This window comes from Struthio camelus, chromosome 36 (assembly GCF_040807025.1).
Source record: "Struthio camelus isolate bStrCam1 chromosome 36, bStrCam1.hap1, whole genome shotgun sequence".
NCBI lineage: Eukaryota > Metazoa > Chordata > Aves > Struthioniformes > Struthionidae > Struthio > Struthio camelus.
Genome location: NC_090977.1, coordinates 535272 through 784473, shown reverse-complemented (window position 1 = coordinate 784473; position 249202 = coordinate 535272). Strand labels below are relative to the sequence as shown.

The 249202-nt window shown below is 67.4% G+C and overlaps 19 protein-coding genes and 3 non-coding genes across 51 annotated transcripts; 13 read left to right on the top strand and 9 right to left on the bottom strand.

Moving 5' to 3' along the window:
* Positions 1-8758: 8758 nt before the first annotated feature.
* Positions 8759-30831, top strand: ABCF1 (ATP binding cassette subfamily F member 1). The gene is made up of 27 exons (XM_068923864.1): positions 8759-8892; positions 10128-10174; positions 10271-10356; positions 14708-14858; positions 15011-15051; positions 15136-15225; positions 15336-15401; positions 15494-15559; positions 15640-15714; positions 15809-15880; positions 15955-16059; positions 16150-16269; positions 17055-17155; positions 17230-17315; positions 19400-19539; positions 19635-19783; positions 19865-19948; positions 22145-22269; positions 22357-22469; positions 23795-23972; positions 24926-25000; positions 27158-27228; positions 28204-28236; positions 29223-29391; positions 30267-30331; positions 30458-30530; positions 30623-30831. The coding sequence occupies exons 1-27, from the start codon at positions 8867-8869 to the stop codon at positions 30787-30789; spliced, it is 2574 nt and encodes an 857-aa protein (XP_068779965.1). The 5' UTR covers positions 8759-8866; the 3' UTR covers positions 30790-30831.
* An 840-nt stretch (positions 30832-31671) lies between these two features.
* PPP1R10 (protein phosphatase 1 regulatory subunit 10) lies at positions 31672-58141 on the bottom strand. 10 transcript variants are annotated; one of them, XM_068923871.1, is made up of 22 exons: positions 57981-58111; positions 56844-57307; positions 55238-55290; positions 54697-54798; positions 51458-51575; positions 51285-51371; positions 51023-51158; positions 50878-50929; positions 50714-50791; positions 50452-50622; positions 50062-50164; positions 49814-49923; positions 49595-49695; positions 49337-49484; positions 49095-49250; positions 48752-48998; positions 47275-47350; positions 46908-47105; positions 46523-46634; positions 39071-39172; positions 32344-32395; positions 31672-32096 (listed from the first exon to the last, which is right to left on the bottom strand). In XM_068923871.1, exons 5-22 carry the CDS (start codon positions 51562-51564, stop codon positions 32006-32008), a joined length of 2127 nt encoding a protein of 708 aa, XP_068779972.1. In that variant the 5' UTR covers positions 51565-51575; positions 54697-54798; positions 55238-55290; positions 56844-57307; positions 57981-58111; the 3' UTR covers positions 31672-32005. The 10 variants fall into 10 exon arrangements, with proteins under 10 accessions (XP_068779972.1, XP_068779971.1, XP_068779974.1 ...); XM_068923870.1 differs by lacking the exon at positions 57981-58111 and adding an exon at positions 57814-57845 and having other exon boundaries at positions 56708-57307; XM_068923873.1 differs by lacking the exon at positions 57981-58111 and adding an exon at positions 57814-57845.
* LOC138063825 (uncharacterized PE-PGRS family protein PE_PGRS10-like) lies at positions 34382-37979 on the bottom strand. 3 transcript variants are annotated; one of them, XR_011137168.1, is made up of 3 exons: positions 37869-37979; positions 35429-37816; positions 34382-35376 (listed from the first exon to the last, which is right to left on the bottom strand). XR_011137168.1 is itself a non-coding variant. In XM_068923877.1 (3 exons), exons 2-3 carry the CDS (start codon positions 37572-37574, stop codon positions 36284-36286), a joined length of 1239 nt encoding a protein of 412 aa, XP_068779978.1. In that variant the 5' UTR covers positions 37575-37816; positions 37869-37979; the 3' UTR covers positions 34382-36283. The 3 variants fall into 3 exon arrangements, 2 of the variants coding, with proteins under 2 accessions (XP_068779978.1, XP_068779977.1); XM_068923877.1 differs by having other exon boundaries at positions 34382-36698; positions 36751-37816; XM_068923876.1 differs by having other exon boundaries at positions 34382-37816.
* Positions 58142-58565: 424 nt separating the features above from the next.
* On the top strand, positions 58566-60465 carry MRPS18B (mitochondrial ribosomal protein S18B). Of its 3 annotated transcripts, none has more exons than XM_068923902.1 (7): positions 58566-58707; positions 59288-59426; positions 59520-59617; positions 59701-59769; positions 59869-59935; positions 60009-60068; positions 60175-60465. In XM_068923902.1, the coding sequence occupies exons 1-7, from the start codon at positions 58618-58620 to the stop codon at positions 60387-60389; spliced, it is 738 nt and encodes a 245-aa protein (XP_068780003.1). In that variant the 5' UTR covers positions 58566-58617; the 3' UTR covers positions 60390-60465. The 3 variants fall into 3 exon arrangements, with proteins under 3 accessions (XP_068780003.1, XP_068780004.1, XP_068780002.1); XM_068923903.1 differs by having other exon boundaries at positions 58603-58707; positions 59300-59426; XM_068923901.1 differs by lacking the exon at positions 58566-58707 and adding an exon at positions 58781-59185 and having other exon boundaries at positions 59300-59426.
* Positions 60466-63357: 2892 nt separating this feature from the next.
* ATAT1 (alpha tubulin acetyltransferase 1) lies at positions 63358-69802 on the top strand. Of its 9 annotated transcripts, none has more exons than XM_068923907.1 (9): positions 63358-63492; positions 64577-64640; positions 65410-65501; positions 65602-65662; positions 65750-65834; positions 65947-66094; positions 66194-66265; positions 66360-66474; positions 66582-69802. In XM_068923907.1, the coding sequence occupies exons 1-9, from the start codon at positions 63395-63397 to the stop codon at positions 66861-66863; spliced, it is 1017 nt and encodes a 338-aa protein (XP_068780008.1). In that variant the 5' UTR covers positions 63358-63394; the 3' UTR covers positions 66864-69802. The 9 variants fall into 9 exon arrangements, with proteins under 9 accessions (XP_068780008.1, XP_068780015.1, XP_068780013.1 ...); XM_068923914.1 differs by having other exon boundaries at positions 65947-66048; positions 66582-66750; XM_068923912.1 differs by having other exon boundaries at positions 65750-65863; positions 65998-66094; positions 66582-66750.
* Positions 69803-70127: 325 nt separating this feature from the next.
* On the top strand, positions 70128-76076 carry C36H6orf136 (chromosome 36 C6orf136 homolog). Its single transcript, XM_068923844.1, has 6 exons — positions 70128-70604; positions 71782-72027; positions 72536-72624; positions 72994-73194; positions 75749-75818; positions 75916-76076. Exons 1-6 carry the CDS (start codon positions 70128-70130, stop codon positions 76030-76032), a joined length of 1200 nt encoding a protein of 399 aa, XP_068779945.1. The 3' UTR covers positions 76033-76076.
* Positions 76077-76121: 45 nt separating this feature from the next.
* DHX16 (DEAH-box helicase 16) lies at positions 76122-94154 on the bottom strand. Its single transcript, XM_068923863.1, has 20 exons — positions 93914-94154; positions 92592-92857; positions 91828-91981; positions 91033-91089; positions 90674-90928; positions 90366-90596; positions 89221-89412; positions 88207-88317; positions 87391-87506; positions 86691-86901; positions 85878-85976; positions 84910-85062; positions 83942-84082; positions 83481-83643; positions 82544-82662; positions 82365-82432; positions 81063-81225; positions 78935-79096; positions 77780-77953; positions 76122-76963 (listed from the first exon to the last, which is right to left on the bottom strand). Exons 1-20 carry the CDS (start codon positions 94121-94123, stop codon positions 76835-76837), a joined length of 3174 nt encoding a protein of 1057 aa, XP_068779964.1. The 5' UTR covers positions 94124-94154; the 3' UTR covers positions 76122-76834.
* A 481-nt stretch (positions 94155-94635) lies between these two features.
* On the bottom strand, positions 94636-100671 carry PPP1R18 (protein phosphatase 1 regulatory subunit 18). The gene is made up of 3 exons (XM_068923900.1): positions 100379-100671; positions 96563-96764; positions 94636-95696 (listed from the first exon to the last, which is right to left on the bottom strand). The coding sequence occupies exons 1-3, from the start codon at positions 100649-100651 to the stop codon at positions 95677-95679; spliced, it is 495 nt and encodes a 164-aa protein (XP_068780001.1). The 5' UTR covers positions 100652-100671; the 3' UTR covers positions 94636-95676.
* An 18841-nt stretch (positions 100672-119512) lies between these two features.
* Positions 119513-125828, bottom strand: LOC138063814 (collagen alpha-1(I) chain-like). The gene is made up of 4 exons (XM_068923843.1): positions 125043-125828; positions 120924-124048; positions 120730-120830; positions 119513-119689 (listed from the first exon to the last, which is right to left on the bottom strand). The coding sequence occupies exons 2-4, from the start codon at positions 124036-124038 to the stop codon at positions 119615-119617; spliced, it is 3291 nt and encodes a 1096-aa protein (XP_068779944.1). The 5' UTR covers positions 124039-124048; positions 125043-125828; the 3' UTR covers positions 119513-119614.
* Positions 125829-126139: 311 nt separating this feature from the next.
* On the bottom strand, positions 126140-144517 carry VARS2 (valyl-tRNA synthetase 2, mitochondrial). The gene is made up of 28 exons (XM_068923842.1): positions 144308-144517; positions 143844-144072; positions 143093-143193; positions 142340-142452; positions 141416-141482; positions 140790-140887; positions 139239-139320; positions 137458-137577; positions 136312-136423; positions 135497-135585; positions 134992-135082; positions 134777-134904; positions 133343-133446; positions 133177-133258; positions 133018-133094; positions 132750-132931; positions 132003-132073; positions 131784-131909; positions 131174-131278; positions 130874-130942; positions 130720-130798; positions 130473-130600; positions 130237-130389; positions 129134-129343; positions 128933-129044; positions 127599-127786; positions 126584-126718; positions 126140-126273 (listed from the first exon to the last, which is right to left on the bottom strand). Exons 1-28 carry the CDS (start codon positions 144515-144517, stop codon positions 126151-126153), a joined length of 3384 nt encoding a protein of 1127 aa, XP_068779943.1. The 3' UTR covers positions 126140-126150.
* Positions 144518-145619: 1102 nt separating this feature from the next.
* GTF2H4 (general transcription factor IIH subunit 4) lies at positions 145620-160754 on the top strand. The gene is made up of 14 exons (XM_068923906.1): positions 145620-145633; positions 146559-146761; positions 148048-148152; positions 149018-149149; positions 151017-151113; positions 151206-151294; positions 152821-152929; positions 154291-154359; positions 155298-155381; positions 156581-156713; positions 157907-158037; positions 158547-158594; positions 158696-158774; positions 159542-160754. Exons 2-14 carry the CDS (start codon positions 146631-146633, stop codon positions 159712-159714), a joined length of 1380 nt encoding a protein of 459 aa, XP_068780007.1. The 5' UTR covers positions 145620-145633; positions 146559-146630; the 3' UTR covers positions 159715-160754.
* Positions 160755-162678: 1924 nt separating this feature from the next.
* On the bottom strand, positions 162679-165788 carry LOC138063801 (protein S100-A16-like). 2 transcript variants are annotated; one of them, XM_068923822.1, is made up of 3 exons: positions 165656-165788; positions 164600-164766; positions 162679-163871 (listed from the first exon to the last, which is right to left on the bottom strand). In XM_068923822.1, exons 1-3 carry the CDS (start codon positions 165696-165698, stop codon positions 163614-163616), a joined length of 468 nt encoding a protein of 155 aa, XP_068779923.1. In that variant the 5' UTR covers positions 165699-165788; the 3' UTR covers positions 162679-163613. The 2 variants fall into 2 exon arrangements, with proteins under 2 accessions (XP_068779923.1, XP_068779922.1); XM_068923821.1 differs by having other exon boundaries at positions 163752-164766.
* A 7963-nt stretch (positions 165789-173751) lies between these two features.
* Positions 173752-178084, top strand: LOC138063812 (C-type lectin domain family 2 member B-like). The gene is made up of 4 exons (XM_068923841.1): positions 173752-173920; positions 175349-175509; positions 177068-177171; positions 177767-178084. Exons 1-4 carry the CDS (start codon positions 173752-173754, stop codon positions 177873-177875), a joined length of 543 nt encoding a protein of 180 aa, XP_068779942.1. The 3' UTR covers positions 177876-178084.
* Positions 178085-183198: 5114 nt separating this feature from the next.
* LOC138063800 (uncharacterized) lies at positions 183199-194874 on the bottom strand. Of its 2 annotated transcripts, XM_068923820.1 has the most exons (3): positions 194759-194874; positions 186408-186444; positions 183199-185496 (listed from the first exon to the last, which is right to left on the bottom strand). In XM_068923820.1, exon 3 carries the CDS (start codon positions 185100-185102, stop codon positions 183960-183962), a length of 1143 nt encoding a protein of 380 aa, XP_068779921.1. In that variant the 5' UTR covers positions 185103-185496; positions 186408-186444; positions 194759-194874; the 3' UTR covers positions 183199-183959. The 2 variants fall into 2 exon arrangements, with proteins under 2 accessions (XP_068779921.1, XP_068779920.1); XM_068923819.1 differs by lacking the exon at positions 194759-194874 and having other exon boundaries at positions 183199-186039; positions 186408-187116.
* On the top strand, positions 192161-203436 carry DDR1 (discoidin domain receptor tyrosine kinase 1). The gene is made up of 17 exons (XM_068923840.1): positions 192161-192533; positions 193016-193114; positions 193523-193751; positions 194509-194656; positions 194853-194955; positions 196014-196200; positions 196674-197015; positions 197459-197639; positions 197726-197880; positions 198052-198250; positions 198790-198900; positions 199426-199595; positions 200142-200263; positions 200510-200677; positions 201592-201826; positions 203017-203166; positions 203263-203436. The coding sequence occupies exons 1-17, from the start codon at positions 192322-192324 to the stop codon at positions 203398-203400; spliced, it is 2949 nt and encodes a 982-aa protein (XP_068779941.1). The 5' UTR covers positions 192161-192321; the 3' UTR covers positions 203401-203436.
* A 5952-nt stretch (positions 203437-209388) lies between these two features.
* Positions 209389-215732, top strand: RACK1 (receptor for activated C kinase 1). The gene is made up of 8 exons (XM_068923823.1): positions 209389-211809; positions 212798-212969; positions 213098-213245; positions 213680-213775; positions 213855-213965; positions 214671-214811; positions 215065-215175; positions 215604-215732. Exons 1-8 carry the CDS (start codon positions 211701-211703, stop codon positions 215667-215669), a joined length of 954 nt encoding a protein of 317 aa, XP_068779924.1. The 5' UTR covers positions 209389-211700; the 3' UTR covers positions 215670-215732.
* Positions 215733-217584: 1852 nt separating this feature from the next.
* On the bottom strand, positions 217585-240519 carry LOC104139182 (uncharacterized). Its single transcript, XM_068923838.1, has 23 exons — positions 239731-240519; positions 238731-238826; positions 238064-238294; positions 237843-237865; positions 237319-237434; positions 236741-236770; positions 235638-236144; positions 234817-234887; positions 233860-233988; positions 233553-233639; positions 232872-232930; positions 232491-232618; positions 231998-232128; positions 231579-231762; positions 228980-229280; positions 228345-228458; positions 227310-227675; positions 223753-224914; positions 222051-222146; positions 221637-221867; positions 220850-220872; positions 219970-220097; positions 217585-219429 (listed from the first exon to the last, which is right to left on the bottom strand). Exons 1-23 carry the CDS (start codon positions 240397-240399, stop codon positions 218912-218914), a joined length of 5400 nt encoding a protein of 1799 aa, XP_068779939.1. The 5' UTR covers positions 240400-240519; the 3' UTR covers positions 217585-218911.
* On the top strand, positions 226054-226126 carry TRNAK-CUU (transfer RNA lysine (anticodon CUU)). Its single transcript has one exon. It is a non-coding gene; the product is annotated as a tRNA-Lys (tRNA).
* TRNAV-CAC (transfer RNA valine (anticodon CAC)) lies at positions 226283-226355 on the top strand. Its single transcript has one exon. It is a non-coding gene; the product is annotated as a tRNA-Val (tRNA).
* Positions 226741-226813, top strand: TRNAK-CUU (transfer RNA lysine (anticodon CUU)). Its single transcript has one exon. It is a non-coding gene; the product is annotated as a tRNA-Lys (tRNA).
* LOC104139181 (zinc finger protein RFP-like) lies at positions 227054-232441 on the top strand. Of its 2 annotated transcripts, none has more exons than XM_068923810.1 (7): positions 227054-227692; positions 228205-228297; positions 229099-229329; positions 229625-229647; positions 230007-230122; positions 230698-230790; positions 231278-232441. In XM_068923810.1, exons 1-7 carry the CDS (start codon positions 227276-227278, stop codon positions 231871-231873), a joined length of 1569 nt encoding a protein of 522 aa, XP_068779911.1. In that variant the 5' UTR covers positions 227054-227275; the 3' UTR covers positions 231874-232441. The 2 variants fall into 2 exon arrangements, with proteins under 2 accessions (XP_068779911.1, XP_068779912.1); XM_068923811.1 differs by having other exon boundaries at positions 227056-227692; positions 230761-230790.
* Positions 240520-241504: 985 nt separating the features above from the next.
* On the top strand, positions 241505-248764 carry LOC104139183 (E3 ubiquitin-protein ligase TRIM39). 6 transcript variants are annotated; one of them, XM_068923813.1, is made up of 8 exons: positions 241505-241629; positions 241865-242169; positions 242665-243226; positions 243959-244054; positions 244769-244999; positions 245619-245641; positions 246802-246917; positions 247085-248764. In XM_068923813.1, exons 3-8 carry the CDS (start codon positions 242807-242809, stop codon positions 247597-247599), a joined length of 1401 nt encoding a protein of 466 aa, XP_068779914.1. In that variant the 5' UTR covers positions 241505-241629; positions 241865-242169; positions 242665-242806; the 3' UTR covers positions 247600-248764. The 6 variants fall into 6 exon arrangements, with proteins under 6 accessions (XP_068779914.1, XP_068779916.1, XP_068779918.1 ...); XM_068923815.1 differs by having other exon boundaries at positions 241574-241702; positions 241865-242095; XM_068923817.1 differs by having other exon boundaries at positions 241574-241702; positions 241865-242095; positions 242640-243226.
* The last annotated feature ends 438 nt before the right edge of the window (positions 248765-249202 follow it).

Sequence of the window (249202 nt, the reverse complement as noted above, 5' to 3'; positions counted from 1 at the left end):
CAGGCGGCCCGTCACGAAGTGCGTCTGGAAGTAGCGGGTCCGGCCCGGCGCCCCGCGACACGCTCACCGCCCCCCCGGGCCCCCGCCAGCCCGTTCACCACCGACGACTTCCCCGCGTTCGGCAGCCCTGCCCGGCAGCGGGGGGGGGGGGGCGGGGCCGGCATCAGGACACGCCCCCCCGCGGCGCAGGCCACGCCCCCTCGGCGGCAGGCCCCTCCCACCTTGCTTCCCCCACCCCAACCCCATCGACAGCAGCGCTAAGGGTTCCCCTATGCAAGAGCACGTGGGGAACATCGCTAGGCCACGCCCCCTCCGGCGGCAGGCCACGCCCCCTCGGCGGCAGGCCACGCCCCCCCCTGCGGCGGCAGGCCCCTCCCACCTGGTCCCCCCCCCCCCGAACCCATTGACATCAGCACTAAGAGTTCCCCTATACAAGACCACACTGGGGTGGAGCATCACTAGGCCACGCCCCCAGCGGCAGGCCACGCCCCCCAGCGGCAGGCTCCTCCCACCTTGCCCCCCCCAACCCCATCGACATCAGCGCTAAGGGTTCCCCTATACAAGACCACACTGGGGGTGGAGCATCACTAGGCCACGCCCCCCGGCGGCAGGCCACGCCCCCCTGCTGCAGGCCCCTCCCACCTTGCCCCCCCAACCCCATCGACATCAGCGCTAAGGGTTCCCCTATACAAGAGCACGTGGGAACATCGCTAGGCCACGCCCCCTCGGCGGCAGGCCCCTCCCACCTTGCTCCACCCCCCCCCCAACCCCATCGACAGCAGCGCTAAGGGTTCCCTATGCAAGAGCACGTGGGGAACATCGCTAGGCCCACGCCCCCCGGCGGCAGGCCACGCCCCCCTGCGGCGGCAGGCCCCTCCCACCTGGTCCCCCCCCCCCCCCCGAACCCATTGACATCAGCACTAAGGGTTCCCCTATACAAGACCACACTGGGGGTGGAGCATCACTAGGCCACGCCCCCGCAGTGGCAGGCCACGCCCCCCGGCGGCAGGCCACGCCCCCCAGCGGCAGGCCCCTCCCACCTTGCTCCACCCCCCCAACCCCATCGACAGCAGCGCTAAGGGTTCCCCTATGCAAGACCACACTGGGGGTGGAGCATCGCTAGGCCACGCCCCCCGGCGGCAGGCCACGCCCCCTGCGGCGGCAGGCCCCTCCCACCTGGTCCCCCCCCCCCCCCCCGAACCCATTGACATCAGCACTAAGGGTTCCCCTATACAAGACCACACTGGGGGTGGAGCATCACTAGGCCACGCCCCCGCAGTGGCAGGCCACGCCCCCGGCGGCAGGCCACGCCCCCCAGCGCAGGCCCCTCCCACCTTGCTCCACCCCCCCAACCCCATCGACAGCAGCGCTAAGGGTTCCCCTATGCAAGACCACACTGGGGGGTGGAGCATCACTAGGCCACGCCCCCGCAGTGGCAGGCCACGCCCCCCAGCGGCAGGCCCCTCCCACCTTGCTCCACCCCCCCCAACCCCATCAACATCAGCGCTAAGGGTTCCCCTATACAAGACCACACCGGGGGGGGGGGGGGTGGAGCATCAATAGCCAGGCCCACTGCGGCGGCAGGCCACGCCCCCTCGGCGGCAGGCCCCTCCCACCCAGCCCTACTGCCGCCAGCACTAAGGGGTCCCCCACGCAAGCTGGCCCGGGGGGCGGGGCATCAGCAGACCACGCCCCCCTCTGCAGGAGGCACTCCCCCTCAGCCAGCACCGAGTCGATCAGGCCCCGCCCCCTCCTGAGGCCCCGCCCCCCAGCCCAAGCCGGGGAGCCCATCGCTCCCAAGGGCAGGGAGGGGCCCCAGCCTCCCCAGGCCCCGCCACCCCGGGCCAGGCCCCGCCCCCCGGGCCCAGGCCCCGCCCCCTCACCCACGCAGCCCCGGGTGAGGACGCCGCCGCGGTAGCGGGGCCGGGGGCCCCGGGGGGGCAGCAGCTCCTCCTCCTCCTCCTCCTCCTCCTTCCTCCTGCTGCTGCTGCTGCTGCTCTTCGGCCTCGCTGCCGCCCTCCTCTCCTCCTCCTCCTCCTCCTCGTCCTCCCCGTCGGCGTCGGCCACCGCCGCCGGCTCCAGCCGCGCTCGCCAGCTGCTCAGGTCCACTGCCCCCAGCACCCGTGGGTGCTCCCGGACCCCCCGGCACCCACGGGTGCTCCCGGACCCCTCCCCCCACTGCCCCCAGCCCCGGGGTGCTCCCGGCCCCCCCAGCACCCACAGGTGCTCCTCACCCCCCCGGCACCCACAGGTGCTCCCGGAACCCCCACTGCACCCCCAGCACCCACGGGTGCTCCTCACCCCCCGGCACCCACAGGTGCTCCCCGGACCCCCCACTGCACCCCCAGCACCCACGGGTGCTCCTCACCCCCCCCGGCACCCACAGGTGCTCCCGGACCCCCCACTGCACCCCCAGCACCCACGGGTGCTCCTCACCCCCCGGCACCCACAGGTGCTCCCGGACCCCCCACTGCACCCCCAGCACCCACGGGTGCTCCTCACCCCCCCCGGCACCCACAGGTGCTCCCGGACCCCCCACTGCACCCCCAGCACCCACAGGTGCTCCTCACCCCCCAGCACCCACAGGTATTCCCGGACTCTCCCCACTGCCCCCAGCACCTGGGGGTGCTCCCAGCCCCCCACTGCGCCCCCCCCCCCACTCAGAGGTGCTCCAGACCCCCCCCACTACCACCCCACCCATGGGTGCTCCCAGCCCCCCCCCCCACCGTCCCACGGGACCCACGTGGGTGCTCCTCGTCACTGCACCACCCCACTGTCCCCCATCACCCCTGGGTGCTCCTGGCCCCTCCACCACCCCCCAGCACCCAGGGGTGCCCCTGGCCCCACAGCCGCCCCCCACCCCCCCCAGCACCCACGGGTGCCCCCGGCCGGGCTCTCACCTCGGCCGTCCACGATGCTCTCGCAGGCCTCCAGCAGCTGCCAGGGCCCCACGGCCTGGGCCCAGGAGCCCCCCCGGCGCCCCCGGCGCCGCAGCCCTGCGGGGGGGGGGGGGCCGGACGCCTGGGTCCCTCCTGCTCCACCCGCCCGGACGCCTGGGTCCCTCCTGCTCCCCGGACGCCTGGGCCCCTGCCGCTCCCCCCGCCCGGACACCTGGGTCCCTCCTGCTCCCCGGACGCCTGGGTCCCTCCCACCCAGACGCCTGAGCCCCTCCCGCTCCCCCCGCCCGGACGCCTGGGTCCCTCCTGCTGCCCCTGCCCGGACGCCTGGGTCCCTCCAGCTCCCCCCGCCCGGACGCCTGGGTCCCTCCCGCCCGGACGCCTGGGCCCCTCCCGCCCGGACGCCTGGGTCCCTCCTGCGCCCCCCGCCCGGACGCCTGGGCCCCTCCTGCCTCCCCCTGCCCAGACGCCTGGGTCCCTCCTGCTCCCCGGACGCCTGGGCCCCTCTTGCCTCCCCCCACCCGGACACCTGGGCCCCTCCTGCCCGGACACCTGGGTCCCTCCTTACTCCCCCCGCCTGGACACCTGGGTCCCTCCCGCCCGGACGCCTGAGCCCCTCCCGCTCCCCGACACCTGGGTCCCCTCAGCCCCACCCGGACGCCTGGGCCCCTCCCGCTCCCCGACGCCTGGGTCCCCTCAGCCCCACCCGGACGCCTGAGCCCCTCCCGCTCCCCGACGCCTGGGTCCCCTCAGCCCCACCCGGACGCCTGGGCCCCTCCCACTCCCCCCGACGCCTGGGTCCCCTCACCCCGCCCGGACGCCTGGGCCCCTCCCGCTCCCCGACGCCTGGGTCCCCGCAGCCCCGCCCGGACGCCTGGGCCCCTCCCACTCCCCGACGCCTGGGTCCCCGCAGCCCCGCCCGGACGCCTGGGCCCCTCCCGCTCCCCGACGCCTGGGTCCCCGCAGCCCCGCCCGGACGCCTGGGCCCCGGGGGGGGGGGGTGAAGGCCGTACCGCCGGCGGGCTGGGGGGGGCGGCAGGAGAAGGGGACGACGTGGGCGGCGGGCAGGCGGCGCCGCAGCAGCTGGCACCAGGCGGCGACCACGGGGGGGGGCACCAGGTCGGCCTTGGCCAGCACCACCACCAGCCCCTTGCGCAGCTCGGCCGTCACGTGGGTCACCAGCGCCGGCGGCACGCCCAGCGCCTGCGGGGGGGGGGGGGCGTCAGCGGCGCCCGGACGCCTGGGCCCCGTGGCCCGGACGCCTGGGTCCCTGCCCCGGGGGGCTCTGATGGCACCCGGACGCCTGGGCCCCCTGGCCCGGATGCCTGGGTCCCTGCCCCAGGGGGCTCTGATGGCGCCCGGACGCCTGGGCCCCCTGGCCCGGACGCCTGGGTCCCTGCCCCAGGGGGCTCTGATGGCGCCCGGACGCCTGGGCCCCCTGGCCCGGACACCTGGGTCCCTGCCCCGGGGGGCTCTGATGGCGCCCGGACGCCTGGGCCCCCTGGCCCGGACGCCTGGGTCCCTGCCCCGGGGGGCTCTGATGGCGCCCGGACGCCTGGGCCCCCTGCCCCGGATGCCTGGGTCCCTGCCCCGGGGGGCTCTGATGGCACCCGGACGCCTGGGCCCCCTGGCCCGGACGCCTGGGTCCCTGCCCCAGGGGGCTCTGATGGCACCCGGACGCCTGGGCCCCCTGGCCCGGACGCCTGGGTCCCTGCCCCAGGGGGCTCTGATGGCGCCCGGACGCCTGGGTCCCTGCCCCGGGGGGCTCTGATGGTGCCCGGACACCTGGGCCCCCTGGCCCGGACGCCTGGGTCCCTGCCCCAGGGGGCTCTGATGGCACCCAGACGCCTGGGCCCCCTGGCCCGGACGCCTGGGTCCCTGCCCCAGGGGGCTCTGATGGTGCCCGGACACCTGGGCCCCCTGGCCCGGACGCCTGGGTCCCTGCCCAAGGGGGCTCTGATGGCACCCGGACGCCTGGGCCCCCTGGCCCGGACGCCTGGGCCCCTGCCCCAGGGGGCTCTGATGGCGCCCGGACGCCTGGGCCCCCTGGCCCGGACACCTGGGTCCCTGCCCCGGGGGCTCTGATGGCGCCCGGACGCCTGGGCCCCCTGGCCCGGACGCCTGGGTCCCTGCCCCGGGGGGCTCTGATGGCGCCCGGACGCCTGGGCCCCCTGCCCCGGATGCCTGGGTCCCTGCCCCAGGGGGCTCTGATGGCACCCAGACGCCTGGGTCCCTGCCCTGGGGGGCTCTGATGGTGCCCGGACGCCTGGGCCCCCTGCCCCGGACGCCTGGGTCCCTGCCCCGGGGGGCTCTGATGGTGCCCGGACGCCTGGGTCCCTGCCCCATGGGGCTCTGATGGCGCCCGGACGCCTGGGTCCCTGCCCCAGGGGGTTCTGATGGCGCCCGGACGCCTGGGCCCCCTGGCCTGGACGCCTGGGTCCCTGCCCCATGGGGCTCTGATGGCACCCGGACGCCTGGGCCCCTGCCCCGGGGGGCTCTGATGGCGCCCGGACGCCTGGGCCCCCTGGCCCGGACGCCTGGGTCCCTGCCCCGGGGGGCTCTGATGGCGCCCGGACGCCTGGGCCCCCTGGCCCGGACGCCTGGGTCCCTGCCCCATGGGGCTCTGATGGCACCCGGACGCCTGGGCCCCTGCCCCGGGGGGCTCTGATGGCACCTGGACGCCTGGGCCCCCGGGCCCGGATGCCTGGGTCCCTGCCCTGGGGGGCTCTGATGGTGCCCGGACGCCTGGGCCCCCGGGCCCGGACGCCTGGGTCCCTGCCCCAGGGGGCTCTGATGGCGCCCGGACGCCTGGGTCCTCACCCAGTCAGGCCCCAAAAGCACCCGGACGCCTGGGTCCCCCTGCCCCGGACGCCTGGGTCCCTGCCCCGTGGGGTTTTAACAGCGCCAGGACACCCGGACCCCGCCCGCCCCGGACGCCTGGGCCCCGCCGCTCACCGGGTGCCGGGCGTCGGCCACCAGCAGGACGATGTCGGACATCTCCAGCACCCGCCAGAGCTGCCGCCACGTCTGGGGGGGGGGGGGGGACACACAGGGGTCGGAGGGGGGGGCGGGCGCCCCCCCCCGCGGGTGTCCCCAAGCGTCCCCTCCCCCCCCCGCCGGCGTCACCTCCAGGTTGTGCTCGAAGGGGGCGATGGCGCCGCCGTCCTCGTCGCTGTCGCTGTCGCCGGCGGTGTCACCGGCGTCCCCGGGGGGGGCCCGGCCCCGCGGCAGCCCCCGCAGGAAGGCCCGGAAAGCGGCCTCCTCGCGGGCCAGCAGCTCCTCGCGGCTCATGGCGTAAGTCCAGGGCGGGCGCCGGGGGAAATCCAGGCCTGGGGCGCCCGGACGCCTGGGTCCTTCCCGCCCTCGCCCGGACGCCTGGGCCCTTCCCGCCCTCGCCCGGACGCCTGGGTTCTTCTCCTCGCCCGGACGCCTGGGCCCTTCTCCTCGCCCGGACGCCTGGGCCCTTCCCGCCCTCGCCCGGACGCCTGGGTTCTTCTCCTCGCCCGGACGCCTGGGCCCTTCTCCTCGCCCGGACGCCTGGGCCCTTCCTGCCCTCGCCCGGACGCCTGGGCCCTTTTCCTTGCCCGGACGCCTGGGCCCTTCTCCTTGCCCGGACGCCTGGGCCCTTCTCCTCGCCCGAACGCCTGGGCCCTTCTCCTCGCCCGGACGCCTGGGCCCTTCCCGCCCTCGCCCGGACGCCTGCTCTCGCCCGGATGCCTGGGTCCTTCTCACTCTCGCCTGGACGCCTGGGCCCTTCTCCTTGCCCGGACGCCTGGGCCCTTCCCGCTCTCGCCCAGACGCCTGGGTCCTTCCCACTCTCACCCGGACGCCTGGGCCCTTCCCGCCCTCGCCCGGACCCCTGGGTCCTTCTCCTCGCCCGGACGCCTGGGTCCTTCCCGCTCTCGCCCGGACGCCTGGGTCCTTCCTGCCCTCGCCCGGACGCCTGGGCCCTTTCCGCCCTCGCCCGGACGCCTGGGCCCTTCTCCTCGCCTGGACGCCTGGGCCCTTCTCACTCTCGCCCGGACGCCTGGGCCCTTTCCGCCCTCGCCCGGACGCCTGGGTCCTTCTCACTCTCGCCCGGACGCCTAGGCCCTTCTCCTCGCCCGGACGCCTGGGTCCTTCTCACTCTCGCCCGGACCCCTGGGCCCTTCTCCTCGCCCGGACGCCTGGGCCCTTCCCGCCCTCGCCCGGACGCCTGGGCCCTTCTCCTCGCCCGGACGCCTGGGCCCTTCCCGCCCTCGCCCGGACGCCTGGGTCCTTCCCGCTCTCGCCCGGACGCCTGGGCCCTTCTCCTCACCTGGATGCCTGGGCCCTTCTGACTCTCGCCCGGACGCCTGGGCCCTTCCCGCCCTCGCCCGGACGCCTAGGCCCTTCCCGCCCTCGCCCGGACGCCTGGGCCCTTCCCGCCCTCGCCCGGACGCCTGGGCCCTTCCCGCCCTCGCCCGGACGCCTGGGTTCTTCTCCTTGCCCGGATGCCTGGGACCCTCCAGCCTCCCCCCGCCCGGACGCCTGGGCCCCTCCAGCCTCCCGCCCCCCCACCACTCCTTGCCCCTCCCCCCGGGTATTTCCCCGCCCCACGGGGGGGGGGAGGGGTGGCTCACCGGGGCCGTAGAGGGCGTCGGGGTCGAGCTCGAGGGCGGTGGGGGGCAGCGGGCGCAGCGGGCGCTCGCGGGCCCTGCGCAGGCGCCGCTCCAGCGCCGCCGCCCCCCCCGGCGCCCCCAGCTGCAGGCGGAACCTGCCGGCCGCCCGGCGCCCTCAGCGCCGCACGCCGGGGCCCCCGGACGCCTGGGCCCCGCTCCCTGCCCTCCCCCCGGACGCCGGGGCCCCGCTCCCTGCCCTCCCCCCGGACGCCGGGGCCCCGCTCCCTGCCCTCCCCCCGGACGCCGGGGCCCCGCTCCCTGCCCTCCCCCCGGACGCCGGGGCCCCGCTCCCTGCCCTCCCCCCGGACGCCTGGGCCCCGCTCCCTGCCCTCCCCCCGGACGCCTGGGCCCCGCTCCCTGCCCTCCCCCCGGACGCCGGGGCCCCGCTCCCTGCCCTCCCCCCGGACGCCGGGGCCCCGCTCCCTGCCCTCCCCCCGGACGCCTGGGCCCCTCCCCGCCCCCCGGACGCCTGGGCCCCGCTCCCTGCCCTCCCGCTCAGCCCCGGACGCCTGGGCCCTTCCCGCCCTCGCCCGGACGCCAGGGCCCCTCTCTCTCCCCTCTCCCCGGACGCCTGGGCCCCTCCCCGCCCCCCGGACGCCGGGGCCCCTCTCCCGCCCCCCGCGGTACCTGCCGGGGTCGCTGCCCGGGGCGGCGGCGGGGGCGGGGGCGGCGGCGGCCGCGTCCCCTCCGCGCTGGCGGCTGCCGGGGCCGGAGCCCGGGGCCGGGGGGGCATCTGGGGGGGGGTCGGGGTCAGAGGTCAGGGGTCGGGGTCAGAGGTCAGGGGGCGGGGTCAGAGGTCAGGGGTCGGGGTCAGAGGTCAGGGGGCGGGGTCAGCCGGACGCCGGGGCCCCCCCGCCGCGGGGAGGGGGCGGGGCCTCACCGCCGCGCTTCCGGTCGCGCCGCTCGCGCAGCTGCTGCTTCTTGCGCTTGGCGCTGAACGGCCGCTTGCGGGGCATGCCGGGAGGTCACGTGGCGGGGCGGGGCCGGCCGCGGCCAATCAGGAGCGGGAGGGGTGGGAGGGGGGGAGAGAGCGCGCGCGAGAGCATCCCACGTGGGGCGGGGCGGGCCAATGAGGGAGGGGGCGGGACGGCGGGGGCGGTGCTCCAATGGGAGCAGAGCGGGGGGCGGGGCCGAGGGGGCGGGGCGGCCAATGGGGAGGCGGGGGCGGGCTCGACGGGCGGCCGGCGGACCGGAAGTGGCGGAGGGAGGGGGGGAGGAGGAGGAGCGGCGCTCTAGGCCGCGGGTCTCGGTGGCCCGGCGCATGCGCAGTGAGCGGCGCCCGGCCATGCCGAAGGGAGCGCGGCCGGCGGCGGCGGCCCGGCAGGAGGAATGGCGGGGGGAGGGCGAGGGGCAGGGTGAGCCGGACGCCTGGGCCCCTCGGGGGGGGGGGGGAGCCGGACGCCTGGGCCCCTCGTGGTGGGGGGGGGCAGGACGCCTGGGCCCCTCTTGGGGGGGGCGGGACGCCTGGGCCCCTCGTGGTGGGGGGGGAGGCGGACGCCTGGGCCCCTCGTGGGGGGGGGCGGGACGCCTGGGCCCCTCGTGGTGGGGGGGGAGGCGGACGCCTGGGCCCCTCGTGGGGGGAGGCGGACGCCTGGGCCCCTCGTGGGGGGGGGCGGGACGCCTGGGCCCCTCGTGGGATGAACCCGGACGCCTGGGCCCCTCGTGGGGGGGGCAGGACGCTTGGGGCCCTCTTGGGGGGGGTGGGACGCCTGGGCCCCTCTTGGGGGGGGTGGGACGCCTGGGCCCTTCTTGGTGGGGGAGCCCGGACGCCTGGGCCCCTTGTTGGGGGGGGGCAGGATGCCTGGGCCCTTCGTGGGGGAGGGGGGCAGGATGCCTGGGCCCCTCGGGGTGAGGGGAGCCCGGACGCCTGGGCCCGTCATTGGGGGGGGGAGCCCGGACGCCTGGGCCCTTCGTGGGAGAGGGGGCAGGACGCCTGGGCCCCTTGCTTGGGGAGGGAGCCTGGATGCCTGGGCCCCTCGTGGAGGGGGTGAACCCGGACGCCTGGGCCCCTTGTGGGGTGAACCCGGATGCCTGGGCCCCTTGCTGGGGGGGGGGACCCAGACGCCTGGGCCCCTCATGGGGTGGGCAGGGGGGGGCAGCGAGGGCACCTAGGAGAGGGTCAGAGCACGTGGCAGCGGCCCGGACGCCTGGGCCCCTCGGGGCAGCGTGGGGTGGGGCAGGGCGTGCCCGGAAGCCTGGGCCCCTGGAGGAGTCGGGGGGGGGGGTGCTGCCCGGACACCTGGGCCCCTGGAGGGGTTGGTGGGGGGGGGGCTGCCCGGACCCCTGGGCCCCTGGAGGAGTCGTGGGGGGGGTGCTGCCCGGACGCCTGGGCCCCTGGAGGAGTCGGGGGTGGTCCGCCTGGACGCCTGGGCCCCTGGAGGAGTCGGGGGGGGGGGTCCGCCCGGACGCCTGGGCCCCTGGAGGAGTCGGGGGGGGGGGTGCTGCCCGGATGCCTGGGCCCCTGGAGGAGTCGGGGGGGGGTGGTCCAACCGGACGCCTGGGCCCCTGGAGGAGTCGGGGGGGTGGTCCGCCCGGACGCCTGGGCCCCTGCCGGGTGCCCTGACCCCCTTCCCCCCCCCCCCTTTTCCAGACCAGCCGGTGAAGAAGGGCAAGAAGGACCGGCGGGGCAAGAAATCGGTGAGCCGCGACCCCCCCCCCCCCGCCCGACCCCCGCGACCCCCCGCGACCCTTGACCTCTGCCCCCGCGACCCCCTGACCTCTGCCCCCCCCCAGTTCTTCGAGGAGCTGGCGGAGGAGCCGCCCCCCCGCCGCCCCCCGCCGCCCCCCCGACCGCCCCCGACCAGGAGCCGCCGCCGCAGGTACCGGGGGGGAACGGGGGTACCGGCGGGTAACGGGGGGTATTGACGGGTAGCGGGGGTACCAACAGGTAACGGGGGGTATTGGCAGGTAGCGGGGGTACCAACAGGTAACGGGGGGGTATTGACAGGCAATGGGGGTACCAACAGGTAACGGGGGGGTATTGACAGGTAGCGGGGGTATTGACAGATGACAGGTAGTAACAATATGTAATGGGGGTACCAACAGGTAATGGGGGGTATTGACAGGCAATGGGGGTACCAACGGGTAACGGGGGGTATTGACAGGTAGTGGGAGTACCAACAGGTAACAGGCAGTACCAATATGTAATGGGGGTACCAACAGGTAACGGGGGGGTATTGACAGGTAGTGGGGGTACCAACAGGTAACAGGCAGTACCAATATGTAATGGGGGTACCAACAGGTAACTGGGGGTATTGGCAGGTAGCGGCGGTACCAACAGGTAACAGGCAGTACTGATACGTAGTGGGGGTACCAATAGGTGATGGGCAGTACGGATGGGTAACGGGGTGTTACCAACAGGTAACGGGGTACTGACAGGTAACAGGGTGTATGGATGGGTAATGGGGTGTTATCAACAGGTAATGAGGGGGTACCGACAGGTAATGGGGTGTACTGATGGGTTACAGGGGTACCAACAGGTAACGGGCAGTAGTGACAGGTAACACGGTGTTACCAGCAGGTGACAGGAGTGTGCTGGTGGGTAACAGGGTGTTACTGACAGGTAACGGGGGTACTGACGCATAACAGGGGTACCAACAGGTAATGGGCAGTACTGACGAGTTACGGGGTGGTACCAACAGGTAACAGGGGGTACCGACAGGTAATGGGGTGTACTGATGGGTAACGGGAGTACCAACAGGTAATGGGCAGTACCAACGGGTGACAGGGTGTTACCAACAGGTAACGGGGGGTTCTGGCAGGTGGTAATGGGGGTAGCAAGAGGTAACAGGCGGTACTGATGGGTAACGGGGTGTTACTGACAGGTAAGGGGGTACCAATGGTACCAACAGGTAATGGGGGGGGGTACTGATGAGTAATGGGGGTACCGACAGGTAATGGGGAGTACCAACAGGGTAATGAGGGGTACTGACGAGTAATGGGGGTACCAACAGGGTAACGGGTTACCGATGGGTGATGGGGGTACCGACAGGCAACAGGGTGTACCGACGAGTGCTGGGGTGTACTAATGGGTGATGGGGGTACCGACAGGCAACAGGCAGTACCGGTGGGTGACGGGCGGGTGACGGGCGGGTGACGGGGGGGTACCGGCGGGTGACGGGCGGGTGACGGGGGGTGACGGGGGGGGTACCGGCAGGTGACGGGGGGGGTGACGGGGGGGTACCAGCGGGTGACGGGGGGGGTGACGGGGGGTACCGGCGGGTGACGGGGGGGGTGACGGGGAGTACCGGCGGGTGACGGGGGGGTGATGGAGGGGTACCGGCGGGTGACGGGGTACCGGCGGGTGACGTGGGGGTACCGGCGGGTGACGGGGGGGTGACGGGGGGGGTGACGGGGAGTACCGGCGGGTGACGGGGGGGGGTGACGGGGGGGTACCGGCGGTCCCCGGAGGATGCAGGGAGCAGCGAGCCGGCGCTAACGAGCGGTAGAGAGCGGCGAGCGGAGTAACGACGCTGGGGGGGGCGGGGGGGTAACGACAGCGTTAGAAGGGAGGGAGGCGAGCAGGGGTGACGAGAGCGGTACCGGGGGGCAGCGACGGGGGGCGGCCGGGGGCGGGGGGTAACGCGGGGTCATCAAGGGGTGCTGGGTGCTGACGAGGGGCAGTGGGGTTACTGGGAGGGGACGAGAGGCGTCAGGAAGGGGAAAAGGGGTAATAACGGGGTAAGAGCGGGGAGCGAAGGGGTAGCGGGTGCAGTAAGGGGGTGACAGCGCCGCCACGAGAGGGTACCGGGCCCTAACGAAAGGCTAATAGCGCTAATGAAGGGCTATTACGGAGCTAATAAAGGGGTAAAAGCGTAATGAAGGGGTAAGAGAAAGAAATAAGGGGGTATCGAGCAGTAATAAAGGCGTAATAGGGAGTGATAAAGGGGTATCAGGCAGTAATAAGGGGTTAATAGGGCTAATGAAGGGGCGTTAGATAGGTAATAGAGTAGTGGAGGGGTAATACGAGGGTAAGAGAGAAGAGCAGAGGGATGAGACACGGGAATAAGACCCTGATAGCGGCAATAAATACGTAATAAGCAGCTAATAAAGAAGCATTAGGCAGTAATAAACAGATATGAGGCAGTAATGAAATGGGAATTAAAAACAGCAAGGCGGTATTAAGTGGTAATAGGGAGGAAACGGATAGAAAGGGGGCTCAAGCAGGGTTGGAGGGGTATTAGGCGCTAATAAAGCAGCGGGAGGGAGACAGTGGAGGAGCGTGGGGCAGGGCTGAAGAGCTGACGCGGGTTGGTAACGGGGCGACGGCGGTGCTGAGGAAGAGTTGGGCCGAAACGGAGCGGTAACGGGGGCGGCGGAGGAGCAGGAGGCCGCGGTAGGGTCCTGGTGGGGATTAACAAGGGGCCGGCGGGCAGCGCGAAAGCACTGGCAGAGCGGGGGGGAAGCGCGGAGAGGGGGTGCTGGAGCAGCAACAGTGGGCGCTGGAGGGGGAACAGCGGGTACTAGGGGGTAATGGGGGTAGTGAGGGGGTAACAGGCAGCGCTAACGGGGCGGTAGCGGGTATTGAAGGAGTAACAGGGTACTAAAAGGGTAACAAGGAGCACTGAGCGGGTGATGGGGGTACTGAGGCGCTAACAGGAGGTGTTGAAGAGGTAATAGCAGGCACCAAAGGAGTAAGGGGGAGTACCAAGAGGGTAACAAGGAGCACCGGAGCAGTAATGCGAGGTATTGAAGGTGCAATAGCGGGCGCTAAAGGGGTATGAGCAGGTACTGCAAGGGTAATAGGAGGTACTACGGGGGTAACAAGGAGTACTGGAGGGGGATCAGAGGGACTGAAGGGGTAGTAAGGGGTATGAAAGGGTAACGGGGAGCACTAAATGGGTAATAGGAGCTATTGCAGAGGCAAGGGGGTGCTAAAGGGGCGATAGCAGGTATTAAAAGGGTAGTAGCGGGTATTAAAGGGGTAACGGTGGGTAGTAGAGGGGCAGGAGTTGGTACTAAAGGGGTGATAACGTGTACTGAAAGAATAATGGGGAGTATAGAGGGGTAACGGGGGCTATCAGAGGGGCAAAAGGGGGTACTGGAAGGGTAACGGAGGTATTAAAGGGGTAATGGGGGCTATTAAAGGGGTAATAGCAGGTACTACAGGGGTAACGGGGGCTATCAAAGGGGTAAAAGCGGGTACTGGAAGGGTAACGGAGGTACTAAAGGGGCAATAGTGGGTACTAAAGGGGTGATAGCAGGTACTACAGGGGTAACGGGGGCTATCAAAGGGGTAAGAGCAGGTACTGGAAGGGTAACGGAGGTACTAAAGGGGCAATAGTGGGTGCTGAAGGGGTAACGGAGGTATTAAAGGGGTGATAGCAGGTACTAGAGGGGTAGCAGGGAGTACTAAAGGGGTAACAGCAGGCGTTAAAGGGGTAATAGGAATTGAAGGGGTAGTGAGAGCTAAAGGGGTGAACAAAGGTACTGAAGGAGTAACAGCAGGTACTGAAGGGGTAACAGCAGGGACTGAAGGGGCAATGGGGGTACTAAGGGGGTAATAGCGGGTACTGAATGGGGTAACAGGTACTGAATGGGGTAAGGGGGTACTGAAGGGGTAACGAAGGGGTAACGAAGGGGTAACGGTACTAAGGGGGTAAGGGGGGTGCTGAAGGGATAACGGTAATAAGTGGGTAACGGGGGGTACTGAAGGGGTAATAGCAGGTACTGAAGGGGTAACGGGGGTGCTGAAGGGGTAAGGGGGTACTAAAGGAGTAATAGCAGGTATTGAAGGGGTAATGGGGGTACTGAAGGGGTAACAAGCAGTAGTAAAGGGGTAATAGGTACTAAACCAGTAACAGGGGGCACTGAAGCGATAATAGCAGGTACTGAAGGGGTAAGGGGAGTACTAAAGGGGGTAATAGCAGGTACTAAAGAGGCAATGGGGGTACTGAAGGGGTAATAGCAGGTACTGAAGGGGTAACAGTGATAAGGGGGTAACGGGGGGTACTGAAGGGGTAATGGGGGGTACCGAAGGGGTAATAGCAGGTACTGAAGGGGTAACGGGGGGTACTAAAGGGGTAACAGTGATAAGGGGGTAACGGGGGGTACTGAAGGGGTAATGGGGGGTACCGAAGGGGTAATAGCAGGTACTGGAGGGGCGAGGGGGGGCAACGGGAGGCGTAGGCAGGGCCCGGGGGGGGCCCAGGGGGCTCACGCGGCCCCCAGGGCCCCCGGCGGCGGCGGGGGGGGGAGCGGCGGAAGGAGAGGCGGCGCCCGGAGGCGGAGCCTGCGGCCGCGGAGGAGGCGGAGCTTAGCCGGCGGCTGCGGGAGCTGGCGGCGGCCGGGGGCAGCGAGGAGGAGGAGGAGGAGGAGGAAGGTGAGTCCCGGCCGCCCGGGTGCCCGCTGCCTCAGTTTCCCCTCTCGGGAGCAGCGAGGTGAGCGGGCTAGAGCGTCCGCGGGCAGCGGGCCCGGGTCCTCTCTGGGCCTCGGCTGACCTGCGACTCTATGTCCTTCCCCCCCCCCCAACAGCTCCGGCCCCCGGCAAAGGCGGGAGGAGGAGGAGGAGGAAGGTGAGTTGGGGGGGGGGGGCTCCAAAACGGGGGGGAAACGGGTTTTTTGGGGGTTCCCAAAGTTCCAGCTTCGCCCTTGCCCAGGGCGGCAACGTCTTCGCGGCCCTGAGCCGGGAGCAGAGCGAGGAGGAGGAGGAGGAGGACGAAGGCCGCCGGCCCGGCAAGGGCAGCAAGGTGCGTGTGGGGGAGGGAGGGCCCGGACGCCTGGGCCCCGTGGCGGTTTTTGGGTAGGGGGCACCCACCCGGACGCCTGGGTGCCGCCCGCTACACGAGGCTGCGGGCAGGAGGAAGAGGAGGGCGAGAAGAAGAGGAAGAGCCGGAAGAACGAGAGGATCCGGGGGAAGCAGCAGGTGAGGGGGACGGACGGGACGGACGCCCCCAAAATGGAGGACGCCCCCCCCCCCCCCTTCCCCACCACCCCTTCTCTCACCTCTTCCCCCAGGGGAAAACCGCCAGCGAGGACGAGGCCGAAGGCTCCGAGGAAGAGGCGGGAAGCAAGAGCGGGAAGGTGAAGCGAAATCGTCCCCGGCCCGGACGCCTGGGCCCTTCTGCCGTGGCGGCGTCCCCCCAAATTCGGATTTCTTCCAGGGCGGGAACAAAGCGGCCGAGGAAGGTGACGGCGGCGGGAGGAAGGCCAAGGGGAGGAAGAACCCGGTGGCCCAGGTAAGAGCGAGGCAGGACGAGCCGGGGTCCCCGCGGGCCCAGGCGTCCGGGCCCCTCCCTCACCCCCCTCCCCCCCCCCCGCCACCTTTTCTAGAACAAATTCGCCGCTTTGGGCGACGACGACGATGAGGACGAGGCCGAAGGAGGCCGGCCGGGCAGCGAGCCCGTAAGTAGTGGGGGGGGGGGGGGGGCTGCTCCCGGACGCCTGGGCCCCTTGACACCCCCCCCCCCAACCCGCAGCGCTCGGAGGAGGAGGAGGAGGAAGAGGAGGCCGGGAGGAAGGAGGAGGAGGGCGGCGGCGGCGCCCGTTTGAGCAAGAAAGAGAAGAAGAAGATGAAGAAGCAGGTAAGGGAGGGGGCGGGGCTACGGGCTGGGGGCGGGGCTACATGCCGGGGGCGGGGCCAGCGCTGACCCCGCCCCCTTTCTTCCCGGCAGCTGGAGTACGAGCGGCAGGTGGCGGCCATGGCGGCGGCGGCGGCCGAGAGCGACTTCGCCGTGTCGCAGGCGGAGCTGTCGTCGCGCCAGGCCATGCTGGAGAACGCCTCCGACATCAAGGTGCCCCGTCCCCGTCCCCCCGCCGGTGCCACCTCTCGTGTCCCCCTGGTCGCCCCGAGGTGGCATCCGCCGCGTCTTCCATCCCCGCTTGGTGGCACCTCTCGTGTCCCCCTGAGGTGGCACCTCCCATGTTCTCCATCCCCATGTGGTGGTGGCATCTCTCGTGTCCCCCCGAGGTGGCACCTCCCATGTTCTCCATCCCCACGTGGTGGCACCTCTCATGTCCCCCTGAGGTGGCACCTCCCATGTCTTCCATCCCCGCTTGGTGGCACCTCTCGTGTCCCCCATCCCCCTGAGGTGGCACCTCCCATGTTCTCCATGCCCATGTGGTGGTGGCGCCTCTCGTGTCCCCCCGAGGTGGCACCTCCCATGTTCTCCATCCCCACGTGGTGGCACCTCTCGTGTCCCCCCGAGGTGGCACCTCCTATGTTCTCCATCCCCACGTGGTGGCACCTCTCATGTCCCCCTGAGGTGGCACCTCCCATGTCTTCCATCCCCGCTTGGTGGCACCTCTCGTGTCCTCCATCCCTTTGAGGTGGCACCTCCCATGTTCTCCATGCCCACGTGGTGGCACCTCTCGTGTCCTCCATCCCTTTGAGGTGGCACCTCCCATGTTCTCCATCCCCACGCGGTGGCCCCTCCCGCGTTCCCCCGTCACCCTGAGGTGCCACCACCCCTTTCCCCTGAGCCTCGGCGCGGTGGCCCCCCCCCCACGTCGCCCTGTCACCCTGGGGTGGTGGCCCCTCCCACCTGACGTCCCCCCCCCCACCTCGTCCCCGTCCCAGCTGGAGAAGTTCAGCATCTCGGCGCACGGCAAGGAGCTCTTCGTCAACGCCGACCTCTACATCGTGGCCGGCCGCCGCTACGGCCTCGTGGGCCCCAACGGGTAGGTGGCGCCCGTCACCGGGGCGTCGGGGCGGCTCTTGGGGAGCCGGTTTAACCCCCCCCCCCCCCCGGCAGGAAGGGGAAGACGACGCTGCTGAAGCACATCGCCAACCGGGCGCTCAGCATCCCGCCCAACATCGACGTGCTGCTCTGCGAGCAAGGTGCGCCCGGACGCCGGGGCCCTCGCCGCCCGGACGCCGGGGCCCCGCTGGGCTCCGGGACGCCTGCTGGGTCCCTTGGTGGGATGGAGCAAGAGCCCCCCCCCCCCCCCCCCAGTCCCCAACACCCGGACACTTGGGCCCTTCAGAGAGGTAGAACCAGCTCCCTCCCGGACACCTGGGCCCCTTTGGGGTGGAGCGAGGCCGCCCGGACTCCTGGGCCCCTCAGAGAGGTGGAACCAGCCCCCCCCCCCCCGGACTCCTGGGCCCCTCAGAGGTGGAACCCCCCCCCCCCCCAGACTCCTGGGTCCCCTTGGGATGGAGTGAGGCCACCCGGACACCTGGGCCCCTCAGAGAGGTGGAAACCCCCCCCCGCCCGGACTCCTGGGCCCCTCAGAGAGGTGGAACCCGCCCCCCCGGACTCCTGGGCCCCTCAGAGAGGTGGAAACCCCCCCCCCCGGACTCCTGGGCCCTTCAGAGAGGTGGAACACCCCCCCCCCCCGCCCGGACACCTGGGCCCCTCAGAGAGGTGGAACAGCCCCCCCCCGGACTCCTGGGCCCCTCAGAGAGGTGGAAACCCCCCCCCCCGGACTCCTGGGCCCCTCAGAGAGGTGGAACAGCCCCCCCCCGGACTCCTGGGCCCTTCAGAGAGGTGGAACACCCCCCCCCCCGGACACCTGGGCCCCTCAGAGAGGTGGAACCCGCCCCCCCGGACTCCTGGGCCCCTCAGAGAGGTGGAACACCCCCCCCCCCCGCCCGGACACCTGGGCCCCTCAGAGAGGTGGAAACCCCCCCCCCCCGACTCCTGGGCCCCTCAGAGAGGTGGAACCCCCCCCCGCCCGGACTCCTGGGCCCCTCAGAGAGGTGGAACACCCCCCCGCCCGGACTCCTGGGCCCCTCAGAGAGGTGGAACACCCCCCCCGGACTCCTGGGCCCCTCAGAGAGGTGGAACCCCCCCCCCGCCCGGACTCCTGGGCCCCTCAGAGAGGTGGAACACCCCCCCGCCCGGACTCCTGGGCCCCTCAGAGAGGTGGAACACCCCCCCCGGACTCCTGGGCCCCTCAGAGAGGTGGAACCCCCCCCCCGCCCGGACTCCTGGGCCCCTCAGAGAGGTGGAACACCCCCCCCGGACTCCTGGGCTCCTCAGAGAGGTGGAACAGCCCCCCCCCGGACTCCTGGGCCCCTCAGAGAGGTGGAACAGCCCCCCCCCGACTCCTGGGCCCTTCAGAGAGGTGGAACAGCCCCCCCCCCCGGACTCCTGGGCCCCTCAGAGAGGTGGAACACCCCCCCGCCCGGACTCCTGGGCCCCTCAGAGAGGTGGAACCCCCCCCCCCGCCCGGACTCCTGGGCCCCTCAGAGAGGTGGAACACCCCCCCCGGACTCCTGGGCCCCTCAGAGAGGTGGAACCCCCCCCCTGCCCGGACTCCTGGGCCCCTCAGAGAGGTGGAACAGCCCCCCCCCGGACTCCTGGGCCCCTCAGAGAGGTGGAACAGCCCCCCCCCGGACTCCTGGGCCCCTCAGAGAGGTGGAACAGCCCCCCCCCGACTCCTGGGCCCTTCAGAGAGGTGGAACAGCCCCCCCCCCGGACTCCTGGGCCCCTCAGAGAGGTGGTACCCGCCGCCCCAGACACCTGGGCCTGTCAGAGGTTGAACCAGCCCCCCCCCCCCCGGACTCCTGGGTCCCCTTGGGATGGAGCGAGGCCACCCGGACACCTGGGCCCCTCAGAGAGGTGGAACACCCCCCCCGGACTCCTGGGCTCCTCAGAGAGGTGGAACACCCTCCCCCCCCACCCGGACACCTGGGCCCCTCAGAGAGGTGGAACACCCCCCCCCCCGACTCCTGGGCCCCTCAGAGAGGTGGTACCTGCCGTCCCGGACACCTGGGCCCCTCAGAGGTGGAACCAGCCCCCCCCCCCGCGGATTCCTGGGCCCCCTTGGGATGGAGCGAGGCCACCCGGACACCTGGGCCCCTCAGAGAGGTGGTACCCCCCCCCCCGCCCCGGGGACACCTGGGCCGCGTCGGGGCGGGGAGCGAGGCCGGCCCGGACGCCTGGGCCCGCCGCAGCAGCCCCGTGCGGCCCCGCGCAGAGGTGGCGGCGGACGAGACGCCGGCGGTGCAGGCGGTGCTGCGGGCCGACACGAAGCGGCTGCGGCTGCTGCAGGAGGAGAAGCGGCTGCAGGCGGAGCTGGAGCGGGGCGACGACGCGGCGGCCGAGCGCCTCGAGAAGGTACCCGCGGCGGCGGCGGCGGGGGGACGACGGGGCGCCGGCCGGACGCCTGGGCCCCTCCGTTTCCCGACGCCGGCCCTCGCCTCGTCGCCAAGGTGTACGAGGAGCTGCGGGCGATCGGGGCGGCCGCCGCCGAGGCCAAGGCGCGTCGCATCCTGGCCGGCCTCGGCTTCAACCCCGAGATGCAGAACCGGGCCACCAGGAAGTTTTCGGGCGGCTGGAGGATGCGGGTGTCGCTGGCCAGGTGAAAGGGTTTGTGGGGGGGGACGAGGTTGGGTGGGGGACGGAGCTGAGGCCCGGCGCACTCGTGACACCGCCGCCGCAGGGCGCTCTTCATGGAGCCGACGCTGCTGATGCTGGACGAGCCCACGAACCACCTGGACCTCAACGCCGTCATCTGGCTCAACAAGTGGGGCGGCGGTGGCGGTTGTCCCCAAGGCGGGGGGGGGGGTGGCGGTTGTCCCCAAGGGGTGGTGGCGGTTGTCCCCGGGGGTGGTGGCGGTTGTCCCCGGGGTCGGACACCCCTTCTTCCTTCCTTCCTCCCCCAAAACGTTCCCCGCGTCCCCTCTTGGCGTCCCCGCTCCTGCTGCGCCGGCCCCGGATGTCCTCGTCCCCGTGGTGGCCTTGACCCCATCTGACGTCCCCCGAGTCCCCATCTGATGTCCCCGTGTCTCCCTGATGTCCCTGCGTCCCCCCAACATCCATCTGACGTCCCCATCCGGCGTCCCCGTGTCCCCTCTTGGTGTCCCCGCTCCTGCTGCGCCGGCCCCGGATGTCCTCGTCCCCGTGGTGGCCTTGACCCCATCTGACGTCCCCCGAGTCCCCATCTGATGTCCCCGTGTCTCCCTGATGTCCCTGCGTCCCCCCAACATCCATCTGACGTCCCCATCCGGCGTCCCCGTGTCCCCTCTTGGTGTCCCCGCTCCTTCTGCGCCGGCCCCGGATGTCCTCGTCCCCGTGGTGGCCTTGACCCCATCTGATGTCCCCCGAGTCCCCATCTGATGTCCCCGTGTCTCCCTGATGTCCCTGCGTCCCCCCAACATCCATCTGACGTCCCCATCCGGCGTCCCCGTGTCCCCTCTTGGTGTCCCCGCTCCTTCTGCGCCGGCCCCGGATGTCCTCGTCCCCGTGGTGGCCTTGACCCCATCTGACGTCCCCCGAGTCCCCATCTGATGTCCCCGTGTCTCCCTGATGTCCCTGCGTCCCCCCAACATCCATCTGACGTCCCCATCTGACGTCCCCATCCGGCGTCCCCGTGTCCCCTCTTGGTGTCCCCGCTCCTGCTGCTGCCAACCCCAGATGTCCTCGTCCCCGTGGTGGCCTTGACCCCATCTGACGTCCCCCGAGTCCCCATCTGATGTCCCCGTGTCTCCCTGATGTCCCTGCGTCCCCCCAACATCCATCTGACGTCCCCATCTGACGTCCCCATCCGGCGTCCCCGTGTCCCTCTTGGTGTCCCCGCTCCTTCTGGCGGCCCCGGATGTCCTCGTCCCCGTGGTGGCCTTGACCCCATCTGACGTCCCCCGAGTCCCCATCTGATGTCCCCGTGTCTCCCTGATTTCCATGTCCCCGTTTGATGTCCTCGTGTCCCTCCAATGTCCCCACGTCCCCTCTTGGTGTCCCCGCTCCTTCTGCGCCGGCCCCAGATGTCCTCGTCCCTGTGGTGGCCTTGACCCCATCTGATGCCCTGCGTGCCCCCATGTCCCTGCGTCCCCCAACATCCATCTGACCCCATCTGATGTCCCCATCCGGCGTCCCCGTGTCCCCTCTTCGCGTCCCTGTTCCTTCTGTGCCAACCCCAGATGTCCTCGTCCCCATGGTGGCCTTGTCCTCATCTGGCATGCCCATGTCCCCATCTGATGTCCCCATGTGTCCTTGATGTCCATGTCCCCATCTGATGTCCCTGTGTCCTCCCACATCCCCGTGTCCCCTCTTTGCATCCCCACTCCTGCACTGGCCCTGGATGTCCTTGTCCCCATGGTGGCCCTGTCCCCATCTGATGTTCCCGTCCCCATCCGACGTCCCTGCGTCCCCCCAACGTCCCCGTGTCCCCATGACGTCCCTACATCTCCATCCGACGTCCCCCCGCGTCCCGTGATGTCCCTACATCCCCATCTGACGTCCCAATGTCCCGTGTCCCCGTGACGTCCCTGCATCCCCATCTGACGTCCCAATGTCCCCGCGTCCCCATGACGTCCCTACATCTCCATCTGACGTCCCAACGTCCCCATGACGTCCCTACGTGCCCATCCGACGTCCCCGCGTCCCTGTGACGTCCCTATGTGCCCATCCGACGTCCCCGCGTCCCCGTGACGTCCCCGTGTCCCCGTGACGTCTCTGCGTGCCCATCCGACGTCCCCGCGTCCCCCCGACATCCCCGCGTCCCCGTGACGTCCCTACGTGCCCATCCGACGTCCCCGTGTCCCCGTGACGTCCCTGCATCCCCATCTGACGTCCCAATGTCCCCATGACGTCCCTACGTGCCCATCCGACGTCCCCACGCCCTTGATGTCCCCCTGCCCCTTGACGCCCCCCCGCGCGGCCCCGACGTCCCCCCCCCGACGTCCCCGTGTCCCCCCCCGCTCCCCGCCTTGCGTCCCCGCAGCTACCTGCAGACGTGGAAGAAGACGCTGCTGGTGGTGTCGCACGACCAGGGCTTCCTGGACGACGTCTGCACCGACATCGTCCACCTGGACGCCCAGCGCCTCTTCTACTACCGCGGCAACTACAGTGCGCGGCGGGCGGCCGGGGAGGGGGTGGGGGGCCCCCGTCCCCCCCCCAGGACTCCCGCTGACGCCCCCGGCCCCGTCCCCGCAGTGGCCTTCAAGAAGATGTACCAGCAGAAGCAGAAGGAGCTGCTCAAGCAGTTCGAGAAGCAGGAGAAGAAGCTGCGCGACCTCAAGGCCGGCGGCAAGTCCACCAAGCAGGCGGTGAGCGGGGGGTCCCGTGTTCCCCCCCCCCCCACACACACCTGGGATCCCACCAGACCCTCTAGGATCCTCTCAGACCCCCCCAGGATCCCCCCCAGACCCCTCTGACACCCCCCAGGATCCCACCAGACCCTCTAGGATCCTCTCAGACCCCCCCAGGATCCCCCCAGATCCCTCAGACCCCCCCAGGATCCCACCAGACCCTCTAGGATCTTCTCAGACCCCCCCAGGATCCCCCCAGATCCCTCAGACCCCCCCAGGATCCCACCAGACCCTCTAGGATCTTCTCAGACCCCCCCAGGATCCCCCCAGATCCCTCTGACACCCCCCAGGATCCCACCAGACCCTCTAGGATCCTCTCAGACCCCCCCAGGATCCCCCCAGATCCCTCTGACACCCCCCTAGATCCCACCAGACCCTCTAGGATCCTCTCAGACCCCCCCAGGATCCCCCCAGATCCCTCTGACACCCCCCGGGATCCCACCAGACCCTCTAGGATCTTCTCAGACCCCCCCAGGATCCCCCCAGATCCCTCTGACACCCCCCAGGATCCCACCAGACCCTCTAGGATCCTCTCAGACCCCCCAGGACCCCCCCCAGCCCCTCCTGAACCCCCCAGCCCCTCCTGACCCCCCCAGGACCCACCCCAGGCCCCCCAGATCCCCCCCAGGATCCCCCCCAGCCCCTCCTGATCCCCCCATACCCCGCAGGATGCCCCCCAGCCCCTCCTGAGCCCCCCAGACCCCCCCAGGGTCCCCCCCAGGACCCCCCCAGACTTCCCAGGATCCCCCCCCAGCCCCTCCTGACCCCCCAAGATCCCCCCCAGATCCCCCCCAGGACCCCCCCAGCTCCTCCTGAACCCCCCAGGTCCCTCCCCCAGCCCCTCCTGACCCCCCCAGGATCCCCCCAGGACGCCCCAGACCCCCCAAGATCCCCCCCAGGTCCCCCCCCAGACTCCCCAGATCCCCCCCAGGTCCCCCCCCAGACTCCCCAGGATCCCCCCCAGGTCCCCCCCCAAGACTCCCCAGATCCCCCCCAGGTCCCCCCCCAGCCCCTCCTGACCCCCCCCAGCCCCTCCTGAGCCCCCCAGATTCCCCCCAGGGTCCCCCCAGGACCCCCCAGACCCCCCCCAGGCCCCCCAGACCCCGCAGGGTCCCCCCCAGGTCCCCCCCAGCCCCTCCTGAACCCCCCTAGCCCCCCCCCAGACCCCCCAGGACCCCCCCCCCGAGCAGGGCAGGATGGCGGGGCGGGTTGGTGGGTTGGTTGGGGGGGGGGGGAAGCTGCCGGAGCGGCTGCCAGCCCCCCCGTGCCCCCCCCGGCGGCAGGAGAAGCAGGCGAAGGAGGCGCTGACGCGGAAGCAGCAGAAGTGCCGGCGGCGGCCGGCGGCGGCGGCGGCCGAGGAGCCCGGGGGGGCCGAGCTGCTGCAGCGCCCGCGCGAGTACACCGTGCGCTTCACCTTCCCCAGCCCGCCCCCCCTCAGCCCCCCCGTCCTCGGCCTGCACGGTACCCGCCGGGGGGGCTGGGGGGGGGATACGGCCTCCGAGGGGGGTCCTGGGGGGCCCTAGGGGGGAGATACGGCCTCTGGGGGGGGTCCAGGGGGGGAGATACGGTGCCTGGGGGGGTCCTGGGGGGCATCGGGGGGTCCTGGAGGGGAGATACAGCTTCCAGGGGGGGTCCTGGGGGGCCCTAGGGGGGAGATATGGCCTCCGGGGGGTCCAGGGGGGGAGATATGGTGTCTGGGGGGGGTCCTGGGGGGCGTCAGGGGGTCCTGGGGGGGAGATACAGCCTCTGGGGGGGGTCCTGGGGGGGAGATACGGCGTCTGGGGGGGTCCTGGGGGGGAGATACGGCCTCCGGGGGGGTCCTGGGGGGGAGATATGGCCTCCGGGGGGGTCCTGGGGGGGTCCTGGGGGGCGTCGGGGGGTCCTAGGGGGGAGATACAGGCTCCGGGGGGGGTCCTGGGGGGGCCTAGGGGGGAGATACGGCCTCCGGGGGGGTCCTGGGCGGGAGATACGGTGCCTGGGGGGGTCCTGGGGGGCGTCGGGGGGTCCTGGGGGGGAGATACGGCGCCTGGGGGGGTCCTGGGGGGCGTTGGGGGGGGCCTAGGGGGGAGATATGGTGTCTGGGGGGGTCCTGGGGGGGGGCACGGCCTCTGGGGGGGCTCCAGGGGGGTATTCGGGGGGGTCCTGGGGGGCGTCGGGGGGTCCTGGGGGGGAGATACGGCCTCCGGGGGGGTCCAGGGGGGGAGATCCGGCGCCTGGGGGGGTCCTGGGGGGGGGCACGGCCTCCGGGAGGCTCCAGGGGGGTATTCGGGAGGGGGATATGGTGCTCGGGGGGGTCCTGGGGGGCGTCGGGTGGGTCCTGGGGGGGTCGGGGGGTCTCTAGGGCTCCGGGGGGGCACTGGGGGCAGGTGAGGGGTCCGGGGGGGGCGTTAAAGGGCCCCTTCGCCCCCCCCCAGGCGTCGATTTTGGCTACGAGGGGCAGGAGCTGCTGTTCCGCAACCTCGACTTCGGCATCGACATGGAGTCGCGGGGTGAGGGGGGGGGAGACCCTACCAAAACATGGGGGGGGGGGAGACCCTACCAAAACATGGGAGGGGGGGCGGAGACCCTACCACAACATGGGGGGGGGGGAGACCCTACCAAAACATGGGGGGGGGCGGAGACCCTACCAAAACATGGGGGGGGGCAGGAGACCCTACCACAACATGGGGGGGGGGAGACCCTACCAAAACATGGGGGGGGGGGGGCGGAGACCCTACCACAACATGGGGGGGGGAGACCCTACCAAAACATGGGGGGGGGGGGAGACCCTACCAAAACATGGGGGGGGAGACCCTACCAAAACATGAGGGGGGGGGGGCGACCCTACCAAAACACGGGGGGGGAGACCCTACCAAAACATGGGGGGGGGGGGGGACCCTACCAAAACATGGGGGGGGGCGGAGACCCTACCACAACATGGGGGGGGAGACCCTACCAAAACATGGGGGGGGGGAGACCCTACCAAAACACGGGGGGGGGCGGAGACCCTACCACAACACGGGGGGGGGGAGACCCTACCAAAACATGGGGGGGGGGGGAGACCCTACCAAAACACGGGGGGGGGGAGACCCTACCAAAACACGGGGGGGGGGGCGGGAGACCCTACCACAACATGGGGGGAGGGGAGAGGCAGCTGGGCTAACGAGGGGGGGCTGCTAATGAGGGGAGGGGCCATTAATGGGGGGGGTCGCTAATGAGGGGGGTGCTAACAGGTCGCTAACAAGGAAGTCGCTAACGAGGCGGGTCAGTAACGAGGGGGTCGCTAAGGGGGGGTCGCTAGTGAGGTTGCTAACGAGGGGTCGCTAACGAGGTCACTAACGGGGTCGCTAACGAGGTCACTAACGAGGTCACAGGGTTGCCAATGGGGTTGCTAACGAGGCGGGTCACTAACGAGGGGGTCGCTAAGGGGGGGTCTCTAATGAGGGGTCGCTAACGAGGTTGCTAATGAGGTTGCTAACGGGGTCACTAACGGGGTCGCTAATGAGGGTTGCTAACGAGGTCGCTAACGGGGTCGCTAACAAGGGGGGGTCGCTAACGAGGTCGCTAACGGGGCCGCTAACGAGGGGTCGCTAAGGGGGGGGGTCACTAACGAGGGGGTCACTAACAAGGTCACTAATGGGGTTGCTGACGGGGTCGCTAACGAGAGGGTCGCTAACGAGGGGGGTCGCTAACGGGGTCGGTAATGAGGGGGGGTCGCTAACGAGGCCGCTAACGAGGGGGTCGCTAACGAGGGGGGTCGCTAACGGGGTCGGTAATGAGGGGGGGTCGCTAACGAGGCCGCTAACGAGGGGGTCGCTAACGAGGGGTCGCTAACGAGGCTGCTAATGAGGGGTCGCTAACGGGGTCGCTAACGAGGGAACGCTAACAAGGGGGTCGCTAAGAGGGGTCGCTAAGGGGGGGTCGCTAACGAGGGGTCGCTAACAAGGCTGCTAACGAGGGGTCGCTAACGAGGGGGTCGCTAACAAGGTCGCTAATGGGGTCACTAACGGGGGTTGCTAACGAGGGCGTCGCTAACGAGGGGTCGCTAATGAGGCTGCTAACGAGGGGTCACTAACGAGGGGGTCGCTAACAAGGTCGCTAATGGGGTCACTAACGGGGGTCGCTAACGAGGGGGTCGCTAACGAGGTCGCTAACGGGGTCACTAATTAGGGGGGTCGCTAATGAGGTCGCTAACGGGGTCGCTAACGAGGGGGTCGCTAAGGGGGGTCACTAACGAGGGGGGTCGCTAAGGGGGGGTCACTAACGAGGGGGGTCGCTAACGAGGTCGCTAACGAGGGGGTCACTAATGAGGGGGTCACTAACGGGGGTCACTAACAAGGGCGTCGCTAAGGGGGGGTCGCTAACGGGGTCGCTAACGAGGGGTCGCTAACGGGGTCGCTAAGGAGGGGGTCGCTAACGAGGGGTCGCTAATGGGGTCGCTAACGAGGGGTCGCTAACGGGGTCGCTAAGGAGGGGGTCGCTAAGGAGGGGGTCGCTAACGAGGGGTCGCTAATGGGGTCGCTAACGAGGGGGTCGCTAACGAGGGGTCGCTAATGGGGTCGCTAACGAGGGGTCGCTAACGGGGTCGCTAACGAGGGGTCGCTAACGAGGGGTCGCTAACGAGGGGTCGCTAACGAGGGGTCGCTAACGAGGGGTCTCGCCGGCAGTGTGCATCGTGGGCCCCAACGGTGTGGGCAAGAGCACCCTGCTGCTGCTGCTCACCGGGCAGCTCGCCCCGGTCGGTGCCCCCCCGCGTCCCCCCACCCTCGTGTCCCCCCCCGCGTGGGCCCCCCGTGTCCCCCCCCGTGCGTCCCCCCACCCGTGTCCCCCCCCGCGCGTCCCCCCACCCTCGTGTCCCCCCCCACCCGTGTCCCCCCACCCGTGTCCCCCCACCCATGTCCCCCCACCCTCGTGTCCCCCCGTGTCCCCCCGCGCGTCCCCCCACCCGTGTCCCCCCTGTGCATCCCCCGCATGGCCCCCCACCCTCGTGTGTCCCCCCGTGTTGGCCCCCCCGTGCCCCCCCGCACGTCCCCCCCACCCTCATGTCCCCCCCGTGTCCCCCCCCGCGCGTCCCCCCACCCGTGTCCCCCCCGCGCATCCCCCCACCCTCGTGTCCCCCCGCGTGGGCCCCCACCCGTGTCCCCGCCACGGGCCCCCCCGCGCGTCCCCCCCACTCTCGTGTCCCCCCTGTGTATCCCCCCCGTGTATCCCCCCGCGTGGCGCCCCCACGGGTCCCCCCTGCGTGCCCCCCCCCCGCGGGTCCCCGCTGTGTATCCCCCCCCGTGTATCCCCCCCCGTGTATCCCCCCCGTGTCCCCCCCACCTGTGTCCCCCCCCCGCGTGTGTCCCCCCCCCCGCGGTCCCCCCCAACGGGTCCCCCCCACGTGCCCCCCCGTGTCCCCCCCCGCGGCCCCCCCCCTGCGAGTGTCCCCCCCGTGTCCCCCCCGCGTTTCCCCCCCGTGTCCCCCCGTGTCCCCCCCCGTCCCCAGAGCGCCCCCCCCGCGCCCCCCCCCGTCCCCGTGGCCTCCCGGCCCCGTCCCCCCGTGTCCCCTCGGTGCCCCCCCCCACGCTGCCCCCCCCCCCCGTCCCCAAACGTCCCCCCGACGTCCCGGCCCGCTCAGGGCTTTGGGGGTGTCCGGGGCCCCCCGGGCGTTTTGGGGTTATTTCAGGGGGGTTTTGGCCCCCCCCGGCACTGACACCCCCCCCCCCCACAGACGCGGGGTGAGATGCGCAGGAACCACCGGCTGGTGAGTGCAGGGGGGGGGGCGGGGCCTGAGGGGGTGGGGCTACAGCCAGAGCTTGGGGGGCGTGGCTTCATGGGAGGCGGGGCTACCTGGAGGCGGGGCCACTGGGGGCGTGGCCGGCGTGACCCCGCCCCTTCCAGGAAGAGGTTTGTCCTGCTGGAGCCCGAAGCGGAGGGAGGGCGGTGCCTCCCTGGGGGGCGTGGCTTCAGGGGGCGTGGCCTCCACGGGGAGGAGCCAATGGGGTGTGGTCAGCATGACCCCGCCCCCTCAGGGAAGAGGGGGGGGTTGCCTCTGGTGCAGCCCAAAGCGGAGGGAGGGTGGTGCCTCTGTGGGGGCGTGGCTTAATGGGGGCGTGGCTTATTGGGGAGGGGGTCACCTGGGGGCGTGGCTAAAATGACCCTGCCCCTCCCCTCTGGGAAGTGGTTTGTCCCTGCTGGAGGGAGGTTGGTGTCTCTATGGGGGCGTGGCTTGGTGGGGGGCGTGGCTTGGTGGGGGGCGTGGCTTGGTGGGGGCGGGGCCAGCATGGCCCCACCCCCTCGGGGATGAGGTTTGTCCCCGGTGGAGCCCAAAGCAGAGGGAGGGCATTGCCTCCATTGGGGGGGCGGTGCCTCCCGTGGGGGCGTGGCTTAATGGGGGTGTGGCTTGATGTGGGAGTGGCCTCCTGGGGGCGTGGCCAGCATGGCCCCACCCCCTCGGGGATGAGGTTTGTCCCCGGTGGAGCCCAAAGCAGAGGGAGGGCATTGCCTCCATTGGGGGGCGTGGCTTAATGGGGGCGTGGCTTGATGTGGGAGTGGCCTCCTGGGGGGCGTGGCCAGCATGGCCCCACCCCCTCGGGGATGAGGTTTGTCCCCGGTGCAGCCCAATGCAGGGGGCGGGTGGTGCCTCCAATAGGGGGGCGGTGCCTCCCAGGGGGGCGTGCCTCCCACGGGGGCGTGCCCGGCCGCGGGGGCGTGGCCTGTCTGACCCCGCCCCCCCCCCCCCCCCCGCAGAAGGTGGGGTTCTTCAACCAGCAGGCGGCGGAGCAGCTGCGGCTGCAGGAGACGGCGGCCGAGTACCTGCAGCGCAGCTTCAACCTGCCCCACCAGGACGCCCGCAAGTGCCTGGGCCGCTTCGGCCTCGAGGGCCACGCCCACACGCTGCAGATCGCCAAGCTCTCCGGTGGGGGCGGGGCCTGGCCCGGGGGGGCGGGGTCTGACCCCGGGGGGGCGGGGTCTGACCCCGGGGGGGGGGGGGGTGCTGCAGGGGGGAGGAGGTGGGAGCTGCACGGGCTGCAGGGGGCTGAGCTCTCTGGTGGGGGCGGGGCTTGGCCGGGGGAGGGGCGTGGACCAAGGGGGCGGGGCCTGACACTAGGGGGCGGGGCCTGACCCGGGGGGGCGGGGCCTGGGCCGGGAAGGGGCTGCAGGGGAGGAGGTGGAGGCTGCACGGGCTGAGCTCTCCGGTAGGGGCGGGGCCTGGCCGGGGGAGGGGCATGGACCAAGGGGGCGGGGCCTGACACTAGGAGGTGGAGTCTGACCAGGGGGGCGGGGCCTGGGCCAGGGAGGGGCTGCAGGGGAGGAGGTGGAGGCTGCACGGGCTGCAGGTGGCTGAGCTCTCTGGTGGGGGCGGGGCCTGGGCCGAGGGGGCGGGGCCTGACCCGGGGGCGGGGCTTGGGGGAATGGGCGGAGCCACAGCTGCAGGTGGGTGGTTTCTGCAGGTGGGGGGGGGCTCCTGGGAGGGCGGAGCTTCATGGGGGGCGGGGCCTGCCCGGGGGGGTGGGGCTCCACATACTGCAGGTAGCTGAGCTCTCTGGGGGGGGGGCGGAGCCTCTCATCGGAGGTGGGGCTTAGGGAAGGGGCGGAGTCTCTCAGCAGGGGTGGGGCTTAGGGAAGGGGCGGAGCCTCTCCCGCTTGCGGCAGTGGGCTGATGCTCCAGGTAATGGGGGGGGGGTGTTAACGGACGGAGCTGGGAGCCTATGGGGGGCGTGTCCCCTCGCGAGGGGGCGGGGCTCTCTAAGCCACGCCCCTTCCCCCCCCCCCCCCCCCCCGGTGCCGCAGGCGGGCAGAAAGCCCGGGTGGTGTTCGCGGAGCTGGCGTGCCGGGAGCCCGACGTCCTCATCCTGGTGAGTGCTGGGGGGGGGGGGAGAGACGCGGGGACGCCTGGGCCCCCCCCAGCCCGGACGCCTGGGTCCCCCCCCCCCCCAAACCCGGACGCCTGGGCCCCCGCTGAGCCGCTGCTTCGCCGGCAGGACGAACCCACCAACAACCTGGACATCGAGTCCATCGACGCCTTGGCCGACGCCATCAACGAGTACCGGGGAGGTGAGTTTAAAAGGGGGGGCGGAGCTAAAGGGGAGGGCGGGGCTGAAGGGGGGGCGTGTGAGGTGACGGGCGGCTGACGGCCCCGCCCGCAGCGGTGGTGGTGGTGAGCCACGACGCCCGCCTCATCACGGAGACGGCGTGCCAGCTCTGGGTGGTGGAGGAGCAGGGCCTGAGCCAGATCGACGGCGACTTCGACGACTACAAGCGGGAGGTGCTGGAGGCCCTGGGCGAGGTGGTCGTCGGCCGCCCCCGCGACTGAGCCGCCCCCCCGGGGGGGGGAATAAACGACAACGGAGCAGCAGCAGCTGGAACGAGCTCTGATTTGCGTCTGGGGGAGCGGGGGCGGGGTGCTTGGCGTCAGTAGGTTTCAGAGTTAACGTGCTGCTGTTCTGGAGAAGCGCGTTTTTGGGGGGGGCGGGGGGGGTACAGCCACCAGTTCGTGTCCTCGGCTTCTGCTTGACAGCCAGAGGTGGAGTGGGGAGTGAGAACGTGCCATCAGTAGGCTCCAGAGTTAACGGCCAGGGGCTGGGGTGGGGAGGCAACCAGCCTTGCTCCCTCATCCTCATTCTTCAGCCTCATTGGCTGAAGCTGCAGCACCAATTGAGGGTGATGCACGGGGCAGGGTTAAGGTAGGGACATGCTGCCAGCAGTAGGTTCCAGAGTTAACACAGCAGGACCAGTGCTGGGGGCCGTGACAAGGCCGCAGCCTGTGGGGCCCCCCCCCCATTTCTGTTTCGAGGAGCAGTACTCCCTCAAAGGGGTTGGGCCTAGCCGGGGACATGCTGCCATCACTAGGTTTCAGAGTTAACACACCAGGAACAAGGCTGGAGCCACACTGGGGTGGAGGGAATAGTGACAGGTGCCACCAGCTTGTGCCCAAGTTGACGGCCAGAGCTGGCTGCGGGGCTAGAGCCAGGCTGCCCTCGGTAGGTTCCAGAGTGAACGGACTAAGAGGGGAGGCACCGAGGGGAGGCACAACTCACACACACATGCGCTGCCACTACTGCACGAAGCAGCAGCGTGACAAGCAGCAGCGTGACCCCATGGCGACCGCATCCCTCCCCCCCAGCACATGCTGCCACCAGTAGGTTCCAGAGTTAACACGGCCCGAGCCCGGACAGACGGCACCGACACCGAGGGCTTTAAATTAGCTGCTCCGTCTCTTTTCCACCAGTTTATTACTAATGTACAAAATATACAAAAGGGAGGCGGGGGCGCCCGGACGCCCCCCGGCGCGAGCCCGGCCCCCCCGGAAATCCAAGTTTTCACAGAAAACAAGCGGTGCGGCGCAGCCCTTCCCCCCCCCCAACCCCGCGAACGGCGGCGGCGGCGGCGGCGCACGGTAGCGCGCGTGCGTCTGCGACCCGCCCCCTCCCCGCGCCAAACCCCGCCGCGACAACCGCGCTGCCCCCCCCTCCCCCGGGAGGGGGGTAAAGGGAGGAGGAGGAGGGTTGGGGGAGGGCGGGGGGGGGGGGTCACTTATGGGGGCGCCGGTGGCGGTGGGGCCGGCCGCTGCGCTGGGCTCGCCGGGCGAGGGTCTTGCGGGCCGGTCTGCCGCTGGCAAACCTAGAGACAGAACAGAGCCCGGCGGGGAGCGGGGGCGTGAGGGGGGGGCCGGCCCGCCGCCGCCCCCGCCGCCCCTCGCTTGCGGGGTTTGGGGGGGGGGGTCGTCGAGGCCTCACAGAAGCCATAAGTGGCGGCGGCGGAGCGGCAGGAGGAGGAGGAGGAGGAGGAGAGGACGGGGGAGGAAGGGCGCTACGGCAGGGGCGGCCCGTTGACGCCGGGGTGGTAGAAGGCACAGTTGTTCTCGTACCTGCAGCTGCCTTTCAGCATGAAGTGGCGGCACACGGGGCGGCTCGACATGTCTGCGTGAGAGAAAACGGGGGGGCGCGGGGTCAGGCGCCGGCGCCCCGGCCCCACGGCGGCGGCGGCGGCGGCCCCACGGCGGCGGCGGCGGCGGCGGCGGGGGGGCAGGAGGAGGAGGAGGAGGCGGCGGCGGCGGCGGCGGAGGCGGCAGCGGAGGCGGCGGCAGCGGAGGCGGGCGGGGGGGGGGCCGCGAGGAGGCGGCGGTGGTGGCCGGTTTTGGGGGGGGGGGGAGCGCAGGGGACCGGGGGGGGGACGGCGGTGGCCCCGCGTGGCCTTCCCCCCCCCCCCCAAGCTTGGCCCCCCCCCCACCCCCCCGGCTCTGCCCCATGGGGTCCTGAGCCCCATTGGGGGGGGGGGGCTGGACTACAGCTCCCAGCATGCACTGCGCTGCCCCAGGGTGCTGCACTGCTGGGGGGAGGGGCTGGACTACAGCTCCCAGCATGCACTGCGCTGCCCCAGGGTGCTGCACTGTGGGGGGGGGGGGAGGAGCTGGACTACAGCTCCCAGCATGCACTGCGCTGCCCCAGGGTGCTGCACTGCTGGGGGGAGGGGCTGGACTACAGCTCCCAGCATGCACTGCGCTGCCCCAGGGTGCTGCACTGTGGGGGGGGGAGGAGCTGGACTACAGCTCCCAGCATGCACTGCGCTGCCCCAGGGTGCTGCACTGTGCGGGGGGAGGAGCTGGACTACAGCTCCCAGCATGCACTGCGCTGCCCCAGGGTGCTGCACTGTGTGGGGGGGGAGGAGCTGCTCCCAGCATGCACTGCGTTGCCCCAGGGTGCTGCACTGCTGGGGGCAAGGCTGGACTACAGCTCCCAGCATGCACTGCACTGCCCCAGGGTGCTGCACTGTGGGGGGGGGCTGGACTACAGCTCCCAGCATGCACTGCGCTGCCCCAGGGTGCTGCACTGCTGGGGGGGCTGGACTACAGCTCCCAGCATGCACTGCGCTGCCCCAGGGTGCTGCACTGCTGGGGGGGCTGGACTACAGCTCCCAGCATGCACTTAGAGCTCCCCCCCAGCAGTGCCCCACAGCTCCCAGCATGCACCAGGGCATCCCCTACTACGGGGATGGGGCTGGGGGGCTGCACTACAACTCCCAGCATGCACTTGGATACCCCCTACTGGGGGGGGGAGCTGGACTACAGCTCCCAGCATGCACTGGGGTGCCTGCCCCCCCCGAGCCCCTGGGGCAGCTGGACTACAGCTCCCAGCATGCACCTCGATACCCCTACTATGGGGATGGGGGCTGGACTACAGCTCCCAGCATGCACTAGGGTACACCCCCCCCAGCCCAGAGCCCCTGGGGCAGCTGGACTACAGCTCCCAGCATGCACTGGGGTGCCCTGCTACCCCCCCCCCGCACAGCCTGCAACTCCCAGCATGCCTTGCTCTGCCCCCTGTAGCCTAGGGCTGGGGGGGGGGATGGACTACACCTCCCAGGATGCCTTGCACCAAGCCACCATGCTAGAGCCACTGGGAGCACCACAGCTCCCAGCATGCCTCGCTGCCTGCCCTAGAGCCGCCCTGGGTGGGACTACGGCTCCCAGCATGCCTCGCTGTGTGTTCTAGAGCCGCCACGGGTGAGACTACAGCTCCCAGCATGCCTCGCTGTGTGTTCTAGAGCTGCCACGGGTGGGACTACGGCTCCCAGCATGCCTCGCTGTGTGTTCTAGAGCTGCCCTGAGTGGGACTACGGCTCCCAGCATGCCTCGCTGTGTGTTCTAGAGCCGCCACGGGTGGAACTACGGCTCCCAGCATGCCTCGCTGTGTGTTCTAGAGCTGCCACGGGTGGAACTACGGCTCCCAGCATGCCTCGCTGTGTGTTCTAGAGCTGCCACAAGTGGGACTACGGCTCCCAGCATGCCTCGCTGTGTGTTCTAGAGCCGCCACGGGTGGGACTACGGCTCCCAGCATGCCTCGCTGTGTGTTCTAGAGCTGCCACAAGTGGGACTAGGCCTCCCAGCATGCCTCGCTGTGTGTTCTAGAGCTGCCACAAGTGGGACTAGGCCTCCCAGCATGCCTCGCTGTGTGTTCTAGAGCTGCCACGGGTGGAACTACGGCTCCCAGCATGCCTCGCTGTGTGTTCTAGAGCTGCCACAAGTGGGACTACGGCTCCCAGCATGCCTCGCTGTGTGTTCTAGAGCTGCCCTGAGTGGGACTACGGCTCCCAGCATGCCTCGTTGTGTGTTCTAGAGCCGCCACGGGTGGGACTACGGCTCCCAGCATGCCTCATTCCCCTTTCTGGACCTTAGATAGCTGTCATCTCCCCGCAGGCCCTGCAATGTTCTAGAGCTGCTGGAGCAGGACTACGGCTCCCAGCATGCCCTGCTGCATGTTCTAGAGCCAGTGGAGCTGGACGACGGCTCCCAGCATGCCCTGCTGCCTGTCCTAGAGCTGCCAGGAGCTGGACGACACCTCCCAGCATGCCCTGCTGTGCATTCTAGAGCTACCAGAGGTGGACTACATCTCCCAGCATGCCCTGCTGTGTGTTCTCGAGCTGCTGCAGCTAGACTAGGTCTCCCAGCATGCCCTGTTGTGTGTTCTAGAGCCGCTAGAGCTAGGCTGGGGCTCCCAGCATGCCCTGCTGCATGTTCTCGAGCTCCTGGAGCTAGACTACATCTCCCAGCATGCCCTGCTGTGTGTTCTCAAGCTGCCAGGAGCAGGATGACACCTCCCAGCATGCCCTGCTCTTTGTTCTAGAACTGCTAGAGGTGGACTACATCTCCCAGCATGCCCTGCTGTGCCTTCTGGAGCTCCTGGAGCTAGACCAGGTCTCCCAGCATGCCCTGCTGTGTGTACTAGAGCCGCCAGGAGCAGGATGACACCTCCCAGCATGCCCTGCCATGTGTTCTAGACCTCCTAGAGGTGGACTGGCTCTCCCAGCATGCCCGGCTGTGCCTTCTGGAGCTCCTGGAGCTAGGCTGGGGCTCCCAGCTCACCCTGTTCTGCGTTCTAGACCTGCTAGAAGTGGAATACGTCTCCCAGCATGCCCTGCTGCGTGTTCTAGAGCCGCCAGGAGCAGGATGACACCTCCCAGCATGCCCTGCTGTGTGTTCTCAAGCTGCTGGAGCTAGACCAGGTCTCCCAGCATGCCCTGCTCTGCGTTCCAGACCTCCTGGAGGTGGACTACGTCGCACTGCTGCGTGTTCTCGAGCTGCCAGGAGCAGGATGACACCTCCCAGCATGCCCTGCTGCCTGTTCTCGAGCTCCTGGAGCTAGACTAGGTCTCCCAGCATGCCCTGCTCTGCGTTCTAGACCTCCTGGAAATAGACTACGTCTCCCAGCATGCCCTGCTGTGTCTTCTAGAGCCGCCAGGAGCAGGATGACACCTCCCAGCATGCCCTGCTGTGTGTTCTTGAGCTGCTGGAGCCAGACCAGGTCTCCCAGCATGCCCTGCTCTGCGTTCTAGACCTCCTAGAGGTGGACTACGTCTCCCAGCATGCCCTGCTGTGTGTCCTAGAGCCGCCGGAGCTAGGCTGGGGCTCCCAGCATGCCCTGCTGTGTGTCCTAGAGCCGCTGGAGCTAGGCTGGGGCTCCCAGCATGCCCTGCTGTGTGTCCTAGAGCCGCCGGAGCTAGGCTGGGGCTCCCAGCATGCCCTGCTGTGTGTCCTAGAGCCGCCGGAGCTAGGCTGGGGCTCCCAGCATGCCCTGCTGTGTGTCCTAGAGCCGCCGGAGCTAGGCTGGGGCTCCCAGCATGCCCTGCTGTGTGTCCTAGACCTCCTAGAGGTGGACTGGCTCTCCCAGCATGCCCTGCTGCGTGTTCTCGAGGCGCCAGGAGCAGGATGACACCTCCCAGCATGCCCTGCTGCCTGTTCTCGAGCTCCTGGAGCTAGACCAGGTCTCCCAGCATGCCCTGCTCTGCGTTCTAGACCTCCTGGAGGTGAACTACGTCTCCCAGCATGCCCTGCTGTGTGTCCTAGAGCTGCCGGAGCTAGGCTGGGAGCTCCCAGCATGCCCTGCTGTGTGTCCTAGAGCCGCCGGAGCTAGGCTGGGGCTCCCAGCATGCCCTGCTGTGTGTCCTAGAGCCGCCGGAGCTAGGCTGGGGCTCCCAGCATGCCCTGCTGTGTGTCCTAGAGCCGCCGGAGCTAGGCTGGGGCTCCCAGCATGCCCTGCTGTGTGTTCTAGAGCCGCCGGAGCTAGGCTGGGGCTCCCAGCATGCCCTGCTGTGTGTCCTAGAGCCGCCGGAGCTAGGCTGGGGCTCCCAGCATGCCCTGCTGTGTGTCCTAGAGCCGCCGGAGCTAGGCTGGGGCTCCCAGCATGCCCTGCTGTGTGTTCTAGACCTCCTAGAGGTGGACTGGCTCTCCCAGCATGCCCTGCTGCGTGTTCTCGAGGCGCCAGGAGCAGGATGACACCTCCCAGCATGCCCTGCTGCCTGTTCTCGAGCTCCTGGAGCTAGACCAGGTCTCCCAGCATGCCCTACTCCGCGTTCTAGACCTGGAGGTGAACTACGTCTCCCAGCATGCCCTGCTGTGTGTCCTAGAGCCGCCGGAGCTAGGCTGGGGCTCCCAGCATGCCCTGCTGTGTGTCCTAGAGCCGCCGGAGCTAGGCTGGGGCTCCCAGCATGCCCTGCTGTGTGTCCTAGAGCCGTCAAAGCTAGGCTGGGGCTCCCAGCATGCCCTGCTGTGTGTTCTAGAGCCGCCGGAGCTAGGCTGGGGCTCCCAGCATGCCCTGCTGTGCGTCCTAGAGCCGTCAAAGCTAGGCTGGGGCTCCCAGCATGCCCTGCTGTGTGTTCTAGAGCCGTCAAAGCTAGGCTGGGGCTCCCAGCATGCCCTGCTGTGTGTCCTAGAGCCGTCAAAGCTAGGCTGGGGCTCCCAGCATGCCCTGCTGTGTGTTCTAGAGCCGCCGGAGCTAGGCTGGGGCTCCCAGCATGCCCTGCTGTGTGTCCTAGAGCCGTCAAAGCTAGGCTGGGGCTCCCAGCATGCCCTGCTGTGTGTTCTAGAGCCGCCGGAGCTAGGCTGGGGCTCCCAGCATGCCCTGCTGTGTGTCCTAGAGCCGTCAAAGCTAGGCTGGGGCTCCCAGCATGCCCTGCTGTGTGTCCTAGAGCCGCCGGAGCTAGGCTGGGGCTCCCAGCATGCCCTGCTGTGTGTTCTAGACCTCCTAGAGGTGGACTGGCTCTCCCAGCATGCCCTGCTGCGTGTTCTCGAGGCGCCAGGAGCAGGATGACACCTCCCAGCATGCCCTGCTGCCTGTTCTCGAGCTCCTGGAGCTAGACCAGGTCTCCCAGCATGCCCTACTCCGCGTTCTAGACCTGGAGGTGAACTACGTCTCCCAGCATGCCCTGCTGTGTGTCCTAGAGCCGCCGGAGCTAGGCTGGGGCTCCCAGCATGCCCTGCTGTGTGTCCTAGAGCCGCCGGAGCTAGGCTGGGGCTCCCAGCATGCCCTGCTGTGTGTTCTAGACCTCCTAGAGGTGGACTGGCTCTCCCAGCATGCCCTGCTGCGTGTTCTCGAGGCGCCAGGAGCAGGATGACACCTCCCAGCATGCCCTGCTGCCTGTTCTCGAGCTCCTGGAGCTAGACCAGGTCTCCCAGCATGCCCTACTCTGTGTTCTAGACCTCCTGGAGGTGAACTACGTCTCCCAGCAGGCCCTGCTGTGTGTCCTAGAGCTGCCGGAACTAGGCTGGGAGCTCCCAGCATGCCCTGCTGTGTGTCCTAGAGCCGTCAAAGCTAGGCTGGGGCTCCCAGCATGCCCTGCTGTGCGTTCTAGAGCCGCCAGGGGCAGGGCAGCACCCCCCCGCCTGCGCCGCCGGCGCTCCCGGGGCGCCTCGCCGCCTGTCCTAGCGCCGCCGGGAGCAGGACCGCGGCCGCCGCTGCCGCCCGCTCGCTCGCTCGCGCGCCGGGGAGGGGGGGGGGGAATGGGGGCAAGGACGGGGTGGGGGGATCGGGGCGCCCCGGCCCCGCTCTCAGAGCCCCATGGGGGGCCGGCGCCAGTCGGGGCCCCGGGCCCAGGGGCCGGGGGGCTCGAGGGGCTGCAGCGCGTGCTGCGACTCGCCGGCGGGTCCGTGGCCCCGCCAGCGGGGCAGGAACGGGGGAGGCGGGGGCGGGGATGGGGCGCCCACCGGCCCCTCCCAGCCGGGGGCGGGGCCGCCCCACAGCCACGCCCCGCAGCCCCCCCGCGAGGGCGGCGCCGGCGCCCCCCCGCATTTACCTCCTCCGTGGCCTCCGCCGTGGCCCCGGGGGTGCTCGCCGGGGTGCCCTCTGCCGTGCTCGCCGCCGTGGCCGCCGTGCCCGCCGCCGCCGCCGCCGGAAGGGGCTCCGCCCCGGTTGCCGCCGCCGCCGCCGCCAGGGGGGCCCCCGTTGCGCCCCCCGCCGCGGCCCCGGAAAGGGGGTTCGCCGCCGCCGCGGCCCCGGGCGCGATGGAAGGGCGCGCCGGGCCCCCCGCGCATGCCCCCGCCGCCGCCGTGGGGGCTGCCCCGCATGCCGCCGCCGCCGCCGCCGCCCTCGGGCGGCTCCCAGAAGTCCGCGCCGCGCTGGGGCGGGGGCGGCCCCAGCAGTCGGGGGCCGCCCGGCAGGCCCGGCCCGGGGGGAAGGCCCGGCCCCCCGCCGCCGCCGCCGCCGTGGGGTCCTGCGGGAAGCAGAGGAAGAAGAGGGTGAGGAAGAGGCCGGGGGCAGGGAGGGGGGGGGCTGCGCCGCCAGCGCCAGCCGCTTGGACCCCCGCCCGCCCCCGGCGCTTACCCGGCATGGGGCCCGGGCCCCCGGGCGGGAAGTGCTGCATGCCCTTGGGGCCGGGCGGGAAGCCGTTGGCCATGGGGCCGGGGCCCAGCAGTCCGTGGGGCACTGTGGGGGGAGAGAGAAAAGGGGGGGGGGGATGTCAGCGAGGTCCCCAAAGCGCCTGCCGCCAACCTCGGGCGGGGTGGGGGGGGTCCGTGACGCGGCCGAGGGGAGCCGACAGCCCCCCTGGGTCACCCCCAGGAAGCAGACGGGGGACGCGGCCCTGGGTCCTGCTCGAAACGCGTCCCCGAGGCAAGGGGACACCCGTGACACCTCGGGGGGAGGGACAGAAGCACCTGGAACGGGTCCCCGAGTCAAGGGGACACCCGTGACACCTCGGGGGGAAGGACAGAAGCACCTGGAGCGGGTCCCCGAGTCAAGGGGACACCCGTGACACCTCGGGGGGAGGGACAGAAGCACCTGGAACGGGTCCCCGAGTCAAGGGGACACCCGTGACACCTCGGGGGGAAGGACAGAAGCACCTGGAACGGGTCCCCGAGTCAAGGGGACACCCGTGACACCTCGGGGGGAAGGACAGAAGCACCTGGAGCGGGTCCCCGAGTCAAGGGGACACCCGTGACACCTCGGGGGGAAGGACAGGAGCACCTGGAGCGGGTCCCCGAGTCAAGGGGACACCCGTGACACCTCGGGGGGAAGGACAGAAGCACCTGGAGCGGGTCCCCGAGTCAAGGGGACACCCGTGACACCTCGGGGGGAAGGACAGAAGCACCTGGAGCCTGTCCCCGAGTCAAGGGGACACCCGTGACACCTCGGGGGGAAGGACAGAAGCACCTCGAGCGGGTCCCCGAGTCAAGGGGACACCCGTGACACCTCGGGGGGAGGGACAGAAGGACCTGGAGCGGGTCCCCGAGTCAAGGGGACACCCGTGACACCTCGGGGGAGGGACAGAAGCACCTGGAGCGGGTCCCCGAGTCAAGGGGACACCCGTGACACCTCGGGGGGAAGGACAGAAGCACCTGGAGCGGGTCCCCGAGTCAAGGGGACACCCGTGACACCTCGGGGGGAAGGACAGAAGCACCTGGAGCCTGTCCCCGAGTCAAGGGGACACCCGTGACACCTCGGGGGGAGGGACAGAAGCACCTGGAGCGGGTCCCCGAGTCAAGGGGACACCCGTGACACCTCGGGGGGAAGGACAGAAGCACCTGGAGCCTGTCCCCGAGTCAAGGGGACACCCGTGACACCTCGGGGGGAAGGACAGAAGCACCTGGAGCGGGTCCCCGAGTCAAGGGGACACCCGTGACACCTCGGGGGGAAGGACAGAAGCACCTGGAGCCTGTCCCCGAGTCAAGGGGACACCCGTGACACCTCGGGGGGAAGGACAGAAGCACCTAGAGCGGGTCCCCGAGTCAAGGGGACACCCGTGACACCTCGGGGGGAGGGACAGAAGCACCTGGAGCGGGTCCCCGAGGCAAGGGGACACCCGTGACACCTCGGGGGGAGGGACAGAAGCACCTGGAGCGGGTCCCCGAGTCAAGGGGACACCCGCGACACCTCGGGGGGAAGGACAGAAGCACCTGGAGCCTGTCCCCGAGTCAAGGGGACACCCGTGACACCTCGGGGGGAGGGACAGAAGCACCTGGAGCGGGTCCCCGAGTCAAGGGGACACCCGTGACACCTCGGGGGGAAGGACAGAAGCACCTGGAGCGGGTCCCCGAGTCAAGGGGACACCCGTGACACCTCGGGGGGAGGGACAGAAGCACCTGGAGCGGGTCCCCGAGTCAAGGGGACACCCGTGACACCTCGGGGGAGGGACAGAAGCACCTCGAGCGGGTCCCCGAGTCAAGGGGACACCCGTGACACCTCGGGGGGAGGGACAGAAGCACCTGGAGCCTGTCCCCGAGTCAAGGGGACACCCGTGACACCTCGGGGGGAAGGACAGAAGCACCTGGAGCGGGTCCCCGAGTCAAGGGGACACCCGTGACACCTCGGGGGGAAGGACAGAAGCACCTGGAGCGGGTCCCCGAGTCAAGGGGACACCCGTGACACCTCGGGGGGAAGGACAGAAGCACCTCGAGCGGGTCCCCGAGTCAAGGGGACACCCGCGACACCTCGGGGGGAAGGACAGAAGCACCTGGAGCGGGTCCCCGAGTCAAGGGGACACCCGTGACACCTCGGGGGGAGGGACAGAAGCACCTGGAGCGGGTCCCCGAGGCAAGGGGACACCCGTGACACCTCAGGGGGAGGGACAGAAGCACCTGGAGCGGGTCCCCGAGTCAAGGGGACACCCGTGACACCTCGGGGGGAAGGACAGAAGCACCTGGAGCGGGTCCCCGAGTCAAGGGGACACCCGTGACACCTCGGGGGGAGGGACAGAAGCACCTGGAGCGGGTCCCCGAGTCAAGGGGACACCCGTGACACCTCGGGGGGAGGAACAGAAGCACCTGGAGCGGGTCCCCGAGTCAAGGGGACACCCGTGACACCTCGGGGGGAGGGACAGAAGCACCTGGAGCGGGTCCCCGAGTCAAGGGGACACCCGTGACACCTCGGGGGGAGGGACAGAAGCACCTAGAGCCTGTCCCCGAGTCAAGGGGACACCCGTGACACCTCGGGGGGAGGGACAGAAGCACCTGGAGCGGGTCCCCGAGTCAAGGGGACACCCGTGACACCTCGGGGGGAGGGACAGAAGCACCTGGAGCGGGTCCCCGAGTCAAGGGGACACCCGTGACACCTCGGGGGGAAGGACAGAAGCACCTGGAGCCTGTCCCCGAGTCAAGGGGACACCCGTGACACCTCGGGGGGAGGGACAGAAGCACCTGGAGCGGGTCCCCGAGTCAAGGGGACACCCGTGACACCTCGGGGGGAAGGACAGAAGCACCTGGAGCGGGTCCCCGAGTCAAGGGGACACCCGTGACACCTCGGGGGGAAGGACAGAAGCACCTGGAGCCTGTCCCCGAGTCAAGGGGACACCCGTGACACCTCGGGGGGAGGGACAGAAGCACCTGGAGCGGGTCCCCGAGTCAAGGGGACACCCGTGACACCTCGGGGGGAAGGACAGAAGCACCTGGAGCGGGTCCCCGAGTCAAGGGGACACCCGTGACACCTCGGGGGGAAGGACAGAAGCACCTAGAGCGGGTCCCCGAGTCAAGGGGACACCCGTGACACCTCGGGGGGAGGGACAGAAGCACCTGGAGCGGGTCCCCGAGTCAAGGGGACACCCGTGACACCTCGGGGGGAGGGACAGAAGCACCTGGAGCCTGTCCCCGAGTCAAGGGGACACCCGTGACACCTCGGGGGGAGGGACAGAAGCACCTGGAGCGGGTCCCCGAGTCAAGGGGACACCCGTGACACCTCGGGGGGAAGGACAGAAGCACCTGGAGCGGGTCCCCGAGTCAAGGGGACACCCGTGACACCTCGGGGGGAGGGACAGGAGCACCTAGAGCGGGTCCCCGAGTCAAGGGGACACCCGTGACACCTCGGGGGGAGGGACAGAAGCACCTAGAGCAGGTCCCCGAGTCAAGGGGACACCCGTGACACCTCGGGGGGAGGGACAGAAGCACCTGGAGCGGGTCCCCGAGTCAAGGGGACACCCGTGACACCTCGGGGGGAGGGACAGAAGCACCTGGAGCGGGTCCCCGAGTCAAGGGGACACCCGTGACACCTCGGGGGGAGGGACAGAAGCACCTGGAGCGGGTCCCCGAGTCAAGGGGACACCCGTGACACCTCGGGGGGAGGGACAGAAGCACCTAGAGCCTGTCCCCGAGTCAAGGGGACACCCGTGACACCTCGGGGGGAGGGACAGAAGCACCTGGAGCGGGTCCCCGAGTCAAGGGGACACCCGTGACACCTCGGGGGGAGGGACAGAAGCACCTGGAGCGGGTCCCCGAGTCAAGGGGACACCCGTGACACCTCGGGGGGAAGGACAGAAGCACCTGGAGCCTGTCCCCGAGTCAAGGGGACACCCGTGACACCTCGGGGGGAGGGACAGAAGCACCTGGAGCGGGTCCCCGAGTCAAGGGGACACCCGTGACACCTCGGGGGGAAGGACAGAAGCACCTGGAGCGGGTCCCCGAGTCAAGGGGACACCCGTGACACCTCGGGGGGAAGGACAGAAGCACCTAGAGCGGGTCCCCGAGTCAAGGGGACACCCGTGACACCTCGGGGGGAGGGACAGAAGCACCTGGAGCGGGTCCCCGAGTCAAGGGGACACCCGTGACACCTCGGGGGGAAGGACAGAAGCACCTGGAGCGGGTCCCCGAGTCAAGGGGACACCCGCGACACCTCGGGGGGAAGGACAGAAGCACCTGGAGCGGGTCCCCGAGTCAAGGGGACACCCGCGACACCTCGGGGGGAAGGACAGAAGCACCTGGAGCGGGTCCCCGAGTCAAGGGGACACCCGTGACACCTCGGGGGGAGGGACAGAAGCACCTGGAGCGGGTCCCCGAGTCAAGGGGACACCCGCGACACCTCGGGGGGAGGGACAGAAGCACCTGGAGCGGGTCCCCGAGTCAAGGGGACACCCGTGACACCTCGGGGGGAAGGACAGAAGCACCTAGAGCCTGTCCCCGAGTCAAGGGGACACCCGTGACACCTCGGGGGGAGGGACAGAAGCACCTGGAGCGGGTCCCCGAGTCAAGGGGACACCCGTGACACCTCGGGGGGAAGGACAGAAGCACCTAGAGCCTGTCCCCGAGTCAAGGGGACACCCGTGACACCTCGGGGGGAGGGACAGAAGCACCTGGAGCGGGTCCCCGAGTCAAGGGGACACCCGTGACACCTCGGGGGGAGGGACAGAAGCACCTAGAGCGGGTCCCCGAGTCAAGGGGACACCCGTGACACCTCGGGGTGAAGGACAGAAGCACCTAGAGCCTGTCCCCGAGTCAAGGGGACACCCGTGACACCTCGGGGGGAGGGACAGAAGCACCTGGAGCGGGTCCCCGAGTCAAGGGGACACCCGTGACACCTCGGGGGGAGGGACAGAAGCACCTGGAGCGGGTCCCCGAGTCAAGGGGACACCCGTGACACCTCGGGGGGAGGGACAGAAGCACCTGGAGCGGGTCCCCGAGGCAAGGGGACACCCGTGACACCTCGGGGGGAGGGACAGAAGCACCTGGAGCGGGTCCCCGAGTCAAGGGGACACCCGTGACACCTCGGGGGGAGGGACAGAAGCACCTGGAGCGGGTCCCCGAGTCAAGGGGACACCCGTGACACCTCGGGGGGAAGGACAGAAGCACCTAGAGCGGGTCCCAGAGTCAAGGGGACACCCGTGACACCTCGGGGGGAGGGACAGGAGCACCTGGAGCGGGTCCCCGAGTCAAGGGGACACCCGTGACACCTCGGGGGGAGGGACAGAAGCACCTGGAGCGGGTCCCCGAGTCAAGGGGACACCCGTGACACCTCGGGGGGAGGGACAGAAGCACCTGGAGCGGGTCCCCGAGTCAAGGGGACACCCGTGACACCTCGGGGGGAAGGACAGAAGCACCTGGAGCGGGTCCCCGAGTCAAGGGGACACCCGTGACACCTCGGGGGGAGGGACAGAAGCACCTAGAGCGGGTCCCCGAGTCAAGGGGACACCCGTGACACCTCGGGGGGAGGGACAGAAGCACCTGGAGCGGGTCCCCGAGTCAAGGGGACACCCGTGACACCTCGGGGGGAGGGACAGAAGCACCTGGAGCGGGTCCCCGAGTCAAGGGGACACCCGTGACACCTCGGGGGGAGGGACAGAAGCACCTGGAGCGGGTCCCCGAGTCAAGGGGACACCCGTGACACCTCGGGGGAGGGACAGAAGCACCTGGAGCGGGTCCCCGAGTCAAGGGGACACCCGTGACACCTCGGGGGAGGGACAGAAGCACCTGGAGCGGGTCCCCGAGTCAAGGGGACACCCGTGACACCTCGGGGGAAGGACAGAAGCACCTGGAGCCTGTCCCCGAGTCAAGGGGACACCCGTGACACCTCGGGGGAGGGACAGAAGCACCTAGAGCAGGTCCCCGAGTCAAGGGGACACCCGTGACACCTCGGGGGGAGGGACAGAAGCACCTGGAGCGGGTCCCCGAGTCAAGGGGACACCCGTGACACCTCGGGGGGAGGGACAGAAGCACCTAGAGCCTGTCCCCGAGTCAAGGGGACACCCGTGACACCTCGGGGGAGGGACAGAAGCACCTGGAACGGGTCCCCGAGTCAAGGGGACACCCGTGACACCTCGGGGGGAAGGACAGAAGCACCTCGAGCGGGTCCCCGAGTCAAGGGGACACCCGTGACACCTCGGGGGGAGGGACAGAAGCACCTGGAGCGGGTCCCCGAGTCAAGGGGACACCCGTGACACCTCGGGGGGAGGGACAGAAGCACCTGGAGCGGGTCCCCGAGTCAAGGGGACACCCGCGACACCTCGGGGGGAAGGACAGAAGCACCTGGAGCGGGTCCCCGAGGCAAGGGGACACCCGCGACACCTCGGGGGGAGGGACAGAAGCACCTGGAGCGGGTCCCCGAGGCAAGGGGACACCCGCGACACCTCGGGGGGAGGGACAGAAGCACCTGGAGCGGGTCCCCGAGGCAAGGGGACACCCGCGACACCTCGGGGGGAGGGACAGAAGCACCTGGAGCGGGTCCCCGAGGCAAGGGGACACCCGTGACACCTCGGGGGGAGGGACAGAAGCACCTGGAGCGGGTCCCCGAGTCAAGGGGACACCCGTGACACCTCGGGGGGAGGGACAGAAGCACCTGGAGCGGGTCCCCGAGTCAAGGGGACACCCGTGACACCTCGGGGGGAGGGACAGAAGCACCTGGAGCGGGTCCCCGAGTCAAGGGGACACCCGTGACACCTCGGGGGGAGGGACAGAAGCACCTGGAGCGGGTCCCCGAGTCAAGGGGACACCCGTGACACCTCGGGGGGAGGGACAGAAGCACCTGGAGCGGGTCCCCGAGTCAAGGGGACACCCGTGACACCTCGGGGGGAGGGACAGAAGCACCTGGAGCGGGTCCCCGAGTCAAGGGGACACCCGTGACACCTCGGGGGGAGGGACAGAAACGCTTAGAGCGTGTCCCTGAGCCAAGGGGACACCCGTGACACCTCGGGGGGAGGGACAGAAGCACCTGGAGCGGGTCCCCGAGTCAAGGGGACACCCGTGACACCTCGGGGGGAGGGACAGAAACGCTTAGAGCGTGTCCCTGAGCCAAGGGGACGCCTGTGACACCTCCAGGCAACAGGCAGAAGCAGCTAGGACACGTCCCAGAGCCAGGGGGACGCCCACATCACGCCAAGGCCAGCAACGCAGTCCTTGCAAGTGCTTCAATTGTGTCCCCAGGACAGCTACGTCACCTCGGGGCGAGGGATGGAGGCACCCTGAGCGCGTCCGTGAGCCCAGGAGCCCCCGGCGTCACCTCGGGGCGAGGGACGGAGGTACCCGGCGCGCGTGCCCGAGGCGAGGGGACCCCCGGCGCCCCCACCCCGCGCCCGCTCACCTCCGGAGGGCCCCGGCGGCTGGGCCTGCAGGTTGCCCAGCAGGTGCTTGATCTTGTCCGAGTAGTCGGGCTGCTTGAGCAGCTCCTCCGCCTTGTGGTTGTTGGGGCCGCCCTGCGGAGGGGGGGCGAGGAGGCGGGCGTCAAGCGTCGCCCCGCTGCCGTCACCGTTGTCCCCCCCCGCCCCCTTCCCCGCCCCGTCTCCCCAAACCCCCGCGCCGAACCCGGGCTCTACGCTGGGGCCGGGGACACCCCGTGGGCGGGGAGGGGAAACAAATTAAACAAAAATAGAGATATTTAACAAAGAAAAAAAGATAAAGGGGGAGGGGAAAGAGGAAGGGAAGCCTGCGCGGGGGCCCCAGCGCGCCGCCTCCCCCCCCGCCGTTACCATGATGGAGGTGAGGATCTCCTGCACGTTGATGGGGGCGGCGGGCGCGGGGCCCTGGGGGCTCTTGCCCGCCCCCACGCTGCCCATGAGGTTGGCCAGCACCGGGGGCAGCTTGGCGGCGGCGGCGGCGTCCGGTGAGGGCGAGGCGGCGCCGGGTTCGAGTCCCTCGGGGTAGGCGGCCTCGTCGGCGGAGCAGTCCTGAGAGAGGAGACACGGGGGCCGGGGGCGCGGGGGTGAGGGCCGGGGCTTTGGAGGGGGGGGGGGGGCGGCCCTGCTCTGCCCTACCCGGAGTGAGGGGGGAGGCCCTAAAAAGCCGGCGGGATCCGGTGGGATCCGGCGGCGCGGGGAGGAGGTGGAGGGAACTTACCTCGTCCAGCGGGATCAGCTTGGGCGGCAGCGGCTCGTACGACTCCGGGTCGGGCTCGTGGGGGCTGTCCGGGACCCTGCGGCGGCGGCGGGGGGAGAGAGGGGGGTGGTCAGGCAGCGGATTCCCACTGGATCCCTCCTCCCCGGAGCAGGGCGGGGGGGGGCTCCGCCCTGGCTGGATGCCGAGCGGTTCGGCTGCCGGCCCCCAGCGCCGGGAGCCGTAGGGATCCTCGGGGATCCGGGCTGCGGCGGCTTCCCCCCCCCCGGCTCCGGATCCTCGGGGATCCCGCGGGATCCAGGCCCCAGCAGCCTTCCCAGCGGGTTCTCGCACTTCCCAGGGGATCCAGGCTCAAGCAACAGTGCTGAATCCACAGGGATTCAGGGGGATCCAGGCACCCAGTAAACCCCCCCCGCCAGGCTCTACGTCCTCAGGGATCCCGGGGAGATCCGGACCGCAGCCACTTCTCCCTACGGCTCCAGATCCTCAGCGATCCCCAGCGATCCAGCCTCCAACTAATTCCCACAACAGCAGATCGCCCGGGATGGGGCTTCCAGCCACCTCCGAGGGCCACGCGCGGCCTCTGCCCGGCCCCCGAGAGCAGATCCAGGCTCCGTGAGCCTCCCCAGATCCTCGGGGCGCCCTGGGGACCGGGCCTCCAACCCCCCCCCCCCTTGAGCTTGTGCAGCTTCCGCCCGCCCCACGACACAAGGATCCGCGCAGATCCCCAGGGATCCAGCGACCCCCCGAGCGGCAGCTCCCCTGGGCTCCAGCCCCTTCCCACAGGCTGCGCGTGGCCTCTGCGCAGCCTCCAGCAGCGGATCCTGCGGGAACCAGGTTCCGGGTCCACAGGGATCCTGGGGATCCGGGCTCCAGCAACACCCCATCGCCCCTACTAAGCCCTCGGCACAAAGATCCCCAGGGATCCCCCCGTTCCCAGGGGTGAATCCCCAGGGATCCAGGCCCCAGCAGCCTCCAGGACCCTGCCCAGCCCCCACCCAGCCTCTCTTGGGTAGATCCATAGGGATCCTGGGGAATCCAGGCTCCAGCAGCCTCCCACAGCCCCCACCCGGCCTCAGCCAGGTGGATCCGCAGGGATCCCAGGGAATCTGGCCTCCAGCAGCCTCCCCCAGCCCCTGCCAAGAAGATCTATAGGGATCCCAGGAGATCTGGCCTCCAGCAGCCTCCCCCAGCCTCTGTGCCAGGTGGATCCGCGGGGATCCCAGGACATCCGGGCTCCTCCCTGCAGCCACCCCACAGCCCTTGTCCCCAAAAAGATCCCTGGGGGGACAAATCCAGGTCCCGAGCCGCTCTAAAGGGATCCGGAGGGATCCGCGCAGCTCCTGCGGCGGCGGGGGGAACCCCCGGACCGCGGCCAGCTCCAACCGACGGCCCGAGCGGGGGCGTCTCCCCCCCCCCACCCCGAACGAGGGGCGTTAACGAAGGCGCTTCGTTTAGGGCCGCCCCTGCCACCACCAACCTCTCTTTGGAGAAGAAGATCTCCTGCAGGATGCCCTTCTCGCGCTCGGCCTGGGTGAACTTCTCGCGGCTGCCGCTGCCCGGCACCACGAGGGGGCTGGGCAGGTCGAGGAGTTTGGGGTAGACCCAGGGCACCTTCTCCTCCATGGCGTCGTGGCTGAGGCGGCGGGCCGTCTCGAAAGCGTGCCGGTCCAGCAGGATCTCCCGCTTGGCCGCTTCGCCAAAGTCTTTGATCTTGTTCACGTTGACTGCGGGGGCCAGAGCGGCGTTAGCGAGAGGGAGGCGGCGGGGAAAAGACCCCTGACACGGTGCGGGGGGGGGGAAAGCGGCGCGCGGAAGCTCACCTCGCTCCGTCTCGTCCAGCTCGAAGTAGAAGTACTCGCGCAGCTTGGTCTCCTCGGGCCAGCTCACCGTCTTCTTCTTGCGGCCCTTCTTGGTGAGCTGGGCCGCGTCGGCGGGGCTCTCGGCCGCCTTGGCGTCGGCGCCCTGCTCCGCCGAGGCTGCGGGGAGGAGGAGGAGAGCTGAGCGGGGGGGCGCAGCGGCCTCCCCGCACCCGCCCCGGGCGGCAGCGGCAGCACCCGCTTACCCGTCTCCATGGGCTCCAGCACCTCGACGGCCGGCACCGGGGTGCCGGGCCGGTCCGTCTCCATGGGCTCCGAGGCGGCGGCCGGCTCCGGCGAGGAGGGTTTGGCCGCGCTGGCTTCGGGCGCCGGTTTGCCCTCGAAGGGGCTGGGCTGCGGAGGAAGGAAAGCGGCGTTGAAGGGGAGGGGGGCCGGCGTCAACCCCGCGGCCCCCTTCCTCGGCGCCGCGCGAAGGGCCCAGGCGTCCGGCGAGGCTCGCGTACCTTAGCCGCCGTCGGAGACAGCACTTTCTTCTTCTTTTTGATCTTGATGCCGGGGATGGGAGCGGAGTTGAGGGCGTCGAGGAAGCCCAGGCCCTCCATGGCTGCGGGGAAGGGAGGCGAGACGTCACCCAAACCGAACCGGGAGGGGGGGGGGGGAGGCAGGGGGGCTTTCCCGCCCCTCGGGGACCCAGGCGTCCGGCCCTCCCCCGCCCCACTCACGCTGCGGGGGGATGATCTTCACTTTGATCTCCTTGGTGGCGTTGGGAGTGGTGTTGAGGGGTTTGTACTTCTTCTCCGCCGGCAGGCTGTCGCCGGAAAGGGCCGAGGTGCTGCGGGATGGAGGCGGGGGAGGGAGGGGGGTTAGACGCGAGGCGGGAGCGAGGGGCGCCCCCGAAATCAGCCCCTCCTCGCCCAGCGCGGGGAGGGGGAAGCGAGTCGGAGCCCCGTTTCCCGCTCCCGCCACTCACTTCTGCCTCTTTATGGGCATCGGCTTCAGGCTGTATTTGTCGGTCGTCGAAACAGAGTTCACTTTCTTGACGGGAGCCAGGGAGGGCGTCTCCATCTCCAGGCCTGCCCCGAGGCGGGAGAAATCGGGCAGGAAACAGTGAGAAAACGCAGCAGAAAGGGATAAACATCCCCCCCCCCGGGGCCCTCGCCCTCCGGAGCGTCCCGCAACCAAAGCTCTGCGGCAGGGGGGCTCGCGGGAGCCCAAAAAACCACAAGAGCGGCCCGCAAAACCCCTTAAGAACGCCCTAAAACCCGGAGAAAAGCCCCCAATACGCCTTTCGCCCGCTCTTCCCCCCCCCAACCCGGCTGCAGGGCTTCGGAGGCCGAGCGCCGCCGCCGGGGCCGCTCACCGGTGGAGCGGAACTTGGCGTGACTGGGAGCCGTGGTGCGCAGCGATTTGGGCTTCTCCCGCTTCTTCTCCGGCGTCTCGTCGGCTTTAGCTTCCGCTTTCGCCTCCTGGGGTTTCTCTTGGACGGGAGTTTTGCTTTTGCTCTCTTCCTTCCGCTTCTTTTTATCTCGTTCTGCGGAGAAGAAGGGCAAGCGAGGCAGGCCGGTGGGCGGGGGGACGAGGAAAGGGGGCCGGCGGGGGGCAGCGGCCGGAGCAGGCCTCACCTGCGGGCTGGGCGCTGCTCTGCGAGCGGATGACGCCCATCCAGTCGCTGACGAGGATGGAGGCGAGGCGCCGGAGCTCTGCGGGCACGAGAGAGGGGCGGCGGGCTCAGCGGGCCGAAGGGGAAGGGAGGGGAAGGGGGCAAGAAAGCCGGGCGGCCGCTCACCTTCGTCGTCGCTCGACTTGCTGAGCTGCTTCACCAGCTTGGCGGTGTTGTTCTGCAAGAGAGCGGGCCGAGGCCGGGGTGAGGGCCGGCGAGGGGGAGGAGGGCTCGCCGGGGCGGCGAGGAAGGCCGCCGGGGCGGCGCTCACCTGCTTGAGGTGGTCCACGGTGAGGGGCAGGTGCTGCAGGGTGAGCAGGATCTGCTGCAGGAAGGGCACGTTGTTGGAGGCCTTGGAGCTGGTGAGCCACGTGTTCAGCAGCTTGTAGCCCCCCACGCGGATGAACCTGAGCGGGGTGAGAAAAAAATCAAAACGGGCTCAGGCCCCTCACCCCTAACAGGAGGGGCCTCTTGGCTGCTCGGCTAACGAGAGCCTCGTTAGAGGTCCCCGAGCCCCCCCGTCCCTCTCTTACTTGGCCAGGACCTCCTGCGCCCGGGTTTGCAGCAGGATGTTCAGGTAGATGCAGCGACTCACCATCTTCTGCGAATCTTTCATCAAGCTGCAAGACAAAAGAAGGACGGTCGGGGGCGGCGCGAGGCCTCGGGGGCGGCGGGGGGCCGCCCGGGAAAGGGTCCCGCCACTCACTTGAAGATTTTGGTGATGCCTTCGGTGTTCTTGACCTCGCCATCGCGGCCCAGGAAGCAGTCCAACCCCTTGAGGAGCTCCTTGGGGTCGATGGGGCCCGAGCCCATGGCAGGAAGGCCTGCGGGAGAGAAAACAGCGTGAGGAGAGGGGGGAAGGCGCCCGGCCGGGGTCGCGGGCCCGTTTGGCCGCCGCAGTGCCAAGTGGGGGACCCCCGGCGGAAACCCCAAGGGGTTTCGCCGCCCAACCGGCCCGCGAGGGAAAGCGAGGCGGGTGTTAAACCGAGGGGGGGGGGTCCAGAGGGACCCCCGAAACGGAGGCCATGGGGGCGACGGACGGCACCTTCCTAGCCCGAGCCCCTCGGGGGGCGGCCGGAGCGCGGTGCGGCACCGCTAAACCCTCGACCGAGAGCATCGGCGCGCGGCCCGGCGCGTATTTTTAGTTGATGAGTCAGCGGCGCAGGGGAGCCGGGGCCGAGCCCGGGCCCACGAGGACGGCACGAAGCTCCGGCGGCTTTTTGGGACGGCGGGGGGGAGCGGGGCGACGCGGGCGCCCGAGCAAGGCGACGCGCACCGGCGGCTTTTATTGCTTCTGCCGCGGGACGCGCGGGCGGGCGAGCGAACGACTTCGGACAGCGGGTTCAGCTCCACTTTATTGCAAGCGCGCCGCGCCGGCGGAGGGGCACCCGCGCAGCCGGGCCCCAAAGGAGGGAGGTTTCCCCCGCGGGGAGACGCCACGGGCGCTTTTTTTCTCCCCACCCACCCACCCCGTGGCAAGACGCAAAGCTGCCGGCGCGTAAAACCGAGTAATTAACAGTTGGAGCTTAACGACGCCGCGAGGCCGGAGGGGAACCCGGTACGAGGGTTGCGACGGGAGCGGGGGAAGAGGCCGCGGCGGCGTTTGGGAAGGGAAACGGGCGACGCCGAAGCAAAAAGGCGCCGGCGACGTCCCCTCGCGCTCGCTCTCTTCCCCGGCGAGCGGCACGGATCCACGCCGCGGGTCGGGGAGGCCGCGCCGCAGTCTCCAGGGCCGGCGCTGCCACCTGCGGCTGGGCACACGGAGAGATGAACAAGAGTTACGGCGCGGGCAAGGCCGCGGCGGGCACGGGGGAAAAGAAAAAACCCCCCCTCCGGCTGCCCGGAGCCGGGCGAAGGCGCGGGCGTTTCTCCCTCCCCGTTGGACGCGTCTCGAGGCGGCGGGGGGCGAAGGAGAGGCCGCGCGTCGGTCGCCCCGTCCGCCCTCCTCCCGGCGGCTGCGGACGAGCGCGATTAAACCCGGCCGCCGCGGCAGCTAACGAATCGGCCGTCTCTCAACAGGCGCCGGCGGGAAGACCGGCCCGCCTCTGCCCTCGTTTAAACTCTTAATTCGGCTCCTTAATCGCCCGAGCCCAAGCCGCCCGCGGAAGGGATTTCGGCACCGCACCGCCATCAGGCTGCTCGGGGACTGCTGCTCATCAAGAGCTGCTCAAGCTCCTTTCCGCCCTCGTTAGGTGCGAGCCGCGCTAACGAACGCCGAGCCGGGGCCAAGCGCAGCCTGCGAGGCGGCTGCGGCCCGCGACACGTTGGCCGAGGAAAGGCCCAAAACGGGGGCAGCTCCGGGGTGGGACGGGGCGGCCGAGCGAGGGGCCCGAAACGGAGCCGCTTCGGGCTTAAACCGGGGCGAAAACGCAACCGGCTCCGGGGTGCGAGCGGCTGCCGCCGCCACCCCGAGGCGACCCGGGCTGCCCGGCAGAGCTACGCTAACGGGCGAGAAACGCCGCGGAAGCGGGTCGAGCCCTTCGGAGGCCTGTAACGAGCCCGGACGTCGTTAAGCCCCACGGAGCGGGGGGGGACCACGGTTAAAGGATACAGGCGGCGGAGCCCCCTCGCCCCCCGTTCGCGGGGCGGCGGTCGGCCACGAGAAAAACCTGCGTCCGGGCGCGGGGAGAGAGACGCAGGCACGCACAGAGACGGGGGCGGCTCCGCGCCGCAGCCGCGTCCTCCGGGCCCCCGCGCCGGCCGCTTCCTAAGTCCGCCGACAGCGAGGTCGGCCCCTCTGCAAAGACACAAGAGCAAGTTAATCGGCCGCCGGGCGCCCCGCAGCCCCGGCGCTGTCTGTCCCCGGGCGAGGCGGGAGGGGGCCGGGGGGTACTTACAGTTTAGCCCAGAATTGGGGGGATTTGGGGGATTTTTTTTTTTTTTTAGTGTTTAGCCACAGGAGCGTCTCGCAACCTACAATCCTATTAACGCGTTATAAAGGGGTTTAAAAGCGGGCGCGGACACAGCCCGGCCGCCCCCCACCCCCCACCCCAAACTAAGATGGGCCCAGGCGTCCTGGAGGCCGTTTCCCACGCCACGGCCAGGCCACGGCCTTTCCCCGCGCGGAGGCAGCTTTTGGGGGGGTGGGGGGGGTTTGTTCGTCTCCCCCCTCGGCGGGGCAGGGGGAAAGGCGCCGACGCCACCTGAGCCACCCCCGGGGTGGGGAAAAGCCGTTTCGTCACCCTTCGGGCCCAAAAAAGGTCCCGAAAGGGCAGCGAGGTCACCCCGGAGGGGGCACATCCGCCCCTTGCCGGGGCCAGCGCCCCTCGCGGCAGCAGCTTTTCCTCTTCCCTCCCCAAAAACACTCGGTTTGGGGAGGGAAAACGCTTGCCCGGCCCCAATTTTTAGCCCTTTCACCCCGGCGGAGGCCGGGCCGCCCCCGGCGGGCGTCGCAAACCAGGGGGCCCAGGCGGCCCCCGAGCCCGAAGCGACCCCAGCCCGCTCTCGGCAGGACAGACCTCGTCCTACCCCCCCGCCCCCAGGCTAATTTTGGTGTTTTCCCCCCGAAAACACACACGCGTTTTCCCCCTGCTCGCGGCCCCAACTCGGCCTCGACGGGCCCTGGGGGAAACGCTACCACTGGGCGCGGGGGCCTGGCGGACGGCGGGCGGGGGTCGCGCCACGGCGGCGGCCGAAAGAAAAGCTCGCTCGCTCGCCCCGCCGGCTCTCTTCGGCAGGGGAAAACCAACGTTGCTCTACTGGCAACCAGAGCGCTGCGGAAACGCACGTTTTAGCGCCTGAACGGATTCGGCAAGCTCTGAAATCAACTCAGAATACCCTGACAGCCTCCGCATGCATCGGGAGGCGTCACTGCATGGAGGCGACAACGGCCGAGAACAGTTTTCAAAGAAAGAACAACCAAGAGCTATAGATACATAAGCAAAGTGGTCCGGAACAGAAATGACGGCTGTGAAATGCAATTAAGACCAGAAAGGTTTTGCTTACCCGGTGAACCGTGGCTGCTGCCCTCCCTTTGGCGGAGGAATCCCCTTTTTTTTTTTCCTACCGATCGCTTCGCTTCCTAGCCCACCGTACGGGAACTACGCGCTGCGGAAGGCGGCAAATTAATTCGAGGCAACACTCGACCTCTCCCCTGCCCGATAAAGGCCGCGCGCGCGTGGAAGGGGGCGGGGGGCAGCCACGCTCGCCTCGCGCCCCCCCTTCCCCGCCGTTTTGGGGAGGGAATTTGGGGGGGGGGGGGGGGTTTGGCACGGCCAAGTCCAGCGATAGCGTTGCCCCATCTGTCACGACAAATCACAGGTTACGTTAAGCGCTCGCGAGGAAGCCACCGCGCAAAGGGAGAGGAGGGAACGCAGAACGCTTCACCGCGACCACAAAGCCGGAGGGAAACCCGTGGCGAGGACGAAACGCAGCCGACGGGGGGGGGGGGGGAGAGAAGGGGGGGGAAAAAAAGGCTCCGTTGCGGGGGGGGGGGAAGGAAGGAAGTTGGCGCAACCTATAAAGGGAAACACAAAAAAAAAACAACCTGGCAGCCCATAGGATCCTACTTTGCGCTTCTATGTTTGTACCGAGAGGTTCCTGCGGACGAAGAAGGCGGGAGGGGAATTTGGTTAGAGCGGTGAAGGGATTTGGGGGGGGGGGGGGGGAAGGAAGGGAGGGAGGGGGGGGGCCCCTTCGCCCGCCGGGCGGCCCCGACGCCGGCCGCGCGGTGGGAGGGGTTTGCCGGCAGCGGGTTGCATCACTCCCCGGCCGGCGCGGCGCGCGCGGCCAGGCGAGGAGGAGGCCCCCGGCGCCATTTTAAGCAGCAGAAAGGAAAAGGTTTCGGGGTTGGGGGGGGTCGGGAAACACAAATAAAACCGGCTTTAGGAGCTATCAAGAGGACATTGGTACAGCAAGACGGCCCCCGCCACGCTCGTCCGCGCACACGCACGCACGCTCTATGGTACCCGCTAATCTGCGGCCCGCGAAACTAGACCTACTTAAAAAAAAATAGGAAAAGAGTGATTAAATCCGCTGGCGGTAGCCGGAGTCGGGAAGATTCGCGGAGGAATCTTCCCCCCACCACCACCACCACCGTCCCCCCCTCCCTTCCCGAGCCCCTAACGCTGCGGGTCCCCCCCTCCCCTCCCCAGGCGCGCCAAGGGGGTTAGAAAAAGGGAGCAACCTGCAAAAAAGAAAACGGGGTTGGGGTGGGGGGGGGGAGAAAGGGGGTAAAAAAGCAAAACAAAAAAACTCCCCAACACCAAGCCGCCCGCTCGCAGAACAAAGAGCGGACGAGCAGCTTCGCCATGTTGGAGGGAAGGGGGAGAGCCGACCTGCGGCCGCGTCTGAAAGCACATTTCGCTGCCCTTGGAGCCTGAGTTACGCTCTTCAACTGCCTCCTAGGGATTTTTTTTTCCTTTTTTTAAAGCCAACTCTTCAAAATAATTTTTAAAAACGAGATTTTGCTTTAAAGCTATTCCTACGCCTAACAACCTTTATTGCTAGGCTGCCACCCCGGTTAGAGAAAAACAAGCCTCCTTTCCCCCTTCCCCAGCCCCGCTACGGCACATACGCGCGTAAAACATAGACCTAAGTGGCACCCGGGGGACCCAAAACGGGGGGGGGGGGGGGGGGAACAAACAGGTAATCACAAAAATCTTAACATCGAAACTTAAAGAGGAGCTGACAGACTCTTTTTTAAGCCTACTTTTCAAGCCAACCCCGCGCTGCCTGCCGCCGCGAAGCCCCCCTGCCCTCGCTACCTCCAGCCTTACCCCGCAATCTTTATGTACAGATTGCTCGGTTACTTCAAATTTCGTCTCCCACACAAAAAGAGAGGCGATACTTTATGGCTCAGTCACCGCCATCTTTTGCGTGGGAGCTCATTAACCCTTCGCGTGCCCGGAGACGATGGATTTAGCTAAGAGCCCGTCCTGCTCCTTCCAACTACGCGGCTTTTCCCCCCCACCACCACCGCCTTTGCAAAATGCCCCCGGTTTTAAGGGTTAACCACCTGAAACAAAGCCTACTTCCTTCTCAATCACACAGTTTTGGTCTCTTCCTCGCGTTATTTCTCTTTGGCACAAAGGAGGGCTTTTTTTTGTTTTTTTTTGTTTTTTTGGTCAGTTGGTTGAAAATTCAACACTTACTATCCAATTATTTTTCTCGTCGACAGCGCTTCAAGGTTTGGATTTTGGCATAAGTGGTGTATTAAAGAAAAAAAATAATTGATTTGTTTTTGGTCATGGCTTTAAAAAAATACAGCAACTTTTTTCAGGTTTTTTTTTTGGAGGTTTTTTGGTGGTTTGTCGAGATATAGAGAAACGAAAAAAAAGTTGCTCGGTTTTTTTAAAAAAAAAAATCAGGGCAGGTTGATGCTAAGTAGGATTTTTGTTTGGTTGTTTTTTTTGGGGGTATGTTTAAGTGGCAGTTTCCTTCAGGTCACAAAGGAGTTTGAAACGGCTTCCCAAGGACGGTCGAAAATATGGTGGCTGCTTTTTTTTTGTTTGTTTGTTTGTTTTTGGGTCTTCCAAGGCACCGAGGGGGAGGGGGGAATTTGTCCCCTGGCTTTTCTCGTGGCAAATGCGACGCCGTCTCTCAAGACCAACCAAACCTGGATCGGGGAAAGGAAGGGAGGGGGGGGCACAATAAATAAAATAATAAAAAAAAAAGAAAGAAAAGAAGAAAGACACGAAATAATTAGCATTTTTCATCCCCGGATCGGTGTAAAAAAAAAATACACGTATATGCTCAGAGGGGGAAGAGAGGGGAGAAAAAAAGTCGTCCTTTGAGGCGTTGGCAAGGTGCAAAAGGGGTTTTGGGGGCGTCTTAAGGCGTTTTGCTCAGCTCTTAAGGCACATTAAGGCCGTCGGGGCCCCCCCTCCTCCCCCCCCCCCAGCGTGGGTTTAAAATGGGGGGGGGGCGCCATTTTGTCGAGGGAAACGGAGGTGGGGGTGGAAACAGCCGTAAAGGAGGCCCGGGGGCCTCCAGCGACGGTGGGGGGGGCAGGAAGATGGGGGGGGGGACGCAGAGCCCCACCGCCGCTGCCCCACCGGGGCTTTTTCCCCCCCCCACCCCCCCGCCTTTCCCCGCTGCCGTGCCCGGGAGCTCAGTACTCACCTCTAACCAGACCCCAGAATGGCGGCCGGCCGCGCGGGCGGCGCCTTTTATACCCGGCCCCGCCCTTCCCCCCCCCTCACCCTCACGCCGCGCGCGCCGCCGCCCTTCCCCCACCCCCGCTCGCCTCACGCCAACCTCGCCCGGCCCCGACACCTAAAAAACGTTACCGGAGGCCACCGCCGACACCCCCCGGCGACCACCGAAAGCCTCCCGGTGCCCCAAAGCGTTTTTAAAAACGGGGAAGGTTGTGACGCACTTAGCGCCCGCCGCACTGCGCATGCGCCGCGGCGGCCATTTTGTTGTTTCTTTTTTTTGGCCCGCCCACTGCGCCTGCGCGGCCGCCCCTCTCGTCTAACCCCTCCCCTCACCCCGCCCTCCCCGGCTCCGCCCGCCTTCTGCGCAGGCGCGGGCTCGCCGCCGCCGCACTGCGCAGGCGCGGCCGCCGCCCGCTATTGTCCTTCGCCTTGTGGCGCAGTTTTTATTCCCGAGCCGCCGACTGCGCCTGCGCGGCGGAAGGGGGGGAGGGAAACGCCCGCTTGGCGCAGGCGCACTGCGGCACCCCCTCCGCTGCCGCCGCAACGCCCCGGTGGTGGCCGCCGAACGCCTCGAGGCCCTGTGGGGAGCTCCCCGCGGGCGAAACGTTTTGCTTGACCGTTTGTTTTATGAAGAGAGCGCCGTTTAAAAGAGGAAGGGACGCGTGCGGTTTGCCCTTTCCGTACAGCAAGATGGCGGCCCCCAGGCAGGCCACCCCCACCCCGCCCTGCGGCGGAGCGGGGGTCTGCGCCTGCGCGGCCGGGCGGCAAGATGGCGCTGGCCAGGAGCGTGGCGCTGCTGCGGGGGGCGGCGGGCGGCCTGCGCGGCCCGGTGCGGGCCCAGCGGCCGCTGTGGGCCCAGGTGAGGCGGGTGGGCCCGGGGGGGGGCGCGGGAGCCGCGCTGGTGACGTCAGCGCGCTGTCCGCGTGCTGTGGGAGGCGGGGGAGGGGCGCGCTCGGTGACGTCACGGCGCGGCCTCCTGGCCGCCGTGATGCCACTGCGCTGGGGGGCAGGGGTCGTTCGGTGTGACGTCACTGGTCGAGCTCTGCCCCTGGGGGGTGTTTTCTCTCGTGATGTCATCGCTGTGACGTCATCACGGCTGTAACGAGGTCGCTGCCGCTCCTTCCGGCTGCCACAGCGACATCTCCGAGAGCGGTGTTGCTGCAGCCGCCCCCCCCGGGTGACGTCGCTCGCCAGGGTGACGTCAGTCGCCGGGGGCGATGTCACCACCGGCCTCGCTCCCCCAGAGAAGGAGCTCAGCGCCCGCCGGGGGGGGGGGCGGCGGCGGCGGCGACACCTCCGAGGTCGCCGTGGCGTCGCTCCGTCACCCCGCCGCGCCTGTATGTCCGGGCGCGTCTCTGAGTCAGCGGGAAACACCCGGCTCCTCCCGAGCGGCCCACGCCGCTGACTCAGCCCGGCGTCACCCGCTCCCGCGACGGTAGTTCCCTCCCCAGGTCACCGCCGGCGCCTCGGCCCGACCCCGCAGCACCCCCGCGCCGCCTGACGGCCCCCCGGAGCCGCCGGCGTTCGACGCCGCCTCGCGCTACAAGGACAAGCCCTGGGAGTACCTGGAGACGGAAGGTACCGGCGTTGGGGGCAGCTCTTTAAATTGGGTCAACGCCCCGCCTGAGGCCCTGCTGGCCCCCCAACCCCCTCTCTCCCCCCTCCCCGCAGAGTACCACGCGACCTACGGCGACAGACCCGTCTGGTTCGGCTACCGGCGCAACCACAAAGGCGCCATCCCGCCGCAGAGGACGCGCAAGGCCTGCTTGGTGAGCGGGGCCGGCAGCAGGGAGCGGGGGGAACCGGGCGGCGCGGCGGCGCGGGAGCCTCACGCCGTCTCTCTCGCCCCCAGCGCAAGGGCAAGCCGGTGGGAAACCCCTGCCCCATCTGCCGCGACCGCAACCTCTTCTTGGACTTTCGGGTGAGTGCCGAGGAGGAGGGAGAGGGGTCGGGGTTGCGGGGGGCGGGGGGGACGAGCCTTCGTCGCCCGCTCACCCCCTCCTCCTCCTCCTCCCCGCAGAACGTGAAGCTCCTGGACCAGTTCATCTGCCCCCACTCAGGCGTCATCTACCACCCCACGTACACAGGTGAGGGAGGGCGGCACCCGCGGGGCACCCTCGGCGCGGCCGCCGCTCACACCCGTCCGCTTTCTCCTCCCAGGCGTCTGCATGAAGCAGCACAAACTGCTGACGAAAGCCGTCGAGCAGGCGCGGGACCACGGTGAGCCCCGGAGACGGGGTTGGGGCCGGGGGGGGGGGAGCGGCACCCCGTGGGTGCCCCCCCCCGCCGCCGCCACCCCCCCCTCACCCCCTTCCCCTCCCCGCAGGGCTGCTGTGGCTGCAGGTGCCCTACGTGGCGGCGCCGCGGGAGGACTACAGCAACCGGCACGCGGCGGTGAGCAAGACGCCGCCGGCCCCCGAGCTGCTCCGCGGCGCCCCCTGGTACCCCTGGTACGACTGGCGTCAGCCCCCCGCCGCCGACGTCGCCCGCCTCCGCCGCATCTACAAGGGCTACCTCAAGGAGGACGGGCCCCCGGCCTAGCGGGGCGCCTCCCCTCCCTCCCCCCCCAAAAAAAACCCCTTCCCGAGGGCGGGGGAATAAAGTGGGTGCTGGTGGATTCGGTTCTTTCCTTGCCCTGTTCGGGGAGGGGAAACTGAGGCCCCCAAAATGGCTGCCGCACAGCCAAAATGGCTGCCGTGCCCAGTGTAGGGGTGGGAGAGGCGTGTGTCCCAGCATGTGGGGGGGGGGAGGGGAGCAGGCTTCCCATGATGCACTGGGGCAGGGCTGAGTGCCCCATGATGCCCAGCAGCGGGCTGTTCTCCCATGATGCCTTGGGGTGGGTGACACTTTCCCATGATGCTTTGCTGCCAGGTAAGCCCGTTGCCAGGGGAAGGAGGCCTGGTCTCCAGGGTCGGGAACAGGGCTGGTTGTTAGGAGTGGGAAAGGAGGAGGGGCCGGTTGCTAGGTGGGGCACAGTCGCTGGGGGCGGGGAGGGGGCTGGTTGCTAGGACCAGCCCCCGGTTGCTAGGGGCGGTGGGCAGGGAGGGGGCAGTTGCTAAGGGCCGGCCCCTGTCACTAGGAGCGGGGAGGGGACCTGGTTACTAGGGGCGGGTGTAGGGAGGGACCAGTTGCTAGGGCCAGCCCCCGGTTGCTAGGGGCGGTGTGCGGGGAGGGGGCAGTTGCTAGGGGCCAGCCCCGTTGCTAGAAGCAGGGAGGAGACCTGGTTGCCAGGGGCCGGCCGCGGTTGCCAGGAGCGGGGTGGGGAGGCGGTTGCTAGGAGCGGGGAGGGGAGGCGGTTGCTAGGGGCCGGCCGCCGTTGCCAGGAGCGGGGTGGGGAGGCGGTTGCTAGGAGCGGGGAGGGGAGGCGGTTGCTAGGAGCGGGGAGGGGAGGCGGTTGCTAGGGGCCGGCCGCCGTTGCCAGGAGCGGGGAGGGCAGGCGGTTGCTAGGGGCCGGCCGCCGTTGCCAGGAGCGGGGAGGGGAGGCGGTTGCTAGGGGCCGGCCGCCGTTGCCAGGAGCGGGGAGGGGAGGCGGTTGCTAGGGGCGGTGGAGGGGGAGGGGAGGTGGTTGCTAGGAGCCGGCCGCGGTTGCTAGGAGCGGGGCGGGGAGGCGGTTGCTAAGAGCGGGGAGGGGAGGCGGTTGCTAGGGACCGGCCGCCGTTGCCAGGAGCGGGGTGGGGAGGCGGTTGCTAGGGGCGGTGGATGGGGAGGGGAGGCGGTTGCTAGGAGCCGGCCGCGGTTGCCAGGAGCGGGGAGGGGAGGTGGTTGCTAGGAGCGGGGAGGGGAGGCGGTTGCTAGGGGCCGGCCGCGGTTGCTAGGAGCGGGGAGGGGAGGCGGTTGCTAGGGGCCGGCCACGGTTGCTAGGAGCGGGGAGGGGAGGCGGTTGCTAGGGGCCGGCCGCGGTTGCTAGGAGCGGGGAGGGGAGGCGGTTGCCAGGAGCGGGGAGGGGAGGCGGTTGCTAGGGGCCGGCCGCCGTTGCTAGGAGCGGGGAGGGGAGGCGGTTGCTAGGGACCGGCCGCCGTTGCTAGGAGCGGGGCGGGAAGGCGGTTGCCAGGAGCGGGGCGGGGAGGCGGTTGCTAGGGGCCGGCCGCCGTTGCCAGGAGCGGGGAGGGGAGGCGGTCGCCAGGGGCGGTGGATGGGGAGGGGAGGCGGTTGCTAGGGGCCGGCCGCGGTTGCTAGGAGCGGGGAGGGGAGGCGGTTGCTAGGGGCCGGCCGTCGTTGCCAGGAGCGGGGAGGGCAGGCGGTTGCTAGTGGCAGTGGATGGGGAGGGGAGGCGGTTGCTAGGGGCTGGCCGCCGTTGCCAGGAGCGGGGTGGGGAGGCGGTTGCTAGGAGCGGGGAGGGGAGGCGGTTGCTAGGAGCAGGGCGGGGAGGCGGTTGCTAGGAGCGGGGAGGGGAGGCAGTTGCTAGGGGCCGGCCGCGGTTGCTAGGAGCGGGGAGGGGAGGCGGTTGCTAGGGGCTGGCCCCGGTTGCTAGGAGCGGGGAGGGGAGGCGGTTGCTAGGGGCCGGCCGTCGTTGCCAGGAGCGGGGAGGGCAGGCGGTTGCTAGGAGCGGGGAGGGGAGGCGGTTGCTAGGGGCCGGCCGCGGTTGCTAGGAGCGGGGAGGGGAGGCGGTTGCTAGGGGCTGGCCCCGGTTGCTAGGAGCAGGGAGGGGAGGCGGTTGCTAGGGGCCGGCCGTCGTTGCCAGGAGCGGGGCGGGGAGGCGGTTGCTAGGGGCCGGCCGCGGTTGCTAGGAGCGGGGAGGGGAGGCGGTTGCTAGGGGCCGGCCGTCGTTGCCAGGAGCGGGGAGGGCAGGCGGTTGCTAGTGGCAGTGGATGGGGAGGGGAGGCGGTTGCTAGGGGCCGGCCACCATTGCCAGGAGCGGGGTGGGGAGGCGGTTGCTAGGAGCGGGGAGGGGAGGCGGTTGCTAGGGGCCGGCCGCGGTTGCTAGGAGCGGGGAGGGGAGGCGGTTGCTAGGAGCGGGGAGGGGAGGCGGTTCTTAGGGGCCGGCCGCGGTTGTTAGGAGAGGGGAGGGGAGGTGGTTGCTAGGGGCCGGCCGTCGTTGCCAGGAGCGGGGAGGGCAGGCGGTTGCTAGTGGCAGTGGATGGGGAGGGGAGGCGGTTGCTAGGGGCCGGCCGCCATTGCCAGGAGCGGGGTGGGGAGGCGGTTGCTAGGAGCGGGGAGGGGAGGCGGTTGCTAGGGGCCGGCAGCGGTTGCTAGGAGCGGGGAGGGGAGGCGGTTGCTAGGGGCCGGCCGCGGTTGCCAGGAGCGGGGAGGGGAGGCGGTTGCTAGGGACCGGCCGCCGTTGCTAGGAGCGGGGCGGGGAGGCGGTTGCTAGGAGCGGGGAGGGGAGGCGGTTGCTAGGGGCCGGCCGCGGTTGCCAGGAGCGGGGAGGGGAGGCGGTTGCTAGGGGCCGGCCGCCGTTGCCAGGAGCGGGGCGGGGAGGCGGTCGCCAGGGGCGGTGGATGGGGAGGGGAGGCGGTTGCTAGGAGCGGGGCGGGGCCGGCCGCCGGGGGCGGGGCGGGGCGGGGCCGGTCGCCGGGGCGGCGGCGGCGGCGGCGGCGGCGGCGGCCATGGAGTTCCCGTTCGACGTGGCGGCGGTGCTGGGCGAGCGCGTCACCGTGGTGGACCAGCACCTGCGGCCGGCCGGGCGCCGCGGGCCCGCCCACCGGTAGCCCCGGCAACGGGGGGGGCGGGGCCGGCGCGCGGGGCGGGGCGGGGCGCGGCCGGCCGTTGGGAAGGGGGAGGGGGGGCCAGGCCCGGCCCCGGGGCATGCTGGGAAACGGCGGGGCCGGGGCGCGCGGGGGGAGGGGGGGGTGCTTGTCCCGGGGCATGCTGGGACGCGGGCGGAGCCCCGGGGCATGCTGGGAAGTGGGGGGACCGTGGGCCCTGCCCCGGGGCATGATGGGAAGCAGGGGGGGACCCACGGCCCCGGCCCCAGAGCATGATGGGACGTGGGGGGGGAGCCCCGAGGCACGCTGGGTAACGAGGTGGCCGTTGTCCTTGCCCCAAGGCATGATGGGTAATGGGACCCTCGGCCTTGTCCCAGGGCATGCTGGGTAACGAGGTGGCCATTGTCCTTGCCCCAGGGCATGATGGGTAATGGGACCCTCGGCCTTGTCCCTTGGCATGCTGGGAAGTGGGGGGGGGGACCCATGGCCCCAGCCCCAGAGCATGATGGGAAATAGTGGGAGCCCCAAGGCATGCTGGGTAACAAGGTGGCCATTGTCCTTGCCCCAAGGCATGATGGGTAATGGGACCCTCGGCCTTGTCCCGGGGCATGCTGGGAAGTGGGGGGGGGGGACACCCATGGCCCCAGCCCCAGAGCATGATGGGAAATAGTGGGAGCCCCAAGGCATGCTGGGTAACGAGGTGGCCATTGTCCTTGCCTCAGGGCATGATGGGTAATGGGGGGCATTGGCCTGGCCCAAAGGCATGCTGGGAAGGGGGGGACCATTGCTGCTGCCCTGGGGCATGATGGGTAATGGGGAGGCATTGGCCTGGCCCAAAAGCATGCTGGGAAATGGGGGGACCATTGGCCCTGCCCCGGGGCATGCTGGGAAATGGGGGACCATTGCTGCTGCCCCGGGGCATGTTGGGAAGGGGGGGGACCATTGCTGCTGCCCCGGGGCATGCTGGGAAGGGGGGGGACCATTGGCCCTGCCCCAGGGCATGCTGGGAAGGGGGGACCATTGGCCCTGCCCCGGGGCATGCTGGGAAGGGGGGCGGGCGCAGCCGGCTGAGGCCTGTGCCAGGGGGGAGCTGCAGCAGCAGCAGCTGCGGATCGTCATCGACGAGCTGGGCAAGGCCTCAGCCAAGGTGCGGGGGGCGACGGGGGAAATCAGGGGGAAATGGGGGGGAGATGGGGCAAACTGGGGGGAAACGGGGGAAATTGGGGGGAAAGGAGGGGAAACGGGGGTAAATTGAGGCAAAATGGGGGAAATTGGGGGGAAACGGTAAATTGGAGGGAAATGGGGAAAAATGGGGGGAAACGGGGAAAACGGGGGAAACGGGGGCAAATTGGAGGGAAATGGGTGAAATGGGGCAAATGGGAGGGGAAACGGGAGGGAAATTGAGGGCAAAATGGGGGGAAACGGGGCCAACTGGGGGGAAAACGGCAAATGGGGGGGAAGAGGGGCAAGTTGGGAAAAGAGGGCGAACTGGGGGGGGAACTGGGGGCGAATTGTGTGGGGGGAAACGGGGGCGAACTGGGGGGAAACGGGAGCGAACTGGGGGGCAATGGGGCAAACTGGGGGGAAATGGGGGCAAACTGGGGGGCAAACGGGGGGAAACGGGCAAACTGGAGGGGAAATGGGGGCGAACTGGGGGGCAATGGGGCAAACTGGGGGGGAAACGGGGGCAAACGGGGGGAAACAGGGGCAAACTGGGGGGGAAGCGGGGGCAAACTGGGGGTGGGGGTGGGAAAGAGGGGAAATTAGGGGGAAACCAGGGGAGAAACCGGGTGCAAATGGGGGCAAAAGGAGGGGGGGAGGGGGTCCAGCCGGGGCGGGGGAGGGAGGGCAAATTTGGGGGCCGACCCGGCGTGTCTGTGTGTCCGTCCCCCCCGTCTCCCCCCCCCCGAATCCAGGCCCAGGGCCTGCCGGCCCCCGTGACCAGCGCGGCCCGCATGGAGGCCAACCGCCACGTCCTCTACATCCTGCGCGACGCCGAGGGCCGCGGGTGAGCGGGCCCAGGCGTCCGGGCGGGCCCAGGCGTCCGGGCGGCGGCGTCCCCCCCCCCCCCCCAACCAAAGCCTCTTTTCACCCTCCCCGTCCCGCAGAGCCGCCAAAGGCGCCGTCGTCGGCTTCCTCAAGGTGGGATACAAGAAGCTTTTCCTGCTGGTGAGCGTCTCAAAATGGAGGACGGATCGGGGAGGGGGGGGGCCGCCCCGGACGCCTGGGCCCCTCTTACCCCCCCCCCAAACTCAGGACCGCGGTGGGACCCACAACGAAGCGGAGCCGCTCTGCGTCCTCGACTTCTACGTGCACGAGTCGCTGCAGCGGCACGGCTACGGCAAGGAGCTCTTCCAGCACATGCTGCGGGTGACGCGCGGTGACGCGGCCGGGGGGGGGGTTGGCGGCGCCGCCGCGTCACCCTGACGCCCTGCCCGGTCTCCCCGCGCCAGAGCGAGCGCACCGAGCCGCGCCGCCTGGCCGTCGACCGCCCCTCCGAGAAGCTCCTGGCCTTCCTGCGCAAGCACTACGGCCTGGCCGACGCCATCCCGCAGGTGAACAACTTCGTCATCTTCGAGGGTTTCTTCTCCGGCCGGCAGGGTGAGCGCGGGAGGAAGAGGAGGAAGGTGGCGGCGGCCGCCTGCGTCACCCCCGCGCTCCCTCTGACGCCGCCTCCCCCCCCCAACCATCGCCCCGCAGCGCCCTCGACCCGCCGCCCGCCCAAGCGGCCCGAGGGCGACGTCAAGCCCTACTCGCTGCCCGAGCGCGCCGGTGAGTACGCGGCGGTCGGCTGTTGCGGAAACGGGCGGCGGGAACAACCACCGCAGCCGCGAGGCTGAAACGTCCCCTCTCGCCCCCGCCGCAGCGCCGCGCGCCGACCTCGAGCCGCCCTGGCCCTTCGCGGCGGCGGCGCCGGGCGGCCGGTTCGGGGGCTGCCCGCCGGCGCCCCCGGCCCGCGACCCCCCGCCGGGCACCCCAGGGTGAGTCGTCGGGGGAAGGGGGCGGCGGCGGGGGGTATTTTTTGGCGGGGGGGAGGGTGGTTTCGGTCCCATTTTGGCGGCTCGCCGGGGTTTCTTCTCTGTCGCAGGTCGCTGAGGCGTGCCGAGCGCTGACCCGACCTCCCCCCCCCCACCCGGCACCTTTGGGTGCTCTTCGGCGGCGCAGTGGGGCATGGACTGGGGGGGGGCTGGCTCGGCCCCCACGGCGCCCGAGGGTGCGCGGCTCTGCCCTGTCGCCCCTGCGGGTGCCTCTCCCCAGGACCCACCGGGGGTCCGGCCCTGCCCCACGGCGCCTACGGGTGCTCGTGTCTGCTCTGGAGCCGCCGTGGGTGCTCGGCTCTGCCCCATGGGTGCTCGTCTCTGCCCCATAACCCCCGTGGGTGCCCGGCCCTGCCCCATGGGTGCCCGTCTCTGCCCCATGACCCCCGTGGGTGCTCGTCCCCGCCCCATGGGTGCCCGTCCCTGCCCCATGGGTGCTCGTCCCTGCCCCATAACCCCCGTGGGTGCCCGGCCCTGCCCCATGGGTGCCCGTCTCTGCCCCATGACCCCCGTGGGTGCTCGTCCCCGCCCCATGGGTGCCCGTCCCTGCCCCATGGGTGCTCGTCCCTGCCCCATGACCCCCGTGGGTGCCCGTCCCTGCCCCATGGGTGCTCGTCCCTGCCCCATGACCCCCGTGGGTGCTCGTCCCCGCCCCATGGGCGCTCGTCCCTGCCCCATGACCCCCGTGGGTGCCCGTCCTCGCCCCATGGGTGCTCGTCCCTGCCCCATAACCCCCGTGGGTGCTCGTCCCCGCCCCATGGGCGCTCGTCCCTGCCCCATGACCCCCGTGGGTGCCTGTCCCCGCCCCATGGGTGCTCGTCCCTGCCCCATAACCCCCGTGGGTGCCCGGCCCTGCCCCATGGGTGCCCGTCTCTGCCCCATAACCCCCGTGGGTGCTCGTCCCCGCCCCATGGGTGCCCGTCCCTGCCCCATGGGTGCTCGTCCCTGCCCCATGACCCCCGTGGGTGCTCGTCCCCGCCCCATGGGCGCTCGTCCCTGCCCCATGACCCCCGTGGGTGCCCGTCCTCGCCCCATGGGTGCTCGTCCCTGCCCCATAACCCCCGTGGGTGCTCGTCCCCGCCCCATGGGCGCTCGTCCCTGCCCCATGACCCCCGTGGGTGCCTGTCCCCGCCCCATGGGTGCTCGTCCCTGCCCCATAACCCCCGTGGGTGCCTGTCCCCGCCCCATGGGTGCTCGTCCCTGCCCCATAACCCCCGTGGGTGCCCGTCCCCGCCCCATGGGTGCTCGTCCCTGCCCCATAACCCCCTTGGGTGCTCGTCCCTGCCCCATGACCCCCGTGGGTGCTCGTCCCTGCCCCATGGGTGCTCGTCCCTGCCCCATGACCCCCGTGGGTGCCCGTCCCTGCCCCATGGGTGCCCGTCCCTGCCCCATGACCCCCGAGGGTGCTCGTCCCCGCCCCATGGGTGCCCGTCCCTGCGCCATGGGTGCTCGTCTCTGCCCCATAACCCCCGTGGGTGCCCGGCCCTGCCCCATGGGTGGCCGTCTCTGCCCCATGACCCCCGTGGGTGCTCGTCCCTGCCCCATGACCCCCGTGGGTGCCTGTCCCCGCCCCATGGGTGCTCGTCCCTGCCCCATAACCCCCGTGGGTGCTCGTCCCTGCCCCATGGGTGCTCGTCCCTGCCCCATGACCCCCGTGGGTGCCCGTCCTCGCCCCATGGGTGCTCGTCCCTGCCCCATAACCCCCGTGGGTGCTCGTCCCTGCCCCATGACCCCCGTGGGTGCCTGTCCCCGCCCCATGGGTGCTCGTCTCTGCCCTATGACCCCCGTGGGTGCCCGTCCCCGCCCCATGGGTGCTCGTCCCTGCCCCATAACCCCCGTGGGTGCCCATCCCCGCCCCATGGGCGCTCGTCCCTGCCCTATAACCCCCGTGGGTGCCCATCCTCACCCCATGGGTGCTCGTCCCTGCCCCATAACCCCCGTGGGTGCTCGTCCCCGCCCCATGGGTGCTCGTCCCTGCCCTATAACCCCCGTGGGTGCCCATCCTCACCCCATGGGTGCTCGTTCCTGCCCCATAACCCCCGTGGGTGCCCGTCCCCGCCCCATGGGTGCTCATCCCTGCCCCATGACCCCCGTGGGTGCCCGTCCCCGCCCCATGGGTGCCCGTCTCTGCCCCATGACCCCGTGGGTGCTCGTCCCCGCCCCACGGGTGCCTGTCCCTGCCCCATGGGTGCTCGTCTCTGCCCCATAACCCCCGTGGGTGCCCGGCCCTGCCCCATGGGTGCTCGTCCCTGCCCCATGACCCCCGTGGGTGCTCGTCCCCACCCCATGGGTGCCCGTCCCTGCCCCATGGGTGCTCGTCCCTGCCCCATGACCCCCGTGGGTGCCCGTCCTCGCCCCATGGGTGCTCGTCCCTGCCCCATAACCCCCGTGGGTGCTCGTCCCTGCCCCATGACCCCCGTGGGTGCCTGTCCCCGCCCCATGGGTGCTCGTCTCTGCCCTATGACCCCCGTGGGTGCCCGTCCCCGCCCCATGGGTGCTCGTCCCTGCCCCATAACCCCCGTGGGTGCCCATCCCCGCCCCATGGGCGCTCGTTCCTGCCCCATAACCCCCGTGGGTGCCTGTCCCCACCCCATGGGTGCTCGTCCCTGCCCCATAACCCCCGTGGGTGCCCGTCCCCGCCCCATGGGTGCTCGTCCCTGCCCCATAACCCCCGTGGGTGCCCATCCCCGCCCCATGGGCGCTCGTTCCTGCCCCATAACCCCCGTGGGTGCCTGTCCCCACCCCATGGGTGCTCGTCCCTGCCCCATAACCCCCGTGGGTGCTTGTCCCCGCCCCATGGGTGCTCGTCTCTGCCCCATGACCCCCGTGGGTGCCCGTCCCCGCCCCATGGGTGCTCGTCCCTGCCCCATGGGTGCTCGTCCCTGCCCCATGACCCCCGTGGGTGCCCGTCCTCGCCCCATGGGTGCTCGTCCCTGCCCCATAACCCCCGTGGGTGCTCGTCCCCGCCCCATGGGCGCTCGTCCCTGCCCTATAACCCCCGTGGGTGCCCGTCCCCGCCCCATGGGTGCTCGTCCCTGCCCCATGACCCCCGTGGGTGCTCGTCCCTGCCCCATGGGTGCTCGTCCCTGCCCCATGACCCCCGTGGGTGCTCGTCCCTGCCCCATGGGTGCTCGTCCCTGCCCCATGACCCCCGTGGGTGCTCGTCCCTGCCCCATGGGTGCCCGTCTCTGCCCCATGACCCCCGTGGGTGCCTGGCCCCGCCCCCGCCTCCCTTTTGGTTACGTTTCAATAAAATTCAGACCAGTTTGGTTTCGGTTTCCGTTTCCTCGTTTCCCACTTCCGGCCCTCGACACTTCCCGGCGCCCCGGGAGGACCCAGGCGTCCGGGCGTGGTGACGTCATCACACAGGGGGCGGGGCCGGGCGGGGCGCCGCGCAGCCGTTCGGCCTCCCTCCAGCCCACGTGGCCGTCGAAGCCCCGCCCCTCCTGCGCCCCGCCCTCGCTGCCTAAGCCCCGCCCCCAGCGCCGCTATTGGGAACGGAGCAGCCACGCCCCTTCCCTCTAAGCCACGCCCCCCGCTGAGGGGGAGCCAATGGGGCCCGGCGACGGGGAGAGAGAGAGAGTGTGTGAGTGCGCATGCGCGCCGCTACACTCCCCCCCCCTGCGCCTTCCTCGCGCGCATGCGCAGAGCCGCGCCTCGCCGCCCGCCCGGTCACCTTGCCCGGCGGGCGCCGCCGGCTGTCGCCTCCCTTCCCCCGCCTGGAGGCGCGCCGCCGGACCGCGCATGCGCCGGGCGGGGGCGGCGCAGGCGCGGTGGGGCGGGAGGGCGGCGCGCGCGGGGGCGGGCGCGGGCGCAGGCGCAGTGCGGCGCGCCGGCTGAGGCGAGCAGCGGCCGAGGCGGAGGGAGAGAAGGAAGCGCCAGAAAGGGGGGGAGGGAGGGGGGGAAGAGGGGAGTCCGCCATGTACCGGCACAGCCAAACCGCCGCCGCCGCCGCCGTCACCGTGGCCGCCCGCCTCCGTCCCGCCGCCCCTCTCCGCGCCTGGCCCGGGCCGGCGGCCGGCGGCGGCCACAGCGGCGACCCGCCGCGCCGCCGCTACCGAGCGCGGCCGCAGGTGAGGGCCGGAGGGGGCGGGGCCGCGCGGAGAGCGCGGGAGCGGGGGCCAATGGGAGGGAGGGAAGCGGGGGGGGGGCGGGGCTATGCTAATAGGGAGGGCGTGCCGCTTGGGGAGGAGGGGGGCGGGGCTATGCAAACCGCGCGCCGCTTTGCAACGGGAAGGGAGCGGGGGGCGGGGCTATGCAAATCGCGCCGGCTCGGCGGGGAGGGGCTAGGCGCGGCTGCCTGGCGGGGGGGAGGAGGCGGGGCTATGCAAATAGGGAGGCGGCCGCCGTGCAAATAGGGCGCCGCTTCGAATGGGAGGGGGCGGAGCTATGCAAATCGCGCCGGCTCGGCGGGAAGGAGCTAGGCGCGGCTGCCTGGCTGGGGGGGAGGAGGCGGGGCTATGCAAATAGGGAGGCGGCCACTGTGCAAATAGAGCGCCGCTTCGAATGGGAGGGGGCGGAGCTATGCAAATCGCGCCGGCTCGGCGGGGAGGGGCTAGGCGCGGCTGCCTGGCGGGGGAGAGGAGGCGGGGCTATGCAAATAGGGAGGCGGCCGCCGTGCAAATAGAGCGCCGCTTCGAATGGGAGGGGGCGGAGCTATGCAAATCGCGCCGGCTCGGCGGGGAGGGGCTAGGCGCGGCTACCTGGCTGGGGGGAGGCGGGGCTATGCAAATAAGGAGGCGGCCACCGTGCAAATAGGGTGCCGCATCCCATGGGAAGGGGCGGAGCTATGCAAATTGCACCAGCTCGGTGGGGAGAGGCTATGCAAATAGGGGAGGGGGTGTGTGTCTGCCTGGGGGCGGGGCTATGCAAATAGGGAGGCCGCCACCGTGCAAATAGGGCGCTGCTCCAAATGGGAGGGGGCGGGGCTATGCAAATCACACCAGCTCAGCAGAGTTGGGAGGCGGGGCTTTGCAAATAGCATGCTGCTTCTGACAGGAGGGGCACTATGGGGGCGGGGCTATGCAAGTAGAGGGGCGTGGTCATGTAAATGAGTGCATGCTGGGCTGCATCTGGGGGCGGGGCTATGCAAATAGAGCGGTGGTTCCTTCTGCATGGGGGTGGGCAGCGCTGCGGGGAAGGTGGGCAGGGTTTAGAGGAAGGGGGCGGGGTTTAGAGGAAGGGGGCAGGGTTTAGAGGAAGGGGCGTGGTTAAGAGGAAGGGGGCGGTGCCCTGGCCCCCCCCCCGCAGGACCGGGAGCCGGGCCGGGTCGTCGCTGCTGCTGCTGCTGCTGCTGCTGCCGCCGCCGCCGCGGTGCCGCCGCCGCTGCCGCCGCCGGTGCTGCCGGTGCCGGTGCCGCCGGGGAGGCGCGAGCGCCCCGCCGAGCTGCTGCTGCGCCCGCTGCCCCCCGCCGCCGCCCCCGCCGGCGCCTCCCGCCGCCCCCAGCCCGACATGGAGGAGCACCTGGCCCTGGTGCACGCCAAGCTGCAGCACGAGGTCGGTGCCGCCCGGACGCCTGGGCCCCCTGCTCACCACCACCCCAACACCCCGGCCGGTGGAGGTCCCGGACCGCCGCGGTGTCACCCGTCCGTATGGGGAGGGGGGGGGTGACGCCCGCCCGGACGCCTGGGCCCCTTCTCCAGTGGGTCCTGACCCACTGTGGCGTCACCTGTCCGTATGGGGAGAGGGGTGACGCCCGCCCGGACGCCTGGGCCCCTTCTCCAGTGGGTCCCGGACCGCCACGAAGTCACCCGTCCGCATGGGGAGGGGGGTGACACCCGCCCGGACACCTGGGCCCCTTCCCTGGTGGGTCCCGACCTGCCGCAGTGTCACCCGCCCACACAAGGAGGGGGATGACGCCCGCCAGGACGCCTGGGCCCCTTCTCCAGTGGGTCCCGGACCTCGACGGTGTCACCCGTCCGCATGGGGAGGGGGATGACGCCCGCCCGGACGCCTGGGCCCCTTCCCCCTCCCCCAAAACCATCCTCTTCTCCCTCCCCGGCAGTTGCCCAATTTCTTCCGGAAGATCCACGACTACGGCCTGTACTCGCCCGACGTGGAGTTCGTCAACCAGCCGCTGCGGCTGCACACGCGGTGAGCGGCGGTAGCGGCGGGTGACAACGGTGACGGTGACACCGCCTTGACACCGGGTGTTGTGGTGGGTGGGTGACACTGCAGGGGCCGGGCCATGTACCAGGTGGCGCTGGCGCCGTGCCGGGCGGCGGGTGACAACGGTGACGCCGGGTGTTGTGGTGGGGTGACGCCGCAGGGGCCGGGCGATGTACCAGGTGGTGCTGGCGCCGTGCCGGGCGGCGGGTGACAACGGTGACGGTGACACTGGGTGTTGTGGTGGGGTGACACCGCAGGGGCCGGGCCATGTACCAGGTGGTGCTGGCGCCGTGCCGGGCGGCGGGTGACAACGGTGACGGTGACACCGGGTGTTGTGGTGGGGTGACGCCGCAGGGGCCGGGCCATGTACCAGGTGGCGCTGGCGCTGTGCCGGGCGGCGGCCTGGGGCTACTTCGCCAGCGTGCGGCTGGAGGTGCTGGCGCTGACGCGACACCCCGAGGACTGGAGCGTGCGGGCCCGCTGGCGCCTCACCGGCCTCCCCTTCCACCTCTGCCTGCTGCGCTTCTACCGCCGCGACAAGCGCGACCTGCTCCGGTGAGGCCACCACCCCGCCGCTGCTGTCCCCGAAGCTCCTCAGATGTAGGGCATCGTCCCCCATGTCCCCAGGTGCTGGACACCGTCCCTATGTCCCCCAGGTCTCCATGGACCCAAAGCTCCTCAGATGTAGGGCATCGTCCCCCATGTCCTCAGGTGCTGGACACCGTCCCTATGTCCCCCAGGTCCCCATGGACCCAAAGCTCCTCAGATGTAGGGCATCATCCCCGTGTCCATGTGCCCAGGTGCTGGACACCGTCCCTATGTCCCCCAGGTCTCCATGGACCCAAAGCTCCTCAGATGTAGAGCATCATCCCCCTGTCCATGTGCCCAGGTGCTGGACACCGTCCCTATGTCCCCCAGGTCTCCATGGACCCAAAGCCCCTCAGATGTAGGGCATCGTCCCCCATGTCCCCGGGTGCTGGACACCGTCCCTATGTCCCCCAGGTCCCCATGGACCCAAAGCTCCTCAGATGTAGGGCATCGTCCCCCATGTCCCCAGGTGCTGGACACCGTCCCCACGTTCCCATGTCCCCCATGTCCATGTCCCCAGGTGCTGGACACCATCTCCACGTTCCCATGTCCCCAGATCCTGGACACTGTCCCTATGTCCCCCAGGTCCCCATGGACCCAAAGCTCCTCAGATGTAGGGCATCGTCCCCCATGTCCCCAGGTGCTGGACACCGTCCCTATGTCCCCCAGGTCTCCATGGACCCAAAGCTCCTCAGATGTAGGGCATCGTCCCCCATGTCCTCAGGTGCTGGACACCGTCCCTATGTCCCCCAGGTCCCCATGGACCCAAAGCTCCTCAGATGTAGAGCATCATCCCCCTGTCCATGTGCCCAGGTGCTGGACACCGTCCCTATGTCCCCCAGGTCTCCATGGACCCAAAGCCCCTCAGATGTAGGGCATCGTCCCCCATGTCCCCGGGTGCTGGACACCGTCCCTATGTCCCCCAGGTCCCCATGGACCCAAAGCTCCTCAGATGTAGGGCATCGTCCCCCATGTCCCCAGGTGCTGGACACCGTCCCTATGTCCCCCAGGTCTCCATGGACCCAAAGCTCCTCAGATGTAGGGCATCGTCCCCCATGTCCTCAGGTGCTGGACACCGTCCCTATGTCCCCCAGGTCCCCATGGACCCAAAGCTCCTCAGATGTAGGGCATCATCCCCGTGTCCATGTGCCCAGGTGCTGGACACCGTCCCTATGTCCCCCAGGTCTCCATGGACCCAAAGCTCCTCAGATGTAGAGCATCATCCCCCTGTCCATGTGCCCAGGTGCTGGACACCGTCCCTATGTCCCCCAGGTCTCCATGGACCCAAAGCCCCTCAGATGTAGGGCATCGTCCCCCATGTCCCCGGGTGCTGGACACCGTCCCTATGTCCCCCAGGTCCCCATGGACCCAAAGCTCCTCAGATGTAGGGCATCGTCCCCCATGTCCCCAGGTGCTGGACACCGTCCCCACGTTCCCATGTCCCCCATGTCCATGTCCCCAGGTGCTGGACACCATCTCCACGTTCCCATGTCCCCAGATCCTGGACACTGTCCCTATGTCCCCCAGGTCCCCATGGACCCAAAGCTCCTCAGATGTAGGGCATCGTCCCCCATGTCCCCAGGTGCTGGACACCGTCCCTATGTCCCCCAGGTCTCCATGGACCCAAAGCTCCTCAGATGTAGGGCATCGTCCCCCATGTCCTCAGGTGCTGGACACCGTCCCTATGTCCCCCAGGTCTCCATGGACCCAAAGCCCCTCAGATGTAGGGCATCGTCCCCCGTGTCCCCAGGTGCTGGACACCGTCCCCACGTTCCCATGTCCCCCATGTCCATGTCCCCAGGTGCTGGACACCATCTCCACGTTCCCATGTCCCCAGATCCTGGACACCGTCCCTATGTCCCCCAGGTCCCCATGGACCCAAAGCTCCTCAGATGTAGGGCATTGTCCCTGTGTCCATGTCCCCAGGTGCTGGACACCGTCCCCACGTTCCCATGTCCCCAAAGCTCCTCAGATGTAGGGCATCATCCCCATGTCCCTGTCCCCAGATCCTGGACACCGTCCCCACGTTCCCATGTCCCCCATGTCCCCAGGTGCTGGACACCGTCCCCATGTTCCCATGTCCCCCATGTCCACGTCCCCAGGTGCTGGACACCATCTCCACGTTCCCATGTCCCCCATGTCCATGTCCCCAGGTGCTGGACACCGTCCCTATGTCCCCCAGGTCCCCATGGCCCCAAAGTTCCTCAGATGTGGGACATCGCCCCCATGTCCCCAGATCCTGGACACCGTCCCTATGTCCCCCAGGTCCCCATGGCCCCAAAGTTCCTCAGATGTGGGACATCGCCCCCATGTCCCCAGATCCTGGACACTGTCCCCATGTCCCCCATGTCCATGTCCCCAGGTGCTGGACACCATCCCTACGTCCCCCCGTTCTCCATGGCCCCAAAGCTCCTCGGATGCAGGACACCGTCCCCGTGTCCCCCATGTCCCCCGTGTCCCCAGACACTGCCCCCCCCCCGCCTCCCCCCCCGCCTCCCCTCACGCCCTCCCCGTCCCCCAGGTCCTACGACGCCTTCTCCACCTTCTTCCTCGACTCGCAGGGGCTGATCCGCTGCCACCGCATCGACAAGGTAACGGCGGGCGGGGACAGGGGGGGACAGTGGGGACCTGGCGGCGTCCCCCCCCCACCACCGCCGCCCCCCTCACCGCCCCCCTCTCCCCCCCCAGCTCATGCCGGCCCCCACGGCCGTGGCCAAGGCCAAGAAGCTGCTGGTGGCGGCGGCAGCGGCCGGCCTGGCCCAGCAGCTCGTCCTGGCGCCGCCGGGGCCCCCCGGCCCCCCCTGAGCCCCCCGCGCCGCCGCCGGGGGGGGGGCGGGGGGTTCGACCCCCCCCGCCGCCCCCCTCCTCTGCCCCCCAACCCCTTAACTTAATGTACAGAATAAAGAGAGATGTATGGAGTCATGCTGCTGCTGCCACCGCCGGGGCCCAGGCGTCCGGGTGAGGAGACACGCGGGGGGGCCCAGGTGTCCGGGAGAGGGGACACGCGGGGGGGCCCGGGCGTCCGGGTGAGGGGACACGCAGGGGCCCAGGTGTCTGGGTGAGGGGACACACGGGGCCCAGGCGTCCGGGCGAGGGGACACGCAGGGCATCCGGGCGTCCGGGTGAGGGGACACGGGGCCCAGGCGTCCGGGCGAGGGGACACACAGGGCGTCCGGGCGTCTGGGTGAGGGGACACACGGGGCCCAGGCGTCCGGGCGAGGGGACACGCAGGGGCCCAGGCATCCGGGGGAGAGGACACGCCGGGGCCCAGGTGTCCGGGCAAGGGGACACGCGGGGGCCCAGGCGTCCGGGCGAGGGCGCACGTGGGGGCCCAGACGCGGGGAAACACGGGCCCAGGTGTCCGAGGAGGGGACACATGGGGGCCCAGGCGTCCGGGCGAGGGGACATGTGGAGGCCCAGGTGTCCGGGTGAGGGGAAACGGGGGCCCAGGTGTCCGAGGAGGGTTCACACGGGGGCCCAGGCGTCCGGCTGAGGGGACACACAGGGACCCAGGCGTCTGGGAGCCGCTCGGTCTCCAAACCAGCTGTATTGGGGGCCGTCGCCGCGTCCCGTGTCCCCCCCCCGCCGCCCCGGCCGCGTCCCCAGCTCAGCCCAGCTCCTCTCGGCTCTTGCCCACTTTCTTGGGCATTTTGCGGGCCCCGGCGTCCTCGAGCTCCTTGGCCTGGTAGTAGTGCGGGGCCACCTCCAGCAGCCAGGCGCTGTCGATCTCGATGACCTGGGGACGGGGACGCGGCGTCACCGTCATGGCGCTCTGGTCCCCATGGGGGACGTGGTGTCACTGTCACGACACCCCGGTCGCCATCGGGGACGTGGCGTCACCGTCATGACGCTCTGGTGCTCGTGGAGGACGTGCTGTCACCAGCACTGTCGTGACACCCTGGTCCTCACTGGGGACACGGTGTCACCGTCACGTCACCTTGGTCCCCATAGGGGACATGGGGGGGGGGTCATCATCACGCTCATGACCCGTTTGTCCCCATGAGGGACATGAGGTCACTGTCACGCCACCCTGGTCCCCGTGGAGGACATGTCTGTCAAGCCTGTCACTGTCCCCTTACTGTGGTCCCTGTTGGTGACATTGGCGTCACCAGCAAGACACCTTAGTCCTGTTTGGGACATGGCTACAAGGTCCCTGTCACCGGCACGCCACCCTGGTCCCCGTTGGGACATGGCCACTGGGTTCCTGTCACCGACATGACACCCTGGTCTCCATGGGGGGACAGAGGGTCACCATCACGCCACCCTGGTCCCCATTGGGACATGGCTACAGGGTTTCTGTCACCGACATGACACCCTGGTCTCCATGGGGGGACAGAGGGTCACCATCACGCCACCCTGGTCCCCATTGGGACATGGCTACAGGGTTCCTGTCACCGTCACACCACCCTGGTCCCCGTGGGAGCTCCCCACCGCTGTCCATCATCCTAGTCCGAGCCAGGACGTGGCCATGGGGTGGGGTGGGGGGGTCGTCTACCAAACCGCTGGGCTCGGCCGGTCCCCGTCCCATGGTGCCACCCGGGCCCCGGCCCACCTGGCGCATGAACTCCTTGGTGGTGAAGACGAGCTCGTGGTAGAGCACCCAGCGCGGCTGTTCCTCGAAGAGCGCGCTGTTGGGGTGGATGAAGACCGTCTGCTGGTGCTTCACCGTCCGGTAGCCGCCCCGCGTCAGCCGCGCCGTGTGGTAGAAGAAGCCGGCGGTGATGGCCTGCGGGTGGGTGAGTGTTGTTGGGGCGGGGGGGGAATGGGCTGGTGTCACCCGTTACCCCGTGGGGCTGGCAGGGGGCACTGGGGTCCCAGGAGGTCCTGGGTGGGGGGATATGGGGGTCCTCGGGAGGATATGGAGCTCCTGGGGGGGGTTAATGGGGGTCCTGGGGGGGGAAATGGAGGGGGAAATGTGGGTCCTGGAGGGGGATATGGGGGTGCTGGGCAGTTTTGGGGTTCCTGGGGCAGTTTAGGGGTTTGGGGGGGGTTCCCAGGTGGTTTTGGGGTTCCCAGAGCAGTTTTAGGGTTCCCATGGTAGTTTTGGGGGTCCCAGGGCAGTTATGGGGGGTTCCTGGGTGGTTTTTGGGGGAGGTCTCAGGGTGGTTTTGGGGTTTCTGGGGCAGTTTTGGGGGTCCGTGGGCGTTTTTGGGGGTCCTGGGGCAGTTTTGGGGTTCTCAGTGTGGTTTTTGGGGGGTTCCAGGGCAGTTTTGGGGGGTTCCCAGACAGTTTTAGGGGTCTGGGGGCAGTTCTGGGGGTCCTGGGGTGGTTCTGGGGGGTCTCGGGCAGTTCTGGGGGTCCCGGGGCGGTTTTGGGGGTCCCGGGGCAGTTCTGGGGGGTCCCAGGGCGGTTTTGGGTGGTCCCAGGGAGGTTTTGGGGGGTCCCGGTGTGGTTTTTGGGGGGTTCCAGGGCAGTTTTGGGGGGTTCCCGGGCAGTTTTGGGGGTCTGGGGGCAGTTCTGGGGGTCCTGGGGTGGTTCTGGGGGGTCTCGGGCAGTTCTGGGGGTCCCGGGGCGGTTTTGGGGGTCCCGGGGCAGTTCTGGGGGGTCTCGGGCAGTTCTGGGGGTCCCAGGGCAGTTTTGGGGGGGTCCCGGGGCGGTTTTGGGGGTTCCCGGTGTGGTTTTTGGGGGGGTTCCAGGGCAGTTTTGGGGGGTTCCTGGGCGGTTTTGGGGGGTCCCGGGCAGTTCGGGGGGTCCCGGGGCCGGGCACCTTGCGGACGAGGCCGTAGTCGCCGCGGCAGGAGGCGGGCGCCACCTCCACCCGCTCCATGAGCCCCTCGAGCTGGTCGCGCACGTCGCGCGCCCGCCGCAGCGAGCGCTGCTGCACGAAGTTCTCGTAGCACCACTGCAGCGAGTGGCCGCTCTCCACCCACTGCCCCGGCGGGGACGCCGCGGCGACACCGCGGGGACACGAGACACGGGGACACCACGGGGACATGGAACACCGCGGGGACACCATGGGGACATCACGGGGACACAGAGACACCACGAGGACACGGGGACACCACGGGGACATGGAACACCGTGGAGACACCATGGGGACATCACGGGGACACGGAGACACCGCAGGGACACGAGACACGGGGACACCATGGGGACACCACGAGGACACAAGACACGGGGACGCCATGGGGACACCACGGGGACACAGAGACACCACGGGGACACGAGACACGGGGACACCATGGGGACATGAGACACAGGGACACCATGGGGACATCACGGGGACACAGAGACACCACGGGGACACAAGACACGGGGACGCCATGGGGACACCACGGGGACACCATGGGGACACCACGGGGGACACGGAGACACCACAGGGACACCGTGGGGACACCACGGGAGACACCGCAGGGACACGAGACACGGGGACACCATGGGGACACCACGGGGACATGAGACACAGGGACACCATGGGGACATGAGACACCATGGGGACACGAGACACAAGGACACCACAGGGGCACAGAGACAAGGGACACGGGGACATGGGACACAGGGACACCATGGGGACACCGCAGGGCACGGGGACACCACGGGGACATAAGACAGGGGACATGAGACACGGGGACACCACGGGGACACCACGGGGACATCACGGGGACACGGAGACACCATGGGGACACGAGACACGGGGACACGATGGGGACACCACGGGGACATGAGACATGGGGACACCACAGGGATACCATGGGGACACAGACACACCATGGGGACACGAGACACGGGGACACCATGGGGACACGGGGCACAGGGACACAGGACACAAGGACACCACGGGGACACAGGGACACGGGGACACCATGGGGACACAGGAACACCACGGGGGCACAGGGACACGAGACATGGGGACACGGGGACACCACGGGGACACAGGGCACAGGGATGCCACAGGGACACGGGACACGAGGACACCACGGGGACATGGGACACAGGGACACAGGACACAAGGACACCACGGGGACATGGGGACATAAGATACAGGGACACGGGGATACAGGACACGGGGACACAGGACATGGGAACAAGGGGACACAGGAACGGCAGCGGCACGCAGGGACAAGGGGACGCAGGACACGGGGACGCAGGGACAGCGGGGGGGGACACAGGGACATGGGGACGCGGGAGTGGCAGGGGGACACGGGGACGGGACGGGGCAGCAGTCGGGGACACGGAGGGACACGGGGGGGGACACAGGGACAGAGAGACACGGTCAGCACCTGGCCCTAGGGTCCCCCATGTCCCCCCCAAACTGCCCCCCAGGTCCCCTGCCCCCCCCAGGACCCAAACCCAGATTTACCCCCCACCAGGAACCCCCAGACCCCAAATTCCCCCCCCCAAACCCTACATCCCCCCCCAGGACCCTCCAGACCCCCAAATCCCTCCCCAAAAAAACCCAGATTTCCCCCCCAGAACCCAGACCCCCCCAAACCCCACATTATCCCCCCCAGAACCCCCAAGACCCCCAAATTCCCCCCCAAACCCCAGGTTCCCCCTCCAGATCCCCCCTAGACCCCCCAAATTCCCCCCCAAACCCCAGGTTCCCCCTCCACATCCCCCCTAGACCCCCCAAATTCCCCCCCAAACCCCAGGTTCCCCCTCCAGATCCCCCCTAGACCCCCCAAATTCCCCCCCAAACCCCAGGTTCCCCCTCCAGATCCCCCCTAGACCCCCCAAATTCCCCCCCAAACCCCAGGTTCCCCCTCCAGATCCCCCCAAGAACCCCAAATCCCCCCCCAAACCCCTGGTTCCCCCTCCAGATCCCCTCAAGACCCCCAAAACCCCTCATTCCCCCCCCCGACCCCCAAATCCCCCCCCGGCCCCCGGCACCCTGCCTGGTTGTAGACGTTGAGGAGCACGAGGTGGTCGCCGCCCGGCACGTGGAAGTTCATGCGGGCGTTGTCGGCGTGCACCACCTTGTCCTTGGGCCGGTAGAAGACGGCGTTGTTCACCGACAGCATGGCCGCCACCGAGAGCACCTCCTCTGTGCAGCCGTACCTGGGAACGGAGACGAGGGGTGGCGGGGGGGGCGTCACCGCGTCACCCCGGGCATGGAGACGGCACGTCGGGGACGGGGACGTCAACCTGGGGACGGGGATGTCAACCCAGGCATGGAAACGTCAACCTGGGGTGGAGGACGTCAACCTGGGGATGGGGACGTCAACTTAGGGACGGGGACGTCAACCCGGGCATGGAGACATCACCCCAGGGATGGGGACATCAACCTGGCAATGGAGACGTCACGTTGGGGACAGGGATGTCAACTGGGGGATGGGGACGTCACCCTGGAGATGGGGACGTCAACCCGGGGACGGGGACATCAACCCGGGCATGGAGACGTCACCCCGAGGATGAGGACATCAACCTGGCGATGGAGACATCAACCCAGGTATGGAGACATCACATCGGGGACGGGAACGTCAACCCGGGGACGGGGACATCAACCTGGGCATGGAGACATCACCCCAAGGATGGGTACATCAACCCAGGGATGGGGACATCACTATCACCCCAGGGATGGAGACGTCACTCCAGGGATGGAGACATCAACCCGGGGATGGAGACGTCAACTTGGCGACGGGGACATCACCCCAGGGATGGAGATGTCATCCTGGGGGTGGGGACGTCAACCTGGGGATGGGGACATCCCATCGGGGACGGGGCCATCACCCCAGGGATGGAGACATCAGCTTGGGGATGGGGATGTCACCCCAAGGATGGAGATGTCACCCCAGGGACAGGGATAGGGACATCACCCTGGGGATGGGGACATCACCCCAGGCATGGAGACATCACCTCAAGGATGGAGACGTCACCCCCAGGAGGGAGACATCACCCCCAGGAACGGGGACAGCACCCTGGGGATGAGGCCATCACCCCAGGCATGGAGACATCACCCCGGGGACTGGGATGGCACCCCGGGGATGGGGGACATCAGCCTAGGGATGAGGACATCACCCCAAGGATAGAGACATCACCCTGGGGACAGGGAGGTCACTGGGAGCGCCTCCTCTGCACAGCTGGACCTGGGAACGGGGACGTCACCGCAGGGCTGGGGACACGGATGGCAAGCCGTTCGCGGGGACACCACCACGGAGACAACAGGGACACGCGTGGGGGGACGCAGGGACACTCACTGCTCCGACGCCAGGATCATCTTGGCCAACATGGGCTCCACGGGCAGCTCCGCCATGCGCCGGCCCAGCTAGGGACGGGGACGGGGACACGGTCACGGCACCCAGTGCTCCCAGGAACCCCCTGCCCAGCCGGGGCCACCCCAGCGGCGGGGACACGTCCCTCCCAGTGCTCCCAGTACCGTGGTGAGCTCGCCCAGGTGGTTGAGGGCGCCCAGGGCGTAGAGCTGCTCCAGCGCCAGCACCAGCGTCTCGTGGGGCGGCGGGTCCAGGAAGTCAAAGTGGATGAGGTCGTTGATGCCTGGGGACGGGGACGTCACCCTGGTGTCACCTGGGCTCTGAGCTGCCCTAACTGTCCCTGAGAAGCCTCCTGAGATGCCCCAACAGCCCCCCCAAGATGCCCCGATGGCCTGGAGATGCCTCCCAACATGCCCCGATGCCCTCTGAGATGCCCTGATGTTCCCCAAGATGCCCCTCAAGACACTCTGAAGGTTCCCAGATTCCCCAATGCCCCCTGAGATGCTCCCAAGATGCCTCTTGAGATGCTCTGAAAGCTCCGAGGTGCCTGATGCCCCCCTGAAACACCTCTTGGGATGCCCCTATGGTCTTCCTGATGCCTCACTTGCTCCTGAGATGCCTTAACACTGCCTGAGATACCCATCAAGATGCCCTACTGCCCCTCAAAATGCCCTAATGCCCTCTGAGATGCCCCAATACCCTCTGAGAGGCCCTCCAAGATGCCTGCCTAAGATGCCTTGGTAGCTACCAAGATGCCCCAATGCCTGATGAGATACTCCAATACCCTCTGAAATGCCTGCCTAAGCTGCCTTGGTCACCTCCAGAAGGCCCTGAAGCCCCCCAAGATGCCCCAATACCCTCTGAGATGCCTCCTGAGATGCCCCGATGGTCCCCAGGAGCCCCTGAAGCCCTCCAAGACGCCCCAGTGCCTTCTGAGATGCCTCCTGAGATGCCCCAGTAGCCCCCAGAAGGCTCTGATGCCCCCTGAGATACTCTGATGCCCCCTGAGATGCTCCTACGGCCCTGAAATGCCCCGATGCCCCCCAGGATACCCCTCCCCGGGCCCCCCCCACCCTCCAGCCCTCTCTTCTCCGGCCTCACCGAGGCTCTTGAGCAGCAGGACGAGGGAGCCCAGGTCGGCGCGCTGGATCTCGGGCACCGGCGTCTCCTCCAGCTCGTGCTGGAAGGCCCAGGCCGTGTAGAGGCGGAAGCACTTGCCCGGTGCCACGCGCCCGGCACGTCCCGCGCGCTGGTTCGCCGAGGCCTGCGGGGGCAGAGCCACCTCGCACCCGTGCGGGGACACAGTGGGAGAGGGAGTCCGGGCACTAGCGGGGACCCACAGGGACCCAGAGGAGGGGAGGGGACACAGGGGTGGGGACGGGTGACAAGGTGGGAGGGTCGGCCCACGTGATGCACCCGCTGGGTGACGAGGGGACGTTACCCAGGAGCAGGGCGTCACCGCGGGGGCCGCCCAGCCCACAGCGATGTGTTGGGGACCCCGGGGACGGGTGGCCCGGGTGACACCCGCCAGGTGACGAGGCGGGGCGGGGGGAACGCGGTACCCGGGAGCAGGGCGTCACCACGAGCGACTCCATGCCGGTGCGTGCGTTGTAGCTCTTCTGCTTGCAGAAGCCGGGGTCGAGGACGTAGATGATGCCGTCGATGGTCACCGACGTCTCCGCGATGTTGGTGGCCACCACCACCTGGGAGAGGGTGGGGGAACCTGCCAGGCCCTGCCCACCTCGGCAAGCCCCTCCTCCTCACAAGGCCCCACCCCCTTGATGTTCCTCCCTCCTCGAGGCTCCTCCTTCCTTAAGGCTCCTCCCCTCCTGAAGCTCCACCCCTGCCAGGTGTCTCCTGTTGAGGCTCTGCCCCATCAGGCTCCACCTCTCACCCCTCCCATCCTAATGAAGCCATGCCTCCATTAGGCCCCGCCCCATTAGCCCTCAATCTGACTCCTTAGGCCCAGCCCCCAAGTCTTAGGCTCCACCCCAACCCCTTGGCTCCACCCAACCCTTTAGATCCTGCCCCCTGTAGCTCCACCCCCACCCTGCAGCTCCACCTCCAACCCTAGACTCCACCCTGACCCCTTAGGCCCCTCCCCCAACCCCTCGGCTCCACCCCATCCCCTTAGACCCTGTTCCCCATAGCTCCACCTCCACCCTATAGCTCCACCTCCAATCCCAGACTCCACCCTGACCCTTTAGCTCCACCCCAACCCCTTGGCTCCACCCCAACCCTCCTTGGCTCCACCCCCAACCCTCCTTGGCTCCACCCAACCCCTTAGCTCCACCCCCAACCCTCCTTGGCTCCACCCCCAACCCCTTGGCTCCACCCCAACCCCTTGGCTCCACCCTCCAACCCCTTGGCTCCACCCTCCAACCCCTCAGGCCCCGCCTCCCCCAAGGACTCACTCAGGAGCATCAAAGCCCTTCCCCGAGCCCCTGCCCCCCCCGAAGCCCCGCCCCCACAAGCAAGGCCCCGCCCCCCCAAGCGAGGCCCCGGCCGGCCTTAAAGGGGCGGCGCGGACCTTGCGGGCGCCGGGTGGGGTGGGCTGGAAGATGCGGGCCTGCATGTCGGAGGGGAGGCTGGCGTAGACGGGCAGCACCAGCAGCTCGGCCGCCCGCGAGCCCAGGCGCCGGCAGCGCTCCTGCAGCAGCTCCACGCACGCCTCGATCTCCTCCTGTCCCCCCGGGCACAGCGGCGTCGGCGCGGGGACAGCAGGGAGGGCGCGGGGCGCGGGGACAACCGGGGGTGGCCCGGGGCGCGGGGACAGCAGGGACAGTCGGGGGTGTGGGGACAGCCGGGGGGCACGGGGACAGCGGGGACATCCCGGGGCACAGGGACAGCGGGGACATCTGGGAGCACGGGGACATCCAGGGGCACGGGGACATTGGGGATGCCTGGGGACACAGGGACATCCAGGGGCACGGGGACATCAAGGACATCGGGATGGCCGGGGGCATGGGGACGGCAGGGACATCTGGGGGCGCAGGGACAGCCAGGGGCACAGGGACATCCAGGGGTGTGGGGACATCTGGGCCCGCCAGGGGAATGGGGACAGCAGGGACATGCAGGAGCATGGGGGCACCCAGGGGAATGGGGACGGCAGGGACGCCCAGGGACATTGGGGACACCTGGGGACATCAGGGACGTCTAGGGGCAGCAGGGACGTCCGGGGACACGGGGACATCGAGGACATCCAGAGACATCAGGAACACCCAGGGGCACGGGGATATTGGGGACACCCAGGGGCACATGGACATCAGGGACCCCCAGGGTGTGGGGACATTGGGGACCCCCAGGGCGTGGGGACATCGGGGATGCCCAGGGGCATGAGGACATCTGGGGACACCTGGAGACGCAGGGACACGGCGGTGGTGAGGATGGGGACATCCAGGCCGCGTAGGAGCACAGGGCTGCCTGTGGGGGCCGGAGGGGTGACACGGGGCGAGGGGTGACACGGGGAGGTGACACGGGGGGGAAACGGGGCGGCACCTGGCCGGTGAGGAAGACGAGGATGTCCCCGGGCGGCTGGGTGACGTGGATCTGCAGCACCGACACCACGCACGCCTCCAGGTAGTCGGCCTCGGGCGCCTGCGGGGACACGGTGGGACGTCGGCGTGGGGACAGCCCTGTCCCTGTCCCCGTCCCCCCGTCGGGTTCGGGGCCCTCTGCGTCCCTGCGGCGCCGTGTCCTCCTGGGTGCCCTGCTCCCCAGTGTCCCCAAGGTCCCTGGTGTCCCCCCATGTCCACGTGTCCTCCAATGTCCCCAGACCCCCGTTGCTCCCACATGTCCTGGTGTCCCCCCACGTCCACGTATCCTCCAGTGTCCCCGTGCCCTCAACGCTCCCACGTTCCTAGGTGTCCCCCGCAATGCCCACGTGTGCTCCCGTGTCCCCAGGCCCCCAGTGCTCCCACGTTCCCCCAACGTCCTCTGGTGTCCCTCCACGTCCACGTGTCCCACAGTGTCCCCCTGCCCTCAACGCTCCTACCTCCCCCGGTGTCCCCCCATGCCCACGTGTCCTCCAGTGTCCCCGTGCTCTCAACGTTCCCACGTCCCCCACTGTCCCTCAACATCCCCTGGTGTCCTCCCACGTCTACGTGTCCTCCAGCGTCCCCCTGCCCTCAATGCTCCCATGCCCCCCCTGGTGTCCCCCCACGTCCACATGTCCTCCAGTGCCCCCATACCCTCAACACCCCCATGTCCCCCAGCATCCCCGGTGTCCTCCCATACCCACGTGTCCCACAGGGTCCCCATGCCCTCAACGCTCCCACGTCCCCCCGGTGTCCCCCAGCATCCCCGCGCCACCTTGGTGTAGTAGATGTCGACGGGGAAGCGGCGGCCGGGGATGCGGAAGACGGGCGCGTCGTCGAAGAAGGCGGAGAAGCGCTGGGTGTCGAGGGTGGCCGAGGCCACCAGCACCTTGAGCTGGGGCCGGAAGCGGGCGATGTCCTTGACGAGGCCGAAGAGCACGTCCGTGTGCAGCGTCCGCTCGTGGGCCTCGTCCACCATGATCACGCTGCGGGGCCGGGCGTCAGCCCTCCGCCGGGACGCCGCGGGGACACGGGGAAGCCCACGGGGACGTAGGGACACCCCCGGGGATGCCCATGGGGACATGAGGACACCCACGGGGATGTGGGGAGACCCACGGGGAGGGGGGGACAGCCACGGGGAAACAGGGCCAGCCATAGGGACATGAGCACGCCCAAGGGCATGGGGGAGACAGGTATGGGACATCCATAGGGACATGGGGACATCCATAGGGACTATGGGACGCCCACGGGGACATGAACACACCCACAGCAATGTACAGACACCCATGGGGACACTGGGACACCCACAGGGCCACAGGGACAGCCATGACCAACAACCTCTGAGGTCACCAACGTCCCTCCTCCCCCTCAAAGTCCCAGACACCCTCACTGCCCCCAGTCCTCACTGTCCCCAACGTGCCAGGCGTCCCCAACGCCCCCAGTGTCCCCAACGCCCCTGGTGTCCCCAAGGCCACCTGTACGAGGCCAGGTCGGGCTCAGTGAGGAACTCGCGCAGCAGCATCCCGTCCGTCATGTACTTGAGCACCGTCCGCTCCGACGTGCAGTCCTCGAAGCGGATGCTGTAGCCCACCTGGGGACGAAGACGTGTCACCGGGGTCCCCCGGGGTCTTCAAACCCCCCTCGGGGTCCCCTGGGATAGACACATGTCACTGGGGTCCCCTAACACCCCCCATGGTCCCTTGGGACTGGGATGCATCACCACAGTCCCTCATGGTCTCCCTAGGACATGGACACGTCCCCACGGTCCTGTGGGGTCTCCTTGGGACAGGGACGTGTCACCGGGGTCCCCTGAGATGAGGACGTGTCCCCAGGGTCCTTCACGGTTCCTCAGGATGGGGACACGTCCCCACGGTCCCTCGTGGTCCCCTGGGACGAGGACACATTCCCCACAGTCGCTTGGGGTCCTCGTGGGATGGGGACATGTTCTCAGGTCATCTGCGATGGGGACATGTCCCCAAGGTCCCTCATGGTCCTTTAGGATGGAGACATGTCCCTGAGGTTCCGTAGTCCCCCTCAGGGTCCTCTTCAACAGGAACAGGCCACTAAGGCCCCCCAGGATGGGGACATGTCCCCAAGATCCTGTGGGGTCCCTGTGGGACAGAGACGCGTCCCCAAGGTCCCTCATGGTCCCCATGGGACGGGGACGCGTTCCCCAGGGTCCCTCATGGTCCCTCAGGATGGGGACATGTCCCCAAGGTCCCCGTGGGATGGGGACACGTCCCGGATGCGTTCCCCAGGGTCCCCCGCCCCCCGCCGGGTCCCCGCGTCACCTCGTTGCCCAGCTTGGTGCCCATCTCCACGGCCACGCGGGCGGCCACGCTCATGGCAGCCACGCGCCGCGGCTGGGTGATGCCGATCTTCAGCCCCTGCCGGGTGTAACCCTGGGGGGGGGAGGCAAAAAACGGGGTCAGAGGGGCAAAAAACGGGGTCGGTGGACCAAAAAAGGGGTCAGAGGAGCGAAAAATGGGGTCGGGGGGCCAAAAACAGGCATCAAGGGGGAAAAAAATGGGGTTGGAGGGCGACAAAATGGGGTTGGGGCAAAATAGGGAGGTAGGAAGGGGGGCACCTGCCCCACGCCCCCGATCTGCCCCCCAACACCCCCACCCGCACCCCATTGCCCAACACCCCCAGCCTGCCCCCCTATTGCCCCCGATCTGCCCCCCAACACCCCCACCCGCACCCCATTGCCCCCTCAACACCCCTGACCTGGCCCCCTACTGCCCCATCTGCCCCCATTGCCCCCTGATCTGCCCCCCAACACCCCCACCCGCACCCCATTGCCCTCCCAACACCCCCAACCTGCCCCCCATTGCCCCATCTGCTCCTTATTGCCCCCGATCTGCCCCCCAACACCCCCACCCGCACCCCATTGCCCCCAACACCCCTGACCTGGCCCCCTATTGCCCCATCTGCCCCCATTGCCCCCTGATCTGCCCCCCAACACCCCCACCCGCACCCCATTGCCCTCCCAACACCCCCAACCTGCCCCCCATTGCCCCATCTGCCCCTTATTGCCCCTGATCTGCCCCCCCAACACCCCCACCCGCACCCCATTGCCCCCAATTTCCCTGACCTGGCCCCCTATTGCCCCATCTGCCCCCATTGCCCCCCGATCTGCCCAACACCCTCACTCGCCCCCCTATTGCCCCCAACACCCCCGACCTGCCCCCCTCTTGCCCTACCTGCCCCCTATTGCCCCTGATCTGCCCCTCCAGCACCCCCCTGCCCCCATCGGCCCCCCCCGCCCCCCGCGGCCCCCCCCGCCCCCCGCGGCCCCCCGGCACCTCCTCGTGCAGGTACTGGGGGATCTGCGTGGTCTTGCCGGAGCCGGTCTCGCCCTCGATGACGAGCACTTGGTGGCGGGCGATGGCGGCCAGCAGCTCGGCCCGGTAGGGGTAGATGGGCAGGGTGCGGCGCGCCTCCTGCGCCGACTGTCGCCGCCGCTCCGCCTCGGCCCCCGGCGCCGCCGCCGCCGCCTGTCGGGGCGCCCGCGTCACCCGTCGGCCCCCCCGGCTGCCGCCCAACTCGAGGTCCTCCAGAGGGGCGGCAGGGTAGGCCGGGCCTCCAAGAGCCCCCAACCCCAATAAATTCGATTTAAGTGTAACCATAGAGAGGCTGGTCCTCCAACAGCCCCCAATGCCAATAAGCTCACTCAAGGTGTAACCACAGAGAGGCTGGTCCTCCAAGAGCCCCCAACCCCAATGAACTCCATCAAGGTGTAACCATACAGAGACTGGTCCTCCAAGAGCCCACAACACCAAGGAACTCACTCAAGGTGTAACCATACAGAGGCTGGTCCTCCAAGAGCCCACAACACCGATAAACTTGATTAAAGTGTAACCATAGAGAGGCTGGTCCTCCACAGTCTTCAATGCCAATAAACTCACTCAAGATGTAACCATAGAAAGGCTGCTCCTCCAAGAGCCCCCAGCACCAATGAACTTGACCAAGATGTAACCATAGAGAGGCTGGTCCTCCAAGACTCCTCAACACCAATGAACTCAATCAAGGTGTAACCATAGAGCTGCTAGTCCTCCAAAAAACCAGACCCAGATAACATCTCGATCAAGGCGTAACCATAGAGTGGCTGGTCCTCCAAAAAACCACACCCCAAGTAACTCCTTGATCAAGAGCCACAAATCCTCCAAGTACTCTCCCACCCATCAGCTGTAACACAGCTATTAGTCCTCCAAGAACCCGGAAAAACCCCTTCTCCTCACTCAGCGTGTAACCATAGAGCTGCTGCTCCTCCAAAGAGCTAAAAAAACCCACACCAGCTCCTCAGTCAAGGTGCAACCATGCAAGCTTTGGTCCTCCAAAGCACCAAAAAAGGTAAAAGCCGCAGCCAGACGCCACTTAAAACTGGGTCAGCGTGCAACCATAGAGTCCCCCAGTCCTCCCAACGCCCGGAGAGGCCCGCCCAGCCTACCTTGTCGGGCTCGGTGCCCTGCATCTGCACGGCGCTGACGAACTGGATCATCTCGTCCTCCTCGAGGATGAAGTCGTAGTCCTTGGAGGGCCGGTGGCGGGCGGCGTCGCGGGCCCCGAAGCGCAGGGCGGCCGCCCCAATGCGCTCCTCCTCCCAGCGCCGCTGCTCGTCCCGGGGGGCCGTCGGCTCGTCCTCGGCCGCCGCCGCCGCCTCCTCGCGCTCAGGGATCTTCTACGGCGGCGGGAGAGCGGCGGTGAGGGCCGGCGCCGGGCAGGGAAACCCCCGCGTCGCCATCACCGTCACCGTACTTTGGTGCGGGTCTCCTCGGGCATGTAGTAGCGGTTGCTCTTCTCCAGCTTCTCCTTCTCGTCCGCCCGCTTGTACTCGCGCGCCAGGTCGCGCACGCGGCGCTTGTAGTCGAGCTCGCGGCGCTCGGCGCCCGTCAGCACCACGCCGCTGAACAGGTACTCCTCGTCGGCGATGTCCGCCTCCAGCTCCTCCAGCTTGTCCTGCTCCCGCTTGGCCAGGTATTCCCGCCGCGACTTCTTGCGCAGTTCGGGCACCTGCGGGGAGCCGGGCCGGGGTGTCAGGAGGAAGCGGAGGGGTCCCGCGTCCACCCGTCCCGCATCCGCCCGTCCCGCGGTCCCGGTGTTGCCCTGGGGCTCACCATGGCTTTCTGGTCCTCCTCGGCCACCTTCAGGCGTTTCTGCGCCTCCTCGTAGGCCTGCGGATGGGGCGAGAGGGGTGGGAGATGGGCGGGGACTCCAAATCTCAGCTGAGGACCCCAAATCCCCACCAGGGATGCCTAATCCCACCCAAGGACTCCCAAATCCCATCCAGGGACCTCCAGGAGCCAGGCAGGGACACCAAATCCCAGCTGGGGACCCCCAGGAGTCCACCAAGGACCCCAGATCGTACATAGGTCTTCCCCAGTCCAATCCAAAGACCCCCAGGAGCCCAGCAGAGACTCCAGATCCCATCCGCAACCCTCATACCCCACCCAAAGACCTCCAGGAGCCAGATAGGGCCTCCAAACCCCATCCAGGGCCCCCAGATCCCATCCAGAAGCCTTCAAGAACCTGGTGAGGACCTCAAATCCCACCCAAGGCCCCCAAATCCCAACCAGAGCCCCCAGATCCCATCCCGGAGCCTCTAGGAACCTGGCAAGGACCTCAAATCCCAACCAGGTCTCTCAAAACCCAACCAAATCCCCCAAATCCCATCCAAGAGCCTCCAGGAACCTGGTAAGGACCTCAAATCCCACCCAGGTCCCTCAAACCCCACCCAAGGACCCCAAATCCCATTCAGGAAACTCCCCACAAACCTGGCAAGGACTCCCAATCCCCCCAGGGACCCAAAATCCTCCACCAGGGACATCAAATCCTCCCCAAGAGACCCCCAACGTTCCCCACTAACGATGCCAATCCACCCCCAGGACCCCCCAAAAAACCCCGCCGGGCACCTTGGCGTCGGGGCGGGCGAGGACGGTGCGCGTGCGGTCGCGGTCGCGGCGGCGCAGGCGCTCGGCGAAGGCGTCGCGCTCCTCCAGGTCCCGCAGGCGCTCCCGCTCCGACGCCTCCCATTCGGCCTCCGGCTCCTCGGGGGGCTCCGGCGGCCTGCAGTGAGGTGGGGGGGGGGACCCCGAAAAAAACGGTGGAGGAGAGACCCCAAAGCGTGGTGGCGTGCAAAAATAAGGGAGAGCCCCCAAAATAAGAGAAGGGTGAGGGGCTGAGAAATTGGGGGCTGCTGGGACACGGGTGGGAGGGGGCTGTGAGAGTCTGGGGGGGGCCAAAATCAAACAGGGGACCCCAAAAAATGTAGGGGACCCCAAGAGCGAGGTGGGATGCCCAAAACTGGTGGGGGGGGGTCTTGAAAGCCAGGGGCAACCCCAAGGGCGAGAGGGGGGACCCTGAGAGCTGGAGGAAGCCCAAGGGTGAGGGGAGGGGGACCCCAAAACTTGGGGAGGGTCCTGAGAGCAGTGGGAGCACCCCAGTGGGGGGGGGGGGTCCCTGAAATTGGGTGGGGGGGAGCCAAAAAATGAGGGAGGACCCCAAGGATCAGGGGAGCTCCCAAAAATCAGGGGCCCCCAAGAGCCAGGGGGACCCCAAGAGCCAGGGGGACCCCCCCAAGAGCTGGGGGGGGGACTGTGAAATGGGTGATACCCCCCCAAAAGGGTCCGGGGGGGTGGGGGGTCCCCAAAAATGGGGGGAAGGGAGGGCTACTCACGGCGGCGGCGGCGGGGACGGGCTGGCCGACTCCGGGGAGTCGGGGCGGCGGCGGCGGAGGTGGCGGCGGCGGCGGTTTGGGGGGGACGGCGGGGCGGGGCCGGGTGAGGGGGCGGGGCCGGGGCCATGGCCGCCGCCCCGCTGGTCCTTGTCCTCGTCCTCGTCGTCGCTCTCGAGGAGCCGGTAGCCCTGGTTGCGGCGCTGCAGCTCCCGGGCCGCCCGCTCGGCCGCTCGGCCCGGCGGCTCCGGCCGCGGCTCCCGGGGCACCTGGAAGAGAAGAGGGGGCGGGGCGAGGTTAAGCCACACCCCTTTGCCTTGGCCCCGCCCCCAGCTTGGCCTGGCCCCGCCCCCCTCCCTGCCTTCACCCCCTTCCCCTCGGTCCCGCCCGGCCGCCGCTTTGGCCCAATCCACTCCCCCCCCTCTAGCTCCTCCCACCCCTGACATGCCACACCCCCTCCCCTTGCTGGCCCCGCCCCTTCCCGGGGGGGCCCGCCTCCCTCCCCAGGGAGCTGGGTGCTGCAAGCCCCGCCTCCTCTCTTCCCATTGGCTCCCACCTCTGCCAGCTCGGCCCCCTCCCCTTCATTCTGGCCCCACCCCCTCCCTTCTCATTGGCTCCTCCAGTGCCAGCACTGCCCCCATCCTGGCCCCGCCCCCTCCCTTCTCATTGGCTCCTCCAGTGCCAGCACTGCCCCCATCCTGGCACCACCCCCCCTCTTTTCTCATTGGTTCCTCTAGTGTCAGTCCCGCCCCCTCCTAATCCTGGCCCCGCCCCCTCCCTTCTCATTGGCTCCTCCAGTGCCAGTAGTGCCCCTCACCCTGGCCCCACCCCCCTGTTTTCTCATTGGCTCCCTGATGACAGCCCCACCCCCTCCCATCCTGACCCCACCCCCTCTCACATCCTGGCCCCGCCTCCCTCTTTTCTCATTGGCTCCCTGATGACAGCCCCCACCCCTTCCCCATCTTGGCCCCACCCCCGTTTTCTCATTGGCTCCCTGATGACAGCCCCCGCCCCTCCCACCCTGACCCCCACCCCCTCTCACATCCTGGCCCCGCCCCCCTGTTTTCTCATTGGCTCCCTGATGACAGCCCCCGCCCCCTCCCATCCTGAGCCCACCCCCTCTCCCATTCTGGCCCCGCCCTCTTTTCTCATTGGCTCCCTGATGACAGCCCCCGCCCCCTCCCCATCTTGGCCCCGCCCCCTCACCAATCCTGACTCCGCCCCCTCCCCGGGGGGAGGAGCCGAGCGCCACCAGCCCCGCCCTCCCTCTTCTCATTGGCTCCCGCCTTGCATCAGCCCCGCCCCCTCGTGGAGGCCCCGCCCACCTTCTCCCACAGCTGCCGGGCGAAAGCGCGCACGCGCGGCTCCTCCACGCGCAGCGCCTCGGTCTCGCGCAGGCGCTCGAGCAGCTCGTCGAGGCTGCGGCTGCGCCGCGCCAGCGCCACCAGGAAGGCGGGTACGTGGCGGGCGCTGAGGCCCAGCAGCGCCTGCAGCTCCGCCGCCACCCAGCGCTCCAGCCCCGCCGCCGCCGCCATGGCCCCCGCCGGCCGCCGTACGCCGCCTCGCCCCGCCTCCCGCCGCGCTCTGCGCAGGCGCAGTCCGCCGCCCCGCCTCCCGCCGCGCTCTGCGCAGGCGCCGCCTCCCTCAGCCCCGCCTCCCGCCGCGCTCTGCGCAGGCGCCGCCTCCCTCAGCTCCGCCTCCCGCCTCGCTCTGCGCAGGCGCCGCCCCTCTCAGCCCGCCTCCCGCCGCCTCCCCTCAGTACCGCCCCCCCCAACCTCAGGCCGCCGTAATGTCCCGTGTAGCCGCGCCGCTCCCCCCCCCCCCCAACCCCGGCGTTCCCCGCGGCCGTTTCTCACCTCCCGCCTCTTTATCCCCCCTCCCAACGCTCCCCAGCTCGGGACCCCCCCCGCCCCTTCCCGCCAAACACACACGCACGCTCCGCCAGCTCGCTATTGGGCTGCACGCCCACACGGGGATTTACGGGACGGCGGCCATTTTCCTCCCCCGCGGCCCCCCCCCCCAAACCCGCTCGCACCGGCTCACGCAGTGCAGGTCGCCATTTTGTTTTATTGTCGCTCTTCCCGTTACAGCGCGTCAAAGTCGGCGGCCCCGCCCCGGTCGCCATGGCGACGGGACACGCCGAGGGCTGCGTCGCCATGGCGACGAGACAAGCCCAGGGCTGTGTCACCATGGCGACGTGACAAGCCCAGGACTCTGTTGTCAGGGTGACAGGACAGGCCCAGGGCTGCGTTGCAATGGCGACGGGAGCAGGCCCAGGGCTGCGTCTCCATGGCAACAAGAACAGGCCCAGGGCTGCGTCGCCACGGTGACAAGACAGGCCCAGGGCTGCGTCACCACGGTGACAAGACAGGCCCAGGGCTGCGTCGCCATGGCGATGACAGAGGCCCAGGGCTGCGTCGCCATGGCAACAGGAGCAGGCCCAGGGCTGCGTTGCCACGGTGACAAGACAGGCCCAGGGCTGCGTCGCCATGGCGACAGGAGCAGGCCCAGGGCTGCGGCCTAGGCCTCCTCCCCGCTGTCATGGCCGCCGGCCCCACGCCCGGCCCCACTCTCCTCTGCTGCCCCCGACAGGAAGTCCCGCCTCTCCACCCCCACAGCCCCGCCCACAGATCCCGAAGCCCCGCCCCCTGCCTTTAGCCCCACCCCCCAGCTAATACTGCCTTGGCTGTGCGCCCCCCCCCCCCGCCAAAACCCAGCTGCAACTGGACCCATCCCAGTTCCTAACTGGGACAGCTGCCGGCGGCCCAATACTGACAAATTTGACCCCCCCCCCAGCTAAAAAAACAAAAAAAAATCCTTAATTAGGTAAAAAAAAACCTCGTTAAGGAACATCCCCCCCCAGCTGCTAGAAAAAGCTACAAAATGGGGGGGGGGGGTAAAGCTGTGCCCCCCCCCACACCCAAACACCCCCCCCGCTCCAGGGACCAGGGTGGGGGGGGGAACAGCGTCCTCGTGCCCCCCCCCGCTGCCGCCCCCCCCCGTCCTGCCCCACCGGGGGGGGGGTGGGTCACGGTTCGGGTCCGGCCCCCACTTCGCCGGGGGGGTCCCAGCCCCCCCAGCCCCCGGGTTACCGCCGGCAGGACTCGTCTGGTGGGGGGGGAAACGGGGGGGGGTGTCAGGACCCTGGCGGCCAAGACCCCCCTGCACCCATGCTCTGTCCCCCACCCAACCCCTATTGCCCCCCCAGGACCCCTACTGTTCCTCCCAGGACCCCTATTGCCCCCCCAAGGCCCTTATTGTCCCTCCAAGGCCCCTATTCCCCCCCCAGGACCCCAATTGCCCCTACCCGGACCCCTATCGCCCCCCCCCAAGGCCCTTATTACCCCCCTCAGGACCCCTATTCCCCCCCAGGGCCCCCATTGCCCCCCACAAGGCCCTTATTGCCCCCCCAGACCGCTATTCCCCCCCCCAAGACCCCAATTGCCCCTACCCGGACCCCTATTGCCCCTCCAAGGCCCTTATTGCCCCCCCAGGATCCCTATTGCCCCCCATAAGGCCCTTATTGCCCCCTCCAAGCCCTTACTGCCACCCCAAGGACCCCTATTGCCCCCCCAGGACCCCCATTGCCCCCCACAAGGCCCTTATTGCCCCCCAGGACCCCTATCACCCTCTCCAAGGCCCTTATTATCCCCTCAAGGACCCCTATTCTCCCCCCCAGGACCCCAATTGCCCCTACCTGGACCCCTATTGCCCCCCCAAGGCCGTTATTGCCCCCCCCCAGGACCCCTATTGCCCCCCATTAGGCCCTTATTCCCCCTCCAGGACCCCAATTGCCCCTACTCAGACCCCTATTGCCCCCCCAAGGCCCTTATTGCCCCCCCAGGACCCCTATTGCCCCCCATAAGGCCCCTATTGCCCCCCCAGGACCTCTACTCCCCCCCCCCAGGACCCATGGGTCCACCCCCCCCCCACCCGGGGGGACCCAGGTGTCCGGGGTGGGGGGAACCACTCACCGACGAGCAGGGTGCGGGCGCGCAGCCCCCCAGGCAGCCCGCGGCCCGGGGGGGGCTCGTCGTCCTCGTCGTCGTCGTCGGGTGCCGGGGGGGGGCCCGGGGCGGGCGGCTCCTCGGGGGGCCCCCAGGCCGCCATGGCCGCCCCCTCCGAGGGGTAGCAGAAGGTGCGCTCCAGCTCCCGCTCGCTGAACCAGATCTTCAGCTGCCCGGGGTGGGGGGGAACATGGGGGGGGTGACGTGGGGGTGGGGGCACCGCGGGCGGGGGGACATCATGGGGGGTGGCATGGGGAGACCCCGGGCACAGGGACACTGTGGGGACATCTCGGGGGGTGGCATGTGGACATCATGGGCATGGAGGCACCATGGGGACATCTCAGGGGGTGGCATGGGGACACCATGGGGACATCTCCAGGGGGTGGCATGGGGACACCATGGGCATGGAGACACCATGGGGACATCTCCAGGGGGTGGCATGGGGACACCATGGGGACATCTCCAGGGGGTGGCATGGGGACACCATGGGCATGGAAACACCTTGGGGACATCTCAGGGGACACCATGGGGACACCCTGGGGATGGGGACATCCTAGGGATGGAGACACCATGGGGACGAGACACTATGGGGATGGAGGCACCGTGGGGACATCTTGAGGGTGGCATGGGGACACCCTGGGGATGGAGACACCATGGGGACGAGACACTATGGGGATGGAGGCACCGTGGGGACATCTTGAGGGTGGCATGGGGACACCCTGGGGATGGAGACACCATGGGGACAAGACACTATGGGGATGGAGACACTGTGGGGACATCTTGAGGGTGGCATGGGGACACCCTGGGGATGGAGACACCATGGGGACAAGACACTATGGGGATGGAGGCACTGTGGGGACATCTTGAGGGTGGCATGGGGACACCCTGGGCACAGAGACACCATGGGGATGGGGGGGGGACACACCGGGCACAGGGACACCATGGGGACACCCTGGGGATGGAGACACCATGGGGGCATCTTGGGGGTGGCATGAGGACCCCCCAGGCACGGGGACGCTGCCGGCAAGGTGACAACGTGATGCCCCCAGTGTCCCCCCCCCCATCCCGGACCACGGCCTGGGGTTCCCATAGCAATTAATCCACCTCCCTGGCTTAATCGCAATTAACGGGAGCCTATTAACGAGCGGGGGAGGGGGTCACGCGGCCCCGACGAGTGCAGGGTGGTGGGGGAGGGGCGGGGAAGCAGGGGGCCCAGGCGTCCGGGCAGCCCCGCCCACCCCCCCCCGCAGGAACCGCTTCCTGCCCCCCTTCCCCCCCCAAGTTCCTGTTTTCGGGGCACCCCAGAGGATTCTGGGTGCTATGGGGGGGGAGCAGGGTGCCCCCCCCCTCACCCCGCTCCACCCGCCCCACGGCTGCAGAGGGGCCCAGGCGTCCGGCCCCAACCCCCCCCCCCCCCAACTCCACTCCAACCACCCGGCTGCGGCGTGGGGCGAGGGGCCCAGGCGTCCGGGCCGGGTAACGGCCACCAGCTTCCTCCGGGCGGGCGGGAGCCGGGAACGGAAGCGGCGGCGAGGGCCCAGGCGTCCGGGTGCCCAACCTCCCCCCTCCCCGGCCCTGCTCTCACCCCCCCCCTTCAAGCTGAGGGGACCCAGGCATCTGGGGGTGGGACGGGGGGGGGAAGGGATGGTGGAAAGGGATGGGGACAAGGATGGGGGTCCAGAAGGTGACGGGGTCGAGGGATGAGGTCCAGGAGGTGACAGGGGACAAGGGACAAGGATGGGGGTCCAGGAAGTGAGGACGAGGGATGAGGTCCAGCAGGTGACAGGGGACAAGGATGGGGGTCCAGCAGGTGAGGACGAGGGATGAGGTCCAGCAGGTGACAGGGGATGAGGGATGAGGTCCAGGAGGTGACAGGGGACAAGGATGGGGGTCCAGGAGGTGACAGGGTCGAGGGATGAGGTCCAGGAGGTGACAGGGGACAAGGGACAAGGATGGGGGTCCAGGAGGTGAGGACGAGGGATGAGGTCCAGCAGGTGACAGGGGACAAGGATGGGGGTCCAGCAGGTGAGGACGAGGGATGAGGTCCAGCAGGTGACAGGGGATGAGGGATGAGGTCCAGGAGGTGACAGGGGACAAAGATGGGGGTCCAGGAGGTGATGGGGTTGAGGGATGAGGTCCAGGAGGTGACAGGGGACAAGGGACAAGGATTGGGGTCCAGGAGGTGAGGACGAGGGATGAGGTCCAGCAGGTGACAGGGGATGAGGGATGAGGTCCAGGAGGTGACAGGGGACGAGGGGACAAGGATTGGGGTCCAGGAGGTGAGGACGAGGGATGAGGTCCAGCAGGTGACAGGGGATGAGGGATGAGGTCCAGGAGGTGACAGGGGACGAGGGGACAAGGATGGGGTCCAGGAGGTGAGGACGAGGGATGAGGTCCAGCAGGTGACAGGGGATGAGGGATGAGGTCCAGGAGGTGACAGGGGACGAGGGGACAAGGATGGGGTCCAGGAGGTGAGGACGAGGGATGAGGTCCAGCAGGTGACAGGGGATGAGGGATGAGGTCCAGGAGGTGACAGGGGATGAGGGGACAAGAATGGGGGTCCAGGAGGTGACAGGGGACAAGGATGGGGGTCCAGGAGGTAAGGATGAGGGATGAGGTCCAGGAGGTGACAGGGGACAAGGAGGGGGGTCCAGGAGGTGTTGGGGACAAGGAGGGGGGTCCAGGAGGTGACAGGGGACAAGGGACAAGGAGGGGGGTCCAGGAGGTGAGGACGAGGGATGAGGTCCAGCAGGTGAAAGGGGACGAGGGATGAGGTCCAGGAGATGAGGATGAGGGATGAGGTCCAGGAGGTGATGGGGACAAAGATGGGGGTCCAAGAGATGAGGACGAGGGACAAAGTCCAGCAGGTGACGGGGACAAGGGACAAGGATGGGGGCCCAGGAAGGGAGAGGGGACAAGGACGGTGGTCCTGGAGATGAGGACCAGAGACGGGGGACAAGGATAAGCGGTCTAGGAGAGGACAGGGGACAGGGACGGTGGTCCAGGAGAGGACAGGGATGAGGTACAGGGATAGAGATGGTGGAAAGGGACAAGGACAAGGATGGGGGTCCAGGAGGTGAGAACAAGGGTCAGAAGGGTCCAGGATGGGACAGGGATGGGGACATCCAGGAGGGGAAAAGAGAGAGGGTGGATCTGGGGGACTTCAGGGGACCTAGTGGGGACATGAGGGGACATAGGGGACCTAGGGAAGACACCATGGACCACAGGAGGACATGGGACGATGTGGGAGGGATCTGGGGGGCTTCAGGAGACCTAGTGGGGATACGCGTGGACATGGACCACAAGGGGACACGGAGTAACGTGGGATGGATCTGGGGGGCTTCAGAAGACCTGGTGGGGACACGAGGGGACATCATAGACCACAGGGCAACACGGGGTGACGTGGGATGGATCTGGGGGGCTTCAGGAGACCTGGTGGGGACACGAGGGGACATCATAGACCACAGGGCAACACGGGGTGACGTGGGATGGATCTGGGGGGCTTCAGGAGACCTGGTGGGGACACAAGGGGACATCATAGACCACAGGGCAACACGGGGTGACGTGGGATGGATCTGGGGGGCTTCAGAAGACCTGGTGGGGACACGAGGGGACATCATAGACCACAGGGCAACACGGGGTGACGTGGGATGGATCTGGGGGGCTTCAGGAGACCTGGTGGGGACACGAGGGGTCACAGAGGAGCTGGGGAGGACACCGTGGGCCGCGGGGGCGACGTGGGATGGACCTGGGGACAGCCGGGGGGAGCCAGGGGGGCCCTACCTTCTTGCGGTGGGGGTCGTTCTTGGCCAGGCAGGAGCGGGGCAGGGCCAGGTAGCCGCCGATGACCTGGATCTCCTCGGCCGTGGGGTAGCGCTTCTTGGGGGGTCCCGGGGGGGCGGTGGGGGGAGCGGGGGGGGCAGGGGGTCCCCCGTCGAGGCCGTTGGCCACCCCCCGCCGGGGCCGCACCGTGATGGTGTTGCCGCTGCGCCGCTGCAAGGCCGGGTGGGCCAGGGCCGGGGGGGGCCCGGGCTCGCGGCGGGGCGCCCCACGCATGGCGGCCGGCGCCGCGCCGCCGTCCCCCGGGGCCGCCCCGAGGCCGTGGGAGGGGCCTGGGCCCGCCCCCACTTCCCCCCGCGCCCCGCCGCCCACCTCGGCCCAACCCCGGCCGGGTGTCATGGCCGCCCCACGGCTCTCAGCCGTTCCGGGTGTCATGGCCGCCCCACGGCCCTCAGCCGTCCCTGGGGTCGTGGTTGACCCCTGGCCCTCAACCATCCCTGGGGTCGTGGTTGACCCCCGGCTCTCGACCACCTCTGGGGTCACGGTTGACCCATGGCCCTCGGCCATCCCTGAGGTCACGGTTGACCCATGGACCTTGACCACCTCTGGGGTCACGGTTGACCCCCGGCCCTCGGCCGTCCCTGGGGTCGTGGTTGACCCACAGCTCTCGACCATCTTTGGGGTCATGGTTGACCCCCGGCCCTCGGCCACCTCTGGGGTCACGGTTGACTCATGGCCCTTGACCACTTCTGGGGTCACGGTTGACCCCCGGCCCTCGGCCACTTTCCAGCTCCTGACCACCCCCGGCCCCTCGACCAGCCCCGCGCTCGCGGCGGCCCCACGGCCCTCGAGGCTCCTCCAGCTCCTGACTGTCCCCAGCTCCTTCTTGACCGTCCCACGGCCCTTGGTGGCCTCCAGGTCCTCGACCGTCCCACAGCCCTCGACCGTCCCACAGCCCCTGGTGGCCTCCAGGTCCTCAGCAGTCCTAGAGCCCTCAACTATCCCATGGCCCTTGGTGGCCTTCAGGTCCTCAGCGGTCCTAGAGCCCTCAACTATCCCATGGCCCTTGGTGGCCTCCAGGTTCCCAGCCATCCCATGGCCCTCAACCATATCATGGCCCTTGCTGGCCCCCAGGTCCTTGACCATCCCACAGCCCTTGCTGGCCTCCAGGTCCTCGACCATCCCATGGCCCCTGACTGTTCCATGACCCTTGGTAGCCTCCAGGTCCTCAACCATCCCATGGCCCTTGGTGGCCTCCAAGTCCTTGACTATGCCATGGCCCTTGGTGGCCTCCAAGTCCTCCATGCTCCTACAGCCCTCAACCATCCCACGACCCTTGTTGGCCTCCAGGTCCTCTACAGTCCTACAGCCCTTGACCATCCCATGGTCCTTGATGGCCTCCAGGTCCTCCACAGGCCTACAGCCCTCAACCATCCCACGACCCTTGACAACCTCCAGATCCTCAACCATCCCACGACCCTTGTTGGCCCCCAGGTCCTCTACGCTCCTACAGCCCTTAACCATCCCATGGTCCTTGATGGCCTCCAGGTCCTCCACAGTCCTACAGCCCTCAACCATCCCACGACCCTTGACGGCCTCCAGGTCCTCAACCATCCCACCACCCTTGTTGGCCTCCAGGTCCTCAACCATCCCACCACCCTTGACAGCCCCCAGATCCTCGACCGTCCCCTGACCCTCAGACGTCCTCCAGGTCCCGGCGGCCCGGCCGCAGGCCGAGTCCCCCCGCCGGGTGCCGGGGGGCGCCGTCGCCTCGGGGAGGTTTTCGGTGCTGAGCGAGCGAGGCGGAGGCGGCCGGCCCGAGAAGCGGCTGAGCAAACGGCTGACGCGGCCCCGGGCCGGCGCCGGTTCCTGGGCTTCCCGGGGAGGGGTCCCGCAGCTCTCCAGGGCTTCGGCGCTGCGGCTCAGCCCCGGGGCCAAGCCGGGCGGCTCCGGCGCGGCCTCGGCCCCGGCTCCCGCCTTGGCCCGCCGGCGCTCCAGCAGCTCCCGCTTCCAGGCCGGCATCTGGGCGGCTCGGTCCCGCTGCTCGCGCTCCCGCCGCCGCGTCGCCTCCTCCTCCCGCCGCCGGCGCTCCAGCAGCTGCAGCTTCCAGCCCGGCACCGCCATGGCCCGGCCGCCCCGCGGGGCGCTGCGGCGGGGACGGGACGGGACTGAGCTGCTTGTTGGGGCGGGCGGGGGGGAATGGCCACCATCCCCGTCTACCCGTCCGGCAGGGGGCCCAGGTGGCCGGGAGGGGCCCAGGTGTCCGGGGAAGTCTGGGAGGGGCCCAGGTGGCCGGGAGGGGCCCAGGTGTCCGGGGAGGTCTGGGAGGGGCCCAGGTGGCCGGGGAGGGGCCCAGGTGGCCGGGGAGGTCTGGGAGGGGCCCAGGTGGCCTGGGAGGGGCCCAGGTGGCCGGGGAGGGGCCTGGGAGGGGCCCAGGCCTTTGGGAGGTCTGGGAGGGGCCCAGGCATCCGGGGAGGTTAGGAAGGGGCCCAGGTGTTCGGGAGGGGCCCAGGTGTCCAGGAGGTCCAGGAGTGGCCCAGGTGTCCAGGAGGTCCGTTAGGGACCCAGGCAGCAGGGGAGGGGCCCAGGCGTCCGGGAGGGGGCCCAGGCGTCCGGGAGGTCCGTTAGGGACCCGGGGCGGCCGGGGAGGGGCCCAGGCGTCCGGCAGGTCCGTTAGGGACCCGGGGCGGCCGGGGCGGGGGCCCAGGCGTCCGGCAGGTCCGTTAGGGACCCGGGGCGGCCGGGGCGGGGGCCCAGGCGTCCGGCAGGTCCGTTAGGGACCCGGGGCGGCCGGGGCGGGGGCCCAGGCGTCCGGCAGGTCCGTTAGGGACCCGGGGCGGCCGGGGCGGGGGCCCAGGCGTCCGGCAGGTCCGTTAGGGACCCGGGGCGGCCGGGGCGGGGGCCCAGGCGTCCGGCAGGTCCGTTAGGGACCCGGGGCGGCCGGGGCGGGGGCCCAGGCGTCCGGCAGGTCCGTTAGGGACCCGGGGCGGCCGGGGCGGGGGCCCAGGCGTCCGGCAGGTCCGTTAGGGACCCGGGGCGGCCGGGGCGGGGGCCCAGGCGTCCGGCAGGTCCGTTAGGGACCCGGGGCGGCCGGGGCGGGGGCCCAGGCGTCCGGCAGGTCCGTTAGGGACCCGGGGCGGCCGGGGCGGGGGCCCAGGCGTCCGGCAGGTCCGTTAGGGACCCGGGGCGGCCGGGGCGGGGGCCCAGGCGTCCGGCAGGTCCGTTAGGGACCCGGGGCGGCCGGGGCGGGGGCCCAGGCGTCCGGCAGGTCCGTTAGGGACCCGGGGCGGCCGGGGCGGGGGCCCAGGCGTCCGGCAGGTCCGTTAGGGACCCGGGGCGGCCGGGGCGGGGGCCCAGGCGTCCGGCAGGTCCGTTAGGGACCCGGGGCGGCCGGGGCGGGGGCCCAGGCGTCCGGCAGGTCCGTTAGGGACCCGGGGCGGCCGGGGCGGGGGCCCAGGCGTCCGGGAGGGACCCAGGCGTCCGGGAGGGGATTTCCTCCCACCACCCAGCTGCCTGGGGGGGGGGGGAATCCCGAGGGGGCCCAGGCGTCCTGGGAGGAGCCTCCGCTGGCGCTGGGGTTGACGGAGGGTGCGGGGGGGGCCCAGGCGTCCGGGGGAAGTTGGGGTGGGGGGGGGGAGGGACGGGACACGGAACCCCCCCCCCCACCAAGCTGGGGAGGGGACCCAGGCGTCCGGGAGAACCCCGGCTGGGGAGGGGCCCAGGCGTCCGGGCACCCCAGCCCGGAGCGGGGTGTGGCCGGAGGGGCCCAGGCGTCCGGCCGGGCGGCTCCTTTTGTTGGGCAAGGGCGGGGATGGGGGGGGGGGAGGCAATCACAGCCCCCCACTCCCCGCAGGGGCCCAGGCGTCCGAGCCGGGGGGAGGGGGAGGGGGGGGTTACTCACCCCGGGAAGCAGCGGGGCCCAGGCGTCCGGCGGCGCTCCGACCCCGGAGGGACCCAGGCGTCCGAGGCGATGGCGTTGGGGGGGGGGGGGGATAAAAGCGGCTTTTGTCGCCGGGTGGGGAGGGGAGGGGGGGGGCAGGAGGGGCCCAGGCGTCCGGGCGGGGCCCCCCCTTTGTTACCCGCCCGGCGGGGGCTCGCAGGGACCCAGGCGTCCGAGCGGGCTTGGGGGGGGGGGCGGGGGGGGAAGCGGGGGGGGGGGCGGAGTTAACACCGAAAAATCCGCCCGGGGCCCAGGCGTCCGGGAGGTTGTTGTGGGGGGGGGGGGGCCCAGGCGTCCGGGCACTGCTGGGGGAAGGGGGCCCAGGCGTCCGGGAGTGCCCCCCCCCTCCACCCCGGCTTGGGGGGGGGGGTCTTTGTGTACCGAAAAGGGAGGGGGGGGAGAGGAAGAGTGAGGGGCGGGGCTTATTCAGGGGGCGGGGCCAAGAGGGGGCGGGGCCAAATAGGGGAGTTATTGTAGGGTCGCGCCCCCCCCCCCCCACCAGCGCCGCCTCGTGGCCACCGGGTGCCAGCGCGGCCCGGACGCCTGGGCCCCCTGGCCGGGACCCCCCCCCAACCCCCCCCCCGGTCGCTGGGATCCACCGGGATCCGCTTGGGCACTGGGATCTACTGGGATCCACTGGGATCCCCCCCCCCCCACGCCGACACAGGCGGCTCCCGCGTAATTAGCGTAATTAGCGGCGCCAGCGTTAATCACCCGCTTCCGGGGGGGGGGAGGGAAGGGGCCCAGGCGTCCGGGCGCGGGTGGGAAGGGGAGCGGGGCCCAGGCGTCCTGGGTCCCCACCCTGACCTCCGCCGCCCTTCCCGCCCCAGGGGACCCAGGCGTCCGGGCCCACGCCCGCTCCCGCCCCACCCCCGCGCCAGGGAGGGCCCAGGAGTCCCCGGAGCCGCCCTGACCCCGATCCCCGTCCCGGGCAGGGCCCAGGCGTCCGGGTGACCCCTGACCTCCATTTCGAGAGAGGGCCCAGGCGTCCGGGTGACCCCTGACCTCCATTTCGAGAGAGGGCCCAGGCGTCCGGGCGCCCCTCTGACCCCCCCCAACCCCCGGGGAGGGCCCAGGCGTCCGGGCGCCCCTCTGAACCCCCCCAACCCCAGGAGGGCCCAGGCGTCCGGGCGCCCCTCTGACCCCCCCCCAACCCCAGGGAGGGCCCAGGCGTCCGGGCGCCCCTCTGAACCCCCCCAACCCCCGGGAGGGCCCAGGCGTCCGGATGCCCCTCTGACCCCCCCAACCCCAGGGAGGGCCCAGGCGTCCGGGCGCCCCTCTGAACCCCCCCACCCCAGGGAGGGCCCAGGCGTCCGGGCGCCCCTCTGAACCCCCCCAACCCTGGGGAGGGCCCAGGCGTCCGGGCACCCCTCTGACCCCCCCCAACCCCCGGGAGGGCCCAGGCGTCCGGGCACCCCTCTGACCCCCCCCCCCAACCCCGGGGAGGGCCCAGGCGTCCGGGCACCCCTCTGACCCCCCCCACCCCAGGAAGGGCCCAGGCGTCCGGGCGCCCCTCTGACCCCCCCAACCCTGGGGAGGGCCCAGGCGTCCGGGCACCCCTCTGACCCCCCCCACCCCAGGAAGGGCCCAGGCGTCCGGGCACCCCTCTGACCCCCCCCCCAACCCCAGGGAGGGCCCAGGCGTCCGGGCGCCCCGCTGAACCCCCCCAACCCCAGGGAGGGCCCAGGCGTCCGGGTGACCCTCTGAACCCCCCCCACCTCGGGGAGGGCCCAGGCGTCCGGGCGCCCCTCTGAACCCCCCCAACCCCGGGGAGGGCCCAGGCGTCCGGGCGCCCTTCTGACCCCCACCAACCCCCAGGAGGGCCCAGGCGTCCGGATGCCCCTCTGACCCCCCCAACCCCAGGGAGGGCCCAGGCGTCCGGGTGCCCCTCTGACCCCCCCCAACCCCCGGGAGGGCCCAGGCGTCCGGATGCCCCTCTGACCCCCCCCAACCCCCGGGAGGGCCCAGGCGTCCGGGTGCCCCTCTGACCCCCCCCAACCCCAGGGAGGGCCCAGGCGTCCGGGTGCCCCTCTGACCCCCCCCCAACCCCCGGGAGGGCCCAGGCGTCCGGGCGCCCCTCTGCCCCCCCCAACCCCCGGGAGGGCCCAGGCGTCCGGATGCCCCGCTGAACCCCCCCAACCCCAGGGAGGGCCCAGGCGTCCGGGCGCCCTTCTGACCCCCACCAACCCCCGGGAGGGCCCAGGCGTCCGGATGCCCCTCTGACCCCCCCAACCCCAGGGAGGGCCCAGGCATCCGGGCGCCCCTCTGACCCCCCCCACCCCAGGGAGGGCCCAGGCGTCCGGATGCTCCTCTGACCCCCCCCAACCCCCGGGAGGGCCCAGGCGTCCGGGTGCCCCTCTGACCCCCCCCAACCCCAGGGAGGGCCCAGGCGTCCGGGTGCCCCTCTGACCCCCCCCCAACCCCCGGGAGGGCCCAGGCGTCCGGGCGCCCCTCTGCCCCCCCCAACCCCCGGGAGGGCCCAGGCGTCCGGATGCCCCTCTGACCCCCCCAACCCCAGGGAGGGCCCAGGCATCCGGGCGCCCCGCTGAACCCCCCCAGCCCCCGGGAGGGCCCAGGCGTCCGGGCGCCCCGCTGAACCCCCCCAACCCCAGGGAGGGCCCAGGCGTCCGGGTGACCCTCTGAACCCCCCCCACCTCGGGGAGGGCCCAGGCGTCCGGGTGCCCCTCTGAACCCCCCCAACCCCGGGGAGGGCCCAGGCGTCCGGGCGCCCCTCTGACCCCCACCAACCCCCGGGAGGGCCCAGGCGTCCGGGCGCCCCTCTGCCCCCCCCAACCCCCGGGAGGGCCCAGGCGTCCGGGCGCCCCTCTGACCCTCCCCAACCCCAGGGAGGGCCCAGGCGTCCGGGCGCCCCTCTGCCCCCCCCAACCCCCGGGAGGGCCCAGGCGTCCGGGCCGCCCTGCCAAGCGGGTCAATCCCGGTGACTCAGAGGCTTAGCGCAGGCGGGGCCGGTCCCCGTCCCCGTGTCCCCGACGTCCCCTCCCCGGGCGGTGGCACCCCGGGGCGCCCCACCCCGGCCCCGGCCCCTATTTAGGGCCCTCCCGGACGGCGCCGGGTCCCCGACGTCCCCGATGTCGCCGGCGGCCATGGCCGGTCCCCGGCTGCCCGCCGCCCTCGGGCTCCTGCTGCTCTGCCTGCGCCTCCCAGGTGCGATTTTGGAGGGGAGGGGGGGGACGGGCTGGGGGACCCCCCCCAGTTACCCCTGTGACACCCCCGCTTGGCCCCGACCCCCCAGAGCCACCCCGAGGGGCCCAGGCGTCCAGGTGCCTCGCCTCGAGGGGCCCAGGCGTCCGGGTGCCTCACCCCGAGGGGCCCAGGCGTCCAGGTGCTTCACCTCGAGGGGCCCAGGCGTCCGGGTTCCCCTATCCTGAGGGGCCCAGGCGTCCAGGTGCCTCACCCCGAGGGGCCCAGGCGTCCGGGTGCTTCGCCTCGAGGGGCCCAGGCGTCCGGGTTCCCCTATCCTGAGGGGCCCAGGCGTCCAGGTGCCTCACCCCGAGGGGCCCAGGCGTCCGGGTGCTTCGCCTCGAGGGGCCCAGGCGTCCGGGTTCCCCTATCCTGAGGGGCCCAGGCGTCCGGGTGCCTCACCCCGAGGGGCCCAGGCGTCCAGGTGCTTCGCCTCGAGGGGCCCAGGCGTCCGGGTTCCCCTATCCTGAGGGGCCCAGGCGTCCGGGTGCCTCACCCCGAGGGGCCCAGGCGTCCAGACTCCCTCACCCCGAGGGACCCAGGTGTCCAGGTGCCCCACCCCACCCCGAGGGGCCCAGGCGTCCGGGTTTCCCCCACCTGGAGGGGCCTAGGTGTCTGGGCTCCCCCCACCCCGAGGGGCCCAGGCATCCGGGCTCCCCACCCTGAGGGGCCCAGGCATCCGGGTGCCTCACCCTGAGGGGCCCAGGCGTCCGGGTTCCCCCCAACCTCGAGGGGCCCAAGTGTCCGGGTGCCCCACCCCGAGGGGCCCAGGTGTCCCGGTTCCCCCACCTGGAGGGGCCCAGGCATCCGGGTGCCTCACCCCAAGGGGCCCAGGTGTCCGGGTTCCCCTATCCCAAGGGGCCCAGGCATCCAGACTCCCCCCCACCCCGAGGGGCCCAGGCGTCTGGGTTCCCCCACCCCGAGGAGCCCAGGCGTCCGGGCTCCCTGACGCCCTCCCCCCCCAAACTTTGCCCCCAGGAGCCTCCTGCGGCTGCGAGCCGGGTGGCGCCCGCTTGGCCCCGCTGCCGGCCGGCGTGGATCCCTGCAAGGATCCCACCGGATTCCTCAGCCCCCAGATGGGCGGGGGGGGCGCGGGATCCTACGGCGCCGGAGCGGGATCCTACGGAGGCGGAGCGGGATCCTACGGAGGTGGAGCGGGATCCTACGGACCGCCGGGATCCTACGGAGGCGGAGCGGGATCCTATAGACCGCCGGGATCCTACGGCGCCGGAGCGGGATCCTATAGACCGCCGGGATCCTACGGAGGCGGAGCGGGATCCTACGGAGGCGGAGCGGGATCCTACGGACTGCCGGGATCCTACGGACTGCCGGGATCCTACGGCGCCGGAGCGGGATCCTACGGGGGATCCAGTGCTGGGTCTTACGGAAGTGGATCCGCTTCGGGCAGACCTGGATCCTATGGGGGAAGCGGATCCCAAGGAGGCGGATCGGGATCCTATGGCGGATCGGGATCCCACGGAGGATCCGGTTCGGGATCCCACGGCGGCGGCTCCGCGCTGGGCAAACCCGGCCTGGGGACGCCCGGATTGGAAGGGGGAAGCGGGTCGGGATCCCAAGGAGGCGGATCGGGATCCCACGGGGGACCGGGCTCCCAAGGAGGATCCAGTTCTGGATCCTATGGGAGCGGATCTGGATCCCACGGGGGAAGCGGATCCCAAGGGGGAAGTGGATCCCAAGGGGGAAGCGGATCCGGATCCTACGGAGGTGGGTCAGGATCTCATGGAGGATCCGGTTCTGGATCCTATGGAGGATCCGGTTCTGGATCTTATGGGGGCGGGTCAGGATCAGATAGACCTGGATCCCAAGGGGGAAGCGGATCCGGATCCTACGGAGGTGGGTCAGGATCTCATGGAGGATCCGGTTCTGGATCCTATGGGGGCGGATCCGGATCGGGCCGACCCGGGTCCCAAGGGGGAAGCGGATCCCAAGGGAGCGGGTCAGGATCCTACGGGGGATCCGGATCCTATGGGAGCGGATCTGGATCCCAAGGGGGAAGCGGATCCCAAGGAGGGAGTGGATCCGGATCCTACGGAGGTGGGTCAGGATCTCATGGAGGATCCGGTTCTGGATCCTATGGGGGCGGATCCGGATCGGGCCGACCCGGGTCCCACGGGGGAAGCGGATCAGGATCCCAAGGGGGTGAATCAGGCTCCTACGGAGGGAGCTCGGGATCCTATGGGGGATCGGGATCCTACGGAGACGATTCGGGATTCTACGGAGGCGGATCGGGATCCTATGGGGGATCGGGATCCTATGGGGGATCTGGATCCTATGGGTTACCTGGATCCTATGGAGGCGGATCGGGATCCTATGGGGGATCGGGATCGTATGGGGGATCGGGATCCTATGGGGGATCGGGATCCTATGGAGGCGGATCGGGATCGTATGGGGGATCGGGATCGTATGGGGGATCGGGATCCTATGGAGGCGGATCGGGATCCTACGGGGGGCCGGGGGGTTTCCGGCGCCCGGTGTACAAGAATCCCGGGATCCCCTTCGTGCCGGGGCTGCGGGATCCGGCCCGGATCGGTGGCCACATCCCAGTGCGCCGGGGCCCGGCGGGGGGATCCACCGTCGGCGGCGGATCCGGTGCCGGGATCGGGTCCTACGGCTCCGCCGGCGGCTCCAGGCTGGGATCGGGATCCGGCACCGGGTTGGGATCCGGTTCTAGACCGGGATCCGGGTCGGGATCCGGGTCGGGATCCGGCACTGGGATGGGACCGGGATCTGGCACCGGGTCGGGATCCGGTTCTAGACCAGGATCCGGGTCAGGATCCGGATTGGGATCCGGCACCGGGTCGGGATCCGGTTCTAGACCGGGATCCGGGTCAGGATCTGGCACCGGGTCGGGATCCGGTTCTAGACCGGGATCCGGGTCAGGATCCGGGTTGGGATCTGGCGCTGGGATGGGACCGGGATCTGGCACCGGGTCGGGATCCGGTTCTAGACCAGGATCCGGGTCAGGATCCGGATCGGGATCCGGCACCGGGATGGGACCGGGATCGGGATCCGGCACCGGGTCGGGATCCGGTTCTAGACCGGGATCCGGGTCGGGATCCGGATCGGGATCCGGCACCGGGATGGGACCGGGATCGGGATCCGGCACTGGGTCGGGATCCGGTTCTAGACCGGGATCCGGGTCGGGATCCGGATCGGGATCCGGCACCGGGTCGGGATCCGGTTCTAGACTGGGATCCGGGTCGGGATCCGGCGGCGGCGGATCCAGCCAATCGCAGTCCAGCTGCGGCGGCTGCGACAAGTAGAACCGGGGTGGGGTGGGGGGCGCCCGGACGCCTGGGCCCCCTCTTGGGGGGGGGGTGGTTGATGGGGGAGGGTGGGGGAGGCCCCGGACGCCTGGGCCCGTCGCAGCGGGAGCCGCCCAATAAAGTCGTTGCACCGGCCCGGCCCGTGTCCGCGCGTCCGTCCCCGCACGTGTCCCCGCACGTGTCCCAACACGTCCCCCCACGTGTCCCGGGACCGGTGGGGCCGGTCCCTGCCCGCGCTCGGGGCCGGGACGGAGGTGGGGACAGTGGGGACGGGAGGGGACATTGGGGACACCCATGGGGTCAGGGACATCGGGGACGTGATGGAGATGTTGGGGACGGGAGGGGACATTGGGGACATCAGGGATGAGATGGGACATTGGGGACACCCATGGGGTCAAGGACATCGGGGACATGATGGGGACATTGGGGACGTGATGGAGATGTTGGGGACAGGAGGGGACATTGGGGACATCGGGGATGAGATGGGACATTGGGGACACCCATGGGGTCAAGGACATCGGGGACATGACAGGGACATTGGGGACGTGATGGAGACGGGGATGGGATGGGACATTGGGGACAGGATGGGGCACTGGGGACACCCATGGAGTCAAGGACATCAGGGACATGATGGAGACGTTGGGGACAGGAGGGGACATTGGGGAGACCCACCGGGGTCAAGGACATTGGGGACATGACAGGGACATGGGGGACGTGATGGAGACATTGGGGACAGGATGGGGCACTGGGACACCCATGGGGACGGGGACATCGGGGACATGATGGAGATGTTGGGGATGGGATGGGGACATCGGGGACGGGATGGGGCACTGGGGACACCCATGGGGTCAAGGACATCGGGGACATGACGGGGGCATCAGGGACATGATGGAGACGTTGGGGACGGGATGGGGCACTGGGGACACCCATGGGGACAGGGACATGGGGGAGGTGATGGAGATGTTGGGGACGGGAGGGGACATTGGGGACATCGGGGATGAGATGGGACATTGGGGACACCCATGGGGTCAAGGACATCAGGGACATGATGGAGACGTTGGGGACGGGATGGGGCACTGGGGACACCCATGGGGACGGGGACATCGGGGACATGATGGAGACGTTGGGGACGGGATGGGATGTTGGGGACTTGGGGGACAGGATGGGACATGGGGGACACCCGTGGGGACGGGACAGGGACACTGGGGCCCTCGGGGCCGGGGAGGCCACTGGGGAGGGACGGGAGGAGGGGACACCGGCTGGGACAGCCCCACGGGCACCAGTATGGCCCTATAGGAACCAGTATGGGCTCTATAGGGACCAGTATGGGCCCCACACAGACCAGCATGGCCCTATAGGAACCAGTATGAGCCCCCATGGACCAGTATGGGCCCTACAGGGACCAGTATGGGCTCCCACAGACCAGTATGAGCCTCCCCATGGACCAGTATGGGCTCGCACGGACCAGTATGAGCCCTACATGGACCAGTAAGGCCCTATAGAAACCAGAATGAGCCCCCATGGACCAGTATGGGCCCTACAGGGACCAGTATGGGCTCCCACGGACCAGTATGAGCCTCCCCATGGACCAGTATGGGCTCGCACGGACCAGTATGAGCCCTACATGGACCAGTAAGGCCCTATAGAAACCAGAATGAGCCCCCATGGACCAGTATGGCTCCTACAGAGACCAGTATGGGCTCCCACGGACCAGTATGAGCCTCCCCATGGACCAGTATGGCCCTATAGAAACCAGAATGAGCCCCCACGGACCAGTATGGGCCCTACAGGGACCAGTATGGGCTCCCACAGACCAGTATGAGCCCTACATGGACCAGTATGGCTCTATAGGAACCAGTATGAGCCTCACGGGCACCAGTATGGGCCCTATGGAAACCAGTATGAGCCCCCACGGACCAGTATGGGCCCTATAGACATCAGAATGAGCCTCCCCCCCTCCAACGCAGGGACCAGTATGGACCCACACAGACCAGTACGAGCGCCCAGGAGGGCGGAGGGAGGTTGGGGCCGGCGCCGGGCCCGGACGCCTGGGCCCCCGCCCTGCCGTGGGCGGCTGCACCCAGGCTGGGTCGAAAGCGCCGCGGGGGTTGGGGGGAACCCGTTGCCGCCTGGCCATAAAAACCAGCACTCCCAGTGCTCCCAGTGCTCCCAGTTCTGCCAGCCAGCACCCATGGGTGCCCCCAGGACCCTCGGGGTCCTGCTCTGCCTCCTCACCCTGCTCGGCCCCCGCATGCTCGGTAGGTGCCCGGACGCCTGGGCCCCACTCCGAGGTCCGGGATGGAGTTGGGCGCCCGGACGCCTGGGCCCCTTCTGGGATCTGGGATGGGGGGGAACAGAAGGCAGGGGGTGGTGCCCTGGGCACCCGGACGCCTGGGCCCTCCCCCCACAGTCCAGGTTGGGGTTGGGTGCCTGGACGCCTGGGCCCCCTCCGAGGTCTGGGATGGGGTTGGGCACCCGGACGCCTGGGCCCCCTCTGAGGTCCAGGATGGGGTTGGGTACCCGGACGCCTGGGCCCCCTCCAGGGTCTGGGATGGGGTTGGACGAGAAAGGAGGGGGTGGTGCCCTGGGCACCCGGACGCCTGGGCCCCTCGACCCCAGCGTTGATCCTCTCCGTCTGCCCCAGGCGTCACCGCCCGCAGCCTGGCCGTCCCCGCCGCTGTCCCCGTCCCCCTCCCCATGGCGGTGGCGGCGGTGGAGGAGGAGGCGGAGGCCGAAGGCCGGGCGGCGGGCGAGGAGGACGAGGAGGAGGAGGAGGCCGAAGACCAGGTGGTGGAGGCGGTGGAGCACTTGGCGGAAGTGCTCGAGCTCCTCCTGGAGCTCATCCTGGAGCTCCGGCACCTGCTGGAGGAGGCTTCGGCCTCGGCATCGGCTTCGTCGCCGACCCCGACCCTGGGGAGGCCCTCGCCCGCGCCCTGAGCCCAGGTCGGCACCGCCCGGACGCCTGGGCCCCTTTGCCGGGAAGCAGGATGGGTGGCCAAGTGGCTCCCGGACGCCTGGGCCCCTTCTCTGGGGGGTGGGATGGGCAGCCAAGGGGCTCCCGGACACCTGGGCCCCTTCTCTGGAGGGCGGGATGGGCAGCCAAGGGGCTCCCGGACACCTGGGCCCCTTCACCAGGGAGTGGGACGGGAGGCTGAGGGGGTCCCGGACGCCTGGGCCCCTTCTCTGAGGGGCGGGATGGGCGGCCAAGGGGCTCCCGGACACCTGGGCCCCCTTCACTGGGTGACAGGATGGGCGGCCAAGGGGCTCCCGGACACCTGGGCCCCTTCTCTGGGGAGTGTGACGGGAGGCTGAGGGGCTCCCGGACACCTGGGCCCCTTCACCGGGGAGTGGGACGGGTGGCCAAGGGGCTCCCGGACACCTGGCCCCCTTCTCTGGAGGGCGGGATGGGCGGCCAAGGGGCTCCCGGACGCCTGGGCCCCTTCTCTGGGGGGCGGGATGGGCGGCCAAGGGGCTCCCGGACGCCTGGGCCCCTTCTCTGGGGGGTGTGACAGGCGGCCGAGGGGCTCCCGGACACCTGGGCCCCTTCTCTGGGGAGCGTGACGGGTCGCGAGGGGCTCCCGGACGCCTGGGCCCCTTCTCCGGCGGATGGGTCGGGCGGCCGAGGGGCTCCCGGACGCCTGGGCCCTTGTGACCCCTGGAATGTGACCTTCCCACTCAGCCATGGGAAGACCAGGGCTGGTCTATGGGGTGAGGCTATAGGGCCCGTTTCTATAGGGCCCAGGCGTATAGGGGCCGGGCTATAGGGTTGTTCCCTGGAGGGGATTGAGGTTCCTCCCCCACCCCGGACGCCTGGGTCCCCTGTTTTGGGGGTGGGAGGAGGGGGAGGCCCCGGACGCCTGGGTCCCCTGGGGCGTGTGTGTGTGTGGGGGGGGTCACGCAGTGCATGCTGGGAGCCCTGATTCACGGGGTGCCGCCACCACCGTTGTCACGTCCCCCCTCGACCCGCCGGGTCGGCCGGTCCGGTCCGGGCCCCACCCCGGCCCCGAGGGGCCCAGGCGTCCGGGTGCCCCGCTGCCCTCCCCCCCGCCCCACCCTGCGCCCAGGGCCCAGGCATCCGGGCCAGCCTGCTCCAACCACCAGGCCTCGCTGGCCCCGGGGCGGGGGGGGCCCAGGCATCCGGGCGGGTTCGGGCAGCCCCACCCCTGCTGTGGGGCACCCATAAGAGCCCCGGGGCCTCCCAGTGCTCCCAGTGCTGCCACTGGAGCCGGACGCCACCAGGTAGGGTCACCCGGACGCCTGGGTCCCCCTGAACACCTGGGCCCCCCCCCGGACACCTGGGCCCCCTCGTGGACAACTGGGTCCCCCCCCAGACACCTGGGTCCCCCTGAACATCTGGGCCCCCTCCCAGACACCTGGGCCCCCCCAGACACCTGGGCCCCCCCGGACACCTGGGCCCCTCCCGGACACCTGGGCCCCCTCCTGGATGCCTGGGACCTCCCAGACACCTGGGCCCCCCTGAACATCTGGGTCCCTCCCGGACACCTGGGTCCCCCCCGGACACCTGGGCCCCTCCCGGACACCTGGGTCCCCCCCTGGATGCCTGGGCCCCTCCCGGACACCTGGGTTTCCCCCCGGACACCTGGGTCCCCCCTGGACGCCTGGGCCCCCTCCCGGACACCTGGGCCCCCTCCCAGACACCCACTGGGTCCCACCCATGCACCTGGGCCCCTTTGTTTGGGGAGGGGGTATTGGGTGAAGGTGGGAGGAGGGGGGAGGCAGCCCCAGACGCCTGGGCCCCCGGCCTCCCCCCTGAGCCCCTTCTCCGGCCCCCTCGCAGCATGTCGGAGCCCGCGGCCCCCCCCGGGCACCCCCCGGCCGGGGACCCCCTCGAGCCCCGGAGCCAGCGGCCCGACGACCCCGAGCCGCCGGGACCCGGCATCCCCGTGGCCCCCTGGCCCCCCCTGCCCGAGTGGGACGGGGACAGGGAGGCGAAGCCCCCCGGCACCCCCGAGGGGACGCCGGGGACCGGGGGGGGCCACTAGCCCCACGGCCCCACGGGGTGACGGTGAGAGGAGCCACCGTCGTGCCGGCCCCACGGCCCCCCCCCTCGGCCGCGGGGGCCCCCGTGACCGTGGCCGAGAAGAGCCACCACCGGCCTGGGCCCCGTTGACCCGCTTGGACCTGGGGGACGTCCCCAAGAAGAGCCGCCGTTGGCCTGAGCCTGTAGACCACCTGCGGCCATGTTGGCCCCATTGACTGTCCCCAAGAGCCACCGCTGTCCTGGTCCCCATTGACCTCGTTGACCCTGTTGATGACCCCAAGAAGAGCCACCCCCGTCCTGGTCCCTGTTGACCCCGTTGACCCTCTTGATGACCCCAAGAAGAGCCACCCCTGTCCTCGTCCCCGTTGACCCCGTTGACCCTCTTGATGACCCCAAGAAGCCACCCCTCTCCTCGTCCTCGTTGACCCCGTTGACCCTCTTGATGACCCCAAGAAGAGCCACCCCTGTCCTCGTCCCCGTTGACCCTGTTGATGACCTCAAGAAGAGCCACCCTTGTCCTGGTCTCTGTTGACCCCATAGATGTCCCCAAGAAGAGCCACCCCCATCCTTGTCCCCGTTGACCCCATGGACGTCTCCAGGAAGAACCACCTCCATCCTGGTCCTCATTGACCCCATAGACATCCCCAGGAAGAGCCACCCCCATCCTCGTCCCTGTTGACCCCATAGACGTCCCCAGGAAGAGCCACCTCCATCCTGGCCCCATTAAAGACTTTGACCAGCCCCACGGTCGATGCCATCTTGGGGGGGGGGGAGCAGGCAGGGCCGGATGCCTGGGCCCCCTCAGTGCCAGAGAGGAGGGGGAGGAGCCCTCTGGGGTCAGGGTGGGAGGAGCCCAGGCATCGGCCCCCCCCCCCCCATACTGGGGGACATCCCTGTCCCAGTGCTCCCAGTTTGGCCCAGAGCCAAAGGACGGGGCCGGGGCCAGTGCCTGCTTCCACCTTTAATGGGGACACGGGGACAGGACACGGGCATGGGGTGGGGACGGAGAGAGGGACAGGGGGATGGGACAGGGGACACGGGGATGGGACGGGGGACACGAGGATGGGACAGGGGACACAGGACGTGGATGGGGACACAGGGATGGGATGGGGACAGGGTGATGGGACAGGTTGATGGGAGAGGGGACGCGGTGATGGGACGGGGGACACGGGGATGGGAGAGGGGACATGGGGATGGGACAGGGGGATGGGAGAAGGGACGCGGTGATGAGATGGGGACATGGGGATGGAGTAGGAGACAGGTTGATGGGACAGGAGACGTGGTGATGGGACAGGGGAGATGGCGATGGGACACTGATGGGACAGGGGACACGGGGATGGGACAAGGTGACAGGAGAAGGGACGCGGTGACGGGACGGGGGACACGGGACGCAGAGCGGCGCCGGGTCCAGGCTGTTCACAGCAGCTCCTCGGAGCGTCCCCGACCTGCAGAGGGGCCGGCGTCAGCGGCGGGGCCGGGTGGCCACCCCGTCCCCTCCCCAACCCCGTCCCGTACTACGGCTGTCCCCGAGGGCGTCCCAGGCGCTGGCGTCCCCGACCTCCCGGGAGCAGCTCTCGCTGGAGTGGCCCCGACGCGCCGGCCATGCCCAGGGGCTCGGGGGACGCCGAAGCGCCCAGCGGGGACGCGTCCTCCAAACCCGGGGCCAGGAGGCCACCGCCGGGACTGGGGGACGTCGGGCCGGTCCCCGGGGCCACTTCGGCGGCGGCGGTCGGGGCCAGGCGGGCCATCGGGGCTGGCGGCCCTGGGGCTGCGGCGGTGGTGGCCCCAGGGATGACGGCGGTGGCGGTGGCGGCGGCGGTGGTGGCCCCAAGGACGATGACGGCGGCGGCGGTGGCCCCCGGAGGAGGTGGACGAGGCGGAGGAGCGAGACCAAGGCGGCTTGTCCCCAAGGCTGCTCGGGGACGGGGGTGATGGTGGGGACGGGCCCGGCCAGGCCTGCGGGGGGGAGGTGGCACCGGTGTCCCCCGCTGTCCCCTGACGTCCCTCCATCCCTCGATGTTCCCCTCCCATGTGCCCTGGTGTCCCTCAATGTCCCCTGGTGTCCCCTTGTATCGCCTGTCCCCCAAGTCCCTCCTCCCTCAATGCCACCCCAATGTCCCCCAAGGTCCCTCCATGTCCCCGCGTCCCTCTTCCCTCAATGCCAACCCCAATGTCCCCCCAAGGTCCCTCCATGTCCCCGTGTCCCTCTTCCCTCAATGCCAACCCCAATGTCCCCCCAAGTCCCTCTTCCCTCAATGCCAACCCCAATGTCCCCCAAGGTCCCTCCATGTCCCCGCATCCCTCTTCCCTCAATGCCAACCCCAATGTCCCCCCAAGTCCCTCCTCCCTCAATGCCACCCCAATGTCCCCCCAAGGTCCCTCCATGTCCCTCCTCCCTCAATGCCACCCCAATGTCCCTATGTCCCCTCCTATGTCTCCTGTCCCCGGTGGCCCCCTGTGTCCCCATGTCCCTTGCCTCTCAATGCCACCCCAATGTCCCCTGGTGCCCCTCCATGTCCCCTGTGTCCCCTCATACCCCCCCATATCCCCATGTCCCCCAATGTCCCCATGTCCCCTCATATCTCCTGGCCCCAATGTCCCCCCGTGTCCCTCCTCCCTCAATGCCACCCCCATGTCCCCTGCTGCCCCCCGTCCCCCAGGGTCCCCCCCGTGTCCCCTCACCCGGCGGCGGTGGCAGCAGCAGCAGCAGAGCCCCCAGGGCCACCGCCAGCGTCCCCGTCACCCCCATGGCGCTGCCCCCCGGCCCCCGGCGCCCCCCGCTTATAGGGACGGCCACGGGGACGGGGACGTCCCCCGGGGCGGGGACGCGCCTGGCCCGGCCCCAGCGTCCCCAACCCCCCTGGCCCCAGTGTCCCCAGTCCTCCCAGTCCCCCTCCGGTGTCCCCAACCCCGTATCTCCAACGTCCCCAGTGTCCCCAATGTCCCCCGTGCTCTGGTGTCCCCAAGGTCCCCAAACCCTCCCCAGTGTCCCCAATACCCCTAGTCCCCTCTGGTGTCCCCACTGCCCTGGTGTCCCTAAGGTCCCCAATCCCGTATGTCCAACGTCCCCAGTGTCCTCCAGGTCCTTTCCAGTGTCCCCAAGTGTCCCCACCCTCCCTAGTCCCTCTCCGGTGTCCCCAGTGTCCCCAGTCCTCCCAGTCCCCCTCTAGTGTCCCCAGTGTCCCCAACCCCATTTCTCCAACGTCCCCAATGTCCTCCAGGTCCCTGCCAGTGTCCCCAGATGTCCCCAACCTCCCCAGTGCCCCTCTGGTGTCCCCAACCCCCCTGGCCCCAGTGTCCCCAACTCCCCCCCCGCTGTCCCCAAACCCTCCCGAGGGTCCCCGATGTCCCCAACCCCCCTGGCCCCGGTGTCCCCAACCCCCCCCGGTGTCCCCACGTCCCCAGCGCACCCAGGGCCACCCCCCCGCCCGGTGGCAGTGGCAGCGTCCCCGGGGGGGGGCCGATGGCTCCCCGATAAGGCCATTTTTTTGGGGGGGGGACACAATGGGCTTTTGTCCCCCGCCGCCGTTGCCCGGGAGGGACCCAGGCGTCCGGGCGCGGTGACAAGCCCGGGCAGGCCGGGGGGGGGCACCGAGGCATGACGCCGCCGCACACGCGTGTCCCCGTCCCCCCCCTCGGACACGTGTCCCTTTGTCCCCTGTCCCCCCCCCCACCCCGGGCACCGCAGGGACCCAGGCGTCCGGGAGGCAGCGAGGGGGGTTTATTGCTGCGTGTTTGGGTGGGGGGGGGGACACCGGTGGGGGGGGGACAGTCCTGTCCCCATGTCCCCCCCCCACCGCCGCAGAGGCTCATGGGAAGGATTCGGCCACGGGCACGGAGAAGGGGGCCGAGCCGATGAGGAAGACCTTGATGTAGTGGATGGCCTGGGGGGGGGGAGGGGGGTCAGGGAGGGCCCAGGCGTCCGGGTGACCCCCCGTTCCCCCCCCACCAAACGTTACCCTGCAAGGGACCCAGGCGTCCGGGCACCCACATCTAAGGGACCCAGGCGTCCGGGCACCCCAAGGGGCCCAGGTGTCCCGGTGCCCCTGACCCCCCGGCAAGGGGCCCAGGTGTCCGGGTGCCCCCACCCAAAGGACCCAGGCGTCCGGGCACCCACATCTAAGGGACCCAGGCGTCCAGGCACCCCAAGGGGCCCAGGTGTCCCGGTGCCCCTGACCCCCCGGCAAGGGGCCCAGGTGTCCCGGTGCCCCCACCCAAAGGACCCAGGTGTCTGGGCACCCCCACCCAAGGGGCCCAGGTGTCCAGGCACCCCCATTGTCACCCAAGGGGCCCAGGCGTCCGAGCACCCCTGCCCTCCCCTGGCAAGGGGCCCAGGTGTCCGGGCACCCCCACCCCTCTGACAGGGGCCCAGGTGTCTGGGTGCCCCTACCCCCACCCAAGGGGCCCAGGTGTCCGGGAACCGCCCTCCACCCAAGGGGCCCAGGCGTCCGGGCACCCCCACCCCCCACCCAAGGGGCCCAGGTGTCCGGGCACCGCCCTCCACCCAAGGGGCCCAGGTGTCTGGGCACCCCCCCACACCCCAAGGGGCCCAGGTGTCCAGGTACCCCTGGCAAGGGGCCCAGGTGTCCGGGCGCCCCCATCCTCACCCAAGGGGCCCAGGTATCTGGGTGCCCCCCTCAAAGGACCCAGGTGTCCAGGCGCCCCTGCCCCCCTACCCAAGGGGCCCAGGTGTCCGGGTGCCCCTGACCCCCCGGCAAGGGGCCCAGGTGTCCAGGCACCCCGCCCTCCCCTGGCAAGGGGCCCAGGTGTCCGGGCGCCCCCACCCCAAGGGGCCCAGGCGTCCAGACACCCCCCCCACCCAAGGGGCCCAAGTGTCCAGGTGCCCCCCCACCCCTCTGACAGGGGCCCAGGCGTCCGGGCGCCCCCCCACCCCTCTGACAGGGGCCCAGGCGTCCGGGCGCACCGCGAAGACGCCGGCGAGCAGGAGGAGGGCGAGCAGGAGGCAGACGAGGGCGAGGAAGACGAGGGGGCAGCCGGGGGCCGGCGTCTGGGGCTGGGGGGCACCTGCGGGGAGGGGGGGGGGCGAGGGGCGGGGTCACGCCGGCCCCGCCCCCCGGCCACACCCCGCCCCCCCAGGGCCCCGCCCCTCCCTCTTACCGGGGGCGCCGCCCGGGCCGGGGGGCGTGTCGGCGGTGATGTCATCGGTGAGGTCACCCGCCGGGGCGAGGGCTTCCTTGGGGGCGGCAGGGGGCGGCTCCCCCCCCGCAGCGCTGACGTCAGCGCCGACGTCATCGGCGCCACCAGCGGCGGTGACGTCACCGGCCTGGTCGCCGCTGGGGACGACGTCACTGCCCCCAGGGCCGGCGATGACGTCACCGGCGGTGGTGATGATGTCACCGGCAGCAGCGATGATGTCACCGCCCGGGCCGTCCTCATCCTCGGCAGGGGGGGGAGCCGTCACCGTGATGGTGATGCCACCGGCGCCGGCCCCGACGTCCCCGTCCCCCACGTCCTCGTCCCCAATGTCCCTTCGGGCGGTGACATCCCCATCCCCAGTGTCCCCAAGGACTAGGACACCTTCGTCCCCGACGTCCTTTTCCCCAGGGGCTGCGACGTCCCCAAGGTCCCTCAGGGCGGTGACATCCCCGTCCCCGATGTCCCCAGGGGCTGCGACGTCCCCAAGGTCCCTCAGGGCAGTGACAGCCCCGTCCCCGATGTCCCCAGGGGCTGCGACGTCCCCAAGGTCCCTCAGGGCGGTGACAGCCCCGTCCCCGATGTCCCCAGGGGCTGCGACGTCCCCAAGGTCCCTCAGGGTGGTGACAGCCCCGTCCCCGATGTCCCCAGGGGCTGCGACGTCCCCAAGGTCCCTCAGCGCGGTGACCTCCCGGTCCCCGATGTCCCCAGGGGCTGCGACGTCCCCAAGGTCCCTCAGGGCGGTGACAGCCCCGTCCCCGATGTCCCCAGGGGCTGCGACGTCCCCAAGGTCCCTCAGGGCGGTGACATCCCCGTCCCCGATGTCCCCAGGGGCTGCGATGTCCCCAATGTCCCTCAACATGGTGACATCCCGGTCCCCGATGTCCCCAGGGGCTGCGACGTCCCCAAGGTCCCTCAGGGCGGTGACATCCCGGTCCCCGATGTCCCCAGGGGCTGCGACGTCCCCAAGGTCCCTCAGGGCGGTGACATCCCCGTCCCCGATGTCCCCAGGGGCTGCGACGTCCCCAAGGTCCCTCAGGGCGGTGACATCCCCGTCCCCGATGTCCCCAGGGGCTGCGACGTCCCCAAGGTCCCTCAGGGCGGTGACAGCCCCGTCCCCGATGTCCCCAGGGGCTGCGACGTCCCCAAGGTCCCTCAGGGCGGTGACATCCCCGTCCCCGATGTCCCCAGGGGCTGCGACGTCCCCAAGGTCCCTCAGGGCGGTGACAGCCCCGTCCCCGATGTCCCCAGGGGCTGCGACGTCCCCAAGGTCCCTCAGGGCGGTGACATCCCGGTCCCCGATGTCCCCAGGGGCTGCGACGTCCCCAAGGTCCCTCAACGTGGTGACAGCCCCGTCCCCGATGTCCCCAGGGGCTGCGACGTCCCCAAGGTCCCTCAGGGCGGTGACAGCCCCGTCCCCGATGTCCCCAGGGGCTGCGACGTCCCCAAGGTCCCTCAGGGCGGTGACATCCCGGTCCCCGATGTCCCCAGGGGCTGCAACGTCCCCAAGGTCTCTCAGGGCTGTGAGGTCCCTGACGTTCTCGTCCCCAACACCCCTCGGGGCAGGGACATCCCTGTCCCCCAAACCCTCGTCCCCAACGTCCCTCAGGGCCCCGACATCCCGGTCCTCGATGTCCCCAAGCTCTAGGACACCCCTGTCCCCGGTGTCCTTGTCCTTAATGTCCCTCAGGGCTAGGGCGTCCCTGTCCCCAGCGTTCCCAGGGGTCGCGACGTCCCCGTCCCCCACGTCCTTGTCCCCAACATCCCTGTCCCTGATGTCCCCAACGTCTCCAGGGGTCGGGACACCCTGGTCCCCACTGTCCTCGTCCCCCGTGTCACTCACAGCTGGCACAGCCCTGTCCCCAATGTCCTTCAGGGCTGGGACATCCCTGTCTTTGATGTCCTCGCCCCCAACATCCCTCGGGGCAGTGACGCCTTTGTCCCTGACGTCCCCAGGGGTTGGGACATCCTTGACCCCAATGTCCTTGTCCCCAGACACTGGGCTGCCGCTGTCCCCAGTGTCCCTTAGGGCTGTGACATCCTTGTCCCTAAAGACCTTTGGGCCTGGGACATCCCTGTCCCCGGTGTCCTTTGGGCTTGGCACATCTCTGGCCTTGATGTCCTTGTCCCCAGGAGCTGCGACATCCCTGTCCCCGGTGGCCTTTGGGCTTGGCACATCTCTGTCCCCAACATCCTTTGCAGCTGGGACATCCTTGTCCCCAACATCCCTGTCCCCAGGAGCTGGGACATCCCTGTCCTTAACATCCTTTGCAGCCGGGACATCCCTGTCCCTAACATCTCTTGGACTTGGGACATCTCTGTCCCCAATGTCCTTGTGCCCAGGAGCTGGGACATCCCTGTCCCCAAAATCCTTTACAGCTGGGACATCTCTGTCCCCAACATCCCTGTCCCCAGGAGCTGGGACATCCCTGTCCCCCATGTCCCTTAGCCTTGGGACATCCCTGTCCCCAATGTCCTTTGCAGCTAGGACATCCCTGTCCCCAACGTCCCTGTCCCCAGGAGCTGGGACATCCCTGTCCCCCATGTCCCTTAGCTTTGGGACATCCCTGTCCCCAATGTCCTTTGCAGCTAGGACATCCCTGTCCCCAACGTCCCTGTCCCCAGGAGCTGGGACATCCCTGTCCCCCATGTCCCTTAGCTTTGGGACATCCCTGTCCCCAATGTCCTTTGCAGCTAGGACATCCCTGTCCCCAACGTCCCTGTCCCCAGGTAGATGGACGTCCCCGTCCTGAGTGTCACTGTGTCCTACGGCAGGGACGTCCCCATCCCCTGGGATGTCCCCATCCCCTGTGTCCCCTGGGACTGGGACGTCCCTGTCCCCAAAGTCCTCGTCCCCCGCGTCCTCGTCCCCGGGCGCCGCCGTGACGGTGATGGTGATGCCGCTGGCCCAGGGGGTGACGACCGTGGGGACACCGGGGTCCTCTCCGGGGCGCGCGGGGGTGGCACCACCCGCCTCGGGGACGCCGGCATCACCGCCGCTGGCCTCGTCCCCGGGGGTGGCCGTCACCTCCCCGGGGGGGTGACGCGGGGGGACGGCGCGCCAGCACCCCTCGGCCATGGACGGGCACCTGGGGGGACAGAGGGGACGGGGACGTCACCGGTGAGGGGGGACCGGGGGGACACGGGGGGGGACACGGGGGGGACCCCAGGAGGGACAAGGGGACACAGGGACCTGGGAGGGGACCCCAAGAGGGATGGGGGGGATGTGGGGACACTGGTGGGACACAGGGGACCCCAGCAGAGACATGGGGACGCAGGGGTGGACACAGGGGGGAGCCCAGAAGGGATCAGGGGACGCAAGGGGGGACACAGGGGACCCCAGGAGGGACCAGGGGACACGGGGGGGACACGGGGGACCCCAGGAGGGACCAGGGGACATGGTGGTGATACAGGGATGCTGGTGGGACATGGGGGACCCCAGGAGGGACCAGGGGACACGGGGACACTGGTGGGACACGGGGGACCCCAGGAGGGACCAGGGGACATGGGGGGGACACAAGGGACCCCAGGAGGGACCAGGGGACACGGGGACACTGGTGGGACACGGGGGACCCCAGGAGGGATCAGGGGACACAAGGGGGGACACAGGGGACCCCAGGAGGGACCAGGGGACACAGGGACACTGGTGGGACATGGGGGACCCCAGGAGGGATCAGGGGACGCAAGGGGGGACACAAGGGACCCCAGGAGGGACCAGGGGACACGGGGACACTGGTGGGACACGGGGGACCCCAGGAGGGACCAGGGGACATGGGGGGGACACAAGGGACCCCAGGAGGGACCAGGGGACACGGGGACACTGGTGGGACACAGGGGACCCCAGGAGGGACCAGGGGACACAGGGACACTGGTGGGACATGGGGGACCCCAGGAGGGATCAGGGGACACAAGGGGGGACACAAGGGGGGACACAAGGGACCCCAGGAGGGACCAGGGGACACAGGGGGGACACAAGGGACCCCAGGAGGGACCAGGGGACACAGGGACACTGGTGGGACATGGGGGACCCCAGGAGGGACCAGGGGACACGGGGGACATGGGGACACGGCGGGTGGCGGGTACCTGATGCGACGGCTCAGCTCCCGGCGGTGTTTTTGGGCTCAAAACGCTGGATTTTGGGTCCTGGGGCGGATGGGGAGGGCTGCAGGGATCCTGGGGGCGTTTTTGGGCTCAAAACGCTGGATTTTGGGTCCCGGGGCGGCTGGGGGGGCTGCAGGGATCCCAGCGGCGGTTTCAGGGCGCCGGGGCTCGCTGCGGGGTGCCCGTCAGGGCATCGCAGAGCCGTTTCGGGGCGGTTTCACCCGTTTCGGGGCCCCGAAGCGGGTGGCAGAGCGGCGCTGCCGGTTTGGGGGCGTTTCGAGTGGTTTTGGGGTCCCAGCGTCACGGTGACGGCACCGTTTTGGGGGACTCGCTCCTGGTTTTGGGGCGGTTTCAAGGTCTCCGTCCTGGGCTCACAGCGACGGTTTCGGGGTCCCAGAGCCAGGGCCAGTTTTGGGGTGGTTTCACCTGTTTTGAGGTCCCGGTCCCACCTCGGTTTTGGGGTCCCGGCGCTGGTTTTGGGGGGTTTTGGCCGGTTTCGGGGTCCTGGCGTCACGGTGACGGTTTCGGGGTCCCGGTCCCAGCATGGCAGAGCCGGTTTTGGGGGGTTTTGGCTGGTTTCGGGATCTCAATCCCAGCGTCCGTTTTGGGGCAGTTTTGTCCGTTTCGGGATCTCAGTCCCGGCGTCCGTTTTGGGGTGTTTTCACCTGTTTTAGGCTCCAAGTCCTGGCGCCGGTTTTGGGGCGTTTTGGCGGTTTCAGGTGCCGGCGCCGCGGTGCCGATTCGGGGCCGTTCCGGCGGTTTCGGGCGCCGGCGGCTCCCGGCAGCCCCCGCTCGGCCCCGGTGCTATTTCGGGCGCCGGCGGCGCCTGGGGGCCCTTGAACCAGATCCGCCGGAGAGGGCGGGCGGGCGGGGGTGGGGGGGGGCGGCACCCGGACGCCTGGGCCCCTTGGGTCCCATTCCCGGACGCCTGGGCCCCCCTACTTCCCGCTAGCTGAGACCGCACAGCTCGTGACACGTCCCCGAGGCCAGGGGTTGCAGCAGGGGTGTCCGGACGCCTGGGCCCCCGCCCCCCACGCTCCCGGCTAAGGGCAATAACGAGGCGAGCGAGTCGTTAGGGTTTCCCAGCGGTTTATTGGGCTCTGGGGGCCCCGGAGTCCTGGGGGGGGGCCCGGACGCCTGGGTCCTCGCCGGGGGGGCCCAGGGCCTCCAGCGCCTGGGCCAGGTGGGCCAGCTCGGCGCGCAGGGCGGCCACCTGCGGGGGGCGGGGGGGAGCGTTAATGAGGGCAGAGCTAACGAACCCCCCCCCCCATGCTAACGAGGCAGCTTCAAATAACCTCCCCCCCCCACCCCGCCTCACACTAACGAGGTTAACGATGCTAACGAGGCGAACGAGAGGGCTCCGGGGACCCCCAAGCTAACGAAGGGGCCGCGGGAAAGGCTGCAGCCGCCTGGCGCTAACGAGGAGAGCGGCGCTAACGAGACACGACACCCCCCCCCCCAGCCAGCGCTCTCGGTGCTAATTAGCCGAACGAAGGCAGGCTAACGAGGCGGCGCGGCGGTACCTGCTGCTGCTGCTGCTGCGGCTGGGCGGGGGGGCGCCCGGACGCCTGGGCCCGCTCCAGGCCCTCGAGGCGGCGCTGGAGGCTCCGCTGGCGGCTGCCCAGGCGGCTCCGCGCCGCCCCCGGCTCCACCAGGCCCTGGGCGGCGGGGGGTCCCCCAGCGTCCCAGCGTGCCCCGGGGCGGCGCGGGGTCCCCCAGGACCCCCAGTGTCCCATCATGCCCCGGGGCTCCCCCCCCCAGGACCCCCAGCGTGCCCCGGGGCTCCCCCCAGGACCCCCACCGTCCCATCATGCCCCGGGGCTCCCCCCCCCCCTGGACCCCCAGCGTCCCAGCGTGCCCCGGGGCGGCACGGGGTCCCCCAGGACCCCCAGCGTCCCATCATGCCCCGGGGCTCCCCCCCCCAGGACCCCCAGCGTGCCCCGGGGCTCCCCCCAGGACCCCCACCGTCCCATCATCCCCCAGGGCTCCCCCCCCCGGACCCCCAGCGTCCCAGCGTGCCCCGGGGCGGCGTGGGGTCCCCCAGGACCCCCAGCGTCCCATCATGCCCCGGGGCTCCCCCCCCCAGGACCCCCAGCGTCCCATCATGCCCCGGGGCTCCCCCCCCCCAGGACACCCAGCGTCCCATCATGCCCCAGGGCCCCCCCCCAGCATCCCATAATACCCCAGGGTGACCCCCAATGTCCCATAATGCTCTAGTCCCCCCCCCAGGACCCCCACCGTCCCATCATGCCCTGGGGTGACCCCCCCCCAGGGTCCCCCACTATCCCACGATGCCCCAGGGTGACCCCCCCCCCCCAGGTCTCCCAGCATCCCATAATGCCCTGGGACAACACCCCCCCCACCCCTGGGATGACCCCCCCCACTATCCCATGATGCCCCGGGATGACCCCCCCCAGGTCCCCCAACATCCCACGATGCCCCAGGATGACCCCCCCCAGGTCCCCCAACATCCCACGATGCCCCAGGATGACCCCCCCCCCCAGGTCCCCCACTATCCCACAATGCCCTGGGCCTCACCTGCAGGCAGAGGTAGACGTGGGCGTGGGGGCCGGCCCCGGCCCCCACCCAGCCGGGCCCCGCCCCCGGGCCAGGCCCCGCCCCCGGGGGGAGGAGCCGCAGGGGCCCCACCTGGGCCAGGGCCCGGAGGGCGGAGCCGAGCGGCCCCCCCAGCGCCCCCCGGGCCGGCTCCGGGCACCGCACCGCCACTGCGCACGGCATGGTGGGACGCGGCCCCGGCCCCGCCCCCAGCATGGCCGCCCCCGCCGCGCGCCGCCATCTCGGGGCCGCCCCAGGGCACGCTGGGACGCCCGCTCCTCCCCCACCACCCGCCCCCGCTGGCCATCTTGGGGCACTGGGGCCTGCCCCAGACTGCCCGCCCCACTGCATGCTGGGACACCCGCTCCTCCCCCACCCCCAGCGGCCATCTTGGGGGACGTGAGGCCTGCCCCAGACTGCCCGCCCCACTGCATGCTGGGACACCCGCTCCTCCCCCACCCCCAGCGGCCATCTTGGGGGACGTGAGGCCCGCCCCAGACTGCCCGCCCCACTGCATGCTGGGACACCCGCTCCTCTATCACCCCCAGCAGCCATCTTGGGGCACATGAGGCCTGCCCCAGACTGCCCGCCCCACTGCATGCTGGGACACCCGCTCTTCCCCCACCCCCAGCGGCCATCTTGGGGCACGTGGGGCCTGCCCCACTGCATGCTGGGACACCTGCTCCTCTATCACCCTCGGTGGCCATCCTGGGGGACGTGGGGCCTGCCCCAGACTGCCTGCCCTGCTGCATGCTGGGATACCCGCTCCTCCGCCACCTCTGGTGGCCATCTTGGGGGATGTGGGGCCCGCCGCAGTGCATGCTGGGACACCCGCTCCTCCGCCGCTATTTTGGGGCACCTGGGCCCCACCCCAATGCATGCTGGAACACCTGCTCCTCTATCACCCTCGGTGGCCATCTTGGGGCACGTGGGGCCTGCCCCAGACTGCCTGCCCTGCTGCATGCTGGGACACCTGCTCCTCTATCACCCTCGGTGGCCATCTTGGGGCACGTGGGGCCTGCCCCAGACTGCCTGCCCTGCTGCATGCTGGGACACCCGCTCCTCCGCCGCTATCTTGGGGCACCTGGGCCCCGCCCCAATGCATGCTGGGACACCTGCTCCTCCACCACCCCCGCCGCCATCTTGGGGGACGTGGCACCCCCACCACACTGGCCACCCCGGTGCCTGCTGGCACACGCACTTCTCCCCCACCCGAGTAGCCATCTTGGGGGACGCGGGGCCCACGCCGGTCCATGCTGAGACACTCGCTTCTCCCCCGCCCCAGCAGCCATCTTGAAAGCACCGACTCTACTCACCAGGTGGGCGGGCGGAGCCGAGGCGGAAGACGTCGCGGAGGGCGCGCGCGGCCCGGACCACGTCCAGCAGGACCGCCACGTCGGCCTCGACTTGGGGGCAGAGCCAGCGGGCCTGGGGGGGACACACGCAGTGGGGGAGGCGTCAGGGCCCGGCGAGGGCGCGCAGGCCCCGCCGCCCACCCAGCTCGCGCCGGGGCTCACCAGGGGCTGGCCGCGGGGGTACTCGGCCAGGCAGACGCTGGGGGGCGCCGGGGGGCGGGCGCGGGGCAGGCGCTGCCACAGCTCCTCCGTCACGTAGGGCATGAAGGGGGCCAGGAGGCGCAGGCCCAGCTCGGCGCAGGTCAGCAGCGTCTGGCGGGTCTCGGCGCGGCGCCCGGCGTCCTCCCCGCGCAGCTCCGGCTTGGCCGTCTCCTGCACGGCGGGGTTGGGGGGGGCGGGTGGGACGGACGGACGGACGGCGTCGGCCAACGCTCGAGGGCGCGCGGCGGGTGGGGCGGATGGACGCGGGCAACGGGGGGAGGGTGGACCAGGGTCAACGCTCGAGGAGACCCAACGGGGCAGAGGTGCGGACAGACAAGCGCGTCCAACAGGAAAGGAGCAAATTAGGGTCGAGTTCAAGACCCGGGGGGTCGGGTCGGTCAGACGGATGGACGCAGTCAACGGGACAAAGGTGGACTAAGGTCAATGCTCGGGCAGACCCAACCGGTTGGGTGGGTGGACGGATGGACACCACCAACCAAGCTAAGGTAGGCCCGGCCTGGAGTTCAAGGAGATACACTGGGTTGGGCGGGACAGACAGACGGGCGTAACTGGGCCAAGCTCAGCGTTCAAGGAGACCCAAGAGGTAACGACGGACAGACGCGTCCAACAGCAAGCTGAACTACGTTCGAATTCAAGATCTGATAACTGGGGTCGGACAGACGTATAGAAACGCTCGACAAGAGGAGCGTGGGCTACGGTCAACGCTCAAGGAGCCCCAAAGGGTCGCGTGTGATGGACAGACGGATGCAGTGAAACATGCTGAGGTGGACCAGGCTCAAAGTTCAAGGAGATACTTTGGGCAGGGCAGGACAGGGCGACAGACACGGCTGGGCTGGGTTCAACGTTCGAGGAAATGCCAGGGGTTGGCTTGGACAAACGGACAGGGTCAACCAAAATAAACTGGGCTGGGCTCAACGTTGAAGGACACCCATGGGGTTGGGTGGGATGGACGGAAGGACACGCTCAAGGGCACGCGGCCGGGCTGGGTTCAGCGCTCGAGGAGACCCGAGGGGCCGGCCGGCCAGACGGCCGCGCGCACCCACCAGGTAGACGTCGCAGAAGCTCCGCAGCCAGAAGTGGTGGGCGGCCGCCACGGCGCCGTGGAGCTCGAAGGCCTCCATGCGCCGCTCGCACTCGGCCGCCGCCTGGGCCAGCCGGCTCAGCACCCAGCGGTCCATGGGGTGCTGGGGCTCCGTCTGCCGAGGAAGAGGAGCAGCGGGAGGAACGGAAAGGGATCGCGGGAAGCTGCCCCCACCTCGCCCCAGCCCCGGCCCGGTACCTCCTCGGGGGGCTGGGGGACGAAGTCGGGGCCCAGGGCGTCCAGGACGAACTTGACGGCGTTCCAGAGCTTGTTGCAGAAGTGCCGGTAGCTCAGGACGGTGCCCACGTCCAGCCGGATGTCGTCGCCTGGGGAGAGACGCGGAGGTGTGGACGGGTCCCCGGGGTGGGGGACGGGGGTCCCTCGCGGTGGGGACGGGTCCCTCGCGGTGGGGACGGGCCCCACCCGGCGCTCCTTCCCTCCTTACCGTGGACGTTGTGGGAGCACAGGGCCATGCGGAGGGCGTCCGTGCCGCACTCGGGGATGCCGTGGGGGAACTGGCGCTTCTGGAGGGACCGGACAAGCATTAGGGGGGGACAGAAAGGGATTGGGGGGGGACGGGGACAAGACACAGGTCCCACCTGGCCCTCCGTGGCTATCGCCAGCTCATGGGGGTCCAGGATGCCGCGGTGGAGCCTGTCCTGCAGCTCCTGCAATACAGGAGACCCCACAATAACAAACGCCCCGTGGCGGCGAAGGGCAGCGAGTCTGTTGTCGCAGGGTTTTGGGACGCAGCCGGGTCTGTTATCGTAGGGTCTCCAGGAAGCGCGCGTCTGTCACGGCGAGGTTCCCGACAACGCGAGTTTGTTACGGTAGGGGCTCCGGGTGGGGGGGTGCTGCGGTCGGGCCCCCGGGGGATGTCACCGCGGGGTCTGCGGTACCTGGAGGGAGGCGCCGGCGATGACGTCGCGGGGGTCGATGACGTTGCCCAGCGACTTGCTCATCTTGCGCCCGTGGGCGTCGCGCACCAGCGAGTGCAGCACCACCTGGAGGAGGGGCACGGGCAGCACTGGGGGGGGGGGACCCCGGGAAACCCCAAGGGGGCACAGCAGACCCCTGGGGACACCAGGGAGTCCCAGGAGGGGAACGGGAGATCCCTGTGGACACGGAGCACCCTTCGGGAAGGCCAAGGTGGGACAAGTGACACCCCAGGGACAAAGAGGACCCCTGGGGAAGCCCAGTGGGACGCAGGGGACATCTGCAGACACCACGAAGTCCCAAGAGCAAGCCGGGAGATCCCTGGGGACACGGAAGACCCTTTGGGAACACCAAGGTGGGACAAAAGACGCCCCACGGACAAAGAGGACCCCTAGGAACACCAAAGAGCACCAGGAGGACAAGAAACCCTGTGATGACCCGAAGAACCCTTCAGGATCGCTGAAGCGGGACAAGGGACCCCCCGCCAGGGACAGAGGAAACACCCGGGGGGTGACAGGGGACCCCTGGGGACCTCCTGCCAGCCCCGCTCCTGCCCCACGCCCCCCCTCCCACCTGGGAGAAGGGCAGCTGCCCCGTGAGCTCCTGCCCCAGCATCACCATCCGGGCCACCCAGAAGAAGAGCAGGTCGCTGCCGGTCTCCAGCACGTTCGTGGGGTAGAAGCGCCGCAGGTCGGGTGTCTGGGGACACGAGGGGGACACGGGGGTGACGGGGACGTTGTTCCTCTGTGCCCCACCCCGGCCCGTTGCCTCCCCTCCGTGGTCGCCTCTCACCTCATCCGGCCAGCCCAGCGCGGCGAAGGGGAAGAGCGCCGAGGAGAACCAGGTGTCCAGGACGTCGGGGTCTGCAAAGGGCCGCCGGGTTTGGGGTGGGGCGGGGAGGGGGGGCTCCCAAAAAGGGTTCGGAGCCCTCGGGCCGCGCCGGAGCCGGGGGGCACCCCGAGGTGCCCGGCCCCCCCGCAAGGGGCGGCGCAACCCCATAGTAGCCACTAGAGAATCTCCTAGGGGGCTGAGACGGGCTTCAGGGGGTACTAGAGGAAATTTGGGGGGGCTGTAGAAAGTTATGGGGGGTTGGAGCGGATTTGGGGGGGCTCTGGGGAGGATTTGGGGCTGCTAGAAGGGCGCCGCGGGTACCCAAGGGGAATTGGGGTCGCTGTAGAAAGTTTAGGGCTGCCGGAAGGGATTTTGGGGGGGCCAGAGGAGGCCTGGGAGTGCAGGAGGGGATTTTGGGGGTGCTTGAGAGAATCTGAGGGTGCCGGAGGGGATTTTGGGAGCACGAAGAAAACGTTGATACGCCGGAAGAGATTTTGGGGGAACGAGAAAGGATTTTGGGGGTGCTAGAGAGGATTCGGGGGTGCCAGAAGGGATTCTGAGGTGCCAAAAGGGATTTGGGGGTGCCGGAAGGGGTGTGGGGGGTACCGGAAAGGATGTAGGGGTGCCGGAGGGGATTCAGGGGGCGTCAGAAGGAGATTTTGGGGTTGGCAGAGGGGATTCGGGGGTGCCGGGGAGGGGGGGTCTCACCTTGCTGGAGCTGGACGGCGTGCGGGGGGCAGCGGAGGTCGCGGGCGGCGGCGGCCCGGGCCTCGGCCTCGCTGCGCCCCACGGCCCAGGGCCCCTCGTCCTCGGGGGCGCCCGCCGGTGCCACCACCCGGTACGCCGGCACCCGGTGTCCCCACCACAGCTGCCGCGACAGGCACCAGTCCCTGCGGGGGGGTTGGGGGGGGGGGAGAGCGGCGTCAGCGGGGCCCGGACGCCTGGGCCCCCGGCGCGGACGTCTGGGGTGCCTCACCCGGCGTTGTCCATCCAGGTTTTCCAGTTCTTCTCGTGGAATTTGGGAACGAGCTGGAGGCGACCCGACGTCACCGCCTGAAGAAGGCAGAGGGGACGTCACCGTCACCGCCGGCAGGCACCCAGGGGTCCGGGCGGCCCGCCCCGGCGGTCACGTCACCTCGCGGGCGCGCTGCGCCATCTCCCGGCACCGCAGGAACCACTGGCTCTTGAGCAGGTACTCGACGACGTCGCCCGAGCGGCTGCGGGGACACGGGGAGGCCACCTCAGGCCCGGCCGGGCGGGTGACGGGCGGCGGGGGGGACGGGCGGGGGACGCGGCGGTACCTGCACAGCGGCAGCGTCGTGGCGTGGTCCTGGCTCCCGCGGTAGAGGCCTCGCTCGGCCAGCGCCGCCACCACCTTGTCGCGCGCCACGAAGCGGTGGACGCCCTGGGGACGGGGCGGGCGGCTGGGGTGGGGGGACGCGGGGACGGAGGGGATTCGGGGACGCAGCCGGGGACTCAGGGACGGGAGGGACGTGGGGAGCCGGTTGGGGGCCGGCAGAGGGGAGGATCAAGGGGACGCGGCGGGGGACAGCTGGGGACGCTGGGAGGCAGCTGGACACCAGACTCGAGGGCTCGAGGACACAGCTGGGGACACGGGGACACGGGGAAGTGGTTGGGGACAGGGGGAAGGACCAAGGGAACGCGGCGGGGGACACAGGGAGACGGTCGGGGACAGGGGGAGGCGGTCGGGGACACCCAGAAGGAACAAGGGGACGCGGCGGGGGACACAGGGAGACGGTCGGGGACAGGGGGAGGCGGTCGGGGACACCCAGAAGGACCAAGGGGACGCGACGGGGGACGCGGGGAGGCGGTCGGGGACAGGGGGAGGCGGTCGGGGACACCCAGAAGGACCAAGGGGACGCGGCGGGGGACACGGGGAGACGGTCGGGGACAGGGGGAGGCGGTCGGGGACACCCAGAAGGACCAAGGGGACGCGGCGGGGGACACGGGGAGGCGGTCGGGGACAGGGGGAGGCGGTCGGGGACCCCCAGAAGGACCAAGGGGACGCGGCGGGGGACACGGGGAGGCGGTCGGGGACAGGGGGAGGCGGTCGGGGACACCCAGAAGGACCAAGGGGACGCGGCGGGGGACACGGGGAGACGGTCGGGGACAGGGGGAGGCGGTCGGGGACCCCCAGAAGGACCAAGGGGACGCGGCGGGGGACACGGGGAGGCGGTCGGGGACAGGGGGAGGCGGTCGGGGACACCCAGAAGGACCAAGGGGACGCGGCGGGGGACACGGGGAGACGGTCGGGGACAGGGGGAGGCGGTCGGGGACACCCAGAAGGACCAAGGGGACGCGGCGGGGTGACGCGGGGAGACGGTCGGGGACAGGGGGAGGCGGTCGGGGACACCCAGAAGGACCAAGGGGACGCGGCGGGGGACACGGGGAGACGGTCGGGGACAGGGGGAGGCGGTCGGGGACACCCGGAAGGACCAAGGGGACGCGGCGGGGGACACGGGGAGACGGTCGGGGACATGGGGAGACGGTCGGGGACAGGGGGAGGCGGTCGGGGACACCCAGAAGGACCAAGGGGACGCGGCGGGGTGACGCGGGGAGACGGTCGGGGACAGGGGGAGGCGGTCGGGGACACCCAGAAGGACCAAGGGGACGCGGCTGGGGACACGGGGAGACGGTCGGGGACAGGGGGAGGCGGTCGGGGACACCCAGAAGGACCAAGGGGACGCGGCGGGGTGACGCGGGGGCGGCGGTACCTGGAGCCAGCCGCCGTCCGGGGGGCGCATGGCGCCGTCGTCGCCGATGACCGAGAGCAGGGGCAGCCCGTGGGCCCGGGCCAGCGCCAGGTCGGGGGGGCTGTGGCCCGGCGTCACCTTCACCGCCCCTGCGGGGACCGTTGCCGCGGCGACCGTCACCCGCCGTCACCCGGTGTCCCCCCCCACCCCCCCCCGTACCGGCGCCCCCGCCGTACCGGTGCCGCGGCCGGGCTCCACCGCGGGGTCGGCGACGACGGGCAGCAGCCGCCCCGTGAACGGGTGCCGGAGCTGGCGGCCATGCAGGTGCTGGGGGGGGGGGGAGGGACAAGGGGGCGGGGTCAGTGCTGGCCACGCCCCCTCTTCCAGGCCACGCCCCCCTCCCCATGCCCCACCTCCTCGAGCCGGTCCCTCCGCCCTGCGCCTGCCCCTTTAAGGCCCTGCCAAGCCCCGCCCCCCCTTAGGAAGCCCCTCCCTCTCCATTAGCGAGGGGGTGGGGCTAGCACATGACATCACCCCCCTCCCCACCAATCTCTGGCAGGGTATGAGGAAGCCCCACCCACCGGGAAAGAGCTCCGCCCCCACCAAAGGTCCCGCCCCCCCAAGCCCCACCTCCAAGCTGGGAAGATCCCTATTAGCTCCCACGAGGCCCCGCCTCCCCCGGCTGGTGCTCAAGCCCCGCCCCCGGCTGCAGAAGCCCCGCCCCCAGCCCCGCCCCCGTACCGTGTAGCGGGGGTCCCCCGGGTGCACGGCCACGGCCACGTCCCCCAGCATCGTCTCCGGGCGGGTGGTGGCCACCGGCAGCTCCAGGCCTGGCGCACACGCGTGTCGGGGGGACACATGGGGGGACACGTGTGGAGAGACACGCGTGTTGGGGGACACGCGTGTCGGGGGGTCACGCGTGTCGGGGGGACACGCGTGTCGGGGGGGACACATGGGGGACACGTGTGTTGGGGGACACATGGGGGGACACGTGTGGAGAGACACGCGTGTCGGGGGGTCACGCGTGTCGGGGGGTCACGTAGGGGGGACATACGTGGGGGGGACAGGCGTGACAGCCCCCGCGGGCCTGGAGGAAAGGCGTGGGGCCACGTCGGGCCCGCGGGGAGGACCCGTGTGTGAAGGACACGCAAAGGACACGCATCAGGGAGACGGAAGAATCCGCGTGTGCGAGAGACAGGCAAAGGACACGCGCTGGGGACATGGAAAGCCCCATGTGCGGGACGGACACGCAAGGGACACGCGTCGGGGACACGGAAGGAGCCGTGTGCACGCGGGACGGCGCGTGGGGCTGCGCCAGGGACACGGAAAGGACCCGCGTGAGTGAGCAACCGCCACACGCGGGGACGCAGAATAACCCGAGTAGGCAGCGAACACGCTAAGGACACGCTAAGGAGGCGCCAGCCACGCGCACCTACCCCTACAGGTCCCACCCGGGGAGGGGACGGACACAGGCGACGAGGGGCCGCCCCGAGCGCCCGGAAGGTCCCGCGCGGGCGGGGAACACGCTAAGGGCACGCGTGCCCGCCGCCACTCACCCTCGTCGCCGTGCACGGGGTAGGCGAAGGTGACGAGGACGCCGAAGGTGACGGGCTGGGGGCAGCCGGGGACGCGCAGCGCCGTGGGGCCGGCCAGCGCCCGCCGCTCCACCTGCCCCCCCCGGGCGCCCACACGCTAAGGGCTCGGCGGGCGCCCGCGAGCCGCGCCGGGCACACGCCAGGCGCACGCCGAGCGCACGTCAAGCCCGCGCCAAGTACACGCCGGGTACACGCTGAGCACACTTCAAGCACATGCCAAGCACACACTGGGCACATGCCAGGCACACGCCAAGCACATGCCGAGCACATGCCAAACACATGCCACGCACACGTCAAGCACACGCCGGGCACACGTCAAGCACATGCCAGGCACATGCTGAGCACATGCCAAACACACACCAAGCACATGCCAGGCACAGGCCGGACACACAAGCACACGCCGGGCACATGCTAAGCACACGCCAAGCACACGCCAGGCACACCACAAGCACACGCCAGGCACACGCCGAGCACATCCTGAGCACATGCCAAGTACACGCCGAACACGTGCCAGGCACATGCTGGGCACACACTGAGCACACGCCCAGCGCACGTCAGGCACACGCCGAACACACGCCAAGCACACGCCAAACACGCCTGGCGCACGTGAAGCACACACCTGGTGCATGCGGAACACACGCCAAGCACATGCCAAGCACACGCCGAGCACACACCAGGCACACGGCAGGCACACGCCAGGCACACGCCGAACACACGCCAAGCGCACGCAAAGCACACGCCTGGCGCATGCGGAACACACGCCAAGCACACACTGAGCACACACCAGGCACACGCCAGGCACACGCCAAGCACACGCCGAGCACACACTGAGCACACACCAGGCACACGCCAGGCACACGCCGAGCACACGCCGAGCACACACCAGGCACACGCCGAGCACACGCCAGGCACACGCCAGGCACACGCCGAGCACACGCCAGGCACACACCAAGCACACGCCAGGCACACACCAAGCACACGCCAGGCACACGCCGAGCACACGCCGAGCACACGCCGAGCACACGCCAGGCACACGCCGAGCACACGCCAGGCACACACCAAGCACACGCCAGGCACACGCCGAGCGCACGCCAGGCAGGCGCTCACCTCGACGTCGGCCAGGGCGGAGCGCAGGGCGCACGACCAGTTGACGAGGCGCCGCTCGCGGTAAACCAGCCCGGCCCCGTGCAGCCGGGCGAAGGCCTCCGCCACCGCCCGCGAGAAGCCCTGCGGGGGCCCCGCGTCACCGCCGGGCCCAGGCGTCCGGGCTGGGGCTGGGGCGGGAGGGGCCCAGGTGTCCGGGCAGGGCGGGAGGGACCCAGGCGTCCGGGTGGGGCTGGGGCGGGAGGGACCCAGGCGTCCGGGCGGGGCGGGAGGGACCCAGGCATCGGGGCGGGCGGGACGGACCCAGGCATCGGGGCGGGCGGGAGGGACCCAGGCGTCCGAGCGGGGCGGGAGGGACCCAGGCGCCCGGGCGGGGCGGGAGGGACCCAGGTGTCCGGGGCTGGGCGGGAGGGACCCAGGCGCCCGGGTGGGAGGGAGGGACCCAGGCGCCCGGGCGGGCAGGCGGGAGGGACCCAGGCGTCCGGGCGGGGCAGGAGGGACCCAGGCGTCCGGGAGGGACCCAGGCGTCCAGGTGGGGCGGGAGGGACCCAGGCACCCGGGCGGGCAGGCGGGAGGGACCCAGGTGTCCGGGGCTGGGCGGGAGGGACCCAGGCGCCCGGGCGGGCAGGCGGGAGGGACCCAGGCGTCCGGGCGGGGCGGGAGGGACCCAGGCGTCCGGGAGGGACCCAGGCGTCCAGGTGGGGCGGGAGGGACCCAGGCACCCGGGCGGGGCGGGAGGGACCCAGGCGTCGGGGTGGGAGGGACCCAGGCGTCGGGGCGGGGCGGGAGGGACCCAGGCGTCCGGGAGGGACCCAGGTGCCCGGGCGGGGCGGGAGGGACCCAGGCGCCCGGGTGGGCGGGCGGGCGGGCGGGAGGGACCCAGGCGTCCGGGTGGGAGGGACCCAGGCGTCCGAGTGGGGCGGGAGGGACCCAGGCGTCCAGGTGGGGCGGGAGGGACCCAGGCGTCAGGGCGGGAGGGACCCAGGCGTCAGGGCGGGAGGGACCCAGGCGTCCGGGCGGGGCGGGAGGGACCCAGGCGTCCGGGAGGGACCCAGGCGTCCAGGTGGGGCAGGAGGGACCCAGGCGCCCGGGCGGGGCGGGAGGGACCCAGGTGTCCGGGGCTGGGCGGGAGGGACCCAGGCACCCGGGCGGGGCGGGAGGGACCCAGGCGTCGGGGTGGGAGGGACCCAGGCGTCGGGGCGGGGCGGGAGGGACCCAGGCGTCCGGGAGGGACCCAGGTGCCCGGGCGGGGCGGGAGGGACCCAGGCGCCCAGGCGGGTGGGCGGGCGGGAGGGACCCAGGCGTCCGGGCGGGCGGGAGGGACCCAGGCGTCGGGGCGGGAGGGACCCAGGCGTCCGGGTGGGAGGGACCCAGGCGTCCGAGTGGGGCGGGAGGGACCCAGGCGTCCAGGTGGGGCGGGAGGGACCCAGGCGTCAGGGCGGGAGGGACCCAGGCGTCCGGGCGGGCGGGAGGGAGGGACCCAGGCGTCCGGGAGGGACCCAGGCGTCCGGGCGGGGCGGGAGGGACCCAGGCGTCCGAGTGGGGCGGGAGGGACCCAGGCGTCCAGGTGGGGCGGGAGGGACCCAGGCGTCCGGGCGGGAGGGACCCAGGCGTCCGGGCGGGCGGGAGGGAGGGACCCAGGCGTCCGGGAGGGACCCAGGCGCCCGGGCGGGGCGGGAGGGACCCAGGCGCCCGGGCGGGCAGGCGGGAGGGACCCAGGCGTCCGAGTGGGGCGGGAGGGACCCAGGCGTCCGGGAGGGACCCAGGCGTCCGGGCGGGCTCACGGGGTCCATGGTGAAGGCGAGGCGGCTCCAGTCCAGCGAGGCCCCGAGCGCCCGCAGCTGCTGCAGGATGTCGTCGCCGTGCCTGCGGGCCGCCCGCGTCCTCCCGTGTCCTCCCGTGTCCCCCCCCGTGTCCCCCCCCGTGTCCCCCCCCCGTGTCCCCCCCCGTGTCCTCCCGTGTCCCCAATCCACGTCCTCCCCTGTCCCTGTCCCGTGCCCGATCCGTGTTCCTGTCCCGTGTGCTCCCTGCAGGTCCCTGGGTCCCCACGCCGCCCCCGGGGTCCCCGCGTGTCCCGCGTGTGCTCCCCCGTGTCCCACGCGTGTCGCGTGTGCTCCCGTGTATCCCGCGTGTGCTCCCGTGTGTCCCACGTGTTGCGTGTGCTCCGTGTGCTCGCGTGTCCCACGTGTGCTCCCGTGTCCCGCATGTCCCGTGTGTGCTCCCGCGTGTCCCACATGTGCTCCCGCGTGTCCCACGTCGCGTGTGCTCCCGCGTGTCCCACGTGTCGCGTGTGCTCCCGCGTGTGCTCCCGCATGTCCCACGTGTTGCGTGTGCTCCCACGTGTGCTCCCGTGTCCTGCATGTCCCGTGTGTGCTCCCGCGTGTCCCACATGTGCTCCCGCGTGTCCCACGTCGCGTGTGCTCCCGCGTGTGCTCCCGCATGTCCCACGTGTTGCGTGTGCTCCCACGTGTGCTCGCGTGTCCCACGTGTGCTCCCGTGTCCTGCATGTCCCGTGTGTGCTCCCGCGTGTCCCACATGTGCTCCCGCGTGTCCCACGTCGCGCGTGCTCCCGCGTGTGCTCCCGCATGTCCCACGTGTTGCGTGTGCTCCCACGTGTGCTCGCGTGTCCCACGTGTGCTCCCGTGTCCCGCATGTCCCGTGTGTGCTCCCGCGTGTCCCACATGTGCTCCCGCGTGTCCCACGTCGCGTGTGCTCCCGCGTGTCCCACGTGTCGCGTGTGCTCCCGCGTGTGCTCCCGCATGTCCCACGTGTTGCGTGTGCTCCCACGTGTGCTCGCGTGTCCCACGTGTGCTCCCGTGTCCCGCATGTCCCGTGTGTGCTCCTGCGTGTCCCACATGTGCTCCCGCGTGTCCCACGTCGCGTGTGCTCCCGCGCGTCCCACGTGTCGCATGTGCTCCCGCGTGTGCTCCCGCATGTCCCACGTGTTGCGTGTGCTCCCACGTGTGCTCGCGTGTCCCACGTGTGCTCCCGTGTCCCGCATGTCCTGTGTGTGCTCCTGCGTGTCCCACATGTGCTCCCGCGTGTCCCACGTCGCGTGTGCTCCCGCGCGCCCCACGTGTGTCGCGTGTGCTCCCACGTGTCCCACAAGTGCTCCCGTGTGCTCCCACGTGTCCCACGCGTGTCGCGTGTGCTCCCGCATGTCCCATGTGTGTCGCGTGTGCTCCCGCGTGTCCCACGCGTGCTCCCGTGTGCTCCGGCGCGCCCCACGCGTGTCGCGTGTGCTCCCGTGTGCTCCGGCGCGCCCCACGCGTGTCGCGTGTGCTCCCGTGTGCTCCGGCGCGCCCCACGCGTGTCGCGTGTGCTCCGGCGCTCACCGCTGCTTCCAGGCCCAGACCTCGGCGAGGAACTCGGAGCGCGTCAGGTCCTGGCGCCGCAGCCCCCGGCGCTGCCACAGCCACCGCTCCACCACCGCCTGCGCCGCGACACGCGGGGACACGGGGGGACACGGGGAGGTGACGCGGGGTGACACGAGGGGAGGTGACGTGGCGGGGGTGACGCAGCGGGGGGTGACACGGCAGGGGGTGACGCGGGGGTGACGCGGCGGGGGGTGACGCGGCGGGGGGGTGACGCGGCGGGGGGTGACGCGGGGGGGGTGACGCGGGGGGGGTGACGCGGGGGGGTGACGCGGGGGGGGTGACGCGGCGGGGGTGACGCGGTGGGGGGGTGACGCGGGGGGGGTGACGCGGCGGGGTGACGCGGGGGGGGTGATGCGGCGGGGGGTGACGCGGCGGGGGGTGACGCGGCGGGAGGTGACGCGGGGGGGTGACACGGGGGGGGTGACGCGGCGGGGGGTGACACAGCGGGGGGTGACACGGCAGGGGGTGACGCGGGGGTGACGCGGCGGGGGGTGACGCGGCGGGGGGGTGACGCGGCGGGGGGTGACGCGGGGGGGTGACGCGGGGGGGTGACGCGGGGGGGGTGACGCGGCGCGCGCCCTCACCTGGGTGGCGATCCCGGCGTGGTCGGTGCCCGGCACCCACAGCACCGTCCAGCCCTGCATGCGCCGCCTGCCACAGCGCCGTGTCCCCGCGTGTCCCCCCCGCGTGTCCCCCCCCCGGCCCCCGGGACCCCCCAGCATCCAGGCGCACCCGGAGACCCCCCCGGGGACCCCCCCAGCACCCTAGGGTGCCCTGACACCCCCCCCGGGACCCCTCCCAGCACCCAGGGCCCCCCACCGGGGGGGCCCTTATAAGGGCAATTATATGACCCCCCACAGCACCCACGGGACCCCCCCTCAGCCCCACGGGACCCCCTGAGCACCTGGGGCACCCCAAGTCCCCCCCCAGCACCCTTGGGACCACCCCCCAACCCCACGGGACCCCTCCCAGCACCCAGAGCCCCCCAAGACCCCCCCAGGGCACTTCCATGACCCCCTCCCTCCACCTTTGGGACCCCCCCCCAGCACCTGCAGGATCCCCCCCCAGCACCCATGGGACCCTCCAGGCACTTCCATGACCCCCCCAGCACCCTTGGGACCCCCCCCAGCACCTACAGGACCCTCCGGCCCCCCCAGCACCCAAGGGCACCCTGGGGACCCCCCCCCAGCACCTACAGGACCCCCCGGCCTCCCCCAGCACCCAAGGGCACCCTAGGGACCCTCCCAGGCACCCATGGGAGCCCTCAGGCACTTCCATGACCCCCCCCAGCACCCTTGGGACCCCCCCCAGCACGTACAGGACCCCCCACCCCCTCCACAGCACCCAAGGGCACCCTGGGGATCCCCCCCAGGCACCCGTGGGAGCCCTCAGGCACTTCCATGACCCCCCCCAGCACCCTTGGGACCCCCCCCAGCACGTACAGGACCCCCCCACCCCCCCCAGCACCCAAGGGCACCCTGGGGACCCCCCCCCGGAGCGGGGCTCACCAGCGGGCCAGGGCGTCCTGCAGGGCGACGGTGAGCGCGTGGCCCAGGTGCAGGGAGCCCGTGACGTTGGGGGGGGGCAGCACCAGGCTCAGGCGCCGCTCGGCCCCCCCGGCCTGCGGGGAGGGGTCGGCGCTGAGACCGGGCGCCGCTCGGCGCAGCGACGGGGGCCGAGACGGGACACGGTGCGGGGAGGGGGTCGGCGCTGAGACCGGGCGCCGCTCGGCGCAGCGACGGGGGCCGAGACAGGACGCTGCGCGAGGTGGGGACGGGGCTGAGGCCCGGGCAGCGTTCGGCGCAGCGATGGGGCCGAGGCTGGAGGCAGCTTGGCGCAGGGACGGGGGCTGAGGCCAGGCAGCACTCGGCGCAGCGATGGGGGCTGAGACTGGGCAGTGCTCGGCGCAGGGATGGGGCTGAGGCCAGGCAGCGCTCGGCGCAGCGATGGGGGCTGAGACTGGGCAGTGCTCGGCGCAGGGACAGGGGCTGAGACCGGGCAGCACTCAGCGCAGGGACAGGGCTGAGGCCGGGCAGCACTCGGTGTAGCGATGGGGGCTGAGGCCGGGTAGCACTCAGCACAGGGACGGGGGCTGAGACCGGGCGCCGCTCGGCGCAGCGATGGGGGCTGAGACCGGGCAGCACTCAGCGCAGGGACAGGGCTGAAACTGGGCAGTGCTCGGCGCAGCGATGGGGGCTGAGGCCGGGTAGCACTCGGCGCAGCGATGGGGGCTGAGGCCGGGCGCTGCTCGGTGCACTCACCGGGGGCCGGGGGGCGAAGAGCCCCCGCCGCTCCCACCAGCTGTACCAGGCCGCCTCCACGTAGCGGGGGCTGTAGGCGGGCGGCAGCGGCTCCTCCACCCCTGCCGCGGCCCAGGGCGTCACCCCGCCGGCCCCCGCGTCACCCGCCCGTCACCCTGCCAGCCCCTGTGTCACCCGCTCGTCACCCTGCGTCACCCCGCCGGCCCCCGCGTCACCCGCCCGTCACCCTGCCAGCCCCTGTGTCACCCGCCCGTCACCCTGCGTCACCCCGCTGGCCCCTGCGTCACCCGCCCGTCACCCTGCCAGCCCCTGTGTCACCCGCCCGTCACCCTGCGTCACCCCGCCGGCCCCCGCGTCACCCGCCCGTCACCCTGCCAGCCTCTGTGTCACCCGCCCGTCACCCTGCGTCACCCCGCCGGCCCCCGCGTCACCCACCCGTCACCCGCCTGTCACCCCGCCAGCCCCTGCGTCACCCGCCCGTCACCCGCCTGTCACCCTGCCAGCCCCCGCGTCACCCGCCCGTCACCCCCGCGTCACCCCACCTGATCCCCGTGTCACCCACCCGGCACCTGCGTCACCCTGCCAGCCCCCGCTGTCACCCGTGTCACCCCGCCGGCCCCCGCATCACCCGCCTGTCACCCCGCCTGACCCCTGTGTCTCCCCACCTGTCACCTGTGTCACCCCGCCGGCCCCCGCGTCACCCTGCCCGTCACCTCACCTGTTGCCCCGTGTCCCCCCCGCCCCCCCGTACCCTTCCGCCCGTCGGGGCCCAGCGACCCGCCGTACTCCAGCTGCGCCTTGGGGGCCCAGGCCTTGGGGGGGGCAGCCGGTGCCTGGGGGCCGCGACACGCTGCGACACGCCGCGACACGCCGTGACACGCCACGACACGCCGCGACACGCCGCGACCCGCCCCGGCCCCTCTCCACCTCTCCCAGTCCCCCCCAGTCCCTCTCCCACCCCCCAGTCGCCCCCCAGTTCCCTTGAGCCCCCCCAGTCCCCCCCAGTCCCTCTCCCACCCCCCAGTCGCCCCCCAGTTCCCTTGAGCCCCCCCAGTCCCCTCCCAGTCCCTCTCCCACCCCCTAGTCGCCCCCCAGTCCCCCCGAGCCCCTCCCAGTCCCTCTCCCAGGCCCCCAGTGGCCTCCAGTTGCCCCCCAACCACCCCAGCTTCATCTCCCAGTGCCCCCCAGTGCCCCCCAGTGGCCCCCCCGGCGCACCTGGGCCCCGGCGCCCCCCAGCTGCGCCCGCTGCTGCCGCCGCCGCTGCCGCCGCTCCTTGTGGGCCCGGGCCTGGAGCTGGGCGCCGGCGGGGGGCCCGGCGGCCCCCCCCCCGCTGCGGCCCCGGCCCCCCCCGGGCCCCCCCCGCGCCCAGGGGCCCGCTCCGCTGCCGGCGCCCCGCAGAGCCCGCGCCAGCGCCGGGGCCGCCATGCTGCCTGGCGGGCGGCGGGGCGCTGAGGGCCCAGGCGCCCGGGTGGGTGCCCCCCTCCCCCCCACCAGCGAGGGGCCCAGGCGTCCGGGCACCTCCCCCCGCCCAGGGACCCCCGGGTGCCCTCCCCCACGAGGGGCCCAGGCATCCAGGTGCCCTCCCCCGGGGGGCCCAGGCGTCCGGGCACCTCTCCCCCCAGGGACCCCCGTGTGCTCCCCCCCGGAGGGCCCAGGCGTCTGGGTGTTGCCCCCCCCCCAGGGACCCCCGTGTGCCCTCCCCCCAAGGGGCCCAGGTGTCCGGGCAGCTCCCCTCCTGGAGACCCCGGTGACCCGCCCCCCACGAGGGGCCCAGGTGTCCGGGTGTCCCCCCCCCCGGGGACCCCCTTGTGCCCTCCCCCCTGGGGGGCCCAGGCGTCCGGGCAGCTCCCCCACCCAAGGGACCCCGGCGTCCCCTCCCCGCCCCAGGGGCCCAGGTGTCCGGCTGTCCACCCCCCCCAGGGGCCCAGGTGTCCGGGTGTCCCCCCGCCAGGGGCCCAGGTGTCCGGCTGTCCACCCCCCCCCCAGGGGCCCAGGTGTCCGGGTGTCCACCCCCCCCCCCAGGGGCCCAGGTGTCCGGGTGTCCACCCCCCCCAGGGGCCCAGGTGTCCGGGTGTCCCCCTCCCCAGGGGCCCAGGTGTCCGGCTGTCCACCCCCCCCCCAGGGGCCCAGGTGTCCGGGTGTCCCCCCCCCCAGGGGCCCAGGTGTCCGGGTGTCCACCCCCCCCCCCAGGGGCCCAGGTGTCCGGGTGTCCCCCCCCCAGGGGCCCAGGTGTCCGGCTGTCCCCCGCCCCCCCCCAGGGGCCCAGGTGTCCGGGTGTCCCCCGCCCCCCCCGGGGGGGCCCAGGTGTCCGGGTGTCCCCCCCCCAGGGGCCCAGGTGTCCGGGTGTCCCCCGCCCCCCCCGGGGGGCCCAGGCGTCCGGCTCGGGCTCTCTCTCACCTTGGCGCGCGCGGCGGTGGCGGCAGTGCCGGCGGGGGCGGGGCCCGGCGAGGAGAAGGGGGCGGGGCCCGGCGCGGCCCCACGTGGTCCCGCGCGGGGCAGGGCGGGAAGGGGGCGGGGCCGAGCCGGGAGCCGGGGCGCGCGGTGAGACGGGGGCGATGGGGGGGGGGCGGCGGGACCCCGGGTGCCACCGTGTCCCCGACCCCGGTCACCCCGTGTCACCCCGTGTCACCCCGTGTCACCCCGTCCCCCCTCCGTCACCCCGTGTCACCCCATCTCCCCCGGATCACCCGGTGTCACCTCGTTCCCCCCCCCCGGGTCACCCAGTGTCACCCCATCTCCCCCTCCCGGTCACCCAGTGTCACCTCGTCTCCCCCCCGGGTCACCCAGTGTCACCCCATCTCCCCCTCCCGGTCACCCAGTGTCACCCCGTCCCCCCCCCGGGTCACCCCGTGTCACCCCATCTGCCCTCGGTCACCCAGTGTCACCCCATCTCTCCCTCCCGGTCACCCAGTGTCACCCTGTTCCTCCCCCCGGATCACCCCATGTCACCCCATCCGCCCTCGGTCACCCAGTGTCACCCCATCTCCCCCTCCCGGTCACCCAGTGTCACCTCATCTCCCCCTCGGTCACCCCGTGTCACCCCATGTCCCCCTCCCGGTCACCCAGTGTCACCTCGTCTCCCCCCGGGTCACCCCGGGTCACCTCATGTCCTCCTTGGGTCTCCCCCCCCCAGTTCACCTGGTGCCACCCCATCTCCCCCTCCCGGTCACCCAGTGTCACCCCGTCCCCCCCAGGTCACCTGATGCCACCCCCCTACGTCACCCAGTGTCACCCTGTGCTCCCATCACCCAGCGCCGGTCACCCTGGTCATCCGGTGTCACCTTATCTCCTCCTTGGGTTTGCCCTCCGGCTCACCTGATGTCACCCTCCCCGGTCACCCAGTGTCACCCCATCCCCCCTCCCCGTCACCCGGTGTCACCCCGTCCCCCCTCCCCGGTCACCCGGTGTCACCCCCCCATCTCCCGCCGGGACTCACCGCGCCGCGCTCTTTCTCCCCTCCTGCCAGGTGTCCCCGTCGGCCGTGTCCCCGTCGGCGGTGGCGGGGTGCCCGTCGGCCGTGTCCCCGCCGCCCCCCGCCATGGAGGGGCCCCCCCGGGTGCCGCGGGGGCAGCTGCAGTGCAAGAACCTGCCCGAGTTCCTGCAGGGGCTCAGCCCGGCCCTGCTCGACCGCCTCTACGGCCACCCGGCCACCTGCCTGGCCGTCTTCCGGTGAGACCCCCCCCGGGCACCCCCCCCGGGCACCCCGACCCCCCCCCCGGGCACCCTGACCCCCCCCAGAGCACCCCCACCCCGTCCCGGGGCACCCCGACCCCGGCCCGGCCCTGCTCGACCGCCTCTACGGCCACCCGGCCACCTGCCTGGCCGTCTTCCGGTGAGACCCCCCCCCGGGCACCCCCCGGGGCACCCCGACCCCCCCCCCGGGCACCCCGACCCCCCCCCCCGGGCACCCCGACCCCCCCCAGAGCACCCCCACCCCGTCCCGGGGCACCCCGACCCCGGCCCGGCCCTGCTCGACCGCCTCTACGGCCACCCGGCCACCTGCCTGGCCGTCTTCCGGTGAGACCCCCCCCCGGGCACCCCCCGGGGCACCCCGACCCCCCCTCGGGGCACCCTGACCCCCCCCCGGGCACCCTGACCCCCCCCAGAGCACCCCGACCCTCCCCGAAGCACCCCAACCTCCTCCAGGAACACCCTGACCCCCTCCCAAGCCCATCCCAGACCCCTTGACCCCCCCCCCAAGGCCCTCCGATCCCCTCGGAGCCCCCTGACCCCCCCCAGGAGCCCCCTGAGCCCCCCATAGGCCCCCCCACTCCCCCTCAGGCACCCCGACCTCCCCCCAGGAGCACCCTGACACCCCCTCGGGTGCTCCCCCCCACCCCCCTCGGGCACCCCTGACACCCCCTGGAGCACCCCAACCCCCCCCGCCCGGCCCCCCACTCCCCCCCAGGCACCCTGACACCCCCAGCAGCACCCTGACCCCCCCCAGAGTCCCTTGAGCCCCCTGACTCCCCCCCAGGAGCACCCCGACCCCCCCCCTCGGAGTCCCCAGAGCCCCCTCAGCCCCCCAGGAGCACCCTGACTGCTCCCCTGGAGCCCCCCGACACCCTTAGGGGCCCCCTGACCCCCCCAGCCCCCCAACTCCCCCCCAGGAGCATCCTGACACCCCGCAGGAGCACCCTGAGCACCCCATGGGCACCCTGACCCCCCCAGGAGCACCCTGAGCCCCCCATAGGCCCCCCCCACCCCCGCAGGCACCTCGACCTCCCCCTTAGGGGCCCCCTGACCCCCCCCCAGGAGCACCCTGACCCCCCCCAGCCCCCCAACTCCCCCCCCAGGAGCATCCTGACACCCCGCAGGAGCACTCTGAGCACCCCATGGGCCCCCCCCAGGCGCTCTGACCTCCCCCTTAGGGGTCCCCTGACCCCCCCCCGGGCGCCCCCGACCCCCCCGGGCGCCCCCGACACCCACCCACGCCCCCCCCCCCCGCGGCGCAGGGAGCTGCCGGGGCTGGCGCAGGCCGGGGTGCTGCGCATGCTCTTCGTGGAGCAGCCCCTGCCCCAGGCCGCCGTGGGTCTCTGGGTCAAGAAGGAGCACAGCAGGTGGGGCGGGGGCTCCCGCGGGGGCCGGGGGGCTCCCGGCGGGGTCCCGGCGGCGGGCTGGGGGTCCCGGGGGGCTCCCGCGGGGGCCGGGGGGCTCCCGGCGGGGTCCCAGTGGCGGGCTGGGGGTCCCAAGGGCACCCATGGGTGAGCTGGGGGTCCTGGGGAGTACCTGAAAGATGGGCTGGGGGGGGTCCCAGGGGCACCCATGGGTGGGCTGGGGGTCCTGGGGGTGCTCATGAGTGAGCTGGGGGGGTCCCAGGAGGCACCCATGGGTGGGGTGGGGGTCCTGGGGCTGCCCGTGGGTGCTAGACCATGTCTGAGGGTGGGCTGGGGGTCCTGGGGGAAACCCGTGGGTTCCAGGGGACATCTGAGGGTGGGCTGGGAGGTCCCGGGGGCACCCGAGGGGGGGTGGCGGGTGGCAGGGGACTCTTGTGGGTCCCAGGGGGCACCTGGGGGTGGACTGGGGGTGCTGGGGGTGAGCCGGGGGTGGGCGGCGGGTGCCAGGGGAGCCCACGGGTACCGCGGGACACCCGTGGGTGGGCTGGGGGTGAGCCGGGGGTGGGCGGCGGGTGCCAGGGGAGCCCGCGGGTACCGCGGGACACCCGTGGGTGGGCTGGGGGTGAGCCGGGGGTGGGCGGCGGGTGCCAGGGGAGCCCGCGGGTACCGCGGGACACCCGTGGGTGGGCTGGGGGTGAGCCGGGGGTGGGCGGCGGGTGCCAGGGGAGCCCGCGGGTACCGCGGGACACCCGTGGGTGGGCTGGGGGTGAGCCGGGGGTGGGCGGCGGGTGCCAAGGGACGCGCGCGGGTGGATGGCGGGGGGCAGGCGCCGCTTACCGGGGGGCGCCCACGGCGCGGGTGCCGGCAGGGAGCAGGCGGCGAGCGCGGCGGTGCTGCTGGCGCTGCGGCTGTGGCGGCCCCACGTGCTGCCCGGGGGGCTGCCGGGCCTGGGGCTGCACCCGGCCTTCCGCCAGGGGCTGCGCGTCGCCCTGCTCGGCGGGTGAGCGGCCCTGACGGGGGCGCCCCGGGGACGCCGGGGGGAACGGGGGGGGGACGCCGGGGGGATGCTGGGGTGGGAACAACTGCGGGGTGATGGGAGGAACGGGGTAGGAACAACGGGGGGAACGGGATGGGGACACCGGGAGGGGGACACCGGGGGGATGCTGGGGTGGGAACAACTGGGGGCACACCGGGGGGACACTGGGGCAATGGGGTGGGAACAACGGGGGGCACGGGGTGGGGACACCGGGGGGATGCTGGGGTGGGGACAACTGGGGGGTGATGGGAGGAACGGGGTAGGAGCAACGGGGGGAACGGGATGGGGACGCTGGGGGAGACACTGGGGGGAACAGGGCGGGAAGAACAGGGCGGTGACAGGATGGGAACAGGGTAGGAACAGGCGGAATGCATAGGGACACTGGGGGGACACCGGTAGGAACAGGGTGGGAAGAACTGGGGGGGTGACAGGAGGTACGCGGTAGCAACAGCGGGGGGAATGGGATGGGGATGCTGGGGGGACGCCAGGGGGAATGGGGTGAGAACAACAGGTAACAACAGGTGGGGACACTGGGAGGATACTGGGGGAACAGGGTGGGAACAGCTGGGGGGTGACAGCATGAGAACAGGGTAGGAACAACAGGGGGAATGGGATGGGGACGCTGGGGGGGACACTGGGGAAACGGGGTAGGAACAACGGGGGGGTGACAGGCGTAACGGGGTGGGGACACTGGGGAACAGGGGAAGTAAGGGGCGAGGGGGATCACATGGGGGTAACAACGGTAACGAGGGGGAACGGTAACGGGGAACGGGGGGTGACAAGAAATGGGTGGCAAGTGGTAACGGGGGAACAGGGGTAATGGGGAACAGGAGGTGACAAGAAATGGGGGACAAGTGGTAATGGGGGTAACAACAGTAATGAGAGGTAACGGGGATAACGAAGGGGAACGGGGGGTGACAAGAAAGGGGTGACAAGCGGGAACGGGGGTGACAAAAAATGGGGGTGACAAGCAGTAACGGGGGTAATAAGGGGGAACGGGGGTAACAAGGGGGAATGGCAGGTGACAAGAAGAAAGGGGGGGTGACAAGCAGTAATGGGGCCAACGGGGGTAATGAGGGGGAACGGGGGTGACAAGCGGTAAAAAGGAGGAATGGGGGTGACAAGTCGTAACGGGGGGAACGGGGGTAACGGGGAATGGGGGTGACAAGTGGTAACGGAGGGGAACGGGGGTAACGAGGGGGAACGGGGGTGACAAGCGGTAACGGAGGGGAACGGGGGTAACGGGGAACGGGGGTGACAAGCGGTAATGGGGGAAGGGGGTAACGAGGGGGAACGGGGGTGACAAGTGGTAACGAGAGGGAAGGGGGTAACGAGGGGGAACGGGGGAAACGAGAGGTAACAGGGGTGACAAGCGGTAACGGGGGGGAAGGGGGGTAACGAGGGGGAACGGGGGTGACAAGCGGTAACGAGAGGGAAGGGGGGTAATGGGGAACGGGGGGAACGGGGGTAACGAGGGGTAACGGGTGACAAGCGGTAACAGGGAAGGGGGGTAACGAGGGGGAACGGAGGTGACAAGCGGTAATGGGGGGAAGGGGGGTAATGGGGAACGGGGGTGACAAGCGGTAACGGGGGGAAACGGGGGTAACAAGGGGTAACGGGTGACAAGCGGTAACGGGGAAGGGGGGTAACGAGCGGGAACGGGGGTGACAAGCGGTAACGGGGGGGAACGGGGTGTAACAAGGGCAGCGGGGAGGATAACGAGATCGGGGCAGCGGGGGTAACGAGGCTGGAGGGGTGACGGGGGGGGTGACGAATTCGGGGGGGGGGCACCGGGGCGGGGTGGCCAGGTTTAAAGGGGCGGCGCGCGCAGGGGCAAGGCCTGGTCGGACGACACGAGCCAGCTGGGCCCCGACCGGCACGCGCGCGACGTGCCCTCGCTCGACAAGTACGCCGAGGAGCGCTGGGAGGTGAGCGGGGCGGGTCCGGGGGACCCCCCCTTCCCCCCCCCCCGCCCCCAGGGCCGCGGGGACCCAGGCGTCCGGCTGCCCTCCGCCCCCAGGTCATCCTGCACTTCATGGTGGGGTCGCCCAGCGCCGCCGTCAGCCAGGACCTGGCCCAGCTCCTCGTCCAGGCCGGGCTCATGAAGAGGTGAAGGGGGGCGGCTGGGGGGGGATTTGGGGTTCCCTAAGGGGTGATTTGGGGGGCCCTGGGGAGATGTGGGGGTCTCAGGAGGGGAGGTGGGATCCCTAACGCAGAATTTGAGGGAATCTGGGGGGCCCTGAGGGCATGTGGGGGTCCCAAGAAGGGAATTGGGGTCCCTAAGGGGGATTTGGGGGGACCCTGGGGAGATGTGGGGGTCCCAGGAGGGGAATTGGGGTCCCTAAGGGGGATTTGGGGGGGCCCTGGGGAGATGTGGGGGTCCCAGGAGGGGAATTGGTTTCCCTAGGATGGAATTTGGGGGACCCTGGGGGGATGTGGGGGTCCCAGGAGGGGAATTGGGGTCCCTAAGAGGGAATTTGGGGGACCCTGGGGAGATGTGGGGGTCCCAGGAGGGGAATTGGGGTCCCTAAGGGGTATTTGGGGGGGCCCTGGGGAGATGTGGGGGTCCCAGGAGGGGAATTGGTTTCCCTAAGAGGGAATTTGGGGACCCTGGGGGGATGTGGGGGCCCTAGGAGGAGAATTGAGGTTCCTAAGAGGGATTTGGGGGGATTTGGGGGGCCCTGGGGGGTGTTGGGGTGCTAGGAGGAGAATTGAGATCCCTAAGAGGGATTTGGGGGGGCCCTGAGGGGTGTGGGGGTCTCAGAAGGGGATTTGGGGTCCCTATTGGAGGATTTGGGGGACCCTGGGGGGGATCTGGGGGCATCCGGGGTTGGTAAGGAGAGAATTTAGGGGTCCCTGAAGGAGGATTTGGGGGCTCCTGGGGGCATCTGCGGCGATGTGGGGGAGCCAGAGGGGGATTTGGGGGTCCCTGGGAGCATCTGAGGGAATTTGGGGGGGGCTGGGGGGGATTTGAGGGTCCCTGGGGCAATGCAGGGTCCATAAGGAGGAATTTGGGGGATGGGGGGTGCCGAGGGGGTGCCGGGGGGGATGGGGGGGTGCCGGGGTGCTGGGGGGGGTGTCGAGGGGGTGCCAGGGGGGATGCGGGGGTGCCGGGGTGCTGGGGGGGTCCCGGGGGGGATGTGGGGGTGCCGGGGGGGGATGTGGGGGTGCCGGGGGGGGATGTGGGGGTCCCGGGGTGATGTGGGGGTGCCGGGGGGGGCAGGGGGGGTCCCGGGGGGATGGGGGGGTGCCGGGGGGGATGTGGGGGTGCTGGGGGGGTGCCGGGGGGATGCGGAGGTGCTGGGGGGGGGGATGGGGGGGTGCTGGGGCGATGTGGGGGTGCTGGGGGGCATGGGGGGTGCTGGGGGGGTGCCGGGGGGACGCGGGGGTGCTGGGGGGGGATGGGGGGTGCCGGGGCGATGTGGGGGTGCTGGGGGGCATGGGGGGGTGCCGGGGGGACGCGGGGGTGCCGGGGGGGATGTGGGGGTCCCTGGGCGATGTGGGGGTGCCGGGGGGGTGCTGGGGGGGATGTGGGGGTCCCGGGGCGATGGGGGGGTGCCGGGGGGGTGCCGGGGGGACGCGGCGGGGGAGGGGGGAGGCGGGGGCCCGAGGCGCCGCTGACGGCCGCCGCGCAGCGAGGGGGGGGAGCCGCCCTGCATCACCTCGGCCGGCTTCCAGTTCCTGCTGCTGGACACGGCGGCCCAGCTCTGGTACTTCGTGCTGCACTACCTGCGCAGCGCCCAGGTCAGCCCCCCCCGGGCGCCTGGGCCCCCCCGGGCGCCTGGGACCCCCCCCGAGCGCCTGGGCCCCCCCCGGGCGCCTGGGACCCCCCCCGGGCCCCTGGGACCGCCCCGGGCGCCTGGGCCCCCCCCGAGCACCTGGGCCCCCCCCGAGCGCCTGGGACCCCCCCCCCCGGGCGCCTGGGACCCCCCCCCCCGAGCGCCTGGGACCCCCCCCGGGCGCCTGGGACCCCCCCCGAGCGCCTGGGCCCCCCCCCGGGCACCTGGGCCCCCCCCCCGGGCGCCTGGGCCCCCCCCCGAGCGCCTGGGACCCCCCCCCCCACCCCCACACACTGCCCCAGCCCCCCCCAGCCCAGCGCCGCCTGCGGGGGTGGAGACCGGGCTGTCGGTGCCCCCCCCCCCCCCAACTGCCACCGGGCTCCATCTAGCTCCCTTCGGCCCCCTCCTGCCCCCCCCGGTCCCTCCTGCCCCCCCGGACACCCGATCTGCCCCCCAGACCCCTGTTCTGCCCCCCCGGACCCCCGTCCTGCCCCCCAGACCCCCGTTCTGCCCCCCCCACCCCCGTCCTGCCCCCCAGGCCCCCATTCTGTCCCCCAGACTGTTCCTGCCCCCCCCGGTCCCTCCTGCCCCCCCGGACACCCGATCTGCCCCCCAGACACCCATTCTGCCCCCCCACACCCCCGTCCTGCCCCCCCGGTTCCTCCTGCCCCCCCGGACCCCCGGACACCCAATCTGCCCCCACAGACTCCGTTCTGCCCCCCCAGACCCCCTTCCTGCCCCCCCAGGTCCCTCCTGCCCCCCGAGACCCCCGTTCTGCCCCCCAGCTGCCCCTTCCCGCCCCCCCCGACCCCGCTCCTGCCCCCCCAGGCCCCTCCTGCCCCCCCGGACCCCCAGACACCTGATCTGCCCCTGCAGACTCCATTCTGCCCCCCCAGACCCCCTTCCTGCCCCCCCAGGTCCCTCCTGCCCCCTGAGACCCCCGTTCTGCCCCCCAGCTGCCCCTTCCCGCCCCCCCAGACCCCGTTCCTGCTCCCCCGGTCCCTCCAGCCCCCCCAGACACCCGATCTGCCCCTGCAGACTCCATTCTGCCCCCCCAGACCCCCTTCCTGCCCCCCCAGGTCCCTCCTGCCCCCTGAGACCCCCGTTCTGCCCCCCAGCTGCCCCTTCCCGCCCCCCCAGACCCCGTTCCTGCTCCCCCGGTCCCTCCAGCCCCCCCAGACACCCGATCTGCCCCTGCAGACTCCATTCTGCCCCCCCAGGTCCCTCCTGCCCCCCCAGGTCCCCATTCTGCCCCCCAGCTGCCCCTTCCCACCCCCCCCAGACCCCGTTCCTGCCCCCCCGCTGACCCCCCCCGGTGCCCGGCAGGCGCGGGGGCTGGACCTGGTGGAGATCCTCTCCTTCCTCTTCCAGCTCAGCTTCTCCACCCTGGGCAAGGTGAGGGCCCCGGCGTCCGGGCGCCCCTGGGAGCGTGGGGTGGGGGGGCTGCTGGGAGCGCTGGGGGGGGCTGCTGGGAGCGCTGGGGGGCTGCTGGGAGCGCTGGGGGGGCCACTGGGAGCCCTGGGGGCAACTGGGAGTGCGGGGGGGCTGCTGGGAGCGCTTGGGGGGGCCACTGGGAGCACTGGGGGGCAACTGGGAGTGCTGGGGGGGCTGCTGGGAGCACTGGGGACCTCTGGGAGGAGCCACTGGGAGCACTGGGGGGGCTGCTGCAAGTGCTGGGGGCTGCTGGGAGCTCCCCTGTGGACCACACAGCAGAGGGCTGGGGGTGACTGGGAGCACTGGGAGCACTGGGAGCTGACTGGGAGCCCCCCCCCAGGACTACTCGGTGGAGGGCTAGGGGTGCTGGGGGGTGACTGGGAGCACTGGGAGCTGACTGGGAGCCCCCCCCCAGGACTACTCGGTGGAGGGCTGGGGGTGCTGGGGGGTGACTGGGAGGTGACTGGGAGCACTGGGAGCTGACTGGGAGCCCCCCCCAGGACTACTCGGTGGAGGGCTGGGGGGGCTGGGGGGTGACTGGGAGGTGACTGGGAGCACTGGGAGCTGACTGGGAGCCCCCCCCAGGACTACTCGGTGGAGGGCTGGGGGTGCTGGGAGGTGACTGGGAGCACTGGGAGCTGACTGGGAGCCCCCCCAGGACTACTCGGTGGAGGGCTGGGGGTGCTGGGGGTGACTGGGAGCACTGGGAGCTGACTGGGAGCCCCCCCCGGACTACTCGGTGGAGGGCTGGGGGTGCTGGGGGGTGACTGGGGGGTGACTGGGAGCACTGGGAGCTGACTGGGAGCCCCCCCCAGGACTACTCGGTGGAGGGCTGGGGGTGCTGGGGGGTGACTGGGGGGTGACTGGGAGCACTGGGAGCTGACTGGGAGCCCCCCCAGGACTACTCGGTGGAGGGCATGAGCGAGTCGCTGCTCACCTTCCTGCAGCACCTGCGCGAGTTCGGCCTCGTCTTCCAGAGGAAGGTGGGACGGGGGGGACACGGGGGGACATTGGGGACGGGGGGGGACACGGAGGACACGGGGGGACGCGGGGGAGAGGGACGCAGATGGCACCGGGGACGAGCACCAGGCACGGAGGGGCACAGGGCGCACGCAGGACAGTGGGGGCACACGGGGGCCCGCAGGGGACGGGGGGCCCTGCCCGTGTCACCGTCCCCAACTGCGTCCCCGTCTCGGTGTCCCCACGAGTCGTCCCCCCCAGCCCCTGCGTCCCCACGTCCTCGTTTCCCCTGTCCCCAACCTCGTCTCCGTGTCGACCGCCCCCCTGAGCCCCCTGTCCCCGAGCGGGTCCCCGCGTCCCTCTCCGTCCCCCTGTCCCCGAGCGGGTCCTTCCGTCCCCCTCCGTCCCCGAGCGGGTCCCCGCGTCCCCCTCCGTCGCCCTGTCCCCGAGCGGGTCCTTCTGTCCCCCTCCGTCCCCGAGCGGGTCCCCGCGTCCCCCTCCGTCGCCCTGTCCCCGAGCGGGTCCTTCTGTCCCCCTCCGTCCCCGAGCGGGTCCCCGCGTCCCCCTCCGTCCCCCTGTCCCCGAGCGGGTCCCCGCGTCCTCCTCCGTCCCCGAGCGGGTCCCCGCGTCCCCCTCCGTCCCCCTGTCCCCGAGCGGATCCTTCTGTCCCTCTCCGTCCCCGAGCGGGTCCCCGCGTCCCCCTCCGTCCCCCTGTCCCTGAGCGGGTCCCCGCGTCCTCCTCCGTCCCCGAGTGGGTCCCCGCGTCCTCCTCCGTCGCCCTGTCCCCGAGCGGGTTCCCATGTCCCCCTCCGTCCCCGAGCGGGTCCCCGCGTCCCCCTCCGTCCCCCTTGTCCCCGAGCGGGTCCTTCTGTCCTCCTCCGTCCCCGAGCGGGTCCCCGCGTCCCCCTCCGTCCCCCTGTCCCCGAGCGGGTCCTTCTGTCCCCCTCCGTCCCCGAGCGGGTCCCCGCGTCCCCCTCCGTCCCCCTGTCCCCGAGCGGGTCCCCGCGTCCCCCTCCATCCCCCTGTCCCCGAGCGGGTCCTTCTGTCCTCCTCTGTCCCCGAGCGGGTTCCCATGTCCTCCTCCGTCCCCGAGTGGCTCCCAGCGTCCTCCTCTGTCCCCAAGCGGGTCCCCACGTCCCCCTCCGTCGCCCTGTCCCCGAGCAGGTCCCTGCGTCCCCCACGTCCCCGCACTGACCGTGTGCCCGCGTCCCCCCGTCCCCAGCGCAAGTCCCGCCGCTTCTACCCCACGCGCCTGGCCATCGCGCTGGCCTCGGGGACGTCGGGGACGCTGCCCGACCCCGACCCCCACGGCTTCGTCCTCGTCGAGACCAACTACCGCATCTACGCCTACACAGGTGGGGGCCCCGGCGTCCGGGGCGTCTCCCGCCCCGGCTGCCCGCCCTGCGTCCCCTGTCCCCTGCCTGTCCTGGTGTCCCTTGTCCATCTTGTCCTGTCTCTGAGCTCCGTGTCCCGTCTAGCCTGTCCCCGCGTCCCCTCTCCACCTTGTCCTCTGTGGCCTCATGTCCCTTGTCCATCTTGTCCCCAACATCTCTACGTCCTTCATCCATCTTGTCCCGTCTCTGACCTCCACATCTCTTGTCCCTGACCTCCGTGTCCCGTCCATCCTGTCCCCATGTCCCCTCTCCACCTTGACCTTCTCGTTCCCATGTCCCTTGTCCATGTTGTCCTCAACATCTCTACGTCCTTCATCCATCTTGTCCCATCTCTGATCTCCGTGTCCCGTCCATCCTGTCCCCATGTCCCCTCTCCACCTTGACCTTCTCGTTCCCATGTCCCTTGTCCATGTTGTCCTCAACATCTCTACGTCCTTCATCCATCTTGTCCCATCTCTGATCTCCGTGTCCCGTCCATCCTGTCCCCATGTCCCCTCTCCACCTTGACCTTCTCGTTCCCATGTCTCTTGTCCGTGTTGTCCCCAACACCTCTACGTCCTTTGTCCTTCATCCATCTTGTCCCATCTCTGATCTCCGTGTCCCGTCCATCCTGTCCCCATGCCCCCTCTCCACCTTGACCTTCTCGTTCCCATGTCCCTTGTCCATCTTGTCCTCAACATCTCTACGTCCTTCATCCATCTTGTCCCATCTCTGATCTCCACGTCCCTTGTCCCTGACCTCCGTGTCCCGTCCATCCTGACCCCACGTCCCCTCTCCACCTTGTCCTCTGTGTCCCCGTGTGCCCCATCCATCTTGTCCCCAACATCCCTATGTGCCTTGTCCATCTTGTCCCATCTCTGATCTCCATGTCCCCGACCTCTGTACCCTCTATCCATCTTGTCCCCCATGTCCCTTGTCCATCTTGTCCCCTGTGTCGTTTGTCCATCCTGTCCCCCGTGTCCCTGTGCTCATGTCCCTGCTGGCCCTGTGTCACTTGTCCCCCTTGTCCCCAATCCCCCCCATCCCCTCACACCTCCGTCCCTTGTCCCCGTGTCCCCATCTCATAATCGTCTCCTGCGCCCTGGCTCCTGGCCTCCGCGTCCCCTGCTCGCCCCGATGTCCCCATCCTCGCGGGTCCCCTGTCCCCCCGGCAGACTCGGAGCTGCAGATCGCCCTCATCGCCCTCTTCTCGGAGCTGCTCTACCGCTTCCCCAACCTGGTGGTGGCCCAGGTGACGAGGGACAGCGTCCAGGCCGCCATCGCCAACGGCATCACCGCCGACCAGGTGGGCGCGCCGCCAGGGGACGTCCCCAGGGCTGTCCCCAAGGCGTGGGATGTCCTCAGGGGCGTCCCCAGGGGTGTCTGTAGGGGTGTGGGGACATCCCCAGGGCTGTCCCCAAGGTGTGGGATGTCCTCAGGGGCGTCCCCAGGGGTGTCTGCAGGGGTGTGGGGACATCCCCAGGGCTGTCCCCAAGGTGTGGGATGTTCTCAGGGGTGTCGGGGTGTCCCCAGGGGTGTCTGCAGGGGTGTCAGGATGTCCCCAGGGCTGTCCCCAAGGTGTGGGATGTCCTCAGGGGTGTCAGGGTGTCCCCAGGGGTGTCTGCAGGGGTGTCAGGATGTCCCCAGGGCTGTCCCCAAGGTGTGGGATGTCCTCAGGGGTGTTGGGGTGTCCTCAGGGTGTGGGGGTCTCCTCAGGGGTGTCCCCAGAGGTGTCTGGGTGTCCCCAAGGTGTGGGGGTGTCCCCAGGGCTGTCCCTGTCCCCCCCACCAACGCTCCCGTCCCGTCCCCTTGCAGATCATCCACTTCCTCCGGACGCGGGCCCACCCCGTCATGGCCAAGCAGGTGAGTGCCCGGACGCCTGGGCCCCGCGGGCGGGGTGGGGACGGGGGCGGGGCGGGAGGGCCCGGACGCCTGGGCCCACGCTGTCTCTGTGTCCCCCCCAGAGCCCCGTGCTGCCCCCCACCATCACCGACCAGATCCGTCTCTGGGAGCTGGAGCGCGACCGGCTCCGCTTCTCCGAGGGTGAGTGGGGGACGGGGCCCCGCTGTCACCCCCCCCGTCCCCGAGGAGGCCTGGTGTCCCCAGGTGTCCCCACAGGGTGTCCCCGGGGGGGTCCTCAGGGTCCCTCAGCTGTCCCCAGGGCGTCCCCAAGGTCCCCGGGGTGTTTGACAGCCCAGGGGTCCCCAAGTTGTCCCCAATATCCCTGAGGGGACGCGGCGACCCTGGGAGGGTCCCTAAGAGGATGTGACGCCTCGGGGGGTCTCTGGCTGTCCCGAGGGCAGGTGACGTCCCCACGGGTCCCCAAGGGGGGAGGGGGACTGACGACCGCTGGGGGGTGTCTCTGATGTCCCCAAGGGGAGGTGACACCCCCAGGGTCCTCAAAGGGGAGGTGACATCCCAGGGTGGGAGGTGACACTCCAGGAGTCCCTGAGGGGCAGGTGATGCTCCTGGGCAGCAGGTGACACCCCCCGGCGTTCTCAAGGGGAAGGTGACACTCCTGGGGGGGAGTTGACACCTCTGGGGTCCTCAAGGGGGCGGTGATGCCCCTGGGATCCTCAAGGGGGAGGTGACGCCCCTGGGGTCCCCGAGGGGGAGGTGATGGCCCTGGGGAGCAGGTGACACCCCTGGGGTCCTCAAGGGCCAGGTGATACCCTTCGGGGGGAGTTGACACCCCCAGGGTGCTCGAGGGGGAGGTGACACCCCCGGGGTCCCCGAGGGGGAGGTGATGCCCCCGGGGGAGTGCCCGCGGGTCGGTGGCCCCCCGCTGACGCCCGCCCCCCCCCCCCCAGGGGTGCTGTACAACCAGTTCCTGTCGCAGGTGGACTTCGAGGTGCTGCGGGACCACGCGCGGGCGCTGGGCGTGCTGGTCTTCGAGAACCCCGGCAAGCGGCTCATGGTGGTGACGCCCGGGGGCCACCCCGACGTCAAGCGCTTCTGGAAGCGGCAGAAGCACAGCGCCTAGCCCCGGCCTTCCTCCTCCTCCTCCTCCTCCTCCTCGGCACCCCCCGGCCCCTCCGGGTCTGGGCACCCCCAGGCTGCCCCGTCCCGGCGTGTCCCCCCATCCCGGCGTGACGGGGCGCCCCAATCCCCGTGTGACTCCGATCCCCTGGGTGATCAGGTCTCCCGATGCCTGGGTGTCCCTGATCCCTGGGTGTCAGGGTGCCCTGGATCCCTGGGTGCCCTGATCCCAGTTGCCCAAATGCTCTGGATCCCTGGGTGCCCCGATCCCTGGGGGTCCAAATGCTCTGGATCCCTGGGTGCCCTGATCCCTAGGTGCCCCAGTCCCAGTTGCTCAAACACCCTGGATCCCTGGGTGCCCCGATCCCTGGGTGCCCCAGTCCCAGTTGCTCAAACACCCTGGATCCCTGGATGTCCAGGTGCCCTGGATCCTTGGGTGCCCTGGATCCCAGTTGCTCAAACACCCTGGATCCCTGGGTGCCCCGATCCCTGGGGGTCCAAATGCTCTGGATCCCTGGGTGCCCTGGATCCCTGGGTGCCCTGATCCCAGTTGCTCAAACACCCTGGATCCCTGGGTGCCCCAATCCCTGGGGGTCCAAATGCCCTGCATCTCTGGGTGCCCTGGATCCCTGGGTGTCCGGATCCCTGGATGTCTGGGTGCCCTGGATCCCTGGGTGCCCTGATCCCAGTTGCTCAAACACCCTGGATCTCTGGGTGCCCCAATCCCTGGGTTTCCAGGTGCTCTGGATCCCTGGGTGCCCCGATCCCTGGGGGTCCAAATGCCCTGGATCTCTGGGTGCCCTGGATCCCTGGGTGCCCTGATCCCTGGGGGTCCAAATGCCCTGGATCCTTGGATCCCTAGGTGCTCCAATCCCAGTTGCTCAAACACCCTGGATCCCTGGGTGCCCCGATCCCTGGGTTCCCTGGGTGCCCGGGCACCCCAGCACCCGTCTCCCCGGGGCCGGAGCATTTCCCAGAACGAGTTGTTTTTTGGTTTTTTTTTTTTTTGTTAAGACAGCGCAAATAAAGCTTTGCTTGGAGCGAGCGGCTGGCCGGGCCGGCACCCCGCTGCGCCCTGGGGTGGGGGGGCCCCGCCGCGCACTGGGAATACTGGGTGCAACTGGTCTCCCCCCCTCCCCGCGTGGGGTTTCGAGCCCGTTTCGGGGCGGAAAAACGGGGTTTCGGGGCTGAGGCCGCACTCACCCTGCGACGTCCGGGCGGGCTGCAGGGCAGGGAGGAAACGGGGGGTTTTGGGTTTTGGGGGGGGGGAAACGGGGTGGTTGGGGGGGGAGCAGGTTTTGGGGGTGAAAACGCGGAGGGGGATCGAGGGGGAAAAGGAGGAGTTGAGGGGGGAGGAACCAGCTCGTTTTTGGGGAGGAAGCAGGTGGTTTGGAGGGAAAAGGGGGGTGGGACAAGAGCAGGTTTTTCGAAAGGGGGGAAAATAAGCGTGTTTGCCAAGGGGAAAAGCGTGTTCCTGAGAGGGAAAAGTGGGATTTTTTTTTGAGGGGAAAAGGCAGGATTTCATCGAAAGAAAAAAACTTTTTTTTTTTTTAAAGGGAAAACGTGAGGGCGTTGAGAGGAAAAGCCTTTCTTTGGGGAAAAAGCCGGCTTTTTTAAGGAAATTTTTTTGGGGGGGGGGAGCGGGAAACCGGTGGTTTCGAGGGGAGAAAGCAAAGTTTTGTGTGAGGAAAAAGGGGTTTTTCGAGAGGAAAAGCGGGGGCTTTTTGAGGGAGAAGGTGGGGGGGTATAAGCGGGGGGGCTTGGAGGAAAAATACGGGGGGGTCAAGAAATAAGTGGGTTTTGAGGGGGCAAAACGGGCTGCGAAGGGGGGGCGGGAATTTTTTGAAGGGGAATGCTTTTCTGAGGGAAAAAGGACACATTTTGGGGGGGGGGGGGAAGCGGCGTTTCCTCAGGAAAAAGCGCGGGAAACGTTTCCTGTGAGGAAAAGCGCGGGGGGAGGGTTGATGGAGGGAAAAGGAAGCGGCAGGTTTTGAGGGGGAAGAAAAACTTTCCCCGGCGGGAAAAGAAGGCCGCAGGCTCCTTTTTTTTCCCCCGAGAAAAACCGTTTTTTTCCCCCCTTCTTCTCACAGAGAAACGAGCCGCCGCCACCGCCATCATCGCGCACTGAGAGGCACCGCCGCCGCCGCCCCTTTATATGGGGGGAGGGCGGACGCGAACGAATCAACGGCCGCGCGCGGGCGGGGGCGGAGGAGGAGCGGCCTTCAACCACGGCCGCCGGGTCACGTGGGGCCGGCGCGGTTCTCGCTGCGGTCCGCTCCCCCCCCCCCCGGCTATCGGTGGGAACTGTCCATACCCCCACAGGATTCCCCCCCCTTGCCCCATAGGGTCCCCCCTGCCCCATAGGGGCTTCTCCTGCCCCACAGGATCCCCCCTTCCCCATAGGGTCCCTCCTGCCCCCATAGGATCTCTCTGCCCCATAGGGTCCCCTCCTGCCCCATAGGGTCCCTCCTGCCCCATAGGATCTATCTGCCCTACAGGGGCTTCTCATGCTCCACAAGATACCCCCTGCCCCACAGGATCCCTTATGCCCCTTAGGGTCCCCCCTGCCCCATAGGGGCTTCTCCTGCCCCATAGGGTCCCTCCTGCCCCCATAGGATCTATCTGCCCCATAGAGTCCCCTCCTGCTCCATAGGGTCCCTCCTGCCCCATAGGGGCTTCTCCTGCCCCACAGGATCCCCCCCTGCCCCATAGGGTCCCCTCATGCCCCATGGGGACCTACCTGCCTGTAGGGTCTTCTGCCCCATAGAGTCCCCCCTGCCCCATAGGGGCCCCACCTGCCCCCCCCCCCGAGTACCGTCCTGCCTGGGGTCCCCGTGGGGCAGGGAACCCTATGGGGCAGCCAGGGGCCAGGGTCACCGCGTCCCCCCGGGCCGAGGACGGCGCAGACGTTTCGTTCCCCTTTTCGGCCCTTTTCTGCCGCTGGCGGAAAATTCTGGAACACGAGCGTTTATTCGTCCGGGATGTTTTGGCCATCCGGGCCCCAAACCGCCGGCCTGCTCCCACCCAATTCGGGGCTACTGCCGGGCACGGCCCTGTCCCCGTCCCGTACCCGCGGTGGCGGTGGCAGGGCTCTTCCCCAGGGACGTCCCCGTCCCTGTCCCCACGGTGGCGGTGGTGGCTCCTCCCCAGGGATGTCCCCATCTCCATGGTGGTGGTGGCTCTTCTTCATCCCCACCTCCATCCCCATCCCCATGGTGGTGGCTCTTCCCCAGGGATGTCCCCATCTCCATGGTGGTGGTGGCTCTTCTTCATCCCCACCTCCATCCCCATCCCCATGGTGGTGGCTCCTCCCCAGGGATGTCCCCATCTCCATGGTGGTGGTGGCTCTTCTTCATCCCCACCTCCATCCCTGTCCCCATGGTGGTGGCTCCTCCCCAGGGATGTCCCCATCTCCATGGTGGTGGTGGCTCTTCTTCATCCCCACCTCCATCCCTGTCCCCATGGTGGTGGCTCTTCCCCAGGGATGTCCCCATCTCCATGGTGGTGGTGGCTCTTCTTCATCCCCACCTCCATCCCCGTCCCCATGGTGGTGGCTCTTCCCCAGGGATGTCCCCATCTTCATGGTGGTGGTGGCTCTTCCTCATCCCCACCTCCGTCCCCATCCCCATGGTGGTGGTGGTGGCTCTTCCCCAGGGATGTCCCCATCTCCATCCCCACTCCATCCCTGTGGTGGTGGTAGCTCCTCCCCACGGATGTCCCCATCTCCATGGTGGTGGTGGCTCTTCTTCATCCCCACCTCCATCCCTGTCCCCATGGTGGTGGCTCTTCCCCAGGGATGTCCTCATCCCCATGGTGGTGGTGGCTCTTCCCCATCCCCGTGGCAGCGGTGACTCTTCCCCAGGGCCGTCCCCATCCCCATGGTGGTGGCAGCGGCGGCGGTGGCTACTCCCCGTCGCCGGGCTGGGCCGAGGCCATCTCCGTCGAGGCGGTGGCGGCTGCGTCGGCGATGGCGGCGGCGGCGGTGGCGGCGGTGGTGGCGATGGCGGCGGGGGCGGCGGGCGCCTCGCCGTAGCGCCGGTGCCGGATCACCTGGCAGATCCAGGCCACCAGCTGCCAGTACTCGTCGAAGGAGATGCGGCGGTCGCCGTTGGCGTCCAGCAGCGCGAAGAGGGCCGTCACCGCCTCGCTCGCCCCCGTGTCCTGCGGCACCGCAGCGTGGGCGCGGGGACGGGACGGGGACGTGGACGGGGCGGGGACAGGGACACGGGCAGGACAAGGATGCAGACGGAGACGCGGCCAGGGATGGGGATGCGGTCGTGGACACAAATGGGGCAGGGCCAGGACGGGGACGCAGATGGGGACAGGGACATGGATGTGGACACGGCCGGGGACGTGGACATGGACGGGAGTGGGAAGCAGATGGGCCGGGGATGGGAACGTGGCCGGGACGGGGACGTGGATGGGACAGGGCCATGGACATGGATGTGGCTGAGAACATGAACGTGGCCACGGCCAGGGGGCGGCCATGGATGCCACCAGGACATGGATGGGCCGGGGATGGGAATGTGGCCAGGCCGGGGCTGGGCTGCGGTGGTGGACATGGACGTGACTGAGAACACAGAGGTGGCCATGGCCGGGACGTGGCTGCGGATGCCACCAGGATGTGGATGGGGACACGGACGTGGACGTGGCTGAGAACATGGAGGTGGCCATGGCTGGGAGGCGGCCACGGATGCCACCAGAACGTGGATGGGATGGAGATGGGAACGTGGCCAGGGTGGGGCTGGGCCTGGGTGGTGGATGCAGATGTGGCTGAGAACACGGAGGTGGCCGTGTCCAGGAGGTGGCCATGGATGCCACCAGGCTGCGGATGGGACAGGACGGGGATGGGAGAGGGCCGTGGCCGGGTGGTGGCCGCGGTCACTCACGGTGAGCTGGCGGCTGAGCTCGTGGCGCAGCAGCTGCTGGAAGGCACCGGGGCTGAGGCTGGGGGGCTGCCCGGGCCCCGGCGCCGCCGCGTAGCTGTAGAAGGCGTCGACCACGGTGTGGAGCCCCTGCTCGAGCGGCGAGGCCCCGGCCGGCGGCGCCCCGCAGCCTGGCCACGGCCACCGGCACGGGGACGAGGATGGGGACGGGGAGAGGGACGGGATGGAGAGGGAGATGATGGAGATGGAGATGATGATGGAGATGGAGACATATGATGAGATGGAGATGAGATGGAGATAGGTAGGACATGATGATGGAGGACATGATGATGGAGACGGTGGAGGAGAATGATGGAGGAGATGACGGAGGAGATGATGATGGAGGAGATGATGGAGATGATGATGATGGAGGAGATGATGGAGATGATGATGGAAGGAGATGATGATGGAAGGAGAGGGGAAGGACGGAGGGGGGATATCAGCATGGAGGAGGGACTTGGGGAGATGGAGGCGGCCGAGGGGCAACGGGGAGATGGGGGGCACATGGCGGGAGCTGGAGCTCGGCCAGCCCCCCCCCCCAAGCCCCAACCCTCTCTCCGGCCCCTGAAGCGCCCCCGACCCTCTCCCCGAGCCTCTGAACTGCCCTCAGCCCCTCGACCCTCTCCCCAGCCCCCAACACCCACAAACATCCCCCCAACCCTCCCCCCGACCCTCTCCCCAGCCCCCCGACCCTCTCCCCAGCCCCCAACACCCACAAACCTCCCCCGACCCTCTCCCCAACCCTCTCCCCGGCCCCTCAAACCATCCTCGGCCCCCCAATCCTCTCCCCAGCCCCCAACACCCACAAATGTCCCCCCAACCCTCTCCCCGGCCCCTCGACCCTCTCCCCAGCCCCCAACACCCACAAATGTCCCCCCAACCCTCCCCCCAACCCTCTCCCCGGCCCCCAACACCCACAAACCTCCCCCCGACCCTCTCCCCAACCCCTCGAACCGTCCCCGGCCCCCTCGACCCTCTCCCTCCCCTGACCCCCCGGCCCCCCGACCCTCTCCCCGTTACCGCCGGGGGCCGGGGGGGCCCCGGAGCTCTGGCTCTGCCCCATGGCCGGGGGCTGCTGGGCGCCGCTAACGAGCCTCCTGCTAACGAGGGCCCAGAGGCTGCCGCCGGCAGCCCCACCCCGCGCTGGTGCCAGCGCCCGCCCTGTGCTGGTCCCAGTGCCCGTCCCTTACTGGTGCCAGCGCCCACCCCGCGCTGGTGCCAGCGCCCATCCCGCACTGGTGCCAGCGCCCACCCCGCACTGGTCCCAGTGCCCACCCCATACTGGTGCCAGTGCCCATCCCTCACTGGTCCCAGCGCCCACCCTATACTGGTGCCAGTGCCCACCCCATACTGGTGCCAGTGCCCACCCCATACTGGTCCCAGTGCGCACCCCACACTGGTGCCAGCGCCCACCCCACACTGGTCCCAGTGCCCACCCCACGCTGGTGCCAGCGCCCGTCCCTTACTGGGGCCAGCGCCTGTCCTGCACTGGTTCCAGCGCCCCTCCGTTACTGGTCCCAGCCCCCCGCCCGCCGCGCCGCGCTCCAGCCGCCGCCCAGGGGCCCAGGCGTCCGGGCGCCCCCAGGCACCACCGCGGCGCAGCCCGATTCCCCCCCCCCCCCGCCAGCATGGGCCCAGGCGTCCGGGGCCCTGCACCCACCGGGGGCAGCACCCCGGGGTGCCCGGTCCCCCCCCCACCCCAGCCGCTTCTCCCCCAGCGGGTGCTCACCGGGGCCGGGCGCCGTCTCCCCCGGGTGCCCCCCGCCGGTGTTATTTTCGGGAGCCTCGTGACGCCGCGCGGCTAATTATAGCCCCCCCCTCCTCCTCCTCTCCCCCCCGACCCTGGGCTCGGGTGACGCCCGGACGCCTGGGCCCCCTCGGCCGGGCTGGGCCGCGCCGTGCCCATCGGCGACACGAGCGCAGCCCAGTCTCAGCCCGCTCCGTGACACCCTGGGGCGCCGAATCGCTGCAGTCGCAAAGGGGGCGCAAGCCTGGGCAACCCTCCCCCACCGCCGCCATGGGGGGCTGACGAGGTTCATTAGCTCTGGCCGCCGCTAATTGAATCCCGCTCGGTGGCGCCTGCTCGTTTGGGCGGGAATTAAATTATCCGGCCGGATTCGGGCGGCTGAGATTTATCTTGGCGGTGGCGGCCGGGGGGGGGGGGGGTTAATTGGAGGCTCTTCGTTAACCCCTGGTCGTCCTTCGTTAGCCTTGGCTGCTTAACGATGGCGCCGAGACCCCCCCCGGCTTTCTCGGAGGTCTCACGTTTCCACCCGCAAAAGGGCCCTAACGAGGCGGCGAGCTCGTTTCAGGGTTTAACGAGGCCTCGCCAAGCTGCGGGTGCCCCCCCCCACCCCAAATCGCCCCTTTTCCCCCCGGCCAACGGCGGCCGGCCGCGCCGGGCGGCGCTTTGGGGCCGTTCTCGGCGATTTAATGAGTTTGGAGCCGGGGATGCAACGCGGGGAGGGAGCGGGGGGCTTCGCTCCGGCTCGCCCGGGGTCCCGCTCTGGCGCTTCCCGGCCTTTCCCGCGGCTCCGGCCTTTCTCGCGGCTCCGGCCTTTCCCGCGGCGCTTCCCGGCGTTTCCCGCGGCTCCGGCGTTTCCCGCGGCGCTTCCCGGCGTTTCCCGCGGCTCCGGCCTTTCCCGCGGTGCTTCCCGGCCTTTCCCGCGGCTCCGGCCTTTCCCGCGGTGCTTCCCGGCCTTTCCCGCGGCTCCGGCGTTTCCCGCGGTGCTTCCCGGCCTTTCCCGCGGCTCCGGCCTTTCCCGCGGCTCTGGCCTTTCCCGCGGCGCTTCCCAGCGTTTCCTGCGGCTCCGGCGTTTCCCGCGGCGCTTCCCGGCGTTTCCCGCGGCGCTTCCCGGCGTTTCCCACGGCTCCGGCGTTTCCCGCGGCGCTTCCCGGCGTTTCCCGCGGCTCCGGCGTTTCCCGCGGCGCTTCCCGGCGTTTCCCGCGGCGCTTCCCGGCCTTTCCCACGGCTCCGGCGTTTCCCGCGGCGCTTCCCAGCGTTTCCCGCGGCTCCGGCGTTTCCCGCGGCGCTTCCCGGCGTTTCCCGCGGCTCCGGCGTTTCCCGCGGCGCTTCCCGGCGTTTCCCGCGGCTCCGGCGTTTCCCGCAGCTCCGTCCTTTCCCACGGCTCCGGCGTTTCCCGCAGCGCTTCCCGGCGTTTCCCGCGGCCCCGGCGTTTCCCGCGGCGCTTCCCGGCATTTCCCGCGGCGCTTCCTGGCGTTTCCCGCAGCTCCGGCGTTTCCGGTGGTGCTTCCCGGTGTTTCCGGTGGTGCTTCCCGGCCTTTCCCGCGGCTCTGGCGTTTCCGGCGGCTCCGGCGTTTCCCGCGGCGCTTCCTGGCGTTTCCCGCAGCTCCGGCGTTTCCGGTGGTGCTTCCCGGTGTTTCCGGTGGTGCTTCCCGGCCTTTCCCGCGGCTCTGGCGTTTCCGGCGGCGCTTCCCGGCTTTTTGCCACTTCTTTCAGGCCTCAACAGGGGCGGAAAAAAAAAAAGGGGGGGGGGGAACCCAACGCGTATTTTGCGAGAGCAGAACGGTCGAATCCCGCTTTTCTCCCCGCCGGCGACGCCACCAAACGGCGGCCTTTTTATATATATATTTTTTCCGCCCCCCCCCCCTCGCCGAAACACCCCCGACGGAAAGGCGAGGCCGAAACGCCGCTCCGGGGCTGCCGGAAACGCTGCTGCGAATCGCTGCCGAAGCCGCTCCGGGCGGGAGGCGGATGTCGGCCGGGATCGGAGCCTTCGAGCCCCCGGCCCGGCTCCGCAGCGGGGGCTGGATGCGAAACCACGTCGCATCCTCGCGAAACCACGTCGCATCCGTCTGAAACCATGCGGCGTCCTTGCAAATTGGCGCTGCCTCCTGGCAGATCCCCCCGCCGCCGCCGCCGTCCTCGCTAATCCGTGCTCCCGCCTTGCAAATCCGCCGTGCAGCCTCGCGAAAGCACGCCGCATCCTCGTGAAAGCACGCCGCATCCTCGCGAATCCACGCTGCATCCCTGCAAATCCTCACTCCATCCTTGCAAATCCGCACTGCGTCCTTGCAGATCCACACTGCATCCTCGCAGATCTGTGTTGCATCCGTGAAAATCCACCCTGCATCCTTGCAGATCCATACCGCATCCTTGCAAATCCACTCGTGTCCTTGCAAAACCACGCTGTATCCTTGCAGATCCACACTGCATCCTTGCAAATCCGCACTACATCCTTGCAAATCCATACCGCAACCTTGCAACTCTGCACTGCTTCCTTGCAACTCTGCGCTGCATCCTTGCAGATCCATGTTGCATCCTTGCAGATCTGTGTTGCATCCTTGCAAATCCACCTCACATCCTTGCAAATCCACTTGTGTCCTTGCAAAACCACACCACATCCTTGCAGATCCCCATTGCATCCTCGCAGTTCTGTGTTGCATCCGTGAAAATCCACCTCATATCCTTGCAAATCCATACCGCATCCTTGCAAATCCACTCGTGTCCTTGCAAACCCACGCTGTACCCTTGCAGATCCATGTTGCATCCTTGCAGATCCCCGTTGCATCCTCACAGATCTGTGTTGCATCCGTGAAAATCCACCCTGCATCCTTGCAGATCCATACCGCATCCTTGCAAATCCACTTGTGTCCTTGCAAAACCACGCTGTATCCTTGCAGATCCACACTGCATCCTTGCAAATCCGCACTACATCCTTGCAAATCCATACCGCAACCTTGCAAATCTGCACTGCTTCCTTGCAGATCCACACTGCATCCTTGCAGATCCATGTTGCATCCTTGCAGATCTGTGTTGCATCCTTGCAAATCCACCTCACATCCTTGCAAATCCACTTGTGTCCTTGCAAAACCACGCTGTATCCTTGCAGATCCACACTGCATCCTTGCAAATCCGCACTACATCCTTGCAAATCCATACCGCAACCTTGCAACTCTGCACTGCTTCCTTGCAACTCTGCGCTGCATCCTTGCAGATCCATGTTGCATCCTTGCAGATCTGTGTTGCATCCTTGCAAATCCACCTCACATCCTTGCAAATCCACTTGTGTCCTTGCAAAACCACACCACATCCTTGCAGATCCCCATTGCATCCTCGCAGTTCTGTGTTGCATCCGTGAAAATCCACCTCATATCCTTGCAAATCCATACCGCATCCTTGCAAATCCACTCGTGTCCTTGCAAACCCACGCTGTACCCTTGCAGATCCATGTTGCATCCTCGCAGATCCCCGTTGCATCCTCACAGATCTGTGTTGCATCCGTGAAAATCCACCTCATATCCTTGCAGATCCATACCGCATCCTTGCAAATCCACTTGTGTCCTTGCAAAACCACGCTGTATCCTTGCAGATCCACACTGCATCCTTGCAAATCCGCACTACATCCTTGCAAATCCATACTGCAACCTTGCAAATCTGCACTGCTTCCTTGCAACTCTGCGCTGCATCCTTGCAGATCCATGTTGCATCCTTGCAGATCTGTGTTGCATCCTTGCAAATCCACCTCACATCCTTGCAAATCCACTTGTGTCCTTGCAAAACCATGCCACATCCTTGCAGATCCATGTTGCATCCTTGCAAATCTGTGTTGCATCCTTGCAAACCCACGCTGTATCCTTGCAAATCCACTCGTGTCCTTGCAAACCCACGCTGTACCCTTGCAGATCCACGTTGCATCCTTGCAGATCCGCTGTGCATCCTTGCACCTCCGCGCTGCATCCCTGCAATACCACGTTGCAGCCTTGCAAATCCACGTGCGCCCTCGCAAACCCTGCGGGCTCTGCCGGCGGCAACGCGGCCTCGCCGTGCGGCGCAGAGGCCGGCCGGCCGTGCACGACGCCGGTTCGGCTTGCAAGAGCCTCCGGCGAGGCCCGCTCGGCTTGCAAACACCCTGAAAGCAGCCCGTTCGGCTTGCAAAACCGGCGAGAAAAGCCACTGCGCTTGCAAGAAGCCCCCGAACGAAGCGGCTTCGGCTCGAGCGAGGCCGGTTCAGCTTGCAAAAGCCTCGAGCGAGGCTGACGGGGTTTGCAAAAAAAAAAACAAAACCCCGAGAGAAGGTGGTTTGGCTTGCAAAAGCCTCGAGCGAGGCCGAATCGGGCTTGCAAAAGCGCCTCTGCGGGCGCAAAGGGTTTTTCCTTGCTGCCTTTGCTCCGTCCCTGCAGCGCCGGGGCCGGGTTGCGGCGCTGATCCGGCTCGGCTCTCCCTCCGCGTCCACCCGGGTGGCAAATTCCTGCAGGCGGGGGATGTTTTTGGGGAAAAACACCCATTTTTGAGAAGGGCACAAGAGGCGGGAGCGGATCCGAGACCTCTAGATGGGGCTGCGATACCGGCGCTGCGGCTCGGCCGCGTGCGAAGCTGCAGCTCCCTCGGCTTTTCCTGCAAAACCCGCCGAAAAGGGGGGGGTTGCAATGAAGACATGAGCCCCAAAACGCTCCTTTCCCTCTCCGAGACCAATTTGGGGGTTGTTTGTCCCCAAAAGAGCCCGAAACGCAGCCGGCTGGGATGGGTGGCTGACAGAGGGGCTGCAAAATTGTAACATGTGCACGTGCTCCCCTCCAACCAGCTGGAGCTTTTATGGAAAAAAGGGGGTTGTGGCTGGTTAAACAGCCGACGGGTTTTGTCCTTGCTGGGAGGGTGCCCGCGGGCGCCGGGGCCGATCGGTGCAAAAATCGCTGGAAAATCCCCCGTGGAAAGAGGTGCAATTCATTTCAAGACAATGGTTTTCCCTCCCGATTGGCTCAAAAAGGGCAGAAATGGGCTGTTTCGGGCAGCGGGCGAGCAAAAACGCGACTCGCAGCCTCATTCCCGGAGCCGAGCGCAGGGGCCGGCGGCGCCGAATGAGCAACGGCGGCTGCCCCGAAACCGGCCCCGCTGGCTGCCGCCGCCGCGTTTGGGGCCGAACGCGCCGTTTCCTGGCAGCCCGGGGCCTCGCTCGGCTGCGGCGGCGCAGAGACGCGGCGTTCTGCCCCGAAACGCGGCGTTCTGCCCCGAAACGCGGCGGTCTGCCCCGAAACGCGGCGGTCTGCAACAAAACGCGGCGTTCTGCCCCGAAAACGCGGCGGTCTGCCCCAAAACGCGGCGGTCTGCCCCGAAAACGCGGCGGTCTGCCCTGAAACGCGGCGGTCTGCCCCGAAACGCGGCGGTCTGCCCCGAAACATGGCGGTCTGCCCCGAAAACGCGGCGTTCTGCCCCGAAACGCGGTGGTCTGCCCCAAAACGCGGCGGTCTGCCCCGAAATGCGGCGGTCTGCCCCGAAACACGGCGTTCTGCCCCGAAACACGGCGGTCTACCCCAAAACGCAGCAGTCTGCCCCAAAACGCGGCGTTCTGCCCCAAAACGCGGCGTTCTGCCCCAAAATGCAGCGTTCTGCCCCGACACCTGGTGTTCTGCCCCCAAAACGCGGCAGTCTGCCCCGAAATGCAGCGTTCTGCCCCGAAATGCAGTGTTCTGCCCCAAAACGCGGTGTTCTGCCCCCAAAACGCAGTGTTCTGCCTGAAACCTGGCGTTCTGCCCCAAAACGCAGTGTTCTGCCCTGAAACCTGGTGTTCTGCCCCAAAATGCAGTGTTCTGCCCCAAAACACAACAGTCTGCCCCAAAATGCAGCGTTTTGCCCCGAAACGCGGCGTTCAGCCCCGAAACTGAGTGTTCTGTCCCAAAACGTGGCTGCAAAAATGCAGCATTCTGCCCTGAAACGAGGCATTCTGCTCTGAAATGTGGCATTCCGCCCCAAAACACAAGGTTCTGCCCCCAAAATGCAGCATTCCGCCCCCAAATAGGGCATTCTGCCCCAAAACATGGCGTTCCCGTCCCCAAAATAAGGTGTTTCGCCCCCGAAACACGGCGCTCTGCCCCGAAACGCCGTGTTGTCCCAAAACACCACGTTTTGCCCCAAAACGCTGCATTCCAGCCCAAAACACCGCGTTCCACCCTGAAACGCCCCGTTCTGCCCTGAAACACCGCATTCTGCCCCAAAACGCTGCATTCTGCCCCAAAACATTGTGCCCCCCCCAAAAACGCCACGTTCCCCGCGCTTTGGCTGCGGGAATCCTCTTTTTCATCCTTTTCCCCCCCAAATTTCCCTCCCTTTGGCTCCATCGTCTTTTCCCCCTTTTCCCCCCAAATTTCACTGCGTTTGCCCGCCGGGCGCTGGGGGGGGGTCTCTCCCCGGACGCCTGGGTCCCTTCGGCGGCGTTTTCACCCCGAAAAGGCGGCTTTGGGCAGGGGCGGGGCCCCGATTCGGGGCCGTTTGGGGCCGAACACGTTTTTTCGTTGGTGGTGGTGGTGGTGGCTTTTTTTTCCGATGCGGGGGATTTTGGGGGCGGTGGGAAGGGCCGCCCCGGGCTCGGCTCCCGGACGCCTGGGCCCCTTTCCCGCGGGGGGTGGGGTTTCCCCGCTGACGGAGCCGCCGCTCGCCGCCGCCGGCTCTCGCGTTTCGGGCGCTTTTGGGGTGAGTCGCTGCGTTTTGGGGGGCCGGCGACGAGGGCGGGGGGGGGAGCGGCCGGTTTGGGGTTAAACCGGGGGGTTTCCGCCCGGCTGAGGAGCCCCCGACTCGCCCGTTTCGGCACCGGGACGCGGCGAGGGAGCATCACCCCCCTTTTTCCTTTTTTTTTTTGTTTTTTTGGCCCCAAATCCCCCTTTTCCGCCACGACTCCCCCCCCGACCCCCGTTTCCCGCGGTTTCCGCTCCTTTTGGGCCTCTTTCCCCCACTTTCTGCCGAAACATCGGGGGGTTCCCCGGGCGGGGGGGTGTTGCGGCCGCGTCTCCGAAACGGGGCAGCAGCAGCGGTGGGGGGGAATCCTCTTTTTCTAGCGTTTCCCCCCCAAAAAAGGTGCCGGGGGAGGCGGCCCGGCACCGCATCCGGCTGCGGCTTCTCGGGGTGGGGGGGGCGCTTTTTTTGGGGGGGAACCCCCTTTTTTGAGGGCAAAGAAGGGGCAGGTTTTGGGGGGGTGGGGAGCAGCGTCTGCGGAGAAGGGGGAGGATGAGGAGGGAGGAAGAGGGAGGATGAAGAGGCAGGACGAGGCGGGAGGATGAGGAGGGAGGATGAAGACGGAGGATGAGGAGGGAGGCCGAGGAGGAAGAGGAGGCCGAGGCGGTGGGATGAAGGCCCCCCCCCCCCCTCCTCGCCCCAGGCCGCCATGGAGGCAGCGAGGCCGGAGGCGACGGCGGGCGCCGCCGGGGCTGAGGCCGGGCTGCAGCTCGTGACACGGCGCCGCGGCGCCCGGCCGGGCCCCCTGCGCCTGCTGGCCGCCGCCGCCGCCGCCGCCCTCGTCTCGGCCGCCGTCGCCGCCGCCGCCGCCCTGGCGGGTGAGGAAAGCTGCGAAACGGCCCCAAAATTCGGGCCGGAACGGGCAAAAAAGGGGGGGGGAACCGCCCCCCAAAAAAGGGGCGGTTTGGGGACGGGACGGGGGGGGGGAATCCCCGTGGGAGGGTGACGGGGACCCGGGGGGGTTGGGACAGCCCGGGGCGAGCGGTGACAGCGTTTGGGGCAGAATCCGGCGTTTTGGAGGCAAAAAAGGCCATGGGGGGGCCAAAGGGGGCATTTAGGGTAAAAAAAAGGGGCATTTGGGGGGGGAGAAGGGGCATTTGGGGGGCAAAAAGGGCGATTTGGGGGCAGAAGGGGCATAAAAGGCCACTCGGGAGCCCAAAGGGGCATTTGGGAGCCAAAAAAGGGTATTTGGGGGCAAAACGGGGCAGCTCGGGTCAAAAGGGGGCATAAAGGGCCTCTCGGGGGCCCAAAGGGGCATTTTGGGGCCAAAAAAGGGCATTTGGGGGGTGGGCGAGGGGAGGGGGCGAACGCCGGTGGGGGGGGGTGGGGGGATTGGGGACGATTCGGGAGGATTTGGGTGCCGGGACCGCCGAACATCATCACTTTTTGGAGGGGGCAGTCGGAGGCAGGTTTTGGGGCGAAAAAGGGCCGTTTTGGGGCGGAGGAGGTGACGGCGGGAGCTGCGGGCGGTTTTGAGGTGAAAACGGGGCGTTTGGGGGCAGCGGGGTGTATTTTGGGGTGAGAATGGGGTTTTTTTGGGTGCTGCCGGGTGGTGCAGGGCCCGTTTTGGGGTGAAATCAGAGCGTTTGGGGACAGCGGGGGCACGGGACAGATTTTGGGGCAGAACCCGGGGATTTTGGGGGCTGGCAGGGGTGCAGCGGGTGGCTGGGGCCGTTTTGGGGTGAAACGCTGCCGTCTGGGTGCTGCCGGGGGGCGCAGCGGCGGGCGCGGGGCAGTTTGGGGTGAAAGCGGGGCATTCGGGTGCTGATGCCGTGGGGTCGGGGCGGCTTTGGGGTGAAAGCTGGGTATTTTGGGTGCAGCGGGTGACACCGCTTTTGGGGCAAAACTTGGGTTTTTGGGGCACTGCGGGGGGGCGCAGGGTAGGTTTTGGAGTGAAAGGGGGCATTTGGGGGCTGCCACGGTGGGACAATTTTGGGGCAGAACCCGGGGATTTTGGGTGCCGATGTGGGGGGCGCAGCAGCGGGCGCGGGGCAGATTATTTTGGGGCAGAAGCCGGGGATTTCGGAGGCTGACGGGGGGCGCAGCGGCGGGCGCGGGGCAGATTATTTTGGGGCAGAAGCCGGGGATTTCGGAGGCTGACGGGGGGCGCAGCGGCGGGCGCGGGGCAGATTATTTTGGGGCAGAAGCCGGGGATTTCGGGGGCTGACGGGGGGCGCAGCGGCGGGCGCGGGGCAGATTATTTTGGGGCAGAAGCCGGGGATTTCGGGGGCTGACGGGGGGCGCAGCGGCGGGCGCGGGGCCCTGCGGCGCCTGCCCCCCCGGCTGGCTGGGCTTCGCCGGCCGCTGCTACCTCTTCTCCGAGGCCGAAGGCAACTGGAGCCAGGGGCTGGGGCGCTGCCGGGCCCTGGGCGCCTCCCTCGCCCCCCTCGACAGCCGCGAGGAGAAGGTGGGGGCACGGGGTGGGGGACACCGGGGGGACCCTGGGGGGGACACTGGGGGGGACACTGGGGGGACTAAGGGGATGCTGGGTGGGACACTGGGGTGACACTGGGGGGACTAAGGGGACGCTGGGGGGTGGCACTGGGGGGGCCCTGGGGGGGACACTGGGGGGACTAAGGGGATGCTGGGGGGTGGCATCAGGGGGGACACTGGGGGGACTAAGGGGACGCTGGGGGGTGGCACTGGGGGGGCCCTGGGGGGGACACTGCAGGGACTAAGGGGATGCTTGGGGGTGGCATCAGGGGGGACACTGGGGGGACTAAGGGGACGCTGGGGGGTGGCACTGGGGGGGCCCTGGGGGGGACACTGCAGGGACTAAGGGGATGCTGGGGGGTGGCATCGGGGGGACACTGGGGGGTGGCACTGGGGGGGCCCTGGGGGGGACACTGCAGGGACTAAGGGGATGCTGGGGGGTGGCACTGGGGGGACACTGGGGGGGACTAAGGGGACACTGGGGGGTGGCGCTGGGGGGACCATGAGGGGGACCCTGGGGTGACACTGGGGGCACTAAGGGGACACTGAGGGGTGGCATCAGGGGGACCCTGAGGGGGACACGGGGGGACACTGGGGTGACACTGGGGGGTGGTGCTGGGGGGACCCTGAGGGGGACCCTGGGGTGACACTGGGGGGACTAAGGGGACACTGAGGGGTGGCATCAGGGGGACCCTGGGGGGTGGCATTGGGGGGGCACTGGGGGGGGACTGTCCTCCAGATCAGGGTGTTAGAGGCTCGGATGCCTGGGGGGGGGGGTCTCCAATGGGTGCTGGAAGGGTCCCCGGTGGGTGCTGGTGTCCCCATGCTGGGCGTCCCTGGTGGGTGGTGGTGTCCCCACGCCGGGGGTCCCTGGTGGGTGCTGGCGTTCCCATGGTGGGGGTCCTGGTGGGTGCTGGTGTCCCCACGCCGGGGGTCCCCAGTGGGTGGTGGTGTCCCCATGCTGGGGGTCCCTGGTGGGTGCAGGGAGGTGTCCCCATGCTGGGGTCCTGGTGGGCGCTGGTGTCCAGGTGGTGGGGGTCCATGGTGTCATGTCAGGGGTCCCCTGTGGGTGCTGGTGTCCCCATGCTGGGGGTCCTCAGTGGGTGGTGGCATCCCCATGCTGGGGGTCCCCGGTGGGTGGTGGCGTCCCCATGCTGGGGGTCCTGGTGGGTGCAGGGAGGTGTCCCCATGCTGGGGTCCTGGTGGGCGCTGGTGTCCAGGTGGTGGGGGTCCATGGTGTCATGTCAGGGGTCCCCTGTGGGTGCTGGTGTCCCCATGCTGGGGGTCCCCAGTGGGTGGTGGCGTCCCCATGCTGGGGGTCCTGGTGGGTGCAGGGAGGTGTCCCCATGCTGGGGTCCTGGTGGGCGCTGGTGTCCTCATGCCGGGGGTCCCCCGTGGGTGCTGGTGTCCCCATGCTGGGGGTCCTCAGGGGGTGGTGGCATCCCCATGCTGGGGATGGGGGTCCCTGGTGGGTGGTGGTGTCCCCAGGCCGGGGGTCCCTGGCGGTGACGGGGCCGCGTCCCCCGGGCCAGAGGCTCCTGGAGCGCCACAAGGGGCAGCCGCACCACTGGGTGGGACTGTGGCGGGACCCGCAGCAGCGCTGGCGCTGGGCCAACGGCTCCCACTCCCAGCCTTGGTGAGCACCCGCCCCGCCACGGGGACACCCGGGGACGCTGATGGGGACCCCATCACCAGCGATGGGTGCTGGAACCCCCACTGAGGTCCCTCTGGGATGGGGACCTGGGGACAGCGATAGGGACCCTGCCACATGGGTTCACCTGCCACCACCAACGGGCACCCTGTGGGATGGGGACGGGGACCCAACCATCAGGGATGGGGATGGGTGCTGGGACCTCCACCGAGGTCCCCTGGGGTTGGGAACCCTGCCACCAGGGATGGGGACCTTGTGGGATGGGGACGGAGACCCCACCACCAGAGATGGGCACTAGGGACGGGGACAGTGTGGGTGGCTGGGGGGAGGGAGGGAGGGAGGGAAGGAGGGATGGAGGAAAGGAAAGATGGACAGAAGGATGGAAAAATGGAGAGACGGATGGAGAGACGGATGGAGAGACGGATGGAGCAGGTGCAGGGATGGATGATTGGTTGCATGGAGGGATGGAGAGAGGGATGGATGGTTAGATGAAGGGATGGATGGAAGGATGGATGGAAGGATGGATGGAAGGATGGAGGAGAGGCAGACGGCTGGAGGCACGGACGGGGGGATCCGGCAGGTTCGAGGTGCGCGGCGGGGCCGATTGCGCCTACCTGGGCGACGACGAGGTGCAGACAGCGAGCTGCGCCTCCGAGAAGAACTGGATCTGCGCCAAACCACCCGCCTGACCCCCTTCCCGAAACCCTCCCCCCAAAACCCCCAAACCCCCTTTTCCCCACCCGGAATAAACCCCGGCATTTCGTACCGGCTCCTCGGCCGCCGTTAGAGCAGCACCGGGTCCCGCCGGCAAAGCCACTTGAGCTCGGCGCTGCAGCTCTCGGCGTCCGTGCGGTTCCTCTTGAAGACGCCGCAGTCCCGGCCCCGGCCGCCCCGCAGCCCGACCCTGCGGACACGTCAGGATTGGGGCCGGCCGCTCCCGACGCCCTCCCAAAAAAACCCTTAAGAGCCCCAAAACGAGGCACTCACAGCAGGCGGTGCGCCACGGAGCCGTCGGGCCAGAGCCAGGCGCGGGGGCCGGGGCGGTAGCGCAGCCCGATCCACACGGGGTTTTGCTCCCGGGCGACGCTCTCCAGCGAGACCTGGCGCCGGGGAAGGGCCGTCAGCGTCCACCGAGCCCCAAAATCCCACGGGGAACGGGGTTTTTTGGGGTAGCACCACGCAGGATGCGCTAAAGTCCACCCCGAATCCTCCAGGAATTGATGTTTTTTGGGGTTCTACCATGTGGGATGCTCTAACGTCCCTCAAATCCCTCCGGGAACGGTCCTGCTTGGGTGTCGTGTCATGGGATGCTCAAACGTCCCTAAAATCTCCAGTAATTGATGCTTTTGGGGGTACCGCAGCTTGGGATGCTCTAATGACTCCCCAAACCCTGGTGGAAATGGTGCTTTTTGGGGTCCCACCATGTGGGATGATCTAATGTCCCTCAAAACTCTCCAGGAATGGTGGTTTTTGGGGGTCTCACCATGTGGGATGCTCGAACGTCCCCCCAAACCCCCTGGGAATGGTGTTTCTTGGGGGGTCCCACCACGTAGGATGCTTGAACAACCCCCCAAACCCTCTGAGAACACTCTTTTTTGGGGGTGCCACCATGTGGGAGGATCAAACATCCCCCCAAGCACCCCAGGAATGCATTTTTGGGGGGTTCCATCACACGGGATGCTCGAATGTCCCTCCAAAACCCTCCAGGAATGGTGGTTTTTGGGGGTCCCACCATGTAGGATGCTCAAATGTCCCCCCAAGCCCCCCCGAGAACGGCAGTTTTGGGGGGTCCTACCACACAGGATGCTTGAACATCCCCCCAAACCCTCTGAGAACGGTCTTTTCTGGGGGTGCCACCATGTGGGATGCTTGAACATCCCCCCAAGCCCCCCGAGAACAGCAGTTTTGGGGGGTCCTACCACACAGGATGCTTGAACATCCCCCCAAACCCTCTGAGAACGGTCTTTTCTGGGGGTGCCACCACGCGGGATGCTCAAACATCTCCCCAAGCCCCCCGAGAACGGCAGTTTTGGGGGGCGGTCTCAGCACTCACGGCGGCGTCGAGGTCGCGGGCGCCGAGGAGGCGGGCGGCGCGGGCGGCGCAGTCGCGGGCGGCGCCGTCCCAGGGCCGCGGGGCGGCCGAGAGCCGGTAGCAGGCGGCGCCGTGCGGGGTCCAGCCCCGGGGGCAGAGGACGCAGGGGGCCTTCGGCCTCGCGCCGCCCTCCTCGTCCTCGCCGGGCCGGGGGCAGAGGCGGCGGCGCAGCTCGGCCACCAGCTCCTCCGCGGAGCTGTTGCTGCAGCCCAGCCGCGGCTGCGTCCCGGCTCTCGCCGCTCCCGGCGACCTCTGGAAAGCTGCGGAGCACCAAAACGCGGGGAAATCACCCCAAAAGGCAAAGCAAGGGGGCGCAGACCTTGTTTCCCCTTCCTCGCCCGGCTTTTCCCCCTGCTCTTTCGCCTTCCCCAGCCCGTTTTCCCCCACTTTGGGTGTCCTTGCCCCGTTTTCCACCCTCTTCCAACATCCTTATCCCGTTTTTCCTCCTCTTTCAGCACCCTCATCCCATTTCCCCCCCCACTTCCAGCACCTTCATCCCTTTTTCCCCCTTTTTTAGCTTCCTCCTCCCATTTTTCCCCTTTTTGGCACCCTCATCCCGCTTTTTCCCCCCTCTTCCAGCACCCTCATCCCATTTCCCCCCCCCACTCCCAGCATCCTTAGCCCATTTCCCCCCTTTTTTGGCATTCTCGCCCCGTTTTCCTCCCCCTCTCCCAGGCACCCCACCCCCCTTTTTCCCCTTTTCGGGGCATTTTGACCCTGTTTCCCCCCCCCCCCCCGGCACCACCGCGGGAAGGAGGTGAGCAAGCGTCAAACGGTCCCGAGCTGGCAGGTTTCCCCCGCGGCGAGCGCGAGAAGAAAAACACCCAAAACCAATGATTCATCGCCCCAAACCGCCCCCGGGGCCGATGGGGATTCGGGGCTCCCGGGGAGGGGGGGGTTGAGCCTCCTTTTCTGCTGCGTTTTTTCCCCTCGAAAACCAATTTTTGGGGACCAGACCCTCCTGACAGCCCTGGAACAGCCCCGGAAAGGGGAGGTTTTCTTTAATATCCTCCTACATCTATAGATCGATCCCTATTTTTTTTATTTATCCCTCCCGGGCTCCAGCCGTCTCCGTCGATCCCCGTTTCTACCCGTCGCCCTCCAATTTATTTACGTCTCATCACCTATTTCCATCGCTTTCTATTTATTAACCTGTTTCTGTCTCAACACATCTCTGTTTAACAATCTCTGTACATCTATCTGTACGTATAAATATCTCTCTCTAAATCTCCTACATACCTGTATTTCTCCCTATATGTATTTTTATATACACTGTTTCTTCATATATTCCTCTATACCTCTTTATATTTCCCGCTATCTGTACATTTCTATGTTTCTATCTCTGTGTATCCCTATATACCTGTCTTTATATCTTTCTCTAATCTCTAACGCCATCTCTACTTGCATATATTCATCTCTATGTTTGTCTTTCTCTACCACTCCCTGAACCTCTATCTCTCCCTATACGTTTCTTTCTATATCTGCCTTCATACATCTCTAACTCAACCTCTATTCATCTCTAGTTATGCATCTCTATATGTACCTCTCTATAGCTCTCTACTCCTCTCTACACGTCTATTTCTCTTTCTACACGTATCCCTATTTACTTATCCCTATATACATATCTCTCTATGCTTTTCTATATATCTTTTTATCTGTATCTCTACCTCATTCTGTGCTTATCTCTATACAGCTAACTTCATGTCTCTATACTTGCCCTTATTCAGCTTTTCTATCTCTATGTAATTACCCATCTCTGCCTCCATCTCGGTTTCTCGACCCACCCGTCTCCGGTCACCTATAGCCGCTCGTCCCCCCCCCCCCCCCCCGTCCATCTGCCAGCACCCCTCTACGCTTAATCGCCTCTGGCGCTCCGCCTTTATCTAGACATCGATTCACCTATAGACCTGCCTCGAGCTACGGCTCATTATCTATTTCCCTTTATCCACACCTACATACGTGCCCAGATGCTCATTATACTGCGTATATCCCTGTACCCTGGATTTAAGCTACGCGCCGTATATGAGCTCTACCCTGTATATAAGTTGTGCCCCATATATGAACGATGTCCCTGATACGAGCTATACCCCATCTATAAGCTACGCTTTGGGTATAAGCTCTACCCCACATGCGCTGTATCCAGTATATGAGCTATGTCTTGGGCATAAGCTGTACCCCGTATATGGGCTATAATCTGTACGCATATTACACCCCTATATGAGCTGTGCCCTGCGTATGAGCTCTACCCCATATATAAGCTCTACCTCATATATGAGCTACGCCCTGGGTATAAGCTCTACCCCCTATACGAGCTGTAGCCTGTATATGAACTTTACTCCTATATAAGCTCTACCTGTATGAGTGGCGCACCGTCTATAAGATCTACCCGTATATAAGCTCCACCCTGGGTATAAGCTGCTCCCGGTATATAATCCATGCGCCCTATATAAGCTCTGCCCATGAGCTGTACTCGTGTACGAGCTGTCCCTGTATTCCTGCTACCCCCATAGAACAGGCGTCCTGTATAGGAGCCGGGCCCCGTAGGGGAGCTGCAGCCCCTATGGGAGCTATCCCCGTATAGGAGGTGGCCCATATAGGAGGCGGACCACGTATAGGAGGCGGGCGCCGACTCACCCAGCACAGCCAAGGCGATGACGGCGGCTCCCAGCAGCGGGTACCCGGCGAGGGCCAGGCTCCAGCGCGGGCGACGGGGACAGGGACGGCCCGGCCGGGCGGCTGTGGGGACGGTGACAGGGACGGTGACGGGAGGCCGCGCTGCTGTAGACCCCAGGGGATCCCCCGAGCCTCCCTCCCACCATCCCTCCTCCAAGTGTCCCTCCTCCAGCCCTCCTGCGTCTGAATGTCCCCTCCGACCCTCTCCTTCCAACCAGCTTCCCAAGCATCCCTCCCTCCCACCATCCTTGACCCTCTCCTCCAACTGTCCCTCCAACCCTCCCTCCGAGCATCTCTCTGACCCTCTCTCCTCCGTCCCTCCAACCCCCCCCGAGCATTTCTAACCCTCTCCAAGCATCCCTCCTCCAACCATCCTTCATCTGAACGTCCCTCTGACCCTCCTTCCAACCATCCCTCCCAAGCATCCCTCCTCCAACCGTCCTTCATCTGAACGTCCCTCTGACCCTCCTTCCAACCATCCCTCCCAAGCATCCCTCCTCCAACCGTCCTTCATCTGAACGTCCCTCTGACCCTCCTTCCAACCATCCCTCCCAAGCATCCCTCCTCCAACCGTCCTTCATCTGAACGTCCCTCTGACCCTCCTTCCAACCATCCCTCCCAAGCATCCCTCCTCCAACCGTCCTTCATCTGAACGTCCCTCTGACCCTCCTTCCAACCATCCCTCCCAAGCATCCCTCCTCCAACCGTCCTTCATCTGAACGTCCCTCTGACCCTCCTTCCAACCATCCCTCCCAAGCATCCCTCCTCCAACCATCCTTCATCTGAACGTCCCTCTGACCCTCCTTCCAACCATCTCTCCCAAGCATCCCTCCTCCAACCATCCTTCATCTGAACGTCCCTCTGACCCTCCTTCCAACCATCCCTCCCAAGCATCCCTCCTCCAACCGTCCCTCCAAGCATCTCTCCAACCCTCTCTCCTCTCTGACCCTCTCTCCAACCCTCTCCCCTTCCAACCACCCTTCCTCCAACCATCCCTCCCTCTGACCCTCCCTCTCCCCTGCCGGCGCCCCCCGCGTACCGCGGCCCCCGGCAACGTTCAGGTCGGCGTAGACCACCTCGTCGGCCATGGCGGGCCGGGAGCACCGCCGTCCCCGGTGTCACGCGGTGGCCGTCCCCGCCGTGTCCCCCCCCCGCCGGGGGCGCGTCACCCTGGGGTGAATCACTGCGCCCGCACTCGCGGGGAGGGTGAGAAAACGAGAGCGGCTGCCAAAAACAACCACCTGAAAACACCCCCAGGATTCGCCGCCGGGCGAAAAAGAGGCGATTTGGGGACAACGAGCCGGGCTGGAAACGGCCAAAAAACACCCCGTTTCCGCATTCCCGGCCCCAACAACGAGCTGTGGGGCGCTGGGGCCAGCCCAGCTGGGCTTAACAGGGTTGGTAGAGCTTAACTAACAGGGTTAATAGTGGTTAATTAGCAGTGCTAATACATTTAATTAACAGGGCTAATAGTGCTGCATTTGCAGGGCTAATAGTTTAACTAACAAGGCCAACCAAGCTTAATTAACAGGGTTAATAAAGTCTAATAACAAACACTGCTTGCAAACCTAAAGCATGGGGTGGGAATGGGCCAAGCGGGTGCCCCCACTGGGGCTGCTTCGTTAGCGGCCGCTCGTCAGGAAGCAGGTCGGGCTCGGCGCCAGGTGCTCACAGGCGGCAGCCTCCGCTTTTCCGGCGTGATTTTGGCCACGAGGCCTCGAGGAGGTGCAAAACAGGTGCCTGGGGTGGGGGCGGCACACGCGGAGGGGGGCAGATCCCCTCTGCGCACCCTCAGATCCTCAGAAATCCCCTCCGGGCACCCTCAGATCCCCCCAAATCCCCTCCGTGCAGCCGTAGATCCTCAGAAATCCCCTCCGGGCACCCTCAGATCCCCCCAAATCCCCTCCGTGCACCTATAGATCCTCAGAAATCCCCTCCGGGCACCCTCAGATCCCCCCAAATCCCCTCCGTGCAGCCGTAGATCCTCAGAAATCCCCTCTGGGCACCCTCAGATCCCCCCAAATCCCCTCCGTGCACCTGCAGATCCCCTCAGGTCCCTTCTGTGCACCCCCAGAACCTCCCCCCCCCCCCCGGTGCACCGACAGGCGGGTGACGGCACGGAGCCGCAGAAGGGCGGCAGCGGCGAACGCGGATGGAGGGAGAGCGCGGAGGTGCGTGAGGATGGGGGGATGGAGAGGAGGAGAAAGGGACCTGGTCCTCCAACAAAGGGATCTGTTCCTTCAGGAAGAGCCCTGAGAACGAGGGGTGCCCCGAAACCACCTCCTGGCAGCCGGGGACGGGGCCAGGAGCGCCGTGCCAGCTGAAACGAGCGGAAAACCCTCAAAAATAGGTCTTGAAAGGGAAAGTGCTGGATCTCACCACCCTCTAGCGGAGACAAGAAGGAAACACCGGGGCACCAGTGGCTTTCTGGGCAGGCCAGGTGCAGCCTGGGTGGACAGGAGCGCGTGGGGCTGGAGGGACGGTTCTTCTGCGGGGCACATGGACAGAGGGATAGCTGGAGACCATGTGGAGACAGAAAGATGGATGGAGAGAGGGATGGAGGCCACGTGGGGATGGAAAGAGAAATGAAGACCACACAGGGATGGAAAGATGGATGGAGAGAGGGATGGAGGCCACGTGGGGATGGAAAGAGAAATGAAGACCACACAGGGATGGAAAGATGGATGGAGAGAGGGATGAGGCCACGTGGGGATGGAAAGAGAAATGAAGACCACACAGGGATGGAAAGATGGATGGAGAGAGGGATGGAGGCCACGTGGGGATGGAAAGAGAAATGAAGACCACACAGGGATGGAAAGATGGATGGAGAGAGGGATGGAGGCCACGTGGGGATGAAGAGAGAGTGTGCACGCGCAACAGAGAGAAAGATGGAGACCACATGGGGATGGAAAGATGGGCAAAAACCACATGCAGATAGATGGATGCAGACCACATGGGGCTGGAGACAGACAGAGATCAGGTGGCAATGGAGACCATGTAGGAATGGAAAGGTGGATGGAGACCAAAAGGGGATGAGACCATGTGGAGACAGAGATGGAGACCTCGTGCGGATGGATGGAAACCACGTGGCAGTGGAAAGGCCACGTGGGCATGGAGGCCGTGATCCCACTGCCCCCCAGGGGACCCACATATCCCAGCTCCTTAGGGCCACTTGTCCTGGGGCAGGAGGCTGCAGGGTGGCCTTGAGTCCTTGGGGTGGTCCTCAGTCCCCATGGTGACTGGAGGCCCCCAAGAAGGTCCCAAGTCCTTGAGGTGGTCCCAGGTCCTTGAGGACACTTGTCTTGGCTCTCTGGGGTGGTCCCACATCCCTGGGGTGGCCCCAAGTCCTTGAGAACACTCCTGCTGGGTCCTTGGGGTGGTGCCAGGTCTTTGGGGTGGTCCTGGGTCCCCAAGAAGGTCCCAGATCCTTGGGATGGTTCCAAATCCTTGGTGACAGCTGTCCTGCATTCCCGCGGTGGCCCCAAGCCCCTTGGGGTGATGCCAGGTCCCCAGAAGATCCAGGTCCATCGGGTGGTCCCCAAGTCCTTAGTGTGCCCCCACATCCCTAAGGTCCCCTGTCCTGACACCCTGAGGTAGCTTTGGGTCCTTGGGGACACTTGTCCTAGGTCCCCAGGGTGTCCCAGGTCCTCAGTGTCCCCCGTCCCATCTGCCCAGGGTCACCCCATCTTGGCTGGTGCCACCCTATGGAGGCGCCACCATGCTGTCCCCCACCCTCGGGATGCCCCTGTCCCCCACATGGGGACACCCCACCCTCCCGGGACATCCCATGACCCTCAGACACCCCCCTGGATTGTCCCCTCCTCCCATCCTTGTCACCGCACGGTGGCTGCGGTGACACCAGTCCGGATGCACTGAGCCAGCGTGAGCCCTTAATCCTGGCCTGCCCAGACGCCTGGGTCCCTCTTCTGCCACCCCCTCCAAAAAGGGCCCAGGCATCCGGGCCTCTCTGCCCCCCACCCAGGTGTCCGTATTGGGGGGGGGGGGATGGGAGGGAAACATATGGGGCCTTTTTGTCACCGCTTTATTGCCACCCGTGTCCCCACTGGTTGTCCCTCGCCGTCACTTGCCTGTGGAGGAGGTGGCAGCGGGTCAGTGAGGCCAGCGGTGGTGGCGAGGGATCCCAAAACCGCCCGTTTTGACCCCGAAAAGGGAGGCCTCGTGTAGGAATGCAGCCCCTGGGGAGCCGCTCCTGGCCGTCCCCGCCGCGGGGCCGTTCCTCTTCCTCTGCCTCCGTCTCTTACGCGGGCGGCCATAAGGGGCTGCCCACGCCTTTGTGGGAGGCACCTGACCCCGTGTCACCCCATGTCCCCCCCCCCCCGGTGGGGACCCTGGGCCGCCCCCCACCCCGGCTGGTGGTGTATAGCCCAACCCTATACGAGACCCTGGAGAATCCCCCACCCAGGACCCAGGCGTCTGGGTGCCCCCCAACGAGTACCTGGCCCAGCTCTGGGTCCGGGAGCTTCAGCTGGGACCTGGAGGGGTGGGAAACAGGTGAGCGGAGCTGGTCCCTATAGGGTCAGTTCCATAGGGGACTAGTCCCTATAGGGTCAGCTCCATAGGGGGCTGCTCCCTATAGAGTCAGGTCTGTATAGGTTCAGGGCATGCTATTCTATAGGCCTAGCTCTGGTCTCTACAGGATCAGGTTTGTATGAGACATCAGGCCCTACAGCGGGGTACCTATAGGGTCTGTTTCCTATAGGGTCACTTCCATAAGGAGTCAAGACCAGGTCCCTATGGTGCTAGGTTCACGTAAGGACAAGGACTGTAATCTCTATAGGGTCAGGCCTGTATGGGGTCAGGCGAGCATGGGATCAGGGGGGTGGGTCCCTATATGACCAGGTCCATAGGGGATCAGGAGAGCTGGGTCACTATAGGGCCTGCCCATATGGGGGCTGTGGGGGCTGGCGTATACCGGGGGGCACCAGGTGGTGCCCCCGGCCGTAGGTCACCCCGTCGCTCTGCCCTCGGCCCCGCGGCGGCACACGGGGCAGCGCCGCCGGGCGGGGAGAGAGGGGACACCCTACACGCACCCCTATAGGCTCCATATTTTCCCTATACCTCCAACCTCCATATGCTCCGTACCCTCCCTATACCCCCCCAACCCCTATAGGCTCTGCATTTTCCCTATACCCCCCACAGCCCTATATCACCTGCACCCTCCCTATACCCCCCACCCCTGTAGGCTCCGCCTTTTCCCTATACCCCCTATACACCCCATACCCTCCCTATACCCCCCGCTCCAATAGGCTCCGCATTTTTCCTATACCCCCCAGACACCCCGCACCCTCCCTATACCCCCTCACCCCATAGGCTCCGCATTTTTCCTATACTCCCCATACACCCCGTGCCTTCCCTATATCCCCCCGCCCCTATAGGCTCCTCATTTCCCCTATAACCCCCTATACATCCCATACCCTCCCTGTTCCCCCAACCCCTATAGGCCCTGCACTTTCCCTATATCCCCCCCACCCTTATAACCTCCCTATAACCCCCCCGCTACACCCTTATGCCCTTCCCGTACCTCTATACCCCCCAACACGCCTCCGAGCCCCCCCTATAGCCCCTATATCCCCTATACCTCCCTGCCGGCCCTCACCTGCCCGCCACGGCAGCTGCCGCCGCCGCCGCGCGCAGCCTGCCGGGAGCGCCCCGCGGCGCCCGCCGCCGCCGCGCTCCCGTTGGCTGCTCTCCGCCGCTCGGGCGCGTCCCATTGGCTGGCGGGGTGGGCGGCGGCGGCGATTGGCGGGGAGCGGGGCGTGGGCGGGCCCCCGAGGGTAATGGCGGGCGAGCGCGGGTAATGGCGGGCGGCGCTCGGCTGAGGGGAGCGGGGGGAGGGGAGGGAATAGGCGGGAATAACCGGGAATAAACCCCAAATAAGGAAGGAAAAGGGGGAATAGTCCCAATAGGGAAGGGAAATTGGGGAATAATGAGGAGAAATTCCCTGCTAATGGGGATTGAGGGGGGAATGGTCCCTAACAGTGAAGGAAAATGGGGAATAATGAGGGAATAGTCTCTAGTAGTGAAGGATATTGGAGAATTATGAGGAGAAAGTCCCTAATAATGGGGATTAAAGGGGAAATAACCATTAATAATGGAGAATTATGGGGACTAGTCCCTAGTAATGAAGGAAAATTGGGAAAAATAAGGGAATAGTCCCTAATAATGGGGAGTAAGGGAAGAATACTCACTAATAATGAAGGAAAATTGGGGGGAAATGAGGGAATAGTCCCTAATAATGGAGAGTAAGGGAAGAATAGTCACTAATAATGAAGGAGAATTGGGGAATAATGAGGAAACAGTCCCTAATAATTGGGTATGAGAGGGGAACAGCCCCTGATAATGAAGGAAAAGGGGAACAATGAGGGAATAAGCACTAATAATGGGGAGTGAGAGGGGAATAGCTCCTCATAACAGGAAATAAGGGGGGAATGGTCCCAAATAAGGGGATAATAGCCCCTAATAATGAAGGAAAGTGGGGAATAATGAGGGAATAGCCCCTAATAAATGGGGAATAACCCCTAATGGGGAATAAGCAGTAGGGTAGCCCCAAGTAATGGGGGAATAGCCCCTAATAATGGGAAAATAATAGGGTATATCCCCTAATAATGGTGGTTAATGGGAAATAATGAGAGAATAGCCCCCAATAATGAGAGATAATGGGAGATATTAGAATAACCTCAAATAACGGAGGAGAAGGGGGGAATAGGCCTTAATGATGGGGAGAAATGGGTAGAAATGGGGGGGAACCCCTAATAATAGGGGAGAATGGGGAATAGCCCCTAATAGTGGGGAATAATGAAAGAATAATCCCTAATAATGGGAGAATAGCAGCTAATTATAGTGAATAATGCGGAATAATGGTTGATAATGGTGGGGCGAGGGAAGGGGAAATAACAGCTAATAACGAAGAATACAGGTTAATAGGGAAATAGCTGCTAATAGTGGGGGAAGGGAACCGGAATAATGAAAATAACTGTTAATAACAGTCAAAAGGGGGGAAATAACAGGATTTAGTTCAGCGCTGGGCTTCCCAGCGAGGGGGGCCCAGGCATCCGGGCGCCCTCGCCCTGGGCCTGGCCCAAGCGAGGAATTCGGCCCAGCAGCTGGGGAGGAAGGCCAGGACGCCTGGGCCCCTGGCAGGGCGGGGGGAGCAGCAGGCACCCAGACCCCACCCCGGACGCCTGGGTCCCTTTCCCCAGCTGCGGCTGATGGGGTGGGAGGAGAGTCGGAGCTGCCCAGACGCCTGGGCCCTCTCCCAGCACCTGTTTTGCAGGGGCGGAGGGGGAAGGGGGGCAGCCCGGACGCTTGGGCCCTGTGGAGCCCTTTGGGATCAAAGCCCCCCCCCCCCCCCAAACAGCTGTTCCCCCCTCCCCAGCTGCTGCCCCCCCACAGCTGTTTTGGGGGGGGAGCAGTTGGCACACCCACGTGGGGACCCAAGCGTCCGGGGGCCCAGGCGTCCGGGGAAAGGGGAGGGGGCACCTCCTCCTCCCTTCCCCCCACCCCGGGGGTATTTTTAGGCCCCGAGACATGCGGTCACTGCCCAGCCATGCGTGGGGGGGGGCAGCCGGATGCCTGGGCCCCCTTGATGGGGGGAGGAGGGGTTACTGTACGTCCATCCGTCTCCCCCACCCTGGGGTCTCCCCCTCCTGGGGCACCCGCAGGCCCGGCTGGGTGCCAGGCCAGGGCTGCGCCGGCTGCACCCAGTACCTGCCTGCCTGGGCCCGGCCCCTTGGCACCGGCCGCTGGGAGCGGTCATGCCCCCGGGGGACCCAGGCGTCCGGGGTGGGGGGCCCCCAAAAGGTGGTTTTGAGAGGGCCCCGAAAAGGGAGTTTCGAGGGGGCCGGATAAAGATAGTTTTGAGGGGACCCCCAAAGGGCAATTTTTAGGGTCCCCCAAAAAGGCAGTTTCATGGGGGCTCCAAAAGGGGGGATTGCGATCCCCAAAATAGGGAGTTTCAAGAGGTCCCAGAAAGGCAGGTGCAAAGGTCCCCAAAAAAGGCAGTTTTGAGGGTCCCCAGAAAGGGTGGTTTTGAGGGATCCCAAAAAGGACAAATTTGAGGGTCCCCAAAAAGGCAGTTTTGATGGTCCCTCGAAAGGCAGTTTCAAGGCATCCCTGGATAGGGCAGATTTGAGGATGACCAAAACGGGCAGTTTGGAGGGTCCCCCAAAAGGTAGTTTCAAGGCACTCCAGAAAGGTAGTTTTGAGGGGTCCCCAAAAAGATGGTTTTGAGGCTCCCAAAAAAGGTGTTTTCACGCTTGGAGGGGGGGGGTTTCAAGCCCCAGGTTATTTCAGAGGGATTTGAGGTGTTTTCAAGCCCCCCCCCCCCTTTTTGGGCGGAGGCCCTTTTGGGGGGAGTCCCAGCCCTCCGCTGTGATTTTGGGGGCCCCTTTTGGAGGTTTCCAGGTCCCCCCCCCCCCCCCCCCGAGCCCCCGGGTGGACAAAGGGAGGGGAACAAAGGGCTTCCCAGAGAGGACCCAGGCGTCCGGGCCCCGCCTCCCCCCCCCAAGGTGAGGCGTGGGAACCCCCTGGGTCCTAGCTGCCCCCTCCCCACCTGCTCCGCCCAAGGGACCCAGGCGTCCGGGCTCCCAAGCCCCCTTGGCAGCCCCACTCCGAGCTTCGGTGGGGGGGACCCAGGCGTCCGGGCTGCCCTCCCCTCCCCTCCCCCCCCCCCGCAGGAGGAGGAGGGGGAGAGGGCCCAGGCGTCCGGGCTGCCCTCCCCTCCCGGAGGACCCAGGCGTCCGGGGGCTGCGGCAAAGAGGAGGCGGCGTGGAGCCTGGTGGGGGCACTGGGGGTGCCGGGGGGGGGGTTTGGGGCGTTTGAGGGCACTTTGGGGGGGTATTGGGGGCACTTTGGGGGAATATTGGGGGTGTTTGGGGCACTTTGGGGAATATTGGCACTTTGGGGGGTTTTGGGGGGATTTTGGGGAATATTGGAGCATTTCGGGGGGATTTGGGGCACTTTGGGGGTATTTGGGGTACTTTGGGGGGTATTTGGGGCTCTTGGGGATATTTGGGGAACTTTGGGGGGGATTTGGGGCATTTCAGGGGGTTTTTGGGACATTGGACGGGTATTTGGGGGTATTTTGGGGGGGATTTGGGTCACTTGGGGCAGAGAGCTGGGGGCCCCCTATGGGGAGCTCTATGGGGCCCATGGGGGGCCCTGAGGGTCCCCCCAGCCCCTGGCAGCCCTTTAGGCACCCCCCACCCAGCCCGTATGGAGGCACCTATAGAGCGCCTGGGCTGCCCTGTGTGTCCTCACTGCCTGCCCCCAGTCCCCTATAGCCCCCTCTAGACTCCCCTGCCACCCTATAGCTCCCTCTGCCCCCCATAGAGCGCCCTACAGAGATGCCTATAGAGCCCAGATAAGGCAGCGCAGCTCTAAGCACCCCCTATACCGGCCCCAGAGCATTTTACAGGTACCTATAGGATGAAACCCTATAGCCTATCTCTATACCCACCCGCACGCAGTGCCCCAGGGAGGCGTGCAGGCCCCTATATAATTCGTTAAGAGCCTTTAAGTGCTCTCTGCCCCGATCCCTATGGCTCTTCATGTTGTGGGTAGCTATAGAGCTGGGCCCTGTGGACCCTGTACGTTCGTGTGTGCGCTTGGCATGTGTGTATAGACACAGGGAAGCCTATACAATGCCGTAAACACCCCTATGGCCCTGGGTAGCCCTGCAGGTAACTGTATAATAAGCAAAGTTTTATGTTTGCACGTACAGTGTGGTGTATATGTATCCGCATACCCTTATATAAGCCATTAACACCCCATAGGCTCCCGCTACGCACCCCTATAGCGCAGCGTGGGTTCAGGGGTGCCTGCAGGTGCAAACCCTCTACCCCTATATGTAGGTACCGGTAGCACTTGTCTGCCCATAGCTTCTCTACGCACACCCCTATAGTACTTTATATAAACTCCTATAGGGGTTTATAGCCATTTTGGGTGTATACTTAGGACTATATAGTTTTTTTATAAGGTACAAAAACTTAGGTATAGATATACATGCCTATAGTAACACATACAGAAGCTTCTGTATCCGCAGGTCTATGTACACATCTATGTGTATCTATGAAGTGCACGCATATAGAAAAAAAACTTATGTAGTGACCATATAAATACAGTATAGGTGTATATGTATATTTGTCTCTTTAAGTGATTCTATGGCTCTACAGTTATATATGTGCTTATAATATATTGTATGTTATATGTGATTAGTAGTTGTGTGTTTCTATGTGTTTTGAAGTATGCGGGAACGTGCTTATATAACGGGGATTTATGAGGAGGGGCTCGAAACAGACATTTAGGGGCTCAAAACTGACCTTTTGGGCCAAGGCAGGGCTCGAAACTGGATGTTTTGGGGCCGGGGGGGGCTCAAAACTGACGTTTCAGGGGAAGGGGGGCTCGAAACTGACATATCTGTCCCCAGGCGGGACGCTGGCGTGTCGGGGTCGCCTTGGGGCCACCATGGGGCCCCTCGGCCTCGCCCCCCTCCTCCTCCTCCTCATCACCACCGCGGGGGCCCAGGTGTCCGAGCTGGAGCTGGACGGGCTCCTCGACCTGGGTGAGACCCCTAATGGGGGCCATATAGGGCTGTGGGGGGGGGGAGCCCTGGGGGATGTATAGCAGTTATATGAGCTTGCGGGTGCCCTATAGGGGCCATGAGGGGTGGTTGGGCTGTAGGGGGTATATAGGGGCCACATGGGGCTGAGGGTCCCCTATAGCAGCCATGAGGGGTGAAGGAGGGTGTATAGGGGCCATAGGGGCTGTGGGGGGCTGATGAGCTGTGGGGGCTGTATAGGGGGTGGGGGAGCCATGAGGGATGTATAGGGGCCCTATATGGGGCTGTGGGTCCCCTATACGAGCCGTGGGGGGCAGGTGGGCTACAGGGGCCCCATGTGGAGCGGTGGGCTATAGGGGGTCTATAGGGGCTGCGTAGGGGATGTGAGGCCAGCGTGTCCTTGCTGTCCCCTGTGACTCCTGTGTGTCCCCCCATGTCCCCCCCCGTCCCTGATGTCCCCCCGTGTCCCCCGTGTCCCCAGGCAGGTGTCGCTACGCCCTGGGCATGCAGGACGGCGCCATCCCCGACAGCCGCCTGACGGCCTCCAGCGCCTGGTCCGAGTCGACCGCCGCCCGCCATGGCCGGTACGGCCCAGTATGGACCAGTATGGCCCTGTATGGCCCAGCGTGGACTAGTACAGTCCAGTGTGGTCCTGGGTCCCCATCCCATCCCACCCCGTGTCCCGTCCCCATGTCCCCTCCCTCCTCCTGGTGTCCTCATCCCGCAGCCCACCATGGCCGGTGAGCCCAGTATGGACCAGTATGGTCCCTGTGCCCTCCCAGCGCCTCCTGGTGTCCTCTCCCTCTGCCCAGTGTCCCCATCCCATGGCCCTGGCCACCCATGTCCCCAATGGTGGCCCCGTGTCCCTGTGTCCCCTGGATGTCCCCATGTCCCTAGGTGTCCCCTTGTCCCAGCTAGTCCCATTTCCCTAGGTGTCCCCGTGTCCCCTGGGTGTCCCCCCCATCCCCTCAATGTCCCCTTGGTGTCCCCAGGCTGGGCCGCAGCGACGGGGACGGCGCCTGGTGCCCTGCGGGCCCCGTGTACCCGGACGAGGCCGAGTTCCTCGAGGTGGACCTGGGCCAGCTGCACGTGGTGACACTGGTGGGGACGCAGGGACGGCACGCTGACGGCCACGGCAAGGAGTTCGCCCGGGCCTACCAGCTGCGCTACACCCGTGACCGGCACCACTGGCTCCGCTGGCGTGACCGCTGGGGCGCCGAGGTGACCGGGCACCTTGGGGACCCCTTGGGGACTTCAGGAGGCGGGGGGGACATGGGGACGCGGTGGGGACACGGGGCGTACCGGCTGCCCTACAGCTGCCACTGGCACTGCTGGCTCCACTGGCTCGGGTGCTGAGGTGACCAGGCACCTTGGGGACACCTTGGGGACCGTGGAGACACCTTGGGGACACCTTAGGGACATGGTGGAGATCTCTTGGGGACCTTGGAGATGTCTTGGGGACACCTTGGGGGTGTGGTGGGGATCCCTTGGGGACCTTGGAGACCCCTTGGGGACCTTGAGGACACCTTGGGGACGTGGTGGGGACATGGGGACACATTAGGGACAGGGGATCATGGGGACCTTGGGTGCATGTTGGAGATTTTGGGGACATGACAGACCCCAGGGGACCCTGGGGGCATCCCAGGGATCACCGAGGGGCACTGGGAGACCCCAGGGCTCGCTGGGGATCCGGGTGATCCTGGGGCCTCTGGGACCCCTGGGGAGGCACTGGGATCACTGGGAGGCCCTGGGGATCATTAGGGATCTGGGGAGATCCCAGGGGCTGTGGGACCCGTTCAGGGACCTTGGAGGTCTCCAGGGATCCCTGAGGGTGCTGGGAGATCCCAGAGATCTAGGGGGATCCTTGAGTGCCTGGGTCCCCCTGCGGGGACCTTGGGGTCCTGGGGGGGGCTCAGAGGACCCCCGGGGGATGCCAGGTGGGGATCCGGGGGGATCGGGGGCTGACGCGGGGCCGCAGGTGATCGCGGGCAACGAGGACCCCGAGGCCGTGGTGCTCAAGGACCTGGCGCCAGCCGTGGTGGCCCGGGCCGTGCGGGTCTACCCCCGCGCCGACCGCGTCATGAGCGTCTGCCTGCGCCTCGAGCTCTACGGCTGTCCCTGGCGCGGTGAGTGTCACCGTCACCGCCTGTCCCCGTCCCCCGGTGTCACCTTCCCCCCCCAACCCCCACCCCGGTGTCCCCATCCCCGACGGCGGCGCGAGTGCCTACTTGTGCCCCCGGCTCTACGGCTGCCCCCGGGGCGGCGAGCGTCCCCGTGTCGTCGCGTCACCACGTCCGCGGGGTGACACGCTGCTGTCCCCAGCGGGGCTCCTGTCCTACGCGGCACCACAGGGGCAGGTGATGGCCCTCGACCCGGCGCCCGTCGTCCTCAACGACTCCACCTACGACGGCCACAGCATCGGCCAGTGAGTCCCCCCAGCGCCGCGTCACCGTGTCACCACGTCCTCGCGTCACTGTGCCACTGTATCCCCCTGTCCCCGCGTCCCCATGTCACCGAGTCCCTGTGTTCCCTGCATCCCCTTGTCACCGTGTCCCCATATCCTTGCATCACCATGTCACCGTGTCACTGTGTCCCCATGGCCCCACGTTGTGTCCCCGCATCCCTGTGTCACCGTGTTGCCATGTCCCCACGTCGCTGTGTCACTGCATCCCTGCATCACCCTGTTACCATGTCACTGCATCACTGCCTCCCCATGGCCCCATGTCAGCGCATCACTATGTCCCTACATCACCATGTCACCATGTCCCCCTGTCCCCATCCTCCCCGTTGGCCTCCGGTGGCCCTCAACCAGCCCCAGCTGTCCCCAAATTGGCCCTGACATCCCCAAACTGCCCTCAGCCCTCCCCAAACCAGCCTCGCTGTCCCCCAACCTCCCCAAAGCATCCCCAAACTGCCCTGGGGTGTCCCCAACTGTCCCCAAACCAGCCTCACCATCCCGCAACCTCCCCAAAGCGTCCCCAAACTGCCCTGGGGTGTCCCCAACTGTCCCCAAACCAGCCTCACCATCCTGCAACCTCCCCAAAGCGTCCCCAAACTGCCCTGGGGTGTCCCCAACTGTCCCCAAACCAGCCTCACCATCCCGCAACCTCCCCAAAGCGTCCCCAAACTGCCCTGGGGTGTCCCCAACTGTCCCCAAACCAGTCTCACCATCCCGCAACCTCCCCAAAGCGTCCCCACAGCGTTCTGGCTCATCCCCAAGTTGTTCCCAAACTGCCCTGGGGGGTTCTGTGAGTTGTCCCCCAACCTCTCCTAACTGCCTCCAACCTGTCCTGACTGTCCCCAAACTTCCCCAAATTGTCCCCAAAGTGTTCTGGGTCATCCCCAAATTGTCCCCAAACCTCCTCCAATTGTCCTCAAACTGTCCTGCCCCCCCAGGGTATAGTTCAGGGTGGGTCGCGCGGTCAGGGCGCCCAGGTGTCTGGGCAGGGACCCAGGCGTCCGGGTGCCCCCCTCCTCTTGCAGGCTGCGGTTCGGGGGCCTGGGCCAGCTGGCCGACGGGGTGCTGGGGCTGGACGACTTTGCGCGGAGCCGCGAGCGGCGCCTGTGGCCGGGCTACGACTACGTGGGCTGGCGGCGGCCGCCGGGACCCCGGCCCCGCCTGGAGCTGGAGTTCGAGTTCGAGCGGCCCCGCGCCTTCCGCGCCCTGCAGGTGCCCCGCGGCAGGCTGGGCGACGGGTGCCCCTGGGAATCATGGGAGTGTGGGCCCAGGACATCATGGGAGTGGGCAATGGGTTCCCTGGGGCATCATGAGAGTGTGGGTGATGGGGGGCCCCAGGGCATCATGGTAGGGGAGTCAATGGGGTGCCCCAGGGCATCATGGGAGTGGTCAATGGGGGGCCCCAGGGCATCATGGGAGTGTGGGCTCAGGACATCATGGGAGCGGGCAATGGGTGCCCCAGGGCATCACAGGAGTGTGGGTGATGGGGTGCCCTAGGGCATCATGGGATGAGTTCCCCATGAGGGGCCACCACATCTACCCCAGGTTTGGACCTGGTGGTCCCTTGCAGGACCCCCTTGCCCCAAGGTGTTGTGGGACCAGCTTGGGGCTGGCATTCGCCTCCTGGGTGCCCCAAGGCCTTGTGGGACAGCAGCTGACCCCCCCCACCACCCCGTCTCCCCCAGGTGCACTGCAACAACATGCACACGCGGGGGGTGAGCATCTTCAGCGAGGTGGAGTGTCGGTTCAAGAAGAGCCTGGCCACCGCCTGGGAGCCCACCCCGGCCTCCCACAGCCTGGGCGGGGCTGTCAAGGACCCCAGCGCCCGCCTGGTCACCATCCCCTTGGGCGGACGCCAGGCCCGCTTCATCCAGTGCCACTTCTTCTTCGCCAGCGAGTGGATGCTCTTCAGCGAGGTCATCTTCCTCTCGGGTGAGTCCTCCCGCTGCAGGGGCCCGCAAGGGTCCTCTCTTGGGGCCATCAGCTCGGCGCAGGGGGTGGTGCAGGGTGGACTTGCTGGTTGGGGGGTTGATTGAGTGGCCTTTGGGGTGGTTGGTTGGACGTTGGGGTGGTTCGTTGGATGCTGGGGTAGTTGGTTGTACAATGGGGTGGTTGGTTGGATGTTGGGGTGGTTGGACATTGGGGTCACTGGCTGGATGTTGTCATGTTTTGTTGGGCGTTGGGGTGGTTGGTTGGACGATGGGGTGGTTGGTTTGGACGTTGGGGTGGTTGGTTGGATGTTGGGGTGGTTGGACATTGGGGTCACTGGATGTCATTGGGGTCATTGGCTGGATGTTGTCATGTTTTGTTGGGTGTTGGGGTGGTTGGTTGGACGATGGGGGTGGTTGGTTTGGACATTGGGGTGGTTGGTTGGATGTTGGGGTGGTTGGACATTGGGGTCACTGGCTGGATGTTGTCATGTTTTGTTGGACGTTGGGTTGGTTGGACGCTGGGTTGATTGGACACTGAGGTGGTCGTTAGCCTCCTCGTTAAGGCCGCACCATCGCTCCCCCTCGCAGACGTGGTGGAGGACACGGCAGGCACCAGCGGGCGGCCCCCGGCTGTGCCCCCAGACCCTTCGGCCGGGGCTGCCCCTGAGGACCTGGCTCCCCCCCGGCACGGGGAGGCCACCGCCAACCTTACGGCCCAGGGTAAGGTGGGGCCTGAGGGGGCGGAGCCTGATGGCTTAGGCCTGGAGGGGGCGGGGTCACATTCCTGGCCCTGCCCCGCCTCGCAGACGTGGACGAGCCTAAGGCGGGGCAGCCAATCGCCAAGGACGACACCAGCCACACTTCCATCCTCATTGGCTGCCTGGTGGCCATCATCCTGCTCCTATTGGTCGTCATCTTCCTCATCCTGTGGCGGCAGTACTGGAAGAAGATCCTGGGGAAGGTGAGTGAGGAAGGGTGCCCGGACGCCTGGGTCCTTCCAGGTATGGGAGGGCGGTGGGGTCAACTGGGAGGACCCGGGCTCCCGGACACCTGAGTCTTCTGAGCTGCGGGAGGGTGGTGGGGTGGGCCGGGAGGACCCGGACGCCTGGGTCCGCCTGACGGGTGGGCGCAGGCGCAGCGCCGCATCTCGGAGGACGACCTGACGGTGCAGCTCTCGGCGCCGGGCGACACCATCGTCATCAACAACGCGACGGGGGTGGCGCGGGGCCCCCCCCGCTACGAGCGCATCCGCCCGGGCCAGGGCGACTACCAGGAGCCACCGCGGTGGCCCTCGACGCGCCCCGAGCCCCCCCCCAGCCCCCCGGGGCCTGGTGAGTGTCAGAGGGGGACGCTGGGAGGAAGGAGGGAGGGAGGTCACGGGGAGATGGAGGGATGGCGACCACATGAGGATGGTGGGACAGAGGAACGGAAACCATGGAGGGATGGAGACCACACGGTGATGGGGATATGGAGACCATAGAGAGATGGAGAAATGCTACGTAGGGCTGGAGACCACGTAGGGGTGGAGAGATGGAGGCTACGTGAAGATGGAGGGATGAAAGGTTGGAGACTACATGGGGATGGGGAGATGGAGAACGTGGAGAGATGGAGGCCGCATGGGGATGGAGGAGTGGAGGGATGGAGACCACGTAGGGATAGAGACTGGGGGGATGGAGGGTTGGAGACCACGGAGGGATGGAGGGTTGGAGACCACATGGGGATAGAGGAATGGAGAACATGGAGGGATGGAGACCACAAAGGGATGGAGGCAGCAGGGGGGATGGAGGCCACGGTGGGCTGGGGGGGTATCCCTCCTGCTCTGCCCCACCCCCTGGTCTGACCCCGCCCCCTCTCACCCCTCCCCCGGCAGCGACGCCCCTTGCCAACCCAGCCTATCGCCTCCTGCTGGCCACCTACGCCCAGCCAATGGGAGGCCCTGCTCGCCCCCCGCCCGATGGGGCTAAGCCAATCAACACAGACGGTGAGGGCAGGGGGCGGGGGGGAGGGGAGCCCTGCCTCCCACCTCCCCCCGCCCCCTCGTGTGGCCCTGCCCCCTCTTGGCGAAGCCCCGCCCCTCCATGTGAGGCTCCGCCCCTGCCACTAAACCCTGGGCCCTGGGGAGGCTCTGCCTGTCCCCGGTTGGCTCCTGCTATGTAGCTCCACCCCCTTTAGCCCCACCCCCTGGTTTAGTCTCACCTCTTGCCCCCATAGTGGACCTATTTAGCTCCTCCCCTTCCTCTGTTCACCCCACCCCCTCCTCTTGTAGCCCCTCCCCCAGTATAGCCCCACCCCCACCCTCCTGTAGCTCCACCCCCTCCTGGCTTGCCCCCTCCAAAGTGGCTCCTCTCCTCCTAGTGAAGCCCCACCCCCTTCTATAGTAGCCCTGCCCTTCCCAGTCCAGCCCCGCCCTCTTTTCCTGTAGCCCCACCTCCTCACTGGCACCCTTCTGGCCTAGTCCCGCCCCCTGGAAGCCCCACCCCCACCTGCTGATGCCCCGCCCCTGCAGGCCCGGCAGAGCCCGAGGGGGGGGCGGGGGCCTACGCGGAGGCCGATGTCACCGGAGGCACCGCCTACGCCGTGCCGGGCCCCGCCCCTGGCCCCGGCCCCGCCCTGCCGGACTTCCCCCGGCGCCGCCTCCGCTTCCGCGAGAAGCTGGGGGAGGGGCAGTTCGGAGAGGTGAGTCCCGCCCCCCGTGCTGAGGCCCCACCCCCCCGGGAAGCCCCCCCCCCCGACCCTGGGAAGCCCCCCTACCCTGGGTAGCCCCGCCTCTGGGAAGCTCCACCCCCTGGAAGCTCCACCCCCTGGGAGGCCCCTTACCCTGGGAAGCCCCACCCCTGGGAAACACCCTCCCTGGGAAGCCCCGCCCCTGAGGCTAGCCCTACCCTGGAGGCCCCGCCCCTGCCCTAGCCCCACCCCTGCCCTAGCCCCACCCCTGGGGCAGACCCTCCCCTGGGGAAGGCCCGCCCCCTCACTAGCCCCACCCCTACAGTTACTCCTCCCTTTCGACAGCCCCACCCCCAGCTCCACACTGCCCTGGGTAAGCCACATCCCTGAGAGGCCCCACCTCCAAGGGGAGCCCCGCCCCTTTCAGCCCCACCCCTGGGCAAGCCCCACCCCCTTTCCCCCTTTCCTGGTACATGGGAAGCCCCGCCCCACCTTCCGCCCCGGTCTGGGAGGCCCCACCCCTGCACGGCCCCGCCCCCAGCTGGCCCCACCCCCCAGGTGCACCTATGTGAGGTGGAGGAGCCGCAGGCGCCGCCCCCACTGGCCACCGCCCCGCCCCCAGGGCGGCCCCTGCTCGTCGCCGTCAAGGTGCTGCGGCCCGACGCCACCAAGAACGCCAGGTGGGCGGCGGGCGAGGGCCATGCGATGTGTGCCAGGGGTGTGCAACACGCGTGAGGGGTGCGCGACGTGCGCCGGGGGCGTGCGAGGAGCACGCAACATGCGTGAGGGGTGTGTGATAACACGCCAGGGGCATGCGAGGAGCACGCAGCACGTGCGAGGGGCGTGTGACACACGTGAGGGGCGTGCGAGGGGTGTGCGACACGCGCCAAGGGCGTGCAAGGGGCGCGCGGGGTGACGCGGCGCAGGCGGGACTTCCTGCAGGAGGCGCGCACGCTGGGGCGCCTGCGGGACCCCAACATCGTGCGGCTGCTGGGGGTGTGCGCCGGCGCCGGGCCCCTCTGCATCGTCACTGAGTACATGGAGCACGGCGACCTCCACCAGTTCCTCGGCGGGCCCCGCGGTGCCGCCCTCAGGTAGCGCCCCCTTTAAGGCCTCACTCCTTTAAGGTGTTGCCCTCTTAAGGCTTTGCCCCTTTAAGGCCTCACCCCTTTAGGGTGTTGCCCTTTTAAGGCCTCACCCTCTTTAAGGTTTTGCCCTTTTAAGACTCCACCCCTTTAGGGTGTTGCCCCTTTAAGGCCCTGCCCCCTTAAGGCATTGCCCTTTTAAGACTCCACCCCTTTAGGGTGTTGCCCCTTTAAGGCCCTGCCCCTTTAAGGCATTGCCCTTTTAAGACTCCACCCCTTTAGGGTGTTGCCCCTTTAAGGCCCTGCCCCCTTTAAGGCATTGCCCTTTTAAGGTCCTACTCCTTTAAGCCCCACCCCCTTGGGCCCTACCCCACCTTGGTGCCACCCCTTTAAGGCCACGCCCCCTCCTCCTGGGGTTCCACCTCAGGCCACGCCTCCTTGTTTATGCCCCGCCCCCTCAGCCATGCTGCCCCCCCAGTTCTGGCCTGTGGCCCCTCCTCTGGCCCCACCCCTTAGCCACACCCCTTGCCCCCATATTAACCCCGCCCCTGTGTAAACACACCCCTCTTTCTTGGCCCTGCCCCACCCAATAGCCCCTCCCCTTGGCCCCACCCCAACTTTGGCCCCACCCCCATGACCACACCCATCCCTATGCCACTGGGCCCCACCCCTTCCTTTACACCCACCTTCCCTGTAGCCCCTCCCTTCTTCTTTCACCCCTCTTAGCCCTGCCCCCTCCCTTTAGCCCCACCCCCAGCTGGCATCAAACACCCCCCCGGGTGTGCCCTGCCCCCCCACCCCCTTTAGCCCCACCCCCTTCTCCTCTAGCCTCGCCCCCTCGGTAGCCCCACCCCCAGGGGCAGGCCCCGCCCCCAGGGGCAGGCCCCGCCCCCACGGCCGCGGCCCCGCCCCCCTCCCCCCAGCCTGGCGACGCTGCTGCACGTGGCGGCGCAGATCGCCTCGGGGATGCGCTTCCTGGCCGGGCGCAACTTCGTGCACCGCGACCTGGCCACCCGCAACTGCCTGGTGGGCGCCGGCTTCACCGTCAAGGTGGCCGACTTCGGCATGAGCCGCCACCTCTACGCCGCCGACTACTACCGCATCCGGGGCCGGGCCCTGCTGCCCATCCGCTGGATGGCCTGGGAGTGCATCCTCATGGTGAGGGGGCGGCCGGGGCCGCCTGGGGCGGAGCTACGGGGCCCCCGGCGGGGGAAAGCGGGTTGGGGCAGAGTTAAGGGGAATTAGGGCAGAGTTAAGGGGATTTGGGGCGGAGCTAAGGTGAATTAGAGCAGAACTAAAGAGATTTGTGGGCAGAGCTAAGGGGATGTGGGGCAGAGTTAAGGTGAATTAGAGCAGAGCTAAGGGGAGTTGTGGGGCAGAGCTAAGGGGAGTTGTGGGGCAGAGCTAAGGGGAGTTGTGGGCAGAGTTAAGGGGATGTGGTGCAGAGCTAAGGGGATTTGTGGGCAGAGTTAAGGGGATGTGGTGCAGAGCTAAGGGGATTTGTGGGCAGAGCTAAGGGGATGTGGTGCAGAGTTAAGAGGACTTGTGGGCAGAGTTAAGGTGAATTAGGGCAGAGTTAAGGGGATTTGGGGCAGAGCTAAGGTGAATTAGAGCAGAACTAAGGGGAGTTGTGGGCAGAGCTAAGGGGAGTTGTGGGGCAGAGTTAAGGGGAGTTGTGGGGCAGAGCTAAGGTGAATTAGGGCAGAGTTAAGGGGATTTGTGGGCAGAGTTAAGGGGAATTAGAGCAGAGCTAAGGGTGTTTGGGGCAGAGCTAAGGGGATTTGTGGGCAGAGTTAAGGGGATGTGGGGCAGAGTTAAGGGGACTTGTGGGCAGAGCTAAGGTGAATTAGAGCAGAGCTAAGGGGATTTGTGGGCAGAGTTAAGGGGAGTTGTGGGCAGAGCTAAGGTGAATTAGGGCAGAGTTAAGGGGATTTGTGGGCAGAGTTAAGGTGAATTAGAGCAGGGCTAAGGGGATTTGTGGGCAGAGTTAAGGGGACTTGTGGGCAGAGCTAAGGTGAATTAGAGCAGGGCTAAGGGGATTTGTGGGCAGAGCTAAGGTGAATTAGAGCAGGGCTAAGGGGATTTGTGGGCAGAGTTAAGGGGACTTGTGGGCAGAGCTAAGGTGAATTAGGGCAGAGTTAAGGGGATTTGTGGGCAGAGTTAAGGGGATTTGTGGGCAGAGCTAAGGTGAATTAGAGCAGGGCTAAGGGGATTTGTGGGCAGAGTTAAGGTGAATTAGGGCAGAGTTAAGGGGATTTGTGGGCAGGGCCGGCCCAGAGGGAGGTGGGGCCTTCCAGAGGGGCGTGCCCACCGCTGACCCCACCCCCCAACCCCACCCCGCCCCTCAGGGCACCTTCTCGCCGGCCAGCGACGCCTGGGCCTTCGGGGTGACGCTGTGGGAGGTGCTGACGCGGTGCCGGCAACAGCCGTACGGCGGCCTCAGCGACGAGCAGGTCATCGCCAACGCCCGGCACCACTTCCGCGCCCAGGGCCGCCAGGTGGGTCCCGCCGGGGGTCGCTACCCCCCGCCGCCGCCGGTCGCTACCCCCGTCACCGCCTGTTCCTCCTCCTCCTCCTCCTCCCCCCCCCACCAGGAGTACCTGCCGTGCCCCCCCGGCTGCCCCCCGGCGCTGCGCGGCGCCATGCTGCGCTGCTGGGCCCGCGACGCCGCCGACCGCCCGACCTTCGGCCTCCTGCACCGGCTGCTGCGCCAGGCCCTGCCGCCGGCCTGAGCGGCCCCGGCCCCCCTCCATCTCCTCCTCTTCCTCCTCTTCCTCCTCTTCCTCCTCCTCCTCCTCCTCCTCTTCCTCTTCCTCCTCCTCCTCCTCTTCCTCCTCCTCCTCCTCTTCCTCCTCCTCCTCCTCTTCCTCCTCCTCCTCCTCTTCCTCCTCCTCCTCCTCTTCCTCCTCCTCCTCCTCCTCCTCTTCCTCCTCCTCCTCCTCTTCCTCCTCCTCCTCCTCTTCCTCCTCCTCCTCCTCTTCCTCCTTCTCCTCCTCTTCCTCCTCCCTGCCTTCCTCTTCCTCCTCACCCTCCTCCTCTTCCTCCTCCTCGCTATTCTCCTCTTCCTCTTCATCCTCCTTGCCTTCCTCCTCGCCGTCCTCCTCTTCCTCCTCGTCCTCCTCCTCTTCCTCCTCCTTACCTTCCTCCTCCTCCTCCTCCTCGCCTTCCTCCTCCTCCTCCTCCTCGCCTTCCTCCTCCTCCTCGCCTTCCTCCTCCTCCTCGCCTTCCTCCTCCTCCTCGCCTTCCTCCTCCTCCTCGCCTTCCTCCTCCTCCTCGCCTTCCTCCTCCTCCTCGCCTTCCTCCTCCTCCTCGCCTTCCTCCTCCTCCTCCTCCTCGCCTTCCTCCTCCTCCTCGCCTTCCTCCTCCTCCTCGCCTTCCTCCTCCTCCTCGCCTTCCTCCTCCTCCTCGCCTTCCTCCTCCTCCTCGCCTTCCTCCTCCTCCTCGCCTTCCTCCTCCTCCTCGCCTTCCTCCTCCTCCTCGCCTTCCTCCTCCTCCTCCTCCTCGCCTTCCTCCTCCTCCTCCTCCTCGCCTTCCTCTTCCTCCTCCTCCTCGCCTTCCTCTTCCTCCTCCTCTTCCTCCTCGCCATTCTCACCTTGCTCGCTGCTCTCCTCCTCCTCACCTTCCTCTGCCTCCTCCGCCTCCTTGTCACCCTCCTCTTCATCACTCTCCTTGCCCTCCTCCTTCTCCCCCTCCTCGTCTTCGCCCTCCTCGCCCTCGCTGTCATCATCTTCACCCGCATCGTCCTCTCCTTCCTGCCCCTCCTCCTCCTCCTCGCTCTCCTCGTTGTCACCATCGCCCTCCTCGCGCTCTTCCTCGCCCTTCTCATCCTCTCCCTCATCCTTGTCCTCACCGTCATCATCCTCCCTCTCACTCTCATCCTCCCTCTTCTTCTCCTCGCCTTCCTCCTCCTCCTCCTCTTCACCCCCGCCCTCACCGTAGCCTTCCTCATGCTCCTCTTCACCCTCACCTTCCTCCTCCTCCTCCCCCCACCCAACACTGGAAACGCCAAACACTACTGACACGGGGACCCTCCCCCGCACCCTCCCGGACGCCTGGGCCCCTCCCGGACATCGGGCCCCTCCCGGACAACTGGGACCCTCCTCGGATACCTGCGACCCTCCCGGACGCCTGGGTCCCTTCCTGGGCACCTGGGCCCCTCCCCGGACGCCTGGGACCACCCGGACGCCTGGGCCCCTCCCCAGATGCCCGGGCCCCTCCCCGGACGCCTGGGACCACCCGGACGCCTGGGCCCCTCCCCAGATGCCTGGGGCCCTCCCCGGACGCCTGGGACCACTCGGACGCCTGGGCCCCTCCAACTCGGGCTGTCTCCACTCGACCCTTTCAGCCGCTTTCTCATTTGTCCGCGGGGGCCTCGTTAGTGCGGGGAGGGGGGTTAATGAGGGGTGGGGGTGGGTGGGGGAGGGGCTGGGCGGAGCCGGAAATTTTTACACTTAATATATAGAATTTTTTTTCTTTTTTTTTTCTTTTTTTGGTGAGCTGCTGGTTTCTGCCTCGTCTGTCCCGGGGGTGGGGGGCGCCCGGACGCCTGGGCCCCCTTGGTAGGGGGTGGGGGGGGAAGGGCAGGGGCTCCCTCCCCCCAGGGGACCCAGGCGTCCGGCTTGCCTCCCCGCCCCCGTTCTCTGACGCACAGAGACCTGCCCGGGGCCCAGGCGTCCGGGAAGGGACCCAGGCGTCCGGGGATTTCCCGGCTCAGTGAAGCAACGATTCTTGGAAGGTCTCAGAGCCCGTTGCGACAGGCGCGGCCCGGACGCCTGGGCCCCTGGGGGATGCGAGGTGTGGGAGAGCCTCAGCCGGACGCCTGGGTCCCTTTTATTTGGGGGGGGGTGGGGAGAAGCCCCGGACGCCTGGGTCCCTCGCTGGGGGAGGGGAGGCTCCCGGACGCCCGAGTTCCTGAGCCCTGAGTCACCGGGGTGGGGTGGGGGGGTTGCGTCACACTCCCGAAACGGGGCTGGCTAGGGAGGGCCCAGGCGTCCGGCCCCCCCCCCCCCCCAGGGACCCAGGCGTCCGGCCCCCCCCCCCCCCCCCTGCCGAGGGACCCAGGCGTCCGGGCGCCCCCGCACGTATCCGCCTCGGGTTGTGCAACCTGGAAAAAACCCGGCCATGGCATGACACGCGTGTTGAGGGGGGGCTATAGGGGCCCATAGGGACCTATAGGGGTTTCGGGGTGTAGGGGTGGGGGGGTGAGACTCTATAGGGGCCTTACGGGGGTCGGGGTGTGTGTAGGGGGGCTGGGGCTCTATAGGGGGTGGGGGGCGTGAGGCCGCTGCACCCCCCCATAGGGCCCCCACACCCCCCCCATAGGGCCCCCGCACCCCTATGCACCCCTATGCACCCCTATACACCCCCCCACTCCCCATGCACTGCACGTGCCCCCGTATGCCCCTATACACCCGTGTGTGCCCTTATGCGACAGTGCACCCCCTCTGCGCCCCATACACTGCGTCTGCCCATATGTTCCCTGGCACCCTATGTGCTTCTATACCCCCCCGTGCACTCCTATACACCCCTATACAACAGAATATCTCCTGCACCCCTATACCTCCTCTATACCCCTATATATCTCATGCACGCCTATGTGCCCATATGGCCCCGTATACCTCCTATATGCACCCCTATATAGTAGTGGAGCCCTTCTACACACCTATACACCCCCTACCCTCCATGTACCCCTATATCCCATGCACCGCTGTGCACTCCATACACCCACATACCCCCCTATGGACCCCTACACACCCCTATGTAGTGCAATGCACCCTATGATCCCCTATATGCTGCTATACCCCCCCATGGACCCCATGCAGCCCCAGTACCCTGATACTCTCCTCCATACTGCTCTATACCCCCTCAATGCTCCCTATACCCCCCAATACTTCCTATATCTCTTATATCCACCATACTCCCTATACCCCCATATTCCTCCACACTCCCTATACCCTCCATATCCCCTACACTCCCTATACCCTCTATATCCCCTATACCGCCATATCCCCTGAAACCCCTATATCCCCCCATACCCTCATATCCCATATATCCTCCCATACCCCCTACATCCCTCCATAACCCCGTATCTCCTATACTTCCCTATATCCTCCTATACCCCCATACCTCCTATACCCCTTATATCCCCATAACCCCCTATATGCCCTATAACCCCTATACCACCTATATTCCCCTCTACCCCCCATATCACCTCTATCTCCCCATAACCCCTATATCCCTTATACCCCCTATATTCCCCCATAACCCCTATATCACCTATACTGCCTATGTACCCCTATTTCCCCTATATCCCTTATATCCTCCATAACCACTATATCCCCTATACTGCCTATGTCCCCCATAACCCCTATATCCCCTATACCCTTTGTATCCCCCATAACCCCTATATCCCATATACTGCCTATATCCCCTATAACCCCTATATCCCCCTATACCCTCTATATCCCCCTATATCCCCATAACCCTTATACCCCCTATACCCCCTATATACCCCTATGTCCCCTATACCCCCCATATGCCCCCATAAGCCCTATAGCCCCATATCCCTTATTCCCCCCTACCCCCTCCCCGCCCCCGCGGTGGGCGGAGCCGGCTCCTCCCTCGCCCCGCCCCGCCCCGCCCCGCCGACCTCACCTCCCTCCCTCCCGCTCCCCCGCCAGCCAATCGGAAGCCGGGTCGGCGCCCCGCCCCGGCCTTCCGCGCGGCGCGGCCAATGGGAGGCGCCGGCGGGGCGGCGGGGGCGGGGCGGGGGGAGGCGAAGCTATAAGAAGGGCGCGGCGGCGCCGGCCGCCATTTTACAGCGATGGCGGCGGCGGCGGCGGCGACAACGACGACGACGACGACGGGGGCGGGGGCGGCTTGGCGGGCGGCGGCGGGCGGCGGGGGCGGCCCGGGCAGCGGCTTCGCCTCCCCGCCGCGGCGCTTCACCTTCGAGCTGCCGCCGCCGCCGCCCGCCGCCGCCCCCCGGCCCCGCCGCCGCCAGCGCCGCGTCCTCTACCCGCCCGCCGTGAGTAGCGCCGGGGGGGCGGGGGGCTCCCCGGACGCCTGGGCCCCCTCTTTTAGGGGTGTTTGGGGGGGGGTCCCCGGACGCCTGGGCCCCCTTCTGGGGGTGTTTGGGGGGGGGCTCTCTGGACGCCTGGGCCCCCCCTTCTGGGGGTGTTTGGGGGGGGCTCCCCAGACGCCTGGGCCCCCTCTTTTAGGGGTGTTTTGGGGGGGCTCCCCGGACGCCTGGGCCCCCTTCTGGGGGTGTTTGGGGGGGGGCTCCCCGGACGCCTGGGCCCCCTTCTGGGGGTGTTTGGGGGGGGCTCCCCGGATGCCTGGGCCCCCTTCTGGGGGTGTTTTGGGGGGGGCTCTCTGGACGCCTGGGCACTCTTAGGGGTGTTGGGGTGCTCCCCGGATGCCTGGGCCCCCCCTTCTGGGGGTGTTTGGGGGGGGCTCCCCAGACGCCTGGGCCCCCTCTTTTAGGGGTGTTTTGGGGGGGCTCCCCGGACGCCTGGGCTCCCCCCGGGGGTGTTATGGGGGGGCTCCCCAGACGCCTGGGCCCCCTCTTTTGGGGGTGTTTGGGGGAGGGGCTCCCCGGACGCCTGGGCCCCCTTAGGGGTGTTGGGGTGTTCCCCGGATGCCTGGGCCCCCCCTTCTGGGGGTGTTTGGGGGGGGGGGCTCCCCGGACGCCTGGGCCCCCTCTTTTAGGGGTGTTTTGGGGGGGGGCTCCCTGGACGCCTGGGCCCCCTTAGGGGTGTTGGGGTGTTCCCCGGATGCCTGGGCCCCCCCTTCTGGGGGTGTTTGGGGGGGGGCTCCCCGGATGCCTGGGCCCCCCCTCTCTGGGGGTATTTTGAGGGCTGCCCGGACTCCTGGGCCCCCGGAAGCTGCCGATTTCCCCTGCCGCAGGGGGGTGATTCATGATTCCTTCTCCACCTGACTCATCCCCCCCCACCCCCGCAGTGGGCCCAGGTGTCCGAGGCTCCCATCATGGGGGGGGGGGAGGCGATTTTTTAATTACCCCAATGATGCTGCAGGGCCAGGGCGGGTTGGGAGGCGAATGGGGGACACGTGGGAGCACTGGGGGGGTATTTGTCCCCTCGGGGGGGGTTAATTTGCCCCCCAGGGCAGTTGCTGACGGACTGATTTCCCCCCCCCCAGGTGCGACGGACGCCCCCCGGCGAGGAGCCGAGTCCGGCCAAGAGGCTCCTGGTGCTGCTGCTGGCGGTGGTGGGCGCCCAGGTATACAGCACCCCCGGGGAGGGGACGCCCCCCGGGACACCCGCCGGGACCCCCAGGACACCCGCCGGGACCCCCATGACACCAGTGACACCCATCAGGACACCAGTAATACCCACGACACCCGCCATGACCCCCACGACGCCCGCCAAGACCCCCACGACACCCACTGTGACACCCGCCACAGCACCCAGGACGCTCGGGGCCACCCCTGGGTCCCCCCCATCTGGGGACAGGACAGTTTTGGGGACATCCGCGGGGCTGCAGGCACCTAACGGCACCCTGGGGACCGGGGCACCCACGGGTGCCCCTTCCTGCCCCCGGCCGCTGCTCTCCCCTGCCCTGCTGCCCCCCGCTGCTGGCCCAGGGCCCGCGGCCCGCTGAGGGGCACCCGCCGTGGGGCGGCACCCAGGACCCGGCACCCGCCGTGGGGCGGCACCCAGGATGATGGACTTGTGACGGTGCCCATCACCGTAGCCTCGGGGCTGCACCTCAGGGACCCTCCTGTCACTTGTGGGGAGTGGGTAGGGTGGCAGCCGGCACCTTTGGGTGCTGCCCTCGGGGTGGCTCCTGCCTGCACCCTCCCCTGGTTATTTATTTTATTTTATTTTATTTTATTTTATTTTATTTTATTTAAGTGGGATTTATTTAATTTGGGTTTTTTTCTATTTATTACTGTTATTTAAAGAGGGGCGGCGCCCCTCCCCTGACTGAGCGTATTAAAGGGGCGCGTAGGAGCCCGGCGCGGGCCCGGACGCCTGGGCCCTTAGCGAAGGGAAGAGCCGCTCGCGCGGAGGCGGGAGGAAACCGCCGGGGCGCGAAAGCGGGGAAACGAAACCGTCAAAAGGGCGATTGTTTAACGTTGGACTGTTTCGTGCGGGTTCCTCCCTGGAGGCCCCGCCCGTTACCGCCTCGTTCCGGCGTTTCATTAAATAATTAATTGAGTCGTTGGACGTGCGGGAGACGCTGCTTCTTGGGAACCGAGGTGGGGGGAGCTGGTTCCACGACATCGGTGTGAGCCCGGTGCCGGTCCGGACGAGCCCGTAGAGCCTGGTTCTGGTCTGGACGAGCCCGCGAGGCCCCGTCGGGGTCCGTAGAGCCCGGTGTCGGTCCGGACGAACCCGTAGAGCCTGGTTCTGGTCTGGACGAGCCCGCGAGGCCCCGTCGGGGTCCGTAGAGCCCGGTGTCGGTCCGGACGAGCCCGTGAGGCCCCATCGGGGTCCATAGAGCCCGGTGCCGGTCCGGACGAGCCTGTGAGGCCCCGTCGGGGTCCGTGGAGCCCGGTGCCGGTCCGGACGAGCCTGTGAGGCCCCGTCGGGGTCCGTAGAGCCCAGTTCCGGTCCGGACGAGCATGTGAGGCCCCGTCAGGGTCCATACAGCCCGGTGCCGGTCCGGACGAGCTCGCGAGGCCCCGTTGGGGTCGGTAGAGCCCGGTTCCGGTCTGGACGAGCCCGCGAGGCCCCGTTGGGGTCGGTCCAGCCCAGTGCCGGTCCGGACGAGCCCGCGAGGCCCCGTCAGGGTCCATACAGCCCGGTTCTGGCCCGGACGAGCCCGCGAGGCCCCGTCAGGGCCCATACAGCCCAGTTCCGGTCCGGATGAGCCCGTGAGGCCCCGTTCAGGTCCGTAGAGCCCGGTTCCAGTCCGGACGAGCCCATAGCGCCCTGTCGGGGTCGGTCCAGCCCGGTTCCGGTCCGGACGAGCCCGTAGCGCCCCGTCAGGGTCCATACAGCCCGGTTCTGGTCCGGACGAGCCCGTAGCGCCCCGTCAGGGTCCATACAGCCCGGTTCCAGTCCGGACGAGCCCGTAGCGCCCCGTCGGGGTCGGTCCAGCCCGGTTCCGGTCCGGACGAGCCCGTAGCACACTGTCAGGGTCCATACAGCCCGGTTCCGGTCCGGACGAGCCCGTAGCGCCCCGTCAGGGTCCATACAGCCCGGTGCCGGTCCGGACGAGCCCGCGAGGCCCCGTTCGGGTCGGTCCAGCCCGGTTCCGGTCCGGACGAGCCCGTAGCGCCCCGTCAGGGCCCATACAGCCCGGTTCCAGTCCGGACGAGCCCGCGAGGCCCGGTCGGGGTCGGTCCAGCCCGGTTCTGGTCCGGACGAGCCCGTAGCGCCCCGTCAGGGTCCATACAGCCCGGTTCCGGTCCGGATGAGCCCGTAGCGCCCCGTCAGGGTCCATACAGCCCGGTTCCGGTCCGGACGAGCCCGCGAGGCCCCTTTCGGGTCGGTACAGCCCGGTTCCGGTCCGGACGAGCCCGTAGCGCCCCGTCAGGGTCCATACAGCCCGGTTCCGGTCCGGACGAGCCCGCGAGGCCCCGTTGGGGTCGGTCCAGCCCGGTTCTGGTCCGGATGAGCCCGCGAGGCCCCGTTGGGGTCCGTAGAGCCCGGTTCCGGTCCGGACGAGCCCGCGAGGCCCGGTCGGGGTCGGTCCAGCCCGGTTCCGGTCCGGACGAGCCCGCGAGGCCCGGTCGGGGTCGGTCCAGCCCGGTTCCGGTCCGGACGCGCCGGTACCGGCTCCCCCCTCGGCTGTTGCCTCCTGGGAGCCGCGCTCGCTCTTCCGTACGCTGCCGCCTCACGAGCGCTGCCATGTTCCCCCTTCTCACTGGGCGCGGCCATCTTGCCCGCTGGCCGTACAGCCCCCCTCCCTCGCCTCGGCGGGCACTTCCGGTTCCGCCGGAAGTGGCGTCGCTCTTTCTCCGGCCGGGGTTGCCTGCCGCCTGCCGCCGCCGCCAGCGGGAGCGGCCCGGGGCCTGCGCCGAATCCGCCGCCATCCGCCCGCCGCCGCCGCCGCCGCCGCCATGACGGAGCAGATGACGCTGCGCGGCACCCTGAAGGGCCACAACGGCTGGGTGACGCAGATCGCCACCACGCCGCAGTTCCCGGACATGATCCTCTCCGCCTCGCGCGGTGAGGGCCGGGCGGGACCATCCACCCCCCTCCGGGGGGGGGGGGGGACGGGGGGGAGGGAGAGACCATCGACCCCGAGTGGGGGGGGGAGACTATCGACTCCCGGGTGTGTGGGGGGGAGACCATCGCCCCCCGGGTGTGTGGGGGGGAGACCATCGCCCCCCGGGTGTGTGGGGGGGAGACCATCGACCCCGAGTGGGGGGGGGGGGGGAAGACTATCGACTCCCGGGTGTGTGTGTGGGGGGGGGGGAAGAGAGACCATCGCCCCCCCGGGTGTGTGTGTGGGGGGGAGACCATCGGCCTCCCCCGGGTGGGGGGAAAGAGGTGCTGGGGGTGGGTGTGGGTCATGGAGGTGGGGAGAGGAGCAGGGGGAGCCTTGGCCGGGGTGGGGGAGAGACCATCAGGCTGGCGGGGTGGAGGGGGGAATGGGGCAGGCTGTCAGGCTAGGAGGGGAGAGGGGCCACGGGGAGACCCTCAGCCTGGAGGGGAGGGGGAAGATAGGGCAGGGGAGACCTTCGGCCTGGGGGAGGGGGGCAGGGGGAGACCGTCAGCCCGGAGGACAGGGGAGAGGGGGGTAGGGGGAGACCGTCAGCCCGGAGGACAGGGGAGGGGGGGCAGGGGGAGACCACCAGCTGAGGTGGAGGGAAGAGGGGGAAGATCACCGGCTTTGGGAGCAAAGAGGAGCAGAAGAGACCTTGGGGAGGGGAAAAGGGGGGAGACTATGAGTGTGCCGGGGGGAAACCGTGAGCCTAGAGGGTGGAGGAGCAGGGGGAAAGCACGGGCTGCAAGAAGAGGGGCAGGAGAAGACAACGTCCGTCGGGAAGGAAGAAGAGGGAGGGGGGCGGGGGGAGACCGTGGGCCTGAGGACGAAGAGGGAGGGAGGGAGGCAGGCAGGCAAGGGGAGACCGGGAGCTGGGGGAAGAAGGGCAGCGGGGCCGCCGGGGAGCCCGGCTCACTCTTCTCCCTGCTCTTTCTCGGTGCCGCCCAGACAAGACGATCATCATGTGGAAGCTGACGCGGGACGAGACCAACTACGGGATCCCGCAGCGAGCGCTGCGCGGTCACTCGCACTTCGTCAGCGACGTGGTCATCTCCTCGGACGGGCAGTTCGCGCTCTCGGGCTCCTGGGACGGCACGCTGCGGCTCTGGGACCTCACCACGTGAGCGAGCCGGGGCGGGCAGAGGGCAGGCGCGGGAGCCCGCCCGGCCGCCGGGCTCCGACGGCGGGGAACTCGGGCCCCTCGGCTGGGGGGACATCCTGACCTCGCGCCTGCGTCTTCCCCCGCAGCGGCACCACCACCCGCCGCTTCGTGGGCCACACCAAGGACGTGCTGAGCGTGGCCTTCTCGTCCGACAACCGCCAGATCGTTTCGGGCTCCAGGGACAAGACCATCAAGCTCTGGAACACCTTGGGCGTCTGCAAGTACACGGTGCAGGTGAGCCGGGGAAGGAGGCACCGGGGCAAGGAGTGGAGGGGGGGGGACGGTTTCGGATCACGCCGCCCCCGTTCGGCGAACAGGAGCGTAGCCGCTCCGTCGCGCCGTGAGAAAGGAGCTCCGTGGCTTTGTTTTTGGGTCTACCCGTCCGCGCCGCCCCCCGCTCGGTCGCTCTTGAGCGGGGATCCAGCTCTTCCAGCCCCGTCCCTGATGATTAGACACGATATGGTGTCTGCCGACCTCCCCCAGGGCGGGGGGGGGCCTGAGGACAAGTCCTGCAATTATGAGGGGACCTCAGGAGGGCGAGAGGAGGCCTGGGCAGGACCGACGGCGCGCGGCCCGTCTCTTCTTGCAGCGCCGCGCGGATGGGGTGGCGGCGGGCGGAAAACCACCCGGCCGCGTTCCCTCGCCGTGAACCTCCTTCCTCTCCCCAGGACGAGAGCCACTCGGAGTGGGTGTCGTGCGTGCGCTTCTCCCCGAACAGCAGCAACCCCATCATCGTCTCCTGCGGCTGGGACAAGCTGGTGAAGGTGAGGCAGAGAGCGGGGCGGCGGCGGGGCGGAGCAGCACGATTCGCTCGTCCCTTCTGACGCCGTTTGGCCCGTCCAGGTTTGGAACTTGGCTAACTGCAAGCTGAAGACCAACCACATCGGGCACACGGGCTACCTGAACACAGTGACCGTCTCCCCCGACGGCTCCCTCTGCGCCTCCGGCGGCAAGGTAGGAGGCAAATAGATCTGCTCCTCTCTTTTAGGGTGAATTCCTAATTCCTCTCCAGCGCGTTCGGGCTCAGGGACCATCTTAGCTCTTTGCTTTCATCATCTTTAGCGTGTGGTTTTCTTCGGAGTTGTTTCATTGCTTCCTGGAAGCTTTTTAAAGCCAGGCTGATCTGCAGCAAGGCGCTGCCTAGCTTAGCTGCGCTCTAGGAGGAAAACATCTGCTAGCCGCCGGAGAACGATCGCTCCCGATTCCTCTTCTCCTGCCTTCTGCTTCCGTAGCAGAGCCCCAGGAGGAGACGCGGCTTCAGCGCGGCAGCCGTTCCCCGGCTGGCGCTCGCTTCCTGGAAGCGAGATCGATACCCGCCTGAACGCGTCTCGGTGCAGAAAACCGGAGGCTGCTTCCGAGCTGCCGCCACCTGCCCCGCAGGGAGAGAGCCCAGCGAGGCGGCGCGAGCACCCGCGTTTCGTTCGCGATGCTCCACGCGTATCGCTCGTAGATCAGCTCTTTCCTTCGCGCCTTTGTTTCTTTGCAAGCGGAAATCTTGCTTTTTGCCCTTTCTTGGCGAGGAGGGAGGCGGCGGCCCTGCGGGGTGCTGTTGGGGGCTGCGTGCCTCCAGGCTGACGGAGGCGGGTCGTTCCCGTTGGCTCCGCGGGGGCGGGCGACGGGTGCCGCGGTTCGCTCTGACTCCCTCTGCCCGTCCCGCAGGACGGCCAGGCCATGCTGTGGGACCTGAACGAAGGCAAGCACCTGTACACCCTCGACGGAGGGGACATCATCAACGCCCTGTGCTTCAGCCCCAACCGGTACTGGCTCTGCGCTGCCACTGGCCCCAGCATCAAGATCTGGGTAGGTCCCGAGCCGGGCTGTCAGCCCCTCTCCCGCCTGGTCCAAACAGGGGCCCCTCGAAGAAGGTAGCGGGCCTGTTCGGTAGAGCAGCCGCGCTGTGATGAAACGTTTCATGCCGTCTGACTGCATCGCCGTGCAGAAACCCAGAGGCTGTTTCTGAGCGAGCCCCTGCCCCGGGGCGGTTTTGACTCGGGGGGGTTCGGCTCGACGTTAACCTGACGCGCTCGCTCGCTCTCTCTTCTGCCCTTCGCAGGACCTGGAAGGCAAAATCATAGTGGACGAGCTGAAGCAAGAAGTGATCAGCACCAGCAGCAAAGCCGAGCCGCCCCAGTGCACATCCCTGGCCTGGTCCGCAGACGGGCAGGTAAAAACCATCCCCTTTTGCCTGCCCCGGCAGTCTACGCGCCCAGCCCTTTAGCATCTGGCCCCTTTCCCTGTGCTTGCGCCAGACCCGGCTGCGGAGAGGGTAAACAACGGTTTTTGGCATCGTCCTGCTGCTTTTAAATCAGCGCAGGCACCACAGAGGTGCGTGTGGGCCCCAGAGGGAGGCCCGGAATCGTCTCTGGCAGCATGGGCAAAGATTTGCTTCCCTCGGCTCCCTGACTCCCTTCCCAACCTTAGCGCTCTTCCCTTTTGCCTCTCCCCAGCACGCAGGGCTGATCTCGCTCCCTCTCTGCCTTGGGGATTGGCCTGTGAGGACTGAAGTCCTTGTGATAGTAGCGTCTCGAGGCGCGGTCTCGCTGGCCATCCTTCCTTCCCCGTGAGCCAACTGCTCTCCCTTTCTCTCCGTAGACCCTGTTCGCTGGCTACACAGATAACCTCGTCCGGGTGTGGCAAGTCACCATCGGGACCAGATGAGAACGCGGCGTCGAGAAACCGTAGCTTTTGTGTACAAAGATCAATTAAAAAGCGCTCTGTTGAGCCCGCGGCCGCCTCACGTCCGCCCGTCCCGGGCCTTGCCGCGAGCTGGGGGAGGTTAGCGGCGTAGGGGAGAGCTGCGGTTGGCGCGTGACGTGGGCCGTGCCGCTGCCTGGGGGAAATCCGCGGCTGGGCACGGGTGCCGGGTCTTAACCTCGGCAAAGGGGACTCTTAAGGGAGAGGCAAAAACTAATACCCCTGCTTGAGAAGGCTTTGTGCCCCCCCAAGAGCTGCATTTCCCCCCCCCCCCCCAGGGATCGGGGTATCTCGGCGGGAGGGGGCCTGCGTGGATGTCGGGCTGTGCCGGGAGCGCGGCCAGCAGAGCAAGGGCGGTCGTTCCCCCTCGCGGCGCTGGGGAAGCCGCGCTGGGATTCTGCAGTCTCCCAGTTCAAGAGAGACAAGGAGAAACCGGAGAAAAAGCCTTGGGAGAGCTACAGGCCCAGAGCAGGGTGGTTAACGCGGGGAACAGCTTGTCGCTTGAGCGACAAGCGCAAACAGCCCCAGGCAGGGCACCTAAATGCTGTTTTTTCCCCCCCCCCGCTCACCTGGGCAGCCGAGCAGCTTGCTAGCAGCGCTTCGGAGCACATCCCCGACGGCTGGCAGCCGCTCGCCTCTCCCCGCGTCTCCTGAGCCTGCGGACGGGCAGTAGGGCTGCGAGAGGGACGGCAGGCACCAAAAAGAGATCAGGAGTTAGTTAAAAGCTTGCAACGCAGAAAAAAAAAATAACAAAAGCGGAACCAGGAGGGAATAACGTGATGGCAGGTAGCACGGTAGGGCTCGAAAGGAGGTCTCTACCCTCCTGGCTGCCAGGAGGCTGTTTTACTCTTCCCACATGTGAGACAAGGGACTGGACTTTCTCCCTCCTCCTCTTTCCCAGCTGACAACAGGGAGCAGCTCCGGGTCATCTGCAAATGACCTGCAGATCTGGGAAAAATAAATCCCCCCCCCCCAGCCAAGGAAACCCAAAGGCCGGAGAAGAGAGAAGCTAGAGCGAGCGGCAGCATGTGCTGAAGCAAGGTCTTCCACAGCATCTCTGCAAGTAGCTCTGTTCACCCTCTCGCCCCCCCCTTAAAAGAAGAAAAACCCAACCTCACAGCCAGGGAATCTCTTCCCCACCCTGAAACGGGCTTTTCCGAGCAACAGGCTCCCAAAACGAGATACCCGTTCGGCAGACTGCTTTTAGAGCCGTCTGACTGCGCAGGTCCACTCCAACCGCTGACCTTAGGGGCTGGGAACAAGGGGATTTACCGTCCTTGCCCCCAGCCGCCGCGGCACAGGACGCAGGGCGCCCCGTCCTCCGCTCAGAGCGGCTAGAGGAGAAGGAAGCGTTTTTTCCACGGGCAGCTTTCTTACCTCAGCAGCCTCCAGCTGCTCCGAGCCTTTTCCAAAAGCAGGTATTTCCTACGGCTTCGCGCCGCCGTCAGGCCAGCTCTCCTTTCGTGCGGCCGCCAAACCGCGCGGTTTTGCTCACCTTCCCCTCCCTGCCACCCGCGGCACGAAGCCCCGAGGGACTTCCTTCTCTCGGCAACGCTAGCCCGACGCGGCACGCTGCCGCCGCGTCGCGGGCCCTTTCCGCAGATGAAGGGCAAGCGAGCCGCTTTGGGAAGCGGTACCAGCGCGCGGCTCTGGGCCTGAACCTAATCTCACTACTACGATTAGGTCAAGATTAAACCTAGTGTTGTTATTAAGTCCCATCTGCTTATCAGCGGGCTCTCAGAGCATCTAACAGGAGCTAACAGGCAGCCTGGGGGACCTGGCTCCCAAGTCCCATGGGCTGCTCAAGCCAGACTTACTTGGAAACGGCTCCCAGCTGTTTCAGGCCTCCAACAGGATGTCAGTAAGCAAGAGACTCAGGTTTACAACCTTATTCTTTATTATTATTATTATTTCTTGACATTTCAAAAAACTAAATCTCCATTTAATTCTCATTTTAGCCAAAAATATTTTGAACTAGCTCTGTAATGCCAGCAGGAAAAAAAAAAATACCAATCCACCAACGAAAAGAAGAAAAACACAACAGGTGCAGTCAGAGTCTCTAGTTGGGACAGGATTCAGCTGGAAACTCAACAGCAGCCAAGGAAAAAAAAAAAAAAAACAAAAAAGGGAGAGAAAATAAATATCCCCACCTCAGAGAGCTCTCGAGCTGCGAGGGGAAACAGGAGACCGGTTCCCACCGCCGCGGCCTGGAGCGCGCGCCGAGCGAGGAAGGCTGGTGACGCAGCGCCGCCGCGGCTCCGGCCGGCAGCCCGACCCCAACAGGTCTCGACTCCGGAAGGGGGGGGGGGGGGGAGAAAAAAACCCAAAAAAACCCACCTATTTGCACTCTCCCTGGCCCAGGCAGCCCCGTATAAAGTGCCAGGCCCACAAGAAAGGGTTACAAAGGAGACGGCTGGGGTTCGGAGGGCGGATCCGGTGACCCGGACTCGGGGCCGGATGGAGGAAGAGCAGGGAGGAGGCAAGGACGGGAGAGACACGGGGAAGGCGAGCAAGTGCCGGAACAGGAGAACGTCGCGGGTTAAAGCGGGTTCGACTCGAGGTCCGAATGCCAGCCAGGCGCGGAGGAGGAGATGCTCGAAGCAAATCCCGCCGCTGCCGAGGAACCCAGGCTCCTAAGCACCTTGGCGCAACGAGGCTTTGGAAAGCGCTGCCGGGAGTTCGGGGGGCCAAGAGCCAGCGCTCGCTCCTCGACATACGGACCCGCGGGAGCGCTAGGGCTCGAGCCGCGTGTCCGAGGAGAGCGGCACGTACCTCAACACCCGACGCGCGGGCGCAGGGCGAGCGCGCTGCAAAGCTTAACACGTCCACTGGGAAAGGTAGAGAGAAGTCCCTGGCGGCAAGAGGCAGAGGGAAAACGCCTGCTTCCCCTCCCCAGCCGGCCGGCAGCGTTAACTCTTCCCTCCTCCGGACGCAAACCGCCTGCGGAACGGCTTTGGCCGGCTGCGAAGGTCGCGGCAAGATCTCGGCAAGGAGCTGGCACCAGGACGGAGTCGGGCCGGGGTTGGGGGAAGGAGGAAGACGCCTTGTGAGCAAGCAGGTGCAAGAAGACAAGTGCAGCGTTGGATCCCCGAAAAGAGACCCGAGGGGAAAGGGGGAGCGTGGCCGTGTGCAAGGCCGGATCCCAGGGTGAGGCCGGATCCGGCGTGGGTAGAGGCGGCCGACGGGAGGACGACGACGGCTGGCCGTCAGGCACAGATTTTGATGCGGGTGCCCTTGGCCAGGATGCGGAAGAAGGGGAAGATGCGCTCGTGGAAGGAGGCGTTGAAGGTGTGGATGTGGGTCATGCTCTCGGCGTTGTAGAAGCAGAGCTGGCCCCGCTCGTAGTCCAGGTAGACGCCGAAGCGTCGGGGCCGCTCGCTGGGCGACAGGGCCGTCTGCTCCGTGGCCGTGAGCGCCTGGTACTTCTTCCCGTTGGTGCCCACGCACCAGATCTCCCGCTTCTGGTGGGGGCCCACGGCCTTCTCTTTACGGCGAGCTGTCTCGCGGGCCGCCCCCACCGCCCAGCCTCTCCGGCCTCCCACTTCTACCTCCCAGTAGTGGCGCCCGGTGGTGAAACCCTGGGAACCCAGCACGCAGTAATCCGAATCGAAGCGCTTGGGGTTGTCCGGCAGCTCCTGGCGCCGCTCGCCCAGCTTGACGCTGCGCCGGTCCAGGGAGAGGCTCAGGCGGGGGTGGGCAGTGTCGGGGTCCAGGGTCACGTCGGCTACGAGGGCGACGAAGGGAGGGCACAGTTAGAAGCTGGGGGTTGCTCCCCCCTCGGATCGCAGCTCCGAGCTTTTCCCTCCTTGGTTCCCAACCCCGAGTCCTCGCCCGCACACGTACCCGCGGCGTGACCAGCGGCCCCCTCCCCATGGCACAACCCACTGTTAGCAGCTCTGGATCCGACCCCGTTGGGGGCACGGGGAGAAGAGACAGCTACGTTACGGGGTGGGGATTCGGACGGAGGGACAGAGCTCAGGAAGGGGAAGACATGCCGAGGAAGGCCAGAACAGGCAGATTGCAGCCCAGGATTTGGGGAACCAGCAGAGCGAGGGATAAAGGGGGGCGACTCGAGGGATGGCGGCGCAGCGTGGCTGGAAGGAGGATCCCTCCCTCCCCAGGCATCCAGCAGAACTGGGGGAAAGGAAAGACACCGCAGACCGGAGGGAGGGATCAGGGGAATTTCCCCAGGACCTCGCTCCAGCTGACGAGCCGGACTGTCCCTCTGGAAGGGTCGGGAGCAGAGCAGCCGGGTCTCGCTCACCTTGAGGGACTTTGCTGAAGACTTTCTCCATCTTTCTCATCACCACATCCTGCAGGAAGTAGTTGCGGTATTTCTTCCCCACGTCCACTGGCACCATCTCGGGCTCCTGGAACTTGATGTTCTCGCATCTGCCGGGGAAGCGGGCATTCGGTGAGGTGGGACAGGACGCGCGCTCGGGGCGGGGGAAAGGTAAAGGCGCGGCGGCTTTGGGCTCTCGGCACATCTGCGTTCCTCAGCTGAGGCAGGTGCATGATGGGAAAATCCAGCCCGCTATCCCATAATGCTTCAGCAAAGGAGAACAAAGCAGCCTGGAAAACCGCACGCAGCCAATCCGCGCAACAGAAGGCTCGAGAAGGAAAAACCACAGCGGGGCAGAGATGAGCCGAACCGGTTACGCTGGTACAGCCGGCGCTCCTCGGCCGCGCGAGGCAGCCGAACCTCCCGGCGTCCGGCTGCGGGGAGATGCGTGCCGCGCTCGACCGCGTTAAGTGCCGGAGAGCAGCTGGAGGCTTTCCCGTTGCTGCCTGTCCCTTTTACGAGGTGACTAAAACGACCCTCGTAGACTTACGAGCAGCTCCCGGGACACGAGGTCTGCGCGGGCGCATCCAGCTCTCCTCCCAAAAAGTGGCTGCCAGGTGTCGTGAGGGACTCCGAGACCTCTGCTCCCCTCCGCTACGCGCTCCCCAACTCCCGTTACATCCCACAGGCCACACAGCCAAGAGTTCCTGCCATCACGTTACTCTGACAGCAGCCACAGCTGAGTTTTCTCTTGTGCTACCCAATCCCAGCCTGGAGAAGTGCCCGCTTAAAACAAAAGCGAAAGGGCTTTTCAACGCAAAAGCTATTCACAGCGAGAAGACGGGAACAGAAAGTCACTGACCTGATAAAAGTACCTTTGATGTCCTGCAAAAGGAGGCAGCGGCGTGAGAAGGGAGGGAGAAGACAGACGAAGAAAAGCAAGATTAGGGAGGACTGACACTGATCCCCTTGTCATTCACACTAAATCCTCTTAGCGGCCGTGATCGAGCACCGCGTTAAAGTGTAACGATCCAGTCACCCCAACGAACAGGATGGGCCCCGTCCCACAGTCGGGCGACGGGCCTGAGATTTACTGGTGGTGGTGGGGGGGGAACATCCCTCAGATTCACCCTTGGTGGAGGTTTTCCTCCTCCATCCGCTCTCAGGACACCCCGCTACCACCGGTGCTGGATCCCAGACCTCTCGGGGCGTCCCCTTCCCTTCCCTCCCCGTTTTCTGTCGTTCCCGTGATCGTTGCGATCGCTCCCATCCGGCTGACAGGACCGAGAGAGAGGGGGAAGGATCTAGTCCACCAGGTGAGGGATGTCTCCTGGGAAAGCCAAGTCCGGTCCCCTCTTTGCAGCTCCGCTTATTCCCACCGCAAACAGCGCCGCCTCGCCCTGAGGACGGGCCGGATCTGCCCCAGATCTGCAGCTGCTAGCAGAGCTGAGCGAGGCTGCAAGCAGGGTAGAGTTCACGGTTCAGAGATCAACTCTGTGAATCATCCAACTTTACAGCTCCCTTTGGGAAGGTTCAGAAAACATCTGGGAGGGAGCACAGTTCCCACATCGCAGCAGCAGGACCCTGCCCTCCACCCCGGGATTCCCGGCCAGCCTCGTCCCTCTTCCCATCCCCGGGATGGGGAAGACCTTGAGCAGCTGCAGCCCGTCCTGTTTGCTCTTGTCCTCTGCCTCGGCGATGAGCCGGCCGAGGGCCGCGCTCTGCTCCTCCAGCTGGCTGATGTTGCTGCTCTGGCGGGCCAGCAAGCTCTCGTAGCGCTCCTCCAACTGGTGCAAGAGCAGGACCTGCTCTCCGATGAGGAACTGGTGCAGCAGCTCAAAGTCAGACTCAAACTCCTTGATCTCCAGCTTCATCTTGTCCTGCAGAGCGGGGGAGCGGGAGGAAAGGCTTAACGGGAAGGCTGGGGACTGGTCCATCCTCTTACCTGTTGGAGGGCTGCTTATTTTTTGGCAGGACAGTGGAAGACAGAGGTGGGAAATGAAACAACTGGGAAAGGAAGCACGCGATCACCTGCTACGCTCGGAGGAGCGTCCGGCTCTTACCCTCAGCTCCGTGATCTTCTCCTCCTCGCTCGATTTCTGCTTCAGGACTGCGTCCAGCTTCTTCTTCAGGGGCTCCAGGTGGCTTTGGAGTTTGTTCTGAGAGAGAGGGAAACCTGTCTCAGGAATCCTTGGCTCAGACAAGATCCTCCTCCTGTTTCGGTCACTAACTCCGTGGTAGAGTCGAAAACTGAACTTTCTGCCCAACCTTCAGACCACTTCCCTTTTTCCTTCTGTAAACAATCATGCTGGGAACATGCTTTAATTAGAAAGCTAAAAAAAATCCTGCCCCAGCCAGACCAGGGGATGTCCAGAAACGTCGGACCCACGGCGGCCAGGCACCAACTGTTCGACGCGTGGCCCAAGCCAGCATCCTGGCTGCGTCCAAGCCGTCGTGCTCCCGCTGGGTTGAATCCTCTCATCGGATACAACCGAGGCCTTGACGCTCCCAGCTCAGGAAGCGCAGAGCGGTCTGCGCTCCTAAACTCCGAATTTTTCGGCACGAGTTTACACACCAAGCTGAGACCATCCTTTCAGCCTGTCCTTTTTCGGCAGCGGTACGATCTGAAATCGATTTAAGCCAGCGATGAACGCGCTCCCTGAATCGCCAGTTGCAATCCTGCACAACGAATCGGCTTTGGGGTTTCCGAGAACCACCGTTTTTTGGGGTTCCCGAGAACCGCCGCTTCTGGCTCGCCAGCCCCCAAAGACTCGCAATCTGCCAAGAGCTCGGCCCTTCACAAAAAGCGGGTTTGAATATCCCCTTTTTTGCCTCTTCCAACGTACGCGGGATCTTTCCCCGTGGCAAAGAAAAGGGGAACGGACTGAACCTACCCAGCGACGCTGGCCACGCTGCGACGCCCCAGCACGAGACGCGGGAACGAGGCGCCTCCGTCACCTTCCTTCCCAGCCTCCCTCATCCCTCCTGGACGCAAACGTCTCCCAGGGCCTGAACCGCCTACCGCGGCCCCAGAAAAATCCCGCGGGGCTCAAAGGGATCGGCTCCCGTTGCGAGCTGGCTCCAGCTACAACCACGCGCGGCAGCGATTCCTCCGAGACTTCCAGGCGAGGTACAAGCTGCCCGAGCCCTTTGGATATTAGAAGGGCTGAAGACGGGTGCGCGCTCCCTTCTCGCGGGAGGCCGAAGGAGGAAGACGTGCAAGAAACCCAACCCCCGAGACACGGGGTAACCAGCAGCCTGAGCGACTCGGCGCTCGTCGTCCCCTCCCCGTCCGTCCTGTTCTCCCGCCGCGCTTCGTTTCGGGGGGCGCCGGGTAACGCGGGACCAGCACGGCCTGGGCATCTCCGACCGGGAACGGCAGCAGGACTTCCCTGCTAAATCCCCGGCGAGCGATCGCGGAGGTCTCCGCTGCCAGGGGGTTGGCGTCGGCCTTGGGAGACCCTCATCGGCCGGGCCGAGCGGCAAGGCCGGGGACAACTCGGGAAGAGCTTGCAACGGCGCGAACGCGCCGGCAACTCGGGCGCCGGTTTCAACCCGCTTCAGCCTCCGAGGGGCTTCACCGAACCACGCGGGACAAGCGCCTCCGCAAGCCGTCTAGGAATCCCGCCGGACGCTTGGCGAGCCTGGCGCCCCGCGGCGGCCCCATCTTCCCCCTTTACGCCCCGCGGCGAACCCGCTGCCCCTGCTCGATCTCCCGAGCCGTCGCCTCCCGCCCCCGAAAACCAACCCGCCGCCGCCTCGTACCTTGTAATCCTGAACCACCTCCTCGAGCGGGACGACGCTGTGATGCTTGTGGCTCCGGGACTCCCTGCACACCACGCAGATGGCTTGCTCGTCCACCTCGCAGAAGAGTTTGAGGGGTTCCTGGTGCTTCTCGCACAGGTTCGGAGAGCCTTGGCCGCCCGCCGCCGCCAGAGCCCCGGGGCCGCCGGCGGCGGAGCCCGAGGCCGAAGGGCCGGCCGCGGGTGGAGCGAGGCGCTGCGGGTGCGGGTGCAGCTGGCGGATGATTTGCACCATGTTGGCCAGCTGGAGGTTAGGTCGGAAATTCCTCTGGAAAAAGGTTTTGCGGCATTGCGGGCAGGTAAAGGTCTGGAGGCGTCGAGGCCGCGTGGCCAGCACAGGCGGAGGGGGCGTCTGCACCTCCTCCTCTTCCTCCTCCACCTCCTCCTCTTCCTCCACGTCTTCCTCCATCACATCCTCATCGTAGTCCTCGTCCCCAAAGTAAAGCTCCCCCCCAACCCCGCCGTCCCAAACGTCCTCCTCCACGGGGACTTCCCACAGATCGGCGTCGTCGTCTTCCTCGCTCCACATGTCCTCCTCCTCCTCCTCCTCGGGCCCGCCGTCTTCCTCCTCTTCCTCCTGCTCCACGTCCAGCTCGTCGTCGTCGAGCTCGTCCTCGTCGTCCTCCAGGTCGTCTTCCAGCACGTCTCCCATGCCCCCGTCCCCGCCACCGGCGGCCCCCGTCCCCGCCTCGTACTCCGCCTCGCCCCCCCACAGCTGCGAGATGCACACGCGGCAGAAGTTGTGCCCGCAGCCGATGGAGACGGGGTCCACGAAGTAGTCCAAGCAGATGGCGCAGATGGCTTCCTCCTGCAGCGTCTCCACGGGGTTCAGGCGCCCGCCGGAGCCCCCCGAAGGGACCCCGTCTCCCAGGACTGCCGCAGCCGCCATGGAGGCCGGGGGGCACAAGAGGCTCTCCTCCTCGCCCGTTGGCAGCGGCCGCCGGGGTCCCGAGCTTTTTGGTTTTTTGGGGGGGGGGGGATCAGGGCGACCTCGAGGGTGGGCGCCGGCGCGACGCCGGACGGGCTTGGCAGCCCCCCACCCCGGCGCCGGCCGGGCCCTGGGATCCTGCTTCCTCTTCCTACCCCCTCTCGCTCCCCCCACCCCCCAAGCCCCCAGCAGCGAAAATTAAACCTCCCCTGCCCAAAACTGGCTCCGGGCTTCACTCCGGCCTTACCCCAGCCCCCCGGCGGCCCCCCGGCACCTACCTCAGCCCCACAGAGACCCCCTGGCACCTACCCCAGCCCCACGGCAGCTCCCCGGCACCTACCCCAGCCCCACAGAGACCCCCCAGCACCTACCCCAGCCCCACGGCAGCTCCCCAGCACCTACCCCAGCCCCACGGCAGCTCCCTCGATCCCCAGCACCTACCCCAGCCCCACAGCGACCCCCTGGCACCTACCCCAGCCCCACAGCGACCCCCTGGCACCTACCCCAGCCCCACGGCGGCTCCCTCGACCCCCAGCACCTGCCCCAGCCCCACACGGCGGCTCCCCCGCCAACAACCAGCCGCCAACCGGGCCCGGGTCTAGGCCTCGCTGTCGCCCTCCCCACCGGGGCCGGGCCCCGGGCTAGGCCTCACCGCCGCCCGGCTCTGCCCGCCGCCCCCCAACCCCGCAGCCGGGCCTGGCCTCGCTCCTGCCCCCGGGATCCCCCCCCCCGCCTCGGCCTCGGCTCTTCCCCAGCCCCAGCCGGGCCCGGAGGTGCCGCCGCCGCCGCTCCGGCACCGCCTCGCTGCTCGCCGGTCCGGGCGCGAGGGGAGGCGCTCTATCTCCCCCCTCCCAACCCGCCTCCGCCGCTCTCTATGGTACGAGGCTCCGCCGACTTCCGCTTTCCGGCTCCCGCCGCCCCCCTCCCGCCCCTCCTTTCACGTCACCTGACCGGAAGCCGGCGGCTGGTTGCTAAGCGACTGGGCCAGGCGGGAAGTGGGCGGGAGGCGCTCTAGCCGCCCCCACGGTCGCCGCCGCTGCTCGGCGGGCCGCGTTGCCGTAGGAACGGCGGCGCCCCGCTGTCCACCGCCGTCTCTGTAGCCGCGGCAGAGGCACCGGATAGGCCGCCTCCGCGCTCACCGGAAACGAGGGAGAGGAGGCAACGGGCTCGTCTACCCTCGTCTCGTTGCTCTGGGAGGTCTGGGAGAAGGGGCGGCGACGGCCGTCGCCCGGCCTATCAGAGCGGGGCCTGAGGGGGAGTGGGCGGGACCTCGGCGGGGAAGGGGCGGGGCCGTGGGAGGGCCGTCAGCGCCGCGCCCCAGTGCCGGCCACCGCCGCCCGGCTAGCTCAGTCGGTAGAGCATGAGACTCTTAATCTCAGGGTCGTGGGTTCGAGCCCCACGCTGGGCGCTTGAGCTTTTTCATTATTTTTATTTTTTTTTAAACTTTTTTCGCCGTTAATCGCCCCGATCCGCCGTGTCCCGCCGAGGCGCGGGGCAGCCCCCCCCCCCCCCGGGGCCGCCTGGCGCTGAGCCGTAAGCCCGAGGGGAAAAGCCCCGGCCGTGGGTTTCTGTAGTGTAGTGGTTATCACGTTCGCCTCACACGCGAAAGGTCCCCGGTTCGAGACCGGGCAGAAACACGCCGCGCTGGTTTCTTTTTTTATTTTATTTTCCCCCTTCTTTTTCGGCTTTCAAACCCGCATTTTCAGCTCTAGCACACCGTAGCTTTGCAATTTATAGTGCGGCAAAGCCGGGTAAGCGCCAGCGGCGTGGGCAGCGCGGTCCCGCCCCGCTATGGCCAAGCCCCCCCCAGGGGAACCTTAATTAAAAAGCAATTACGGCGCTGATTAACACGAAGGCAACGCTAACGCTCCGAGGGCCCCCGCGTCCCTGCGGCCGCCCCTGGCTGCCCGTCGCTGCAATCCGCCGCTCTTAGCTAATTACCGCTAATTAGCAGCCGGCCGGTGGCCCCGGCGCTCGCGGCGCCGGCGTCGGGCGGGAGGGAGGCGCTGGGCGCGCGCGGCCGCCCGGCTAGCTCAGTCGGTAGAGCATGAGACTCTTAATCTCAGGGTCGTGGGTTCGAGCCCCACGTTGGGCGCTTGAGTTTTTCGTGGGTTTTTTTTTTTTTTTGTTTCTTTGGGGTTTGGGGGGGGGTGTTTTTTTGTGGTTTTTGTGTTTTTTGTGTGTTTTTTTTGGTGGTTTTTGTGTTTTTTTTGGTGGTTTTTGTGTTTTTTTTGGTGGTTTTTGTGTTTTGGTGGTTTTGGGGTGTTTTGGGGTTGTTTTTTTTTTTTTCGCCTCGCCCCGTGATGCAACCGGCCACACCCCAAACCAACCCCATTCCCCGAAAACACCTAGAACCTCCCCCCGCAAAAGAACTCTCTTCCTCCTAAATAGCGCGCACCCCCATGTTCCTTCCCCCCCTCCCCAAAGACCCCCATGGGCCAAGCAGCTCCGTGCATATATATGTATTTAATTAAAAGACCCGCAAATCAGGCTGCTCGGGGCAGAGGGGGGGAGCAGCTTCCCCGAAGCGTTTCGGGGTCCACCCATTTCTCCGGCCATGGCCGCGGCGCCGAGCCCCGCCGCCGACCTACGCGGCGAAGCCTCCTGCTCCATCTGCCTGGGCTTCTTCCAGGACCCCGTCTCCATCCACTGCGGCCACAACTTCTGCCGCCTCTGCATCGCCCGCTGCTGGGACGGGCTGGAGGCCGATTTCTCCTGCCCTCGGTGCCGGCAGACGGCTCAGCAGAAGAGTTTCCGACCCAGCAGGGAGCTGGCAAACATCGCCGAAATCGCCCGGCAGCTGCACCCCACCGGCGGGACGGCGGGACGGGGCGGCTCGTGCGAGAAGCACCGGGAGGCCCTGAAGCTCTTCTGCAAAGAGGACCGCCGGCCCGTCTGCCCGGCGTGCGCCCGCTCCCAGGCTCACCGCTCGCACGCCGTCGTCCCCGTCGAAGAGGCTGCCCGGGAATACAAGGTACGGCTGGCGCCTTCCCGGCCCCCGAAAAAAAAAAAAAACCAACCCTTTCCGGGGCCAAAGCGCGGCGGTTTGGGCGCATCTGCTTTCTGCGCCCTCTGCGAAGGGGGATTTCGGGGTGTTACCCCCACGCGCTTCCTCTTTGCGGTGTATAAGCACGTTTGTTTTCCCCACAATGTGGATTTATTTCCCCCCCCCCCCGTTTTAATTTATCGATCTGTGCCAACAGCCGGGACAAAAGAAAGGAAAACAATTCTTCGTCGCCTTTTCCTGAACTCCGTCGCTGCCTTGAGCGCGCTGAAATAGGAGCAGCGATAGATGGTCGGAAATACATGAGCGTGCCTAAGAATTCCTCATCTATTTCGAGGCGATTAAACCAGGAATTGAAGACAGCTCTGCTCACTTGCCCGGCGTTTTGACAAAGTGACTCCCCGTATCACCTAGAAGATGCTTTAGGTGGAGGACAAGGATCTTTCTCAGCCTCTTGCAGAACATCTTTTCTTTTTGCTCAGGAAGAAATCCAGGCCCGTCTGCAGGCGCTCAAGGAAGAGAGAGAAAAATGCCTGGAAAGCAGGAAATCCGGAGAAAGGAGGAGCTCATATCTGGTAGGTGCCCTTCAACAGGAGCCTGTCTCCCCCCACCCACCCCACACCGAGGCTGCACTGCAGTATTTTGAGGCCGGATCTGGTCTATTCGGTTGCTTTGCTCCAGGGAGGAGGATACACCGCGATACCCTCGAAGAAGGGGCAGGTTGGGAGCGATGAGCCTACGGGCAGGGCAACCAAACCGTCCTGCTATCTCATCTCCCAGGCCTCCTCGCCGGCCTCCCTTCCCTTCGCGGGGCGGTTTGCAGTTTGTGCTGGGCCCCGGCCAACCCTGTCCTTATCTGCCGGGGTTTCGAGTCAGCTGGAGCCCACGATCCCTGCGCCGGGGAGATAATTGCGCGGCCGCCGTTGGCGGGGTCCCCCAAGCCCTGCAAGGAGGCATGGAGCTGAGGGAACAGCTCGTGGGCAGCCCCAAGCCTGGTGTAGACAGATTGGCTGTCGGGGTTTTTTTCTTCCCCTGGACTCTGTACACCTCCCTCCAGTTTGGAGTCCCTCTTCTGGCTCTTGTTTTGAGGCTGCACCTCCCGAGTAGCCCCGGGCGTTATCTGAATCTCCAGCAAGATGGTTTTGTCTCGTTTGGGGTAAAATTCACCCTCGCGTTCCAGGGTGCAACGTCACAAGGGAGCGAAAGCCCCTGAGGACCTGCCGTCTCCAACCCCGCTGAGGGCCTCGAAGTTTTCACCTGTTTCTCTTGGGGGTGGTGGGAGAGGTTTTTAAAGACTGCTGTGGCATTTCTTCTTCCGCATGGGGAAGTCTCCTGTCGCTCTTCCTTTGGTCTCCATCTCTGTCCCATCCCGGCAGGAGAAAACCAAAGATGAGAGGGAGAAGATAGTGCGTGAATTTGAGCATTTGCACCAGTTTTTGAAGGACCAAGAGCACCTCCTTCTGACCCGGCTGGCAAACCTGGACAGGGCCATCACAAAAGTCCAGGAGGAAGCCACAGCGAAGATCACAGAGGAGATGTGCCACCTCGACACCCTGATCTGGGAGATGGAGGGGAAATTCCAGCAGCCGGCAAGTGAATTCCTGCAGGTGAGAGCCCAGAGCATCCAGGCTGGTGGGAGAAGTAGGAACAGAGCAAAGGATGAGACCTGGGAGCCCAAACTCAGCCCCTCCAGAGCATGCATGAATGCACCGATTAATTGGCAAATCCTATCCGTGGTGGCTGCATGTGAATTCCCCGGTCTGTTCTTGCATTGCTGCAAACATCATGCCACAGGCAGGGTCTTCCTTGGCTATTGCATTGCCATAAAAACACATCAACTTTGTAAGAAGAATGATGTTTAAGCATTCCTCTCCTCTGTCTCTCCCTCTCTCTCCCCCCCAGGACATCCGAAGTCTCCTGAGTAGGTACTTGGCTCCTTCTCACTTTCCCCACACTCTGGGATGCTTGGAGAGCTTTGGATGCCGTGTGGGTGAATCCTGAGGTCCCGTTTCCAAGCCAGATCCATGCAATCAACAGCTCGGCCCCCTGCAACCGCAACGTGGCCCTTTGGGTTCGCAACCACCCCTTCAGCAACTGCTTGGAGGGGCCCCAAGGGCAATAAACTGCAAAGGAGCAGGGCAGGGGGTGAGGGCCCATGTTTGCTCCCAAATAAGTTTATCTTGATGGTTCGGTCCCCTCCATCCCATAGCTTCTCCCTAATGACTTAATGAGGATAAGCTGCTGAGTGTTTAAGTGCATCACACAGGTTTTGCTCTCCCTGCAGCTGTGAGAAGATGAAGTTCAACCCTCCCGTGGACATTTCCCCTGAGCTGGAAAGAAGGCTTGAAGAGTTTGTTCAGAAAAACGTCCGTGTTAGATGCACCCTGAGGAAATGCCAAGGTACTGAGCAGGGTTAGGAGAGGGCACGTTGCCTCGCGTGCCCAATGTCTGGGAGAAACCAAGTTCTCGTGTGCCAGCTGCTAATGCAAAATCCACCTAGGAACCGTTGCAAACAAATGCAGCTGAAACTTGTAATCAGAGAAAGACACTGACAGTTTTTCCCTGAGCAAAATGAGTTGGTTGGGGAGCAGAGACGAGCCAGGTTCCCTCCTCCTCGCCCTGCTTGTCCCGTGTGAAAAGCAAATTGAAATGGAGCGGCTCGGACAGTTGGTTGTTCCCACCACTTCCAAACTGGTGGCAAAAAAAAAAAACCTTAAGCTCCATGTGGGTGTAGAGCTGGGGAGCGATGCTACAACCTGCAGGACAAGTCGCTCTCGGCGCCTCTTTACCAGCGTGAGACGATGAGTTTGGCCTAGCCAGGAGGTTCCCCTCACCTGCCTGGTGGAGTTGTGTAGTTGTCACGGGGTCGGTACTTGCACCAGAGCGGGTCGCGCCAGGCTGTTTGCAGCCAGCCAAGCTCTTGCGCCCTTGAGTCTCTCTTTAGCTCTTTTGCCTCCCCAACCTGAACGATGAAGCTGAACCGCAGCACGTTTGCCTGACGTATGAACCTGATACTGTGAACTCTCTCTCCTCTCTAGACAGCCTGATGTTTAAATTGCAAGAGCCAAGTAAGTCGACCGTGGCTGGCAAGGGATGGGGTTGGGGGAGATTGAGTTTAGGGGTTGGGGGAGAGGCTCCCTGGAAGCCTCCCTGGAGTCCCCTAGGGAGAGGAAGGGGCGGGTGACAGTGGTCTGATGCTGTGATGTTCCTGCTGCATCCTATAATCCCAAATGCTCCTCTGGGACCATAAAAAGGGAAGACCTGAGAGGCACGCTTGTGCATGTGTGCCTCCCCTTCCGTCCCTTGCCTTCATCCCCTTCCCCTGGAGTCTGTCCTCTCCCCCTTCCTCCCAGGGGCATCTCTGCTGGAGAACCTCAAGCCTGGTGCCCCTTTGGTGCCAGCCCCAGGCCTGTCCGTACCACCCCATGAAGCATCCAGAGCTGGTAGAGGCAGGAGAGCAGGGACTGTCCCAGCTGCCAGGAGCAGGAGAAACATCTTGGGCATCTAGGCTTGTGCCCTACCTCTGACACACCAGTTCTGTCTCTTGTCCTTCAGCCAACGTGACCCTGGATCCAGCCACGGCTCACTCCAACCTCCACCTCTCTGAGGACCGGAAACAAGCCAAGGGCCACCTCGCACAGCAGGACCTTCCCGACAACCCCGAGAGATTTGACTTTGAGCCCTGCGTGCTGGGCTGCGAGGGCTTCACCTCCGGGAAGCATTTCTGGGAGGTAGAGGTAGGGCAGGGGGGTGTCTGGGCCCTGGGAGTGGCCCGAGAGTCGGTGAAGAGGAAGGGGCAGATCAGCCTGACCCCCAAGGAGGGGGTCTGGGCGCTGGAAGCATACCACTCTCTTACCTCCCCCCGTGCCAACCTGCGCCTCAACCCGCTTCCCAGGAGGATACGGGTCTCCCTGGACTATGAAGCGGGACGGGTGGCGTTTTTCAGCACGGATGACGAGACGCCCATCTTGGTTTATAGCAGGGCCTCGTTCAACGGCGAGAGGGTCGTCCCCTGGTTCAAGATGGGGATAGGGGCGCGTCTGCGAGAAATCACCCAACACCCGCCCTCAGAGGACCAGTCCGTGGCTGGGCAGCTCATGTCCCCTCTGGACTGGGTGGGGTTCGGGTCTCCCCTCAGGATCTGTTCTTGAAGTTCTCCTCAGGATCTGTTCTTGAGGTTCCCATCAATCAGATCTCAAAAAAAAGGGGGGGGGGGAAAAAAAGGACACGCAGGATGACAACTCCCACGCGACGCCAGCTCTTCACCATGCTTACTCGGTGCACCGCGATGAACGCAGCGAGCAGGCGACTCAGGGACTCGCTGTTCACCTCCTGCGTCCCTCTCCGCTGCGAGCTGGTGGCGTGGTACCTCCGGGAGTACGGGGGTGACTTCTCATTTAGTTTACCTTTAACCAGACTGAATCTCTCTGATAAGCCTCTAGCTCTTTCCAACGTGTTTTGTTCCTTTCCGGCACCAGTTGCGAGGCACGTCCCGAGTCTGTCCTGCAGAAGGAGATGGCCTTTCACTGTAAATAGCAAAGCCTGATTTGGTTTGGAGAGCTGGTCTCTGTCTCTGATTGGGTTTCTGATATTTATTTTAAATAAAAAACCCATTTCTGTCTTGCACTCTCCTCCTCTCCTTGGATGCATTATTCTGGATTTATTTGCCTTTGGGTCTATAAAAATCAAGAACAGCTGCACCAGGTGGGGACACCTCACTTCCCCTCTCACCTTCTCATGGTCGGCCTCTCCAGCCGTTGGGGCTCACTTTGCAGGCAGTGAAGAGAAACAAACTCATCCCTGTTGACCGGGTCATCCCTGTTGACCAGGTCATCCCTGTTGACCAGGATGGACAGGACAGGATACCAGTGACTAAGCTGATTAGATATTCCTTGACTGCAAAAGAAGCTGGAGTGACTAGGTGAAACAGTGGTGCTGGCCTTTGTCAGCTGACTCACCTGAACAGATTCCCCGAAAAACTGCTTATTTTCTTCTGAGGAAACCCAAAAGAGGAAGAGGCCTCACTGAAATAAGTGAGTTATCAATTATAGAACTGAGAAGGGGAACCAAAAGAGAGAGTAGGAGGGAGCGGGGGAAGTCGGGCTCAGAAAAATATATGTATGACAAAGCCCTATCTCAGCATCCCCACCGAGAGCATGAGTAGGACCCATCCCAGGACATCCCATGCAGGAACGACTTCTGCTGAGCCTGCATCATGGAAGAAAGAGGGGAAATAGGAGCAGAAAAGGACAATGCTCCTATACGTCACCCCATAAGTTTTGTCCGGATGCTGAAACCAAATCCACTTTTCCCACCTGAGAAGTGGGAAAAGTTGAGATGAACATGACATGATAGGCCATCGGAGCAGGGAGGATGGGAGAAAAACCTCTGCACGAGCTGAGGGCAAGCTCTTGATCTGCTCTGCAAGGATGTTTGTGGGTTGCTGTAGATCCTTAAAGCACGGCGCTCACCAGAAACAAGGCACAAAACACCGAGTCCCAGCAAAACTCTAAGTTCACGCAAGTGTGTTTGTGCCTTTTATCCAGGGACAATGATTTTCCTCCAAAACGTACGTTGCTCTTTTGCGTCGGGTTTGATTCCACCCTCCCCTAAGACTTCTTCAGGAATTCAAGAGGAGTTGGTAGGGATTCAGGTTCACCCGTGATCTCCTCCTGTGGGAAATGCCTTTCCATGTGCTCGCAATGGTCTTTCCCACCCCACTGCTCCTTTGTTTGCATCTTAAAAGGGAGGGAGAGAAGCTGAGCATGGGCAGACTGTGCTTGGATTTCAGAGACTCCGCAGGTTCCTGGGAGGACACAAGCTGGAAGACCTGAAAGATGAACTCGAGAAGAGGCAGACAAAAAATACCACCAAACTCCCGGAGGAGATTTCTCATCTGGACACCGTGACGCAAGAGCTGGAAGAGAAGAATCAGCAGTCAGCGAGTGAATTTTTCCAGGTGAGTTTATAGCCTTTCAAAGAGAAAATCCTGGGGGAAAATGCTTACATCGGATAGCTCAGGGTTTAGTTAGCTGCACTTCCCGAGTTCAAGTTTGCACGTGTTCCCTTCAAGCCTGAAAACCCTAAGAAGAGCGGCAGGTGGGATCTGCTGCTTTCCTTCGCCACCGCTGTCTCACCCACTTGATATCATCACCGAGCTGATTTGCCACCGTCGTGGCAGGGGGCATCACAGATCTGCAGTCGCAACCACCACTGGGCTTGGGACTTCTGTTAGCCTTGGATGAGGACATCGGTCCTGGGACAGGCTGGGGGAGGGATGCTTTCACGGCGCGCAGCCTTGTGTAGCGGCAGAGAGATGCTCCTGGGCGTTTCTGAGACCTTCGTTGCCTGTGTCCGGGTGCAGCAGCTCCCAATGGGCTGGGAGCCAAACTCCAGCTGGCAGGGTGCCTGATCCATCCCACAGTACCCGAGTAAGGAGAGCAGGACAAGGAAGCCCCAAATCCAGGGCATCAGTCCACAGGGATGAGGCAGGTCCAGGGACAAGCCAGGAAGCCAGCCCATGGGTCGGGGTTCAGGTCAGCAGGGTCCGTGGCCAGGTACGGTTACAGCTAGGGCCAAGCACGGCGAGTGGATTGACCTAATTCATTGCCCTGTCTTCAAATTTTAGCTACTTTTAAAACCATACGGTTACCCGAACCGGTCTGGTCTTGTTCTGCAGTTGATTCTTGCTGGAAGAGGCAAACTGCTCGACGCTTTGCTGCATTTAGGTCCCACATATCATCGCTTTCTGTCATTCTTCTACCCTCACTATTTCTTTTTGGCCCAACGTATGAAGTATCCCAAAGTCTGCAGAAAGGTCTACTATTCTCATTACTGGGCATTCACTGTGCACCTTTCCTTCTTGTCTTTTTTTGGTTAAGAACAGCTTTTCTGCTCCATGCGCAGCACCTGGCACGCGGGAGGGTCCTGCCAGTCCATTTCCCCTTCTGCCCTGGGACCTTTCTGCCCCTTGACACCACCCCAGATCCTGCAGACCCCATCCAGCATCTAGGGGGGCATAGGAAGGGGCAGGTCAGCCTCTGGCCCAAAGGGGGGGATCTGAGCGGGGAGAGAAGCGGGGCGGCCAAACCTACGCCGGAGGGCCGGTGGCGTTTTTCGATGCCGAGGAAGGGGGGGGCCTCACGTCCCAGCTCTGGATGCGTCCCTGAGACACGGAGAGCAGCGATCCCCCTTTCCGCTGCCTCAGGGGACAACCGCGTGGCCACGGCACTCTTCCCACCACCTCCGGGACCAGAGGTGCACGGGGAGCACAAGAAATGGGGGGGCTTTTGCTTTACCCACGGGGGACTTTGGCTTGCGCCTTGCAAGCCAAAGAAGAAGAGCTGAGTCCAAGAGAAGCGCGGCAAAGGGAAGGGAAAAGCTCTGGAGAAGAGACCCCCCAGGGCGTGGAAATGGGAGAGATCATTAACAATAATAAAAATACATAATTTTCTCCTCTCCATCCTTCTTTCCGGGTGGTGTAAGAACCGGATCTGGGCAGAGCCTGTCCCTCAGGTGATTAGATGTTCCTCTGTCCCTTCATTCGCTCATTGAGCCACAGTTTGCTACCCGCTGAATAAGCAGACACAGAAGAACGTCACAGCATGGAGGAAATCTTTATACGCCGTCGAAACCCGAGGTCTGCAGAACCAGTCGGACAGCAGACTGGTGCAAGGCCTTGTGGTGCAAAAAGGGCTCCGCTTGGCGCCCGCTGATGCCCCAAACTGGTGATTATAGACCCGCAAAGGTGCTTAACCCTTTGGGATCGCAGAGAACGGGAAGAGAGGCCTGAAAGGCCAAGTAGGAATTTGGCAGCCAGGAGTCCTCCAAAACCTGCTGGGACTAGCCATGTTGGGGACAAAGAAAACCCATGTTTGGGGGAGAACAGAGCTTTCTCTCCTCATGCTTCAGGGGCACAAGGTGATCTGGGACCCCTCACTCCAGACCAGGAACCAGGGGTGAATCTTCTCCCCTTTGAATGAGGCTGCTGGGAAAGTGAAGATCAGGGCCCTCTTATCAGCATCAAAAAATGACACTTGGCCCCTCTCATAGTGCAGGGAGACCCGGACCCTCCTGGGGACCTGGCGCCAGGACAGAGCTGTGCGCTCAAGGGAGGTGAGAGCCCAAAACTGGCCCTCACAGAGGCCCATGGACCACAGCTCAACTTCGGGGCTCTCGCCGGTCTCGTCCCTCCTCTTCACAGACTCCCTGGCCACCCCTACGGCCCAGGAACCTTTTGGTTCCACCTCCACTTCCCAGCAGTGACGCCCGGAGGCGATTCCCTCGCAGCCCAGCACGCAGGGGTCGGTGGCGAATCCCTCAGCAGCCAGGTCCTGCTGGGCATCTTCCCACCTCACGCTCCTCCCATCCTCGGACACGACGAGCTGGGGGTGAGCCGTGGCTGGATCCAGGGTCACCTTCACTGCAAGGAGGGGAGAGCAGAGCGTCAAAGAGAAGGCCAAGTTTTCCACCACCCGGCTCTGCTTGCCACCTCCCAGGGCATTGAGTCCCTGCCAGGGGTGAGCAGGGCTGTCCCACAGCTCCGTCCACCCCATCCCCTGGGATGCTGCTCCGCTCCCAGCAACGGGATGGGGAAAGCAGGACCCAGGCAAGCATCAGAAGAGCGTCAGGTTCAGACACGTCCCCGGGCAGAAGGGAAAGGGGCAGAGCAAGAGCGCGAACAAACCCCATGGCAAGAGGAGGAGACATCAGCCCCAGGTGTGGGGAGACCCCTTTTTTGCCTAGGGGCCAAAACAAGCGTGTCCTTCCCTGAACGTACCAGTGCAAAGGGACAGTAGGTCCTCACCCATCTTAGCAGCTCCATTGCAAAAAAATTAATCCGGGAGCATCTTAGGGTGAGTATTCCCCCACTCCTTACGGTGTTTCCCCCATCTTCATCGGTTTCTTTTGAGGCATCTTCCCCAAGTGAACCACCCTCCAGCTCATGACCCAGCCCATGATGGGCTCAGCCTTCCCTTTCCCCTTCCCACTGCCTTCCGTTCCAGCAGAGGGACTTACTCTTTTCAGGCAGCTCAAACATCAGGATGTCTGGAAAAGGGGAGAAAAGGGACATGAGACATCCGATGTAACGCAGGCATCAGTGGAGGCATGGACGCAAAGAGAGGTTAGGTTGGGTTTGGTTTTTTTTTGGCCACGCTGAGCTCGCACCTTGGGTGAAGCAGCTGCAGGGAGACGGACGAGCGTTGTGCAAGTCAAGGAGACCAAAAGTAAACAAGGAGGGGCAAGGGTTAGGCCTCGTGCCATTTCCCCAAAGCTTGGGATTTCAAAGTCATTGTCAAGCGCAGGTTGTCCCCAGAGAAGTGAGCGAACGCCAGATGTTTTAGGGGTGCGCAGCAGCATATGTCCACCCCAGGCTGCAGATACAGCTGGTGAGATCTAGTGGTGCATCTACTTGCAAGCGCCTGGGTGACTCTGCAAAGGGAGCTGGGCTGCATTACAGCTCTAAGAACAGCCTGAAAACATGCTGAAAAAGCCTTTTGCCCTGAAAAAGTCCATCGTGACTTTTCCCCGATGCCAATAATTTTACGTTCCCGCAGATACTACTCCAGCCTCCCACCCCAGCCCATGCTCAATACCTTGGAAGTTCCTCAGAGTCTCCTTCAGAGCAACACTTTTGTCCCTGAAGTGACTGATTTTCTTTTCCAGCTCTGGAAGAATCAATGGGGGCTGCTGGAAATTTTCCTTCTCGTACCTAGAGAGGGAGAGAGGAAAGAGGTGAGGACCCACCTCCTCAGGGGAAAGCCAAGAAATCTTTCTAGCACGTGCCTAGCTGGTATGTTAGGAGGTAGCACAGACTTTAATAAGCATATTGTACATTCAGAGCTGGGTAAAATGTTTATTTTAGGTCATTAAAACTTAGCACTTGGCCATCTCTCACCACTAACGGTCTGGGAGCAGTGATCCCAGTGGACCAGAGAGGAAGAGTTTCTCCTACAGACCCCAGGCATGCAAGCTAGGTTTGTCTTCACGGACTGCAGCTCTGAACGTTTGGCCTCTGCTTGGTAGAGGCTTTCCGGTACCTGGGCAGCCCTGCTGAACACCAGGTCCAAACCCCCTCCCCAATCTAGGGTCAGGAGGAGAAGCTGAGGAAGCCCCATACCTGCTCAGGGTGCTTCTGATGTCCTGGAAGGGAGAGAAGAAAACTCAGTGAATAGGGATGTTGACGGCAAACCATCTACTGCAACCCCAAAAGCGTGGATGGGGCTTTGGAGCAGAGCACAGACTGCGGTTGGCTGCATCGTGGAATAATACCCAGAGCCAAAACAATAGCCAGGAAGTAGAGCGAAAGCTTAGCTCTCTCTCCATTCCTGACCTCCTCACCTGTAAAAATTCACTCGCTGGTTGCCGGCATTTCTCCTCCATCTCCTGGATCAAGGTGTCCAGACAGGAGATGTCCTTAGTGAGGCTGGTGATGTTTTCTTCCTGCATTTTCTCAACATCTCTATCCAGTTGCCCCAGCTGGGCCAGCAGATGACGTGCCTGGTCCTCCAGGAAGAGACGCAACCGTTCAAATTCGGACAAAATTTTCTGCCGCTCGGCTTCGGTCTTCTCCTGTTAGGAGGTGACACAGGAAGGGAAGAGCAGGATGAGGAAGGACATAGCAAAGTCCTGCACGTGCAAATAGCTACACCCCTAGAAATAGTCAGTGCCTGCCGTGTCCTAAAACGTCCCCGCCTTGGTGTCCAGCTGCAAACCCGAAGACTTGCAACGCGTCCCGTACTCAGGCAAGCACGGTTCTCCAGCCAGAGCAAACTCACTCAGCTTTTGCCTCATTGAGCAACCGAATCCCTTACAAGACTCCAGGCTCTGCCTGTTATTGTCCCCCCACCAGCCAGTGGGAAGTCCTGCAGCCTTTGGTTCAGTACCTCCAAAGGGAGCCCCCCCCCCCCCCAACGCAGAGCAGCACACGCGCCCACACAGCATCTTGTCTCGAGCCAAAAGGTGACATCCAGCCTCCCGTCCCTCCTCGTGGAAAACTGACACCTACCAAATATTCCCAGTTCCTCCTCATTTCAGCCTCTCGAAATGCCAGGAGTTTGTCTCTGTCTTCCTTCAGGGCTTGCAGATGGGCCTGGATCTGTCCCTGAGGAAAGAAAAAGGACTCCTCGTCCGTGGAGGCTGGGGACAGCCTATCTCCCATCACTACCTGGATCTTCCCAGGCTTGAGGGTCGCTTACAGTCTTTCTTCAGCTTGGCATGGGGTAGGGACCACGCTTGGTGGAAACGCCCCTTGGTCCAGCCCTGCTGGAGGGACATGTGAAGAGGAGAGCCAGGTAAGGAGGGCAGGCTTGGGACAGGAGATACACCAGGCATCTTGACTTCTTTTCCAACCACACAAAACAGTGGGGAGGGGATTGCACTGCGGGCAGCTCCACAGCTTCTCCTTGGATTTCTCCTGCGGTCCAGAAGAATACCAAGCTCGACAGCTTGGAGCACTTTAAACGGCAAGAAATGCCACAAAGCAAACAAAGCTTTCTGCATCCCTCATTGGATCCTTTCTTGAGATGGTTTGACTGACTAGTGAGAAAAATATCCCTTTTTCAAGCCAGGCTAGTTTTCTGCTGGCTAGGAGAGCGCAGGAAGATCTACAGATGGTCCAGGAAGCCCCAGAGCTGGACACAGGGGCTTTTGCAGCTCAGAGCAGAGGAGGAAGACCTCACCATTTCAGCCACAGAGTATCTTTAGACCAGCGACTACTAAAGATACTAAACCAGGCCTGCTCGAGCTGAGAACCGAGAGAGCGGAAACACCGGTGCGCTCTGCTCTGTCATTTTGAAACGGGTAACTTCGCTCTGGAGGAAGAGTGGGGGGCAAATAGCCGGGGGGGGGGGACAACGCTTCTGCCCCCAGTAGCGGCGATGTCAAATCGTGCCACCTCGATGACAACTTGGAGGCAGGACGTTGCCTGATGGCAACGTGGCAATGAGGGGACCGTCGCGTCCCCACCTGGATCCTCAGGCACGTGTCCCTGGAAAGATCTCCCTTACCTTGTATTCCTGGACAGCCTCCGGCACCGGCAGCATGGTGTGAGCGCGGTGAGCCCGGGACTCCCTGCAGACCACGCAGATGAGGGCTTCGTCTTCTTTGCAGAAGATCTTCAGAGGCTCTCGGTGCCTCTGGCATCCTTCTTCCTCCGCCGCTTCTCCTCTGGCCGCCTGCAGGCTCAGGCGCTTAGCGATTTCGAGCACTCGCGCCAGCTCCCGGTTGGGCCGGAAATTTCTCTCCGGGGCCGTCTCCCGGCACTGGGGGCAGGAGAAGTTGGTGGTGGACCACTCCCAGCAGCGGGTGATGCAGGAACGGCAGAAGTTGTGGCCGCAGTGGATGGAGACGGGGTCTCGGAAATACTCCAGGCAGATGGAGCAGGAGGCTTCGCTGGGCAGCGCGGCGGCGGGGCTCGGCGCCGCCATGGGGGCCCCCCCCGCGCCAGCCGAAACGCGAGCTGGCCCCACTTTCATTTTCCTCCGGCCCCCGCTGAGCGAGGGAAAGGCGTTTCCTGCCACCCCCAGCGCTCGGGGTGGGGGCAGAGCCAGCACCGAGGCCGGGGCTGAGAAAGGGGAGAACGTCAAGGATGTCCGAAGGCCTCCTGGCTGTGGACCCCAAAGAGGTCCCCCCAGCCCACACCTTGTCCCCCCCCCCCAAAAAAAAAAACTACCCATAGCTTGACAAGGAGGAAGGCAAGGGAGATGTAGCGCTGCCAACCCGGTGGGTGAGACCAAGGGATGAGCTGGGGAGCAAGGTGGGCACGGGAGCAAAGACGATGACTTGGGGAAGGAGATTTTGGGGGGGGGGGAAAGGAAGGGGATCCACGGGAAAAGCGCAGAAGTGGGAGGGGGACTCGGGAAGGGACTTGCATATCACAGGGAGGGAGAGCGAAGTCCAAAGTGGGGGGGCTGAGGTCGCACCCCACCTGGGGAAAGGGCAGGAGGGTCTGCAGCTCCCAGGTGGAGCCGGCAGAAGGAACATCTTGCCCTTGCTCCTGGCTCCAGGGAAGAGCATCAACCCTTCGCGTCCCTCCCGAAAAGCCCATCTGCACGAGGGGGCTCCTGAGCTTGTTTCTCTTGCGGAGGAGACCCATCGAAGGCGTTTCTCCACCCGGCTGTCCCCAAAAACCAGCCTCCAGCTCCCCCTTGAGACCATCCTCGCTAACAGTCCGCGCTGTTCAGCCACCCCCCAAAAAAAAGAAAAAAAGATTTCAAGGCGAGTTTGGAGAGGGACTGTTGTGTTTTCAACCTGGCTCGTTCCCCAACCCCATTTACTGCCTCTGCAGCAATGCTAAAAGACTTTAATTGGAGAAGGGAGGGGAAAAAAAAAAATCACATTTGGGAGATAAAAATCTTTGCAAAGCAAGCGCAGCATCAGAGGAGAGCAAACACAGACTGGGGCTGAGACCCCAGGGCTGAGCTTAAATAGGGCCCTGGGCCATGGGCAGGGGGTGGTTGGGGGTCCCAGGTGGGGCTGCTCAGGGCAACTTAATGCTTATTAACGGCCTCAGGGTGCCAACAAAATCAGCTGATGTTGCTGGAGAAGCTGGCAAGCTCCTTTAGAGCTGCCGAGCTCCCAGCGCTTGCAGCACAGGAGGAGGAGGAAGAAGAGCGCGAGGAAGAGCAACGTCCTAGATGCAAGAGTCAACGTTGTCCCTCGGGGGCATCCTCTGCGCGTTCCCCCCCAACCAACGCCGTGGCTTCTTCCCCACCGACGTAACCCTTAACTCTGCAAAGGCCGCGAGCGCAAAGCCCTGCCTCGAGTTTCAGGCTGAGCGTTTGCACGGCGGGAGCTTGGCGCTGGCAACTCGTGACACCCGGAGCCCGGGCGTAATACCGAAAACCGAAAGCAGAGAAAGGCTGGTGGGGAGAAAGCACGTCTGCAAACCCGACCGACCTTGCAAGGTCAGAGCAGCCGGAGTAAAGTGACGCTGCAAATAGGAAAGCCGGCAGGAGGGGAGATATCCATCGCTGGAAGGTTTTTCTCCTAAAAAAATATCACTTATTGCTCTAAAAACGAGGGGGCTGCAGGCTGAAGGAAGCCCCGCCGCAGCACGGCGGGCTCTCAGGTGGAGGACCCCGCATCTCGGAGCCAGTCCAGCCATCGGGTCAGCTCAGCACCGTGTTATTTCCTTTGCAGGGCGAAAGCAAATCCCTCCCTTTCCCCAAGGGCACGGGCGAGCGTGCAAGGAAAGCAAAAACCAAAGCGAAGCCGGTGCGCGGGAATCGGCGCAGCCCGGACCCGTGAAAGCAGCAGCCTCCTGTTGAAAAGGAGAAGCGAAAGCAGCATTCAACATATTTATAGCCGCCACGTACCGCGCGCAGGCAGAGACGAGGAAGCTGGCAGGACGGTGCAGAAGCCGGCAGTTAGGTACCACGAGGAGCTGCAGTTAGTTAGCGCTGCGTGCCAGCGGCTCAACGTTTAAGGAGGGAGAGCTGTTTGCGGTAGGGGAGCCGCATTGCCGTGGCCGTGCGCTGCGATTAAATGCTCATTTATTGACGAGAAGCTTTGGCGGGTGGGAGGAGAGCCACCCTCGCTCGGGCGCCTCTTTGCAGCCCCGGGGGATGAGCAGCCCACGCCGCAGAGGTGCAACGCGATACGGGGGGGGGGGGAAAGGGGCGAATTTAAGGGGTTGAACTCGGTAGCAAGCAGCTTGCCTCCAGGGAAAGGTGGGCTGGGATGGAAAGCGGGATGGAGGAGGGATGCAACGACCCATTTCTGGCTGCTCCTGCACCCGCGGAGGCTTTGGGCTGGGGTTCCCCCTTCCCTGCATTTGCCTGGGGTTTTTTTTTTGGGGGGGGGAGGGGGGAGTCGTATGAAGCTTGCAGGTGGGTTTCTAACAAGCCTGGATGTTATTAAGGATGGTTATTCTTATTCACTTTGCTCTCCCGCCACCGCGTCCCCGTTGGGGAAGGTGGCGTCTCCCGTGCCCTCTGCAGCCGTTTAGCAGGGCGCTTTGCCCGGCGCGCCCGGCTCGGCGGCGAACCTCCCCGCTCGCTTTCGGGCCCCGAGGCACCTGCAGGAAGGCGAGCAGCCAAGGGCAAGGCGAGCCGGAAAGCGCAAGCGGCCCCCGCCGAGGCCATGGCCACCGCCGGCCCCGTCGAAAGTTTCCACGACGAAGCCTCCTGCTCCATCTGCCTGGGGTTCTTCCAGGACCCCGTCTCCATCCACTGCGGCCACAACTTCTGCCGCGCCTGCATCACCCGCTGCTGGGAGGAAGCCGAGACCGCTTTCGCCTGCCCCCGGTGCAAAGAGACGGCCCCGCGGAGGAACCTGAGACCCAACCGGGAGCTGGCCAAAATCATCGAGATCGCCAAGCGGCTGAGCTTGCAGGCGGCCAAAGGAGGGGCCGGCGGGGAGAGGCTGTGCCAGAAGCACCAGGAAGCTCTGAAGCTCTTCTGCGAGGAGGACCGAGCCCCCATCTGCCTGGTTTGCAGGGAGTCCCAGGCGCACCGGGCTCACGCCGTGGTCCCCATCGAGGAGGCAGCGGAGGAGTACAAGGTAGGAGCTCCCCGCGTGGGGCAGAGCGGGGAGGAGGAGGAGGAGGGGATGGGAGGAAGAAGAAGCAGCTGCCGTGAGAGCTGCTTTGCTGGCAAACATCTAGATTTCCATGTGTTTCGGTCCACGCTCTGCTTTGCCCCGACTGCTCTTGCCCCTCGCTTACGTTGCTGGTGGCTCCTACCAGCTTGAAGCTGTTGGTCCCAGCATCGTTACAGGATCATCGTTTAATTCAGGCTGGAAGGGACCTCAGGAGCTCATTTAGGCCGCCCGCCTGCTCGAAGCAGGGTCAGCTGTGCCCTCGTGGACGTTGGGGGCCACAGGAGATGCTGCATGTAGATACGCACCATGTCAGATGCGGGTCCTTGGCCAGGCTGCGAGGTTGCGATTGAAAGCACGTTCCTTGGCAGCTGATCCCAGCCGGCAGCCCACGCTTATAAATTTTGGCTCAGCACTGAGCGCACGCTGAGCCTGAGCAGATGCCGGCGGGGTCTCCTCCGTCATTTCAAGTCACTCGTCCGCTCCAGTCCTTGGCCCGAGTCTTTTCTCTGCCGTTATGTCATGAATAGCCCCCCTGGCAATGGCAGGAGACTTCCAAATTATGGCATTATTAAGCAAGGGAGACTCCTTCGAGTTTGCAGGAGGTGAGCCCAGCTGGGTGGGATGAACAGGGTGCAGGGATGGACCTAACTACGGGAAGAAACCGCACTAACGAGATGGTCTTTACCTGCTCAGGAGAAATTCCAGGCTCATGTGCAGATCCTGAAGGACAGGAGAGAAAAACTGCTGGGGCTGAAAACGGCTGAGGAGGGGAAAAGCCTGGATTTCCTCGTAAGCTTCTGGTTCTTTGTCCTTGGGTGGTGGCGGCTTTCTCCCTTTCTTTCCTTTCGGTTGTCCCGCTGGCCGTGGCGATGGACGTGAAGATACGTCGCCAAAGATCGTGTTTCCGTGGTCTTCCTTCCTTTCCTCTTCCATGTGGAAACTGGGAATGTCCTCTCCATCGTGGGAAGGTCCGGGCATGGTGACAGCCTGTCTGTGGGGCAGATTGAGAGATGCTCCCATTTCCCCCATGTCTCCTGCTCCTCGTACCTCTCAGCAGGCTGGGAGATGGTTTTCCCAGGATGGGTCTTTTCCTTCCTTGGTTTGCTCCCAAGTGGGGCAGGTTCCCAGAATTTCCCCGTGACAGAAAAGGGAGTCACCCAGTTGCTTCTTTCTTGCCTTGTTTTCCCTTTCTCCGATCTCTTTCTCCGGCTTATCTGTTTATGGTTCTGCTTTGCTTCTTGCCCTGTCGTTCAAAGGTCTACAGTACTGCAGGCATGAGGAGTTCAGTCCGTGGGAAATGCCCTTAGCCAGCCACTTCCGCCTAGAAACAGTGGAAAAAAGAAAAAAAAAAATTGTCTCAAATACTGAACGTTCCTCTGCACGGGGCCCTGGGTTGTGCTGTGCCGAAATTTGTCACCCTAAACCAGCCCATCTGGGACCGCTCCCAGCCCTTTCTGTCTCCCTTCCCTGCCCAGTCCTTGCGCATGTCGGTTCTTGTTGCAGGAAAGGGTGGAAACGGAGAGACAGAAGGTCGTGTCTGAAATCGAGGAGCTGCACCAGTTTGTGGAGGGCCAGGAGCGTCTTCTCTTGGGCCGGCTGGCAGAGCTGGACCAGGAGATCGTGAAGAGACAGGAGGAGAACATCACCAGGCTCTCAGAGGAAATCTCCTCCATCAGCGAGGAGATTAGAGAGCTGGAAGAAAAGTGTCAGCAGCCGGCGTGTGAATTCCTGCAGGTGAGAGCTCAGCCCCCGGGGAAGACCGTTGACCAGGAACATCACTGGGGCCACCAGCCTAGGAGTCAAATGCGCTCTAAATCCTCCCTCTTTTTAAGCTTTAAAAAAAACTGTCATATTAAATACATATTTTCCTTAAACACTCACAAACATGGCCCAGCTGTCCACAGGAATACTTTAAATCAAGTGCGATCTACTTGGATGACCACACATTTCTGAGTATGGGATTCATCCGCCCCATTTGAGAGGTCTCCATCCAAAAACATTGCCTAAATCCCTTTATACTCAGTGTCTCTGGAGAGTGGGCAGTTTCTGGGTGCAACTCATCTCTTTCAGCTAGTTATTCAAACAGGTGACCTGAAATGATATGAAAGGTTGTGGGTAGACTACAAAGAGCAACTCATTAATGTTGCTACGACCTCACCTAGCCCAGCAGCAGCTCTGCAAATGCTCTACAGGCAAATCAGTATTTCGGGACTCATTTTAGATGTGGGGAAACACAGAGGAGTGCCTTAAGTCCTCTGAGGTCAGCCTACAGCCCCACGGTACAGCCTTGTAGTTAACTATCGGGTTGGCTTTGCTCTGAACTCATCTTCCTTCTCTCATCTTTCCCTTGTAGGACAGCAGAAACATCTTGAGCAGGTTTGCGGCTCCTTCTCACATGTTGTGATGTTAATGTTGTTTATCTCTACGGTGGTGGCACTGATGGACTCCGAAATCCCAGCCCCCTATGACCCCCGTGTGCTAGGTACTGTAAAGACATATAGGAATAGGCTGGAACATAGCAAAAGGCACCGAGTCCAAGTAGGGCGCTGGAGACCAGCTAAGAGTACCAGGTGGGACGATGGTACCTCCAGCTCTGCTTCAACTTCTCCTCTAGTCCCTGCATCAAAACCGTCCGTGGTGGGTTTTCTGGAGGATGTGAGCCGAGCTCTCACACCTCGCCTTTGTGAGCTGGTCAAAAACAGTCCAACAGTCTTAAGATACTCAGATGTTACATACTGATGAGTGCTTCCAAGTGGGAGAGAACCCCGTGTGAACTTCTGTACCAGTAACAGACCTCTTCATGAGTAATGCTCTTTGGAAATAGGCCGAGAAGGTAGATTATTTGAAAGAAAAAAACCAACCAAACAAGGAAAGACAGTTTTATTGCCTGCACTTCCCTTGGCCTCAAGCATTGCTGGTCATGCTAGAAAGGCTTTGCTGTCCAGGGACTCTTTAGGGCACGATGCTTGGGAACTGAAGTAGGGCTGAGGGATTTGCTCAGAGCATATCTGAGTGCTCAGGTGGCTACAGCTAAGCTAGCCGAGCCCGCTTGGCCGGGGCCGCATCAGGAGAGCCGAGGCTGCTGAGGGCTCTTGATTCACTGAGCGTTTGGTCGCACCAAGGAAACGCAGGGGGGAGAAGTTCAGGCTTGGCCGAAGCGGCTGGTTGTGACGCTCTTTTCTCCTCGCTTTGAATGTCTCCAGGGCAGAGGCCTGGTTATCCTGGCCCCTTTGTAGACAAAAGGAGGGGACTTGCAGAGCATGATTCATCTGACCTGCTTCTGAATGAGATGAGTCATGCCCCTCCATGAAAAGCAAAGGCCATGGAGGCATTAGCTGAGGTGAAAACATTTACAAAGTGAGTGTGTGCTCTGGGTCAGCAAATTCTTCTCCGGAAAGTCCTTAATGACTTCCCTGGGGCCAAGCCTTCCCTCCAATCCTATTACAAAGCTGCTCTTTATATGAAAATTGCTCAGGGTATAACGACAATTATGGGGGAAGGCATCATTATCAGCAAGGTCTTTTGTTCCTTCCCAGGCTTGAAAAGGATGACGTCCAGAAGTCAGAAAAGGTCTCACCGGAGCTGGGAGAGAAACCCCCCGGTTTTCCTCAGAAGAATTTTGCTCTCAAGGAGATGTTGATGAAATTTCAAGGTACAGAGGAATTGCTGAGGAGAGGGTTTGAGGTTACACGGGGGGGCTCTTTGCAGCGGGTCTGAGTAAGGCTACCTCAACCAGGGCTGAGAAGTGCTGGTGCAACGCCACGTAGACGTACTTCTGACCCTGCCTCCAACGATCGTTTTCTTTCTCGCTGTCCCCAGTAAGCTTGACCCTGGATCCAGAGACGGCGCATCCCCGCCTGGTCCTCTCCGAGGATCGGAAGAGCGTGAGATGGGAGGACACGCGCCACCCCGTGCCCGACAACCCCAAGCGATTCGACGCCTCCCGCTGCGTCCTGGGCTGCGAGGGTTTCGGCGCGGGGAGGCACTACTGGGAGGTGGAGGTGGGGGACGGGGAAGCCTGGGCCGTCGGGGTGGCCAAGGAGTCCGTGAGGAGGAAGGGACGGATCAGCGTCAACCCGGAGGTGGGGATCTGGGCTATGGGGCAGTGCGGGAGCCAGTACCAGGCTCTCACTTCTCCCACCATCCCCATCTCCCTGCTCGCTCCCCCCAAGGTGATCGGGATTTACCTGGACTACGAGGCGGGGCGAGTGGCCTTTTTTGACTCCAAAAACGAGGCCCCCATCTTCACCTACCCGCCAGCTTCATTCGCAGGGGAGCGAATCCTCCCTCTGCTCTGCCTGGGGAGAGGGTGCCAGTTCACGCTCTCCCCATGACCGCTCCGGGGGCATGCTCCACTTGAGCCTCACTCACAAGCCTCTGGAGACACCACGGGGTCCTACCACCCCAGAGGCAGCTTTGGGGAGCATGAAGAAGGCACCGTCCTGCCTAGCACAAGCGGGATGGCAAAATTTCCTTCCCCATCGTCCAGCTCAGCAAGAGGCATCTGCTGTTGCAGAGCTGGTGGCACGTGGGACGAGGGCTGCTCTACTGGCTGAAGACTTTGCCAGCGATGCGGCCCTGGTGCAGCCGTGCCCGTAAAACCCCTTTCAAGAACCTTTTTTCCCTCTATATTGGAGGACAAGGATGCGGCCAAGCTGAACCTATGCTGGTTCCCGAAGTGACGGACCCAGTTTCCCCTCTCCCTACCCTCTCCTGGGTGTTTCTGCTGTTTGTTGGACCCTTTGCCCGACTTTTCCAGCTCGCTGAGCTTTCTGGACATCCCTCTGCAGCTGCATGACGGAACCTCTCCCTTTAGATGCCAAGGATGAAGATGCGCAAACCTGGAGAACGCAAGGAGTTCAGGATGGCTTCGAGCTTTTTGGCTGTCTTTGATGCCGAGGTGGTCAGCCAAGCCAACAGCAAGGTGGACAATACTCGATCTTGCAGGAAGGCTGCCAGTACGACTTTAAATCCACAGCATCCAGACCCCTAGTTTGTGTTGGACCAGTGCTTAGTGCTGCATGACGGTCACATCTTTGCCCTACGTGTGTCGCAACCTGGAGAGGCAAATCCTTGCAGCCATGCGACCTACGGTCCCGCTCGAGTCAGCGAAGGACGGCGAGGGTATAACTGAGCTCATCTAGAAATGGGTCAACAAACCACGTGTAGGAGATTGACTCGCTGGCACGAAGACAAGTCTACTGGAGGTGCCTAAAACCAAGAGCAACAAATCCTTCTGAAGGCAGCGTCGGCTTTAACCTTGTGTCGACCAACCGCCTGGGGGCCAGCTAGCGCCTCGTGGCTACTTGGGAGCGTAAGGAGGAATCCAGAGGGGACGGAGGATGCTCACGAGAGCATCTTTCCAGTGAATGGAGTCAGTGTTTTAAGATACCTGGACAGATTGTACACATGCGTCTTTGGTAGCTTGAAACGCCTTGTTTGCCTCTGCTGCTGACCGCAAAATACGGAAATGGTAATAGAGGAACTGCTGCTTTTGCAGTCTGGTGTGGCGATTGTTTTGTACCGGCGCTGAGCTGAGCCGAGTCTTACGTTAGCAATAGCCATTCTTGCATCGTGCTACGGGCAAGTGCTTCTTGCTGGGTGCGAGGGTGGGCCTCGCTGGTCCGCCCGTGGGGCTTGCTTTCCCTCTGTGAAAGAAACAGCTGGGCGCGGGGAAATGTAATCTCGATGCGCCCGGGAAACGCTGAGCCACGGTTCTCCAAAGAAAGTCATGACTCCTGGTGCAAAACTGCTACTGGCGGTGCGGGTCGCCACCGAGGTGGCGCGGTGGAGTAAGGGCGGGGAAGGGGCCGAAAATAAGTGGGAGACGGGTCGAAGACGCATGGAAAATTAGCAGGTTTTGACGGCTTGGAGGCTGCAGCGGGCAAGACGCTGCGTATGGGCTCCCTGGTGGTCTAGTGGTTAGGATTCGGCGCT

Excerpts from the sequence above, each read along its gene's own strand:
- C36H6orf136 (XM_068923844.1), top strand. The coding sequence starts at position 70,128 with ATGCGCGCCGCTACACTCCCCCCCCCTGCGCCTTCCTCGCGCGCATGC. Across the intron at positions 70,605-71,781 it reads GCTACCGAGCGCGGCCGCAG|GACCGGGAGCCGGGCCGGGT; the intron begins GTGAGGGCCGGA and ends CCCCCCCCGCAG. Across the intron at positions 73,195-75,748 it reads GACAAGCGCGACCTGCTCCG|GTCCTACGACGCCTTCTCCA; the intron begins GTGAGGCCACCA and ends CCCGTCCCCCAG.
- PPP1R18 (XM_068923900.1), bottom strand. The coding sequence starts at position 100,651 with ATGCGTGGGGCGCCCCGCCGCGAGCCCGGGCCCCCCCCGGCCCTGGCC. Across the intron at positions 96,765-100,378 it reads ACGACCCCCACCGCAAGAAG|CTGAAGATCTGGTTCAGCGA; the intron begins GTAGGGCCCCCC and ends CACCCCGGGCAG. Across the intron at positions 95,697-96,562 it reads CGCCCGCACCCTGCTCGTCG|ACGAGTCCTGCCGGCGGTAA; the intron begins GTGAGTGGTTCC and ends CCCCCCCACCAG.
- LOC138063800 (XM_068923820.1), bottom strand. The coding sequence starts at position 185,102 with ATGTGGGTCCCCTGGGGGGCAGTGGGATCACGGCCTCCATGCCCACGT.
- DDR1 (XM_068923840.1), top strand. The coding sequence starts at position 192,322 with ATGTTTTGGGGCCGGGGGGGGCTCAAAACTGACGTTTCAGGGGAAGGG. Across the intron at positions 193,115-193,522 it reads ACCGCCGCCCGCCATGGCCG|GCTGGGCCGCAGCGACGGGG; the intron begins GTACGGCCCAGT and ends TGGTGTCCCCAG. Across the intron at positions 193,752-194,508 it reads GTGACCGCTGGGGCGCCGAG|GTGATCGCGGGCAACGAGGA; the intron begins GTGACCGGGCAC and ends GCGGGGCCGCAG.
- LOC138063801 (XM_068923821.1), bottom strand. The coding sequence starts at position 165,698 with ATGGGGCAGAGCCAGAGCTCCGGGGCCCCCCCGGCCCCCGGCG. Across the intron at positions 164,767-165,655 it reads GGCCCCCCCGGCCCCCGGCG|GCTGCGGGGCGCCGCCGGCC; the intron begins GTAACGGGGAGA and ends GGCCGTGGCCAG.
- RACK1 (XM_068923823.1), top strand. The coding sequence starts at position 211,701 with ATGACGGAGCAGATGACGCTGCGCGGCACCCTGAAGGGCCACAACGGC. Across the intron at positions 211,810-212,797 it reads GATCCTCTCCGCCTCGCGCG|ACAAGACGATCATCATGTGG; the intron begins GTGAGGGCCGGG and ends GGTGCCGCCCAG. Across the intron at positions 215,176-215,603 it reads CCTGGTCCGCAGACGGGCAG|ACCCTGTTCGCTGGCTACAC; the intron begins GTAAAAACCATC and ends TTCTCTCCGTAG.
- LOC138063825 (XM_068923876.1), bottom strand. The coding sequence starts at position 37,574 with ATGCTGGGAGGTGTCATCCTGCTCCTGGCGCCTCGAGAACACGCAGCA.
- LOC138063814 (XM_068923843.1), bottom strand. The coding sequence starts at position 124,038 with ATGGCCGAGGGGTGCTGGCGCGCCGTCCCCCCGCGTCACCCCCCCGGG. Across the intron at positions 120,831-120,923 it reads CGGCCCGGGCGGCGCCCCCG|GTGCCCCCCAGCCCCAGACG; the intron begins GTAAGAGGGAGG and ends CCCTCCCCGCAG. Across the intron at positions 119,690-120,729 it reads TGCTCGCCGGCGTCTTCGCG|GCCATCCACTACATCAAGGT; the intron begins GTGCGCCCGGAC and ends CCCCCCCCCCAG.
- ATAT1 (XM_068923907.1), top strand. The coding sequence starts at position 63,395 with ATGGAGTTCCCGTTCGACGTGGCGGCGGTGCTGGGCGAGCGCGTCACC. Across the intron at positions 65,502-65,601 it reads CGCGACGCCGAGGGCCGCGG|AGCCGCCAAAGGCGCCGTCG; the intron begins GTGAGCGGGCCC and ends CCCGTCCCGCAG. Across the intron at positions 66,095-66,193 it reads TTTCTTCTCCGGCCGGCAGG|CGCCCTCGACCCGCCGCCCG; the intron begins GTGAGCGCGGGA and ends ATCGCCCCGCAG.
- MRPS18B (XM_068923901.1), top strand. The coding sequence starts at position 59,066 with ATGTCACCACCGGCCTCGCTCCCCCAGAGAAGGAGCTCAGCGCCCGCC. Across the intron at positions 59,186-59,299 it reads TCCGTCACCCCGCCGCGCCT|GTCACCGCCGGCGCCTCGGC; the intron begins GTATGTCCGGGC and ends TTCCCTCCCCAG. Across the intron at positions 60,069-60,174 it reads CGAGCAGGCGCGGGACCACG|GGCTGCTGTGGCTGCAGGTG; the intron begins GTGAGCCCCGGA and ends CCCTCCCCGCAG.
- LOC138063812 (XM_068923841.1), top strand. The coding sequence starts at position 173,752 with ATGGAGGCAGCGAGGCCGGAGGCGACGGCGGGCGCCGCCGGGGCTGAG. Across the intron at positions 175,510-177,067 it reads TCGACAGCCGCGAGGAGAAG|AGGCTCCTGGAGCGCCACAA; the intron begins GTGGGGGCACGG and ends CCCCCGGGCCAG. Across the intron at positions 177,172-177,766 it reads GGCTCCCACTCCCAGCCTTG|GTTCGAGGTGCGCGGCGGGG; the intron begins GTGAGCACCCGC and ends GGGATCCGGCAG.
- LOC104139182 (XM_068923838.1), bottom strand. The coding sequence starts at position 240,399 with ATGGGTAGTTTTTTTTTTTGGGGGGGGGGGACAAGGTGTGGGCTGGGG. Across the intron at positions 238,827-239,730 it reads AGGCTGTCCAGGAATACAAG|GGACAGATCCAGGCCCATCT; the intron begins GTAAGGGAGATC and ends TTCTTTCCTCAG. Across the intron at positions 228,459-228,979 it reads ACCACCCCCAAGAGAAACAG|GCTCATCGCTCCCAACCTGC; the intron begins GTGAAAACTTCG and ends CCCTGCCCGTAG.
- DHX16 (XM_068923863.1), bottom strand. The coding sequence starts at position 94,123 with ATGGCGGCGGCGGCGGGGCTGGAGCGCTGGGTGGCGGCGGAGCTGCAG. Across the intron at positions 81,226-82,364 it reads ATGATCCTGGCGTCGGAGCA|GTACGGCTGCACAGAGGAGG; the intron begins GTGAGTGTCCCT and ends CTCCGTTCCCAG. Across the intron at positions 77,954-78,934 it reads ACTACGGCCTCGTCCGCAAG|GCCATCACCGCCGGCTTCTT; the intron begins GTGCCCGGCCCC and ends ACCCACCCGCAG.
- ABCF1 (XM_068923864.1), top strand. The coding sequence starts at position 8,867 with ATGGCGGGGGGAGGGCGAGGGGCAGG. Across the intron at positions 28,237-29,222 it reads TGCGCAGGAACCACCGGCTG|AAGGTGGGGTTCTTCAACCA; the intron begins GTGAGTGCAGGG and ends CCCCCCCCGCAG. Across the intron at positions 30,531-30,622 it reads CATCAACGAGTACCGGGGAG|CGGTGGTGGTGGTGAGCCAC; the intron begins GTGAGTTTAAAA and ends CCCCGCCCGCAG.
- LOC104139183 (XM_068923813.1), top strand. The coding sequence starts at position 242,807 with ATGGCCACCGCCGGCCCCGTCGAAAGTTTCCACGACGAAGCCTCCTGC. Across the intron at positions 243,227-243,958 it reads AGGCAGCGGAGGAGTACAAG|GAGAAATTCCAGGCTCATGT; the intron begins GTAGGAGCTCCC and ends TTACCTGCTCAG. Across the intron at positions 244,055-244,768 it reads GGAAAAGCCTGGATTTCCTC|GAAAGGGTGGAAACGGAGAG; the intron begins GTAAGCTTCTGG and ends TTCTTGTTGCAG.
- VARS2 (XM_068923842.1), bottom strand. The coding sequence starts at position 144,517 with ATGGCGGCCCCGGCGCTGGCGCGGGCTCTGCGGGGCGCCGGCAGCGGA. Across the intron at positions 130,943-131,173 it reads TCGCCGGCGCCTCCCTCCAG|GAGCTGCAGGACAGGCTCCA; the intron begins GTACCGCAGACC and ends CCTGTATTGCAG. Across the intron at positions 130,390-130,472 it reads TCCCCCAGCCCCCCGAGGAG|ACGGAGCCCCAGCACCCCAT; the intron begins GTACCGGGCCGG and ends CTTCCTCGGCAG.
- GTF2H4 (XM_068923906.1), top strand. The coding sequence starts at position 146,631 with ATGGAGGGGCCCCCCCGGGTGCCGCGGGGGCAGCTGCAGTGCAAGAAC. Across the intron at positions 156,714-157,906 it reads CCGCATCTACGCCTACACAG|ACTCGGAGCTGCAGATCGCC; the intron begins GTGGGGGCCCCG and ends TCCCCCCGGCAG. Across the intron at positions 158,775-159,541 it reads CCGGCTCCGCTTCTCCGAGG|GGGTGCTGTACAACCAGTTC; the intron begins GTGAGTGGGGGA and ends CCCCCCCCCCAG.
- LOC104139181 (XM_068923810.1), top strand. The coding sequence starts at position 227,276 with ATGGCCGCGGCGCCGAGCCCCGCCGCCGACCTACGCGGCGAAGCCTCC. Across the intron at positions 229,648-230,006 it reads ATCCGAAGTCTCCTGAGTAG|CTGTGAGAAGATGAAGTTCA; the intron begins GTACTTGGCTCC and ends CTCTCCCTGCAG. Across the intron at positions 230,123-230,697 it reads CACCCTGAGGAAATGCCAAG|CTGAACCGCAGCACGTTTGC; the intron begins GTACTGAGCAGG and ends TGAACGATGAAG.
- PPP1R10 (XM_068923869.1), bottom strand. The coding sequence starts at position 51,564 with ATGGGCTCGGGCCCCATCGACCCCAAGGAGCTCCTCAAGGGGTTGGAC. Across the intron at positions 46,635-46,907 it reads AGATCCTCACCTCCATCATG|GGCGGCCCCAACAACCACAA; the intron begins GTAACGGCGGGG and ends CCCCCTCCGCAG. Across the intron at positions 32,097-32,343 it reads ATGCTGAAAGGCAGCTGCAG|GTTTGCCAGCGGCAGACCGG; the intron begins GTACGAGAACAA and ends TTCTGTCTCTAG.